Source organism: Drosophila virilis, chromosome 4, assembly GCF_030788295.1.
Source record: "Drosophila virilis strain 15010-1051.87 chromosome 4, Dvir_AGI_RSII-ME, whole genome shotgun sequence".
Taxonomy (NCBI): Eukaryota; Metazoa; Arthropoda; class Insecta; order Diptera; family Drosophilidae; genus Drosophila; species Drosophila virilis.
The window spans coordinates 7,989,628-8,269,646 of record NC_091546.1 but is presented as its reverse complement, the minus strand read 5'-3'; the positions used below and the strand labels follow the sequence as shown (position 1 = coordinate 8,269,646).

Below are 280,019 nucleotides of genomic sequence, written 5' to 3'. Positions count from 1 at the left end.
TTGTCGTTAACGTACTAGTTATTAAATAAACTCAATGCTTAGGTTTATCTTTTGCGTAAAAGGGACAGCTGAGTTCCTATATTCAAAGTTTTCAACCCAAGACTTTGCTGTTTTTTAGATGAATCATTAAATACGATTTGTATTTGATTGAGATTTATATTTGCCTGAACACATTTGTATATAAAACAGAAGAAAAGGCAAGGTAAAGTAAAATATTTTCTTTACCTTGCTGATATTTACAAGAATTACTTTTCTTTCTCACAGAAAGATTGATTACCCGAAGATCGGCAAGGCATGAAAGAGCCGATAAATTTGGCATTTATGAAAGTATGTAATACTCAATATAAAAATATAACAAATTAATATAATCTGCATAAGGATTGTTTAATTTATTGAAATAAAAACTGTTTTAATATATCAAAAGCAAATCGCCACAAAATGTCGTCTTACTCCAATGAACAGCTAGTTGTTAATGAAATTCTGCCCTGAATAATACGTTGACATTTTTTCAATATATTCATTTGATGCCATTGAAGTTCTCATTCTTTGTTAATAGCGCTCTTTTGCGTAACCTAATCGCATCGATTTTATGTTACCGATTCCCATTGTGCGGGGTATAACAAAAAGCCAGATTTAACAAACAAACAAACAAAATTCAAAGGCTACACACATATAAGAGAGAGCGAGGAAAAAAAAGGGGGAAAAATGCGATAGAGTAACAAATTTCATTAAATAATTAATTCAGCCTCGTTATTATGAGACGACGATTGTCTACTGGGCGCTCACGTGAATTTGTTTAGACAAAATGCGTCACAATTAAATGACAAACAAACCGATCAAAGCCTAAAACCGACAGCTGCTCGACGAGCTTGACATAAACCAATCCGCGACCATGCCCAGTTTTTTTTTGGGTTTGGGGCGTCGACTAATTAAAGCTAATTATTGCCAAAAAAAATGTTAAGTTTTTTATGGCTAGCTGATATATTATTTTTGTATAAAATAATAAATGTTTGCATTAAGCATTAAGACTTTTCACACATGCCACACGCACGCACACACACACACACACATGTACAGCTGGTGCCCATCGAACCCGCACCCCACCCAAAAGCTGAGCTCAGAGTCGAGCACAGCGCGCGCTGATGAATTTATTTGAACGCTAAACGCCGAACGCGCTAGTTGTGAGGCCCGCGCAACGGATAAATTACGATAATCGAGCGCGAAGTGTGTAATGTATATCGTAAGCAGGCCATAAGCTTCATTAATCGAGTACTCGAACGTCACATAATCCTGCAGAGTCACAAGACGATGACGACCCATGCGGATCGCGGCGATGAGTCCGGCACAGTCGCCACCACGCCGACAAACAGCACGGCCGGACCCGCATCGCTGGCCATCAATGTGCCGGCGGTGCCCGGCAATGAGGCGCAGACACCATCGCCCAATCATAGGAGCAGCATCGTCATCGAGAGCCAGCCGAAGCGGCGTGTCAGCATTGTCTCCGAGCCACCGGCGCTGGGCTCCAACAACTCCGGCTACGATAATCCCGCCTTTGAACGCAAAATCTCGCAGGTGAGTTACGGTCAAGTGATGTGACGGATCGATTAGAGCTGCGCGTCTGCTCCGGGTGATTACGATCGTAACTTTTCGTTTATGCCAGTCATATACTCGTAACACTCGCATATAATATACACACACGCGTGCACATCCATATAATAGATATTGGATGACGGCATTTTTAATGATGCTCGTAATTGTTCAAGTGATCGCCGTGATCAAGTGCCTAGGGATTTACGCGCACTGTTAACTAATCAAAGCTCACAATCTACCCAAAAAAAAAAGAAATACAAAAACAAATTCAATTTCGGCACAGAGCTCAACACATGCACCCCTCGAGATCGGACCGCCCGGTCGCAGGAGAAGCATCCTCAAGGATACATTGGCCCACGACAACGACAGCGATCGTGTTTCGACAAATAGTTATGGTAAGTTAAGATCAGAGTTTGATTCGAATTAAAAAATTTAAGAAAAAAATACACATATATATAGATATTAAGTTAAGGCCACAATTTGATTCGAAAAGAAGAAATTGAAAAACAAAAATGACGTTCCTAAATCTTGATTCCCAATTCGAGAATTGAAAGAGAAAATCTTAAATAGAATTTTTGGTATTTTTTTAAATAACAAACTATAAATTGTTCAAATTGAACTAAGCTAATTTCAATACAAATTTAAAGCTTAAAGATTTGTTTCCACCATTATTTAAATTAAAAAAAAATATTTAACAAATTCTCTTTTCAACTTCTCTTAGTGTAGCTTTATACAGATTATCGGATGAATATGATTATTGGGCTGCAGCAATCAATTTTTGTTAACTTGCGAAAACTCATATTCGTTAGATAATTCAAATTGTTTAATTAAGCACTTGATTGCTTTTTTGCGAATTTGTATTTGAATATGGATCTCATGTGTTTGTATGCAACGATTAGCTGTCAATTAGTTTAGACAATCTACAGCAAGTGTTAAAACATATTTATAATTCGGGGGGCTTTAAATATTGACACAGAATGTCATTAAAGCTTAAAAATGTGATTCATTCTACTTATTTGAGTAAATAATCTCGTCACATTAGTGTTGCGTGTTTGTACTCAAGAGCAATATTGACTGATGTCTTAATTAGTTCGTTTTCTCCAACCTTACATATAAATGCGAAATCTCATAGGCAAAAAGTTCAAGTAGTTAAGTGTAACCGACTGGCAGCTACCCTGTGCTTAGCTTAACTGCCCATCTTTTCATTAGATCGGACATAGTAACTCTTATAATCTTCGAGACATGCTCAAAAAGCGGGAATAAATATAATTAAATTCGATAATTATCGAAGAGTACAAATGATCTGCCAAAAATGCATGGCAAAATTTTCTGAAAAGCTCAGAGAACTTCACGTGATACCAATTAATATTATTAATAAGTCAAGAAAAAATTCAATTGAACTTAAATGCAGACTTAATAATAGATAATTCTTGTGAAAAAAAGAAAAGGGCCTACTTGACCTCCCAGTCAACTTAAGAACATGTGATCGCAAAATTTAATTATTTCGAATATAAATATATTCATATATTATATTTGCGCAGCTGGAATTCGTAATTTCGGGCATTCCAAAATAAATTAAATATACAAAGAGCAAAATGCTTATGTGCAGAATTATAGACAATAATATTGATAATAATAATAATGATAGCAATGATAATTACAAAGACCTACCCAGAGCTCAGAACTGAGAATGTCAGTTAGCAAAAGCAAATGAAATCTTGAACGAATGTCAATTGAATTCGATATCGTAAGGTTGGCATTAACAATTAACGTGCCGCCGGAAAGTGACGTTTCGATTCCGTCTCTAGACATGCAGATGCCACACTTATCATCCAATTAGCGCCAGATTTTAATTTGTTGCGTCTATATATCTAGTGAATACCCTTGATAATGTCTGTCTATTCATGCCGCAGAGAACTACAGACAGAGCGCGCTAGACGTGCTTAATGCCAAATACAATAGCCTGCAGGCAGGACAGGGATCTCCGGACAGCAATGGCAATTACGTGGCACAGTCATGGATATACAATTTCTGCTTGAAGTGCCGCAAGGAGGAGCCATCCGAGTCATGGGAGCCGCCATTCTGGCAAAAGGTTTTCCCCTATCCGCTGTGTCCCACCTTCAGGACTTTCTCCCGCCTGGTCTCGCTCATCTGCATTGGTAAGCTCCACATTCAAATTGTTCCCATTGAGCATATACATATATATATACTTATATATTTATACCAGGTGCGCTACTTTGGATCGTCTCGTTTGTGATCATTGGGCATTCGGCTGCGCCTGGTGGGCAGCTTTTCGATCTGGTTGTGCTCACAGTGGCTGCAAATTTCGGCGGCTATCTCATGTCCTTGGCCACCCTGCCACGCCTCATTGGCATGCTGCTGGTGGGCCTATTGTTTCAGGTGAGTTTCGCTGTGAGTGTCCGTGTTTTGGCTGCTTCACATTATCTGTGTTTTTTTGTTGTTCATAGAACGTCGGCTGGGTGGATCTCGACGGTGACTTCTCCAAGGTGACCGCCCATTTGCGCAAATTCGCGCTTACCATAATTCTGACTCGAGCTGGCCTCGAAATGGATCCGCAAGCCTTCAAGAAGGTGTACAAAACAATACTCAAGCTGGGCATTGTGCCCTGGTTTGTGGAGTTCGGTGTTCTGGCGGTTATGTCCCACTATCTGCTCGGCCTACCGTGGATCTGGGGCTGTCTCATGGGCGCCATTATGGCAGCCATTGCACCAGCCGTCGTCGTGCCCTGCCTGTTCCGGCTGCGCACCAAGGGCTACGGCGTGGCCAAGGGCATACCCACGCTTGTGGTCGCCGTGTCTGGCGTGGACGATGCCATCTCGGTGGCCATTTTCGGCATCATCAGCACGATCATGTTCTCGGACCGTGGCCAGCTCTATCTGATTGCCCAGGTGCCGGTCTGTCTGATTGCCGGCCTGGGCTTCGGCCTCATCTGGGGCCTGTTGGCCCGCATCTTTCCGGAGAAGGGCGACGCCTACGTGGTGCCGCTGCGCACGCTGCTGCTGTTCATCGGCAACCTGGTGGCCATCTATGGCAGCGATAAGCTGGGCTTTGAGGGCGCCGGTCCCTTGGCTGTCGTCTTCTCGTCTTTCATATCCAATTACTTCTGGTGCAAGGATGGCTGGACCATCGATGACAATCCGGTGGGCACTGGTTTCGAGATCTTCTGGATGATCTTTGAGCCCATTCTGTTCGGCGTGACGGGCGCCACGATCAAGCTGCACGAGCTGGATCCGAGCCTGCTTTACATTGGTGCCCTCTGCATTTTCACAGGCGTCATCATACGCATCCTGGTCACAGCTGCTATTGCTATTGGCGATCGCTTGAACATGCGCGAGAAGTTCTTTGTGGGCCTATCCTGGATGGCTAAGGCAACAGTTCAGGCTGCTCTGGGACCTGTGGCTCTCAGGCATTTGGGCGCTGATGCCACAGACGAGGAGCGCAGCTGGGCCAAAACAGTTCAAACCATTTGCATTTTTAGCATATTGCTGACAGCTCCCTTGGGCGCGATCCTGATATCCGTGACTGGGCCCAGGATGCTGACAAAGACGAAACAGGCTCAGCAGAATCTCACTGGCTGGCGTCGACCCTCCATACGCGACATCAGCATTATCGACGAGGAGGAGGAGCGCGAAGATCCCGAGCTGCCGCAGGACAAGCAGACCCAGGATAATACCCAAAGCAATTCACAATTTCCAAACTTTTCATACACTCCATACAACAAGTAGTTGGGAGACAAATTCAACGCAGGCGCCAATTACTCTTAAGCCCAACGAATTGTTAATTCTTTTTACTTTGTACAATAAAAGCCAAAAGTAAAAAAAATAATTACACACACAATTTCCACATCCATCCACATTAAAGTACATTGGTGAAAGTCGGTTTAAATATTTCCATGAAACGATGCCGGACTCGAATCGGTCGGATTCAAAACAGCTTTTCAGTCTGAAGTTTTATAACGTTTTGCTGCACTCCTTCGATAAATATAAATAATCTTGATCCAGGCTTGTAGATTACAAGAGCTGAAGACACCAAATTTGGTACGTCGATTCTCGATTTGCATGGATAAAACTACAGAATTTTACTTCGAGCCCCAGAAATAGGTAACGCCTTTAGCTAAGGCACTGCGAAATAATTGAGCTATCGCTTTTAAAATTCCAAATATCATTAATAAATTTGACATTGTCTGCCAATTGCCAATCCGATTTCAGGCAGGTAAAATATATGAGAGACAATAATTTCGATAACAATTTTCCTATAAATCATTTTTCCATCTCAGGCTTCAATCTGCTGCAATTGACTATAAATATATTTTATGGCCTATTGTTGAATATATATATTTTTTATTTTTTTAGAGCTTTGCAGTAGCCGTCGCAGTCAGCTGTATTGGCTGTTAAGCTCGTTTACAATGACATCAGGGATCATTAAAGTGAGAGAGATAATTGTGAATGTAAAAACTTTACACTGTCAAAAAACAAAAAAAATGACTGATAGTAAATCATTTATAAATACTAGACTCGTGTTCTACTAAACTGCATTTGGTATTCAATTCTCTAGATAATAAACTTTGCGTTTCAGTTTTAGATTTCCACTCATTTTCCGCTCGTGTGGGTGAAATATTCAAAATCGATTGTGTTTAGTAATTGATTAACGGCTTATACTATATCTTAAAGAGGCTTTAAGCAAACTGGACTTTGCTCATTCAACCTGTCAATCTCATTTTTCAGCTTGAAATAGTACAAAGATGCGTTAAGGCTGATATATCAAATAAATTGGCAAAAATAGTATATATTATTAATTGTCTTTGAATAAAAATAGAAATCGTAATGTTTAGAAGATCTCAATACTCTGCAGTACTTCGGATAAGTCCATTTTAAAAATCTTCTGAAGTTTTCTATAGAACTTGCATAGCACAAATCCATTAATTAGTCCATTAGCATGATGTGCTCGGAAATTGTAAGCGGCTAAATGAATCTTGAGCGGAAGAAGGTTTGACCTGAGCTTATAAATATTTTTGCACGGGTTCGCCGAGAATAGTTTCCAATTCTTGGACAGCGCTGCGCGTGTTCTTCTCGACACGATCGTGCTCATCCTCGAGCAGTTCGGCTATGAACGGCACCGTCTCCGGCAGCAGGGGGGCAAAGCTCTCGCCCAGCTTGCGGGCAATGGCCACGCTGGTGTTGAAGGCCAGGATGCGTACCTCGGGCGTGCTGGTGCGCGTCTTGAGCAGCACCTGGTTGTTGAGCTGCTTCCATAGCACATCGTTGGTGGCAGCAGCCAGCTGGGCAATGCAGTCGCTCAGAGTTTGCTGCAGCTGCTCGCGATCGCTGGCCAGCACCAAGCTGTTCTCCAGCTGATCCACGAGCGGCGGCATCAGAGTGCGGAATCGATGATCGTTGACAAAGTCGCTGCTGCAGTGCAGGAACACATGATGCAATGTGCTGAGTATGGCCGACAGCAGTTCCACAACGTTCTCGACGTCCACATCTTCGGCCAGCTCCTGACGCAATGTGTTGTGTTCCTGCAGTAGCCGTGCAGCATCCTCGATAAAATCGCCCGCGAAGAGCACGAACAGCGACTTGAGCGCCTCAGCAATGCGTTTGGTCAGCAGAAAGTAGGTGAGCTGCGGTTCCAAATCCTTGCGCTCCATGGCCCACTTATGAACCCGGCCAAACATGGGCCGGAAACTCGTCTCGGACAGCTTAAGTATCCAGGCCACAAAAGTCTCAATCACGGATGCCTCAATATCCGCCAGGCGCTGCCGCTGCAGCTGACGTCCGCGCACCTGCAGCCGGAATTCAAGCGCCTGAAGGAAGAGCTCAGAAAGCGGTTCCTGCACGGCCTGTAGATCGGCATTTCCATTGTGCTTAATGCAGGGCAGCAGTAGCTGCCGCATAAGCATGCCCAGCTCGTCGTAGGCCTGCGCCTCCAACAGGCTTTCGTAGGTCTTGGCACAGCTGGGCACCAAAATGCGAGCCTCCACGCCCTGCGCCACCGCCGTCCACACGTCCACAATGCGCAGCTTGAGGGCCTGGGTGCGCTTGTCCAGCGCCAGCTGTGCACTCTCCAGCTGTACCGAGAGTCTTATGAGCGCGCCGATAATATCCACCAGATAGGGTCCCAGGAAGAGCGGCAGTGTCAGGAATAGCTTGTGCATGGCTTTAAGTAGAAGGCAGGATGAATTCCACGTTAATATTGTGCAAGAATAACTGTGACAAATCCGAATCCTACATGGTTTTCTAGCGATGCAGTGATATAATGGATTCCTTTTATTTATGAATGATATTATTAAAGTGCGTAGATTCGATTCTTCCTCCTTTTCTCCAAAGCGCTGGACTCTGTCTTTTAGAGTTAAACATTTCCAAAATTTTTGGGAGTATGTTGGGAGATATTCCAAAAAGTGGAAAATTATTTATCTGTGTATACTGCACAAGAACCTTCATACATTATTTAAGGTATATGGCTCTTGAATTCCTTGAGGCTTGCTTAAAAATCCTTGTCTTAAAATGGATATTTATGAATTTTGTGCGATTAGGAGGATATCCAAAACTAATGCTCGTTTTTGAAAAATGTCCAATTTCTAGATTTGACAGTACTCCGGAAAAACAAAAGAAGAAAGAGGGACATACAGACTTGGCTAGATCGACCTGATCAAAAACCGAATACTTTGTGGGACGGGAAATGCTTGCTTCCGTTTGCGCACAAACAATCCTCAATTTTTACCAAGCTAAAGATTGATATAGACAATAAGACTCACCTGTAACCAGTGCGGAGCAGACATAGTCGGGCGCTTGTCGTTGGGTTAGCAGCAGCTGCACCTGTTCCTTGAGCAATTCGGTTAGCTGTGGCGCAAACTTGGGCAGCTGGGCCAGGGCGTGCGCCTTGATGCTGCCGCAAATCTCGACAAGGGTGAGCACCACATTGCCGACGACAGCCTTGGGCACATTGGCGCGTCGCTTGGTGATGCGCGTCAGCTTGGCCAGCAGTGTGCGACACTCCTCGACATAGTCGCGTCCATGGCGATGGGCCAGCAGCTGCATGGCGTGCAGGGCCGTCTGCTGCAGCTGCGCCTGCTGAGCATTGCTGCCGCCCGTGGTGTCCAGCACGCCGTCAATGATGGCGCCCAGCGGCTCGAAGAGCACACCAAAGTGCGCCGCCTGGGACTGGGCAAAGTAATCGCTGGGTGGCGTCAGTTTGGTGACCAGCAGCTCGAGCACCTTGATGCGCACATAGATCAGCTCGTGCTGCAGCAGCTCTGTGATCACATTGAGGAAATACTCGGGCGAGAGCAGCCCAATCGCATTGTCCAGTACATCGTGCACATGATTCGCCAGCACGCGCCAATATTTCTCCAGCGACGGCGACGCCGAGCCCGTCGCCAATTGCAGTGCATTATTGACCACGCCCACATAGGCAAGTGTCTTGAGTATAAAGTTTTGATAGAGTGGCCGCAGCTGCTCCAGCTGCTGCGTCCTGGGGCTGCCTAGTTTGGCCTGGAACTCTACGGCGCTGCTCAGCCCGGACAGATAGTCCATGATGAGGTATTTATAGTGTCGCAGCTGCTTGAAGCTGCGCGTGCGCACATCGAACAGCTGCTGTTCGGGTGAGATGTTGTTGCCGGCTGCCGGGACTTGGCTCTGCGTCTCCTTGTTGATGGGCAGCTTGGCCAGATAGTCGAGCAGCTGTATGCACGTGTCCAGTATGATCTCGGGCTGCTCGAACATCAGTGTTAGCTCGCGGGCAAACTCCACGCGCGACTTGTCCAAGGATTTGGTCGGCTTGCCCGACTGTGCGGGCGTCTGTTCCAGCAGCATTTGCGACTCGAAAATGATGCACAGAAATTGCCACAGATGCTGGCGGGGATCGAGCACACGAAAGAGCGTGTCGTAGAGCGGCAGGCGACGATGCACCGGCACATCCGTGCATATATCCGCAAACACCTTCAGCACGGCAATGACTAGGCGATCGCGCTGTGCGCCAGACTGCAGCAGGAGCGTGGGCACAATGGTCTCCACCACGTTCTTGATAATGTGCAGACTGAAGGCGTCGTCGTGGCGCGCCACCGTAGAGCCCACGAACGTAAAGATCTCGACTATCTTGTGCAGCACCTGCTGCGGATACAGGGCGGCGCAGCGTGTAAGGAAGAGCAGCGCATGCTGTTGCGTTTGCGGATTTTGTGTGTTGCGCAGACATTGGACCACCTGCTCGATGCGGAAACAGGACTCGGGCAGCACCTTAGACAGTTGGACGCCGGCCGCCTGCGACACGTCGCAGCAGTGCAGCAGGCTCGAGAGAATCAGTTGTTTGGGATATTCGGCAGCGCTGTGCTCCTCCAGCTGCAGGCACAGCTGCAGCAGCTCAAAGAGCGAGGGTATCAGCTGCTCGGCGCCCACCAGCTGTTTCTTGTGTTCCAGCAGCTCGAGCAGCGTCATGCCCTGCTTCCAGGTCACACAGGTCAAATCCAGTTTGGTATTTGGCTGGCCACGGCGTCGCTCCGGCTGCTTGGCCGGAATGATGCGCGTGCTCTTGCTGCACATGCTGGCCAGCATGCCAATCAGGGGCTGACACTCGATGCTGCAGCGCTTGAGCAGACGATGGGCCGCCAGAAAGATGCTATCGTTGTCGGATGCAGTGGCCGCCTCCACAATAAGCTGCAGCAGCTTCACCTTATGCTGGCTCTGCAGCTGCTCGTAGGTCTCCGGCGTCAGCGAATTGAGCAGCACGCAGGGCAGCGGCTGCAACTTCTGCTCCAGCTGCACATAAGTCGTGTGCTGCTTGAAGCTCGCCTCCAGCAGCTGCCAGGCGGCGGGCTGGTGCTTGAGAACGCCCAAGCCGACGGCGCCTTCGAAGCGTTCGATGACAGCGCAGTAGATGTCGCTATATGGCCAGTTCAGCTGCGCCAGCTGCGATGTGTCCTTGCTGGCATCGTGCCTGGATGCCGCCCGCAGCGCTGCCTCGCCCAGCGGCAGCAGCGCCGTCAGCAGCGTCTCGTTGTTCATGTGTTTCAGTGCCCGCAGCAGCGAGGCGGTGCATATGGCCGGTTGTGTCACATCGCAGACCAGCTCCAGCAGCGTGCGACGCAGCTTGGCCAGCAGCAGCTTCTCGCGCGGAGTGCATTTGCTGCTCTGCAATATAGTGTGCAGGATGAGCGCGTATTGTTCGTGATCCATGCATAGTTCGCTCTGGCGTCGCAGCAGACATTCGACCAGATGGGCCACATGTGGCTCCAGCTGCGTGAGCTCGAGCAGCTGAAGCGTGGCCAGCGCCTGTTGGCGCAAAGTTTGCAGCGGCGAATTGCAGGCATTGGCGATGCGCAGCACGTGCAACAGGCTGCAGCTGACCACAGCCGGGCGCGTTCGCAGCAGCGCCTGCAGCAGCTGGAAGCCGCGCACGCGCAACAGCGCATAGTCCTCGGCATTTCCATACAGCTCGGGCAGCGTCTCGTATACATAAAAGTTGCATAGGAAATCCAGTTTTTGGTGCGCCTCGGGCAGCATATGATTCAGACAATCCTTGAGCGCGCGCGTCCATTCTTTGCGTTCGGCGGGCGCACACTGCTCTGCATAAACCCGACTGCTCAGCGTGTCCAGCAGCAGCAGGCACAGGCGCAGCTCCTCGCTTAACTCTGTCCAGGGCAGCGTCGCGAGCTCGCTGAACTTTGTATTCTTGGCCACGGTTTGTAGAAAGTCCGCGTAGAGCTGTAGCGGCACATGATTTTTATTGCCGTTGGCGTGGCTGGCGTTCTCCTTGGTCAGACGAAACTGAAATCCTTGCGTGTAGACGCCCACGCGCTGCAGCATGTGCAAACTTTCAGCGGTGGTCAGCTCACGTTTCGCATAGGCCGTGAGCAACAGCAGCAGGTGCGTCAGCTGGGACGCCTCGCCGCGCAGGTAGGCAACGCCGCCATGCTGCTCCACGCTCTCGAGCAGCGCCAGCTGTTGTTTGCCCGCCTGCGTCACATTGGCGATAACATCGAGAAACTTTTTGCGATGCTGCCACACATTGAACTCGCCATGTTCCGTGCTCACCTCCAGCTGCCCCAGAAATGGCAGCTTGCTGGCGAAATTGCTGCTCAATATGATTAGCAAGGCGGCATGCTCCCTGGCGTTGAGGGCATCGCAGGGAAACAGATAGGGCATCAAGGCCAGCAGCAGCAGATTTGTATCGTAATTGTCGCTCACTGCAGCTGTGGTCAGATGCTGCACCACTTGCGGCACCACCGCATCCCATTGCGTCCCGCGTTGCTGCTGAGCACGCTGCAGCAGCTCGCACAGCGTCTGGGCAAAGATTGCGGCGCCCATCATCTCTACAAAGTCTACGGTGGGCAGCGTGAGCAGCGCCGAGACCACAGCCGGGCTATCGTCCTTGATCCGATCGGGTAGGCACTCCTGCAGCAGGCGATAGCTGCGCTCCCGCCGCTTGGCCACTTTCAGGTTCTGCAGCAGCTGCTGCACTGCGGCCAAGCGCCAATCAGCGCTGTAATGGTAGAGTTTCTCATATGCCCGTTTTGCCTTCTCGTCGTTTGTGTTGAGTCGAAAGCCTGCGGAAAAGCGGAAATTAGAGTTCTGCATGGAAGAGTTTCATTCTCACTTAAGCTAAGATTCTGATTTCTTTAGTACAAATGTTAGCATAACAAAAAAAAAAGAGTTGCTCTAGGAAGTAAAAGCTTTTTATAATTTTAATTTAAATTGAATGCAAGAGGAAGTCTTTAGCATGATCAAGGAATTTTTACAGACTAACAAGAAGTTGGATTAAAGTGTTTATACAGACATCCAGAACGATTTGGTTAGATAGTCAGACAGTTGAGGATAATTAAGATTATATACATCTATAAAATCATATGAAAGACCAAACTTATCTTCAAAATTAGAATTTTTCCTAATCTAACAAGTATATTGAACGATTTTGAAAACATTTCCTGTGAAAGTGAGGCTATTGTTACCTTCTGTCTGTCTGTTACAAACAATATCACGTTTGCTTGAAAGTGCTTTCTAAATAGTTCAATTGGTTTTCTTATGTTATAGTTACTAAATGTAACAGCTCGACCTACCCAATGCCAGTTTTAAGGCCTTCTGCCGATTGCTCGTATTGGATTTGGCACTTAGGGCCGCCTTCACGCTCAAGTCAAAGGCCTCCGGATAGCGACGTTCTAGTTTCTCCAGAAACTCTGTGTACCAAGTGTGGAAATTGGTCTTGGCTGGCATCATTTCGTCATCTGAATCAATGATAATAGTATCCTCTTCATCCTCATTTGAGTTAGTGTCCATGGGCGTGGATTCATGCTCAGCTTCCACGTCCACAAAAGTGTCCAGAAAACAACTGAGAGAGAGAGAGAGAGTAAATTATAAGATTGAGGGATTTAGAGGGTAACGAGTTAAGCGACTCTACTTGATAAGCTGCTGAGCGGTGGGCTTGGAGAAGGGCACATCAGCCAACAGACTGTCGAGGAACTGCTGATGTGAAGCTGTGGCGGCATCTCCCTCGCGTATGGCAGCCACGGCGCCGCGCATTAGGGGCATGCAAATAGCTTGAATGGCAATGTTCTCCTTGGCCAGCGAGGCCAATGCGGTTATTAGCCATTTCTGGCAGACCAGATTTAGCATGGTTTTCGGCGTGAATTGCGGCTTTGCCGCCTGTTGCTTGTCGTGTATCCAGATGAGCAGCAGCAGCGCCGTCGTGTGCAGGCGCTCGAAGGTGCAATTGGCCACACGCTCGAGTAAAGCATCACAGACCTTTGTCTTGAGCTTGGTGCGCGAGACGAGCTGGGCCACAATCACGTACGAGGCGGCCACATAGTCTACGGTGTCTGAGACAAGGCCCTTGAGTAGCGACTCCAGTATGGTGGCAATGTGCCAGTCCTCGAGCGGCTTGGCCGTCTGCAGGGCGCCCACCACAACGGTGGCATAGAAATTCAGCTGCGCTTGAAGCTGATGAGCACGCGGACCCAGCTCCTTGACCGCCTTGCGTGTGCTGCAGCAGATGAAGCTGAGGAAGGCAGGCACGCTCGCTGCACGATTTACTATGGCCGTCTTGGAGAGCGGCACGCCGGGTCGCTGCAGTCGACGCAGCCAGAACCAATCCTCGTCCGATTGGCGCAGTCGCATTGTCTGTAGCACCTGCACAAATGTGTTTGTCTCATGGTAGGGCATTATCAGAGCCATCACCTCCTGCCGGTTGTACTCGTGCACCTGGAAGCGGCGCAACAGCCACTCAAAGCACATGTGCGCCGGGCGCAACAGAAAATAAGGCGACAAGAGACGCAAAAATTTCGCAATTGAAGCATCGAGCAACTTGTTAACATCCGACTGCTCCACGGCGCGCTCCAGCGTGAGTGTGGCCTCATCGAAGAGCGTCAACTGGAACTCCTTGAACGTTGGATTAAAGGCAGTCAACTCCAGCAGGCCGCTCAGCCCGATCTCGTAAATGGCGCGTCTGTCTTTGGTGGCTGCCTCCTTTGGATTGAATAATATTGAGGCACGACTGCGTGCATCCGCTAACGTAACCGACGTTTGCGGCGCAGCCAAGTTTTGTAGCTGTTGAGCCAATGACGTTGTCATTTTTGTACAGCTCCTTTGCGTGTAAAAACACTTTAGACAAATGTAAAATGGGCAGCAACTATTCCACACGTGTTTCGGCGGTAAGTACTAAAATGATTATATCGATAATAGTATCGAAGTGTGCGGCAGGTTAATCGATAGTTTCAACTGTTTCACGACACTTTATGACGTCACAACTTTTATGCTGCGATGACATTTAACATAAATTAATTCAGTTGGATTTCTTCTGGTTTCCGCTAGGACACATTTAAGTTATTTGTTTACAAATTAGTTTATTTTCGTTGTTCGTGTAATGTAAAAAGTATCTTACTTCTATTTAATCTCACAGAGGTACAAGAATGTTGAGCATACGTTACAGCAAAGAAAAATAAAACTTGATGACATCGAAATGTGCACGCGCGGAACTAATGAGATGTGGACGATTATAATACTAGTTAAACATGTAAAAAAACCTTGGTACAGTTGAATATTTGATAACTAAAGCTAAGGATTCAAATTGTGTTTGCTTTTGCCTAAAAGTTTAAACGCTTCAGCGAGTTCTTGCGGCTGAGCTTGTAATCGCAGTTCTGGTTGCGCTTGGGCGGCGTCAATCTCTCGCTGGGCATCATCACTTTGGAGGGCGTGCCCAGCTCGGTGACCAGGCACTTGGCGCCCGGATGCGGCGGGCAGCAGCAGTGCACACAAAAGCGAAATTTGCAAAAAACGCTGGTGCACTCGCCAATGGAATGCGGTGTGGCAGCGGAGCCGGCGACGGCGGCGGCATCATTCTCGTCCGGCGAGCTTTTCACCTCGTCCAGCGAATAGAAGCGCGCCAGGGCGGCCTTTGGCTCGCTGAAGGAGCACACGTGTGGTAATGTTTGCGAAAGGGCAGCTCTCGGCGGTCCGTGACGACTCATCAGTGGCGTCTGCTCGGCCGTGCGGCTGTAGAAGACTTTGCTGCACTTGCCGCAGCGCGGGCATTTGATGCGCTGCAACTGCTCCACCAGCAGGCAATTGTCGTCCTTGGGCACGTTCCTATAGTTATCGTGTTTGTTTGGTTTGTGTATGGCATTGGATGGCTGTAATGGCACTAAGTGTTTGTTCAGGGTCTTGGACAGCATGCGTCCACGCTTCACTGTGTGTGTGTTCTCCTTGGTGAGGTTCATTTTGAAGCGATGGTTTTGCAGTCGCTCCGTTGCACGCTGGCTCTTGTAGACCGCCTGGGCCCAGCGCTCCGACACCTTGGTCATGACGTCCAGCGTATGGGAGCTGACATGGGCCAGTATGCACTCCAGCGCGGGCAGCGTGTTGCTCAGCATGCCAACGATGTCCAGATGCTCGAAGCCGTCGTAGTAGCGTGTGCGGCAGATGGGCGCAAGCGCCGGCTGTGGAAACAGCTTCTTCTTGGACTTCTTGGGGCTGCTGTGATGCGCCATGGGCTGGTAATGCGATTTGCGGCGCTTGGTGGCGCACAGCAGCAGCGGCGATTTGCCCGCCTGCCCACCATGCTCGTCCTCGCTCTCCTCCAGCTGCACGCAGCTGGCCGCCGGCAGACTCAGCGATTTGTGCCACAGCGTTCTGTGCGCTGTCGAATTGGATTCATTGCAGTTGCTGCTGCTGCTGTTCGGCGTTTGGAATTGTATCGAATCGTATCTTGACTTTTGCAAGCGTCCCTGTGTTACCGTCGCCGTTGTCGTATTGGATGCATTGCGGCAGTTCTCCGTTTCACTATCACGTTCAAACAAAAATGGCGCCTCCACGGTTGAGTTGTGCAGCACTTTAAAGGACGCATAGCCCGACTCGTCCATTGCACTGTCCGCATCCAGTGATTTGCTGCCGGAGCACAGTTTCTGTAATACTTTGCGATTGTAGGCGCTCATTTTGAAATGAGAATGCCAATAAATTTGTCGTTTAATTTTTACATTTGTCTTTCCTTTTCTTTTTTTTTTTGGCTGCTTGTTTTTGTCGCAGTTGGCGTCGCTGCAAATCTTAGCGTTGTTTAATTAATATCGCTGCATGCGCATATCGATAGATAGCTCCTATCGATAGCTGGTAGGAATAATATGGGAACTGTACGCAAAGCTAGTTGCTATGTTACTCTTTGCGTGTACTGTCGTAAGCTAATATGCATGAAATTTGTAATCAACAGTTGCATTTGAAAAATCTACAAATTGGGCCCATGCTGAAACAAATTATATTTTGAAATGTTACTTTCTTCTGAAAATGTATTTGTTTGTTTTTCGATGTATACTTTGTGAGTTAAGGCTGTTTTTTTTGTATTGACTAACGGTTATCTCCAGGTACATGCCTACTGCATAATTTATATTAAAAAGGTAGCATCGATTATATTCCCACTGTTGTCGCCGATTAAGAACAGGACACTCGATGATAATCTGGCCAGGGCATCAATGTCATCAAATTAACAAAATCCCTCAATAATTAATCATTTGCTCTGTTTCAGGTTTCCCTCAAACAGAGCGCTGTCTCTGTCTAACACAAATGCCTGCCAGTTCTCTCTCTCTCTCTCTAGCTCTCACACTCACTTATGGGTCCATTTGACAAATTTGCCGGCTCAAGTTTTGTGCAAATCATGCCGAGGCATAGATTTCGAATTCATGTGAAAATCATGCTCTGCCCACCGCAATCAACCCCTCGTCGTGCTGATAGTTTCATCAGCTGTCCTTATTTTGTCCTGGTTTTTCACCAACTTCATCCACTTGCTGCAGGACCAGGACAGTGCAAAAGAGACAGCGTAGCTCAGTCGGGTGGGAGCAGGGGCAGGGGCTTGGGTGGGCCAAGAGAAAATCAATGAATGATATTTCTTTATGAGGCTCAATTATTTGTTGCGGGGATTTGCTTTTCTTCCATTTCAGTCATCCGGGTGCGTGCCTCATTGTCCTTTTAAATGCTTTGGCAAAATATTTTGGGTATTTGTGCAGCGCCTTTTGTCCTGCCCCATGCAGCCGCAAGTAGCAAGGAGTCGGCGCCTGCGTTAATATTTTATGAATATTTGCTCATTTATTGTTTTGCATTATTTATGCGTTTATCATTATCCCCGACACAGTCCCAGAACAGAGCAAGACGGGCAAAGATTTTTGTTTTGATTTTAATTAAATCGACAGACGCACATCGGCTTAATTTAAAGTCATTTGTCCGTCCAAATCCCTCGTTTCAAAAGTTTTCGGTGGGCGTTTTGGTTGATAATTGCTGCCAGGAGCCGAGCATATTTGGATATAAATTTGCGGTTTATTGGTTAAGTTGTCTAGCCCAACACAAAGTCGGATTTGCAGTCTTTTTTATATGCGTTTTTAATTGCTTCATTACGGGCCTTTATTATTTCCATAATAAGAATTTCGAATAATTCTTATATATTTAACCTATATTATTAATGTTAATATACACATGCATATATGTACATGCATACACATGCAAACAAGTGCATACATATGTTACTTACATACATACATGCATATATACACATGCATAAATACACATGCAAACATACATACATGCATCCATACATGCATAAATACACATGCAAACATACATACATGCAACCATACATGCATACATGCATACATGCACACACGTATACATGCATACATACATATACATGCATGCAAACACATACATGCATACACATGCATACATGCATACATTAAAACAGAACACACAAAAACGTGTAAGTCGATTTACACACACACACACACACACACACTTGTTAAATAACACTCATGATCAAAGCGTGAAACCCAGGCGTACTTAAATTCATGAGAATCGCATAGTACGGCATTATATGACATTTCGGTTTCTTAAGTCGCAGCGCTACACTAAATTAACATTTTATCCACTACATGGGTCAAAAAGTTAAAGTTTTTAAAAAGTTTCTTAAGCCTGTTTTCCGTTCATTTTCCACATGTGCGAGTGGAATTGCTCGAAATCCAGTGGCATCATGCAACGTTTTCTAGCTCTTACCGTTTGGTCAGTCAATCACTCAGTCAGTCAGTCAGTCACTCAGTCAGTCAGTCAGTCAGTCAGTCAGTCTGGACAAATTGTTTTATGTACGTGATATACATTTGCTTGTAGACATATGTGTGAAAATGTTTGCGTGTGTGTGGGGGATTGATACCGAACTGATTAATTTGCGTTTACGAGCACACCCACAAAAACTGATGAATGTCCGGATAGGTGGGTGGTGTGCATGGTAGTTGGCCGAAATGAGCGTCAATATTTGCACACAATCCGTACATATGCTCTAATTATGATCCTTTTTAGCTGTGGGCAGTGCCGTTCCGCATTATGTTGACATCGCTGCCGTGACCCGGACGGAGGCACACGCACCCCCCTTTGGGAAAGGCGCTGATCAAACAGCAATGGACACCAGTTTCATTTTCCCCGTTTCTGGTCTATTTCGAATCAACTAATTATGGTAATTTCCCGCGGAATGTCAACAAATATTTTGTACACGGTTAGTTCAGAGCGCAGCCCACGGGGTACGGTAGCCCGACTCGAGCCCAAGTCAAAACTCTTGACAAACGATGTTTACCCGTGACCCGCTGGTCATAACAGTATGTACTTGGTGTATATTGCAGTATGTCGTTGTCCTTGGCAGAAAAACACGTAACGCTCGGATTATTTTTAACCAACCTTTCCGAACGGAGACAAACTGAAAAGCTGAATGGGCCAGGTGGGTGTGTAGCAGCTCGAATGTAACGCGAACTGTACCCAATTCGCTTGATTATGTTTGATTTTGGCCGCGTATTTCATGCCCCGCTGCCCTGTAATTCGCTTTTGGCCAATAAATCGTTGACCCACAGGTAACCTGTTAAACTGGGCGCGGCGCCGAGCTGATTACGGCCACAATATTAATTTCTAGGTAATACCCAGATAATCGCACTCATTTATCATTTTAATGTATTCCCTTTCGTCTCTTCTGGGCGAGCCAAAAGCCAACTTAACTTTTCCACTTAATGCGATTCATATTCTAATCGCTGCAAATTAGTCTCCAGCAGGACTCTTCAACATAGTCGACAGCTATTGCAAACTGAGAGCTAAGGTTCTGAATGCAACTAAGGATTCTATATTCAGCGCATATTTTTTTCATGGGATACACTATAAATAGTTGCTAAGGACAACGAAGATTAAATACCCTATCACACATTTGGCATCCTTTTTTGCTGATATGTGTGAATATTATATGACCTATGTCTATATAGGATATTTGAGGGTACATGAACATGGACCAAAAATAATGTTGCCAGACTTAGATGCCAAATTTATCTAGATGACAAGCCATGAAAAAAGAGCCAAGCCTCGTGGAAATTGGATGAGATTTGACCGAGTTATGGGGGTGGGAAGTTTAGACCTATGTCTATATAGGATATTTGAGGGTACTATTTTTACATGAATTTGGACCAAAAATAATGTTGCCAAACTTAGATGCCAAATTTATCTAGATGACAAACCATGAAAAAAGAGCAAAGCCTCGTGGAAATTGGATGAGATTTGACCGAGTTATGGGGGTGGGAGGTTTTGACCTATGTCTATATAGAATATTTGAGGATACAATCAGTACATGAATTTGGACCAACAATAATGTTGCCAGACTTAGATGCCAAATTTATCTAGATGACAAACCATGAAAAAAGAGCCAAGCCTCGTGAAAATTGGATAAGATTTGACCGGGTTTAGGGGGGTGGGAAGTTTTGACCTATGTCTATATAGAATATTTGAGGGTACAATCAGTACATGAATTTGGACCAAAAATAATGTTGCCAGACTTAGATGCCAAATTTATCTAGATGACAAACCATGAAAAAAGAGCCAAGCCTCGTGAAAATTGGATGAGATTTGACCGAGTTATGGGGGTGGGAAGTTTAGACCTATGTCTATATAGGATATTTGAGGGTACTATTTTCACATGAATTTGGACCTAAAATAATGTTGCCAGACTTAGATGCCAAATTTATCTAGATGACAAACTATGAAAAAAGAGCCAAGCCTCGTAGAAATTGGATGACATTTGACCGAGTTATGTGGGTGGAAAGTTTTGACCTATGTCTATATAGGATATTTGAGGGTACTATTTTTACATGAATTTGGACCAAAAATAATGTTGCCAAACTTAGATGCCAAATTTATCTAGATGACAAACCATGAAAAAAGAGCAAAGCCTCGTGGAAATTGGATGAGATTTGACCGAGTTATGGGGGTGGGAGGTTTTGACCTATGTCTATATAGGATATTTGAGGGTACTATTTTTACATGAATTTGGACCTAAAATAATGTTGCCAGACTTAGATGCCAAATTAATCTAGCTGACAAACCATGAAAAAAGAGCAAAGCCTCGTGGAAATTGGATGAGATTTGACCGAGTTATGGGGGTGGGAGGTTTTGACCTATGTCTATATAGAATATTTGAGGATACAATCAGTACATGAATTTGGACCAACAATAATGTTGCCAGACTTAGATGCCAAATTTATCTAGATGACAAACCATGAAAAAAGAGCCAAGCCTCATTAATATTGGATGAGATTTGACCGAGTTATGGGGGTGGGAAGTTTTGACCTATGTCTATATAGGATATTTGAGGGTACAATCAGTACATGAATTTGGACCAAAAATAATGTTGCCAGACTTAGATGCCAAATTTATCTAGATGACATACCATAAAAAAAGAGCCAAGCCTCGTGAAAATTGGATGTGATTTGACCGAGTTATGGGGGTGGGAAGTTTAGACCTATGTCTATATAGAATATTTGAGGGTACAATCAGTACATGAATTTGGGCCAAAAATAATGTTGCCAGACTTAAATGCCAAATTTATCTAGATGACAAACCATGAAAAAAGAGCCAAGCCTCGTGAAAATTGGATGAGATTTGACCGAGTTATGGGGGTGGGAAGTTTTGACCTATGTCTATATAGAATATTTGAGGGTACAATCAGTACATGAATTTGGACCAAATATAATGCTGCCAGACTTAGATGCCAAATTTATCTAGATGACAAACCATGAAAAAAGAGCCAAGCCTCGTGGAAATTGGATGAGATTTGACCGAGTTATGGGGGTGGGAAGTTTAGACCTATGTCTATATAGGATATTTGAGGGTACTATTTTCACATGAATTTGGACCAAAAATAATGTTGCCAGACTTAGATGCCAAATTTATTTAGATGACAAACCATGAAAAAAGAGCCAAGCCTCGTGAAAATTGGATGAGATTTGACCGAGTTATGGGGGTGGGAAGTTTTGACCTATGTCTATATAGAATATTTGAGGGTACAATCAGTACATGAATTTGGACCAAATATAATGCTGCCAGACTAAGATGCCAAATTTATCTAGATGACAAACCATGAAAAAAGAGCCAAGCCTCGTGGAAATTGGATGAGATTTGACCGAGTTATGGGGGTGGGAAGTTTTGACCTATGTCTATATAGAATATTTGAGGGTACAAGCAGTACATGAATTTGGACCAAAAATAATGTTGCCAGACTTAGATGCCAAATTTATTTAGATGACAAACCATGAAAAAAGAGCCAAGCCTCGTGAAAATTGGATGAGATTTGACCGAGTTATGGGGGTGGGAAGTTTTGACCTATGTCTATATAGAATATTTGAGGGTACAATCAGTACATGAATTTGGACCAAATATAATGCTGCCAGACTTAGATGCCAAATTTATCTAGATGACAAACCATGAAAAAAGAGCCAAGCCTCGTGGAAATTGGATGAGATTTGACCGAGTTATGGGGGTGGGAAGTGTTGACCTATGTCTATATAGAATATTTGAGGGTACAAGCAGTACATGAATTTGGACCAAAAATAATGTTGCCAGACTTAGATGCCAAATTTATCTAGATGACAAACCATGAAAAAAGAGCCAAGCCTCGTGGAAATTGGATGAGATTTGACCGAGTTATGGGGGTGGGAAGTTTAGACCTATGTCTATATGGGATATTTGAAGGTACAATCAGTAGATGAATTTGGACCAAAAATAATGTTGCCAGACTTAGATGCCAAATTTATCTAGATGACATACCATAAAAAAAGAGCCAAGCCTCGTGAAAATTGGATGTGATTTGACCGAGTTATGGGGGTGGGAAGTTTAGACCTATGTCTATATAGAATATTTGAGGGTACAATCAGTACATGAATTTGGGCCAAAAATAATGTTGCCAGACTTAAATGCCAAATTTATCTAGATGACAAACCATGAAAAAAGAGCCAAGCCTGGTGAAAATTGGATGAGATTTGACCGAGTTATGGGGGTGGGAAGTTTTGACCTATGTCTATATAGAATATTTGAGGGTACAAGCAGTACATGAATTTGGACCAAAAATAATGTTGCCAGACTTAGATGCCAAATTTATCTAGATGACAAACCATGAAAAAAGAGCCAAGCCTCGTGAAAATTAGATGAGATTTGACCGAGTTATGGGGGTGGGAAGTTTTGACCTATGTCTATATAGAATATTTGAGGGTACAATCAGTACATGAATTTGGACCAAATATAATGCTGCCAGACTTAGATGCCAAATTTATCTAGATGACAAACCATGAAAAAAGAGCCAAGCCTCGTGGAAATTGGATGAGATTTGACCGAGTTATGGGGGTGGGAAGTTTAGACCTATGTCTATATAGGATATTTGAGGGTACAATCAGTACATGAATTTGGACCAAAAATAATGTTGCCAGACTTAGATGCCAAATTTATTTAGATGACAAACCATGAAAAAAGAGCCAAGCCTCGTGAAAATTTAATGAGATTTGACCGAGTTATGGGGGTGGGAAGTTTTGACCTATGTCTATATAGAATATTTGAGGGTACAATCAGAACATGAATTTGGACCAAATATAATGCTGCCAGACTTAGATGCCAAATTTATCTAGATGACAAACCATGAAAAAAGAGCCAAGCCTCGTGGAAATTGGAGGAGATTTGACCGAGTTATGGGGGTGGGAAGTTTTGACCTATGTCTATATAGAATATTTGAGGGTACAAGCAGTACATGAATTTGGACCAAAAATAATGTTGCCAGACTTAGATGCCAAATTTATCTAGATGACAAACCATGAAAAAAGAGCCAAGCCCCATTAATATTGGATGAGATTTGACCGAGTTATGGGGGTGGGAAGTTTAGACCAATGTCTAAAGAGGATATTTGAGGGTACAATCAGTACATGAATTTGGGCCAAAAATAATGTTGCCAGACTTAAATGCCAAATTTATCTAGATGACAAACCATGAAAAAAGAGCCAAGCCTCGTGGAAATTGGATGAGATTTGACCGAGTTATTTGGGTGGGAAGTTTAGACCTATGTCTATATAGGATATTTGAGGGTACTATTTTTACATGAATTTGGACCAAAAATAATGTTGCCAGACTTAGATGCCAAATTTATCTAGATGACAAACCATGAAAAAAGAGCCAAGCCTCGTGGAAATTGGATGAGATTTGACCGAGTTATGGGGGTGGGAAGTTTTGACCTATGTCTATATAGAATATTTGAGGGTACAATCAGTACATGAATTTGGTCCAAAAATAATGTTGCCAGACTTAGATGCCAAATTTATTTAGATGACAAACCATGAAAAAAGAGCCAAGCCTCGTGGAAATTGGATGAGATTTGACCGAGTTATGGGGGTGGGAATTTTAGACCTATGTCTATATAGGATATTTGAGGGTACAATAAGTACATGAATTTGGGCCAAAAATAATGTTGCCAGACTTAAATGCCAAATTTATCTAGATGACAAACCATGAAAAAAGAGCCAAGCCTCGTGGAAATTGGATGAGATTTGACCGAGTTATGGGGGTGGGAAGTTTAGACCTATGTCTATATAGGATATTTGAGGGTACAATCAGTACATGAATTTGGACCAAAAATAATGTTGCCAGACTCAGATGCCAAATTTATCTAGATGACAAACCATGAAAAAAGAGCCAAGCCCCATTAATATTGGATGAGATTTGACCGAGTTATGGGGGTGGGAAGTTTAGACCAATGTCTAAAGAGGATATTTGAGGGTACAATCAGTACATGAATTTGGGCCAAAAATAATGTTGCCAGACTTAAATGCCAAATTTATCTAGATGACAAACCATGAAAAAAGAGCCAAGCCTCGTGGAAATTGGATGAGATTTGACCGAGTTATTTGGGTGGGAAGTTTAGACCTATGTCTATATAGGATATTTGAGGGTACTATTTTTACATGAATTTGGACCAAAAATAATGTTGCCAGACTTAGATGCCAAATTTATCTAGATGACAAGCCATGAAAAAAGAGCCAAGCCTCGTGGAAATTGGATGAGATTTGACCGAGTTATGGGGGTGGGAAGTTTAGACCTATGTCTATATAGGATATTTGAGGGTACTATTTTTACATGAATTTGGACCAAAAATAATGTTGCCAGACTTAGATGCCAAATTTATCTAGATGACAAACCATGAAAAAAGAGCCAAGCCTCGTGGAAATTGGATGAGATTTGACCGAGTTATGGGGGTGGGAAGTTTAGACCTATGTCTATATGGGATATTTGAAGGTACAATCAGTAGATGAATTTGGACAAAAAATAATGTTGCCAGACTTAGATGCCAAATTTATTTAGATGACAAACCATGAAAAAAGAGCCAAGCCTCGTGGAAATTGGATGAGATTTGACCGAGTTATGGGGGTGGGAAGTTTTGACCTATGTCTATATAGAATATTTGAGGGTACAATCAGTACATGAATTTGGACCAAAAATAATGTTGCCAGACTTAGATGCCAAATTTATCTAGATGACAAACCATGAAAAAAGAGCCAAGCCCCATTAATATTGGATGAGATTTGACCGAGTTATGGGGGTGGGAAGTTTAGACCAATGTCTAAAGAGGATATTTGAGGGTACAATCAGTACATGAATTTGGGCCATAAATAATGTTGCCAGACTTAAATGCCAAATTTATCTAGATGACAAACCATGAAAAAAGAGCCAAGCCTCGTGGAAATTGGATGAGATTTGACCGAGTTATGGGGGTGGGAAGTTTAGACCTATGTCTATATAGGATATTTGATGGTACTATTTTCACATGAATTTGGACCAAAAATAATGTTGCCAGACTTAGATGCCAAATTTATCTAGATGACAAACCATGAAAAAAGAGCCAAGCCCCATTAATATTGGATGAGATTTGACCGAGTTATGGGGGTGGGAAGTTTAGACCAATGTCTAAAGAGGATATTTGAGGGTACAATCAGTACATGAATTTGGGCCAAAAATAATGTTGCCAGACTTAAATGCCAAATTTATCTAGATGACAAACCATGAAAAAAGAGCCAAGCCTCGTGGAAATTGGATGAGATTTGACCGAGTTATTTGGGTGGGATATTTAGACCTATGTCTATATAGGATATTAGAGGGTACTATTTTTACATGAATTTGGACCAAAAATAATGTTGCCAGACTTAGATGCCAAATTTATTTAGATGACAAACCATGAAAAAAGAGCCAAGCCTCGTGAAAATTTAATGAGATTTGACCGAGTTATGGGGGTGGGAAGTTTAGACCTATGTCTATATAGGATATTTGATGGTACTATTTTCACATGAATTTGGACCAAAAATAATGTTGCCAGACTTAGATGCCAAATTTATCTAGATGACAAACCATGAAAAAAGAGCCAAGCCTCGTGGAAATTGGATGAGATTTGACCGAGTTATGGGGGTGGGAAGTTTAGACCTATGTCTATATAGGATATTTGAGGGTACAATCAGTACATGAATTTGGACCAAAAATAATGTTGCCAGACTTAGATGCCAAATTTATCTAGATGACATACCATAAAAAAAGAGCCAAGCCTCGTGAAAATTGGATGTGATTTGACCGAGTTATGGGGGTGGGAAGTTTAGACCTATGTCTATATAGAATATTTGAGGGTACAATCAGTACATGAATTTGGGCCAAAAATAATGTTGCCAGACTTAAATGCCAAATTTATCTAGATGACAAACCATGAAAAAAGAGCCAAGCCTCGTGAAAATTGGATGAGATTTGACCAAGTTATGGGGGTGGGAAGTTTAGACCTATGTCTATATAGGATATTTGAGGGTACTATTTTTACATGAATTTGGACCAAAAATAATGTTGCCAAACTTAGATGCCAAATTTATCTAGATGACAAACCATGAAAAAAGAGCCAAGCTAAGTATGTCTAAAGAGGATATTTGAGGGTACAATCAATACATGGATTTGGTCCAAAAATAATGTTGCCAGACTAAAATGCCAAATTTATCTAGATGACAAACCATGAAAAAAGAGCCAAGCCTCGTGGAAATTGGATGAGATTTGACCGAGTTTTGACCTATGTCTATATAGAATATTTGAGGGTACAATCAGTACATGAATTTGGACCAACAATAATGTTGCCAGACTTAGATGCCAAATTTATCTAGATGACAAACCATGAAAAAAGAGCCAAGCCTCATTAATATTGGATGAGATTTGACCGAGTTATGGGGGTGGGAAGTTTTGACCTATGTCTATATAGGATATTTGAGGGTACAATCAGTACATGAATTTGGACCAAAAATAATGTTGCCAGACTTAGATGCCAAATTTATCTAGATGACATACCATAAAAAAAGAGCCAAGCCTCGTGAAAATTGGATGTGATTTGACCGAGTTATGGGGGTGGGAAGTTTAGACCTATGTCTATATAGAATATTTGAGGGTACAATCAGTACATGAATTTGGGCCAAAAATAATGTTGCCAGACTTAAATGCCAAATTTATCTAGATGACAAACCATGAAAAAAGAGCCAAGCCTCGTGGAAATTGGATGAGATTTGACCGAGTTATGGGGGTGGGAAGTTTAGACCTATGTCTATATAGGATATTTGAGGGTACTATTTTTACATGAATTTGGACCAAAAATAATGTTGCCAGACTTAGATGCCAAATTTATCTACATGACAAACCATGAAAAAAGAGCCAAGCCTCGTGAAAATTGGATGAGATTTGACCGAGTTATGGGGGTGGGAAGTTTTGACCCCTTCATGCTGTCAGATTTAGATGGGTGCCATGTCATATGGCTGCTATAGGAAAGATCGCTGCAATATTAGGATCATATAAGACAAAATGATCTGCTTTCAAAGATATTTCAATATATCTGGGAAAGAGATGATAACGTTTGCTCTAGCCTAGATTAAAGTAATCTAATAATTTTCCCATTCTGCCTTCACATGCCAAAAGGCAGTTTTTATGAAATTGATAAGTTTATTAAGTTTATACATTTTGCTTGAAAGTGATATTTTCATCGTGAGCATTCGCGAAAAGTGATTGATTTGCAATTGAAAAATTCGCAAACATCAATCAATGCAATTTTTGACTGGGACACGTGCACTGCAAAATGATATACGATGGAGCTCAGATGTGCCTAGATGAAAATATATACATATATTTTTAGAAAAATTGCAATTAGGAAATTGAAAGTGCAATTGTTAGAATATCCAATTTCAGTTAATTTCAGCTATTTTTAATTTGACAACGTTTTTCTTTCTTTTTTAATTTGCAGCCTGTGCTAAGCACAATTTGTCACGAGGGTCTCGAGAAAGTTAAGTAGTTGAAAAAAAAATTATTTGAAAGAGTTAGCTGGAGAAGGGTCTGGGTCTGGGTCTGGGTCTGGTCAATTCGTGACGTCCCAATTGTGTGTGAATTAATCATGGCCGCAATTTAAGTTAAAAAATGCGAAAAGTACACTCAAAACCGGCGTCAATTTGTATAATACTTATGGGCCAAGCGGTAAGCCGCCTCCAACAGAGGGCGTGCCAAAGGGTTGCGCGAATAAGGTGTCCCGTCTCGCCTGACGCATGTCGCCTGACGCATGTCGCATGTCGCTGGCGGTGTCCCTGTCATTTGGCTCATTTGGCATTCACAGCATGCGCGCCTCTTGCCAATTTCATTTGGCGGCATCATTTCTACTCGTGCCTTTGTCATTTTTTTGCTACACAGATCAAGGCGAGAGAGTAATGGAAAAACAAGATAAATGATTTAAAACTCGACTTTTCATTTCGCATATTAGCAGAGACGTGAGCCACATTCCACATGCCCGATGTCGTGACCAATAACTATTTAACCCTCGCCTCGGCCAGTTTTGTAATTGCTTTCGATTTAACAAGCCCACGATTTGTTCCGTAGACCTCACCAGTGACTTTTACACATTCGGCTGATCAAAATATCACACTCACATCTCCCTTTCTCCCTTGTACCTACCACTTTGTGGACATATGTTGCTTTCATTCGAATGATATACGAGGCAGTTCGCATTGCCCTGAGCGACTGCTGCCTGATTATGGTGGCCAGAAATGCGACGGACCATAAAGTGGTTGCTCTTACTGGTATTTCCTACTTATCCAACTCACACTCGTTATTCTATTTATTCAGCAGTGAAATGCTCCTACAACACAAATCAGATTAATGCCTTCGCCTAATCAGCGGCATATCTAATTAAACAGTTCAAATTTTCTCAAAATATGGTATTATTCTTACTTGTCTTGAGGTTTATATCAAAATTTACACCAAAATTTGAATAAAATATATATTCATAAATATATTAGTAAATATTTATGATAAATCGAGCCGAATTCAAGAAATTATTCTCGTTGATTTGAAAATATTGCCCAGATTATTTTCTCAAATTCCTAACATAATTAACACTAAGTTTTCTCAAATAACAAACATAAATTGTATTTAGTCATAAAGTTCGATAGGTAACATTATGTGTGAGGGGTGGGGTAGGGGAGGGGGGACACTTATTTGAATTATAAAAATCGCCCCTTGAATTGAATAGTTTGAGCAAATAAAAGCCGAATTCCCGCATTGTTTTTTGTGTGACGTGTGTCGTTAAGTGTTTTCATTAGGCAATTTATGGAATATTTACCGTACCAATAATAAAACAGCGGCATTTCGTCTTAATTAAGCGCTCAGACAGGCGACATTTCCGAAGGCTCTATCAAGAGAAAAAAAACAGAGACCTACAAAGACACGTGCCCTAACACAAGTTCTTCAATCGAAAGGCACCCAAAAACGGAAGAAAGAAGAGGAAGAAGAAGGAGAACAACAGCGCTGGGAATTTGAAAGATAATGTGACAATCGGTCGATTGTCATTGGGAAGTCAATAAGGGGGCCGGAAGATGATGCCCACCAACCACCACCACCTCTACCACCACCATATAAAGGGAACCGACTGAAACAATACAAATATTGTGCTGATGACTTAATTGATTAAATGAATAAAAAAACGTTGCCACCACCAACACCAGCACCACTCCATCTGTTCCCTGGCCCTGGGAATGACCCCTAGCAGGCGTTAAGGTGAGACCCGAATCTGCAAAAAAGGCGCGCCGCGCCGCGCCGCTTAACACTCATCAGACAGAACAAACAATCGAGCAACATTTCCCATCGAAAGGACATTACACTTACTTAACTTAACCTTCTCTCTGATATCTGGTTACATTTATGCTGGTAAAAAAGCATTTCATAATTGTCTGTGGGCTTAAAGATGAGCCCGATGGGAAATGATTGCGATGCGGAACGGTAATAAGATTGTTTTTTGAAACTGCAATCTATTTGATAAACACTTACAAAATATTTATTGATACTAGTTTATTTATATAAAAGAGATAAATCTATTATATTTTCCTAATAAATATAGGGCTCGGAATCCTTAAAAAATAGAAATATGAAGTAAAAACTTTGTAGATTAAAGAATTTCCAATAATATCTGGGTTTTATAATAGATAGAATATACTTATATATATAGCGAATACTTCTTTGCCTTGCCCCATGTTAAATTTAACAGAGGTATTTGAGCATATGTTAAAACTCCATGTTAGTCTCAGTTCAGGCCGATTGGACGCAACTAGAATGAACATTTTTCTTTGCCAAAATCATTTGAGAAAATTGTGCTTAATAAATTAAATGCCGAGCATGGTAGGGTGAAAAACTTGTGTTGGGGGCAGGGCTGATTGAATGGAATGTTGTGTGGGGTCTGGCAGGCGTTTCTGGTTTTTTCAATTAAAAGTTTTGCAGGTGCGTAAATTTAGTGCGTAATTTGACTACGTTGCCGCAGAGGAGCCCACTTTGAAGTGACTTTCGATTTATGTCTCGAAAGGGAACGAAAGATGGGGCTGCATTTCATATTTTACACACAATAAAGTGCAATTGATGGATATTTGTGCTTACAATTGGAAATCTGTGTACGGACAACAACAACAACAACAACAACAATGAACGTGTGTAAAATTGAGCAGCAATTTCCCATAACAATTCCGACTGCGAGTTTTCCATTTTAATTTCAATTGCCATGTACTCTGTAAGTGTCAGGCATATGGCCCCAAATGCTGGCCCCTTGGTCTGCGGGCAAGATGCAATCCATTTGGACATAATTCTTAATGTTTTGCTTTCAATTTGCTAAGACTACTTAGACAAGTCGTATGCAAAATCAATTTGCATATGCTCAGCCCCTCGACTGGTTCGTGGACTCTACCTAGATGCATGTCTGCTTTGGCTCGGATCCGGCCCCAAGATGCGCACACATAAACATGTTGCAAACAAATGCAGTTATTTACAAGAGTTGACAACCTTGTTTCAATTACATCAGGCTGTCTCGTAGGAAATACGTTCCCTAAGGTTAACCACAATTTGCAGCAGTGAATATTGCAAAATCTTAAGTTGTTTTACCCTGTAGCAGAGGGCACAGCGGGTATATTGGTTTAGTCAAGGATTTATGAAAAACCGCCTTAATAATAATAAATAATAATAATAAAAGTTTATTGGGTAAATTATAGAAATTCCAAGAGTTAAGTATATTAGCGAAAGAAATCTGTAAGCCTGCTGAGCTTTTGTCGAGCCTTAATCAAGCTTTAATTGTATTCTGCTCAAAAGCTCAAGTTATGTTTGAAACCTTATGAGTGCTCGCATTCTATTCGCCTTAAAGCTCGCCAGTAAAGTAGTAGTATTAATATTTGTAGTAGAGTTTCTGGGAATTGTGGAAGTAATATTAATAAACTTATAGTAGCAGATCTGATTTTTGTGTAGAACAAGTTAATGTTCTACTAATGATTGTTGCAGTACTAGAATTAATAATGGAATATGTAGGGTATTACACGGTCGAGTCATTCGATTTGTAGCCTTGCAATTTGTTTATTTCGTTATTTGTCTACGATTCACAAGTCAATATTGCTGATTTTATTGGAAAACATTGTGTTTTCTTATTGAATAATTGTATTGTGTTATTCAAAGTAATTTAAAACGATTTTAAATTGCCATCTCTCAGATTCCTTCCCTATATATTGAGAAAATTGTATCCGATTTTTGTGCTCCACAAATATTATTGAGCATTTCGATGGGCTTTTGAAAAGAATCTATTTAACCGTAGGCTGGCTATTTAAAAATGCGTTCGCTTGGATCTGAATCCCTTAATGCCATTAATGGCATTTCCATTGCGGATAATTACGGGGGTTGTCTACAATTAGAGTCTGCCTTAGCTTATTCACGCCTTAAAATTTGCATTTACCCGCCACCGCGAACCAAAAGCCGCACCACATCAAGCCCCCCAAGCTGAGGCACATTTCAACTCTCTCGCAGCTCAACCCAAAATTTTTGCTTCCATGTAAATCATGATGCCAGAGCAGTTGACAGCAAACAGTTGTGTGTGTTGGTGTGTGTGTGTGTGTGTGTGTGTGTGAGGTAAGTCGAAGAGTTGTTCGCTTAGGAAGATTCGTCAGATTCGCATAATTAATTGCAAAGCCCGGGGAACGCTTCCTGGAGCTTACAGACCAAGTACAAGCGCCAACCTGGTCGTAGCCGTGCTCTGGAATTTTGATTGTGTATTGTGAACAGCATATGGGGTTTGGGCATGGAGGGCATGGGGCGGGTCATGGGCCATGGCATTGATATGGCCGCCCTGCATGGGTGTGCCCTTAGCGATTTGTGAACGTAATCAGGTGGGCACATGGAAGGGGGGTTAGGGGTATGTGTTACCCCTTTACGCACACACACACACACACACATACACCGTGCGCTCGTCGTGGCTGGCACAAAATTAATTGCTTTTGTCATTATACGGAATCTTGAGGACGGCTCGTTTCTAATTTAATGTAGTGCAGTGTTATGGGGCACTCTCCAAGGTGCTCCAAGGCAGTCTGCCTGCCTGACTGCGATGTTGTCGACGTTGTTGATTTGTGATTTATGAAGATTAATTTATTGCTAAATAGTTGAGCATAATTTATTTAACATTGATTTCAACTTGGATTAGTTATACACCTGAGCGCCTTTAAACGGCTGTCATGACACGAATGAAAGTTGCAAGAGTTGGCCTTAGCATGTCTCATTGTACCTGACAAGTATTTTCTTTAAAATTATGCGCAATTAAAAAACGATTGGCTCAGATAATAAATATTTACTGCAGTCTAGATATTACGAAAGCAAAGAGAACACGTTTAGGTGCTTTGATTCCTCATCAGATAATGACTCTGATTATTTTAGTAAGTCAAGAAATAGCCTGGAATCTAAGGATTTAGTAAAAATATATCCAAATCATATAAATAAAAATAAATTAAAACTCGTAAACGCTTTAACTAAAGAGCTATTTGACTTTGCCGTCTAAGCGGTTCGATCTCTAGATTTCGCTGGTTGGGCCAAAATAAAATTAGTCTTCAATTTTATAGGGAGTCGAATTCAAAACTTTGTGCTTAGTATATTGATACTTAGCCCAGACTTCAATGTAGAAAGACTTTTCCACAGTTGTTAATAGTTGTGTCCAGGGTGAGGGTATACAAGTGTGTTTAAGGGTTGCTTGGCCAGAATCTGCTGCACAGTTGGCTTTACAATTGGAGTGGACCATAAACATGAGACAATATGACATGAGATTTGGGAGTAAGCCTCCAGCCCAGACGCTAATTTAAGGAGCTCTAGAAAACCGGAAGAGTGTTTTGGAGCCACTTAATGGTTTGTTTTCGGTTGACAACTTCTCGTCTGCTCGGCTGCTCGGGCCGTGGCACAGAGCACTTAACATTTGTTTAGCTTGCGGTTAGCCAGGCACAGGACCCGAAAGGGGACCGTATCCAGCTTGGACAGTAACAACTAATTTAAAGCAATTATGTAAAAAGTTTTTGGCAATTGTCGGCAGGAGTTTGGCATTTAAAGTTTGTCAGCCGCAAATGTTCGTTTCGTTAATAGTTTTAATTAAATTTTACCAAATTATGACAGCAAATTCACTTAGTGCAAAAACACATTCAAGTTTATATTTAATTGTGCGGCAAAGCGGGGGATGACAGCAAAGGACATCGCATATCCTGGCAATGCGAGCAGGCAAATCCCCGTGCGTATGCTCAGAAATCTCATCGGCATTTAGCCAGACTCTGGCGCTGCACTTGCTCTCATATAATAACTAATCATAAACATACTTTGAAAAAAAAAATATATAAAAATCTTTGCAATCATTTCATGTGAATCTTCGCCAACTCCATTCGCCTTTTTGCTGCGCCACGTGCCCGTCGACGCACTCTGATTAGCCCCTGGCTCTGGTCATTCCCATGCCAGTTGCAATCCATTTCCATCGCAATCATCATCCGGTTATCAGCGGACCACCCCGTGCAGCACGCTGGCAACTTGTCGCGCCCTTTTTTTCCGGCACCAGCCACCACCAGAGTGGCAACTGGTTGCACCAATATCCGATTGCATATGCCGGGTTAGACGGGGTTTGAACCAGAACGGCGACTTCCACTTGACGCGTGCGGATTGTGGGAAGCTTTTCGAGTGTCAAATTTTTATGACTTTGTTTGATTTCTGGCTGGCGTAACGCCGTTAATGGAAGGCACTTGTTCGACCCGTCCAAATTAACGAGATTTCCTCATTCAAACGCGGATATACTATGTTAACAGTGCTGCGTCATGTGGGAAACATTTATATGCAGCTAGATTCTATAAAAAAAATAATAAGTCAGGTAATGCAAAACTACTTGACATTGCTTAAGTTAACATTAAATAAATTACATTTATTTTGTGCGCAGTCATTAATTTGCAATTGTTGGATTCTGAATAAAGTAGATCTCTAGATCCTTGCCCAACTAACAATGTCTGCCATGAACCAGCTAACCTGATCCTTTGCATCGCATACATCAAGAGTATTCTGCTCCGAATCTTCTCTTCCTCGAATGAAATCTTCTATTCTAAACTAAACTACGCATGTATGTATGTATTTGCGTATGCATGTACGCATGCGGACATGTATGCAGGCATACAGACATTTATGTATTTGCATATGCATGTACGCATGCATGCATGTTTGCATAAATACAAAGCAAACATTCATATATGTATGTATGTATAAACAGGCAAACTTAAAACTTAGGCCAACAAATTTGTGATTTTTCTGCAAAAAGTGTAAAACACGTCTCAAATGATTTTGCACATAGATCCTTGGAAATTAATTTGAGCGCGAAACATCATCCAGTTAATCTTCGACCCCTATTTCCACCAAGGAGGGATTGGCTTTTCCAACAATATATTCAATTTTCAGTTTTATATCTGCAAGAGTGTCTAATATTCGGTACACCCTCTTGTGCCGTTTTCAGTTTATAGTAAGAATCCCTCAAAGTACCCGACATAATTCCAAAATTCTTCAGCTGACTTCAAAATTGAAAACCAAACGGTTTAAACGCTTTCCTTTCTATTCGTTGCTTGACGCTTGTAATTCTCAACAGGTTAAGGCTTCGAAAATGACAAAAGAACCAGTTCAACATATTAAATATTTTAATAGTTTCTTAACAATTTTAACCTAGTTGCCTGCCTTGTCAATTAGCCAACTGCGCATGCCGCAAATGTTATTTGTAATTCAATGCGGCTTTGGAGGCTTGTGAGGCTTGTGTTTGCAGTTGGCTGCAAATTGTGGCCATTTGTGCTAATATGAGAAGACTTTGGTTCTTAATCTCATTGGATGTTTCATATTTCAACACTTTCAATCAGAAACCGAACTAAATCAAAATGTAAGTGGGTGCCGCTTGCGAATCGGAGTGTGAGGCTTACGAATAGAACCGAAAACTCAGATTGCTTGGCGGCAATGGGCAAATGTGATTTATGCGCGACGCTTTATGTAAAAATGTCAGCAGCAATTCCAGTGTCGAGGCACAAATTAACTTCAATGGCTGGCAGGAGCTGGCCTGGTCCAGGGGCCATTGTGCACTGAAAGTCGAGACGTGCCCCGTAATTCAATATCAGAGCGTAGGCTGTGGCTGTAACTCCGACTGTGGCACAAAGGTCACATTTGGCTGCCAGCCTGGTAAGTATTCCCCCGAGGAGCCGAGTAATTTTCTACCCTTGGCACTAAGCATTATTGTGCATTAGAGGACTAATAAACAGGTTCGCAGTGGCAGCAGCAGTGCTCGTCCTTGTCCTCCTCCCTCCTGTGTACTTTCGTCTTTTATTCATAGTTTTGTCTGCCTTCAGCTTTTGCCTACTACGTGATTTGCGGCAATAACTCATCGGGCTCAAGACGCAAATCAAGAGACAAATAAATCACGAATACTAAATTAATTCGTTTTGTTTTTTTTTAATTAAAGCTGAACTATTAAGCGCCCGACTTAGTCTAATGATACGCATAGGAACTGGCGAATATCCTTGAGAGTCCTGAAAATTAAAAACTTATAATGATGCGTGATTTAAGATGATTAAATTAATTATGTAAATTTAATAGGCACAGATATATTTGCAGTTCAACCAAATTTTGACGATTCAATATATTGAAATGTATTTAGCATATTTAGGAATATGCTCGAATCAATCAGAGATACGTTCAGAAACAGATTCTTTACTTTACTTAAACCTAATTCCACCAAAAAGGACAGCAGCTATAAATATTTATTTATATCTGCTGACAAATTATTAAACAATAAAATAAAAAATATAATATAGTATAGTACAGTCCGAAAGTTATTTTTAAATAATGGAAAATAATCATAGGCCTGCTGTAATAAGGGATAAACATTGCGGGCTTTAAATCAATTTCCACTCGACCTCATCTGATTCAGTGCCAAGGCGTACGCCAAGGACGTGGGGTGAAAAGGATGCGTAAAGCCGACTTATGACACCAAAATATTTAACTGCTCAATTTTTGGGCATTGTGCTTTTCGCTGCCGGTTGCTGGAGGCGTGCAGAATGCTGGGATATAACAAGGGGTTACACTTGAATTAGTCCAGTGGGATTTCCGGGTGCGTAGGGGTGTGTATGCATGGCGTTTGTTTGTTTGGCATTTGGAACTGGAAGCGGGCACAGCCACAGCACAGTGCCACTTTGTTCTTGTGCAATCACGCAGCAGGACTCTGCATCCGCATTGTATTGGCAACAGTATTGCAACAATTGAGACGTTCAATTGGCAATCCGGAGCAGCAACAACCACTGAGCTACACGGGCAACAAAGGCAACAACAACAACAAGAAGAACCACCGCGAGTCGCTGACACTTCGTCTGTGTGCGCCCGCTGGGCGTGCGATTAGTTTGGGAAGCTGCCTGATGTTGCGCATCCGTAAATTACTATTGCGGTTCGATGTGGTTAGGCGGAGGGTGGCTTCGGCCGGATCAGGGGCAGGGCACATTACAAATCTCCCCAGTTGTGCGTGTTGTTCTTTCTTTGGCATGCACTTGAAATTGTCAGCAGGTGCGGCGCATGCACTGTAACAACATTTACAGATACAACATTTACACCCAGATACATAGATACATAGATACACAGATACGGATAGTTGGGAGTGAAATCAATTTAAGCTGCAGCTGATTGCCATGGAGGTCATGATGCCTTTATGCGTGGACCATTAACAAACATTTCGTCGACTGTTTGTGTAATAAAAATGCAATTGTCATTAAGTGCCGGGAATGTGTCACAACTGCGACGCTTCCGCCATGTCCGCAAAACAATAAAAACTACCAAGGATTGTGCGCCGGTCAAGAGCTTGGATAATGTTGCAAATCGATCATAAATAAATAGTAGTTCCATTGACTTCTCTCGCAAGGCAACAGCTTCAACTGATTTCCATGGAAATGTAAAAATTGCACACAGAATTCACTTCACTAAAAATATGCAACATTATTTAGGTCTAAATTCAATAAATTGTTTAGATTTTGGATTGTTGACAATTTTAATATTTTTCTGATATAAACAAAAAAAAAATGTGCACTTTAAATATTTGAAATATTTCTCTTAAAACTAAGTTGCTTTCAAGAAGAAAGAAATATCTTTAATTATTAAAATAGAAACAAAAGTAATTCAAATACTGATAAAAGTAATATTTTTTACAATATCCTACAAATATTAATTATTGTAAAAAAACTCAAAATATTAAAAAATATAATAATTGTACACTTTCTTCGAGCAGGCGTTCTTTGAAATTGTCTGAACAAAGAACGGCTTGAATTAAACTCAGACGGATCGGATGGCTGTTGTTACACTCGCACATACCTTGCACAAGAATTGGGGATTATTAACACTTATTTTCACAATAAAATTTAATTAAGATCCATTGTCTTATCTTCAGCTACGCTCGGATCGGTGTGCCAGCAGAATTCGATACCAAAAAGAAAAAAAAAGGGTGCAAAGTTGTTGAAAAGTCTTGAGTCATCTCTTCGAATGATCTTCATGTCTGGTCGCCATAATGATGGCGGCAATAAATTCGCATTAAGAACGCGCTATATGGCCGTATAATGGTGCAGATGTTGCGCCCATAACACGATCTTTGACAATGACTTTAAAAACATGAGCCGGACCCTAAATCATGCATGTTGCGTGTTGAGGTTCCGCATCCGATCGCTGATCCTGCCCCGGCTAGGCGCAACCCCAACCTCAATCCCAACTCTAAGTACCTTCGCTAATTGCGCTTAATTCTTTCAAAGAGCCCGCATAGCATAGGCATTACTTGAGGCTTTTTGTTTTATAGTTCGTAAAACATAGTTACGATCCAATAATTTAGATCTTTTAGATCTTCTACGAAGTCTGTGTGAGGTTCGCTGAATCCAGCAAGCAAAGGCAAACTGTGAACTTGGACGGAAGTTGCTGATTTCTCCAGAGTCAATTTGTGACTTGGGATCATTTATGATTGATTGATCATATAACGTTTTATGATCACCTACGCCCGGTCAACGACTCTTTGGGCTTTGCTTTTGCCGTTCGGCAAACGTTTGTTGATTAAATCGCAGGATGTTATCGATCATTGCATAAATTAAACGTTCGATTTGCTTGGCTACCCAAATTACAATCAATTTTTACTGCTGCCGCTGTAATTGCGCATAATGAGTTGCGCCAAGTCTCTAATTCTCTATGACATATGCATAAATCTATCAAACCTCCCAAATGCTGCTGGTTCAAATATTTTCATGAGTTCACAGCGCAAGAGTTTCCCGCTATGCAGACGGTTCGCTTCCATTTGGCTCGATTCGATAAAACTGAAATTGTCATTTGCCAAGCATATGAATAAGAAGTACAAATGCTCGAGTGGCGAGTGGACGACTACGATATACCCTGTGACTTGGTCGAGGCTCTGCCTTACTCTTTTCTACTCATGCATGGGCATATAAGAATTATTTGGAGTTTTGAGTGAGTCGCGAGTGACAGACTACGATATACCCTGTGGCTTGCTCTGAGCTCTGACATATTCTTTCCGAATAAATTGTGCTGACGTTGCCAGCTTTCGCGTTTCCAGATTTATTTTGAATATTGATATATATATTTATTTTTCAAGTATTTAATCAAATATATACTCAAATAAAATTGATATGTATTGAATAAGTTTACATTTCAAAGGAAGAAGCCTCTGAAACATGTATGCTACTTATCCCCTATGCTCATTTCATTTTTACAGGGTATAGAAAAATAGCAAAAAATAGCAAACTGTGTCTTTGCTACACGTGTTGCCAGGTAGACAAATATTTTTTATTGATGAAATTGGTTTTGCCTCGACTCCATTTGCAAAGTAGACAAGTTGCTTCACCAAATTGCAGACTTGGGAATTTGTGCAAGTGTATACATATAAGTGTGGCAAAGCGTCTCTTTGCCCAGCATTCAGCATTATTATTTTTTATTGTCAAATTTGTTTAGAACGAGTACGACACGGCAGCAACATTTGCCCTCGTCTCGTACGTGATACTCAATACCAACCGGTCGTTGGACACTTTGGGGAATACGAGAAGTATTCACACGGCTGCCTTCTGGTAAGGACTCTTTAATCATATGCTCGCATGTTGGAAGTTTGCATATTCAACGAGTATTCGACATTGGACATTCTTATTTGTGCTCCCAAACAATTTCAATTGGCAACAGACTGTCACATCCTTGGACAAAGGAATTGGCAGCTGCCAGGCAGGTGTCATGAATGCGAAAAGAAGGACTCGCACTTATAAATATGTAACCCCTTTCACTGCCAGTTTGACTTGCAATTCTTATCAACTAAATATTAATAAATGCTGCTTGGCAGGAGTCTTTTTCTTAACTACAGTTTGTATAATAGAAGAAAAACCTAACATATGAAACCCTAGCATAAAACTTCCCTATAGCTAATACTTAATAGTTTCTTTTGCTGTTCAAATAATATTTATATTCATCTCTATCTACCTAAGGAGATTCTTTGAATATGTTAAATATTCTCATATATATTTTGCAAAAATTTAGTATTAACATTTACACTAAAATTTCAATATTGAACCCAGGATCTCGGCCAGCTTATCAAATATTTGTATAAGAAATTATATTGAAAGTTTAATAGTAATATTTAAACCAATTTAATAAAATAATAATTGAAACCTATTAAATGATGTAAAAAAAGGCTCTTTGCCCTTTTTCATATATATTGCATTTCTTGGAATTTTTAAATTAAGCGTGGATAGAGGTCTATTACAAGCCCAGCTGAGGGGCAAGTCTTTAAGTCTCTTCAAAATTGTTTATTCCAAATATCCAAAATTAATCAAATTTCTATTAAAAAGTATTTAAAATGGAGTTTCCCCTTTCGATTAGCAGCTTCAGTTGCTAAATCAGCATAAAATTAAGAATTCGACAATTATTTAGTTTTAATTGCTTAATAAATTTAATTTATTGGAAAACATAAAAATACTTAAAGTGTATGTTAGATTTATATGATGTTTTTTATTTTTGTTTTTATGTTTTTTTTTTTTTGAACTTTAAAATGAAAATATATTTATTTAGCATTTGTTTTTACATACATACACACATATGCATAAATAAGTTAAAAATTTATTAATTAGACTAAATTCATTGGAATGATATAATATCAAAATAGCGTTTAAAATTTCACAACTATCTAGAAGCGAACATTTGGAACATTTATGCTTAATATTTTTCGTTTTCTTTTCTTTATTTTTGGTATTTGGTTTTTTATTTAATTACATTTTACACTTAATACACGCACGATTCATGGCCTTGTTTTTTTTTTTTTTGATTTGATTTACTTTTTGCTTTTATTTAAATATTTAATGTGTAGCAGCTAAGAAGATGTATGTATATATATATATATATATATTTCTTGATCAGTAAATTCCATGTAAATTAATCCAAATACAATCATACAAACACACACGCACACACAAACATATCGAATATGCATATATATATAATTTTAATTTACAAAAAAACAATTTTTTTGGAATTTTTATTTATTTATTTTTTTTGTTTAATTTTGAGAATGTGTGTTGTTATTTTTGTAATATTTTTTTTTTCGTTTGCTGTGCGCTGAGAATTAGAGAGAGATAGAGAGAGAGAGAGAGCCTAAGATTTGTTTTTTATTTTGGTTTAACTGTTTCTCTTTGGTATAATGTTGTTTATGGTATGCATCTATTTATGTTTGGCAACACTGGAAATTTCTTTTGCATCTCGGCTTAAACTATTCAAATTTTGTTAACGGCAAATGGAAATGGATGCCGGCGGCCAATTGTGTCGGCAGCTATTGCACAATGATTCCGATTGTTTGGGACTGGGCTATGCGGTACTGGACCTGGTAATGCAACTGGCGCTGGCTGCTGCTCCCGCTGCTGCAGTTGTTGCTGTTATGCCAGCAGCGAGACCTTCTGGCAATTCATCGAGCTAACCGGCGTGGAGGTATTCGCTGGCGCTGACGGCGCCGTCTGCGTTGATATGGGCAGGCCGATGCCCGGTCCGGGTCCGGGTCCGGCGCCCAGTTCGGCAGCTGCGGCTGCGGCCGACATGAAGTCCACCTTGCCCAGATGTACGCGCAGATCTGTGTGCTGTGTCTCCTTGTGGCGTCGCAGATCCACCTTGCGCTGGAAGGACTTGTGGCATAGCTTGCAGGAGAAGGGCTTGTAGCCTGTGTGCTTGCGGGAGTGCGTTATCAGGTTGGAGCTCTGGCTGAACGCCTTGCCGCACACCTGACACTTGTGCGGTTTCTCGCCTGCAATAACACAGAGAGAGAGAGAGAGAGGGGGGAAGTGAGACAGAGTTAGATAGTTAACACTAAAATCGATAGGCGTTTGCATTTTGCATGCTGTCCTTGCAACCAGTGCGCGCCATTTTACGGCAGCGACGAGACGAGCTTTGCTTTCATGGCCGTTGCCAGAACCAACCCACACCCCCTTTTATCGACCCCCCTCAAAAAATAAGTGATACACCCACACGTACTCACAAGTGCACGCAACCCCCGAAAAATTGTCTGAGCTGCGCTGAGTCAGACCATCCCCCACACAGCCCCGCAGACAACCTCAGGCTCTAGACCTCGTCATCATCTCCGTATGGCAGCAATGGCGTCGACCGCAGCAACGAGCTCCCCTCTGGCCCCCTTTGCCCTGCTCATGGAGCGGTTGCCGGCTCCTGCTCCACATTGAGTTTTTAAATTTCAACTTTCTGGTTCATCTGTGTGGTGTTTGCGGTTTGGCACTTAAAGGCAGCCACAATAAAAATGTACAAAATGCTAAAAGAATTTCTATGGCCATTTTAAAGCATTTTAACTTCAAGTTTTTTTGTTGATTCTGCTCTTTTTTTTTATTTTTTATTACATTTATAGCGTTTTTTAAGACTGTTTAATTTTTCATTAGAGATTTGTTCTCGTATTTTGTGCGCTTGTTCCCACCCTAATTGAGGTGTTTTATTTTGCTCGGCGGCGCCATTTCAGATTTGATTCGCAGTTATCAAAGTCGGAAATATATTAAAAACTTCTTTATATAATAAAATGCCTGCATCTGTAATTATCTAATCGCTTGTGTAGAGAAGATATTTTTAAATTATGAGCTATCCATATATTCAAGATAATCATTGTAAAAGAAATATATGATACCTATTGTTCGACTCCTCGAACATTTCGTAGACCGATTCCACAAACATAACCTACACTATATAGTATATTAATACCTTCTCACATCTGATATATCAAAGCAACACTGAGAAAAACCAACGAAATTAGAAATTAAGAGTTAGAACCCACGAATAAATTAATACGCTTTTATATAAATATTTATTTATATAAGAGGAAAACCTATACATGCATACTATATGGTATATCTATACTTCTTTGATATCTAAACACTACACTTAGAGAATTAGAATTAGAATAATCAATTAAGTTTTTACATGGTAAAGACTTGATTTTGAACAACGTTGAATACTTAAAAAAAAAAAATAATTTGCCCTTAGATATTGGGAAATACTTTGGAAAATATTAGAGTTTAACGCATGTTTTCTTTTCTCGCAGTGTATCTAAATGTTTTATTTTTTTACTGTAAATCAGGACATATGGCAAATAGCTGACTGCCCACAGTCTACTCATATAATTTGACCAGTTTGTCTATATTATTTTATTTTTATTTTTATGATGGTTGCACACAAAAATGTGCGCTTATCTATGGAACCTATACACTTTGGCCAGCAGAGATAATGCTCCAGACAGCGCTACATATATGCCCAGATACACACACACACACACACACACACACACACACAGAGACACACATACTATGACTACAAAATAACGACAAAATGCTAACTTGAGTTAAATTTGCGAGGGGCTGCGACTTGGGCATGGAAAACCAGAACAATGTATATAAAGTAAACACACGCGCGCACACATACATAAAATGCCAACACACACACACACAGAAACAGATTTCATATACCATGGTGTATATATGTAGATATATATGTATAGATGAGAAGTGGCAGTCGCTGTAAGTATATAATGGAATTGCAGCGACGTGATTCTGAAACATTCGACCGTTGGGATGTGCTCTGATTCAACTTTAGCTCCCGCGGCAGGAGTCGAAAATGTTGCCTGTGCTTAAGGAGCAGCAGCAGGAGCAGCTGTGGCAGCAGCAGCAGTAAAAAATTGAGTAGTCATGCTGTAGTAGCTCTCGGCTGTGACGACTGCTCATCGGCGTGCTCGTCCTCACGGAGCATGCTTTGTGAACAGCTCGAGCTGAAGGGTTTCTGGTTCAGAGGCTGGCTCGGGGCACGTTCGTGCACTATCGGCACAAATAACGTCACGTAGTCGCAGAGATTATAGAGCAGCTTTTATTATTTATCACGGCAAACGAGCAACGAACACTAACGAGACCCAAATCCAAATCCCGTCGGCCGTCGGCCGTCGGCTGTTGCCAATGTGGGAGCTGCTGTTTCTCAGAGCTGCCACATGCTAAGGGCATGGTTAGTCTGGGCGAAGGTGGGAGGGGCGGTGGGAGTAGCTCTGGTTGGAGCTGCCTGGCTGCTCTAACTAACACGCTCAGTGCCCAAGCTAAGGGCATACATAGCCCGGGCCCTGCTGCTAAGAGTTTGGGTGCGGGGGCAGCGGGACAACGGAACAGCGGGGGTGGGTTAGGGGGCGCCAGTTTTTGTATGTACAGATTTCAAGGATTTTTATTGCATCACATTGTGGAAATTCTTTTAAATCTTTGCTTGCTTCTGCGCTGCTTTTTCTTTTACTCTTCTAATATTTTATGTCTGTGCAATTGTCTGTGTGTGCGTGTGTGTGAGTGTGTGTGTGTTTGTGTGTGTTTCTGTCTTAGAAGGATGCTTGGCAAATCCTTTCAATTCAACACGTTTTATATTTCGCTTTGCTTTGCCTTTTAACATTTTCTGTTTCTTTTCGTGAACTCTAACAAAATAACGCATACGCAGCGTGAGCCACGCAGACAAAAATAAAATGAAATAAAATGATTTTTAGTCTTAAACGCAACGCATAGAATCAGATTTTATATTTTTGGAATGCGTTGAGATTTGATTTGCTTTTTATGCTCCCGATACATTTACATTTTTGAATTTGAAGCGAGCTTGAATCAAATGAAATAATGGATTGAAATGTAGCGAATAGATTTAATTTTGTTTCGTCAAAATAATTTTGAAGATATTTAAGAAAAGTATGGATGTTTTTTCATAAAAGAAAGCGATGAAATGTCTAAAATAATAAAGTTTGAATAAACAGCTTTAAGATTCTATCATATTGCGTTTCTTTAAAATATCCCAGCTTTAGGTTATCGATTTGTTTACCAGCCTTGATGGAATCAAAGGTGTTTGAAGTTCGAAATGAATAAGTAAATAAGTTAACAAATACACACACACACACACATGCACACACACACACACACACACACACACACACTCGATTATAGAAAATTTATTTGCTTCGCTTTTATAGCGCATAAATTTACAAACGAAAATCTGAGGCAGGAAAATAAAAAATGGAAATGCGAGCTAAACACAAAACGGATATAAAAACGTAGCCAAGCGTAAATGCGGAAATGGAAAACAACAGACAGAGAAATGTTGAGGCAAATCACATCAATGTGAAAAAAATCTGCTGGCCCCCGCTTATTGCTAGCAATAGAAACACGTCGCCCGAACATGAAACAGTCGGAAAAAAGTAAACAAACTGAGTAATAGGAGAAAAAAAACATGGAGAAAAATTAAGGATGGTCGTAAAGCGCAGCAGAAGCACGCACACAAATCGGACAGGGAAACAAGAAAGTAAACTAAGCCAGCGAAAAGCCAAAGACTGAAGCAAATCCCGAGACATACAGGATCCGTTATCATATACCTTGCCCCATGTGTGTGAAAGCAACACGAATCAGACAACAGAACGGGCGGGGGAAGGGCAACCAAAAGGGGGTGTGTTGTGGGGCACACGTCTTAAATCGAAGACGCCGAACGATAAAAATGTCTGAAATATTTGCGTCTGTGTGTGTCGCCTTCCACTGATTTGGCCAGACGACGCTCGCTGAAAACGGGGGCTGCAAATTGGGCGACGGGGTTGATGGGTGTGGCCAGATGGGGTTCTGAGCGCGGCGCTGCTTATTAGAAGGTTATTATCCTTGCAATTTGCCAACTGATTTGAGGGCAACAAAATATTGTTATCAAGAAAAGATGATAAGTTGATCTTGAAAGTTGAGGAAAATGCTTGTCCTTAAGCAATTCTTGTGCTGATAATTTTAAAAAATGAATAAATGAGATTGGAAAGCAGCTTTATTTCCTTATAAAAGTAGATTGACAAATCAAATATGCATTAAGAGAAATATTCTAAAATATTTAATTATTAATACAAGAAGTTCTCAAAGAAAAATGTACGAAATATCATATTTCCAAAGTTCCAAAGTTCGTTTCTTCGTATGCACTGAATAATTTTTGCTTTAAATAGAGATGGCGGTCATATATAATCAGTAGAAGTCTACTAACTGGAGAGAGATTAGACTTCCATGAGTAAGAGCCAGAAACTAAATATAGAGGCTCTGGGCGTAATGGCGGCGCAAGAGTGCGCGTCGCGGCGGCAGCGCAGCTGCTACGTTTTCGGGCAGAGCTTTGTTGTTATAGTTATATAGGGGTGTATGCGCAGCGCGCGCACACAGACGCAAATACATGCACGCACACAGTCTCACAGGCGCTGTGTCGGCAAGTGCATGCGTCAATGTGTGCGTCGTATTTGTGTATTCGTGTGTGTGTGCGCGCGTATAAAACAGAAAATCAAAATCTCTTGACTAAATTTTTCATTGGTCGGCTGTGATTTCTCTGCCCGCGTCGCTTGTCGCTTGTCGCTGGCACACTAGCTCGCTCTCTTTCGCGCTTCAAGGCGTAGTCTAGGTCTGCCTGTGTGTGTGTGTGTGTGTGTGTGTGTGTGTGTTGTGTATTGTATGTGTCGTTGTCTTTCCAATGCTTCTCCCAAGCTTTGTACATAGCCCGACGTCAATGCTGGTCCTCACTGCTGCCTCTTATCAGTTACATTTTGCCATTGTATATATTTCTCTGTGTCTGGGCGTGAGTGTGTCTGTGTATGTGTGTGCGTGTGTTAGTTGCTCTCTTGCTGTTTTCGGAGAGCAAGCGCTTTTATAGTTGGCGCTCTTTTCAGCTGTTTCTGCGCTTTCCTATCGCCGTCGTCAGCTTCATTTTTGTAGTACCCAATTCCCTTGCACCTCCCCTTCGCTCGGCACCCTATAAACTCGATGTTCTGTCAACTGGCAACTGTAACTGTAACTGTAACTGTAATTGGAACTGCGACTGTGGCTTTAGCTGGCGGTTGGTTCGACGCTTTAATGGCGCCCGTTTCCGGTTCCCATTTTCGCCATTTGGGTTTATCGCTGACATTCTCCAAAAATTGCAAATATCTTGTCTTCATATGTATGTATGTATGTGTGTAAGTACATATATGCATTTGTGTACAATACACAAGTGCATATGTGTATGTATATAGATGTGTGCACATATGTATGTATAATTCTATGCAGTAGCAGTAACGACAAGATATCCCAGTTTCTTGATTACCATAACATTATGGTAACATACTCAATATTATTCATTTCTAAATATCAACTAAAAATTTGTAAGATTTATGAAAACTATTATCTATATATTAGGGACTTTGAAAATATGAAAATTTACTAAGCATTTTATTTATGGGCCTAATATCAAAATCTTTAATATAGGAAGCACAAGATATACAAGGTATTTTTATTGATTTGATGCCTCTTAAACAATATGCATTGCACTTATTATTGACCTACATATATACATATATGGAGGGTTATATATGCATCTATACGCTAGTATTCATAAACTTCTAGTGTTTAGTTTCTATATACCTTAAATAAATTTATTTTTATCAATATCCTCATCATATAGCACTTCCTATTATATCTATCGTGTGGCAAACTCGACCCTATTTTACAATAAGATCCATAAATTGTCATAATAACAGTCGTAGCCTCTATAAACAATTTTCTATTCTCGAGGTTGCAGGCAGTTATGCTTTTCCATTATTTAAGACCCAGCTATGCAGATATTTAAGTTAGGATAAAAAGTAACTTACCCGTGTGGATGTAGGTGTGCTTCTTCATATCACTCTTTTGATGGAATCGCTTGCCGCAGTAGCTGCAGGGATAAGGCCTCGTGTCGCTGTGGATGAGCAGATGGGTGGAGAGGGTGCTGGAGCGCTTGAAGCGTTTGCCGCACTGTTTGCACTCGAAGACCTTTTCCACGTTGTGCACCGCCCTGTGTGGAAAAAGAGGTACCGTTAAACGACATGCAGCATAAAATGCTGGCGGCTATTTGGTGTAATTAAAGCCAAGCTCGAATTCCCTGGAGCGGCTGCTGAATGCTAAATACAACCGCAAAGCAAACATTTGGCCAGGCTAAATCCAACATTTCAGCTAAATTAAGTAACGCAAAACTGTCCCCGGCCGGACCCGGCCGCTCATTAAGCATGCAAAGTGCCCTCCCCACCCCCTCCCCAATGAGGGGCGTGGTCAGCAGAGTATGCGGAGGGACTTTGTAGTGAACCTGGCCAAATGCTTGTGGCCAAGTGCTTTACATACCTGTGCTGGCTAAGGCTGACCTCATGTCCAAAGGTCTTGTTGCACAGCTCGCAGGCGTAGGGCTTCTTGCCGTGGTGGGTGCGGCGCGAGTGCACCTCGAGTCCGTGCGGCGTGGAGAACATTTTCTCGCACTTCATGCACGAGTACAGGTCGCTAAATTGATGCAGGCCCGGCCACTTGGCGGCCATGTGATGGAAGTGCAGATGCGGCTGATGCGGCAGACCCAAATGCCCGCCGCCCGGTGGCACGCCTACGCCAACGCCCACACCGACGGCCGCCGCTGCCGCTGCCGCCGCGGCAGCCGCAGTGGAGCCATTCTGGCCAGCAGACTGGAGTGGCACCATCAGGCTGCGCAGTCGGAAGAGATTTTCCTGCGAGTCCGGATGGTAGCTGCGCAGGAGCAAGCGAGAAAGATAGAGAGAAACAGAGAGAATTAGCTTAAGTACGCACTTAATTAAGGCAACTCAATACGGACAGAGTGTGAAGTCAAGTACACTGAGAGAAATGCAATCGTTCAGTGTGTTAAAAATATAATATGTTATTATTTGATAAGAAGAAATTAAAAAGGCTCTATTTAACAGTTTCTGATAAACATTTTTAACATTTTGTTTTTAATAATGAAAATTATTTAAAAATATTTTGAAATTTGATTTTAACTGTGTGTGAAGTACACCTTGAGAAATTCATTTGACTTTAAAGCAGAAGATTTGATTAGATTGATTTTAAAATGAAACTCACCTTGCGACTAGTCCGGATTGCTGTTGTTGCTGCTGCTGCTGTCCCTGGTGAAAGGCAATCGCGGCAAAGAAGGGCAGCGCCGGGGAGAAGATGGGGCGCTGGAACATGGCCGCATCATAGTTGGGCGGGTAGCTCTGGCGCATGGCCTCCAGCGGATTGGGCAGCGCCAGCGCTGCAGTCGAGGCGCCAACCAGGCCAAGCGGTGGGCTACGTGCGCGGCGCGTTGTCGGCTCGTCGCGACGCAACAGCGCGGAGACGGAGAACAAATCGGATTTCTTGGCGCTGCTATTGCTGTTGGCCGTGATTAGCAGCTCGGAGGCGGAAACGGAGGCGGCACTGGGCGAACTCATGCTGGGACTGCCGGGCGGCGAGTCCACCTCCAGCTCCACGGACGAGCTGCTCGAATGTGATCTGGATCTGGAGCGGGAACGGGAGCGAGAGCGCGAGTGCAGCGAACGACGCGAATGCCGCGAGTAGCGCTCGTGACTGCTGTCCGCATCGTCCATGTCGATCTGCGAGGAGCAGTGCGAGGCGCTGCGCGATCGTGATCTCGATCGGGAGCGCGACTGCCGCAGCTGTTCGCTGGCGCTCAGATAAGGCAGCAGCTTGGGACGCTGCAGTTGCTGCTGCTGCTGCTGATGCTGCTGATGCTGCTGCTGTTGGTTCTTGCTCAGCATCGAGATGGAATTGTTGTTGTCCTCCGCCAAGGCGACGCTGTGCGCCGACAGCGGCGGTGGCTTCAGGCCCGCGGCTGCCACAATTGCCGTCAGGTGTTCAGTCTTGACCAATCTGCTTATGCTAAAGGGGTGCGATGCATCTACAATATGAGAGACGGGGGAGAAGGGAAGTGAGCTATTAGCGAAATCAGAGCACAGAGCAGCACATCATCAATCACACACACACACACACGCACACACATATGCACCTGTATTACACACAAGCACACACACACACACGCACACACACATCGGCTGACAGTTGGCAGCATATCGAATTTCAAATGTAATTATTTTCGTATTCAATCGCCTAATCCACCTTACATGACCATTAATTCACCCTAATCAGGCGCACAGCATAAGGCACGGCAGCAGGAGCAGCATTCGACGATATTACCAATGCCGCCCCGTTCCGCATTTGACATCAACGGGTCGTCATCATCAACAATCGTGTTGGTCGAGAGCGACTGTGTCACCCAGTGTATAACGCCCAGGGTGCGTGCCACCCGACAAATTGAAACAAATCAAATTCCTTTTTGGTGATATCAGAGCAAAGTTGACACAAAATTTAAGAGGTACTTTCTATACAATTGAATATCTGATATAAGCTTTGATAATTTTATTCAACACAGGTTGCTTAAAATAAAAGTTGCCTGTCTATAAAAAAATAATGTCTCAATAAAATACTGTATCTGATATACTTAGGTATCAAACATTTAAAAATAAGACACAAGAGGATAGAACATAAAAATAGACAAAAAAGTGATCTTTCAAGTCCATAAGATCTCACTAAACAAAAAACAAAACAATGTTTCGTTTCCAACGAAGAATAACATAATTTACAAAGCTAAAACTTATTCGAAATTATTCCGACTCTTGATTCTCTTATACGAAAACGTTTGTCGACACTTTTGTGTGGTGCGCACAAGAAAGGCATGGCAGCCTCAGATTCGCCTGTCGAAATGGAATAATAATAATGTGCGTTTAAATAGAACATCTGTTCGGTCCGCACTCGGGTAAATGGAGCATGACAAAACAGAAAACACACAAACAGGCAGACATATTGAGGATTGAGACGACGACTACGCCTGGCGGCTGGCGACTGGCGACACTCGTGGGTTAACGCAGGCGCAAAGGAAAGGGGTAAGGCCCGTGGCAGGGGCAGGGGCAGGGGCAGGGGCAGGGGCAGGGGTAGCTTAGCCACGGGCCTGAGCGAATCCGAATCGAATGAATGAATACGCATCGCAACAAAAGAATAACAATTTGACAACATTCTAATTCGCCACGCAGATAAAAGTGACTGCGTAGGCACAGGGGCTTCTTCGGAGGTGGGGTGGGCAGATGACGGTAGAGAGGGGGCGAATTTGATGATGCGGCTTTGATTGTGGCAGCCAGTGAGGCGGCAAACGCAAAGCCAAATAAATATAAACAAACCCACGCGCAAATTGCAAGCACGCATCCGTCAGATACAGATACATTTGCAGCTACTCAGATACTTTACCGCAGACCCGTTTCCATTATTTTTTGGGGGGGTTGGCCTTATGGCGTCAGAGTGTCAAGTGTTTTTATTGCAGCGCCTTTGTTGTTGCGGTTATTGTTCAGTTCGCTTAGCTTTGCTATGTTCTTAAGTGCTTCTCAGGGCAACACTTAACAAAACATTCGGTACCGAAGGCTCTCGAAATTAAACAGAATCGCACAACACTTGCCGGAGCTGGCCGGAAACTCTAAAGAGTAGCTGGTGCTCTGAGAGGTGAAATATCTGTATAATATTTTAATAAGTCAACTCTCTAAATGAAGAGAAAATACTCTAAAATTTGTATCTTTAAGTTTTTACTAAGATATACGTCAAAAGTTTTGTTTCAAAGCAAGATTCATTTAAGGCAAAGATTTATCAATTTATCCTCGCTTATTTTCTACTATTGCAACAGCTTGGCTGAATGTATATGCTTTTAACAGTTTGACATTAACAGAATAATAACATTTGTTTCTTTAACATATTCTGGTATTTTAAAGTCTTTATAAAAATACAAAAAGATAATTTCCTTATATAATTATAAATAATTCTCTATTTAATTCAAGTCTTTTCATTTGCCAATTCTCAGCAGGTTTTTTTGTATCTAGTTCCTCAATACATTAATATTCTAGCGAAAAAAAAAAAAAGAAATAAATAAAAGAATCATATATATAAGGAAACCTGACCCCAGCTGGGCATAAAACAGGCAAATTTTAATCATCGCCATTACAGTAAATGTCAATTGCAAACCCTTTATTCTAATTATGCACACAATTGTCCCGGGAGCATTAACATTTTCGCGCCCATTCTGACCACCCAGCAGCCCAAGCACCCACAAGACCTGAATACCCGACAGCCAAACGAATTGCATACAACCACCAGCAGGAGCCACACGGCCACCAGCTATGGACCTGGACAGGAAGAGAGAGTAGTACTCAATTTTGCCGAGTTTTGAGTATTGAATGCGAGAATTGGGGAAACGTTTAACGCAGAAAATTGCCGGCAAGTGCCAGTTGGCCAAAAATCAACCCCGGAGACAAGTGGCCCCGGCTCTGGCTCTGGCTGTGGCTCACGTAGGCCGACTTGTTTAAATGATAATAATGAGCTTAAGCATGTGTCCACAGGGTGGCTGTTGCTGTTGCTCCAGCCTGGAGGCTGACAATGTAAACAGACGACACGCAGCAGCAGCAACAACAACAAACCGCCCACGAGCCAACCCCGCCCTCAGTTCCATGTTGCGAACCCTTGGTACACTCGCTAGTAAAGTCATAAATTTGTGCACATTAGACATAGCCGTCGTTCGAGCCCCGTCCGCCCAGCCCACATCGAGTGCAGGACCTCGCATCCTGGGCACAGTCTCGACCCACCCTTCGCACTGCTCATCTGTTTTTATACGCCCGGGAGCAATATTCACGCAATATCCACGCACTTGTGCCCAGCACAAAAAAAAAAAATAGGTAAAATAATTATTCGACACTGCATGGTAATTGAAATCATTGTTATCCTGTTTATACACACCCTACCCCAGCCACGCCCTCGCCATTGTGTATTGCGCCCCCTCCATATCAATTGATGCGCTTATGGCAGGATTATCATTGTTTCGGCCCGACTTTGTTTAGTGGGTGATAATTATTTCAAATGTGCTGTAATCTAATTTATAATTTCGCCGTTTTTCGAAATTTTTGACAATTGTTCGACAGGTGGAATAAAAATGTATGAAATTGAGCACAGCTAATTTCTATTATAATATTTTGCACAATTTTTTAAATATTTTATGCAATCAATTTGTTGCATGTTGAAAATTATAGAAGCTTATAGCTTTTACTCTATTGGACTACCAGAACTATCTGTTAATAGCCCAAACTGAATAAACTTTCGAAGCCCAAAGAAACCTTCTCAGTAGAATACCTCACCCACAACCTCAACCTCAACCTTGCTTCGCTGAGAAACAGACAATGACTAGCTTATGTGATGGCATATTAATTTTAAGTACATTCTTAATAGATTTCTTTTTGCCACTCGATCGATGCATAATTTACAATGCTTGGCACCAAGGTACAATAACGATATCGATTGCCGAGCAAAGCCAATCGATCAAATGCGCGAAAGAACAGTAGTTGGGGGCCGCAAAGTCAATATAAATACTGGTCGTAGTACAATATTATAAAATAGCTGCCTTTCGGCAAATATGAAAGCGAATAATACAAAAAAAAAAAAAAAAGATTCGACGAAACGCGCAGCGAATAAAATAGCGCACAATATAATAAATATAGAGCTTGGGTACCGATATGGCCAAAAGTGGGTGCCATAAAGTTCGGGTAGATAGATTAGGGCCATGATTTGGTCACCGGCTGCCGAACAAAAAACCTGATGCATGATTTACGAATTCGTTGAGATTTCGACTTCGATTTCGATTTCGTAGCAGATTAAGAATGCGGCATATGAGAGCCGCTCGAGTGGGTCTCAATGTCTCAGTTTCTCAATCCCCGGCCTAAGCTCCACTCGTGCTGCTCCACTCCAGGCGGCATTAGATGGGGATTGCGTACTCAAACAAAAGCCATGCGATGGCGAGCAACAGTTGCAGTTGCTGGCGTGCTATCAGCAACAGTTGCTGCTGTCGGTGAATGCGCTTTGAAGCGTCTCGATTCGATTGCAAATAAGCTCAGCGCAATTACAAATTACATATTTATTCTTTTACACACTACAAATCAATCAGGCAACGACGGACAAATGCCAATGCCAATGCAATGACTGTTAGAGCCCTGCTAAACGTCTGCCGGCCCCCGCAACCGCCCCTGCCCCTGCCCCTGCCACAGGCCCTAGCCCGTCGCAACCCTTGCGCTCAGCTGGGCTTATCGCAGGGCTATAAATCAGAAGGCTATCTAAACTTTAGACTCTTTTTTCTTTTCTTTTTTTTTTTTGCTGATAAATGACATTTAATTGGTGGTCGCTGGCAGCCGCTGTCCCAGCACGTTTTCACTTTTCAAATCCCCCCCCAAAAAAAAAATAAGAAAATTATATCTATATATATTCATGTCCGACTCGGTCAGATTTTAAATTGCAAAATCAAGACGAAAATTATTTTTTCATTTCAATATTATCTCTCGAGTTATTGCAGAGTTCCTGTTTGGTTTGTTTTATGATACGCGGTAGAAGCTTCTTTATTTGCTTAAATATTTTTGTGATTTTTTCGCTAGAACTTATCGATAACCAGAGCTATAGAGAAATATAAAACGCAATTGCGCCTATATAATGATATAGAGAGCACAATTTCCCTTTATTGACCAACATAAAAAACCTTATCGAGTGCACTCAAAATATCATTTGATACATTCCACTCTCTAGTCTCCGCCTACCTTAAGCATAGCTGCCCAGTTCAGTTGGTTAGCATATCTGACTCTTTTTTTTTTTTGGGAAGTTGGCGGATTACAAGGTGTGGCAATTGATGCCAGTTAATTTCGTATATTACGTACTGCTCAGGGTCCAATTTTAGCTGGGGCTGTAAACTGTCTGTGAGCTCATATCACAGCCATAAGCTGATATCGACTGGTAGCGTTTATGAGACTCAAATGCGATATCAATATCCTACAAAAATCGCAGTACCTCATACTGAATGCTGAAATAAAACCACAGTTGCTGAGTCAAGTTGGCAGCGGTCTAACGAAATGGCGCAGACCTCAAGAACTCTTGGGTATATTAAGATAGAAGATATAGAGGATAATCGCCTAAAACATGTCATCCTACATATGATATATTTTAATTTTAGTTAGGATATGTACGAAAACTTCTTTGGCTCTTTAAAAAGATTTTACTGATAATATATCCCATAATATTATATGATCTAAAATGCTACAAAATAATATGGGACATAGCTTTTTAAAATAATGTCATCAGTTTATATCGAATAGAATCGATGGACAAGATATTAAGTTAACACGTAACTCTCTGGTCTTATATAAAACATTACAAACGTATCTTTAATATATTAAATATTGATTATAAAATTAAGTACTAAGAAGTATAATATAATAGCTTTCAGAGCGATCCTAATTATTTGAAGTATAGATTGTAAGGTAGAGCAGATTATTTGAAGCAAAGGATTCGTGCAACTTCTTCGACGCATTGGATAATCTTTTGTATACTTGCGATATTTACATATTTATTTGGCAATCTGATTTTTGGTTTTCTCTGATCTAAAATCTGTTACAATTTCGACAGCTTGGAACGTGACGAAAAAGTGTTGGGAATGCTTAAAGGGTTTTTTTTTCACACCCGAAATTGATTTTTCTTTGTCAAACATGGTAAAGACGATAAACCGAGCAAATATAATCGGATCATAAATAAGAGTGGACTCTCTTTTAATGTGGCATCAACTATGCGAGAGTTATTTTTTTTTCCAACCATATTTTGCGGTCGGCTCAACGAACTTCTTGTGGTTGTTGTATACTTATCGGTCGGTCGTTGGTTTTACGATACTTTTACACTTTCAACATTACAACTGGGCGAGGATATTGACATGTTTAGATGTCGTTACCTATTTACCTTTCGGATCGTAAATCATAACGCGTGTGCGGTGTGCGTAGTTATTAGCGACAGCGTACACAGCACGGACAGCAACAGCAACAGCTACAAATGTATCTTGTAGATACATGCTCTATATATATATATATATATATGTGTGTGTATATGTTTAAGGGAGAGTGTTGCTGTTGCATTGTTTGCCAGCTGAGTGGTGGACGGGCTGACTGTTTTGGTATCTTTATAGATTTACAATGCCCAATTTTCGTCTACTTGGGAGAAGTTGAAAGATATATGACAGGCGTTGAGCGCATATTCGATGAGTTGCCAATGATTACGACGTGTGCCATAAATATTTCATAAATATTGCTCTGATTTTCGTTGCGACAATTTGTTATTGATCAATAATGTACGAGTGCCAAAGGTAGCTAGCACTGTTAGCGACAATCGATACACTGAACGAAAATTCTCAAATTAAATTAAACTATATATTAATTAAATTAACTATTCATGTAAAACACAAAAATTGATATGCAAGTTATTTAAATGATTATATTGATATAAAATTAATTGGCCTGATCTAAACAAATTGAAGACCAGCACAATTTAGAGACTTCTCTCAGTGTAGGCGTATTGGTAGTGCCTCATTTTAAGGCTGTTCAGCTCGAGTCGCTATGTGAATGCCCTACAATGAATACACGCGTTGAGCCTTAGGGCTAATCATTTCTTTTTGCTTCGATTGTTGAACCACTTCAGATTATAAACAAGGCAGTCATCGTGATTGCTTTGGGAATTAGTTTAGTAAAGCTTCTCGAGTTCCGAACAATTCTCTGAGATATCTGGTGCAGAAAGGCAGCTGGTCCTTGGAGTCGCCTATGGCCTGGCTTCGATATTGTGTTTATTTTCATGAATTTACAACAATTTTCGATGCGTAAATTTTCCAGATAGTACGGCCCGTTGCCGTTTAGACACCCAAACACCAAACACTTGGCTCTGATTAGAGAGCTCTTGACTCTGTGCCGTCGGTTGGCAATGGATCGATTTATATGTATATATTCGATAGGATATTTCGATTGCTTTTAATTGATTCGAATCGCCGTTCAATTGTTTGGTGTGATTGAAAATGGCTTAAGAATTTATTGTAGAATTTATATCGCCCCAACCATAACGCCACATACTCATCTAATCTGTACATATACACATAAATTATATGTATATATCAATATCAATGCCCAAATACCGATCACATTTCTCACTGATATCATTTGGCAAGCATGCGCAGCTGTCGTTGTTGTTGTTGTTGTTGTCCCTGATCATTAGCCCAAATGAATCAGTGCGTGAGGTTCTATGATTAGACCATTTGATCTCTGACTCGTGCTCGACTCATCGTCTAGCTGGGCCTCCCTCTTAAGTAGTTTGTCGGGGGCGACTGTCCGAGAGCCGTGGGCAATTTTAATTTAACTTAATTCGTGACTCACTTTGCGCTACGGTAAAACGTAACCCATTGACAAAGTTTTGCTATCTTTTTCTATTAATTGAATGAGGCCGGACCGGACCGGGCCGGGCTGGGTTAAAAAACTTCGGGTTGGTGTTGATCCATTTGGCGCATGCGACAATTTAAATTGTTGTCTTGGCACAATGGGAAATCGAGACGGAAATTATTTGTGTATATGACCTTTGTTCTTGCCAGTTTAGGCTATGCTAATTAATGCGACAAGCTTAGGAATATTTATTGTTGCAGCAAACGATCTAAAGATATATTTAATCTTCCTTCGCTTGAAAGTTAATATAAGTTTAAAAAAAAACTAGGTTTCTGTATGGCATATATGATCAGATCTTTTGAGTTGTGAGCTCTTGAACTTTTGAACTTCAACTTATGAATAGGGTTCTTGGTACATTATAAAATCGTATATAATTTTCTCTTAGAACTGTGGAATATATCTAACTAGAACTTGAGAGTTTTTTTTTCAAGCACCTACAAGAAACTAGTCTAATCAAAAATTCATTCAAGTGCTTCAACTTTTGTTTTAACTATGAAAACAATCGTCTGGGTGTATTTCCGGAATTCTCAAGCGTAAACTAAGTGCGCATGATACACAAACAAAATTAAAGCGAATTTAATCACATTTCCTGCGCAAACCGTTGAGATTTTTTGTGATACTTATTTTTACCCACATGGAAGGGGTGGGAAGGGGCGGTGGGGTCGCACACAAGATCCAAAATCCTGGCGATGATTGTGCAACGGCGACAACTCGACAGGAGTGGCCAATCAGTCAACCCGGCGCATGGGGGACACTCAGGAAATTGCGGAAAGCTGCTTCGCCAATATTTTACCAAAAAAAATATTTCAACAAACAAAGCGAAATACATTTTTACGAGAGGGCAACAAAAAAGAACTCGGAGAAAAACCCAACAACACGAAAAGTAAACGCATAGAGAATGTGGAAAATGGCGAACAGAAAAACGGAAAGTGGAGAATGATAAAAAAAAAAAATGTGGCGCGCCAAACGGAATTGAAAATTCTGCACAGCACGGAGTGGTGTGTGTGTGTGTGTGTGTGTGTGTTTGGGCATATCCATGTCTGTGCCGGGCTCAAGCTGCGGAGCTGAAAACATATCCGCTGGATACATGTAATGCCGGTAAATGAAATCCGCTTGTCGCTGGCTATGTGTGCGTGTGTGTGTGTGTGTGTGTGTGTGTGTGAGTGTGTGTGTTTCAGAGCATGGCCGTGCGCTTGCACACTCATTCATTCATTCATTCAATGCTCATATTTGAAATTCAACTGCGATGGCGACGACAACGACCAGATATACACACACACACACACACGCACACACACACACACACACGGTTGTACACACCATATGCCTGCTGTCTGTATCTGTATCTATGAGTTTGTCCGTTTGGCTTGTCCGTGCGCACTCGTTTCCGTATCTGTGGTTCGCTATGGATTTTTCAATCCCCGATATCCATTTGTCCGCCATGTCCACACGGAAGATTTGCACATTAAGCGCCCAACACACACACACACATACACACACACAAACGGAATAATGAATATTTTCAGCACTGCCCAGCACCCCCACACCGTACCCCGCCCCGCCCCGCCCCGCACCGACCCGTTCGGACAGCACACATAACAATTTTTTTCAATTAATCTGACATTGTTCTGGGCCCGCTCGTCGGCGGCTTTTGGCCAACGTCGAGTGCCTGTTGGCGATTGTCAGAATTGCAATATTTTAAAATCACACATTATTCAAATAATTTTTGAAACATTTCGCTAAAATGCGCGTGCGTGTGTGTGAGTTATCTGGCAATATTTTTAATTAACTTGGGAATATGAAATGCGGCATTTGGGAAAACCAGCTGACGGCCCAGCATGGCCTGTGGTCTGGGATAAAGCTCTGCCCACATTGGCATTAAACAGAATTTGGTGCAAAGCTTAAAAAAATTGTATATAAAATTTAAATACGAAGTTGCATTCTTTAATACGTACGTTTGTCTAAGAGCCAAGCCAAATAATTTTTCAGGGAATTATTTTGTCAAGCTAAAAAGTTTTCAAGCTTATCAATTTTCATCAAGTTATTTGAAAAATACAAATTTTAAATTTTGTAAGCATGTATACTCCGAAAATAAGGTTGACATCCTTTTTGATACAGGGTATGTATATTTACTAGCCCCAACTATCTCAACAAAAAGTCAGTCATAGCCCATTTGGAATTTAAAATTTCTTAAGTTAAATAATATATAGATTCAATTTGGAATAAATTTTCAAATAAATCTCAGCTACATCAAATCTATTGACAGGATATGTCTTAGTCGAGCACTTGTTTGTTATTCTTTTTTTTTATATACTCGCCTTTATTTCTTTTTGTCATCTGCATAAATTGTTAGGTAAATATTGTGTCTGCGCCTGATCTTAGGTTCAAGGGTAACACTTGACTTGATTGGATTTTTCTTTACATATTTTGAAATTTTCAATGTTGCGACAGCTCAGACACTATCTATATGAATATTCATGGGCCTGTTCAGAGATTGTTTATCGAGATAGTTACAATATCTAAAATTTAAATTTAAATTTTCAAATTTTGTGAGAGAAGAAAAAATGTGTGTGCCAACTGTCCCAACGAATCTAGTTAGTTATATATATGTTAAAATGAAATTATAGTTAACAGAATTTAATTAAAATGTTTGAGTTGCAAAGTTGCTCACACTAAATCTAATCACTGGCTATCCCTAACTGCTAACTTTAAGCGGAATGCATTTTGTGGCATTTGGGCAAATAAAGCAAAGAATTCAGTAACAAAAAAAAATATATATGTATATATATATGTACATACATATATATAGATACACAAATATATATAGAGATATACAGAAAATGTATTACTTATATTGTATAACATATATGGATATATATATATTTTGTATATTATGGGTATATTAAAAATATATTAGAATTGCCAACTCATAGAAAGTTTTCGATAATCTATCAGATTTATCATAAACGGACATTGTTAACGACTCTGCGCCTTTTCATCTTTAAAGCTTTAACTTGTTGCGAATTACAATTGTGAAGCTTCGAAAAAAAACTTAAAGTGAAGATACTAGAGTAAATTTTTTGTATGTTCTATCACATTCGCACCATTCACATAGAGAAAAAAACCTTAAGTCAATTATTTATATAGACTTCTTTCGGATGATTGTTCCTTTGGTTATAACGATATGTAAGGGCATGTACTATTCGGTTAGTTTGCATGTCTTTTGACACTTCACTGAGGTGCATACGATTCGGAAGGATGCTCTCTTATCTGTATCTTTAGCTTACCGTCGGTGTTTCGCTTCTTGGGCAGCACCGCCTTGAAGGCGGACATGGGCGCGTAATCATGTGGCGATATAGCCGCCGGCGGCAATTGCTGCTGCTGCTGCTGCTGCTGGTGCTGTTGATGATGTGCATCCACCGTGATTTGGGCCGGTTGCATGCGCTGGTGCAGCAGCTGCGTGGGTGAGGGTATTGCTGCCATTGTGGTCAAGGTGCTGAGATCGCGCACCTGCAGCGCGGCGCTTGACGTGGCGGTTGAGGGCGATGCGGAGGATGCGGAGGGGCTGGCGCCAAAGGGGCCGCCGGGAAAATCAGCTGCAATGGCGGGCTTAAAGTTGCCCAAACTATAGTCGATGGGCAGGTGGTGCTGTTGCGCCGGCGGCGGCGGCGGCGGACCAGCGGATGCGGCCGGATGCAGCAGATGCTGATGCTGGCCAGGCGCTTGCATCTTGCCAACGTTCATGAGTTGAGTTTTTTGTTTGTTTTTGGCTTTTCTTTTCCTTATTTTTTTTTTGTTTGTTTTTTTTTTTTTTTTGATAAGTGCTCGTAAACGTTTAAAAGCTTTGGCGTGGCACACGCTACGGCATGGGCAGCGAAAACGGCAGCGGATACGGATGTGGGAGCTCGGTAAACGGAAACGGATTTACACGCGCGTTCAACAGAGGCAACTGTTACGGAACAGATTTCTTTTGGCTTTTATCAGCCATGCAAGCAGCTGCTGGCCTGTTGTATAACTGTTGTGTTCGGCGTCATCGAGCGGACTAAAACCGTAAAAGTTAATCACGGTCGGTCGCTGGGCGCGCAGAGTTGGAAGTCATGGAACGCGTCTGGCTGACGCCGGCGCTAGCTGAGGCTGACGCTGAAGCTGAAGCTGAGAGTGTGAATCTGGCGGCTGATTGAAACAACAGCAGCGGCAGTGGCAGCGGCAGCAGCGAGTGCCTGCACTTGACACGCCACGCCGCGCTGTGGTGGGTTGGGGTGGGATGGTAGCTGGAAGGGTGCTGAGGGGGCTGCTGGTTGTGCTAGCTTATCGCAGCACGCAAATTCAACGACTATTCCAATTGTTGCGATTCCGATTTCCCAGCCAAGATTGGAAGAAATCAAGTTGGGCGTCGACGCCAACGCCAACGCCAACGGCGACAGCGACGTCAACGACGACAGCGGCAGCGGCAGCGACAGCGACAGCGAAGTTAGCGCCAGCGAGAGGCTGCGAGAGCAAAAAGAACAACTAAAACAAATGCTCGCACTCGTTGGCTTTAGTTGCGGTTACAGTTATTCAGCATGTGTGAACTGAGCGAGCGACCGCACCGAAACGAACCGTCTGTGCGCCACAAAGCACAGCGACTGACGAACGAAAGCAGAAACAACGACAGCGACAACGATAACGACAGCGACAGCGGGAACGACGCGCTCTGGCGTTCTCTGCTTTGATAAGCGTGTGACACCCACCACCACCAATGACTTGTGCGAGCGAGACGGCTAGCTGAAGTATGCATTCCAGTTGGAATCACAGCTGGAATTCTGTGTTGGCCACCACCATTGCTGCATAGGCGCGCTCACTCGCACACACGCATCGCGTTCGTCGACAGCTGCTGCCCGTCCTGGTCGCACACGTTGGACAGCCTGTTGATTTTTTGGGCTACGCCCAGTTTCCAGAACGTCACGCTTAATCTGGATTTGGTATTGCCCTGGTGCTTGTTGTTGGTATTTTTAGTGCGCATACCGCTTTGATTCGTTCAAATCAATGCGCCACTCACGGGCCAAGGGTGTGGGAATAGGCGCGTGCAGCGTGCGGGAACGGGGCCGGGGCCGGGGCCGGGGCGGTATTGCGATGGGGTTTGTTTGGGTCGCCTTTGGTTTTCCGTTGGGCTGGTCCTCCATGGCCATCATGATTGCCACACAATGTGCTGTAATCGCCGTTGTCTTTCGCCTCAGCGTTCCATTTTCTAATTTCAAGTGCTTTCCGGCACCTCACTCAAGTGCCCTCATTCACAATTCATTCACCCCCCTCTACCGCTCCACCACCCAATAACTTTGCGACTTTGACTTGCCACTTGGCAATCCCTTACGGCTCAACAGTCCAATTCAAGCGTAGTTGCCAGCAAATCGATCGCCAGTGCTTTGAATTGTTAAAAGCCAAAGAGCCAATGGCAGCTGCCTGTCAGAGTAAAAAGAGTGAGGCAAGGAAATGTCAACTGAAGAAGAAAATCATTTGTATTTGGCCAACATCACAGCAAGCTGTTTTCTTTTTATAATTCCCGAAGCCATGTAATATTCCTATGTATTTATGAATGAAAATCAATTATTATCATAATTAAATTCAAAGGGCGCTCAATTATCAATGAGTGAGGGGCTGGGAAATCGAAAAAAAAACGTTTTTCCAGTTAAAATGATCGTATTAGTAGTATATTTTCTTAAAAATTAAGAAACGAAGAGCAAAATATTTAGAGAGAGAGAGAGAGAGAGATAAAGAAAGATAAGGCGAGAGAGATGCTGACTCGAATCTTATGTACTAAGGCTGCAAGCCGGCTTTAAACCAAACCGGTTCGAACCTTGACCAAAAATAAAATCTAAAAATATTTGCGTCCTGCAATATTTTCAGTAGAACGGGCAGCAATAAATTTAAAAACAAAATATGACTATTTCATACGAATTATCTAAGTATACGAAAACAAGCTTTACGAACCGAACCCCAAGGCGGGGAGTGGGTTTGAACCGTGAAACAAACTGCCCACAATTTTTCTTTGGACTTGCAGCACTGATATCAAATGTTTCAGGATCGAAAAAGTATATTTAAGCCGTAATTCAAGTTGTGAGCTTGCGCCTTGATCCTATTTTTTTGGTAATCTGCGTCGGAGGTAATGAAGCCTATAAAGAGTTGATAGAGTTGCCAGACTATTAAAAGCTGTTGCAGTCTGTTCACAAATTGAAAGCGAGTACTTTGTCCAAATGAACGAAACTATTCTCGACGCTATTGTGGCTAAAGTTACAAGGAAGGTGCACTAGCTTTTACTGAGTATTAATTTTCTTTGCTTCTTAAATGCACGCATGTCTATTTATTAAAGAATCCTTAAATTTTGATCAAATTTTGTTGAAAAATGTCGCAAAATTAATTTGAGCCAACGCATTTAAATGGAATCGCGTCAGTCTTTTGCATGTCAGCCAGATTTGAGATTGTCTAATTGAGTCTTCAGCGACTGGGGAGTCGATGCAATCGGCTGCTGTGGCTCGGATGACGGAACCCATCTCGAAGAGCCACTTGCTGGGACACAGAGCAAACGCAGGCTAAATTTAGTGTGTAATTCTTGAAATCGTTGCCATGTGTTGCAGATGGCGCCCGATCCCAGCTGACACAAATATGTAATTCAGTATGTTTGTTGTGGCTTCAAGCGGAAGATCGGGCTCTGGGATCAGCGAAAAATCTGTGACGCAAAGTTGGCGGGAACGGGTGCTCATAACACTTATTTATGTGCATGTTGAAATGGGAGCATTAGTTCGCTGTGTTTGTAAATATTTGTCATAATTTGGGAGGGGAACCAAGCCAAACACATGCTATAGGGGCCGCTCGCGATGCCCAACTCTGCCCAACTTTGGCCCCCAAACTCGCAGACGTCTCGAGGTCTTCTATATTTTTGGGGTGCGTTTTTTTATTTTATTAAGTGTTGTTTCGTCGGGCTTTTAATGTCGCAATTAAATGCATGAGTTTTTAAAAATTAGATGCTTGTCAAAATTTATTATTTATGATGCTCGGAAAAGCTACTCGTCTGTGCATAAAGCTGTTCAGTCTCTAGAGCAAGACGTGCATCTATTTTCCCTACCATTTCCCTACAAATCTGTGACTTTCTTGCGGTCTGCCCTTCGCATTTGTTCCCACTTTAATGGTGGGATCACAAGTGAACTAATTTGTGGAATGTTAAGAAACTTAAGCATCTGAAACTTTTCGTCGATTTCGCTTCTCTTTTTATATACTATTCCATATGCTATACTTTAAAGTCGGTAAAGTTGTCGGGCAAACAAAAACCTAACCGAAATCCGAAATTTTTCTTCAAATTCAAAATAAAACAAAAGCAGGGGAGCTGGTTCTATTATGTCTAAACTGACAATAGGCAGATCTAAATATTCTATTGTCGATCTCAGAGATTAAATTGTGCATGCAGTTTCTAATAAAAGTATAATGTCAATACGGATGTCACATGCGGATCAAGCTTACATGAAGTATCTAAATGGTATATAGTTAAAATAAAATGAAATCTCACAGATAGTTTTAAAAATAATAAATGTTAATATTCTTAAGCAGAGCGTCACACTTAAGTATTTAGAAATTGTAAGATAATACCAAGAGTGCAGCTTATAATATCTGCTTATAACCTTTAGGCTATGCGATTGTCAATGATAAAGGGGATCCATTGCTCAGCAATTATTCGCAAAATTATGCAACGCGGCTATAAAGTAGCTGTAAAGTATATATATTACGCATACGCCACGTTATCAGCATGAAATCTGTATCCGTCACGGTGCAGATATTTTACTTAAGGCATAAAATAATGTGAAGTCTCATATGAAGCCATCTCAAGAAATGTCTTCCATTGGCTGGGCTCTGTGCATTTATGTAGGTGAACAGAAACTGTTCGATTGTGAGTTGTAAAGACTCAAATGAAGTTTTACAACTGCAGTAAAATATATTTTTGACATGAATTTTCAATCAGAATTTTAATAGCCCTTAATAATAACATGGCTATCAGTTATCAGGGCACAAAATCGGTTATCAAAGCAATTTTCGGTGCCAGAGAAACCTCAACCACAGCGGCATGCCCGACTAGGCACCATACCCTATTTCCATTCTCTCTCTCTCTCTCTACTTAGACTTAGACTAAAGGTTTTGTTCTCTTGCATAACTTCGGTGTGTATGGCCCGATCCTTACGAAATTTCCAGGGAATTAATATGGCATCCAAATATGTGTAAATTCAAAAGTCCAAAACTATGCCTCCATAAAGGAGGCGGGGGGATTCTGAATCTTTAAGTACTCTACAAGTAGCTACGCCCTAAGTCCGCTTCGAGATATGTTGATCAAACCTCATATATAAATTAACACTTATCGATTTTAATGAAGCGGCATGAGATATCGATCATTTGAAACATAGGAGGTCCTAGACATACAGACACGGTCAGATCGATTCTGCTATTAGTGCTATATACTTTTTAGAGCCGGTTAAGCTCCTCCTGCCTGTTACCTACACTTGTACAAAATCATAATACCCATTTTGTGGCTTTTGTTTTTAGGGTATAAGAAACACGGGCCACTAAAGCAGAACGACTCAGCGGATCGTCGGATCGTCGGATCGGCAATCAGCAAAACTGTGTACTGATTGCCCCGTGTCCGTATCCGTCTCTAGGCGTGCATTGTGGTATCGGGTATCGGGCATGATGAGGTGTTGTTGCTGGTGCTGGTTGCCTCTATTACCTCTGTGTGGTGGCAATATTCCACCACCGAAGCTATAAATAAATTATTTATAGCTCTGACTCCAGTTGGACGCGGCATTGCTGTTGTTGTTGATTTAGTGCCTCTTTATAGATCGATAGATGTGTGTGCGACTTTTCGTGTGTGTGTGTGTGTGTGTGTGTGTGTGTGGATCTGGATGCATAAACGGGACGCTTACTTGATGATAGAGAGCTATTACGCCTCCAACTTCCACCTTCCTTAACTGCAGTTAGCTGCGGCTCGGCTGAGTTCGGCGGGTCGAGCCTCCTGTTGTTGTCCATACTGGTGGTGCGTGGTGTTTGTGCTCTTATCTAATCGACAGCAATGGTGGGCCACAGATCGATTGCGGGCTGACTGGGCTGACTCTGTGCGGCTGATAGGCCCATATAGAGCGCCCAGAGGCGGCAGATTGAAATAAAACTCCGGTTTTATAGCCACCACAAAAACCCCGGCCGTATGGGGGTGCCCTCTAGCTCCACACTCGCTGCAATGGCCATGCCACGTAATTATTTATGGCCCGATTTACACAAACAGCAATTTGTATTGTAATTATTGACTATTTTCGATTAACCGGCTTCACACTGGAAGCTACGAGCATGAAAGACGCTGCTCAACAGCTCTACGAAGAGTCGTGACTCCTTTCACTCGAAATCCGCAAAATATTGTGATACATAGTTGAAATACTTCAACCTTAAGCTTTGGTCTCAGTCTCTGCGAAATCATATTATTTCAGAAATGTGCTCTAATCCGAAATCCGCAAAATTGTGTAAAATATTCGTGAATTATCTCAATATAAACCGTGAATCCTTTCACATGAAATTCACAAATTATTGTTAAACATACATGAATCATTTTGATCAACTCCAAGCTTTGCTGAGACTATATCCCAGAAGGTTCAGGTATATCTATTTACATCTAATAAAATACATACGACAATCATTTTTATCATAATATAGACGGCAGTCAGAAAGGGCAATTGCCCTGAAGCATTGTTGATTGATATTTGTATAATTTACGACATGTAACTGCGACAAATGTCTGTAAACAAGTCTGGATGCGTATATATCTGGCGTTGCGATGGCGACATAAAGTCTACGAGTTTCGGGCCGGGTTACCTTCTCTCCACGTTTGATTGATAAGTTATAATTATTTTTATGGTCGGGCTTGTTTGCTGCCACCACCTTTACCAGGAGATAAAAGACCAGATATACGAGTAATCGTTCAATATTTGACCAGCGGATTAATCAGAGAACTTGACGAGAGCGACCCTACTACTTACTGCATGGTAAATATTTGTATAATATAGAAAATATACACGAATATTTAGTTGTTTCGCTGAGGCTGCGAAATAGATATATCTATTTTATATAGGTAGCCCAGTTTCGCATTTCCCGAAACCCAAAAATTGAAAGAGAAGCCTTTATTTCAAATTAAATCTTTCATAGAGGCAGTTGCCGCTTAGTAGCGCACATCCTGAAAGAACCACTTATTCTTGCCCTTCTTGTATAGCGACTCGAACTTAACGCGGGACTCCAAGCGACACATCCTGCGCAGAGCGGGATCCATCAGATCCCTGGCCACCAGCTGCTCGAAGCTAACATCCTTCGCCGTGTAGCGTGTGGGCATCAGATGTGTGTATCTCAATCTCTTCAGAAACGTCTTGACCTTGGATCTCTTCTTCAAATAGTTCTTGCCCATCTTCCTGGTCAACTTGCGCGTGCATCCGTCGATGCCCGCGACGAGCGCATGACCCAATGGCTTATTCTCCGGCTTGCCATCATCGGAGGTCTTCACAATGATGGCCTTGCAGCCAGCGTAACGTCCAGTGAGAACTATGACGATCTTGCCCTGTTTGTAAATCTTCTTTATTTTCATCGCAAAGGTTTGCTGAGCATAAAATATTTAATATACTATTTGAATCTCTTAAGTTACATAAAGAAATGGCAGTAAGCACAAAAGTTACTCTTATTAATAACAAATGTGGCCTACTATATCTTATTCCACCCGCAAGCGTGAGCAAGGTTGTAAGAAACTGTTTTGTTTCAATCCGATTCACGTTTAAAAATTATAAAAGTAAGTAAAATCCACTGGTGGAGCCACAAGGTGGAAAATGGATGGCAAAAGTTGTACGGACCAGATCTAGCTTGTTGAAAAATAGCGGAAAATTAAACCTCTTTCAAAGATCATTGTAAAAATTGTAATTGTCTTCCACTTTGCTCAAAATTCACCTGTTCCAAGGTGAAAATGATTTAGGTATAAGGGGAAGTTTAATTTTCGACCTTAAACGGATAGTTGGAGAGAAGTATAGGAAAATACGTGAAAATACGTGTGTATTTTCCAACTGTTTTTCTCTATTTTCAAACCGATCGCCTTTAAATAAGCTTTAAAAAAATATATGAGAATTATAACTAAAATTAAAATCTTCAGCTGTGGATATATTTATTTATATCAATATATTGAAATTAAATAAAAATGCAGGCTAAAAGTCTACCATATTGATTTTCGCCAGCGCGTATTTCTTTTTATCAATTCGTAGCTTATTTTTTAACCATTTTGTCAAATAAACATGATTTTGATTGAAATGCAAACGTGTTAGTTGCAGAATGTATTTATAAGGTGCACATTGTTTTTCTAACCGCACAATTTGCCGACGCAGTGAGAGATTTAACAAAAATAAAAACGCCAAGCGACAAGAACAACAAAAAACACACAACTATAGAAGCAAAAAAAAAAAAAATAAAACAAATGTTGCCCAAAAGCTAATTACCGAACAAACGAATTCGATTGAATCGATTGATTTTCCACTGGGCAACCAGATAAGAGCAACCATTGCGCCGATTAAGATTTGTTATCTGTGAAAACAGAGGCGCAATCGCAGACCCTACCATGCGCAGTGCCCGCAGAGCTGTGATTGGGTCGCCCCAGCGCCAAGTGGGAGGAGCTCTGCGCTTCGTCTCACCTCGCATTGGTGGGGCATCGAACTTGTCGACCCGCTGCCCCCCCACCTGTGCGGAACACACCAGGCCCTGATTCACGTGTGTGTGTGTGTGTGTGTGTGTGCCTGAGCTAAAGTAGAGCAGCCATATCCGAAAAATTCCAGTGCCAGTGCCATGTTCGGGGCGGAGCCAGCGCATTGTTTAAATCAAGGTAAGACAAATACAAAACGAACAAAAATATTTGCACACTAAACAGCCACATATATACACACTCATACATATATATATAAACAATGTGTATGTGTGTGTGTGTTATTTAGTTAACGAACAAGGGCAACTTTCGTAATACATTTTGGCCGCCGTCTCGTTTTAAATAATTGAGTACCTGATTTAAATGTCAACATTGAGCTGCACATTTTCTGCAAATAAATAAATGGAATACAAACAAAAGAAATTGTATATATATATATATATACAAATTGGAAACACATTTGTCATTGTACTTTAGCGATTATTTCAACTATTGTTTACCGACACAAATCCCCCAATACGATGATAATGTTTATTGCAGCTCATGCGAATCATTTCTAGATAAGCCAACTGGAATTTAAAAAATAAATTGAATAGTTTTTTTAATTGTGCACTTTTTAGCTAGCTTGAAAAGTCGCTTCGGAAGTTTGTTAACTCTTATTTAATGTGCTTTATGTTCATATCATAGCAAAGAATATCATAGCATATCATATCATATCTCCAAACTTAACAAAATGTGATGCCCGCACACTAATTCTAAAGGTTGTTAATATGAATAGAAGAAAATAAAATAACAGACATTATCTCGTCATTCGGTTTTTGCATTCTTGAATTGCAGATGAATTTGTTCAGAGCAGAGTGCTCAGTTGAAACTAATTAGTTAGAGGCAGCACCCCATTTGTTAATTTGCAGCTATATTTAGAAACAGTTGGGCATAGCGCATAATTGTCCAATGCAGATACAACAACAACAACAACAACAACAACGACTGCGATGATGGTAATCTATGTAATTAAGCAGTTCCATTGTCAAAAGTGTCAGTCGGTTAGTTGAAAAGTCGCCAGTTGCAGTGGAAGCTCTAGATCCCACGCCCACAGCAGCCGCCCCCGTTGGGGCCAATCATTAGGGACACGGACAGAGAGAAATTCACACCCATACATGGGAGCAGAGATCTCAAGCTGTGAGCGGCGGCTCATCATGCAATTAAACGAGCCACAGCCAGTACCCAAAGACCCGCACAAATGCGGCTGATGATGTCATATGGTAGGTCCGTAATACATATAAGTATATAAGAGTTCATGTGTACTCAAATGTATTTGCAAGCACTGTTAGATGATCAAATGATTCCGAGGCAATGTCGCCCAAAGTAGAATCCATTCCATGTACTCTCATTAATTTATCCCAGCCAGTCAGCCAGCCAGCCAACCAGTCAGCAGGCGAGCCGAGGCGAACGGCCATTTCCAGCTTTAGCTAGCGGTAGACAGCATCGAGTCGAGTCGAGTCGAGCTGTGTTGCTGTAATGTATCTCATGGATCTGTGTCTGTGACTGTATCTGTTGCAGCGCCTCGCTTGGAATCTAGACAGTGTGGCCAATTTAGTCTGCTTTGGCAAATCAATTAAATTCAATTAATCCCCCAACACTGTTAATGGAGCCTAATGAAAAGGGTGACATGGCCATATCGCGCCCACAGCGCATCCAACGGATACATTGCGTTCCGGACCGGGCCGGACCGGACCGAGCCGTTGCTGTGCCTCTTTGGAGTCTTCGCAATTGATAGAGTGCAAAAAAAATCGCATGTCTGAAACGATTTGTGGTTTTTACACTGCCAAACCAAAAGCAGCCAAGTCGAGTTGTGAACTTATTTGTATTTGTTCTGGCTTGATTTTGTATCTGCAACCAGAAGATATTGTATCTTTAGCTCTATTCAAGAATATTGCGTACTTCTTAAGGAACGAAGAATATTTTCGTTTTTTTTTATATCCTGCAATATTATGTATCTGATAGATACTTTGCTTCCTAACAAAGATACTTTAGGTCAAGAAGTAAGAATCGTGTGCTTTTCCAGGTTTCATTTTGTATTGTACGTTATCCGAAAATGTGGTTAATATTTGAGTTTCTATATATTTCAGTTTTCGTTAGATATTCCTCAAAAATAGCTAAAGGATACTCTGAACATATTACAAACCTACTTCAATGATAAATAATTATAAATAGATTTTTTTTCTTATTAATTCCTTTGAGTCTATTTTTTCAGTGTATTTTCCGCTTGCTGCTTCCCACAATTCCAACTTTAACCGCATTTTTAATTGTAAAAATATCTTCTCCTTCTCTGGTTTTGATTCACTGCAAAAATATTTCTCACGCTTCGAAGTTTGACATTTTCGAACTTTTGCATGATTTCAAATTCTTAATTGTTCTTAACTGTTTTATTTTTTCAAGCATTTTATCGTATTTCCGAGCAAACAGTAATATCGCGATGCCAATTGAGAGCACAATGCACAAATTGTGGAGTCATTCGGAGCGGCAGAGGGTATCATAATTTGAGACGAATAATGTGACGCATTGACAGATGCATTTCAGACTGAATGAAGTATATCTATCTGATCAGAATAAAGTATATTTGTTTTTACAATTGTTATTTAAAACGGTTCGAATTAAGCCTAGCTATAGTGGGGCTTGTGCAAGCGGAAAATACTTTTGAGGAGGATTGAAAAATGTCTATTAGACCTAATTCAAAAGTATTCTTGCCTTGGAAACATTTATATATATTTATAGTATATATAGCATACATTCGATTTCCCGCAACAGGTACATCACATTTAAACTTCATTTATATATATATATATATATATATATATTCAGATATTATTTCATATTTTTATTGTTTTGTTTTCAGAGTGTGTACAATAATATTTCTGATCATCTGATGGCTGTTAAGATCTTAAAAAGAATACGTTTATTTATTGGATTTTTATTACATTGTCGTTAAGCATTTCGCTCTCCAATTTCTACAGCAAAAATCCACTTGGTCGGCATTGAAACCGTTTAATGTAAATATAAATCGGTTAATCTGAAAATTGGCCACAACATAAACGACATATGACGCTATGCCGGTGAACGGAAAAGGGTTCTCGGCTTGAAAACAATTTTGAAAATCATGAATAAATTTTGCGGTTAAATTGTTGCATAAATATTGTGTGCGGGGGGCGGCGAGGCAGGCGCACGTGCGCCCAAAAGCCAAATGCCCGCAACATACGGAAGCCCTATAATTATGGGATAATGTTCGATCAGCCAACACACAATTGGGTCGATGGCTGGGTAGGCGTATATTAGCGATGGGATCAAAGGGTAAGTCTCGATTTCAGCGGCGGCTCAACAAAAGGAACAATCAGCGCCGCAAGCAGCATTTCAGCTACATATGTATGCAAACAGAGCCGATTGATGCCGCATCCTGGAAAGCAAGCCATGCCGCGAATCCTGGCTACTGCCCCGCCCGCTGCCTCTGCTGCTGCTGCTGCTGGGCACCCTTTTGTAATCGCTTCGCTTACGCCTCAGTTCACATGTGACAAAATAATAACAATGCCTGGGCCAGGGTAGGCAAGGGTAGAGGGTTGGCTGCGGGGGCAATGAGGCACGCAACCGCGCCACACTCTCGTTCTGTGTGCCACAACTGTGACTGAAGACAATGCGGGCTAATGGACGACCAAATGCAACAAATTGAGCAGCGCCCGGGGGAGGCGGGCGGGTTGCCATGCGAAACTGGGTTAAGCGGAAGGGGTAATTATTTTAATTACAGCGAATGCAAAAAAGAGCTGGCACCTAATACGCAACCCGCTGACATATTCAGCTGTCAGAGGCGGCGATTAGAAGGAAGCTCCGCACCTTTCAGAACGGTGCCAGTTACATGTTAAAGTAATTAACTAAATTACCAAGTCCGAGTTCCAAAAGATAAACGAGCTGCACAGGTAAATACACACACACACACAGACACACACACACACACGAACACTTCTCTAAGTGTTATAGTCGTTCATTTTGTCAGCTGGCATGCAGAGAAATTCCCTGAAGAAATCAAGCTAAAAACTATATAGTGCAGCACCACATGTGTGTGTGTGTGTGCGTGTGTGTGTGTGTGTGTTTTTACCTGTGTATGTGTTTGCATTATTTGCATATTATGTCATCAGTCGTCCATCAGTTGTGTTGCCTTTGGGGACTGGGTCGTCAGCTGGCCACGAGCTCAGTTTCTACTGTGTTGTTTCATTGTAAAGTTCACAGATTATTTAGTTCAACTGCCCCCACTTTCTCACCCTCCCACCAAGAGGCTTACCCTAACTAGTTATTAACGTCATTTTGCTGACCATCATTTGAATTCACGCCCAATTGGCTTGTCCTTTGGCTGGTTGTATGCTTCAAAGTCGTAAACTTTATAATAAGCTGTTGCGGTTAAGTAACGAGGTTAGTAATGTTTACCCTACTCGGAAATACCTTTGGGATATACCGTTTCCGTATTACGGTACGGCATATCATCTGGAATTTATTCAAGCTACGCGTATGTGTCATAATAGGTCAATTAAATACCTTGTTAAAGCTAGGAAACGGAGAACTTTGTTCAGCAGCTATTTATTAATTTGACAGAAAAATGTTGCAGAAAAAATAGCTGGAAAAGGAAAATAAAAATGTTCTGGCCTCTTCAAGTAATTGACTAAAAATGATATAAATTATGACATTAAATGATATTTACATACCTAAAAGAAAATGCGCTCTCTACATTCTCTTATGAAGGAAGAAAGAAAATAATTTAAAAGGGAACATTTTAGCCAGGCTTGACTCTTTCTACACCTACTTATATCAACTACATTCCAGAATTTCCTGCAGCTACAGACTGTGCTGAAAGATACGCCAGAAGCAATCGTTAATTCTACACATTGATAGATCGAGTGATTTTTATATATTGTATCATTGAATCGGCTCGATGAGACGAAACATAATCGAAGGCGTTGCGTGGGTGTATCTCGTCACTTTTCAGTTTGATTTGTTTCAATTGAAATGAAACGTTTTGAAATGAGCCTCCCGGCATGCCCACAATAACCTCATGCAACCAGCCGCTCGCCCAATATGTGAGCCGAGTCGCGCCGAGCGTGTGGTGCGCTTTATGGCGGTTGCGTGACTGGTGGCCATCTGGCAGTCGGAACGATCCTCGATCAGCCGGAATGACGCTGCAATCTCCAGAGTGTAAATTGTGAAAATGGAAAGTTAGGAGAGACCGCCTGGTCCCCTGGCGATCGAGAGCCGATGATGTTGACCAATTAATTGTCATTAAGCGTATTTGAAGATTTTTAATTAAAACAAAATCTTCGGCTTAATTTAAATTGATCGCCAGCCAGTCTCAATAACATTGCGCGCTTATGAAGCTCGGAACAGTCCCCACAGAACGAGGCTGGTTGGGTGTGGGTGCCATTGAACGTCAATACGGATGATGAGGTCGGCATTGAAACCAAAGCCAAGCCGCATCCGAAATTCCATAAAACGAGGCGTGCTTCAGAATTGAAGCCTTTCTTGATAGATGAGCGATCCCTTTCCTATACCTATATAGACATGCACATACATATATTCTTAATAAAACACATACACTGATAACTGCGGCGTTTAGGCAAAGGTAATGCGTCTTCCGCTTCTTCAAAGAAAATTAAATATTACTCGACTGTGCGTATCAATTATGATATCTATCGATATTATCGGAACAAAATTATATATAAGAATATGTATTCCAAATGTTCAGTGTAAAGATCATACTTAAATATTAGATTTAAGCAATGCATGTATCGAAAAATGTATAATGCTTGACTCTCTATATCTACCGGAACTCCCTAGTTTATTAGATTATTATATTACTTTCAATACATTTCTTAGAGTCGAAATAAAAAGTAAATATCTGCATGGCATAATTCTTTTTACAGCCCGCTTCAACAAGGAGCTCAGCTGATCAATTTATTTGAGATATTTAGCGTATTTTGGTCATAATTCTTATTGAGTGGGATTTCAATTGTTTTGCTTCGTCTGCACAAAATTGAAATCAGCAGCCGCAGTTTTGACACAAGAGGCGGGCCCAAAGACAGCAGTAGCAGTAAGAGCAGCAGTAGCAGTAGGAGCAGCAGTTAAAGTGACTCGTAAACGCAGTCAACCAGTTGAGCAGAGCCCATTTATTTATTCATTTGTTCAATTCATTTCTTTTTCGGCAATTTTGTGGTTAATTTTAATGTGCGCCTTTTTGATTGGCGGCACATTTCATGTTTCGCTTCATTCATTGGGCTGGTTTCATATTATAATTTTTATTTTTTGTTTCTTTGTTTTTCTTCTTTTTCTTTTTTCTTGCAGCTAATTTAGTGCGCAATTAGGAAGGCCTTTTGTGGGCTCCGTGCCGCGCACTGAACTTTTGCCCCCCACAAAAAATAAAAAACAAAACGAAACGAAACGAAAGTAAACGCTTCACGTTCAGATATGATGATAAAACCCGGGCTAGCTTACGATAACTGCTAAGCTATGCAGATAACAGGCTAACCTAACCGAATTGCCTCCAATCGGAACAGTTCAGAGTCCATGACTAAAATTGTCACCTGACGTGCCGATTCCAATTGATTTTGGGGCTCATTTTATCGGGCCTGTTTTGGTTCTTTGCCTTTTATCTGCGATTGTTGGTAGTTGTTAAGTGGCATGTGAGCATAAAACCATAAATGAAATCTTTTAACAAATCGTTTGTTAGGCAACCCATTCAACTACTCGCACAATGAACGATATCACAGGGCAGGAAATGGTAATATACTATTCAAGTTAATAACTGAAACACATATCTCTAGTTTATTGCATCCAAATGCCTTTGGGCACAACAAATGGAGACTTTTAAGCATATTATCTTTGGTTTGCCTTGAATTTCAATTGCCATATACTACAGATGCGTTAAAGTTATTTAAAAGTTAAAGTTAAGTACTGGCTTCTTTCCAAATTGTTCAATACTTTAAGCAAGGCAACATCTTCTGTATCTTCTTGTCAATTATGTAGCCTCATGATAAAGCTGCTTAGTTAAAAAGAAAGACCTGAATTTGTTGCGTGCAAATTCCAACAACTTAAAGAATAGAAAATGTGTTTGAAATCAAAGATACGCGATGACAAGGCCGGGAGAATATTTAAGTATGCTTTCGTTGTGTAACAATTTCAATTATTATAGCATGTTATATAGGTAATATACCAATAGTACTGTCTACTGTGTCCTTCCGGGGACTTCGATCCCGCATATTCGTTGTTCTGGCTGGGGCACTTATACAGTTCAGATTGAATATACTTTAAGCAGAAGTATTGAGTATTGTTTGACCAGGATCTATGGAAGTATCGTTTAACAGAAGTGCTTAAGGAACACTTACATAAAGTACTAGTTTTATGCCTTGAACTATTTTATTGGATGTGAGCATGTGTTGACCGACGACATGCATTATGCATGTGCAACAGAGTTACGATTTTTCCAGTAATTATTCATGCCAATAACAACAACAACAAAAACAGTGCTAACTCAATTCGAAAACCAACACGAGAAGCAAACAAACAAACAAACAAACAAACAAACAAACCAACAGACAGACAGGCGGAAGGACCTTAGGAAGGACTTTGCAAGCCGTAGGCAGGCCCAGTTCCATGTCCATGAATGTGAATCCCGTTCGCATGAAGAGTGACGCTCGAGTGGGCAGCACTTAAGGACAAGCGGCCGGCACAGCGAGCTGGTGTAGGAAGTGGACATGTGGCTGTGAGTGTGTACGGAGCCATTACTTAATTATCATAACAGCCTGGCCAGGTCGCTTTTTGGCCAAAATAGACAGCCGGAAAGGGTTAAGCGAGAGCGAGAGAGTGGCCGTAAAAATTGCGCCACACCCAGCGTAGATAATTCGGGGAATGGGTGAACACACGCCGCTAATAAAATAATAAATATCCTGACTGCCAGGCCTGGCCGGGCCGGGCCGGGACGGGCCGGGCTGAAGCAACAACCGGATACGGGAGACGCGCAATCGGGGACCACCCGTCGACACGCGTTGGGCCAACCACGAAAATTGAGTCGAAATGAAAACAATTTCATCAGCGTAATATTCATGATGGGTAGATTGAGGCGCACACATAAAGCTGAAAAGAGTTTTCGCCATAAATTGCCATATTTTATGTTTTCTGTTTCGCTTCAAACTCATGGCTCGCGCCTTTTTTGTCAATTGAAACGCAATTTTCATAAAACACACGTGCGCACCGTAGAGCGCGCGCTCTACACGTATCCGTCAGATACGCAAAAAGAAAAATTCGTATTCGCCCCCTCCCAAACCCCAAACCCAACAGTTTGCTGCAGCATTTGCGCTCACGTATGGCTTGTCACAGCGCTGCGACCACATTCAAAACCTATTGGCTCCGACTCGGACTCCGTTTGGCTTTTGGCTGCGGCTGCTGTTTTAGCCATTGCCCCCAGCGGAGCACTTGCAAATGCGACCAAAGCACGTTTTGCCAAACTCTAATGACAGGCAAATAAATTTCATAGAAAATATATTTCGAAAAATTGATCTGACGTGTCACGCGAGTAGCAGGCGGCAGCAGCAGCAACAGCAGCAGCAGGAGCTCTGTCGAGTATCCATGGACATGTCCGTGTCTCTGGTCACCGCATTGGCCACCGCTGCCAGGCACAAACACACAGTCAAGCATGTTATAGATACAGATACAAGATACTCCGTAAGTAGATATTTGTCTGTGTACTCGTTGCTATTTGCAATTGATATCAGGAGCATCGTAGTTCTAAAAGGATTGCTATTCATTTAGCATTTCAAATTTGAGTAAAAGAGTTTGAAAGAAGTTGGGGATTATTTGGGCAAAAGTTTTTAATTTTTGAAAAGAAATCGAAAATCAGACGTTTTTTACCCGAAAGTTGTTTTCTAACGACATAATCTCGCGCAGATCAACTGCGAAGCTATGTCGACTCTTTCGAATTACTCACCTTAACTGCCCAAAAAATTCCTCACAAAAAAAAAACATCAGAATTGATTTATTTTTCAATGTATTTATTTTGTTTCATAACATCGTATTTTCATTGCTTAATTATTATTTATATAGTTATTTAAACAAATATATGTTTTACAGCATTTGAATATTTAGTTCTTATTTCATGTATCTACACTTCGCGGGTATTATTCGGCGTTGCCCAAGATAAAGCTTGTCTGGTCTTTTCCAGTTTTTTTCCTTCTGTCCTCCCTTTTGTCAAGTTGTAACTGTATTTACCTGAAATAAATAATATTTAATATATTAAAAAAAGTCGTTCAAAAAGTAGACAAAACGTGATGTAATTAGACATTATTTGGCCGAGATACTCAAAAAAATCATCAAAACAGCTGAACTTTACAAACGAATCGGTTTTTGGTCAATAACTTTTTTGAACCGACCGATTTATAATTTGTTTGAATGCCATTTGATAGTAGGGATCCGTACGATCCTTTTGCCTGTTACATACATTTGCCCCTTTCGCCCATTTCTAATGGGTTGATGGTATAAAAACAATAATAATAACAATAATCATATTAAATTCCCAATTGAGATTGAAATAGACTTTTCAAAGAGTGAAACTTACAAGCGGGCTTCTATTGTCCCATCTACTGTAAAATGGAATATCCCTTAAATTCCACGAAATCGTCGCGTTTTTGTCAGCAGAGCCAACGATAAGCAATAAGCTTTTTATTGCCCATCAGAGGAATATTTTATTGTTCATCGATGGAGCAGCCGTCAGCCGAAAAGTTGAGTGTGGAATGTCAAATGCGCAGCAGCTGAAAAGATACAGATACATATACAGATACATATACATAAACAAGTACGGATACAGGATGCAGAGCAAAAGCTGTTAGCTGAGGTACTGCGGCTTTTGGCTTAACGGCCAGACAATTCGCTTTAGCCACGGAGCCGTTCCCCGGAGGCATTCGAGAGCGACATAATGAATTACCTTTATTGACAAGTTAATGTTTATAGGTGTGCGCTACCTGTGGCAGCTGCCGCAGCTAAGCGCCGTTAATGCCAAGTGGATAGGCTGTTGATGATGCTCCACTTGCCGGTCCCCGAGCAATTTTCGCAGCGGGTCTCGAATTATTCAGTGAGCGGCTAACACGAATAAAATGAGATGCGCCACATTCGACTCCAATTCAAATCAACCGCTCAGCGATCCTTCTGAATTATTAATGTCCTGTGGCAATCAATTGGCGTTGACATTGCTCGACTAAGGAGGCGACAGGGGCGTGCCCCTGCCCTAGATGGGCTGCAACAATTTTGGAGGACAGCACACGCGATGTCGTTAACTGTTGTAAGGCATGTTATTGGCGCTTCTTTTGGCGTTTTGATTAATTGAAAATGAGCTTCTAATTAACAGCCAAGTGCCTGGAATTGACGTCATGTCAGCGTCTACTTTTAGCTTCTTTATTTATCTGCCATTCAAATTGACTCCAGCTGGTTGGGTTAGTCGCATAGATATCCTGCAAGCAGGACTGACAGTTTCCGTTCTGTCTAGAAGTTATCTATACAGAGTTCTTAAATTTCAATTTTATCAAGTTTCTTCTAAATTTGTAATTAGCTTTTATTTGTATATGCCAATTGATTCCAGTGCTTCAGAGATCAAATCGGAGCAGTATATCAGAAACGAGCTCTCCATCATAAACTGAGAAAAACTTTACACAAATCTATCGTAATTCGGATAAATATCTAAAGAAATATATAAAGAAGTGGACCTTAAATAAGGACCTTAAATAAGTGGATTGCAAACTTTTACCTGTTAAAGATGCGCCTTCACAACTTTCGATAGTCCTCTTCAACCATTTTCTAAGTACAGGGTATAGGCAAAAACGTATTGGGCGACGACACAGACACACCCAGGGCGCTGTTTCGAGTATTCCCTTATAAATAGATACAAGTGCGGCTACGTGCAGGACGGAGTTGCCGAGTATTCGAGTTAAAGGCAATTGAAGCGTTAAACTGAACGCTTTTCAACTTATTTTTGTGTGGGGCAAAAGTCGGAAAATTGTGGCTGGAAATTACAAAACGACAGCTCGAGGCATTTTCTTGAGACTTTACGAAGCTTACATCAAAGACGCTGACAACCACCGGGTTTGGGGCACGAGGCGAATGCAATGTGGGTGTGGCCACAAGCTGGGCGGAGTCAGTCGCCGTGTGCAGCAGCAGATTGTGGCCGTATCTAGATACATATATAGAGTTGTATATAGATTTACCTGTGTCTGCTTGTTGGCAGCGCATTTACCTGTATATTTTTGTTTTTTATATATCAACACAGCACAAAGCGCATTTAATTAATTAACCCTTTGCGTGCTCAGCGGTTACGCTTCGTGTCCTCCATGTTCAGTTGAGCACAGCTCAAGCGCCTGTTTGTGCAGCGTGAACAAAACATTTTGCATACTTTTAGGCAAAGCAGCACACGCTGGCTAATCAAGTGCGTGTGTGTGTGTGTAGGGAAAGGATTCACCGTCCTGTCCTGGGCGCGGCGCTGTCTTAGCGCTTGCTGGGCGCGGTCCTTGCCATGGCAAATGCGCCAAATCACGTTCCATCCACAAATATTGAGGTATTCTGCTTTGGCGCGTGCCTGTCCCTTTGGCCCGGCTGTCCTTGCCGGGCCACGCACAAATTAGCATGTCCACTCATAATTGTCCTTTCGTGAACAGATGACCCGCTGAGATAACTGTCCATAGTTGTAACTGATTTGCGCTTCTTTGGCTCAGCGCCCTTTTTTCGCTTTGAGTATTTGATTTGCCATTTCCGTTTTATTCGAGTATCGCGTGTCACAAATGAGCGCAACTCTTTTCACTCATTTCTATTATCCAACCAGGCATCTAGACAACTATTGATTCTACGCGAAGTCAAAATGTCAAAGGCTGAAATGTTCTTTTAAATATTCTGATATTAAGCACGTTATTGCTGGTTGTGAAGATTTTTACTTCATTTTCATACGCCTCTTCATTTTCATATGCCTTTCTCAGGTAGATGTAAATTATTATTACACTTCATGATCAAAGAATTAGATCTTGGAAATATGCATTAGAATATAATAGAGTATAGACTATATGATTTAGATTTTAGAAAATGAAAAGGAAAAAATGGATAACATAAAAATATAATATAATATGGTATATAAAATATCCCTGACTTAAGAATCTAGGTCATTATCATTAAACGAACATTAAACAGGATAAATTTGGATAGGGAAGAGCAGAACCAAGCCCCTAACCAAAACTTGAACTTACCTTAAACCGAGTCACATTAAATAAGAAAAATTAACTAATGATTTGATTTAAACTCGAAATCATTTGCATTAGTTAATGGAAAATTGTAAGAAAAGAGACGCATCAAAACGAACCGCAAACCAGGTTTATGAACCGAACTTAAAGGCAAGGTGTGGGTTTGAACCTACCGGAATCAATTGTTTGATTTGCAGCCTAGATGAGAATAAGATTTGATGTCTGTCAATATATCAGACCGCTCTTGTTTTACTTTTATCCTTGAATTATACATTCAATAGCTTCTTACTTTTATATTTAACTGACTTTTCCTTGGAAGCGTACGACTGTCACGTGCTTGGCCCTGAAATGGCGCACAGTAGCTGAGAAGACCTCAACAGTATGTGAGTGGGGCAAAGTTGATGCTTATCTTTGAGGGTTTCATATTCCCCTATTAGACTGGCATGTATCATTTTCCTATAATTGCCTGGGCTTGCCGCAATAACGGCAAACGCGAATGTGCATTAAAAAATGCAAATGACACATAGACGAGCATCCTTGGGCGGAATGGCATAATTAAGTGGGTATACAAGCGATAACAATCAAATGAAATAGGTGTAAATTTAATTTGTCTAATGTCTCAATTTGAATAAATACCCAAAAACAAATACGCTGCAAAGGTATGTTAATAATAATGGATATATTGCAATCATATCCATGGCGGCGATCCACCCTCGCCCGGCTACGCATCAAAATTCGAAAATTGAAACACGTCTTAAACACCTTACACATAGACCTTGCCCCCGCCGTGGCATAGCCGGATTTTAAAATTCAAAGCACTTCGGGTGTCATTTACAGGGCAACACACACACCCACACACACACACACAACCAATTGGCAACTGGAACTTGGGATAACCGAATTTGGGGCAATGTCAAAGCAAACGCCATTCGACGCATTCTTAAATGTTTCCAACAGCTGCCTCCTGACTAGCTCAGGCTCGCGCCTGATGCCCAGACCAAGCCGTATCAGACCGTCAATTGGATATTTAAATACAAGCGACACTTTTAATGGCAAAGTGTCAGCCCGGGAGAGGGTCTGCGCTGGGCTGGGGGCCGTGCTGTGCGGGCATGTCTATTCCGAACACGTATCGGTCTTGTCTCGTGCCTGCTGATAAATTCAATATTGTAAAGAAATAATTTAATTTTGACATTTGCCTTTGGTCACGTGAGAGTTTTCAAGGAATTCAATCAATTTCAACTTTTTGCTGTACAATTTCTTGTAGCTATATCATGCCTTTCGACTGTAACTTGACCAAAAACTTGAAAAATATCCAAATTTTCTAGCCAAATATTAGCACAAAACATAGCTAGAAATATGAGCTCTATGTGCATAGCTTTTAGATTTGGCCTTTTGAATTTTGCTTATGCTTGAAAACATCTTTATTCTCGATTTTAGGTTAGGCTTTTTAGGATTTGCTAGTATATAAATTCTGAAAAATATATGAAATCAATTACTATAAAAAATTAATTTCGAAAATATCAAATATAAATTTGAACTAAATTTTTCAACATTTGCCACATATGCATATTAGTTTTCTTACTTTCTTTTGTTTATTTTTCCACAATTTTCTTTCCATTGTACAAGTATCTATAATTAAACAGTTATGTTTCAGAAAAATCAGGTAATTTCTGCCGAGCTGAAATTTTCAAAATTCGTAAGCAAATTTAATGGAATTTCGCGAATTATATCATGTAACGGATTAGAAACTCGTGCGTCACAGTTTATGATGTGGCATAAAAACGTCTCATTTGGGCAACATTTAATCCGCCAAATTGTTTACACGCGCAACATTTCACCTGCCCCCGTCATGTGCCCAAAAGGGCCACAAGGCAACGTCACAAATCCGGGGCTAACCCAACCCGAGCCCAAACAGCCCACACTTGTGCTTAAAACAATCGCGAATTTTTGAATTCATTCGAAAATCGTTTAACGGTCGTTGGCTGTTTTTCAGTGACACCTGCGCATTCCCAATGCCAGCCAAAAGCTGCCATAACTACCCCCAAACCACGCCCCTTCCCCACTCGTCCCCTGTTTGCCGCCCATGACTTGCAGCCGCGTCGCTTGTCGTGGTTTTATTTAAAATCGAAAACGCGCAATGAAATGCAAAGCGGAAACGTTTCTTGATTGTAAATGGCTGTGCCACATGCAGCCTGTCTGGCTGGACCCGAATTGGGATGCGTCTGTGGACGTGGAAATGGCTGCACTTGCCGCCAGCCGCAAGGTGTATGCAGCTGTCTGTCTCTCTCTCCCTCTCTCTCTCTCTCTCTCCCTCTCTCTTTCTGTGTGTGTCGCGTACCAAACAAATAAACAAAGGGTTCAACAATAGCAGCCGCACAAAGTAATTCAAAACAAGCGCGTTATTGAAATGTTTGAGCGAAACGCCAAAGGATCTCGATTTACCAATTCTCCATCTCCATACATCGAGCTCTTCCGCCATTTGTTGCCCTTGTTATCCTTTGCAGCACAAGGAACCGCATTGTTTGTTTATTTACTTCTAAATGCCGAATAATCCGCGAATTAAAGTGCTTTTCAGCTACTTGAATACAAAAAGGTTGGTCTACGCATTTGTATATAATGCAGGGTTTATCTAGGAGAAAATACAGCTTTTATGCCAGGGCAGTGTGGAAATCGAAACAAATTATGCTCCAACTTGAAGTTTTTTAATAAACAGACGGTAAGCATGGTGTATTGGTATTTGGTCTTATTCGGCGAGCGTCTTTAATTTGAGACCCCAAATTTGGAATTCTGGTTGAAACTCTATCGAAATTCGCGGAAATATTCCGTAATTTAAAAGTCGCTTTGGTTGTTAGCATTTTTAATGCTAGTCTAACATTTATGGGTCCCATTGCAGTGCCCCAAATACACAAGTCATGTGTTAATCGCGCCTGTAAAAACAAATTAAACTTCAATTTTGTGCGGCGACTCGTTGGGAGTGCGTCGTGTGGTTTTCGAGTGGCTTGGAGCCACTTGGAGCAGACAGGATGGGCGGCCAGGCTGTGGCAGACAGCTCCTTGACTTGGTCCTAGATCTTCAGTTTCGCTGGGGTTGCAGCTGGGTCGGGGTAGGCGGGTAGGGGGTAGGGGAGCGAATGTTAAGCAACTTCCGCTTCGGTTAAATGAAGTTAGCTTGTTGCGACTTATGCAAAAGTTTTCAATTGCCTTTTATTATTGTTGTTTTCTTTTATTTTTATTGCTGCCGCTGCTCGCGCTTGCTGGCAGCCAACTCACCAGCTCAAGTGAAATGCAAATTTATTCAAAATGTTGAACGGCAAAAGTTGCTTACCGCTGTCAGAAAGTTGTCTGGATTAAGGTCTACAGCGATAATTAAATACCATTTTTCGCATTTATATTTGCATCCCGTTGAATAATTGCCTTCATTGCGCTACTAATTCGTTTTATATTTAAGTCAAATTCATAGAAAAGTTTTAAGCTAAAATTAAAGGCGGTCTCTGAATATTTTAAATATATATGCTACATTTGGCATGGGCTAATAAAGCTTACCCGCCTTATGTATAATTAGGGTTTCCTTAAATTGGGAGACTTTTCTCACATATCTTATCAACATCACCTGCACTGTATCCATGTCCGACTCTTTATGTTGATCCTCAGCCGATCTCAGTGGTAGTAAAATCTAAAGAGAAAACGGAATTAAGTTTATTCCAATTGCAAAATTGGATATGCAATCGATCGATTGAGCGAGCTCCAGTACCAAAGCATCAAGCTCAATTCTCTTTATATAAAGTAACTATAAATAAAGTATAAATTCATAATCCAAACATTTTTCTTTGAAATTGAAAATATATGATAAGCTTCAGCTTAAGCAGACTTCGTGGACATGGAAAAGCAAGTTTACAAGTCGAATGCCAAGCCGAAATCTTTGTTTAAACTATAAACTTAAGCCCCGACTCATTTTTTTATTGCAGAAAATTATATTTTGCTGATTTGTGATGGGCGTGTCAGTTAAATGGTGATCTAGCTACTGCGGATAATGAATAAATATGTTTATCGATTGAATTACAGGGTATACATATTTCCATCAATAATTGAACTGCTCAAACATTATTTTACGTTAGAAACTAAATATTTTTGCTTATTCCTGTCAATTATTGTACACCCATATGTGTAAATTGTTTTGTATTAAAACGAAATTTTGTGTTTACGCTAAATTAAAAGTGATTTAGAGTTGAGAAGCATGGATGATGAACGCCCATTGCAATACGATATCAAATGGGATGTATGGGAGGGCAAGCCCATAACAGACATTAACTTCAAGCAAGTAGACTTCAGTGCGTATACACTATCCAAGACAGAGTCCTAACCGAATTGTATACAGGCATTACGGCATCGTTATTGAGTTTATGTGGGAGAATTCATTTCTACAGAGCATCGTATATGAGGGACTGGGTCTGCATGAGTTGGCGGAAATGAAGGGTATATATACGGATTATTGTAGGCATATCTTACGCAACGAGTGCTCCGTGATGATGATGAACGAGAGTGAAACCCGGATTGAAGCCGTGGCCCTACTTGAGTGGATGACTGAAGCTTGGCATTCCTGGTAAAAAAAAAAAATGAGAAAGAAAGAAATGTTAGCCCATTTACTAGACAAACTAATCGAATTCCTTTGTAGGGTTTTTCTGCCCTCATTTGTTGCGAAGGGCCTCTTCCAGAAGTTGATTGACTTGAAGGAACAGCTCATGGCCGACACCAAGAAGAACCTAAATTTGGATAACTTAGATTGCCTGATGGTGCACGAAATTGGCTTTCCAAGCGATTTGTATGAAGACCAGGATTTCGCAATGTGCATGTTCGACGTCTTCGGCATGGTAGCCCAGCACATGCACATGCCACGCGTCTGCTTCATTGCACTGACCTCCAAGGACCAGTATGAAGCTGAATTGGCCGAGTATACAGAATTGGGCAGATCGATCTACTCCATTTATAAGGCTGAAGGCAATCATCGGCCATTCGATTGTCTGCGCGACCTGGATGAAATGTACGCCCTGCTCTATGTGCTGCCTCTGGATCCGATATTACATTATATGGAATGGCCCGGATTTGAGGCCTTCCATGCAGCTCTAAAGGCAAAAGAGCAAAAGGAGAAAGAGGAGGAGCAGATGCGACTAAATGAATTCTGATACAAATAGATATACCATTTGTAAATAGATGAAATCATAAAACAATCTTCCTTGGAGTATTCAATTTGTTAAAGGATATCAAATGAAAGAATGCTATCCCGAATTGCCTCTCGCACGATTTTTTTAGAGCTTTACGAAATCCATAATTTTGGAAATTCTTCAAATTCATATACATTCAGCCTGACAAACATGATCTATTCTATTATAGAGGAAACTTAATTCGGAAGTTTTTCAAAAGCTTTCTTGTTTAGATCTCTTGAAGGAAACTCTCCCATAAATCTGCAAACTGTGAGGTAATTATTTTTAGATAATTTAAGCCTGATATTTTATCCTGAGCAATGTGCAGAACGTGCTTGAAATATAATTATTGTAATTATCAATTTTAAATTCAAATTTAAGGGCTTCATTTTTTTCGCGCTTAGTTCGTCTAGGAACCAGTTCGATTGGCATGAAAGCAGCTTCAAACGCAGCAGCGATAAGGCAAACATGATAAGCATTGTTTATTGTTTATATATGGAAAGATTTGTGTGTTTGTGTAATGCATGCTCAGGCAATTAGTATTAGCAACAGGCACTTGATTTCTGCTGATAATACACTAACCTATCTGCAGCTGGGATCGCTACAACTTTGAGTTCAGTTTGGCAGCCAGCAACAGGCTGAGGACATCGTCGGCACAGCCCTCGCACAAGGTGACGCCGCTGCCACCATGTCCGTAGTTGTGTATGAGCAGCTTCCGGCCACGCCTCTCCGATTCGAGGCGCACCTGGACTCGACCCGGACGCAGGCCAACCCAGTCGAAAAGGTGCTGGGTGTGGACTAGGCCTGGCATCAGGCGGCGACAACCATCGATAATGAAACGCTTATCCACATCGGAGACCTTGGTGTTGTAGTCCTTTTCCTGGTGGGTACCGCCCAGCACCACAGACTCAGTGCTGTTGGGTAAAGCATTGTAGAGTCGGATAGCTGGGCTATATGTGGACTACGGACTCACTTGGGTATGATATAGTTGCCATCGTCGCTTTCGTCCAGGATGGCGGCGAACACCCAGTTGGCCTTGATGCGGCTCACTTGACCACGCACGGCATACATGTTGTCATCGTTCAGCAGCTGCCTGGAGCCGAGACCTGTACAGTTGACAATCACGTCGTATGGCGAGTCTCTGACAAAGCTTTCCAGATCTGTGACCTTCTGCTGCTCAACTCGTCCACCCTTGCGCACAAAGCGTTTCGTCAGGTAGGGCAGCAACTTGAGCGGCTCCGAGGTGTACGTAACAAAGGAGAGGCCCGACCTGTAAGAGTATTTAGTGTTAAGTAGGGGAAAGCCTCTGGTTAAAGCGCTTGCTTACGTAAATTTGACGTCTCTGTTCTTATTATAAACAGCTAGTTGTTCGGGCGTCAGATCCACTGCGCCGTAGACAATGTCGCGCCAGAAATCCTCGACGCTGACATTGGGATCCGTGCTCAGACGGACGCAGGGCAGCAGGCAAACACCCGCCTCGCCCGCATCCTCACTTAGCCATATCTTCTCGAGAAAGTTGTGCATGCTCTTGGACCATTGGCTGTTGGAACAACTAGATCTTAAATGGCTTCAAAGGTGAACTTGTGTTATGACACCTACTAGATCTTGGACTTCTCTGTGCCACTCAGCAGGAAGGGACCCCAAAGTCCTGCCGAGCCATCGCCCGTCGTATTGGGCGTAAATTCTTCCGATATTATGCTGACCTGCACATTCAGTCTTTTTTCAGCCTGATAATGCTCCAAGATTTTGAGTGCACTCGCCACACCGTTCACACCCGCCCCGATAACAGCTACTTTCATCATGATTCCGTCCGCAATGAACCGCCAAACTATACTGAGTAGGGTTGTGCATCGGACGGACTCTAATCAGCTTCATATTCGCACTCATATTAATCAATTGATAAGCGAAACGAACTTTAGAAACAAGCTCATACTTCTTCGACCCTGGCTTATTTTACATTATATTGTTAATTTTAAGATAATTATTTAGCTATTTATTTGGGCCTTAAAAATTTTTTAGTATGCCAAGAATTCTAACTCATGTCGTCGTTCAAGTTTTTGGAACGCAGCTGTGAGGCTTCCGAGAAATAATCATTAGTTCTCTGTTTTTCGATCCTTTCGCTTCGACTGGCTTCTAAATTTGTATTTAAATTTATATTTTCCTTAAACTCTATCTAAGCCAAGCTTTTCAAAGATGTGCGGAGGCTGTTGTGGTCCATGCGGAGGCTGTGGTCCCTGCGGAGGTTGTGGTCCTTGTAATCATTGGCCTTGCTGTGGCCCGCACAGTCCGCTTTGCGGAGCTCCCTCGGCCATTCCTTGTTCACCCACGGGTCTGGAATTGTTGTAATACATCATCAATCTATCCATGAAAGCTCGCGCTCGTCCGAATGTAAATAGTTACCTCGATTGTCCGTTCCCTTCTTCGTCTACCAGCCCGAGACTGCGCGTGCCACAGCATGGGTCATACAAAAATCTTGTAGCTAGACTCTAATTGTTGATTCCCTTGAAGGCTGCTACTGTTGTCCCACTCGCTACTTGAGAAGGAAAGACAATGCACCCTGTGTTTGGTGCGCACCATGCAAGGCTCACTGCTACAACACGCCGCCAAAATGTTGTTGCTAGCGAGTCTCGCATTTTGCGCCGACAGGTACTCATTCTATAGGAAAATTAACCCTCATGGTATACGCCGAATAACCAGCTGCCCAATCCTAATCCTAATGTCAAAACCAAGCACAAATTCGGTAAGTAGCTGTTGTATATATAATACATGGTATGCTTATTTGTTGGCTTTTCCAGGTGGATTTTGATGGACCAGCTCGTGAAGAAAGCGATGGATGTTTAAGAAAACGGGATGGGGTCGGGTCTAGTCAGTGAATGGTTGTTACTGTGAACACTTTGGATGAAACAAATTTGGAAGCTAAGTTGAATCAAGAAAGATAATATAATGGCACGAAGATCAACTGCTTGAACAGGAGTAAACTATTCACAGAAGGTTCTGAATTTGTACAGGCAATTGTGGCGCTTCGAATCATTGCAATGCCATTTCAAATGGCATATACTTAGGCCAGGCTTCTATGCTTCGAGACTCGAAGCGCTTTAAAAGGAGCTGGCACAAATTCTGCGAATGCGACCTGAACAGGAAACGAATCGGAACACTTCATTGAATTTTAAAAATTATTAAATTCTAAATTTTTAGTTATAACCTTTTGGCCTTTGTTTAAAATATATTTTGGAATCAATATATTGCATTTCATTTTAAAAGGGCTAATAAGGTACTGTAAGAAGGGTCTTGTGCTCGCCTTAGAATTATCCTAGGCTGTGCTTAATATTGTAAATGGATAAATGATTTTGTCTGCGTTAAGGCTGGAACTTTAAAAATTTTAAATCATGAAAATATGCTGTTTATGAAATATCTGCTTTTACCGCTCCTTCCAGAAAGTAAAATTGTCGAAGGCTTTAATCTACTGCAATGTCAAGCAATTATGCTTTAAACAAGAATTTGTTTTCTCCGTTTATAATATATTTTGAGAAGCAGTAGCTTGAAAAGGTAAAGGTAAAAATAAAGAAAAAGGTAAAAAATAATTTGAAGATTGCTTTAAATATGTTCCTTTTATTTTAATTTCAAATCATTTATCATTTGAACTTTACATGCTGGAAGGACCTAACAACATATTGGCTTTAAGACGTTCAACTAGAACCACGGACTCTGTCGAAGCATACAATTAGAATTTGGGCAACAAAACGATCGTATTGGTAAGTTAACTGAAAATTTAATAAAAATTATATATTTAAACTTTCTCTTTTGTTAACAGGACAGCTCTCAAAAGATCATGGACGCCACGATTCTCTTTGAGATTGGAGAAATCGATATGCGGGGCTTTTTGTCTCGATTTTCAAGGCAGGACCTGTTTGACTGGGATGATGAATCAAATATTTCCGGAATTTTGCCTGAAATGAAATCTTCCACAACGTCACTTTCCTCGAATGCTTCAAATTTAAGACATACCATAAATGGAACAATGATTCTTTAAATTAAAAACTAAACCTAAGTGCCCGAGCTGTAAACAAGAAGTCAAAGAGGCAATAAGTTAAGTTTTTATTTACACCTAAAAACTGTAAAACCAACAATAGGTTATGGCAAAAAGCTAATAAAAAAAAGGATTAAATAAAAAAAAATTTTTAAATGTCTTTGTTTTTACTCTGGTTAAATTAAACAGTTGCGAGAATTAAGAAGAAGCGATAACGACGATGTTGAGAGGGCTCAACTACGCGATTTGGAATCACCAGATTTATCAGTTTAAAATGAGCGGCGGAGATATGTCGTTTCAAAACGTCATATCTCCGCGGAATTTTGTCGTTTTCAAACGTCATATCTCTGCGCGGAATTATGTCGTTTCAAAACGTCATATCTCCGCGGAATTTTGTCGTTTTCAAACGTCATATTTCTGAGGGGAATTATGTCGTTTTCAAACGTCATATCTCTACGCGGAGTTTTGTCGTTTTCAAACGTCATATCTCTGCGCGGAATTATGTCGTTTCAAAACGTCATATCTCCGCGGAATTTTGTCGTTTTCAAACGTCATATTTCTGAGGGGAATTATGTCGTTTCAAAACGTCATATCTCCGCGGAATTTTGTCGTTTTCAAACGTCATATTTCTGAGGGGAATTATGTCGTTTTCAAACGTCATATCTCTACGCGGAGTTTTGTCGTTTTCAAACGTCATATCTCTGAGGGGAATTATGTCGTTTTCAAACGTCATATCTCCACGCGGAATTTTGTCGTTTTCAAACGTCATATCTCCGCCTATAAAAATGAAAATCTCTAAAAACGAAAATCAGACTTTTTTTCCCGAGAGTTTTTTCTAACGACATAATCTCGCGCAGATCAACTGCAAAACTATGTCGACTCTTTCGAATTACTCACCTAAACTGCCCAAATTTCCTCACAAAAAAACATCAGAATTTATTTAATTTTAAATATATTTATTTTCTTTCATAACATCGTATTTGCATTGCTTAATTATTTTTCATATAGGCATTTAAAAAATTATATGTTTTACAGCATTTGAATATTTAGTTATTATTTTATATATCAACACTTAACAGGTATTATCCGGAGTTGCCCAAGCTTTGTCTGGTCTTTTCCAGTTTTTTTCCTTTTGTCCTCCCTTTTGTCAAGTTGTGACTGTATTAACCTGAAATAAAAAATATTTAATATATTAAAAAGTCGTCGTTCAAAATGTAGACAAAACGTGAGGTAATTGGACATTATTTGGCCGAGATACTCAAAAAATCATCAAAAATGTGTACTTTACAAACGAATCGGTTTTTGGTCAACAACTTTTTTGAACCGACCGATTTGTAATTGAATACCATTTGTTTGAATACCATTTGATAGTAGGGATCCGTACGAATTGAAAAATGTATAACATTTGAAAATCAGACAACATTTACCGGAGATATTCAAACAAAATCATCAAACAAGTAAGAGGTTCTAGTCGGGAGCTCCCAATTAGGCGATACCCTGAACCCTCTCCTTCCAACATCAAATGCATATATATTATATTTTAGAAGCTATATGTCAAGTTTGGTGACTCTACATTTAGAATTTGGGCAACAAAACGATCGTATTGGTAAGTTGGCTGGAAATTTAATAAAAATTATATATTTCAACTTTCTCTTTTGTTATCAGGTCCGCTCTCAAAAGATCATGGACGCCATGATTCTTTTTGACATGGGAGAAATCGATATGCAGAGCTTTTTGACTCGATTTTCAAGGCAGGACCTGTTTGACTGGGATGATGAATCAAATATTTCCGGAATTTTGCCTGAAATGAAATCTTCCACAACGTCACTTTCCTCGAATGCTTCAAATTTAAGACATACCATAAATGGAACAATGATTCTTTAAATTAAAAACTAAACCTAAGTGCCCGAGCTGTAAACAAGAAGTCAAAGAGGCAATAAGTTAAGTTTTTATTTACACCTAAAAACTGTAAAACCAACAATAGGTTATGGCAAAAAGCTAATAAAAAAAAGGATTAAATAAAAAAAAATTTTTAAATGTCTTTGTTTTTACTCTGGTTAAATTAAACAGTTGCGAGAATTAAGAAGAAGCGATAACGACGATGTTGAGAGGGCTCAACTACGCGATTTGGAATCACCAGATTTATCAGTTTAAAATGAGCGGCGGAGATATGTCGTTTCAAAACGTCATATCTCCGCGGAATTTTGTCGTTTTCAAACGTCATATCTCTGCGCGGAATTATGTCGTTTCAAAACGTCATATCTCCGCGGAATTTTGTCGTTTTCAAACGTCATATTTCTGCGGGAAATTATGTCGTTTTCAAACGTCATATCTCCGCGGAATTTTGTCGTTTTCAAACGTCATATTTCTGCGGGAAATTATGTCGTTTTCAAACGTCATATCTCCGCGGAATTTTGTCGTTTTCAAACGTCATATCTCTGCGCGGAATTATGTCGTTTCAAAACGTCATATCTCCGCGGAATTTTGTCGTTTTCAAACGTCATATTTCTGAGGGGAATTATGTCGTTTTCAAACGTCATATCTCTACGCGGAGTTTTGTCGTTTTCAAACGTCATATCTCTGCGCGGAATTATGTCGTTTCAAAACGTCATATCTCCATGCGGAATTTTGTCGTTTTCAAACGTCATATTTCTGAGGGGAATTATGTCGTTTTCAAACGTCACATTTTTTTAAATGTCTTTGTTTTTACTCTGGTTAAATTAAACAGTTGCGAGAATTAAGAAGAAGCGATAACGACGTAGTTGAGAGGGCTCAACTAAGCGATTTGGAATCACCAGATTTATCAGTTTAAAATGAGCGGCGGAGATATGTCGTTTCAAAACGTCATATCTCCGCGGAATTTTGTCGTTTTCAAACGTCATATTTCTGCGGGAAATTATGTCGTTTTCAAACGTCATATCTCCGCGGAATTTTGTCGTTTTCAAACGTCATATTTCTGCGGGAAATTATGTCGTTTTCAAACGTCATATCTCCGCGGAATTTTGTCGTTTTCAAACGTCATATCTCTGCGCGGAATTATGTCGTTTCAAAACGTCATATCTCCGCGGAATTTTGTCGTTTTCAAACGTCATATTTCTGAGGGGAATTATGTCGTTTTCAAACGTCATATCTCCGCCGCTAAAAAAACGAAAATCAGACTTTTTCCAAGAGAGTCGATTTCTAACGGCATAATCTCGCGCAGATCAACGTCGTATATCTATGCGCGGAATTATGTCGTTTTCAAACGTCATATCTCCGCCGCTAAACAAACGAAAATCAGACTTTTTCCCCGAGAGTCCTTTTCAAACGTCATATTTCTGAGGGGAATTATGTCGTTTCAAAACGTCATATCTCCGCGGAATTTTGTCGTTTTCAAACGTCATATTTCTGAGGGGAATTATGTCGTTTTCAAACGTCATATCTCCGCCGCTAAACAAACGAAAATCAGACTTTTTCCCCGAGAGTCCTTTTCAAACGTCATATTTCTGCGGGAAATTATGTCGTTTTCAAACGTCATATCTCCGCGGAATTTTGTCGTTTTCAAACGTCATATCTCTGCGCGGAATTATGTCGTTTCAAAACGTCATATCTCCGCGGAATTTTGTCGTTTTCAAACGTCATATTTCTGAGGGGAATTATGTCGTTTTCAAACGTCATACCTCCGCCGCTAAAAAAACGAAAATCAGACTTTTTCCCCGAAAGTTGTTTTCTAACGGCATAATCTCGCGCAGATCAACTGCGAAGCAATGTCGACTCTTTCGAATTACTCACCTTAACTGCCCAAAAAATTCCTCATAAATAAAAACATCAGAATTGATTTATTTTTCAATGTATTTATTTTCTTTCAAAACATCGTATTTTCATTGCTTAATTATTATTTATATAGTTATTTAAACAAATATATGTTTTACAGCATTTGAATATTTAGTTCTTATTTCATGTATCTACACTTAGCGGGTATTATCCGGCGTTGCCCAAGATAAGGCTTGTCTGGTCTTTTCCAGTTTTTTTCCTTCTGTCCTCCCTTTTGTCCAGTTGTGACTGTATTTACCTGAAATAAATAATATTAAATATATTAAAAAAAAGTCGTCTTTAAAAAAATAAAGAAAAAGTGATATAATCGGACATTATTTGGCAGAGATACTCAAAAAAAAAAAGGTGTACTTTACAAACGAATCGGTTTTTGTTCAATAACTTTTTTGACCCGACCGATTTGTAATGCCAATTGTTTGAATGCCAATTGATAGTAGAGATTCGTACGAATTAAAAAGGTATAAAATTTAAAAAGCAGACAATACTTACCCGAGATATTCAAAAAAAAAAATCATTAAAAAAGATTCGATTTTCGAACCGACCCCGATTTTGAAAAAAATAACGTGATGTAACCCCTTGCAATTTTGACGATTTGGGTCAAAATTTAGATGTTCACCTCTTTAACCTAAACGACTTAATTTTCGACCGATCGTTTCTATGGCAGCTATATGATAAAGTGTTCCAAACCAGCTGGTTTTGACATATCTACTGCTTGCAACAGAAAGAGATACTTCTGCAAAGGTTAATAAAGATAGCTTTAAAACTGAGGGACTAGTTCGTATAGAAACAGACAGTCGGACAGATGGAGAGACGGACAGACGGAGAGACGGACATAGCTGTTGATGCTGATCAAGAATATATATACTTTATGGGTTCGGAGATGTCTCCTTCTATGCGTTACACATTTCCCGACAAATATATAATACCCTCTGCAAGGGTATTTAAAGGGCAATCGAAGACAAGCTCACGAGGCAAGAGTTTGAGGTCAAGGTCAATTAATTTGGCAGAACGTGGACGAACTATGTCTATAAAATCTAAAGGTGGTTGACAGTCTATTTGGAAATAAACGAAAAACTTATTAAGTAGGCTATGAATTCTGACTCAAATTGATTTTCAAGTTTTTCCGAACAAGACTGTGGAGTTTCCAGAAAATAATCATTAGTTCTCTGTCTTTCAAACCTTTCGCTTCGACTGGCTTCTAAATTTTTACGACAAAATTTATATATTTTTTCAAGTTAATCTTCATCTAAACCAAGTTACATCAAAATGTGCGGAGGTGGTTGTGGTCCATGCGGAGGCTGTGGTCCCTGCGGAGGCTGTGGTCCATGTAATCATTGGCCATGTTGTGGCCCGCACAGTCCGCCATGCGGTGCGCCTTCACCCATCCCTTGCTCGCCTGCGCCAGGCGTCTGTTGTCCACCACTGCCCGAGGGTGGCATTCCCGACCCACGTGTCTGGAATTGTTGGAATACACCACCAACCTATCCATGTAAGTTGGCGCGCTCCTCTGTCTTCATTTCAAATTAAGAAACGAGGCACCCTGTGTCTGCGCTGCATAATGCAGGGCTGCTTGCTACAACACGCCACCGAGATTATTAATTGTTCTCTTAACCCACAGGTGGCTTTTGATTAGCCAACGTGAAGAGGCCGTGCAATAGATAGTTCGGTGTTGTGTATATAACAGAAAGGGGTCAAGTCCACAAACCCATTGGATGGATGGTTGTAGTTGTGAAACTTTTTGATTGGCACAAATTTGGAAGCAAGTTGAACGTAGAAAGATAAAATGACTCTATGAAGATTCAATTCGATCCAACAAGAAGACTGAGCTATTCGCAGAAGACTTTGGATTTGTTCTGCAACTATGGCGCTTCGAATCGCTGCTATATCGTTTACTGATGCAGAATTCTATACTTCGGGACTCGAAGCGCTAAAGAGTTGGTAGAAATTCTACGAATGCGACCTGAGCATGAAACAAATCTAAACTATTCTTTGAATTTTAAAGATTGTAAATTCAAAATTTTTCAGTTACTCAAAAATATGGACTCCTTTTGAACTTTTGGCAAATTATATTTTGGAATCAAAACACGGATTTAATCTAGGGGGTAAACGGGGGGAAAAAATAAAATAAAATGGAAAATCTGAAGAGCGTGGCAAAATTAATTCGAATGCCAGTCTGGCGATTTAGCAAGCGCCTGTTTTCTGGTATTTACTTGATTTTTTCGTAAACACTCTCTGGTCACACTTATTTGGCATGATAAAAGTAATTTCGTAATCGATTGATAAATTGCCATTGAACTGCAATTTGAACATGCAATTTTAGCAAAATATCAATGACAGGACAAACATATTTGAAGAATGTCTTTTTGCTTAAACTTAAGATTATATGTTTAATATTTACACTGGGGGGTAACAGACGACTATTTGTTGGCCATATCCCTTGACATTTGCTCCGTCTCTAAATCCAAAACAACATTTGTCAATAGTTTCTTTGCCTTTATCTGGAGATCCCGATCCAGGCGTGTTATGCTCTGTACGATGAAGTTGCCATAATGAAACAGCTCGCTGGGCTCCGACGTGCTCCTCTCCACGGCTGGTGCTATGCTATTAACTGCGGTAATATTCAAGGCGCCATCATTGGAGGCACGCGCTCTTTTTGCCGATTGCGGCGATTCAGCATTTGCTGCAGAGGTCGTATCGGGGAAACTGGTTGAAGCGGGTTTTGTTGCGGCGGGTACTTCCTCCTGTTCCTTCTCCCACTCGGTTACGACGGGCGGGCTCTCAATATCGTTTGCATAGAATGAGTCTTCGGTGTGAAAGCTACTCTCGTCCGATATCTCCAATTTCTGTTGAATAGAATAGGAAGACATTAAGGCAACAGTTGTATTGGCAACGCACTCACACATACGCTAACGCTGCTTCTGGTTGAGGTATTTGGACCAGGCCTGGAAGTAATCAACTGTAGCAGAAAATCCATCTTGGATTTATTCTTCCAATCATCAAGTGCACTTTTTTGATACATATACTTGTAATAGGATTTCAGATTGTTCCATTTTCTGCACACATCCGCTGTAAATGAAGTGCATTATTGCCGCAACTCCCCATAGATGATATTGCCAACAGATACATACCTTGTGTTACTGGGGTATTTGGCTTGTATTTGGTGTTAATGTCCTCGGTCAATTTCACCCAGAAATCGTTCTTCATGGGCCTCACCTTGTATAGAGGGTTCGCTGGGTTCCACAGATATTCTTCGGCATGCACTCTCTCGATAATAAACTCAGTTACCTCGTCGGTAAATGTGTATTGTAACATTTTTGCACGATTTTGTTCGTTTATTTATCGACGATTTAATTATTGCACATCAAATATGCAAGTGCTAAGCGTCTTCATTAGTTGGTTTGTTGAAAAAAGTGCGACAGAATGTGTGTGCGACAGGGTCAGCATGACATATTTGCGGATTTCTAGCTTTAGCTAGCATGGTCACACTCAATGTACAAATTTGAATGGAAATGTTTGTAAATTACAACAAATAAACTTTTAATAACAAAAACAATTGGTTTATGTCCATATATTGTTGTTATTAGCTATTAATGGATTGGTGAATAGAGTACTTTATATATGTATATATCTTTCTTCATATTTATTTGAATAATAAACAATGCCTGATACTGATTTTAGATTTTTTAATTGACGTCTTCATTTAAATTAACAAGGTAATTAATTTGAAGATCCGTAGTTTTTTGTTTGTATATAGAAATGAGATCGAATATATGGAAAATGCATAAAGTTGGCCATGACTTGATATTCAACTTTTTGACCATGGGGCTGTGAGCCTTCCAGGTAAAGTCATTAGTTTTCTGGATTTCGGACCATTCGTTTCGGCTCGCTTCTAAATTTTTTATCAAAATTCAAAATTTCCCTTAAAATTTAACAAAGTAAGTTTGTGTAATTTTAAGTGAAAAATAATACATTTCAATAATTTGGGACTTATAACTAATGAGATTTGTTATTGTTATTTTTTATCATGTAGAAATAAAAATTTAGGATGTGTGACCCATGTTGCGGACCTTTTGAGGTAAGTATTTCCCTGTGTGTGTGTGTGTGTTAGCCGCTATTCTGGCAGTGCGTGTATTCGTGCACTCGACAAGGATATGCATAGCGAGACTTAAACCCTATCGCCAACAATACTGCCGCAGGCTGAACCACGCATTCCGCCGCCCTGTCCAAAGAGCGTCACAGTGCAGCAGCCGCCGCGGCTGATATGCAAAAAGGATGTTGTCTTTTGCGAGAAAACGATTCCAGAGCCGATGGTCGTGAATCGCTGCAGGAACATTACCGTACCCAAGGTTGTTGAAACGACGCGTGTGATACAGGTGCCCAAACTCATATGGGTTTCGCAGATGGTTCGCGAGCCAAGGGTCATCTACTATCCATCGACAGTACCAGATCCGTATGTGATGTGTCATCCAAAGAAAGTGTGCGAGCCGCGAGAGGTTTGCCAGACGCTGCTCTGCCAGCCAAAGCCGCAGATCATTGACGTACCAGCGCCCACTGAGTACTGCTGCTATGAGAACGGGCCGGTTGGCTACACGGCCAGCCATTCGTGTTCACCATTAGGCGGAAATGGATGCTGTTCGATGTCAGCCTTTGGCACCCAGCAGTATCCTATGAGTGAACTGCCTTGCGGACCCTGTGGGCCCTAAATTGGCGTCTCTATGGTCCAGCACTGGGTGCTGAATTTCCAACGAACTGTCAAAGTGAGCAACATTGATTGCACATGCTTTGATACGTGAGCGATCGGAGCGTTGCAACCAATTGTTGCTCGCCTTGATGGAGGAGTTGATTGTTGGCGCATATGTTTGATCCTTGTCAGTTATAACGAATACACGCATCAAGCAATCTTAAATCCTAATGCATTCTCTCTCCCCTTCAATCTTATCTGCAGCCCAGGGGCTGTCGGAGTCGGGAACTACGCTGTGGCATCCTCTATACGTCCTGTGACTGCGTCAAGCGTAATGGCCTGCAGGACAAGTGCCCGAGGGCGGCATGTCAAGGACGGCCAGCATGTATGTGCTTCCCGTTCCCCACCTGTGGACCTGCCTCGTTCCCGCTGCGCTTCGCCAACATGACCATGGGCGTCAACAACAAGCGTATGCGATGCGCCGCCACTGCGGCGACTTGCGCAGGTGGCGGTGGTCTAGCCCGTGCCTGTGGTGGCTGTTGCGGAGGTAATTAATCCTAGGCCTGGGAATACTTTATAGTTATAGTAAAAATCTCAATTTGAAATTCATTTAAAGGCTGCTGATCTTGGCCCTGGAGTTACATACCATGCACCCTGTGTCTGGTGTGCATAAGCAAGGCTCACTGCTACAACACGCCATTGGGTCCGCACGTCTAGTTGCCGTCACAATCTCCATCTAATCACAAGATGTTAACTTTTAAGGAAATTGATGCGTAAATTTACTATCCAACCCTGTACCCCGTACATCCTGTCGAAGCTCAAGTGAGTACAGCTACAATCCTTGGGGCTGTGTTCACTTCATTTTCGTTCTACTCTCCAGGTTGTTTCTGCGAAGCAAAAGTCTTGTCCAGATATTGTTTGGTGTTCTTGTGTAACAAAAGCAGATCCATGTCCAGAACTATACAGGACGCAGCTGGTGGATGTATTTGCGTACTGAGGGGTTGGTACACATTTAGAAGCAGTTGAATATGAAAAATTAATGGCACTACTGGGAAAATTTGGCAAAAAGAGAGAATGAACTAATCACAGAAAACTGAGATATTGCGGGCAACTACGTGATGCTTGTGGAATGTAAATCTTTAGGACGAATTCGCGATGCAGCGATGCGGCCTGAACATAAAACAAATCTCGAGTTCTTCGAACTAGAAGTAATTGTCAAATTATAAATTTAAAGTTATTACGATAAAAGCAATGACTTTTCGGACCCAAGCTCGGACTTTGGGCTAAATAAAGTAAGAAATATTGCAAAATGTTGTACATTTTCTCGGATATGAATGAGAGCAAGGCTTTATAAATATATTGCTTACTTGCAGTGGTTCCTTTTTCCAGTGCAGCGAGCATTTTAATTAGTTTAAAGAATTCAATGTTAAATGCGTGAAAGTTGCTTACTAATTTCCAGTGTGACCGTTTGCAACCGATGAAAAAATACACAAAATGGCTTGCCAAACAGAATATACCAAAAAATTGTCTGCACTTTTAACGATAGTATTACAATGGTCACACTCCGCTTCGTTCAATGGGTGCTACCAATTGCACGTTTCGTTAAGATTGCGCGGGAATTTAAATTTGAATTTGAATGCACAAATTAAATTAAATTACGTTAAAATATATAGGACATATAAGCATGTCTGTAAATTGGCAATTATTAAACATTTTAGCAATTTAATTTGATGCAATATTGGCATTAACTTATATTTATTAGAATAATCAATTATATACAACAATTTAATACTAATTCGTGTTTTATGCGTTCGTCTTTTATATGTTTATGTTAAATTTAATAGCTAATGGATGGAATGCTTTAAGTTTTCTGCATAAAACAACGTGGGGCGTTCGTCTCTCGTTCGTCGGCTAACATAATCTCGTCTTTAAAAGTAATGTATGCAAACTAAATACTAACGTTGCGAAACTGAGTTGGAAATGGAGAATAAGGGAAGCGGCTGTGAGGCCGGTGCATTACATGGCCGTCTCCAAGGGCTGGCTATGGCTGCGTCCATTGGCGTGGAGCGGCACCAGGCCACCCTCGCCGGCCTCGCTATCAAAATCCGTCTCGAGCAGCGCCTCCGACTTGGAGCGGTGATAGGGATTGGCAGTGGCCAGCGCTGTTGGCGACCTGGGCGACCTGGGCGACCTGGGCGACGTGGACGTTGTGGGCGACGCTTCCTGCGCTGCCGTTTGGTAAACAGTCTTTGGACGCGATGCGTGTACTGTGGGCGCCGCCGGTGGCTGGGCCAGCGGCCTGGGCGTGCGATAATGTGATGTGGGCGCCTTGCTGCTGCGCACTGCCGTATAGTAGGAGTCCGGACGCCGCATATCCGCAGGTGATGCTTGCTGCGGCACGGCGGGCGCCGGACGATATAGCGATGACTCTGTGGAGAAGTTGAACTGGTCCAGCTTCTGGTCGAAGGGCAGCGAATCGCCGCTGCTGCGCTGCGGCAAAAAGCTGCTGTGCGAGCTGCGCTGATATTCCGGCAAATTCTGCTTCAGCTCGCTGAGAAAGGCCAGACCCGGCTGGCCACGGCGTCCGCCCACGCTGCTGCTGCCCGTATCCGTGCGCAGCGGCAGTGTGCTGGCATTGCCATAATAATCCGAGCCCAGCTCATCGGCCTCCGCGTCCGTCTGGTGTATGATGGGCGTGTCCTCCGCCACGCTGGTGCTGATAGAGTTGGCGCGCGTGCCGCCGCCATAGGTCGAGTTGTCGCGGAAGCCCTCGTTGCGGTAGCTCAGCTCAAAGGCATCCGGCTCCAAGGCGGCGGCTGCTGCCCGGGCGCGATGTGCACTGCCCTTGGATATGGTGGCCACCTTGTGTGGCTGCTGCTGCTGCTGCTGCTGCTGATGATCCTGGGCGGCAGGCCGGAGTGCATTCTGGTTGACGTACTCATTGTAGTGGGGCTTCTGGTCGTAGCCCTCGAAGCTGCCCGCCTCCGAGCTGAGCACGCTCTTGTCCATGGAGTCGATGGAGCCATTGGCCACCATCATCTGCTTGTAGTCCTGGCTCTTGGACAGGGTGCCATTGCTGGACATGTTCTGAGGCAACAAAAGAAGAAACAGAAAAGCAAAAGGAAAAATAAAAGCAAATGAAAAACTCAACTAAAGCGAACTCAAGATGCATTAAAAGATGCGGAAATCATACATAATTGGGACGACGACGCAGGGATCCTTGCGGATCGATGCTGTTGAGGCTGCGAAGGCTCTGGCGAATGCTGTTGCGTCGCTGCAGGCGCTGCACATGCCGATGCTTGGACTTGGCGAACCAGCAGAAGGCCACCAGAATGAGCAGAATGATGGCCAGGACAAAGGCCGAGATAATACTTATGGCAAAAATGTCCGCGCGCCACGACAACGGATCGATGATGACCTGTAAGCAGGACAGCAACATAAATATATATAACTACATTTAACACTAAGCAATTCCAACTTACTCTCGGATCCATTTCACAGATAAAGCCGCGCTCCTTGTTGCAGTCGCCCACCTCGACCTCATTGAAGACAAAGCTCGTGCAGCGCTCGATGTGATTGTAGTCCTGTATCCAGACCTTCTCCGGGTACTTGAGATGCCGCATCTGGCTCTGCAGATACTTCCACAGTGTGGTGCTGTCGGTGCGTATGAAGGGCATGGTCGAGTTCTCTGATCGACAGAAATCGCGCGCCTCATGGAAGGTCATCGGCGCGCCAACATAGATGAAGCAGGTGTCGTGCACCAGGGCCCAGCCGGGCGGACACTTGCCGTCCAAAATGGTCTCGTTGTTCATTTGGAACGGCACGGCCAGCACCTCCAGCAGCATAGGGTCATCTGCAAACGAAAAGGAATTGTAGGAGCCATAAATAGGAACCTAGTTGCTAGATCCTACCGTGCTTATCCCTAATGCGCGACTGCACCGAGATGGTGTTGTTGTAGCTCCAGTAATTGTGACGTGCGTCTATCTTGGAGCTCCAGGTTTCGAAGGTCCTTAGATGAGATTCAATAGGCAACGATAAGTATTTGTATTTTTTCTTATGTGTATTATGTGCTTACCTGTTTTCATAATCAAAGCTCATGCTAGGTGTTGAGGAAGAGCGAGGGGAAAAAGAAAAGGGTGTAGAGTAGAAAGTTAGATAAAAGTGGGTTGAATTTTACATTGAGAATGTGAAACGTAAATCCACTGCCAAGTGAAAAACCTTCTAACCAAAGTTGATAAATCTCATTTCCATTTAGCTTAAGGAATACTTATAGGAATATTATTTATTTTATTTTATGATTTATTATTATTTACGCCCTTACTTTGATCTTGCGGAGCTTTGCAGTTGGGCTTGGGTACAGACTAATCGACTAATAGGACACACTGACTTACATGGAATTGTTGACTGTCAGCAGCTCGTAGTCATTCTCATAGTTCTCGAATATGTTGTCCACGTACTGCTGACCCGCGGTGCCTGCCACAATGGTTGCTCGAGACATCCAGTTGGTGGCCACATTCCTGGAACAAAAAGCATATTGAAATCATTTCTAATTACGTTTTTTTTTTTTTGCCATTTACCTGTAGAAACCATTGTGCGCCGTTGTCTGGTAGATCTGCAGACGCACCTTCTCGAAGCCGGAAACCTCCATGATGCGACCGCCCACATTGCTGTGCACGTAGTTGTAGCTAAAGTTGGACACGACCTGGCAGAGTCGAATGACCTCCTCGTAGCCGGCCATGTTCTGGGCGAAATAGTTGCGATACAGCTCAACCTCCTGGTAGGGCGACGACTGACGACCCTCCACAAACAAGGCGGGACGATTGCGATTCCGCATGAACAGATTGTGATGCACAAAGCCACGTAACGAGGTCGCGGTGCCGCGGGAATCAGCACGTATGCGCAGCCCACCCTGATTCTCCAGCAGCAGATTGTTCTAATAAAACAAGAGATATTTGATTTAGTGCCTGCATATCTAAGCTGATAGGTTGAGGTTAACCGACCATAAAATATAAGGAGTTCATGTTCTGCACATCCAAGTTGAGCGCCGAGGCGCAGGTGGAGAAATTGCCATAGAGCTGCTTGCAGTTCCTCTCGATGCGATTGCCAATGAGCGTCAGCGTTGGCGTGACCTCGCCCGCCGAGGCATAGCTGACGGCACCCTTCATGGCACCCGAGATGTGCGTGTCCGTGATGTTGTGCAGGGCATCGCGATCTGTGGAGTAGAGCAGGGTTAGCCAAATGCTGCTGTCCGATTCTAACAAGCTTACATTGTCCCAAAGTGGAGATGGGCACAGTGACGATCTCGGCTATGAAGCCGTGTGTCTCTGGGGCGCCACTGGCTACCAGTTGCAGGCTTAGCGTGGGACCCTTCGTCTTGAAGAAGGACCGCTGATTGTTCGTGTCCGATTCAATTTTACCCAGATACGTGGCCGTGACATTGTAGATGTCGCCGTCGTAGAGCTTTATGAAATCTGTGCGTCCGTAGAGCTTTGAGTGATTGAAAAGATTCGATTGCAGCAGACGGAAGCCGATGGGCTTGGCGCGAAAGGCAGACGTGAAGATCTTGACACAGTTGACCGGATTATTATCGTACTTGTAGTAGACCAGCATGCGCTCCTCGATGGTCAGCACCTTCTGGGGATCACAAATGTCCACCAGCGAGAAGAGCTTGTACGGCAGGTCCAACTTCTTGAGCGGCGTGAAGCTGGACTCGTCGCTGTCTCGACCCTCGCCGCTGAGCGAAACAATGCTGATGCCCGTGCCGAGAGTCCGGTTGATGTTTAGATGGTTAAGGTTCAGCTTGCCACTGGGCGCTATCAGGTTGATGCCATGGTTGGCCGAGTTCTCGATGCTGACCGAACTGATGATGGGATTCTTGTGTATCGCCTGAATGGCGGCCGCCTTGTGGTTGTGCAGAATGCCGGCCTGCTCGATGCGCACGAACTCCAGCTGGCTCTCGCGCTGCTGCGTCTGGGAGCCGTGGGAGCGTGTGTTGTGCAGCCGATGCTCGTACTGAATCTCCTCGAACTTGGAGTTCGCAAAGCGTATGCCGCCCCAGTAGGCCTCGTCGTCGGCGACGCCATTGCAGCTCACAAAGACGAACACATCGTCCCAGCGACACTCGTGCCGATGACCGTAGAGCTGTCCGTTGAGCCGCTCGGCACAGTCCTCCATGCGCTCCTCATCGCCACGACACTCCAGCGGCTGCACCCAGGACCAGATGCGTGTCAGCGAGTTCGTGTGGAACTCAATGCGCCTGTCGTGGCCGTAGTACACATTGAGCGGATCGAAGCCCAGCTCTCGGCACACGACCTGGGCATTGCGCTCCGTGAAGCGACCATCGCATATGGGCACCCACTGCAGTGTCGTGTGATTGAAGTACTCCAGAAAGCCCTCGTTCAGGCCGTACAGCCCGTCCGCCTCGCCCGTGCAATTGCTGGCGCTGGTGCACAGTCGTATGGAGTCGAAATCTGTGAGGGCGGCGCTCATATCCTCCAGCGCACGCTTGCGCGGCGGAGCCGCTAACATGGACTCCTTGGTGGCATTCTTGAACGGACGCATTACAATTGGCGACTCCTTGTAGCCGATAGCCATGAGCGTGCCCAGCACGAGAATGCCCACATTTGGCTCAAACTCAAGCGTGACCCCGTGCTGTATGGTCAGGGTGGTGTCCGGCATAACCGTTATGTCCGAGGCTATGTAGTAGGGCGTCGACTGCTTGGGCAGCGTGAGATCCCGATAGACGCGTCCGCCACGATAGGTGGCCAGGTTGGACTCCTCGTTGGGTGGCACCACCACCGAGACGCTGGCATCGTAGCTGTCCTCAATGAGGAAGGGCTGATAGATGACGTCCGCATGATCGTTCCAGTTGTCAAAGTCAAAGATCTTCGACTCAATGTAGGCCACGTCCAGGGCGCCCCACCAGTTCTCCGCCGCATAGAAGTAGTTGTTCAGACGCGCCGATCTCACGCCCGCCACCAGATTGTAGTCCATCTCATTGTTGGCTATCAGATTCCGATAGAGTCTCACGTTCTGCACGCCATCCAGCCGGATCACTGAGCTGGGCAGCTGGTGCTGCTTGCGCATGCGTCGGGCAACTTTCATATAATGCCGATAGCCCGCCAGCATGGTCACAATCTGGTTGCCCTTGAAGGTGTTGTACTCGATGCTGGCCGGCACCTGGCCAATGATCTCGCTGAGACTGTCCGCCTTGAAGAGCAGCACGAACTTGGCGTTGTTCGCCTCAAAGCGATTGTTATCGAAGCGCAAACGCTTCTCCATGCCGTCCAGTGAAATGAGTGCGCCGGGGCAGCTGTTCTCCCGGAACACGTTCGAGGTTATGTTGAAGACGGCATAGTGCCCGTAGATGCCAACGTGGAAGTTGCGATTGCGCTGCCAGGTGCTATTCCCAAAGTAAATCGAATGGGTAAAGTTCTCATTATACTGCCAGACATAGGGCAGGGCCACCTGAAAGCCGCCATGGGCATTCTGCTCCACCGTGCTATCCTGGAGCACATAGTGAAACAGATTGTTCGATGAGCGCAAATCCTTGGACAGCTGACGAATGCCGTAGCCGTTTTGACTGATAAGCGAGCCGTTGATGTGCAGCGTTACCTCCGAGAGATTGCTGGAGATGACATCCCAGAAGGGCGACTTGATCAATATGGCCTCACGCTCATTGAAGCTGAGCTCCGAGTTGATCAGCTTGATGGACTCGTTGGCCTTGCGCAAATATAACTCCCCATTGTCGCCGACATACCGATTGTAGTAGTAGCCCGTAATGCCGCGCAGATTCTTCTGAATCTTGGTGGAGCGTATGGTCAGGGTGGGCACCGGTCCGCTGACAATCCGATTGCGTATGTTCTGGACGGGCGCCGTCACGGTGGTCAGCATGAGTACAGCTCCGCCCAGGGCGTGCAGGCCGCTCTCGTAGTAGATGATGATGCCGTAGCTGCTGCTGGTGGCGGGGAATACGTTGAGATCGCGCTTCACCTGCCACAGATCGCTGCGTATATTCTCTGTGCGGGCATTCAGTATGCTGATGCTCTCCGTGGACTGATTGTGTATGGGATTGAGCAGCTGGATGCCAATCACATAGCCGGCGGGGCACTGGACGACAATCTTGCGGCTAATCGACTGGCCGAGCAGCTCCTCGGTGCGTATGTACTTGTGCTCAAAGGTGCCCAGATCAATGTTGGCTATCTCATGGGGCAGCAGATAGGGATCATAGTCTGTGTCGTAGGCATTAAAGTCGCGGGCCATGTTGAACCAGCCGCCGATCTCCTTCTGGTCCAGCGAGGCAATTACCGCATCGTGGGAGATGCCGCTGCCCCGATTGTCCTTGATGATGGAGCCAGAGATGCGAAAGTCGAGCTGCTTCAGGCTGATGCCGCTGCCGCGATTGCCGGAGAATTCCGAGTTCTTGATGTTGTTCACCGACTTGCCCGCATAGATGTCCGCATAGATAATGCCCAGGCCATCTTGCAGATTGTTGACCACACGCACATTCTCCAGATTGTGACGCGCATGGTCCATTTGCACCGCCGGCCGGAACGAGTTGGTCGTGTAGTCAAAGAGGCCCGCCTTCTCCACGGTCACGTACTGCAGATCGGCCCGCTCCGCCAACATGCTGAACCGCACGCCCGCCCAGGCGCCTTCGTAGCAGCGCAGACCCACATCGTTCTCGTGGCTGCAGCTGTTCTCGAACTCGTATTCCGCCCGGCACTTGGTCACATCGCGATCGTGCGGCGTGCAGCGCACATTGGCCACCAGCACATCCTCGGAGGTGCCGGCATTGGGCAGCTGCGAGCGCAGCAGCCGCCAGTCCTGCGGATTCAGGGAGTAGCCCAGCTGATGGCAGACCAGCGCCGCGTTCAGCACATTCCAGCCGTAGTCGCAGACAGTGCCCCAGCGACCCTTCAAGTACAGCTGCAGGCGACCCTCGTGTGCGCCCGTACCGCCCACTAGACGTACCGGCACCCGGGGCACAGCGTCCGCGGGCAGCACCTCCGTCTCCATGTCGATGGCCTCCGTTTCGCTGTCCAGGTCAATGGTTTCCGTGTCGTTGTGCTCGCCAATGATTGTCTCCCGCTTGAGGGTGAAGAGTATGTCGTCGGGTCGTCGGCCACGCGCCTCAAGCTTGCCCGCGACCATCATGCCCACGCTGGGCTCAAAGCGCAGCGTTGTGCCCGGCTGCAGGATGAGCTTGCCGCCAGGCCGAATGTTAATGTCCTTGGTGACGGTATAGGTGCCGGCTGGCACCATGTCCTGACCGTCCACCTCGCCGCCAATCACATCACTGCCCTCGTGGAAGAACCTGGGCACAACCGTGGACACGGTGATCATGGCAGTGGAGCCCGGATTGGAGCTGTGCAGCAGGTAGGGTATATAGTTGATCTTAGCCAGATTGTAGCGATCGTTGCGATGGAAGAGCCTCGCATAGATGCGATTCTCGTCCGTATGGCCCAGCCAATTGCAGGTGGCATTGATGATCTGGCTCTGGTCCGTCAGCTGGGAGCCAATCTCGTAGGCAGAGTCCAGATTGTGCAGTATATTGCGATAGATGTCCACATTGCTGGAGCCAACCACAACCGGTGCAGCGACGCGAGAGCGTGGATTCAGCCGGCCGGCGCCATCGTTGCCCTCGCTGCCTGCAATGAGCGGTCCAAAGGCCTCCGTAATGTTGTTGCTCTTCACAAAGTTGCGGGTGAACAGGATGTACTGCACCTCGGCCCGACTGTAGGGCGAGAGCGCCAGGGAGACCACATGTAGGCCACTGTTGCGCATGAAATAGTTGCTCTGGATGATCAGCTTGACGGGTAAATAGTTGAACTCCTGGAAGATGTAGTCGTTGTTCACATAGATGCAGCCATAGGCGCCATATCGGAACATGTTGTACTCGATGCGGCCCTGCAGATTCAGGGCGGGACTCAAATAGATGGCATTCGCCTGGCTGTACTTGAACATGTTGTGACCCAGCTGCAGCTGCATGTTGGGCTGCCCATTAGCCGTGGCCTGGTAGCAGGACTCGATGTAGATATCGTTCTGCTGGCTGCCATTGAAGCTGTTGCCCGTGATGTTCACCCAAATGGGACGACAGTAGTTGCCATGGAAGACGCCCATCTCCAGATTGCCGCCAATCTGTGAGTACTCCACCACGCTGGTCTGATTAATGGGTATGTACTCCACGGTGTCCACATCTGTGGTCTGGTTCAGCCAGGTGGCCAGGCCATAGCCGCGATTCGAGCTGATCGCCGAGCGCGAGATATTCCGATTGCCGCCATAGTATGTTATGTTAACCCCGGCGCCATTGTTGAAGCTAATGTTGCTGCTGGTTATGTTGACATCGCCCGCGCCGCTCGTCACGTGAACGCCCGCCACGTGCCCGTTGCCGGAGACGGAGCTGGCATGCACGTGCAGCTTGGAGCGTATGTTGTCAATGGCCACGCCGCGTCCACCATTGTCCTCGACGGTGGACTGTGAGACGCGCAGATCATAGGCCACCGAATCGCCCGAGGTGATCCGGAAGTAGCCGCTCAACTCCCGCCGTGCATCGGCGCGTATGCGCACAAACATCTTCTCCCGGGTGCTGGTCACGCTCTGCGGCCGGGTAAAGTTTCGCGCGTGCCAGACGAACAGCAGACGATCGTTGGTGGAGGCGCCATCGAAGATCTCCACGCTGGCCGTCTCGTTCTGCTGCAGCACAAAGTGCTCAAAGTGCAGGGTGAGATAGTAGCCGGGTCGGGTGAAGAAGTACTTGCCGCACTCCTTGGCCGAGCCGGCGTAGTATTTCTGTGTAAAGGACAGGGAGATGGGGTACGTCTGTCCGGAGGTCGTGGGCAGCGTGCAGAAGTCGTAGATGCTGGCGCGATCTGTGCGCTCCGTGCCGCGTAGATCGTGACCCACATACTTGATGCCATCGGCGGCATTGTCCACCACCGAGCAGCCATCCAGCTGGACCAGACCCTGGCTGGAGTTAACAAAGATGCCAATGCCATTGCTCCTGCGCACCGTTACATTCTGCAGCTGGAATCCCGCCCAGGGCCGTGTGCTGTTGAAGCCCGTGTACGCCGAGTGGCTGATCACCACGTGCTCCATCTGCGGCGGCAGGCCCTGCACCTCCAGCGCCGACTTGGCACTAAAGCCAGCTCCGTTGCCCGCTCGTATGATGTCCACATACCTCAGCCGCGACTCTGACTGCGCTGCATAGACCGTGTTATCCCTGCCCAGCGTCTTGGTCGACGGCGCATTGTCAAAGTACAGGCCGCGCCAGTGACCCAGCGGCTCCGAGTGCACCGGCAGACATTGGATGCCCAAATCGTTGTGATAGTCACACGATCCGGCGCCCATCTGCCGTGAGCTCCAGGCGCAGTCCAGCAAACTGTTCTCACCGCCTCGGCACTTGGGCTGCTCGTAGAGCAGACGTGGATAATAGCCGGGCGTGCGTTCCACCCAGTTCCAGAAACGGCCTCCTCTGTAGCCCAGCTGCTTGCAGGCCACCGCATAGTCGGCCAGGGTCCAACTGAAAATCCATAAATATTATTAATATGGGGATAAGGACGTCTTTATAGGCAAGCAGAACTAATCTTTTAAATTGCATAAAATGTTTACTTTAGATGCTTATACAAAAATGACTTATCTCAGAAGATATTGTTGTTTGAAATTGAAATATTCTATAATGCGTGGAAATTGGTTCAAGATAAGAAAATAATAATACATGTTTAAAGGAGAAACAAGCTATCATTCCAACTCTTCACAAACGAAGCTTAAGCTTTTTAGCTGTAGCTGATGAAATTCCTTTTACCTCCTTTCTAATGTTTTCGTTCTGCAAGCCCATAAACACAGCGCACAAACTATTAAACAGAGTTGACTTACTTTCTTGAATTGGAGCAAACAGAGCGCCAGGCGCCCTTGTGGTATAGCTGCAGTCGTCCCTCCACAGGCGTTGGTCCGTCCACCAAGCGAATGCCCTTCGCCTGATCATCTGGCAGTTCCATTTTATAATTTGCAATATTACCCTGGGATTTCAGTGTAATGCGTGCTGTGGCTGTGCCCTGCAGAGATAAGTTAAGTTAAATTTAAATGAATGCTTAATTTATTAACAAGAACGAGAATAAGACAAAGTATTTGAAATATATATAAGTATAGCTATAAAATTAAAGATACTTCATCTGTATCTACTATTCTAGATACCAAGAATAAATATATTTACATTTTATGGGGTCGGAGATGCTTTCTTCTTCCTACAACGTACATTTGGTAAATACTATTATCATTTTTTTTTTTTACCGATGTTCAATGGGTTCTCTGCATAAAACTCATTCAAATCCTCATGGGGGGGCGCATGTTTATTTATTATAAAAATTATGTATAACAAAATTTCCATACAGATGAATATGAAAAATCTTAAAGCTCCACATCGACACCGCGTATTTAATTATCGTAAATGTCTTTAAGTAGAGAATCAGGTGTGGCCTAGAGTATATAGAAGTTCTTAAATAAACTTTCGCACCCGAGGCTAATTGAATAAACGCAGAAATTCAGAATGTGTCTGAATTCGAATGAGATGTGAAAGGCTCGTGATGCTAATGGAAATGCCAGGTGATGTGCGTGTGTATGTGTGTGTGTGTTGGGTAAAACACTTTTCCACATTTCTTGCATATTTTGCTTTGTGTGCAATTTTCGTATAATTGTCAGGTGTGAACTTTTTTCTGATTATCTTTCAGTTTTCACCTCAGCTTTTGGCCTTTCACACGCGCAACGCGCCGTGTCCAATTTTTTGTCTAGTTTTTGTTTTGGTTTTTCTCTATTTTTCAATTATGATTATTTTCTCGCCCGTTGACCTTCGTGTTACACAGAAAATCATCTGTCAAGATCTTCGCTATATTCGTATATATATATCGCTCTTTTCTACAGTTAATTAACACCTATGCGTTGCGCATGATATTGGCGATGGGCGATGCTTTGAGCAACGCCCACTTGGACAATTGAGAAAACAGCAAACAGTTTTATTTAATTAAAGCCAGACAAGACCAAACTCTGACAGGTCAAGAGTTGAGCAAAGATGATTCACAGCTATTTTGCATACAAAATTCGTAGAAAAAAAAAAAAAAACAAATATAATTTTGTACTTGTATTTCTTGACTTTTTTTTTTTGGCAGCTTAGCTTAGAGTTGGATCGATGCGAGCTAATTTGCCCATTTCCAGTGCAATACAAACATCAATTATGCGACGTCGTTCACTTAAATCTAATTAACCCGTAATGACCTCCTGACCGCTGATTAAATGACCGCGCGGAACGGAAGGGAGTGGAGACGGAGCTGGCTATGCCAGAGCGGACATGCAAAGTAAATGCAGCAGCAAAGAGTTGGCTCTTTGAAGTCGTCGGTAATTGTTATTGTAATTGGAATCGTGCAACGATTCATTGAGGAAGTGAACTTGGTCTGACCCAATTATGGACCCAACTGGAGCGACGCATGCGCTGACGCCCTAACCTACCACCACAGTCAATACCGAGTACTCGGCACGAGGTGCTCCGTACTGCTCAGTGAGCATAGCCCTTATCATGCAACAATCGCAATCTTATCAGTTCAAAAGTCAACAAAAAAAAAAAGTGAATGCTACGAGAGCTACGAAACTTTTTATGCGCTTATCTATCATTGCCGTTACTCACCTGTTGCCTGATAGCAACAGGTGCCCCGCCAGACGCTTAATCATTCGCAATAGTCAATGAGGCGAAATGCAAATGTTTCGCTTGATCGACTCTCCAAATACCCTATATCCTATATAGATTATGCGCAGAGAGAAAATATAAAGCATTTCGTACTCGAAACAGATAAATCTCATCTAGAAATTAAGGTAAAAAAGGATTTGTTTGATTTTGTTAGATTCGATGAAAGAACCTGAGTTTTTTGTTTTTATACAAAATTTTGAAATATCCGAATTTGATTCAAAGCTTATACCAATATACTTGAAGCAATTCCTTAAGTAAGAAAAGAATTTGCTAGAGAGAAGCTGACTCTAGCTCTTTTTGTATAAATAAAAACTTCAACTGTCTGCCGTTCAAAACTAATATACCCACTACACCTATTCGAAAAGAGCATTTCGGTGTTACAAAAGAGCTCACATATGTCATATAACCCTCTAATTGTAGGGTATCTGTTATATTCAAACTTTTCTTTGTTACCACTTACCACTGCTTGAAGCACGCCGCGCACCTTGAGTCCTTTGGTGGGCGCAAATTCAACGGTCACGCCCGGCTCGATGGTGAGCCGTGCCCCACGCACCACCTCCAGGTCATCGCGTGCCAGGTACGGGCTCTCGCTGAGCCGCAAAGTGCGCTCGCTGAGTATCTCGCCGCCCTGCAGCTCCGTGTAGGAGCTCGCCGATGATGTCAGCAGCAGCGCCGGCGTCGACGGCGGCGCCGCTGTGGCGTCTCCGCTATGACGCGTTGCGGGCAGCAGCTGTGTGGCGCCATCGAGACTGGCGAATTCGATATCGTTGTCATTGTCGTTGTTGTTGTTGTTGTCGTTGTCCTGCAGCAGTTCAACTGCTTCCAGCTCCGAGTGGGGTGGCAGCGCCTGCTGTTGTTGGCCCTGTCGAAGCTTTTGTTGTTGTGCGCGACCCAGTTGGCAGGACGACACCAGCAGCAGGCAGAGGAGTATTGTGCATATGTTGCCCCATTTGGCGGCAAGGGGCGGGCAGCTTTTGTGTGTGTTGTTGTTGTTAGAACATTGTTTATTTTGTTGCAGCAACTGCGTTTTATGTCGTTGCAGCGTCATTTGTGCATTGTTTTTTCTATCGACTTTTGGTGCGTGGTATTAACACAATTTTATTTTTTTGATTTTTTTGTGAATTTCGTTTTTACTTATAATTACTTTGCATATTTTTACATTGCCCTGGCAGTTAATTGTTGTTGAGTAGCTAAACATAAGAGAAAATTGATTATTGGCAAGGGAAGTCTCAAGTGTATTTCATTCGAGATATTTTTTGAGGGACTGATTAATTGGAATTTCATTTGAAAACGAATTTAAAGATAATTTTAATTTTTAATTTTAATTTTTTAATTTTATCATGCGCTTATTTATATTTTTATATGATTATATAAAACTTTTACTTTAATTTTTTTTTTCATTTTTTATTATTACATTTTTCTTTATTTATTAATTTTGATTTTAGTTATGTATTTTTCTATACTAAATATTATATTAAGTTCTTAAAGATTTTTTTGCTAAATATATGTATATCCTTTTTCACATTTGAAATCTTTTAATTTGTGTTTTAGTTTTATTTATATTTTATAAGTTGATTTGATTCAAGGCATATTATTTTGTCTAGTTTTTGAGGCACTCTTCAATTTTCACACGTAATCCAAGAAAATAACAGCTTCATTTTTTCACACAGCTTTTCACCATAATTTCCCTTTTGTTTAGATTTGTTGTTAACATTTCGTAATAAAATCACAAAATACACAGTTTCATATTGTTGCTGAGCCACAAACTTTGTTAACAATCTCTGATAAGCCGCCACAAACTGGCCCTAAAAGCCAACACACTCACACACGCACACACACACATACACGGGCAGCTTGACAACGTTTCAAAACCAAAACACACAAATACCAATACATTGACACGCCACAACAAAACACACTCGATGGGTCGTGTTGTGTACCTCCCCTCCCCCAACGTACAACCCACGATTAACAACAACAAAACAAAAAAATAGATGTATTAAAAAACATACACGAAAACACGTCCATACGCAAAGAACCGTTAGCAGCGACTGAGCGGGTTGCTTGCATTTAGTATAATGACGAGTGTTGAGAAGCGACAACGGAAACAACAACAACAACAAAAACAACAACAACAGTTGGGGAACAGCGTTTGTTGTTGTGGCTCCACGTCGCGGTGTGCTGTAAAATAACTGTAAATGTGTAGGCATTTTCATTCATGCAATGAGCGCGAGAGAGCTAGCCTCAGAGCGAGCCCTTCACTGCCGAAGATAGAATGTAGAAGGGAGTGAGAGAGAGGGAGAGAGTGAGCGTAAAAGAGCGTCGCACGCACCGCAAAAGGTATTTTTTCTTGTTTTTTTTTGTTCATTTTCTGTGGGCTACGTGTGCGTAGAAAAATGGAAAGAAAGAAAGAAAGCATTTCCAAGACTATCTTCAAGAGTTTTCTTCGCTTTTTGTGTGCCCCACCCCCTTCCCCTCAACGTATTATTTATGTTGCATATGCAAAGCAGCTTTGTGCTGCGCGGTACTGTTCTTGAGCTGCGGGCGCGGCTCATACACTGAGACAAACTAGTTTGAGAAACTTTTTAAATTTTTGGAAAAGTTTGAATAAAGAAAAACCAAATTTATAATATATATTTAGCTGAATACAGGTTCGGCTAAATAAATATTTAAAAATGGAAAAGTCACCAAAACTGGCATCAAAATTAATAATATTATTAGATAAATAATAACTAATGACCTCAATTTAAGATAGGTAAAATAATTCAGAAATAAATTTCTTCAAGAAGAAATTTACCAAAATATTATCTCTATAAATTCATTATAAGTACATAAATTTAGATATGTTTTTTTTTCGAAGCAAATATTAAGGAATGAATTTCGAGTGGTTCGTCTATCATTTACACATTCCAAGTTAAATATTTTACCATTAGGAATTTTTAGCTAGTTCGTAGATTTTTTTAGCTATACTCAATTACTTTAAATTCTCGAGCTTAAGAAATTTACACTTTCCTTTCTCTCAGTGTATGCCCAAGCGTCTTGGTGCCTTGCGCATTATTATCGATGTATCTGTGACTCAGCTGGCAGCTATGCAAGATACTGTGGTTGTTGCTGCAGTTGTTGTTGTTGCAGTTGTTGTTGTTGTTGTTGTTAATGTTGCTGTTGTTGTTATTGCTGTGCATTTAAAAGTTTATTGTCTGTCTTTTTATGGGTTTATTAACTTCATTTGGCATTTTGCGTATGTCAAGGAGTGCATTCTGCCTAGAAAAGTGGCCAAAAGCGTTGTCAAAACTTCTTGTAAATGCCTTTCCTCCTTTGCTTGCAGTTAATTTGTGATATTCCTAATAGGCCCCGTAGCTAACTTAAAGCTTTGTGATATCAGCATTCCAATATTGCAATATCTCTTGATAGCCACTTATCGAATTTGTTAGATAGTGCTAAACGTTGATTGTATTTCCTTAAATTGATTAGATACAGTCAAGAAATAATAGAAAAAACTAAAGAAAAAAACCTGAAGGGTCGCTTAAATGAAAATTTGTAAAATATATAATATATCTGCGAAAGATTTGAGCGACAACTCTTTATTGAAAAATAAGAAAACATAAACCTGCATTCAATTAAATATTAATATATTCTATTAACCTAAAAAATCGACATTGTTAAATAAAATGATTTGACTTTTCATTCTAATTGTATTTGCTCTCATTTTTTTTGCGAAATTTGTATTTGACACAGAAAAAAGGAAATTTAAAACACGTTTGTAACTGGCACAATAAACCCGAAAGTAAGCTAATTTTGCAGGTAATTGAGCAGGTATATAACATACATACATACAAAACGTACTTGATTGTAAGAGGTTTAACTTATTAAGACATAATAAAAATTCGACTTTTATATACTTTGGGGAAGCCATATTCAGGTAGTTCTCCAAAGATCAAAGCACTTACAATACTTCACACATACTCACACAAACCCTATCAATAAATAAAGTCTTTGAACTCTCATTTGAAGACAGACTCTGCTTGTCAAAATTTACTTTTAGCAACAAATCTCTAACCTTTTACCTTTTGCATAACAAACCCCAAATCCCCTTCAATATGACCTGGACAATTTTGACTTTTTTTAACACGCTCTAAAAGTTCTTAGGTCTAACAATCAATGATCTAATAAATAATTACAAAAAAAAACATATACTTTACTTAATAACAGCTTTTTTTCACAGGCACCAGAGTAATATATGCCTCTTTCTCCTGGCTCTGAGCATAATTACAGAATTTGATGAGCTCTGTGGGCACAGACAGCTACAGGCAGTTCAAATAGATCATTCATTAGTTTTAAACGATCTTAGTCATATGTAGTCATTTGTTGTGCCGGCATTTCAGGTTTTCTTTTTTGATTTAAATACCTTGGATGAGCACACGCGATATGCATTGTATTTGAATGACTAATACCAGTCCACATATTAGATTATAATACAGCTCCACTCTCTTTATCCCTCTCCCTCTCTACCTTTCTCTCTCTCACTTAAACACGTTGTGGCTCACAGTTGATAAGCTCCTCTCTCTCCCACTCTCAATTAAAATTGGCCACAAGCAGGCAACACTTGCCAAACGCTTATCGCTTTTTATCTATGTAAGCCCACAAATGCCGCCAGTCTAGGCCTAAGAGGCCTATCATTAAGACTTCTACATATACTCATATATATACAGATTGATAATGTCCACTTCCTTTTACGTACGGCGCATTAATTAGCCAACAACAAAGTTGGCTGGCAACGCGTCATCGGCTCGGGCCCAAAGGGAAGTGAGTAACATGTAATGCCTGGCAAAACGGAAGTAGACGAGAATGTGGAACCAACCGGAGCAGCAGCAGAGGCAGCGCTGCAAGTGCAACTGCAGCTGGCAGCGCTGCCAGCGTCGCAGTCGCTGTTGCGGCTGGCTGAGCGCATGCAGTTGGCAAACTTTGTTGAGTTTATTGGCCACAAAAAATAGCGATAGTACGAGTTGTTGTTGTTGTTGTTTTTGTTGTTGTTGTTGCTGGCAATTAGGCATTCATGAAAGCGTGCAACAGTTGCAACACCTGAATTCGGATTTGGATTCGGATTCAGCTTCGTAGTTGAATCTTTACGCGCCGTTGCATTATATTCGCACTAATGAGCTTTGTTTTACGGTTTCTCCACGCCATTCCATAATGTTCTAATTACAAGAAAATATCTTCAAGCTCTTCTAAAAGCCAGCTTCAAGACGTCTGCGGTGTGTGTGTGTGTGTGTGTGTGTGTTGGCCTTTGTGTGGCTTTTGGTTAAAGTTCGCTGTGTTGGTGTATTTGGTAATAGTCGCTTGCTGGCCAAGTGAGCGACACACCAACACAACCTCACTTTTTCTTTCTTCTGCAGCGAGCGACATTTTCAGTGCTTTTCAACTCTATATATTGCAATTGCAATTTCCAACACTTAACGCACTTGTTGCACTTGCCGTTGGTATTTATGTGTGTGTCTTATTTCGACTATTTATTGGCATTATTTTTGGGCTAATGAAACGACGCTTTTTGTTGGCTTTAAGGCGCGGTCATTGGCGATCACACTTACACATGCACGCGCGCGCACACACTTGAGTGTGTATGTGACAACAGAGAGTAGAAAAAAAAAGCACCGTTGAGATCAAAATTTGTTTCGTTTTGCGCGCACACGTCTGCTCGGCCGCGTCGTCGTTCACCTTCTGAGCGCACTGAGTCGCCCAGAGAAGCTCCACGGTCAAAACTCTGTCTGCCTCTCTCTCTCTCCCTCTCTCTGTTTCACCTCTGCAGTCAAAACACCCGCTGAGAAGCTTTGCGCGAGCAAAACGGAATATTCAAAGTTCGCTCGCAGTGGACAAAGCCAAACGTCGCATAGTGGTTGTTGTTGTTGTCGGGCAGGTTTTTGCTGTTGTTGTTGTTGTTGTTGCTTATGCTTATGCTGAGCGCGCCAGTCGTAGTTACCTTGGCCGAAATGACGGCAGCCACAGCTTTTACAGCTTTTGCCTCAATACCTGTTGCTTTCTGCGCTGTTCGAATGCTGTTAACATTAACGGTCGCTGTAACTGAGCTGTGTTCAGTGTTCACTGTTAACTTAACAGTTTGTTGTCTGTTGTTTATTATTGTGCTTTGAGCATTGAGCTGGAAGTTTTTTAAATTGATTTTAAATTATTTTATTTATTAAACTGCTTAAGAGGCCAGCTATTTCCTTATGCGCCATTTGTGTGCCGTTTCATGAAGTCGTTAGGTTCCTGGAAATACATCAACTTGATTAGGGTTAAAAGTAGTTTGATTTATTTTGCACTCTTAACAACACTTAAAATGCCCTCTTGATTATAACTCAAGTGATAATATTGTCTCTTGGCTAAACAGGACATTCCGCAGTTGAGTGCAACCCACGATCTAAATAAACAACTAAAAAAGTAATTAAATATAAATAAAAATGTTGTTAAAAAATTATGTACACATAGTTTAGGCAAATATGAACATATTTTTAGGCTTTTATCCACAGTACATATGTGTACAGCATACTCTTAGGCTGTAATATTGAATATAGTTCAAAGTATTTTAAGTACAAATATATTTTGTTATTTTTATTAACAATTTAAAATATATTTCAAATAAGCATATCCATATATATAAATACATATATATATTTTAATTTGCATTAATATTTCGGATGAGTTTGAGATATATATGATTTTATATAATACTATGAAATAGTAAATAATTTTAAATATCATATTTTCATAGATTTTTATTAAAAATTATGGAATTTAATATTTTAATTGCACACATTTAGGCATACTTTTAATGAGATGTATGCTCCTTTGGAAAATATCTGACTCGAAAGGTCCTTCTTTGTGATTTCATATCGTTTTTCTCTACTTATTTCTTTGCGCCACAACAAAAATAAAATGCTATTTATTAATTCGTTTCATACGACTTTGGCGACTTCCTTTTAAAAACTTTGGCAATTTGGCGGACATTCTCACGCATTCGAGCTGCGATTTTCAGCAGGCAAATCACGTGCGGCGGCAACTGGTGATATCATCAATGTCTCATCTCGGCTAATATAATTGTTTTGGCTTTATTATTTTTTTTATAGTTCAGCGATTGATGTCGTCAGCGAATGGCGGTGGATGAGGTGGTTGAGCGGCTGTGGCGGCACCTATGAGGTTTCCTGAAAATGCCCAACACTCGCCCGATGACAGCGATTTACGTGCCACATTAATTGAACTTTCTACGTGTTCGAGTGCGGCACTTGGAACCTGCCTTGAATCGAGCGCCGAATTGTGCGTGTTGGCCATGCTTGGGGCGTTGTCTATGAGAGAGAGACCAATGCGAAACGTGCCTGAAGTACAACTTGATAATGGCTCCAATGTCGCTTTGATTGATGGACGAGTGATTCATGCAAGTGGATGCGTTTCTCTTAATCGAAATCAAAATGTAATTAATTTCAATGCAAACTTTATTTAAATATATATTTTATATTAATTGTGGTTTTTCAAAGTCATTTAAAATTGAAGGAAGACCATGGAATGCTAGAAGGCTGTACTAAAAACTCTAAAAATACATACTTAAAATATGCTATAAATTAAGCCTATAAACATTTAACTGGAATTCTACGGCTGCATTTGCCGAGCGTGTTTGATTTTATTTTTGTTTAGCTTTTTTTTTTTTTTGTGTTGTATCTCATGTCTCTAAGCTACTTTTACTTTCAACCTTTATTTCCCTCAGCGTAAATCTTGACACGATTTTGCCATCAAGATTATCTTACAAATTAAACATAAATTAAAGTTGTGTATACAAGTATTTTAGTATGGATTTTAATTAGATACTAGTTAGCTAAAGAAAACAACAACACTTAGTGTTGGACTAAACTAGACGACAACTAACTGATAGACTCTCGAATTATACAACTAGGATGCTTTAAAATAGGTTTACGCCATGTACTAAACGATGACAAGCGACTATACTAAATGTGCTAAAAGCACAATGCTGATAATATTGAAGCACACCTACAACTAATCTGATCTAAACGGAATGTTCTAAGGGTACTAAAAACATACTTATCAACATGCAATCAGGCTGGTCTAAATGGGAATGCACTAAATGTACGAATAGCACACACAACTAGGCAAATCTGAATTGTATGTACTAAAGTGTACTCAGTGTACTAAAGGCATAATGCCATTCTACAAATGCAACAACAGTTTTCTTAGCTTGCGATCCATAAGCTATATACCTAAATATATATCTAGAGTTAAAAGTATTTCTTATTGCCTTGCCTAGAGACATTGTACTAAAATGTACTAAAAGTGCGCTTATGGCTAAGTAGCGTGTTTTGCCTGACACAGATCAGCTGACCGGGATCTTCTCATGCCACATGATCTATGCCAAAGCCTTGAAACAATCCTTAGTGTACTAAAAACTCGAATCCTCCATTTTCAGCGACGCATTATATCCTCAATGCTGAAGCCCGTTCGTCTGGGCGGAGCTGGTGCCGGCGCCGGCGCAGCGCTTGGCGGAGTTGCCGCTGCTACTACTGCTGCTGGTGGCGGTGGCTGTGCGGCAGCTGGTACTACTATTGCTGCCGGTGGTCCTGGTGGGCGTGCTGCTCCCTTATCGGGCGGTGCACACGTTTCCGTTGCCGGCGGCTTGCACATCAGCTGTCTGGGCGGATGACGCGACATGTTCAAGGCATAGATACCGGGATTCTCCAGATATGTGCGCTGATGATCCACCAGCTCCACCAGTGGCGGCGGTGGCGGCAATATGCGCTTGCGCACCGGTATGGAGCCCAGGAAACTGGGCAGCGCCTCATGCGGCGAGTGCAGCGGCTGCGATGGCGGTCTGGCTGGCTCCGTGGAGCCGGAGCCGGTGCTGGAGCTGCTGGTCACAATGCTGGGCGGTGTCGAGGGCGACGTCTTGCTGAGGTTCAGCGTCTTGTGGTGCAGATCGCGACGCACGTGCAGCATGGGCAAATAGGGATCTCCATTAACAGGTGGCAACAAATGCCCATGGCCGTGATGTGGTGCTGGTGGTGCGGCCGTCGGTGGTGGTCCTGCTCCTGGTGGTCCAGTTGGGCCACTCGGTGGCGCATAGCGCAGCCCGGACATAAACGAAGCAGGTAAAGCGCCTGCCCCTGCCCCTGCCGCTACATGTGGCGGCTCCTCTTGCTGACGCTCGCCGTGTGGCCGCATGGTGTAGGTCTCGCCGCCCTCGTGATGGCAATGGGTGACGCCCTGGCGCTCCGGCTTGGCCGTTCCGGCAGCAGCGGCTGCTTGGCCAGCCTTGAAACGCGCCACCAGCGCCACCTCGGCCTTTTCCTCCTCGGTCTCTGCCTCCAGGTCTTCATCCTCGGCCAGGTCTAATGCGCCAGCTTCATGCAGCTCCTCCTCCTCATCGTAGTCATCGAACTCCTCCTCGCTGTCCTCGTGCTCATAGCTGGCACTGCTGCTGTTGTTGGTGGCCTTGCGCTTCAGACGCATGCGCTCCGCCTCATCCTTTTCGGCCTGCCCGCTCAGATTGTGGACGGGCGACTGGCGCGGGGAGTCGACCTCAAGCAGCGAGTCCTCCTCATCACCGCTCAGCTGCCTCGCCTCGTCCTCCTCCCCCACATCCACATAGTCGGCGCTGTTCACTTCGCCCACGGCATGCGTCAGCGCATGTCGCCTCAGATCGCAGTTGCGACGAAACACCTTGCCGCAGGAGGAGCATTCGTAGGGCTTGTGATCGGTGTGGGTGAGCAGATGGGTCTTCAGGTTCGAGCGCTGATTAAAGCTGCGACTGCACACGGGACACTTGTGCGGCGACTCCTCCATGTGCAGGATCTTGTGCACGGCGAGGGTGCGTGACTGACAGAAGCCCTTGCCGCATTCCGTGCACTTGAATGGCTTCTCCTTCGAGTGTATATACCTGACAGAAGGAAAGAGGGGGAGGGGAGACATTAATTGACTTGGCTCATTGCGTGGGCGTTTTTGGTAGCTGCTTGGCCAGCAGCCCATTAGCTGGTAGCTGGCAACTTGAGTTGACAGTTATCTCTGCTCTGCATATTATCTCTGTCCGCTCAGATAAAGTGCGCTGATATATTTTATGTTTATGGCAGCCATCTTTGAAATGGCGTCCACTTGTTGTTGGACCAGCAACCAGCAACCAGCAGCAGAAGCAACAGCAGCAGCAGCTGCTGCGTCTTTTCAGAAAAAAAAAAAAAAAAATTTAAAACTGGTTCTCCTCAGCTCGGTTCTGCTTGGGTCTGGGCCCGTCTCTGCCATTGCTCGGGCGGCTGCGAGGCGCACCGAGATTTTTCTTGGTGCCTTCTCTTGGCCCGTTGCCGCTGCTGAGAAATTAGCCCCGCGGCAAAGCAAACAAACGACAAATGGACCGAAACCGAACGATCAAAAGACACAGTCCGGGCATATTGGACAGGCCCAACACACACACACACATATACAACCTACTCAGTACGTAGGTATCGAGTACTCCGCAACCGCACCCCTCATTGCCGCCCCCCCTCCAACTGAAAACCAACAAAGTTAATTAACTTTGTCTTCTGCGGCATGTTCTTCGCATAACTTGGCTAAATGTCTGAGCCAACTGATTTTGTCGTTCCATTGGGTCGTTATTCTGGTAGAAGATCATTAAGATGAATAACAAAAATGAAACTATTTATCCAAACAAAAGTCGTGGGTTTAAAATTCTACTAATCCAAATTTTACAAGGAAAGGAAATTCTTAACCCTTTTTCTTCATTCTAAATACTGAGTTGCTTTAAAGATTTCATTTTGAGCAATAAATTCAAATACCTCAAGGAGTTTTCTATTCTAACTCGAAATAAAAAAGCTTTATCAATTAGTTATTTAGGAGAAGAAATCAGGTTCTCCGATTCCCCTTTTCCTTAGACACATCCCACTCAAGTCTCAATAGAGAGTATTGCAGCTGCGACTCGCTTCATCTGTTTTTACTTTTCATGTTTTTGCTTCTTCTTGCTGCGCTGCTGCTGCTGCTGCCTTGAGGTATGGCAGCAATTACGAGCGCAGACACGCCTTCTGCCTGGTCGTTGCCCAGGTGACTGGCCAGACCCACCACCCGTTGCCCGCTGCCCACTTGCACTCACCTGTGGTCTCGCAAGTGATCCTGTCGCCGGAAAGCCTTGCCGCATATATCACAGGAGTAGGGCCGCTCGTCCGTGTGCGTGCGCTCGTGTATGAGGAGATTGTAGGACTTGGTGAACTGGCGATTACAGAACTTGCAGATGAACTGCTTTTTGGGCCTGGAGGCGCGACCGGGTGCGCGCAGCAGGCGCCTGTCCAGGCCGGCGTGCATGCCCGGCGCCAGGCCGGGCGGAAAGAGCGCTGCAGCCGTTGCCGCGCCCGGCGGAAATGGAAAACTGCCGGCACCCGTGGGCGAGGGGCCCGGCCCGGTCAGATATGGCGGTGGTGGTGGCGGCCCATAGAGCACGCCGGGTGGCGGCACGCCTGGTGGCGGCACACCCGGCGGACCCCCGCGGCCTAGCATGGCAGCAGCGGCCGCGGCCTCGCGCAGCGCCAGCTCCTTGCGCTTGTCGGCCATCATGGCAATGATCTCGTAGTTGGAGTTGCTGCCGGCACGCGCCTTCGCCTCCAGCGCCTGGCGTGTCGGCAGCACCGGCACAAAGGCCGATATCTCGCGATGATGCGGCGGCCCCGCCGGTCCGTGCGGCCCGCCGTGCAGCCCCGACGCGGCCAGATGCTGCTGATAGGCCAATTGTGTTTCGTAGGCAGCTGCCGCTGCCGAGATCCTGCTAGCCGACGAGTTCCTCGAATCGCCGGCGCTGCCCGACCCATCCGAGTTGCCGGTGGATCCAGTGCCACCGGAGCCACCGCTTGCCGCAGCAGCCACTGCGGCCACCGTGGACATGAACTGATCCATGCGGGAGGCGCGCAGCATGGGTATGGCGCCTCCGCCCTCGCTGGCTGTGCTATCCGTGGGCATATTGTGGGCTGGCGCCTACTCACATCGCCGTCAGACCTTCAGCTGCAGATAACGAGACGAAGAGAGAGAGAGAGAGATACAAAGAGGGAGAGAAAATATAACAATTAGTCAAATGTTGTGTTAATTGTTGCGGCTTATTGGGGCTCTATAAGGCTTATCTTAATTGCTCGTCGAGCCCAATAAAAAGTATATTTGCTGTTTGCCCCGTTAGCATACCCTGCTCGCAAATAGGGCGAATCGGAGTCCAGCTACAGTGGGCCAAAGTTGGTAACAGATGGCAAATATGTTAAATCGAGCAAAGTTTATAAATTAAATAACTTTAAGAAATAAATTATACATTTTCTATCTATCCCAACAAGCTTTCTATATTTTTTTAACATTTTTTAATGCCTTGTCGAAGTTTATGTCTGATCAAAAATGTAGGCAAATATTGTCAAAGTTAAATTATATTTCTTAATATTTTTACCATTATTTAAATTAATATAAATATGTCTTGTCAACTGTAAGTTCAATAAATATTTAGATGGCAATTTGAATACTTTGAAATGCTTGCTCAAATTTAATACAAATTAATGTTTTAGAACAGGATACAATATGTTCGCAAGGCGAACAACAAAACAGCTCCAAGAATTAAATTTAATTAGCATTTTTTCAATTAATGACAGAACAGTTGATATTAAATTGCATTTAACTTGATTCTTGTTTTTTTCCAAAACACTTTGAAATATAAGGTGTGTTTTTTATTTTTTAATTTTTATTTGTTGTTAACTTATTGAGTTGTTTACCAATTATTGAAATTGTAATATAAGTAGAAAAGTTGGAAGCAGCAGAAGAGAGCTGAGTTGCGGCTATAGGGTATATCCATTTACCAATTCACTTTTTTAGATTATTTTTTACTGGGTAAGTTTTTCAAACGAATTTTTGTTATATTTATTTTTTTTTTTTTATTTATTTGTTGTATTTTTGTTTATCAGCAGCGGCGGCGGCAAGTGAAACTAAACTGAACTGAAACGAGTCGCCGTCGCAGTTGGAGTTGTCGACGCTGCCAGGTTAGATAAGATTGTGCGTCTGAAAACCTGCCTGACTCAGGCAGCGAGGCAGCACACACAGTAGTGCACACACATACACACGTACACAGGTACACATAGATACTGGCATTTGGCAGCCATACAAATGCAACTGGTAGCCTAAGCGAACTAAACGGCAGTCAGTCAGTCAGTTAGGCACTCGGTAGCTGAGACCGGGTACGAGAAATGAGAAGCGAGAAGCGAGCAGCGAGAAGCGACCCGATGCGAACTGTTCGAGCGACTGCTTACTGGATTTACGCAACAGGAGCTTCGGCTTCTGACTCGACTCGAGGGGGGGGGAACACGATCATCGCGTTAATAGCGAGAAGAAGCAGAAGCTAACGAGTGTGGAGTGCGGTACAAAGTAATGCTGATAATGATAATGACGCTCATATTGTCGCCGGATCGATCATAAAGAACCAGTTGCGTAAAAACCACAACAGGCAGTTCCCTACTCAGTCAACCCCTCCGACCGATCGAGCGAACCCCTCCGACTACCCGCCCATGCACTGACAGTTTTGCTTATCATTTGCTGGAAATGTTCTCGCGACTTGTGACTGTTGGTTGCGCCTTGAAATGAGTTTTTCACGTCGTGATTTTTTAGTTATTCTGCATTTGGTTGTTTTTTTTTCCGCCTGTCTGACATGATAAGTAGATAGTTGTAAGTGCTGCATCATCGCCGTAGTCGCTGGATCCGCTGTGGCAACTGCACGTGCCCCGGAGATGTGGCTCGGCTGTTTGTGTGCCTGTCAGATTAGATCTGTGCAACTAAGATAGATAGTTTATGGCACTGTCTGATTAGAAATGACATAGGACTTTTTTCGAGAGAGACAGAGAGAGAGAGAAAACCAAGTGGTTGGTCAGGCTGCAAAAGTTGTATCTATTCTATTGACAACTTGATTTGATTAAAGTGAAACTCACAACTTGACTAAACAATTTAGTTAAACGTTGAGTTCAATTTGCAAATCTGCAAATACTTGATTGGAGTTTACGGGATGGCTGACATGTAAAATGCTTTCAGTTGCAATGAATAATTATTGCCGATTATATTATGATTTATGATTGTAAAGCGGCAATACCTTAAATTTAACAATTATCATTAGCCCAAGTTCGAATAATTTATTCCTTCAGAATATATATTAATAATAAAACTAAAAATATATATATTTCAAAAATTTAAATGCAGTCGCTGAAAGACAAATATTTAATAATGCCAAATTTAAGAAAAGCTGATAAATAATATCAAATTGTTGCAAACAATTCTAGATTTAGAACCTTTTAATTGTCAAGCGTCTACTGCATTGGAATACTTTAATATGTACAAAAAGTAATTTTACAGTAAAATATATATTACAATTTTTTAAATTTACTAGTTAATTTCTCCTGTTAGGCCCATTTAATACAACTCTTTACTCTTCTTAACTATATTAAGATTCTACGTATATTCTAGATTAATATTTGTGTGCAGAACTACAAAGGGTTTTTCTTAGATTATATTGCTTTTATTCAGCTGTTAGATATTGCGTCCTATAAATAAAATGGACGTATATGTAAACAAAATAAAGTTAAAGGACTAACAACATTTTAAGATGTTCAAGAAAAACTGAATAAATGTTTGTATAATGTTCATTTTCCTTTAACATTACTTTAATTTTTTGATAATGAAAAAACTGAACCCTTACTTGCATAATCATATTTCCAGCAATAAAGAAATCTCTCTCTCTGAATATAGTTTACCTAACTGCCTTTTAGTACTTGACCAACTGATCTTCATTCGAACGCTCCATAAGTCGCATCCAAGTAGTTGCAAGTAACTGAACAGTCGGATATATCACAACTCACGCCGCAGCGTCACGTAGTATCTGTAGTTAGCCTCGAAAAAAAGAGGTAACCCGTTTTGGGGTTTTTCGTTGTCGTATTTAATTTTATTTTCATTTTTTTTTTCTAGGTTTATACTCTTTCTTCTGCTTCTTGCCATACACTTATGCATTTATGACTGGGGCTCGGTGTCTGTTTAACTGTCTAAACTGTCCGAACTGTCCGAACTGTCGACCCTCTCAGTCTGTCCCTGTCTGTGCACACAATTGCGATCCGGCGTTCATTATCTTTTGAAACATCGGCACTTTTGAAACGTCAAGCCAAATAAGAAAAACAAATAAAATTAATGTAAATAATGGACATCATCAGCAAAATGCGAAGTCGTCGACAACGTTGCACGTACTTGCCGTAGTTGTGGCTAAAGAGCAGGCCAGATAGACACGAGAAGGAGATGTGAACAGAGCGGAGAGAGAGCTGTGTACTTTCAGATACAATATCGAGATACAAATATACACGCACACACACAGGCGAAACGTTTGCGCAAACGGTTGCCCAGCAAATGAAGCCAAAGGCTTAAATGTGTGTATACATATAATAAAAAAAAAAAAGAGTATGAGAAACAACAACAACAACTACTGGCAAAGAAAATAAAAGATATCGAGGAGCAATTTGGCTGCCACTTTTCGCTGCCTGCTCTGGGCCCGAGACTGGGTCTGGCTTTGTGTAAACAATCAGCCAAAGAGACGCAGCAGACGCGTAGACCCAGTGGAAAAGGTTCAAAGCAGTTGATAAAAAAAATACACACACACACACACACACAGCTGTGGGCAACACACAGATACAAGAAAAACACATGCGCAAAGGGATTTAATATTTGTATAGAAACGAGACGAAGTTTTGTCCAATGTGTGGCTCGTATCTTGGGCTTGGACCAAGACGCTTAGCGTACTACTTTAGTTTGCTTACAAAACAACAAGCAACAACAACAACAACAACAGCAACAACAACAAACAACACACGACAAGAAAGGGTCAGCATGTGCGAGTGTGTGTGCTCAGTTTTAATCCCTTCGGGCCAGGCTCGCCGCCACGGCGAAGGTAGCTAATCATCAACCAAAAAAAAAAAAAAAAGGAGAAAATAAAAAATAAAATAAAAAATCAGAGTGCTCCAGTCGAAAGTGCTCGAGAGGCAGATACCCTGTAACTAAAATAAATGAGTTCCGAATTTGCAAGGAATGAAAAAAACTATCCAGAGAATTTTGGATTTGGATAGAGACTAGTTCTTATGAGCTGCGAGATATCTTCTAGATTTTTGTGGCTTACTTATGATTAAAGTTCGTATGAAGAAAAAGCTGCTCTCCAAATTTCAAGTCTTTAGCTCTTACAGTCTCCGAGATCGGAGAGATCGCCTGGGCCATTGCTGCTGATCGAGAATATTATGAAGTTATAGTAGTTCTTTTTGGCTGTGGAAACAGCATACCCTTGTCTAATCAGAGCAACAGGGTATTACGAAATAAAAGTTTAAGAAACAACTTGTAATTATAGCCGTTGCCTGCATTCTCCTGCGTTTGCGTTTGCGTTTGCGTTAATCTGACAACCCTTTGGCCGCGGCCGGAGCTCCGAGATAATAGTCGTAGCTATTAAAATCTCTAGCCATAATCATCAGCGCTTGTAGTTTTCCAGCCAGTGCCTGGATACCTGCTCCACCGGCGTGTCTATAATTTTCTTGATTAATATCTATGGGATTTACACATACCCCACATCAGTTGGTATGTGCGAGTGTGTGTGTGTTGTGTGTAAGTGCGCGGTCATTAATTTAAGAGCTTTGCTAATTCAGCAGCCATGTTGCATGCGTTTTTACTTTTTTTCGAGCAGCTCATGAATCTGCTAATGAAGTTTTATGGGTTCGAAATGCAGCTGGCTGCAAACTGTTCTATAAATTACTAAGGTTGTTCACATTAATTGAGAAACATAATTTATAATTATTATGATCAAGCGGGGCTAAGCGAGGCTGCACAAAAACTGGTCCAGAACTAGCCAAATTGATGGGTTCGTTTCGTTGAAGAAGCAAAAGTTAACCAAACTGGTCAGAGATTGGCAAGAACATTTCGTAACCAAGCAAGCGTACCGTAAGATATTAATTTTATGGCTTATATTAAATATATAAATATATATAAACCAATAAATGTGTTTAATTTGAGACCTTATCAAATATTAAATTCAAACATAAAAAGGTGGTCTCGGCGTTTTTTTGGTTCGTCTTGAATAGTTATTTAGTAGACATTTGATTGTATTTGATTTAAAAAGCAAGCTAAGTTCTACAAGTCTATCGATTAAATTAATGAAAGTCGATGAATTTTTGTAAAAGTTGGAAAAATTTTCAAAATAAATATTAATTTGATAGGCCAAAAAAAAAACATTGAACTCTTACCAACTCTCTATTTACTCTGAATTATAAATTTATTTGAGCTATTTTAAATATCTGTCTCTCTCCTATGTTCGCCACTTGCTACAAATTTTTATAATTTATTTTAATCTTTGAATTTACGAGTTTACCTGAAATGTGTAAAAAGCGGTTCTTTCCCTTTAAGGCGTCAGAGTCTGCTGCTCTGCCCATTTCCTTATACCATTTCTTCTGCGCTGCTCAGGCAGCTAATCCTCTTAACTCGATCGTATTTTACGCTTCTTCTGACTCTTGAATCTGGACAATACTCTTCAAGAAATAGAGTTCTTCAGTTCTTTTGTGCATGGACTGTCAATAACTCATAATCACCGGCTACTATAGACTGAGCGGATCTCTTGTGTGTTTGGATATATGTATAGCCCTCTTGCTTTTGAGGATGGACTTAATCCAGATCTGTTCAAACGTTGTTCTCCCCACACAGGGCAATTCATATTGTAATGGATAAACTTTAATTTCATCATCAAAACCGATGGAAAACATTAAAAAGCTGTCTATAATATCAAGCGCCAGTTAAAAAAAGAGACACACGTGCCAAATGGGCGTGGCGGGGCTTCGCCTTTTACGGCCAATTGTATGTCCCATTGTTTTTTTTTTTTAGCTTTATGGGCTAGCGTTAAGTGCTTGTCTTTTGTTTGACTAAAGTTTTAGATGCTTTTAATTTGTTTTTCGAATTTAATTAATTTCGTTTTTATTGAGCGTTATTTTCAGACCAAAACACCATGCCCTACCGTTGCACTGATATTAAATTTGATACCACAAAGAAGAAAAAAAAACCCACCCAGAAATATACCGAATGCAATAAATTTTAATGTGCCTATTCTTATGCTAAAAAGTAGGAACCCAGAGCACAAACCAAATTGCCTATAAACAAACAATGATGAAAATTCAAAGAGTTTCCAGCTCTCCAGCTCCAGCTCCAGCTCGAGCTCCAGTCGAGCGCAACAAAAGCCAATGGCTCTATAGAACCGCAGCGAATGGAACCCGAGCACCAAAATCTCCAATACCCCATGCCAGATCTAAAGCACAAAAAAAAAATGAAAAACGAGACTGTGGGAGCGCGGGAGGCGTTTTCAAGCAGCAGCAAAAAAAAACTAAAGCATTTAAATAAAATCAAAGGAAAATAAGCACAAAGATGCTGGAGCGATGTTGATGGCAGAGCCAGATGATGGTATATGGTAACCGAAAGCCCAAACCCCAAACCCCAAGCCCCAACAGAAGCTTGCGGCAATTGCGTTTCCTCTTTGGACACACGTTCTGAACAATTAAAGCGCGCGGCAAGCCAAGCTGGCAACGACGACGACGGCTACGACCAAGTCCAAAAAAACCGGATTCAAATTGAGCACGACGAGAGCTGCTAAAACTGAGGCTGAGGCTGAGAGCCACTGGCCACTGGCACTGGCTACAAGTGAACTGGTTTACGGCCAGCAACAACAAAAAAAAGGTAAGAAAAAAATTCCAAGCTCGAACCTTCGAGCTGGAGTCGAACCCCAAGTCAGAGTCAGCCGCAGAGCCCAGCCGAGCGCCAGGCCGCCTGCCTGTCAATGGAACGCAGCCCAGGCAGCCAGCTAGGCAGCCAGGCAGCCAGGCAGCCGGGCAGGCAGGCACCACACTGAGTTCGGTGGCAATGACAGTGGCACATGCAGTTGTAGTGGAAGCCGCTGCGGCAGCCGCCGCCAGTCGCCCAAAAAACCGCCAACTGTGGCGGAGCCTCCAACGTTGAGCTACAGCACAATGTGTGTGTGTGTGTGTGTGTGTGTGTGTATGCGAGTGTGTGTGTATGCGCTTGGAGCAGGTTTTAGCAGTCAGCGTATTTTTTATTTACTTTGCTACTCGCCATAGTCACGTCTCTCTCTCGTGCTCTCTCTCTCTCTCGCTCTCTTTGGGCCCACTCGCTGTGGCTGCGACTCGCTGTGATTCGCTTTTGGCCATAGCGAAAATCAAAAGAAAATAATTAGCTAGACCCTAAAAAAAAATTTGAGCTGCGGAATTTTTTTGTGGAATCTTATGTTGATTTTTTTTTTTTTTTTCTTGAGTGTTTTTTTGGTTGGGGGTGTTGCCAGCTTGGGGCGTGAGTAGCTTACCTGTAAACAATTTTGATGTCTGTGCGCAGAGCGCCTGAGGCTCTTTCAAGCTTGGCTTGGCCAGTATTCCAAGTATTTTGAACAAGTTTTAGTTTATTTAGTTTTTTTCTCTCTCTTTTCCTTTTCTATATCTTTCTCTGTGCTTTTTTGTGGCACTTTTGTGTTAAACTTTTTGTGATTTCTAGAAGGCAAACAATATTTTAGATTAGGAATTTGACAAAAGAATTTTCCATATATGCTACAATGGGTTTTTAAGTTTAGATAACATAAAGTATCCAATCGGCTGGCTTGCAAAATGTATACAATAAGTTTAGATACACGCACACGTAGTACAACGCACACACACACACAGACACATACACACAGATAGATACAAATGTATCTTACAGATGTATGCGCGACACAATCACGGCACGATCAGTCGCGCGCGGTCGCGGGTGTTACGGGAGCAACAGCAGCGGCGGCTACCACAAACCACGTAAAAGACGAAAAACAAAAAAACACAAAACCAAACCACGTACGAAAGCAACCGCCAGCAAAACGAGCGATCGATCCAACCGAGCCGAGGGAACCAAACCAAGGCAAACCGAACCGAACTGAACCGAACTGAAGCGAACGAACGAACAAGCCAAGCCACAAACGAGATACGGCAGCTGAAATGTGTTTTTCTACATTTTGTTTGAAATAGGAGCTGAAGCCAGTGCAGCTACCAATTCGCTCCTCAAGTAGTCCCAAACTCTACCCACACACACGCTCACACACACACACACTCACTGGCACACACACACACACACTACGACACGCCACTGAAAAGCGCTTTTCAGCGAGCAGCGATCGGCAATCGGTGAGCGGGTTCGGTTGCGACGTTGCAACAAGTTCACTGTGCCTGCATTTTTTCCCCAATATACAGATGTATCGCACAGATACACAACACACTCACACACACATACGTATGCAATTCCACTGTGTGACTGTAGCCACGATCCGCGCGCAGGTGCGTCAGCTACGATCAACTCTCGAAGACTAATCCAATATTGCCGAGCCGCTGTCGTCGTCGTCATCATCGTCGTTCGAAGAGAGCGACTCGCAGAGTGCTGCAGTGAGAGAGTAAGCCGCAACGAGTAGCGAGAGAGAGAGAGAGAGAGAGTGAGAGAGATCGCGCTCGAAACCAGCCAAGTGAGAAAGGCCCAACAACAACAAGAGCAACTGGCAAACAAACTAACCAACCGACCGCCAGTCGCACGCTGCGGACAGCCGGACTCAGCGGACAGACACACGGAACGTGCATACGTACGACGAGTTATTGTCAGTTAGAGAGCTACCTGTTTACCGACTGCTTACCGTTTTCGAGGGTAGACGAACAAACTCACGGGTTGCCAGACTGCATTCAGCTCGGTAAGTTTCCAATGGGCGAGGGAGTAACTGCGGTGGCCGCTTGCGGCTTGGGGGAGTCGAACCTAATATGATATGGTGGTAGGGTGTGATTTGTGAGTCGAATGCGATGGGGGACATTATTGAAAATTACATTTCTGAGTACTCTGATTGAATTCTTAACTTTATGATCTTAATATTCAAGGGTACTCCCAGTATAGGAGCAAATACAATATGATTTAATATATCAAAGGATTATTCGTAGAGTTTGCTTAATTCTCAATTCAAATAAGCTGTGTGAAATAAAACAAGATTTCAGGTAATACTCCTAATAGCTTCTTTTTTTAGTTAAATATATTGAGACCGTTTTTACCATTTACCATAATAAAACTTTGCGAAACTTTATACGCCTATTGGAAAATGTACTTAAAAAAAAATGTTAATACAAACCATATAACCATATAAATACATACACACATACATGCAGACATACATACATACATACATACATACATACATACATACTTACATATATACATATATGCATATATACATGCATGCATAATACCTGAATGCATATGAACATTCGTACCTATAGGTATACATAAATGCATACATATAAATGTATATACTTATGAATGTACACACACATACAAAAAAAAAAAAAAACAAAAAAAAAACCAAGCAAAAACACAAAAAAAAAAAAAACATTACTAGCTAAACATGAAAACTGCAGGGCCTACTTGAATTCTTGAGAATCGAGGAGGAGAGCACGTGGTATAAATTCGAAAAATAAGCGTTGTCTGCATTTGGTATTGGAAAACAAACATGCATGCATGCATATACATATATACACTATCACACACACACACCCACAAACATACACACATACATGCACACACGCACACATATATAATACTTATATGCTATCGCAAAAATAACCTGTATTATTAAATACTTCGTTTCATAAGCTAAATATTGTAAGATTGGATAGAATCTTACTGTATTTATTGCTAGTACTTATATATTTATATGTATAACAGAAACAATTAGAAATAAAACGTGTTCTATAAATGATAAAATATACAGATAAAGTTGAAAAATCCTCTAAAGTTAAAAGGCTGTGCAACCAACTTGAGTATAATTATATACATTAATTTAAATATTTTTGCCCAAAGAGTGCCTGAATTTAGATGCCTGATTATATATGCATGTGTGTGTAGGTTTCTACAGTTCCAACAGGTTGATGGTTTAACAGTCTGGCAACCTTTTCTCCCGCACATGTTAAACAACAAAGGTATGCGACTAAGTATTAAGAGGAAAAAAACGAAACACAGTCAGGGTCTTGGCGAGCTGCCACTGCAGAGTCTGTGGTCCCACAGAGAGGGAGTTGCGTTTGACGAAAACGCCTAGATGATGTTGATGATGCTGGTCAAGATGACGACGGTGATGATGACGATGAAGAACCACCAACTGTTTCAAAAGTGGCAAAGAAAATCCAAGAAATAAAATCAAAGAAACAATATAAGAAGCAGCAGAAGAAACACAAAGAAAAGGCTCAGACTGCGAGACTGAGAAAAGAAGAGATAATTAAGGCAGTGGCATGGGCCGCACAGTGGAACTAAATTGTTATTGTTGCCGATGTTGTTGTTGTTGTTGTTGTTGTTGTTGTTGTCAACGCCGTGACTTGAATCCGAGAGCAGTGGCAAGTTGCATGCAGCACATGGTAGAGGCCCGAATAGACACTGGGACAGCGACAGGGGCAGCTCTGGAGGCAGACAAGAAACAAAAACGGTAGCAGTCCCATAGGGCGAGCGAATTGTTATGCTAGTCGTTGACTTCTCGGTGCCGGCTGCCGTGTGTGCATATTTTGCAGCTCTTTACGATCTGAAATAAATTACTCAAAATTTGTGTTAAACAACCGTGCAGCTAGAGCCGCAGTCAAGAGTCGCGAGTGGCGAGTGGCGAGTCGGGCTGACAGGTTCATTGATCGCATTCGAAATGCTTCGTTTTGGTTTGAGCCTGACGGATTGGGCCAGGGGCAAAGTGGCAGCCAGATAGTTGCAGTTGCAGGTAGGACCCGAGTTCGTTGCATCATTGAGCCTAATTAATGATGTTTAGGCCCATTTCAATGCCCTCAAGCTGTCAGCAGTACCACAACTTACACATTTGTCATTGGCGTACTCTTAGACATGGGAACGGCTATCCTTAGAAGGAGCTCAACTCTACTGTACCTGTGGTAAAATTTAAAAATTGCATAGATTGAAGTATGTGTTAACTAAAATACAGTTGACAGCAAGAGATCGAATCGAACCGGTTTGAGCTCATATTTCCAGCTTATTACTTAACATGCATCTATTCTTGAATCGGTTAAGTTAGATAAAGAGAAGCTGTATCTAATCAAGAGTATAACACAACCACATATTTCACAAAATGTGCTTCAATAATATTGACAATAATTTTGTAATACGCCAAAAAACTTTTGCAGCATTTTGTAATTTTCTCTTGAATTAAAATATGGCACAATTTAACAATTGTTCTTGGTATATTCTTTATTTAATAGTTAAAGCTCTTATTTAGTGTTTTTTTTTTTTTTTTTTTGGTAATTGTTTTTTCTTTTTTTAATGGTTTGCTCACATTTTCCACATAACATAAAAATGGCTGTCACGCTGTCATGTATATATAATAAAGTATTCTCTAAATGAATCAGCACACACTCAATAATTGGATATCTCTATTTAAAATATATAAAATATATATACGCATGTGCGTGTGTGTGTGTTTGTGTGTAGCACTAACAAAATAAATTGCACACACTGATCCACAAAAGAAGGGAAATCAGCATATTTAAAGATCATATATCGCATATATGACAAAGTAACTACTGGATTGTGAAGTATTCAATGTACTCATAAAGTATTTGCCATATTATTATTGTGTCTCTCTTGTCACTCAGATAGATCGATCGATCGATCGATCGACTCACGCGAAAACAAAATGGCAATCCCAAAAAACTCAACCTATCAAAAAACTAAGCTTAGCTACAATGTGATTCACTTTCTTTCCCGATTTTAATGTTTATAAAAAAGCTATACATATCAATAATAATTGTGTCTAACTAATAAACCATCTTGTTTTCTTTTTTCTCTTCTTTTTCCGCATATTGTTGTAGGGACGAAAACCGTGTTTCTCATATAACATGCACATTAATTTTGTATTCAAATATTAAACCTTTCCAATACAGCCGCTTTTCGTGATAACTTTACTATTATCTGCTTGATGCCTGTGAAATTGGTCATGAGTAGTTTTTTGATTCCTCCCCAAAAGTTTAATCTTGTAAATATTATATCTCACTTTTTAGATACCCGTCTAACATGGATATCAATTGCCATGTGGTTGAGCCTTTGAATACCTAATTATCTCTCAATCGATAAAGCCTAATGAATTTTGTTTTCAACTCAAACACACTTTAGACAATATGTTGGTCTGCTATACGACTATATATATAAGTACTATACGCTATGTTATGCATATATATATGGTGTGTATGTGCATGTGTGTGTGTGTGTGTGTGTGTGAATGTGTGTATAACAAGACAACCTCACTAAACATAAGCTATAATAATTATATAACAAGAATACACACCAAAAATTCTCTATGGTATATTGCAAAATAGTTTTAAGCCTCCGATTCGACGATTGACTGCCTAAATTCCTTGTCTTAGTAGCTATAAAAAACTCTGGACTATTTTCTATATAATTTGTGTTTGTTGCTGTTGTTGTTGTTGTCGTTTTTGCTTAAGAGCTAGTTGGTAGTACCTAGTACCCGTACTAATGTCCCAAATATATGAATTCCAGACGTTAACTAATCCATAAAGTAGCTAAAGCTACGACGCTTGCGTCGGCTACTGAGCGCCGATCTGGAGCGTGTTTTTAACCTTAGTTACCCGGACTTGATCCACCGATCTATGGAATACTCCAGTGCGGATATCCAACTGCAAATACAAAATATATTACAAATGTAATCAAAATAAATGCTTAGAGATCTTACCGCTTTTTATCCATTTCGCTTTCGGTGCAGAAATAATAATGACGCAATTTCGCCTCTGGTGGTATTATCTCGAATGAGTTCTTCTTGCCGGACGCATTGGTGGACATCGAGGCCACTTTGTAGCCGTGCAAGCAGGCCATGCCTAGACGAAAACCAAATTGATTCACCAAATTTTAATTAATTAGCTGCATGCGTCTGCAGTCTGTTTATTTGCTAGACTACCCTGTAACACCAAAATTTAACACGAGTCTGATAGGGAATTTAGTAGACCTTTTTAGCGGACTATTAATATATATGTTCCTTATTATTTGACTTCATTCTCACTCCTTTGTTCCTTTCTAATTTGAATTTTAGCTGCACTTTTATATTATTGTCTTAAATTATAGTCCGCCGTATTTTTTATGGAGCTATTTAGCTTTAGTTTCCGTGTACAGGGTATCTCTTAGCCTATTGCACTTAACTAGACCATTCTAGAGCAGACTTCTTTATGGTCTGTCTGTGACTCACCGAATGCACTTTTGCTATTTGAATCTTGATAAAAATAGAGGCAGGCATCCTTAAGTACACAATAGCGGATCGACCAGCCGCACCACCTTGAGCCCAATTTGAGCAAATGCCCAAAGCAATCGGGTCGCACAATGTTGCCTGGGCTCTGGTACAGACAGCGGGCACTGTGAGGGAGAGAAGAGAGAGAGAGTGAGTAAATGAGCTGGCTGTGAGTTTCTTGAAGATCAATGTGCCCCAACCTTTTGTCCAGCCACTGATTATCCTGTGTGGCCGCCTGGCGCAGCAAATTCAACCATCTGTTGGCCAATTCCTCGGAGTCAGCGGCCACATACATGGGTATGCCCTCACCGGAGTCCACTTTGAAGGCATACGGCTTGCCTATATCAAGGGGGCACAAGTCCACAGTATGCTTGGCCATTATCATGGCACCCACGGGCTGAGAATCCTATTAAAAGAAATTTTAAATAACTTTTTTAAACAAGTTAAACAAGTCTAAACACATTTGCTAACAACAGACTTTTCCATTACGTTAATTACTTTAACTAAAAACATTTTAAATTTTACCTAAATTAGTTGACATAAACTAATTGAGTCAGTCTTATTTTTGATATCTTTATAAACTTAACTGACTCACTTGCTATTAGTAATAAGTCCACTGCTTAGTTTCCTTATGATCGATTATTAGGAAATCTTTCTACATCGTTCTTCAAATATCAAACTTATTTTGTTAAAAGATGAAATAAAAAAGTAAACAGCCCTTGAGCTAAAGAGCTGAATACTATGTTTTTAAAAGATCAATTCTATTATGATAATTTTCTTAAAAATTCATGAACAATACTTGTTCATTATTAGCTAAAAATAATTCCAATTCTTTTTGTATTTTAATACAAGAATTTATACTTATTATAAGCTGTAGCGGAACTTAAAGCTTTAACAAACTACCCCTAATATTAAATAAGTATTCATTGTTTAAGAAGCTCAAAAGTATCAAAACATATTCAATATTTTTAAAAATATATGGTCATATATCACAGAATGTTGTTATTTTCGTTGTTGTTGTGCCACTAGCTCATATTTAACTCAACATATTCTTCCCATAATGTGTGATATATGACATAAATAAACTTGCCGAAAGTGTTCTCGTAACTATTAATTCGAGAACTAGTTGGGAATCATATTCATATGTGTTTTTGTAAGACTTACATCTTCCGTTTTGTAGTAGTACAGACAGTTGTCTGGCCGCAGGGAGAACCAGCGTCGCACCCACTTCTTGGTATTTGGAGCACCTTTAGCCTGGCCGCTCTGACGCCACAGGTAGCCGCTGAAGATGGGCTGACTGGGCGGCTCCAGTTGCTCGTGCATGAGCACGCCAATTGTGCGGGCTACCTGCAGCTCCAGCTTTTCGCAGCCATCGTGGGCTATCTTGACCACCTCCGTGTGATGCTTGTCCAGCACTTGGACGCCATTCACCGATATGATAATGTCGCCAACTTCCAGGCCGGAGCTCTCCGCCGGCGTGTCGGGCTCAATGGCGGCCACCACCACCGGCTTGGAGCCGTGTATGCGAAAGCCAAACTCACCCGAATCGCTCTTCACCACCACCGTCTTGTCCACGCCTGCGCGAGGGAAACAATTAGAAAGATACATAAAGTATATATCATAGACTCATCTATAGATTTGTGCGAGATGTGATTTGTGTGCTTTTATTTCCGGACACATTACCGTGCGCGCCATTGCTGAGCGTTGATATGACGAAACTCTCACGTGCCCAGACTAAGAGCATTAGCTTTAACACCTCCTCAAGCTTGCGTCGCACCGAATCCGGCGGCGAATTCGACGATATTAATTCTGTGGCATTATTTGGAAAATTATTGGATTTAAGGCCCAGCGCTTGGCATGTGAAATGCGATTTTTTGTTTACCCACCAATCATTTGGATTTATTATTGTGTAAATATGTGTGTGTGTTTTTTTTAGCGCTGACGATCAACAACTGCCTTGAACACTCTGAACTGAAATTTGGGACGCGGCAGAATTTGCACTTTTTACATTTGATAATAACGAGATCCGATCGAAAGGTGTTCGCTCCGTCGCATCGGCACACAACAAAGCACGCACCGCAACTATTTTCGATAACAGAATCAAACATAAAAAACTATTTTTTATTTTGTATTTTTTTTTTTCGCTTTTTTCGTATGCCAAGTGCCGGTCATGAAAAGTCAGAGCGCCACCGACCCACTATCATAAGGAAAACGGCGTGAACAACCGGGTGAATGCCGAAGCCCAAATACCCTTGTTTCGAAATATACGTATGGCAAACCTTTCATGCAAGTACTATGATTATATGATGATTCTTTTGGAAATATATGCTATTAAACATTTTTTTGCAAATGCTTAAATTAAAGGGAGTCTCTATGGTACAATTTTTTGGCCGTATAGTTTGCCATTTGGTTTCGAATTTTGAAGCTTAAATATGCTTCAATAATATTTTCAAAATTCCGAACATTTTAATTAAAAGTCTCCCTCATACAAATTTTCGAATATAAGAGGAGTAGCTTTTTGATTATAATATATACGTATTTTAAGACAATTGATTTATACCGAAACTTGAAGATTCATAGAAAAATATTTATCACAACACGAGGTCTAATATAATTAGAATAACCTTTGTAAGGGCATACAACGCGCTCTCTCGTGGCTCTTTTTGTACAATTCAACGCGCACGTTGTGCCAAATATAGAAAACAATACAGGGTGTTCCCTGCAGTACACACACTTACGGAAGTTGTTGTGCTTCTGGCGATGATACATTTCGAGTGTGCAGCGACGCTGAACCAGACGATGCAAGATCACCTGATACTTGGCATGAAAGCCCTTCTCCGACTCAGTGGAGGCGCGACGCTCGCGGGAGCGATCTGCAAAGGCATTTAATGAATTCTCAAATTAACGGGCTTGAAAACCAACGAAAGCGTAGAGAACCCACCGAAGCACTGGTGATCCAGTTGCGTCCACAGATCATCGTCGGTTAGGCGCGTGTAGCGACCCGCATCGTAGTGACCTTTATAGATGATATGCTGACTTTGCTCCGTGTTGATATCGGGCAGTACGCAGGGACTGGAGCCGGCGGGTCGCAGTATGGGTGTATTGGGTAGACTAGGCGCGCGGCCACGTTCCTCGCTCTGCACAGGTTAATATACATTTTGTTAGTCTTGCAGAGACCATGAAATATGTAAGGCACATATACAAAAATAAATAATAAATAAAAAAAATATAAATAATAAATCATAAATAATAGATCAATTAATAAGAATAAATACATACACTTTCTTGATCAGTCTTAACAGCCCTGAAACCTAATTTCAAAATGAATTAGTTCCTCAGTCTTGAAACGACATGAAATTTGCATAGGTTGTTCTTTCTGCTGTCGGAATCGGAAGACTCGGAGCATTATATCATATAGCTCGCATACGAACAATGAGCTAAAATAGAATGAATGTAGCCTAATCAACGTAGGCAATTACGAGTTCTACCATTCTATTTACATATGAATAACATTTGATCAACATCTGAATAGTATTTGATATAACTCTATTGGAAGAATCGGTTGAAAGCTGAGATCTGTCAGGAAGTAAGTATAACATTACGTATATTGGAAATCATCTCAGATCGTGAGGCTCACAGGAACAATTGATCAGAAATAAAGATATGAAATAAAACACATGTCTACTAGGGAATCTAATCATCGACGTGCCGATAATAGCCGTTCTCTTTTTCTATGGAATTTGCCTCTCTCTTTTCTCCCGCATAGCTCACCTTGGCGCGTATGTTCTCTTGCCTGGTCTTGTAGTGTCTGCCTCGTTCGCCATGGTATCGCTCCTCGGATCGAAAGCGTTTATCCATTTTCTTGTACAACCGCTGGGTGGTCTTCGTGGTCACCGGCGAGTCAGCGAAATCTGAGGGCGGCTTCACAATGTCCGCTTCCTGTTCGATGTAGGGTATGGACTCAACGGAGTCGCCGGCAAGTTCGCTGACTGTATTGTTGTGTTGCTTGCCCTCCATATCCTTGCCGCAGTGCAGGCAGTGTCCCTGCTCCGTGCTGGCCGCATTGCCATCGGCCTCGCTGTAGAAGACCGAGTCCGAGCCGGGCGACACGGAGCGCAGTGATTCAATGGACTTCGCCTTGAGCTGGCCCGCCTCGGAGGCGGATTTGGTAACGGGCACCGACACGGTAGCGGGCAGCTTGGGCGATAGTAGCGCTGTGGGCGTGGCGCAGCTATGTGGCTTTCTAACAGTGGGCGGTGGTGCCGCCTGATCCTGCAGCGTGGCAGTGCCCGTGGAGGAGGCCGATGTGGTTGTCGTAGTGGCCGCCGCACTACTTGTTGTTGTTGCGGAGCTGGGCCTCGGTCCCATTGTACTGGTCATGCTGGCATCCAGAAGCAGCTCTGTATCGCCGCTGACGCTGCTCAGGCCATAAATGGTGGGTGTGGCACGCGTGCGTCTAGCGGCAGCCGCAGCAAGCACATCCTCCCTGGAGCTCTTGCGCAGCTGTCGCCGTATCTTGGGGCGGAAACGTTTCATCTTGCTGGGACTGCCGCCCTCGAGAATGCCAGCGCTGTGCTGCTCCGGTGACTGCTGCTTGGCGGCGCCGCTAGGCTTCTTGATGGGACTGGTGAGGGCGCGCATGTTCTCTTTCTCGATGTCCAGCTTCATGCAGGTTTTGCGTCGCTTGCGCTCGTCATCCTGCCGCTGGCGACGCGACTTGCAGCTGGGCGGCCCCTGCTCCTCGTCGTCCTCATCATGCGGACTCTCATAGTAGCCGGAGGAGGAGTAACGTACCTCGCTGCGCTCGTCCTCCGAAATGGATTCCGGCTTGGGCTTCGGCGCTGCCGTCTCCGCAGCGCTGACCTTCATCTGCCCACTGGCGGCGCTGCCAACTGTCTGGGGCTCACACTCCTTGGCGGGTGATTTGATGGCTTGGCCCGAAACCGGACAGCTGCCCGATGAAGTGGTGCTGCTTATGGAATGCGAGGGCGATTTCTTGGTCAGCTCAGCCGCCGAGCCCATTGGGGATTTCAGCTGTGCACCTTTCGCGGGCGGCTTCTCGTCATGCTGCAGCAGCTCCTCACGCATGGAGTAAAGTGAACTGGCGCTCTCGAAAGAACTGCCCGCATGGGTCTTCTCCAGCTGTGAGCTCTGAGTGGATACTACAAATGTGTGATGGAAATATTTCGGCATTAGAACAGATCTTTATAATGGACAGCTAAAGACAGCTAAAGCATTGCGGGCAAGGCGTTCGTCAAGCAACAACAACAAACTAGAGAATTGTGAATGTGGATGAGCTAAGAGGCATTAGGCTATATTAGAGGCAAGATTAGTACTAAGGCGGCAAGCGTGATTGGTGTGGGGATGAGCACTGACTGAGTCCGGGAATACGGCACAACATTCAAGGATGTAACACACACTTAGTGTTATGTGGACTACACACACATACACACACACAGATACACACAATACTTGGGAGCCCCAAACCTGGCACTTGTGTAGTCGACGATGAGCTAGTCGTGGTCGGCGGTGTCTTAATACCTGGTGTACGCTTCGAGGTATCCGTGCAGGTCGCATACTCATCTGTGTTTGTGCTGCACTCGGAAATGTCAGCGCTGCGCGCATAATCCGTGCCGGAGGGCAGAAACGAGGCGTCCGAGTGGCTAAGCGGAAGGAAACAATATTAAATGGATTATCGCATTGCGTTGGGCTGAGACTTCAACCTACCGCTGTTTGGGCACGCCAGACACATACATAAGCTGGCGGGCATCTGGCATAGAGCTTCTGGAGGCCATGCTGCGCTTGGGCAGAGGAGAGCTAACCGAGTCCGGCAGCTGATTGCTTGAGGGCGTGACGGCTATAGCGGGCGTTTGAATCGGTTGGGTGGGCGCCGTCGCCGGCTTTGATGTTGTGGGCGTAGGTGTCCTTATGATCTTCGGCAGTGTTTGGAGGCCATAGGTGGGACTCTAAAAGTTGAATGAGTGTTAAGAGCACAAGAGAGAAAGAGATTTGTGTTTCCCCAAGACTCACCAATTCCTCAAGGTCCAGAGCATCTGTGTCCACAGAGCTGCGCTGCTGATGCTGCAGCAGCAGATTCTTGCGCTTGGAGGAGGGCGTGAGCAACATATTGGAACTGTAGGAGCCATCGGAGATGTCCCTGTGCTCAGCCGTCAGCACGGTCACCTGGGACTCATTCCAGATGCCGTCGGAGTGATCGCGGGTGGTGTCGTTTGCCAGCGAGTCTGAGGATGGATAAGTTGAGACATTGGCCAGCAGCAGCTCATCGCGACATGGACTGGCCGGCGTGGAGGGCAAACGCAAGCTGGGCGCCGGACAGGCGGTGGCCGTCACGGCGGCATAGTCATCATCCAGGCTAACCGAGCGCTTCCGGAACTGCGTCCGTTTGTCCACCAGTTCGGTGGCCGCTGGCTCTAGCTTGCATGTGCAGGGCATGATATTCTCATAGATTGGTTCATCGTCGTCTGCTTGCGGCTGCTCCGAGTCGGGCTCGTGCTCCTGCTGTTCCCGCTCATTGGCATCATCATCCTCCTCCTCCTCTTCATCATCCTCCTCGTCGCTGGGCTCAAGCTCAACTTTTCTAGCCTCAACCCCGACTGGCTGCTTCAACTTGGGCAGCGTAAAGGCGGCCGCCTGTGCCAGCCGCTGTTGCTGCATCTTACGCATGGCTATCTCCGCCTTGTGCTGCTTGCGATGCTTCACTTGCTGCTTGGGACTGGGCTTGGGCGAGACGTGTGGCTTGAAGTCTATGAAGATCTCCTGTTCGTCCCGCGGCGACGGCTCCTTCGCAAAACAGCTGACTTTGTCGCGATGCCGAAACGAGCTGCGTGGCCCAAAGCCATCGATCAGTTTTTCTGTTTGCCCATAGATCGGCATGGATTGGCGGCGGATATCGTCCCGCCTGAAGGGTGAGTCGTCCATGGGTAACATTGACATGCGACGATTCTGCGCCGCCGCCACGACCTGCTCCATGCACACCTCTGAGCTGTAGCTCTCCGTTTCGTGTGCTCGCATATCCTCTTCCTCCTCCTGTTCGTCCTCGTAGTAATCCTCGACAGGATCATCATCGTTCTTGCAGTACTCGCTGGGCGGCGGCAGCAAATGAGGTCGCGTGAAATCCAGGGGAACGCTGTCCGTCATTAGCTCGGCGCACTCCGTGATGTGCTTGCACACATCGTGGCTGTGCAGTGCATCCGGTCGCCGGGGCAAGCTGTTCGAGAAGTAATCCGTCTCGGTGCGGGCGTGCGAGGTGCATGCCCGTCGTGGCAAGCTGTTGCTCTCGTAGTCGAAGCTCTCGTTCAGCGCCAGCGCAGCCGCATTCACATTTACGTACTCCACATTCTGCTCGCCCCGGCCCCGACTCAGATGCTCCATGCCGAGACCGTAGCTGTGCGCGTCCAGCAGCGGCGGCGGCGGCGTATAGTACATGATGTTGTTCTGTGCATCGGACAGTGTTTGCAGTGGAACCACATCTTGTGATTGGGTGCGATAAATCAAGTCGTGGGGGTAGGCCGAACTGAAAGTAAACAGAGAGGATGGAAGGTTAGTTGGGGTACCGGTATAAAGGATCTATGGAATCATTTAAGTCTGTAATTTTATCTAGACACAAGGCTGACTAGATACCAGGAAGAGATAAGTGGACATATTCGTAGGATTTATTAGGTGCTGTATGTAATGTAATGTAATGTAATATCTTTCTACTTAATTCTTTAGCAGCTTATATTCAACTCTTGATAGAAAGCTTACTGACCCCCATTTAACTGTTACCCACACTTACCCCTGGTAATGCTGATGCATCAGATCCTTGCCATTGGGTATCTCCGACAGACTCTTCGTTAGCTTTTTGCCATTCTGCAGACCGTTCGTCTGGGCGCCCTGTGACATGACTTTGATGCGATGAGGAGCACGTGGACTCATGGCCAGCAGCTGCGAATTGGAGAGACCCTCGCGACGAGCCGCCATCTCCGTTTGGGTTGCCTGCGTCTTCATTGCACTGCGGAACTTCTTCTCAATAATGAGCACCTCGGGACTAGGCGGCGGCAAAGCCACAGGCAGCGGCTGCGGTATAATCAAGCCCACCATATTGTCTGCGGATATAAATTGGGATTTCAGTAAGATGCCACAAAGTGGGTTGGAGCATTCGGCCAGGCTTACCTGGTAGCTGCTGATGCAGGTGAATGGGAGCATGGTGATGCTGACATGGCTGCAGCTGAACTGGAGCTGGCAGCCAGGTCTTCGGCAGCGTAGAGCTTTGCAGTTGTTGTTGTTGTTGCTGTTGTTGCTGTGCTTGCTGCTGATGGGGTAGTATGGGCTGCAGAGTCTCGTACATGGAGCCCGTTGCAATGATGGGCTTCTTGCCACCAATCAGACGCTCCTGACTGCGTGCGCCTTTCAAGCGGTCCGATGAGCGAAAGCCGGCATTGACGGTGTCAAAGCTGGTCAGAGTATGAGATCGGGCGAAGCTTACGTGCTTCGTTCTGTGGATCAAAAAATGTTCAATGATTAGTTGCGGGAAAGCTTTTTTAAGTTCTAGCTAAAGGTGACAGGCACTTTTACATGTTGTCTAGTGACATTTGATCTTCTTAAGCATCAGTTGCTGGTCTTTTCCTAGCTTTAAATGACAATAGCAAACCGAAAAAGTCAATGCTCGCTCTTATGTCCTGGATAAGGTACATATGATCCTTGGATATATTTTCTTTTTCCTATGAGAACTTAATGTTCGGAGAATCTCTATGGTAATATGTAGGAGTGCGAAATTGAACTAGCTGTCAGCTGACATACATTTTGACATGAACATGTGCTAAGATCGTGAACGAATGCGTTTCTTTATGGAAATAGTTTATTTTGTGCTACTCACCTGGGGTTGCCAGACTGTTGCTGCAGCTGCTGCTGTGGCATGGGCATTGTGGCATACGTGGGGCAGTGATACGAGCTGTGAAACAGAATATGGACCAAGAACTATTAGCAACTATTTGAGGCAAACGTATATATTGGGCATATAACTAACAAACATTGCTCTCTTTTCTCGAACTTTAGTCACGTGCAGACACATAGCATTTAAATAAATACAAACAAAATATATCATTTTTAATTAGCGCACTTTTAAAACGTTTTTCTTAATTGTTAGTTTAAGTTTTAAGTTAAAATGTAATTGTAATTAATTTAAGTTTAGATTTTAAGATTATTCTTTGGTTGATCACTTTACATACCAAACATTTACATTAGCGATTTGATTGGTGGTGTGTGATGTTGGTGGTGTAGGATGTGGTGGAGCGCATAGCTCGACATAATAATTCCGTAGCAAAACATCCTGGTAAAAGGATTCAAGTGGTGCTGTACAACAAGTTGCCCTTTTTACACATTTTGTTCATTTAGTTATTTGGATTTGGTTTCAATTTGGTTTAATTGGTTTTTAGTCGTTTTAGAGAGAAGTGGGGGAGGGTGAATGAATAACGAAAAGTATATAGGAAATATATTTTACAGCTTCTAGTTTGATTTTCGATTGTTTTTCTTTAGGTTTTTTGGGTTTGTGGCAATCGCAAAGATATTGTAGTGTAGTTTACAGAAAGCGATAGACCTTGAAAGCAAAAAGCGTTTGGCATTATGCAAAGATGATATGCAGGCTGGTTGTTGTTGTTAGAGTTTTTGTTGTTGTTGTTGTTGTTGTTGCATGGGAATAGCTAAGAGCAAGCATTGCAAGCGTTTTACATAGGAATGTCTTATGTATATATATGGGTAGAAAGATAGAGAAAATCAACAGATAGTGCGACAGTTTAAGCATGATCTCTACCGACAGTTTGGCATAGCATTTTACAGTTTGATTGGGCGGGGGCTTGCGGCTGCAGTACTTTGTAAGACTCATACCTTGTTTCCGTCTGATAGTCGCTGTTGTTGTTCATCTGTGCCGATTGACCTATCCAGCTGTACCGACCACCCAAATCCGGTTCACTGGACTTGCCGGTGCTCAAAATGGATGCCGGTTGCCGGCGAAAATAGGAACTATCCAATTCGTGTGTGTCCGTATAGTTGTTTTGATAGCTAAACAAAAATCAAATTAGCAAATACTGCAAAAACATTTGATTGCTTGGACGCACCGCGGATACTTCTCGAAGGGCGCATAGGCGGCCAAATTCTCGTCGGAGGGCACACGTCGACCCACACAGCCGCCCAGAAAACTGCTCGTCTGTGTCTGGCCGCGGCGCGACAGACAGCCAAAGAAACGCTCCCGACGCGGACGCTGCTCAATGCTATTCAGCTGACGATCTGTAAGGCAGTACTATATAGAGAAAAAAGAAAGAGGTTAGTTGTGCATAACTAACCGTAAGTGGCAGTCACTCACCTGTTCTCTTATGTCCCCGCGCGAATAGACGGAGGTGCGAGGCTGCAATTCGGTGGATTGTGTTTGACGCAAACGTCGACGACCCGTGTGTTCATCCTCAGAGTCGTAGCTGCGATCCATGTGGCTGGAATAGGTGGCCTGATAGGGATTAGAGATTGGAGCTAGAAACTAAACCTCAAGACTTTTTAATTGGCAAATGAAATATCTTTAAAAAATTACGCATACGCCACATGTAACGCGAACATTATATAATAATAATTATTATTTATTTAACTCAACAGAATTAGAGTTCACGCAATATGCGTCCTTTTTAATTGTTATTAAATTTGTTAAAGTAATTTTAAGATATTTCCTGTACACCATAGTGCGTATACGTAATAAATCTATTTCGCACTTTAAACTGCTTAAACATTGTTTTTTCTTATTTTTGCAAAGACACTTTACGCATTAAAAAATGATGGAAAACATGAGTTAAATTTATCTGGTTACAATTAAAGAATATAATTCAGAATATATATTCAGTTATAAACGAGTATTTAGGTTTGAAAACAAGTCAGGTCTATGAATGTGGTAGTAACATTGTCATAATTGTTTAAATATTCCTTATAAAACCAAATAAGTTGTTGCTAACACTTATTTTCCCAAGTTACGCCTTTTAATCTACTGACAACTGAAACTCATTCAATATTCTGACAGTGTGTTATATTTTTAGTGTGCAACCGACCTTCGTGGAGACCCCAATGTTGCCCAATGAGACGGCATGATGTAGACCTGCGAAATGAATTGTTGTTGAGTATCTGGGTTTGTTTCCATTAGAAAGGCAGACAAATGAATCACAATAGCAGCAAAACACACACACACACACACACACACATCATACACAATGCTATGTGATTATTTTTGTGTCTAAGTTGTGTGTGTTTTGCTGTAACTGTGACTGTAGCTGTAACTGTAACTGTAACTGCTTGTAGCTGTCTTCGAACTGACATGTTTTGCGTTCAGCGTCAGTTCAGTGACTCTCCCAAGGACTTACCAGTGCCTGTGGCCGAGCCAGTGCCAGTCGTTGATGCTGTGCCACGCAGGGCGATATCCATTTTGGCCCAAAAATAAATGTTAGCAGACACACACACAAACACGCACACACACACACACACACGCACACACACTGCGAGGTACCTTTGCTCGAAATCTGCTGAGGCTATATATAAAAGTTTCGTTGTTGCTGATGTTGTTGTTGTTGCTGCTCTTGTTGTTGTTGCTGCTGTTGTTGTTGCTGTTGCTGTTGTTTCCTGTTGCTGATGTTGTTGTTGCTGCTGTTGTTGTTGTTACTCTTGTTGCTATGGTTGCTGCTGCTGTTGCTGTTGCTGCTGTCAATTGATTAAAATTTACTTTGCTTGCAATTGGAGCTGCCTCAGTTGTTGTTGTTGTTGCAGCTGTTGTTGCTGCTGCTGCTGCTGTTGTTGTTGTTGTTGTTCTTGCTGTTATTGTTGTTGCTGCTGTCAATTGTTTAAAAATAACTTTGTCCGCATTTGGCGCTGCCTCAGTTGCTGTTGTTGCTGCAACATCAACATCATCATCATGCACGATTCAATATGTATAATTAAAACTTAATTTCGACAAGTTGCCTTCGTTGTTCTTGTGCATTCGTGTGCTATTGTGTTCTGGGCGTTGCACCATCTCGTGTTCCAAGCTTTTGTTGCTTTTATTTGGTTTTTTTTTTCTTTATTATTTGTATTTTTTTGTACACCTTTCAGACGCGCTGCGTTTGTATACCCAACTCTGGACTTATGCAAGGCAACAGCAATCGATATTCGAGGGGAGAGAAAACAGCCAACGCACTGTGGAAAATCACGTTTAGATTTTTGTGTGTGCGTGTGTTTGTTTTTTTGTTTTTTTTTGGCTAAAATGTGGCAGTTAATAGTCTCAGCTAGACGGTGGCAACTCCATTTGGCTAATGCGTTTTTAATTGTCTCGTGGAAAATTAGAAAATCGTTTGGCTGTGAAAATCACTTTGGGCCTCTGCGCCAGGCGTCTGCCTCTGCCTTTGCCTTTGCGTACGCTGTGTGTGTGTGCGTTGCTGCTGCGTGTCCTGCGAGTCGAGCTGGCTCCGTGCGCCGTGGCGTTGATGCTGGAACTGATGCGGAGCACTGCCACGGAGACGCACAGCAGTCACAGGCCATCATATGGAAACGCTGCCAGGATGCTGCGAGCACGAGAACTAGAAAGAGAATGCGAGAGAGCGCGCCGAGTGCGCAACGTGAGAGCGGGCGCGCCTGGAAGGCAAAAGGCAAACACAAAACAGATGTTTACGACATTCTTTAGGCAGAGGGTCCGGGCACAAGGGCGGGCACTGTGTGGCAGCAAAAGCGCAACAATGAACGGCGACAGCTTCAAAGACGCCTGGAAGTAGGCAACAGAGCGTGTGTGTGCCTGTGCGCATGCCAACGCAGCAGCGACGCCTCTGCCGGCTACTGCTGCTGCTGCTGCTGCTGCTGCTGCTGCTGCTGCTGCTGTGTCAACAAAGCCAGCACAGACAGTTGGCCAGGACACGGGCAGGACTCATCACGGAGCAGGCTTCGGGCTACCTCCACCCACCAGGCCCCTAGCAAAATTTCGACGACAATGCGGCGTGAAGTTGACTTTGGCATGCGATTGTTTTCGCACGGCCTCTGTTCGACGCGCTGACTTCAGAACCAACCCCCGAAATCCAAAAACGGAAGTTGAACCAAACTTGAATCCCCAGCAACGAGACTGCGATGCTCTTCCATGGTGTATCTTATGTAGCTTTCGAATTTTTATTTACACCTAATGAAAAACTTTTTTGGTTTTTCAACAACTTTCGCCTTTGTCTTATAGCATTTATTTAATGTTTTTTTTTTTTACTTTTCCGAATTTCACTTAGCATGTCCTTCGTATTATCTCGCATTCCTTCAGCTATCTTTGAATTCCATGAGGTGCTTCATCCTTAAAAACTCTTCGCTGTTATTGACTTCGTGTCTTGTCATTTTCAAATTAATTTGCCAAACCTTCTAATTAAACATTAAAAAGCTTCTTTGCCGCCTAATTTGCTATGCCTACCAAGAAGCCCTTCACATAATTTGTTCTAATTAAAATAAGTACCAATCCCTGTTCTACAGGGCTTTATAGAAGTTTCTTTTCTAATTTATATTGATTATGTATGGGTATTTTCTAAAGGGAGGTTTGAAATATAGCAGAAAAAATTGTGAATTCATTTGACAGATTAAGAATCAAAGTCTTATCTCTCTATTTATAAATAGCAGATATATATCTTCTTATCCTCCCTCTGAAGCTCTGAGAATAAATTTATATATTAGGTAAATTTTCAATGATTGCGCATTTACAAATAGATTAATCCATTGATGATTTTGATTTTGATTCAATATAACATTCTTGGTATATTCGCCGAATCCCCTTACAGACTTAATAGCTTTTTATCACTTTCATCCTCCCCCTATTCTCTTCCTTTACAGGCAGTTGAATCTGCCATAACTTTGATGTCTATTATTAGACCTAAAGGCCAGTTAGCATTTTCCAATATCTTAATTGATTTTATATTAGCCTGAATTCCAATCTAACTGTCATTTCGACGCTTATCTAAAAAATCTTAATGGATCTGACAATTTACAGCTACAATCTGAACAATTAAAGGGAAATGCTCCGCATTTTGTTCGGACGTAAAATATACACAACAGTTACCGTTGGATCTGTTTGTATAGTTGGCATACACATACATGAACATGTACACACACACACACACACATGTACGTATTGTATAAATAGTTGTATAGTCGTAAGACATTTATATAGACTTTGGCTGGCGGCACAAATTGTCTTATGCATTTTAGGCTGGCTTTACGGCTTCTATGAGGAATCTGTACAGTCTCCTCCTCTCCTTTTCAGCCAGCTAACGGCGCAGATATTGCCAGGCTTAACTGTGCTTTGTGCCCAAGTCAATATCAGGCAAATATTAAGCATACGCACAGTACGCCAGCATAATGCATGAAAAATTGAGCATATCATTGACGCCGTTCTTCTTGTCTGCATTGTTGTTGTTGTTTTTGTTGTTTTTGTTGTTGTTGTTTTTGTCTGGATGCTTACTTGCTCAACTGTTTGCAGTCTAGGCACGTTCCATAATGACGCCCTGGGTTATATGTAGGTATTATAAAGCGGAAATGGAGCCTGACTCTGACTTCCCTTTGGGGTCAAAGTTTTTAATCGTCTGGCATTAGAGTTTGGTATATTTTGTGTGTGTGTGTGTGTGTGTGTGTGTGTGTGTGTGCACAAATTGACGCTTTATGTTAATGCTATTAATTAATAAATAAAATATGACATTTTCGTGGCTAAGTTTGAACCTTTCCCTGGGTTTATTAATTTTTAGCACGTAATAAATAAAAGTTTATTGCGAGCACAGCCGAAAATCCTGCGCCGAGCTTCCCAACAGTCGAACATCCTGCATCCTGTGGCTAAGCCCATGCTGTGAATTTAATTTCGACCACTCTTCGCATTTGAATGCGGATATTTTAATTTGCGTTGACATTTGGATTTGGATTCACGAGTTTCTATTTGCATTTGCAATTGCTTTATTTAACATTTATCACTAAACTACTAATGATAAAGAGTTACAAATTTAATTATTAAAGTACAAGTATTTATGCGTTGCGCAGCGCCCAAACGAGCCAAACGCCATGTTTAGTTCAAAATTTTCATAGCTAATTTATTCTTTTTTTTTGCCGTCTGGAAATTTGTTTAGCTACAATTGTACCTTAAGTTAAATAGTTGACAAATTGAAATAGTATTTTTTTTAGATTGGGGCATTGAGATATGCATGATTGGTGTGTGTATGTGTGTGCGTGTGTGTGACTAAAATAATTTATGCTTAATTTATGCAAGCTTTTCGCTGAACACAAACGGCGCAAATTTTTGTGGCACCAACAGAACACAGAAGAGAGGACACAAGAAAAGGTAAAGTCATTTCAAATTGTTTATAGTTTTGAGCGCAATTTATGGTTAATTAGGTTTTATGATTTCGCAATTTTCAGCTTTCGCCTGACATTTATTTAATAGTTAATTTGTTTTTTTTATTGCATATTTTGGCAGTTAGTCGTTGCCCAAGGCAATTTCATAATTTGTAATTCCTTATTAATGATACCCTTGCAGAGTGCGCTTAATGCTCAGCAATAAATTATCTAGCTGCATTAAATGCTGTCATTAGTATCGATTAATAAATATATAAATCTGTGATTAAAGCAACTAATATTTTATCTAACAGAGGTTCTACAATGAGAGAGCTGCATAGTGAACAAAGCGGCAACAATTTGAATAAATATTAAATACTTTGTATATTGGCGTTTCGAAAAACCTCTGCTTTTTTCCTGCAAAAATCAATAAGTTAGATTAATTGAAAGAACATTTTTCCAAGCTCTTTCATCTACATATATCTCACATAGCAGCTTTTTCATCTTTCGTAATCTAAAACCAATTAAAAATAAATCAAAATTAACGGCTTACTATCCTCTAAGAGATTTAAGGGCATGTACATTTGAGCATTATACTCTTGTGAATGGTAGTTAATATGTCTTGCTTTTCTCATATTTCAGTTAAATAAAGATTTATCTGTCTATATGCCTGATCTGGAAACATAAGCCCATATATATTACGCATTTTATCGTTCGTTACCTAGAAAATAACATTAAAGAACTCAAACTTCTGGAATTTAATCAGAAACCTGTTGACAAAGCTTTGCCAAAGATCTAATCTCTTTACTCCCAAGAGGCTTATCCAGCTAATTTGTCTGCAAGGGTATTTGATCTTCGGTAAACCGTAGATATATGAGTTCATCATGTTAAAATTGTATTTAGGCATTCATTAATTTAATGAATTTAATACTTATGTTAAATATAATTGAATTTATGCCTCGTTCATTTGTTGAATTTATAATTCAAATTTTTCTTCCTTTTTTTTCAAATATTAATTTTCGCTCCATATCGTTAATTATTTGTTTCAATATTTGCACATATGTCCCTATTAAGATTATAGAGTAATTATTATAAGTTGGCTTTTAATTTATTCCGTTCAGTATATGTATTATTGTGAAATATTTTTTGTTTGTTTGCGCATTGTACAATTGCGGTTGACTTATGCCAGAAATTGTGCTTGCAATTGCAGTTAAAAACATATGACATCATATGATCTCATTATAATAATGAATATTACATATTTTCTCAATGCGCGCTCCATTTAAAAATAAGGCTCAATCCCCACAACGAATGGTAAAATGGCAAAAAGTGTGGAATATATTTTGTAAAATTCTGTGCAATTCTGTTCACTTTCGAGTTTCTCATGCATCTTAAACGTATATGGAATATTTAATTTAAAAATAAAGTACAAGTGGAAAAATGAAAAAAAATATATATAGAAACTGTGCCGTCGGCCGTATAATTGCCGCGACTCGAGTATATATATTTCGTATTGGTATCGGTGGATAATTTGTATGTGTACGTTTTTAAAAATGGACCATTTAATATGTTTTCTCTCCACCTGCTTGGCGGTCTCTTTGTTCATTCATTTGTTAATCTTTATTATTCTTTTATTGTTGTTGTGTTTTCTTTTGTTATGAAAATATTGCCTGGTAGCAAAGTTCATTTAAATACTTTTGTTTGAGACAATGATAAAGCTTTTCGTCTGCTAACTGTGTGTGTGTGTAGGTGTGTGGGAGTGTGTGTATTATTTATAAATCTATGTTTACGTTTAGAAATCGGCGAAACCGCATAGAATAGTATTGTTTTTAATAATAGGTTTATAGATTTAGAAAATTCATCGAGTTGCGTTCATTTTGTTTTTTTGTTTCTTGCTTTTTGCTTGTGGGATTTCGGTTAATGCTTCGACTTCTTCGACTTGGACTATACGTGCTACTAACTACGACAAAAGACTAGAAAGATGTGACAATTCGGAATTCGATTCACGTAACTGGAGTACAACTACAAAATATGCTATGCGATTCTACTGCCCAAGTGGCTGCGGACACGCCCCCGCCCCCTTACACGGAGGTGGTGATTTGTTCCACAAAGTGAACGGGTCGGCACAGCGACTGCGAACGCTTAAGCCGGCACTGCGGATTGCCTCTGGCTGCCTGACAGCTGCTGCCAGCTCCGGTGCCAGCTGCGGCGCCAGCTCCTCCTCCGCCTCCGTCTCCTCCTGTTCCAGGCATGTGACGACTCTGTCGATGTGGCGTCCGCTGCAGCGAGGCGTAGGCGTGCGGCACGTAGATAAACTCACGGGAGGGCGCTGCCACGGCTGCCACGCCTGCCCCATGACGGCAGTTACACTGCTGCGACATGGTCGATAGGCCCTCCGGCACGCTGCGACTGCGTGCCGAACTGCCGCCACCATATGTGGTGGAATTGGGGCTGCAAGTGCATATGAGTGGCTGCCTGTCCTGAGATCTGGAAATAAATGCGAGCGTGAGGGGGATTGGCTCTTGAGAGGTGCTTTGGCTGGTAAATAGCGCAAGTGCAAGTGCAATGATGTTGTTGACATTTTGTTGGCGCTGACACGAAGCCGAACAACTCCCAATTGCATTTCTATGGCTTGATGGCATTAAACAAAGAGACACAGATTCGATAATTGAACGTCAGTTTCGTATGAGCTGCCGAAAACTTAATCATGTAGAAGGCATGCACTTAATTCCAATTGCATTCAAGTGCATCCATTTAACATGCTCTCCGGCTCAATCCATTCAAATGCATCTCAGGCATAATATTCAGTTGAATTAATTAACCATTTAATTGCGTGGATTGCATTTCTCAGTTAAGTGTGAACGATAGCTTCTAGAAATAACTCGCACTGCTTAACAATTTATAATTCAATTTTCTCCTCAATAAAATTTAACTTCTAAAAGGATTCACATAAGTTAACTTATTAATTGAAAGTCGTCTTAAATCGGGTTTAACTGGTTGAGGGTAGATGCTAACATGAAATGTATATTAAATCATTTCTTGAATGGTCAGTTTTAATTTATAAATAGCATATTGAAAATAAATCTTTGTGCACATTAAACGCATTGAATTGGTAACTATTTTTTAAAAGGTTGTAAAGCTCACACTAAATTTAATAAGTATGACTGTTCACGTTTGAAACCAACGCCTATCCTTAAGATACGATTTGCGAAACTGATTTTAGAAACCATTTTTTGTTGTTTTTTTTTTTTATAAGCATAATAGTATCAACATCAAACAGCTATCATAGGAAAAAATCTTTTTCTAAAAAAAAAACCAATGGACTATTATCTTTAACTAAGTAGCAAAAGATAACTGATGGAAAATATTGTTGATGTTGTAGAAGCTCAAACATTTTGTTGAAAAATAAATGAGTCTATGCTCTGCACAAAACTCACTTAGAACCAAATGGACATTTTCTTTATATACACATTCGTATAACATTCAGGTGCATGGATCTGACTTACTTGGGAGACTTGCGGCAGCCGAGCTCGTAGGTGCTGTGCCAGCTGCAGTACATCTGGCCATCGCAGCAGTTGTGCTGCTGGATGAAGGAGAGACTCCGCTGCAGGCGCTTGCCCATCTTGGCGCCAATGCTGCCCTGGCCCAGCTGGTAGGGCGTGCGGTTGGCCTGCTGCATGTCCAGATTGTGGCAGGCCAACTGCTGGGGATGTGTATGGGTATGCGTATGAGGATGGGAATGCGAATGCGTATGCTGGACAGGCGGCTGATGATGCTGCGACAGATGCGAATGCGACTGCTGATGCATGTGACGTTGACAGTAGTGGGAATTTGTGGCCTGTAAATATGGCTCCATTTGATTGAGGCTGATGCAGCTGCGGCTGAGCAGATCGGGTGCCGGATAGTCGCCATAGCCATAGTCCAAAGGCAGATTCGGGCGATGGTGTCGCGCCGACGAGTGGCGCATCAGCATGGGCGTGGGCAGATGCCCATTGAGATGTCCACGCGGCGGCTGCTGCTGCTGCTGCTGTTGCTCTTGTGGCTCGCTGATGAAGAAGATGATGATGCCCGAAATGGCGGCCGCCGCCGAGCAAATATAATAGCCGGCACGCCCATACTTCAGCGAATAATCATTAAGAAAGGAAGTGAGGGGCACGCTAATGAGCACGGGCACCGACTGGACGCCGCGTATAAAACCTGCAAAAGAGAAGTTGTACGAAAACATTAACTCCAATTAGAGTTGATTGCATGGCACATACCCCAGGCCTTGGAGAAATGCTTCAGCTTGATGCGTTCAAGCGCCAAAATCTTCAGCGAGTACTGAAAGCCGCCCAGGCCAATGCCATAGAGCCAGCTGAGTATGCACAGTCCTTTGTAGCCCATCACAAAGGATAGAAATAATATGGCCAGTGCAACAATGGATATAAACAGCTGCAAATTGAAAGAGGAATTGGTAACAGTGAGACCTAAAAGTTATGCTCGAGCTTTTGTTATCCGTCTTTGACGGAGCTGAATGATATTAAACTAAAATTTTAAAGTTTTCGCCCATTTTTCAATGCACGAAAGATGGATTTTCCGTTTGTTCCGTTTTCCGTCTCACCTGAGAAACAATCTTGGTATTGATCACAAATTGTCTGATCACAAAGCAGCGACGCAGAAGAGCGCCGGCCAGCACAACGCCCAGAGCCATGGAGATGCCCAAAAAAGTTTGCAGCAGGACCAGCTCCTGCACATCGGAGCCCTCCTTGGCAGCATTGAGGGCCTAAAATAAAGCCGTGTAATCTCCGCTATAAGCCTGAGTTAAGATCAAATAAGATTCTAATTACCATAAGGAACATGGGCGTATAGATGCCGAATGCAGCCACACTGGAGGTCATCAATAGTATCTTAACTGTCACGGATTTTAGCGATGATATGTCCAAAAATAAATATCTCGTGGGTGACTCCACCTCCTGCGTGAGTTTGGGCTTCTTCTCGCGTAGCTTATAGTCAAAACAGTTAACAATAGTTGTAGAGTTGCGAGTTCCGTGTTTGTACTCACCTTTTTGCGCTGGTTCTTCAGATGTTGGATGGCGCGACGTTGCGGATGGTAGAGGGATGCGGGTCGGTACATGAGACCCATGAAAAAGCTGAGCGCCGTTAGAGCGGCAACGATTTGCAGGCCCAGGCGCCAGCCAGCCTTGCCCACGCCCTCTTTCAGTATGACGGAGAACAAAGCGATGCCAACGCCCTCGCCGGACATGGCCACCATTTCGACGAATTGCCGCCGACGCTTAAAGTAATTGCCCAGCATCACGGTAGAAGCTTCACGCACCATGGAAACTCCGATGCCGAATACGATGCCTGCGCAGCGTGCGGAGTATAAAGCAAATCAAAATGGGAACCAACACATCCGGCACACAACTTAAGTATATTCCCCCACACAAACACACACATACACAAAAGCATATAAACTCTATACTAGATACGTACCATAACTGAAAACAACCTGACCGAATTCCGTGGCAAATGAAGTGAACAGAATGCCCAGCGGCATCACCAGGCCACCCACAATCGAGAGGAGGCGTATGGAACGCTTCCGGCACAACGACACCACAAACGGTATGGCCAGCATCGAGACGGACCAGCTCAGGGCGCCCAATAGTTCTACAAAAGAATTCATAATATTGTTTCACTTGTGTACGCAATGCAGAAATATTCATTGGAAATGTTATTTAAGCTAATTACGTACATTAAATAATTCCTAAGAAAATGCAGATATATATATATTATAAAATTCATGAATTTCATATATTACATGGATCCAATATGGACAAATATTATATGTAAATATATAAAGTCATTCAAAGATATATATATATTAATTAAGAAAAATATACTAACATTTTAATAAATTTAAAAGAAAAATATATTGTTTAGGCAAATATTTTTAAAGTATTGCAAAAAAAAAAAGTAAAAAAGAAAAACTTCTCAGTCTCTTAAGAATTTCCAGGAAAATTTAGTTACGCATGAAATATCTAGGATAAAATAATGATAAATAAGCTCAAAGTGCCTTTGGTATGCTCAACATTCCGTCTATTAATTCTATTAGTATCCAAATTCGAATTTCTTTCTTTAGCGTGGATTAATTTAATATCATCGTATGCAAGTTTTCTTTGTGTAAATCCTTAAACGTTACGTAAAAGAGAATATTTACCTTTAAATGAGGTTTAAGTTTAAACGAATGAAATGAAAATTCTACATATACATGCAATTTCTAATAAAATTGAATATACCCCCTGTTTTGATTTTTTTTTTTTTTCTGCCCATCAATAAAAATGCTTGTTACATACACAACAAGTATTTGAACAATGCCGAATATTTGCCAGACAGTCTGAACGTAATTTAGCTTTCGGAGTTAATAAACTCAACTTACCGATGCCGCTTGTGTTATGCAAATGCTGAACGGCATAGAACAACAGCAGGCCATAGCTGAGCTGGAGGCCAGTGGTTAGGATGTGGACCAGGAAGGAGACGCCACAGATGATCCAGCCCCAGCCGCCATCCGGATAAAAGTACTAAATATATACAAATGGCAGACAACAGTAAATTATGCAATTAAAGTTGTAAATGCACTGGACCTACCTGTCGTATGCGTGTTGTGTCCACACCGGTGCGACGCAGTGCCGGAATATTGCGATGCAACAGATGAAACTCACGATCGGCGAGTGCTGGAAAGGCCGAGTCCTCTTCATCGGTTATATGGCTAGGGTGGTGTGCAGCAGCATCAAAGCCTGCGAGACGAACAATTGAAAGTTGATTAAATGGAAAACAGGACACAAGGCCGCAGGACCAAAGCTCATTACTCACCCAAATAGCAGCCGCCATTGGGCAAAAGTGGCTTGGGCGGCGGCGGGATGCTCCTGTGCTGCTGCTGCTGCTGCTGCTGCTGCTGGTGTTGCTGCTGGTGTTGCTGCTGGTGATACCAATTATCGCAAACGCAGAGCTGCGGGCCGTAGTGGGGCATGGGATTGTACATGTAACAACAGGCATTCAAATTGGGATTGGCATTGCTCGGCGCATACCAACGAGCAGGCTCATGATGCGGCGGTGGCATTGAAGCCGCGCAATGTCGACTGTAGCCTGTGGCTGCATTTGCATAGAGCTGCTGCTGCTGCTGCTGCTGCTCGATGGTGGGCAATGTGGCATAGCTGCCAAAATTGTCACAATGCCGCTTGGCATTGGCTTGTAGTGGAAAGCGCGCCGGATTTGTGCCATGGCAGTGATGTGGCTGCAGCAACGGCGGCGGTGGTGGCGGCTGCATTGCTGGCGTTGGCATTTGAGGCTGTTCAGTGGGCAGATTGGAGAGACGCGGACATGAGACCCACCAGGCCAGCGGCTGGTTGTTAAAGCGGCACTCGGTGCACAAATAACGCGGCGTACTCAGTGTGGCAGCTGCCTCCTGCCTCGGCTTGGGGCTAGCTGCTGTTGCAGCTGTTGTTGCTGCTGCTGCTGCTGCTGTTGTCTTGTTGTGGGCTTGTTGCGGATACGAATGTAGTTGCGGTTGTTGTTGTTGTGGTTCTGGATGCTCACAGCTTAGGTTGTATCTTCGTCACAGTGCACATTTGTTGCACAGCACGGAGCTTCTGTGCTTGCTGCGCACCAGACTCGAATATGGCCTCAGCTCCTGCTGCTCCTGCTGCTGCTCCAGGCTGCGACTCTGACTCTGACTCTGACTCGGACCGTGGCAAGGCTGGCCAACGGGCAGCAACTGTGGGCAGCTGCCGTATAGCGCTGATGAGGTATTCGATAGACGCCGATAGTATGGAAACCGATGCTCCATATCATTGCCAGCATCAAGGGGCGTGGCACTTTGTTGTCGTTGCTGTCGCAGCGTTAAGCGTGGCAAACAGAAGCTGCGGTTGTCTCTGTCACTGCAATCGCAATCGCATGTGCACTGGATGACCATTGTACAGAACGCACAGCCGCTGTATACTATATGTACAGTGTAGTGTTGTGTTAGGCAGTGTTGTGTAATGCTGTGTGCGTCTGTCTGTCCACTTCAATATTGGCAGCGCATAATGCTCGTCGCTGAGGTTTCTAGGCCAGCGCCATCCAACTATATCCAGTTCGGGTGGCCATCTCCGATATATTGGTCCACATCAGTGGGTCAAAAATGTTGCGTGTGTGTGTGTGTGTGAGAGAGATTTTTTCAGCTTCTGTTTCTGTTTTTGGCACTGCAAAAATTGGGAACGTGCACACACTGCACCAATAAATAAATAAATCAAAATCAATTTGTTTACTTCACGCACACACACCCATTCAGGTGACTAAACAAGCACACACAGCACACACAACATACACACAGAACACATATTTCATATGCATAATTTAATTTGCTGTTTAATTGCGTGAATATGCCATTTGCCTGCGAGCAATGCGCAACTTCAAAAAAGATAAATTACAATGGCGGTCACAGTTTGAGAGCCATTGGCTTAGATGGCTTAAAAGCATTCGGTTGGTGGTTTGCGATTTAAGCACTCTCATATGCATTTGGTCAAATCAAATTGTTCGAATCCCGCTCTGAAGCATGCAATTTAATTTCGAGTATTTGTTGAACAAAATTCCACTCTTTGACAACAATTTATTCATACATATTGCAAATAGAAAATTTTAAGCAAAACAATTAGCTCGAGATTTCGATTTGGGCACAGCCCCAAAAGTGCTGCATACCTTAAGGCGTTTTTCCCTGTAGAATATATTCAATATATAATATTTTATTTAATTGTGCTTTTGTTTTGTTTCATTATTATTATTATCTGTTGCAAAATTTTGAATTGTCAAATTACGAGAATATTGTTTATGGCGTCGACTGAAACCCTTTTGTTTTTTAGTGCTCGCATTACATGAAAATCAAACATAAATTACAATTTACAACCATTGAAGGCATAAAAAGTCGCATCTGAGAACTCAAGTGCTTTACCTAGCGATTACAGTTGACTAATATCCGACTGTAAGTAGCTAAATTAATAAGCTGGTGTTAAATTAAACAAACAATATGAGGTTCACTCGCCTGGTAAAACGATACTCATTCATCTGGGCTGAGCTGAGGAATCAATCATCACTTATCGGTAATCACGAGCGCACACAAGAAGGAGTCCAACTAACTGGTTGAAGTATTTATAGCCCGAGTGCGTCACATAGCTAACTGGGCTAAAATAAGATAACTGGCAGGCGAGGCACATCATTCAATTTGCACAATAACCGCTTGGGAATTAGAAATGAAAACTGAATTATCGCCTGTGGCTGCCAGAGAGTGGCTGATGAACTGAGTAACGAAGGACATGCCAAAAATGAATTCAATTAGGCTATCTGCAAATAGTTAACCGAATTAAAACTGCGGCGCAAACAAACAAGTTGCAAAACGAATTTGCTGGCACTCGCAGGAGTGAGGATTAAACCATTATTCGAGCGAGCTCTGACTTTGAGAAATTGACCAACTGATTGTTGTGGACAGTTTGGCACTTTTGTTACTAAAGTTTTTGTTCGCATTTATAGAAATTTGCCAACAACAAAAAAATGCCCGACTTTAAATATGAATGTAGGTCACAAATCAATTTTACACAATTGTGCACTTAAAAAAAATGAATATTATGTATATTTAATGAAGGAAATGCAGGTTTTGTGATCCAAATAAAAAAAGATAATTCATTCAATAACAAAATAGTACAACTAATAGATATATATTATCTATATGGGGGAAAAAGTTTTACTAAGGAAAATATTTAATTCAAAGAGACAGCAGAAAAATTATAAGTAATTATATTTTGTTTTCTACATTATATTTCTACTTGTTTAAGTTCTTGGAATATCCACTTTGATTGCATTTTTCCGCAACCATATGCAAAATTTATTCCTTATCATCCAGATGAATTTGTTGGTTCAAGGTCTGGAAGATATCAATTTTTTCAAGTGTAAGTTTTTTATATTAAACACATAAAAAAGTAGATTTAAATTGAAATTTTCAGCAATCTCCGATAATGCTTCTCTTAAGTCGTTCCCAGTTTTATTTTTTCAGGTTGTCTTGTCACATGATTGATTTGTGTTGTTGTCGTCGTTGTTATTTATGAAATGAGAAGGTCTTGCACAGTAGCTGTCTTGATAGCATTGGGGACGATTTGAAGGCATCGATTAGTCCAGTGTCCATGGAACAGGCTATAAAGATGATAAATGATTTGGTTTGTTCAGCTGTAAGGAAAAACTTGCAACATTTTGCATCGGACCCGGTTGGCATGTGCAACACCTACCAAAGCAAACAGCATCAATTGCAAGGGCTTCATCCTGGCTGCCCTACTATTCCATTTTTATGGTTTCACATAACGATTTTGGCCGACAACAGCAAGAGAGGAACTTTTTACAATGCACAACGGCGCATTTAAATTGATTGTAAGCAAGCGGGAAGCAAAACAGGAAGCATCCAACGAACAGCCAACATCAATCAAAACGCATTGTGCCCCGGCGCCCACGTTAAGCATCCATCGGGGAGCTGCACAACACGCAGCCAGCTTAAAAATGAGGCAACATCCAAATCCACCAAGCCCCAGTACCCACCCACTCACTACCTGTAGCAACATAAAATTTAAGCATAGCAGAAGAAACAGCAGCCGCAGCAGGAGCAGGAGTAGCAGCAGGAGCAGTAGCAGATGTTGGAGCAGCAGTAACACCTACTACCAATACGTGAGGACATCCTCGTCTAGTCGAAGCGCTTCCTTTCCAGTAAATGTATGAGCAAACACAAAAGAATGTCAAAGTCGCATGACTACGAAATACCTGTACAAACATCTTAAGCACAAGCTAAGGATGTGCTCGTGACACGAAAAGTACAAGTTTCAATTTTCTATTATTGCCAATCATTGCGAAATCAAAGTTCTTTACAATAATACAAACGCCAGGCTGATCAAGAAAAGTCACGATTAAAGTGGAAAAAAACGATGATATCCAGCAATAGCATTAGCAATTCTAGAGATTTTAGGCTCAATTTTCTTTGTTAAATCTTTGAAATATGTTCATTTTAATCTCAGAACATTTCTGTGAAATTTCTTCAAAACTCTTATTCATTAAATGGGATGTCAGACATACATGTAAAGTCTTAGGAATTTATATCAAATATATTACGTATGCCATTTAGGCTGGCTTTCAGTTATAACATAATAATTTACAAATATTTAAATCCTGCATGGATCTCAGCACAGAGATTCACTCCTGGCAGTGCTAAGTCCTTAAGAGAGCATCTCACTTCAAATAATGCAGTTTCTGCTAAGCTCAAAATACACAGACTAAACATATCATATCTAAGATTATACCCCATAGCAAACGCTTGGTGCAGGTATAAAAATATTTTACGAAAATATATATATATATATATATTTTTATTTGTTACCAGTCGAGTGTAAAATGTTGCACGAGCTCGAGGATGCCTTTGGGTTTGCTCTGCGTAGATGCCACAACTGGCCGCAGGCAGCGCTTAATGTCAGCCGCACATTTCAATAATATCCTAGATATCCTTGTGCCCTACCATAGTACATATATGCATATATATTTATATATGTGTATTATTATTATTATTTCCTTCGTTTTTAGCTTTTATTTAGTCGTGCAGGTCAGGGCTTTATGTCCTTTTAAAATGTTATATTAAAATGTAAGCGTTGTGCAAATTCAAATAACTCACAATGTTGATAATCTGAACATTCAAAGTTTATGGGCGCGCCCACGCATACGCCCCGTCGGCCAGACCAGGTTCATGTGCTGACTTAACTGGTCATTGACTTTTCCAACTTTATGATGCACTAAAATTAAATATACAACGTTCCATATAAATATCGTGCATCGTGTCTCTGTGCATGTGTATGTAAAAAAAAAAGGACAACTTTTATATGCCGCAGCGCAAAAGGAGCAGACGGCAGCCTGTTTGCAGTTCCAGGCGGCAGCTACCAAGCGGCAGCAAGGCGCAAAATGTTGGTCCTTTTCGGTGGGAGGTGTCGCTGAGCCTGGTCAGTTCACTGGTTTACTCTGCTGATTAAACATATTGCGGCAGCGACGATGTCCCCACCACCCAAAAAAAAAAGCTAAGTTATTTGGCCAAGCTTACTCGACTTGAAGATACCCACAATATGTTTGGACTAATCTAGACCATATACGTTTGTATATGTTGCCAACTATTTTCTATTATAAGCAATTCTTAAAAAACAAAGATAATTTTTATCAAAACTCAATGCTTTTTCATAAGAAAATATTTGTAAGATCTCTCTAACGACTTTGTATACAATATTATTAAGATTTGGATGTTTTTAAGGGATATATCCAATCCTCTTATGTATCACAGTACAAATGTGTAGCTTGTTTACGACACGCCATTTTTAAAGCTTACAGGGTATTCCATAAAGGGAAAAAATTCAAACAACTTTAAGCCACAAAATTCACACCGAGAAGTTTTTGAGTTGTTTTTGCTATGGGGCTGACGTCGCTTTTTTCACGCCTGTTGGGTGAACGTCGCAGCAGACTTTGGTCCCTAGTCCCTAGCCGAAAGATAATGGATATCATGTTGCCGCTGGGTTTACATTTTAGTTTTGCACTTTTCGTTGTAATAAACACATGACAATATGAGAGGCTCCTGGCGCTGCATGCACCCTTCAAGGAAATAGCGAAACAAAAAAGGAAATAGTGTTGCAATCGTTCCAAAAATCAAATTCTCTTCAAAAATTATTTAGGTTTAATTTCATTTTTTGAAAATTTTTTCTATATCTATACTGTAACATGATTTAATTAATATAAACTATATTCAATAAATTGAAATATTGATATATGTCTTTTAGCTGGTTTTCGCATTTTATTCTCCATACACCCTGAGGAACTTGATACTTGCAATAATTTAAAGTCTTTTTTTTTCAATATGAATTTGGCTGAAGAAACTTCAATTTAATTTCGGTCAGCACTTTCCAAATTGTGGTGAATGCGTTTTGAAGAACGCAAAGACTCTTCTATAAGCAAACTTTTTATTTCGCTGACTGCTGAAAGGGTTCCAAATTTTGATGTCCTTTTGTGTTTATGCGAGTGGGTTTGTGTCCGTGTTTGTGTTTGTGTTTGTGCATGCATGTGTATGTAAAATTTTCGCACTCCCTTGGGAAAAATAATTCGAATACTGCTGCCTGCTGGCAACTGGAAAATATTAATACTTTTTCATTTACTTGGGGCAACGGACGACTTCAAGGCGTTCCAAGGCTTTGCTGAAAACTTTACAATTTGACCAAATATTTTGCTTGTCCCCGAACTTTGTGCATATTTTATGTGCAGCACTTGAGAAAGAGTTTTGCGACTTCTGTTAAGCGCTGAATAATGGCCATTCGTGTGCCCCAATAACAGCTTGTGAGTCCTATATGAACTGGAAACATGTTACTAATAACCCAAACGGAACGGTCTAATCCACAGTGGCACCCTCTAAATAATCAAATTAAATGACGAGATCATCTGCTTAAATGCCGGCCCATTGCTCCTTAAAGTATGCTTCGTTTTTATTTGCAGAGATTGTGTTAAATACCCCATGGATTTTTGTGCTTTTTATCAGAACCTGTGTGGCAGCAATACCGCAAGTGCCATTAACCTTACTCAAAAATCCTATCCTGGGCGTAATTAGGTTGCCCGCTGAGCAGCCAGGATCAGGACCTCGAACAGGGCCACGACCAGGACCAGTCAACCTTAATATTAATATTATTATAAATAAATTTAAAACCTAAACTTGCTTAGGCCTCAAATTTAACAGAAACATCCACACACCCACACACACAGAAGGGCAGACAGATAAATTGTGCGGGTGGTGCGGCGGATGGGAGGTGCGTGGTGATTTGCGGCGGGCGTGAGCCACATCATAAAGCGAAAGCTAAACCCTTCTTTGGCTGAAAAATGACACTTCCGCCAAAAGGCGACGAACGGAAGGTCTAAAACAACGAAAATTACAATCACAGCCACTGGACGCAGCTGCGGCTGAATCTGTGGGTGGTTTTCGGGCGGTTTGGGGTTTGGTTTTTGGTCTGGTTTTGATTTTCTGACTTGGCTGCAGGCCTCGGCGACTGCTTTATCAACATCGAAGGCAAGCCTGGGAAATCGACACAAGCAATTTTATTATTGGGCTGGCGCCCCATAAACCGTTTCACCCTACCCAGCCAGTGTTACCCTTGCCCCGTAGCATGTCTTATCCACTTTGTTTGTGCTGCTTTCGGAGAATCGAATTAGCATGCAAAATCTTTTGTTTGACTAACAATGTGTCAAAGTGTATGACGAGAGCGCGTTAGTCTTTGTCAAGGCACCCGCCACACACCCCGCTCCGGCTGCCAGAGCCCCTGGAGCCTGCGGGCTATTAGGCCGATAGAGTCACAGCTTCGGCTTGAATGTTCCCCAAAGGCAAGGAGGAGGCATGCCTTGGCCTGGTTGACATGCCACAATGCTGGTCACCTAAATGGAAACCGCAAAAGATTCTGTCGTAATTTCGTTTACAGCTCACAAAGTGAATTATTACTGAAATGTTGCCCTAAGAGTTGGGTCATTAAGCGCGCACCAGAAGCTGTAGGATAAAAGTAATTCTTTTAATTAGTAGCTTAGCCACAACGCCCATTTAAAACAATAAAAAAGTTGACCAACCTTTCGAACCTGTTCCTATGGGGCGTCCCTTTTGAGTCTACTTTTTAATTTAATCTTTCGGCATATGAATGAATGTTATGAATAAGAAAAGGTGGACACGAGGGTTTTTCTTATGAAAAATATTAAAAATTATCTGAGCTACTGTATTTTACTGAATTTTGAATGAATCTGAAATGGAATTATCATGGATATTATCATGTATACGAATCGAAATTACATATTCTAATAAAAAATAACGAATTAACAAATCCCTATAATACAGAAATCAATCCAAAGCCTAAAAGAAGGCTTAATTTGAAGGATATCTACAGTTCGAAACGACTCTTTAAAATTTTGGGCTTTTTTGACTTAAATTCAGGAAGATTTTTACCCAAATTTAAGGGCATGGCTGCCTTTAAGCCCGTTAATAAGTATTATAAGCGCTACAAAAATGCATTTGTATTTTATACATTTATTTACCTTTAGACATTTTTTTACCTTTAGTATGTTTAGCATTTAAGTTTCGAAACTAGTTCAGCTTTTTAGTTTAAAGGAAGTATCCTTTTTCCATGTTCCTTGGGAAAAGTTTTGTTGCATGTTGCCTTTGACATGTCGTTAAATTTAACATTAAGTTGATTTTTTGCCCATACTCATATTCTTGTTAGCAAATTGTTCAAATTGTGCGCCGGGTGGCAAAGATGCAATTTAATCTTGTTGTTAAATATTTAATAGAGGATAAACTATCTGCTAACAAGCACACTTGAACCACTTTTAGAAGCGGTTGCAATTTTACAATGTGTGTATGTTGCATTATCATCAAGCTGCTAATGGACACAAAACCAATAAGAATACCAAGCGTATCCAATAAGTATTTTAAGCCTCATCAATAATGCTCGTGTACATTTAGATACTGTGACATAAAAATTCCAATATGACGTTTCAATACGGAGCAGCATAATTGGCCAAATGAATTAAAGATTTGTTTAAGTGAGCTCTGGCCTTAAAAAAGCTTTTTTAAAAATTAAATAAATTATATGTTAAAATGAGAGCAAAGACAGATTATCTTGATATGTTGACATCTAATTCCATACATTTTATTTCAAGAAATTCGAAAGACAAATGTATTTAGAAGCTAAGCAAGATGTTTTAATAGAAAAATGATAAATGGTATCAATAAATTCATAAGTGTTTTTCATATAATAAAACAGTACATTTATCATAATGATTTAGGAATATTATGCCCTCCCCAAAAAGAATACTCATTACATTCCAAACACATATATTTTATATAGAACTCTTACGAATGTCCCAGACCCAGTTATATGAGTCAGGCCTACTCAAGCGCTGGGCATAGTAGGCATTAAGGAATAAACAAGTTAGTCGGAATATTGTGGGTCATCAATTTCCACCAAACTGTGGCTGCTTAATTAATGTTCGTTTGCTTTGATGATGTTGATGCGACGGCTGCGGCTTCCACATTGTGTTGACCTTTCTGGCAAATGCAACTTGAACCACTGTGAGGGAATCAAGTAGAAGTAGCCCAACAGCTTGTGCTAAATTAGCAAATGACATAGTCAACATGGCCAACATAGCGACTGGCGGCAGCTCATGCCCATGCCCATGCCCGGCAAGGCCTGCTAACCCACAAAACAACGTGCAATGCCGACACCATTTACAGATACCCCCTTTCCCACACCTCAGCATACGCTATATGACTCCGCATTCTGGGTCTCCCTCTCCACAGTCAACCTGCCACGGACGCCTTTGCGCTGACACAGAACATAATGCCGACGGGCAATGCTCTTTTAAGCACGCAGTTCTGAATGGCGCAGGCCCCAGGAAGGGGGTTGTGGGGGGGGGTGGTGCGCGGTGGGTTTCCTTTGGTTTGGCCGCTCTTAGTGCTGCTTGTCTAGCGAAAGTGCCTCAAATGCGCGTAACAATGATGATTATATATACATATATATATATACTACATAAAACTAAGTGAGGTTCGTGTACGCCCGACTAGCAGGTACCCAGTAAACACGGACGAGATGGTTTAAGAAGCATTCCAACAAATGGGAGCGCCTCCTCTTGCAACCCTTTTTGCCTTTGGTGTTTATAGACAGAACTTAGGGTGCAAGTATGGCATCTTAAAGAAACCCTCACAAATTTGATTTATATTTATAATTTTGAAATATTCGGAATCTGTTTATACTCAAGGAAAAGCTGCTTAAAAAATGTATTCTCTATTTTCCAGAATCGACCTAAAAAATAAACATGATCTATACGTTCCAAATGTCTACTCTCTGTTCTTGTCCTAAATCGGTAACTGGTGCTGATCAAAAACATAAATACTTTAGACTCTTCTGCCTCTTACCCACATTTTAAGTCCGTTTTCAAGAGATACAGGGTATAAATAGGTAAAATGTGACAAAAAACAAACAAACAAAGAGATAAACAAAGAGACACTGAACAGAGACGTTGGCTTTCACGCGGCTTTCATTAGTCGCAGTTTACCTAGGATCGAGCTACCCCCACATACCGCGTAAGCACCTAGCGGGACCCATAAAGGTCTCGCTGATAACTTCTTTACGTCTTGGGTTCAACTAGAGACGACGCCGCGCCAGCTGACACTGACACACAGATACGGCCCAGTCCACCAAAAAAAACTAGAAATATGCTAAGGCAGCACGAAAATATTTTAAATTGAAATTCTGTTTATCGCGCTGACGAAATCGTCCAAACAGACCAAAGCCTGCAGTCCCCAAGCCCCAAATCCCAAATCCCAAACCTTCAGCACCGGCGACCCTCAGCACACATTGTGGCCTGGCCTGCTTGGCCTGGTTGGCCCGGCTTTGCTTAGCTTTTTGGGGGTAATTCAATAAAGTGGAAAATGATGCTCATCGTCAACGTAATTTGCTTTCGTGGTTTGCACAAATCTGCCAAGGAGACCAAACCGACTACTGATATGCGGACTGTGCACGGAAAACGAGCCACTTCAATGCCGCTAATCGGTTCTTCATATCATATCAAAAGGAGTACGAATCGGTGAAACTTGGCATAATCATCAGCGACAACATAATCTCAAATAGAGAACAGCCGGAGCTAGAGATGGGTCGTATTTTTTATCTTGATATTGAACTTCATGCGTGCGAGACGGACTTGGCGCTATTTAAAGAATTATTCATCATCTGATTACGAAAAATTATTATTAATTGTGGATGCCTACTAGCTTAAATATATTGTTGACTGAGAAAATTCCTAGGGGTCATCGCTTATACAAAATTTTTATTTTAACAAACGACAAAAGTTTGAAAAGTTTAATTACCAATTAGTGGAATAGTTTGTTTTCTGTAAATGGGAAAAAGTTTAAGGGTGGAAACCTAATCAGAGCTAAATAAATAATGTTTTTAGTGGGCTGCTAAGCTTAAAGAGTTTGAGAAAAACAATTAGTCAAAATCCATTAGGTGCCAGATTAAAGAAAATTAAAAATATAAATTGAAATAGAAAATATAGCTAGCTTTTCGGTTGTTTTTACTTTAAAATATGAAACATTATTTGAAGCTCTCTTTTCTTAAAGCCAACCAACGAGAACTAAGTTTGTTCATGCAACAATTAATATTCGTTTGTTTCTATTTCTCAAAAAAGACCGCAGAATGTAATTTAGGATTGTAAAATTAATCTTGGATATGCATGCATTAAAAAGATTAATTGTGTTAGCTAGAACAGTTTCTTTGTGTGTGTGAGTGAGTGTATGGGTGTATGGGTGTATGGGTGTGCGCGGTTAAACTTGGCAGCCCAAGCCTATCTCTAATAGGAGTCGCATTAGCAGCTAGTGAGCGCGTCATCATCAAGTGGCAAGCGATGGGCGAACGGCGACAGACTCTGGTGCTGGGGATGCCAAGGAAACCAGGCAACCAAGCCAAACGAAACCAAACCAAACCGAAGCAGCATATACAAAAGGCAACTGCTGCCTGAGTGGCCGGAATGGTGGGGCGTCTGTCTTTATGTGTGCCTCTGTGTGTGTGTGTGTGTGTGTGTGTGTGTGTGCATGGGCCGACCCCATTACGTGCCAAAGCACTAAAAACAAGACCAGGCGGCATCCCAAGCGCCACCACAGGGTGTTTCATATGCCTGTGTGTTTGTGTGTGTATGTGTGTGTGTGTGGGCCTCCAAATATGTGTGAACAGCGCTCGTAAATTTTGTCATATTTTCTCGTCTTTCACGTTCAACTTTTTCCATGATTTTGTTGCTGTTGATGCCTTTTTTTAGGCGCACAGTTTCTTGTTAATGCGCCTGACTTTTTGTTTTGTTTTGTTTTGTTGTGATTTTATTTTTCATTTTGTATTTTAGCAGCCCATTAAAAAATGCGGCCGCACGCACAGTTTGACATGCACTTTTAATCGATTACAAAGGAGAACGAAAAGCAACAACAACAACAACCACAACAACAAGCTGTTAAAATTTTCTTGGCACACGATTTTCCATATTTATAAAAATTTTTATTTCTTCACGATTTTTCTTCATTTTGTTTTTTTTTTTTGGCACACATGCGAAATGTGTTTTTGTGTGTGTGCTCATGTGTGTGTTGTCTTTTGTACACTTTTAGTTATTGTTGTTGCTTTAATGCTGCTGGTGCTGCTGGGACGGCTGCTGATATCTGCGGTGCGATTAAAGTTAATTTTGGTGCTTTAATTGAATAATAAATTAAGCGAATGGCCCCGACACAAAGGCTCAAGCAGCAAAATATCCAGCTGACATAAGTGCACGACAACAAGAACTAGTTATATGCAGAGATTTATGCTTGTGTGTGTGTGTGTGTGTGCGTGTGGTCCCCAGAATTTCAGGTCGTTTTAGCCAAAAACGACGGTCCTGGCATCTTATTAAAATCTAATTCATGTACGGTTCAAATGGACTTTTAAACGCAAGTACTTCATGCTGTCTATCTTTGTAATGGCCCAATTGGGGAAAACATAAGTTTTTCATTATTCTGTTAAGAGCTAAGCATTAATACATGGTTTTATTAGTAGTATTATTAGTATATGGTTCAGTTAACGACTTGTCTTGGGACTCGATTCGATTAAAACGCATTTCCACGTGCATCAACCTAGGATTCGCTTAAAGTTATGAAAGTTTTAGTTTTATTTATTGAAAAAAGAATAATATGATTTCCGTAAAAGCCAAATGCGTCTTCCATTCAATAATCAAAGTAGTTAACATAATACAGTAAAACAAAGTTTTACTTGCAGCTAGAAAAGTAGTTTATCAATTTTCTTATGCATAAATCCAAATAATATGCAACTAGTTTGGAATTGGTATAAATTCACTTGATATTCAGACTCGACTTACGAGGACCCTGTAGGCAGCTCCAAAGCTTAGAATATCTAGCAAAGTTTCACAGGAATTGTAGTTATATATCCGGCAAGAAATACACTCTACATTTATTTGATTTATATTTGGCTTTAGATAACCGTTAGACACAGTTTGTTAAGCTTAATTTCGTTTGAGTACAGGGTATAAAAATAAAAATAAATACAGACTGTGTGAGGAAGGATTCTGTGTTCCACATGCTTCGTTTGCATATTGTAACACGCTTTGTTAACCCGCTGAAGAACAGCGAGGGTAGAACACACACAACCACACACAGGGAGGAGGGAGGGAACAGGTAAACTCCAGAGGGCAATGAATACAATAAACAAAATGCGTAAACAAGGCGTGAGGAAGCGCTCAAAGCGAGCATGATTAAAAAGTAAGCAAGAATAATTGCGAAACATTTAAGGACAAGGACCAAGAGACAAAAAAGGAAGCTGCAGAGCAAATGAAGTGCATTAGAAAATAAGAAATTAAATTTTTGCCATGCCAAAACCAATTTCAGACACTAATGGAAACGTTTTAAGGAACGCATGAGCGATGTGGTGTGTGGGTGTGTGGGTGTGTTGGTGTGTGCGTGCGTGCGTGTGTGGGATGTGGGCGTGTGTGCGTGGGTGCGTGTAAGGATGAGGAGTGCTTAGTGCTGCACATTTAGCAGATAACAGATACCCGGTTGGATATGTATACAGCTATAGCTATCTGTATATACACAAAATGCATAAGCTGCTCGAAGTTTAATCGGTTTATGTGACAGTTGAGATACGAGGTTTCTGGGTGGCATGAATAGGGGGGTTGGGCTTGGGTTTGGGCTTGGGATTGTGGGCTTTGGCAGCTTGACTGGCGCAATAAAACGCACTATATCATAAAGGATCCGAAGCTATAAACTGCATGACGCACGAAAACGATTCCTACTGCCCCAAAACGAGACAAGCAGCAGCAGAAGCTGGCGCAGTCGAACTCCAAGACGAAGAAGCAGTCGCAGCTGAGGCTGGAGTTAAGGGGCTGAAACCATAGCAGCCGGAGCAGCAAGTGGCTGTCAATGCATTTGGGCAGTGCTTAAGATAAGATGTAGGTCTTTGGGGCTTTACTGTGGCTGCGGATACGACACCCACACACACACACTCGCACACACAGCCAGTTGGCTGTCAAACTTTCTTGGGATTACGCAGAAAACAAAAAGCGAGCGGAAGATGAAGGCGAAATGCAATCCAGAACAGTTTAGACCAACTATGGACGCTCGTATAGCAAAGCTCCAGCAATAAATGAATGAGTTATTGTTTCGAAAAAGTAGTAAAGCCCCACGCCCCACTCTGATAACCCTATAAATACGCCTGAGACATTGGGTTCAAAATGAAAAGTGTAATGATTGGCAGGTAATTTACCAGAGCACTTTTTGAAAACAGAAAGAAAAGCCCGTACTAAAACTGTACTATTTTCATTCATAAAGCACACAATAAACTTTGATTAAAAATTAATATGTGCTAACCGCAAAATCCATTCAAGCGAAGCAACCGCTTCGAGCCTTTGACAGCACAACCAGCTGAAACCAAGCCAATTTGTACTCATTTACATTTATATGATTTGTTTTTCCATTTGATAAAACCACACACACACACACAATTTTCAAATCAATTCCAATCCGAACTGTAGCCGATCAATAATTTTCACTTTTCATTTATTGAAATTGGAATAGGCATAGGAATTTTACATAAGGCATTGGTAAACAAACGAAAGGGGTTTTCCCCGGGATAAGCTCTGTTAAATTAAAGTCCAAAACATGTTGACAACAAAAGCCCGCAGCCAAGCTATTTGCCATTTCGAACAAGACAAAATTGTTCGTTTCGATGAAATGCTTGAATTTGAAATAGGACCTTAGAAACAAAGAATTTCGTTATTTTGTTTTGCGCCCCCTAAAAATGAACTTGTCACTGAAATTGCTTCGAAATTTGAGTTATAAAATTGACAACAGAAAACACGTAAGATAAAAAGTCCGTGACAGGGTGATACCCTGTACGACAATCTAAAAAGAAGAACGTCTAGTCACGAACATGGCTAGATTGACTCGGCTATTAATGCTGAACTAGAATAATTATACTTTTCCGAGTCGGAGATGCTTCCTTCTGCCTGTTGCAGACATCTGCATAAATATATAATGTAAATATATCGCTAATATAAAATAATAATAAATAGAGTGCGCTTGGAGCAAAATTTACTTTGAGAATGCTAAAAAAGAAAATCGAAAAATTCAGTCTAATCTCAAGTTTTCATTTCTTAAGTGACCAACATTTGATTCCTTTAAGTTTAAAGCATATTAATTGATGCCCGTTTATCTCCAACATATTAGGGGAAGTATTCTGTGTCAATGCCAAAAAATTAAACTAGTGGGAATTAAAATTATGAAGATAATCAATCAGTAATATAATCAGTAATTTATAACATTAAAATATTTAGTTGGACACAACTTATTCAATGCGTATTTTCAAATTTTGCCATGTCAAATGATTCCCTAACTTTCCACAAGGAATCTGAACAACCTTGCTTGCTCGACTGCTTCAAGGATCATTCTGGTCTATTTACAATCGTCGTAAGTTGAATTTAAACAAATCCTTACCTTGAATACATATACAGCCTTTAATGGAATACCCTTAATATGTACCCCATATTGTTTGGCTGGCGTTTAAATGTTGCCATATTGTGTTTTGTTATTCTCGTGTGCATGTAAACAGGTGACTTCACAGCTGAGGGCTGGTCGAAGCGTAAAACATATGGATTACTGTTTCAGAAAATGGAAAAACAAATGCAATATGACAGTTGGAAATTGTGAATAAAAACAAGTGACACAGTCGATGGCACTTAAAGCTTCGATTGATTTTTGACAAATTCTCAAATTCTCTTTCAGTTTGAGTTTGTGCATTGCTTGCACAGCTGTCGAATGTCAACAGCGTCATATCCAAACAAAATCAAGCAGAACTATGCAAATTCGCACCTGTATTCACCCCAAACGGCCGCCCAAAGCCCCACCCTAAGACAAAACAAATGAAAAATCAACAAACAAAACATTAATCAAAAGTGAGTGAATGAATATTTTTAATTTGCTGGTCTGTCAATGGGTCGCAATAAATGTAAATTTCATAAATGAAGTACTGGAATGATATGATAGCTGACAGGTCGCACACACTCAAACACCACTGCCATCAATAATAAAATGCAATTACAATTGCGAATGGAATGAAAAAAAATGGTGCACAGAATACCCGCATATATAAAAAGCTAACAAAGGTTATAAAAATTACACAGCTCAGCAGAGCGCATTGAATTGCATTTTCACTGCAATTGCTGTGCAGCTAACAGTTGTAATTGTAGCCAAAGATACAGATACATTCCAGAGATACACTTGTAGTTACGAGTTACAGATACATTTAGAGATATACCGATTGCCAGCGGATGGTACACATCAGCTTCTGGATAACCTTTCATTAATCGCTGAATGACTTTACCCCCTTTCTCGCTCTCTCTCTCGATCTCTCTCCCTCTATCCATTTCGCCCTTTCTCTCTTTTTCTATCTAAATAAAATGTCGTTGTTACTACTGTGCGCATTGTTAATGGAGAACCAAGAGGAGGACCCTGATTTCTGTTGCCTTTTCAACTTTGCACTTAGCTGCGCTTTGCTTAACCATTTCCAGCATAAACATAGATTAAGTGAGTGGGTTAGTTGAATTAAATAGATGCTGTCGGTAGTAAGATTATTCAAACTAAATTAAGCACAATTGCACCAAGATTTAATGGAAAATCAGACGGAAAATTAGATTACCCAGGTTTGTCTGAATTTATCGGACTCACGATTAAAATTCTTGGATGACCTCTTTCCACAAAGAGTCAGCTACAACCAGAGTTTGGTGGAGAATAGATCTTCTGGGCTTTTATTAAGGACGCCAGCTGAGTCTCGAGATGCCACAGACTTTCCATGACATTCTGAGAAAAAGAGTCCAACATCTGAGCAAAGGCAAAAGGCAAATCGGATAGCTGCGACTTAAGTTATGCAATTTTGAGCCATTTGCTTTCAGTTGAAGTATAAAAGCGCGGAAATGTGATTCGGATTGTCGCCTTGCCAAAGTGTCCGGCACACTCGAAGGCGTGCTAACTGTCTTATTAGGCCATCCATTGAATTATAAACTAAATAGGTTTAATCAAAAGAATGTTGAAATAAAATAATAATAATAGCTAACTTACTCATAGTTATACTAACTAAAATAGCACAGAGGATAATATGAAGATTCGTAAGCACTCTCGTCTAGCTTTGAGAGGCTGAAGTTCTCATTAATTTCTGGCTTCGTGCTCTCCGATGTCTTTAGCTAAACGGAAACCCAACTCAATTACATCTGACTGCAATAAAAGACAGCATTAAGCACGGCTAAATAATTAATACATTACAGACAACACAAGGGAATCCCGAATTCCTGGAACTGGCGGACAATTTCACATGCATATATGCATAAGTACACATATGTGTATAAGTTTGAATTGAATAAAAGTTATATTTGCGATTTATATTCGAGTCGTGCATAAGAAGGTTTTGCTTGCGAAATCAAAATAATTGTTGGCCACAGGAGCTTTTAATTCCTAATGGCATATGCATTTCTATAATTTGACAATTGGGAATATGTCATAAAATTAGGAAAATAGAATTGCTTTTCACAATTTTTTAGGTCCAAACTTTTTTTAATATGCTACTTTCGTTTAAAGCTTTATTTTGTTTTGTTTGATTTTCTCTTCATTATATAAATTTTGTGTTCACCTATATTATTGCCAGAAAAAAAAATGGTGTGTCGTTTGACATGGGTAAAACTTCTTTAACAGGTCAAATTGGTAGGTATTGAGCAAATTATGCCAAATTTAAAATGTCAAAAAGTTTTAAAATGATGCCTTAAGCACAATGTGCTTAACGTAATTAGGTAAACATGCTTGTACCTGATTTACAAAATAAAATTGAAGAATTAAGGGTAATACTTGAAGCTTAATGGCACACAAAAGTATAATCAAAATATACCATTATGTGAAATATGAATTAATAGGTTGAGTTAGGCCACATTTGGGCCCGTGGATCGGATACTTTTAAAACCCTTCTACCAAGCTTTAAAAAATAATCCAGTAGGATGAACTTAGCTATGTTTATCTCAGCTTATGCTTGGATTAACATCTGCTAGTTCGCTTAGATTGCTCAGAAAAAGACATCCAAGAAATCTATAATATATAATGTGGGAACATAAACATTACTGGTGGGTAAAATATTTAAACTGCAAACGTAATTTGTTTATTTATTAATTTTATTTTATTACTGTGATAGCTGCAATTACAGCTGCAGCTGCAACTGCTGCATGCAACATGCCGCAATATTTGTCATGAAATGTTATTAATTTATGAGCGGACTTCAAGCGCGCTCCAGAGGCGCAAAATGTGCTAATAATAAAAATTCAAAAAAGTGAAGAAAAAGAAAAAAACGAGTAAAAATAAACAAGCAAACACTGTGAAATAAAAGCTTCAGCGCACACTTAATCTAGTTGAGTTTTCCCCCACACCCCGCACCGCACCGCACACTCTGGCGCCCGGCGCCCGGCGCCCGGCGCCCGGCCCCACAGTCCTGCAGTGGCGCTTATGTTTAATGCATGCCACAGTCAGTGTGGCAGTTGTAAACGTAACCAGGCTACAACTGCGGACAGCAACTATGACTGGTCTTAATCGCAATCGCAGAGCCAGTCAAGCAAACGCCTGAGACCTGAGACCTGAGACCCGAGACCTGGAGACCCAGGCGACTACAGCGATTGCTACAAGTGTAACTGCAGGAGGGAAAACCCGTGAAAACTCTGGGTTCGGGGGGCATGGGGCGCAATTCGCGCTGACTGCCAGGGCGGGCATTCGGTGCGTAGGGCATTCAGAGTGGAGCTGGGGGACAACACTCACACACTCACACACTCACACACAAAACTGTCGTCCTCGCACTTGGCTTTAATATTCAAATGGCAACCAACCTCAAGCAATTGTAGAAAACGCAACGCGACGCAGCAAATACTAAAAAAAAAAAAAACAAAAAAATCCCAAAAAAAAATAAAGGAAAAACTTGTAGATGCGACCGCGAAGAGCAACAGACGACGGCAACGACGACGGCGACGGCGACGGTGCTACGGTGCGACGGACTGACAACGACTCCGCTGACAGCTGGAGCACGACGTAGCACACAGATACGATGCCACACGACACACACACACACTCATGCACGCCAGCAAGCACGCACGCACACACACATTCACGTACACACGCGCGCTCAAGACACTTGGATATGGCAATTTGTTGTCCCGGGTCCCCAGAGCGACGTGGAGACTAACACGCCGCGCAGCCGAAATTACACTAAAACCGTTTGTGAATGTGAACTCCAGCAGCAGCAGCAGCAGCAGCAGCAGCAGCAGCAGCAGCAGCCGCCAGCGACCGCCGCTGCTGCCGAGCCGGGACCGGCAGACAAACCGACCAAATACAACGGGATCAGAGCGCTCCATGGTGTATCTATGGTAACCGAAGGCAGCGCACGAGAGCCTCACACAGCCAGACTGACTGCTGGGCCATCGCTGGGCTCGCCTGGGCTGGGGGCTGCGGGCTGGGAAGGGGACGGGCGCTAGGGCAGTCGTCCATGCAAAATAGCCAAATAGCCAGAGAAATGTATTTTTGACTGTGTACGAGAGAAAGAGAGACGAGAGCTTCATTGGCAAATGCCAAAGAGATGTACAGAGAGTCGCAGCGAACGAGAGAGCGAGAAAGAGAGAAGGGGGGAGAGAGCTTTTTCCAGGCAACTCTCACCGCGCATAGACCAAAATCCGAAAACTGAAAACTGGAAAACTGTTAATGTAAATGCCTTTCAACTCTCACGCAATGTCGGCAAGTCTTTAGCTTGTTTTCATGCTCTTACGCAGGGCATTCTAAATTTGTCAATCAATTTGTCAAACGATAATTCAACTAAGTTCCCTTATTCTATATAAGTATATAAACCAATATCTTATCTGCGCTAAATCAAAATCATCATAAATAAAAATATAAGCAATAAAGAAATTATAATAAAAATAATAAAAGGTAAAATAAAAATAACAATTTTAATAATATTATTATTAATAATATAATATTGACCATAAATTCCCATATCGTAAAGGCAAATACGAAAGTTTGTAACGAAAATCTAAAACTAGTAAATAAAGTGTATTTAAAATTCGATACTCACTTGATTTCTGATTTCTTTTCATTTTCTTTACCTGCTCCCACAACATTCCAGCAACTGAGAGCCAATAGCAACTACACCACCAGCAAAAACAACAACAACATCTTTGATGTTTATGACGCTCAAAGATTTGCCAAGCAATGCGTAGCAGTACGTAGATACATTAATAGATGCGTACATACTCATAGATACTTATAGCATTTGGCTGGCCTATGATTTTTGACTCGTAATTGAAATTTCATGGATTATTAGATTTTGGAGTGGGGGCTTCAAAGTACGAAGCACGAAGATTGATGCCAGTACCGATGCGGCCGAAGAGCAGCTGACTGTCTGGGCGCCAACTGTTGATTGGTATGTCAACTGCCCTTTGGGGCTGTGCCCCCTGCTGTAGATGTGCTTAGGTGTATTTTGGTTTTCAGCTGGGCTTGTGGCTGTGGGTTTTGTTATGTCCTGACGCTTTCATGGGCCATGTGGCAGCCTAATGAAGCGCTCTGCTGGTCAATAGCCTCGGGCCTTTGCACCTGGTCAAAGCTGTTAGCTTAACTCCAAAGTTCAAGCCGTTGGGGCTTGGGTTGGCCTTCAGGTATTCATGATGCGCTGCCCAACGGTACGAGTAATGTAATTGCTTTCACAATTGAGCAATGAAATCAAGACATTTAAATGCCCAAGTTGTTGTTGTGGTACATGTTCCAAGGCAACCCAAAAATAAAAGAAAAAAATAAAAAAGTAAGTATAAAACTAAACAACTTAAGGTCTTGGTTATCCGCGCATGATTTGCTATTTTGCATAGGTTTGATGACTCGACGAAAAAAGTGAAAGAAATAAGCAAATAGCAAAGACTATGCCAAAAAAAAAGTCTGCCTGTTTACTTTCCAAGCTTTGGTAAATAAATAAACGGCAAAACGAAATCCGACTAAGGCCATAAGTCCTGTTTGGGTTTCCAAAGTAGGGTATGGACTTTGCTAAAAGCATTTGTTGACAATTCTATGTAGCCATGGTGAATACATCTAAATTAAAACGGATATGATTATAATCTTTAAATTGAAGATGTCGTTTGAAAGTGAAATTAGTAAAATATTCTTAGATTCATTAATACACTTTTAACAATTAATTTAGCCAAGTGTTTCAGTTACAATGCCCGAATCTCTTGTATGTTCAAATCTTAGAGTTTTGTATCTGCGCAACTCGATAAAAAAGCTTCTGGAATGCATTATGCAGAGAATGTAAGAAAATAAATAAATAAACAAACTGGCCATTTTCCACGTCCTCTGATGGAAGGGAAACTGTATGCTACGTATTTATATTCCTTTATATAAAAAACTAAAGATTCTTTTTACAGCTGCCGTCTTTGAGCATTGAAAAATGCGTTGAGCCCAGAAATGGCTCCAAAGCAAACTACGTTAAAATTTAAAGTAGTTTTTATTTTGCATGTTTGCAGTTTTTGGTGTTCAATAGATTTGTTTATTGCATTTCAGTTTTGAGTTTCGTATATTTATTATATATAATTAAATTTATACTTGTTCATGTGTTATTGAAAGAACTGCTTTGCCTTTAGTTCAAATAGTATACAATTCGCTTACCTATACAATTGCAAATCAGTTTTTAAATTCTTTGAAAAAGAAAACAATATTCATTATAATAAGAAATAAAAACAAAACAATGTTTAAACGCATTCGCATATTTCATATATATATGTATATATATATATATATATTTATATATGTACCCGTGGGTACTATATATTTATTATAAGTTTCTCATTAATGTTTTTCCATTGTAAAAACTTAACAAATGTTTTGCAAACTTTATTAAATTTTTCGTTTCTCTTGTTTAACGAAATATTTTGGTATTTATTGCAAAGCGTTAGAATCTTCTTCTTTTTTGTATGTTTTTTTTTTCTTTAGCTTAGAAATTATCGTTAGTAGTATAGATACAATAACTATGCTTGTATGTAAGTATGTATAATGCTTGCTGAGAGATATTTAAAATGTACAAGAGGGTTTACCTAATGATATCCAAGAGAAACACATTAATATGTTCCAAGTATATGCACTCTGCTCTGAACTCTGACCCCCTACAACTGTCCTTATTACCTAAGAAAAAGAAAGTATTTAAAAGGAAAACAAGTTGTGAGCTACGTTTGCCTACAACAACTGTGAAGATGAAAAACATTTGAATTTATGCAATTTAAATCGTTTTACGCTCGTTAAAGCAAAGTCCTGCCAGAGAGATTTTCCATGCCAATTTACACTTCTTCTCCAACTTCTACACGAGACCCGTGCCGTGCCGTCTGTTTCAGGTTTAAAACAGAAAAAAAAAAATGTAATTAAAGTTGAAGCGTTTCTTTCATGGGCCCCTCTGCTAATTTGTCTGGTGCTGATGATGAGAGCACGGGCAGCCAGAAAATTTCATTTGTTTTTCTAAAGTTTTCTAAAGTTTGCACAATGTTTTTCGGTTGGTAGCATCAACGCCAAAGTCAAGGAAAGCCCGTTGGATGTAAGCACTTATTAGCTGAAAAAGTTAACACGTGCCTTAAACAAGCGATTGGCAGCGTTGAATGCTTCAATGAATTTTAAGCAGTTGCCATAATATTGTGAAAAACTTTTATATATTATAGATCTTCTGTCTGAGCCATGCGTATATTTTCTAATTAGGCAATAACAAAGCTTCTAAGCAAAGAAACGCTAGCACAGCACGAACCAAAGTCCAGCTACTTGAGTTGGTTTTTTCAATTGAGGCATACAAAAAAGACAATACTTGGGGCACATGAATAGCTTTGGGAACTGTTGCGCTTTAAAGAAAATTGCATAACTGATTTGATGTTGTGTCTAGATTCTAGATGAAATTAAAGCTTTCGAAACACAACTGTCCTTGGACAATATTTAAGGAACTGGCAAACCGAATAAAAAACATTGTTTATTTTCTTTGTTATTGTTCTTGAGTCCTACGGCTGTTAAAATCGTTAGCTATGTATTATATACACTTCTGGCTATTTCTGGCTAATAATGTATTTATATAAAATGGATCGATAACCACGCTAAATAAAATACTAAAAAACGTCATCATTAAAAACTTGTTCAATATCTGTTTAAAACGCCAAGCAGTGCCGATGCATTATTAATTGTAATAATACTTATATAGCTACAGTAATATGTATGTCATGATATGGCCGAATATGGGAGTCAATGTTAGCTTGCGTGATAATAGATTTTTAGAGATATTTACTCGTAAGTAGTCATACGTATGCGAAGGTTAAGAATGGTTATAGGCTAAATATTGCTTGATGGGATTTTTGAGAATATCATCATGTTCCATTGTTCCAATTTCAAATCCTTTAAAGAAATGCCTTCTTGGTGGCCTCCAGAGTAGTGCTGGTCGTCGTTGTGGTGCCAGTGCCAGTGCTATCCTTGCCCAGACTCGCGGTGGTGGACACCGCTATGCTGGGCACCACGGGCATTGTACCAGATGCGGCTGCAGCCGCTGCACCCGCTGCTGTGGCTGTTGCTGTTGCCTTCGCTGCCAATGTCACTGGTATTGTTGGGGGGGCTGTCGCTGGGGGCGTGGCCGCTAGCTGTGTCGGAAAACGCGGCTGAAATGTGGGCTTACCCATGGCCAGCGCCGGATTCAGATCTAACATGGTGCGTGGACTCATCGCAACGATGCTGGCGCCCAAGGGACCTGTGAAGAGTTGAGCAACTGTTTGGTTTTAGCGCAGTTAAACGAGAGCAGAAGAATGTAGATTGTAGAGCAGAAAGACAGCGAGAAAGAAACAGAGAGAGAGAGAGAGAGATAAAGAGTAGAGAGAAAGAGAGAGAGAGAGAGAGACAAAATATAAGCATTTATATTAAATTTAGTTAATAAAGCTAGAAAATCAATCCAATTTCAATTAAATTAATTCGAATTCAAGGGTAGACGCAACGCTATTAGTGTTGTTTAATACAGGGTGCATTTGATACTACTAATTACAGGGTGTGTGGTTGGGATAAACAATATACTATACACACATACAAAATACAACACACACACACACACACACACACATACGGGCAGAGAGTGTTGCACATGTTTATTTAATACACACAACTTAAAGTAATTAACAACTAACTAGGTTTAATGACACTCCAGAGTGGTGCGTGCCACACAGACGGGCAACATGCAGCATGCAGCATTGAAAACAATCAACTACTTTGGATACTCAAGGTTGGTTGCTTAAAGTTTTCGCAAACTTTTCGAATCAACGCTGGATGATGGTTAAGGTGTGAAGGTTACGATTTTGGTTTTGTTTTCGATTCCGGTTTAGGTTTTGGTATTTGTTTGCGGTTTCTTGAAGGTTTTGCTACAAACTATTTAGTTTTAGAAATTAAAGTTTCTGGTAGGACCTGTTGCCAGCGCCTACGCTACATAGATAGGATTCATTTTGGGATTAGAGTAGAGAGTACTAGTACATAGAGCTATACTATTTAGAATATGGTAAAACCAACACACCCGCCCAGCTTAGTCCGTTACATTTTGGCATTGCCTGAGAGCATGAGAGATGAGCGTTTTACGATAACGATAACGATTACGATTGCGATTTCTTTTGTTTAGTCTTCCGATCTTAAATAGTTTTGATTATTGTTTGTTTTTGATTTCGATTTTGAGCTTTTGTTTAGTTTTTGTCATTTTTTGGTGCTTGCACTTGAACTGTGTTTTCTTTTTCGGTACTTTGGAAGAATATAAATTACAAAATATAAACTGGTTTTATCTTTTAGTCGAAACTGAAGGCCATATCTGAAATACAAAAGTTCAAGATAATACAAATATGTTTGTCTATAAAAATGTAATACGTATATAACTATATATATTATGTTGAACGCCATCTGAGCGTTTCGAATAACAATAAAGTATATATATGAAATACACACACGCAGACACACATTTAGATATTCAACAAGTGATATATAGAGAGATATAGATAGATAGATAGTTACATAGAGATATAGAAAGAGAGAGAGAGAGAGAGACATATAGAAGATATTTAGGGATACTTGTAGAGTAGATATTTATATATGTATGCATAGAGGGTAGATACTTTTGAACGAACAAACGAACGAGCCAGAACTGATGAACAACACGTATACGATGCGCAATATCAATATATCAATATTCATATATAGTAGGTTTATATATATATATATATACGGAAGAATACACGTGGAAAATTACATATTGTATTTATATACGATCATATATATGGGATATATACGATTATATAGCAAGTTGTAGTAGTTATAGTAGTAGTAGTAGTAGTAGTAGGTGTTGGTAGTAGTAGTAGCAGACGCCGCCGAGCTTGGCACGTGTTTTGAATCATATAGAATCCTTGGAGGCCAACGTACCACGATAAGCATCTCAATCCTGCGGCTCCTTTAAAGTTGTATTCAGATAGTGTGCATTTTATTTGATAATGGCTTTCTAATGTGTGGATACTTCTAGTTGGGATGAATTCTTTCTAAATAATAATGATGCCAGTTCAATAGTTGCTTCATAGATATGCTCCATTCTTTATGTTCCTTATTTATGCCTTGCCTTGCATTGCTCTTTGCATTTAAATATTTCGCTAGAGTTCAGGGTTCAGAGTTCAGTGTTCTTGATTCATGGTTATGGCTTAGAGCAGCCTGCTCTTTTTGCCATCACGTGGTTTGCCAATCATTGTTGTATATTCATCTAAGTATTTACATAAGATTTTTGGTTTTTGATTGGGTTTTATCAAAAAAAAATTATCAAAAATAGATTTTAACCAAAATTATTGAAAAATCTAGGTTGAAATGGGTTAAATGTCAATTTGTTTGATATGAATAAAAAGAAATAAGCCCGATAGGGCGAAAAACTGAGTGGGTAGGAATTCAACATATTGTACAAAAATATTTTGGAATTTCCTTAGCGTTTTAAAAGGCATGGAATGGAAGCTCGAATATGGGAATGATGAATGTCGATTAGAGATCTGCAAGACAGAGCTGCCAAAACATCAATGGCACTAACAAAAATATCAATTAAGTAAATGAGGAGTTCTCTCCCACATTTATTTTTTTATTCTATTTTAGTTGATATTAAAGATATCGTGGTTATTTGTCGATATTTTTACAGTTCCAAAGATTACTCTTAAGATCAATGGGCTTGACCATCTAAACTGTCTTTACCGATCTCCGATCAACGGCTCTCTGAGCACATGAGCAGCGTTAAACGAAAGCCAAGCCTTGGGATGATTCAGAAAATGAGCTTTCGATGAAGTGATTCGAATATGCATTCATATTTTAATTACATAGAGTACATATATACACGCACAATTTTAAAGGAATATTGTATTGCAACGCTCATGGAGCGCACCCCAAAAATAAAAATGTAAATATCATATAGGGTCAAAGGATCATTAGTCAACTCTTAAAACTGTAGCCTTGTGCGCAAGCTTTTGCAGAATTTTGGAATATTGTTTCCAATAGATAATGCCTAGTATGCTTTTTTTATATATAATATAGAGAGAGAGAGAGAGAGAGAGAGAGAGATAGTGAGAGAGGGGGCCAGGGTACAGCGCAGCAACTGCTAAGTGAAACTCAAGGACTTGAGTACTGAGTGCAGCTGTGCAAGCTTTGAGCTTTCGTGTGGGTTAGGAACTGATTGCCGCACGGCTTGATAAATGGTTATTCAACACTGTCTTTTTTTTTTGGGTTGTTTGCTTGGTACTACATAGAGAGGCATACGTTAGGTGTACCGGGTGTTCCGGGTGTTGAAGCGCAGCTCAGTTGTAAGGTGGTAAGGTACATTGGTGCTGCGAATGGTAATCTTTTTGGCGACGGCGCAACCAAACACTCACCTGACTTGGGACTGACCAGATCCTTGGTTTTGTTGTTCATGCGGCGCGGTCCGGTGCCGCCGGAGCCCATGGGACCCGAGTGTGGACCAGATCCTGGTGTGCCGCAGCCACTGACTGGAGCGCCTGGATTAAGCAGAGAGTTAGCGTGAGAGTGGGGCATATTGGCTTTTGTGTTCTCGCGATTCGATACTTACGCTCACCTGGCCGGTGTGGCTGTCGCGGCTGTTCCACGGGAAGCACTCGTCTTCGCTTCTTTGGCAGTTTGGCTCGCGCCTGCGTATGCGAATAATACATGGCAAAGTTGCTGACTATGACGGGCACTGGCAGTGCAATGGTTAGCACACCGGCAAGGGCGCATAGGGCGCCGACAAACATGCCAATGTAGGTCTTGGGCGCCATGTCACCATAGCCGACAGTGGTCATGGTGACCAATGCCCACCACAGGCCCAGCGGTATGCTATTGAAGTCGTTGTGCGGATTGGGCTGTATGCGCTCGGCATAGTAGACGAGGCTGGCAAAGATCACAATGCCCAGCACCAGGAAGAATACGAGCAGTGTTAACTCCTTGGCCGATGCCCGGAACGTTTGTATAAGGATTTTCAGGCCGGACGAGTGGCGTGTCAGCTTGAACAGCCGCATTATGCGTATGATCGAGAAGAACTCGAGTATGTCAGCGTTCTCCAGATGCGATGCGAATCGCTGAAGCACTAGATCGATATAAAAACTAAGCGTCGCTATATAATCTATGATGTTAACAGATGACTTTAAGAATTCACACTTGTTGGGCGATGAGATAAAGCGCACCTGCAATGAACAAAATTTAAATGAATTTCATTTGCGTTTATGTTTACATTTTAATTTAGTTTGAAGATGCTTCAGTCAATTGCTGACAATTGTAGTATATGGTAATATGCTTCATAATTTCTTAATAGAAGGCCATAGTTTTTAGGCATATTCAAGACTAAGATTGTCAATTTCAAAGTATATAAAATCTAAGCCTATACATTACTTATACTTTTTATTAAAATATTTGTTGTATGTTGTATTTAAAAAGCTTTATAAGTTTTGTATTCTTGTTCAATAATACTTCGTTGAGGTGAAAAATTAATTCATACATATTAATATTTTATGCCGCCTTATAAAGTATAGAACTTCTCAGCGATTGGGTTTATCTATTGTTTTCAATTCACTATCTGCTGCTTACTTGATCTACATGATCTTTTGATCTATATGCACACATACTCCTGTTATCCTACAAAATACCTAAAAGCTTATCATCTGTCATCGATAGTCGCTACTCACCAGTATCTCAAACGTAAACCAGGCATTGCAAACGCATTCTATATAGAAGAAGGCAATATGCGCATTGGTCATTGACTTGTCCAGAAACCAAGCGGCGCTCCCGTTTGCCGTTTTCACGGTCACATTGTGCACGATGGGCACACGCATGTCCGGATGGGTTTTCAGGCAGAAGGACAATATCGAAATGCATATGAAGAATACCGAGACGACGCCAATGGTCTGCAACGGAGTTGAGATATTAACTTAGGCTGCGGAAGAGCAGAGATTCATGAACATGTACCTTGGCGGCATTGGAACTGTAAGGCTCATCGAATAGCGACCAGATGCGAGGCTTCATTTCCTGCCACCAGGATATGGTGCCTTTATAATAGTCCTCCTCAAAGCCAAATTTGCGCGCCAATTCCTCTTCGGACGGTTTTTCCGTATCCAGATCTAAGCGATCCAGTACGGCTAGGGTTTCTTGTGTGTCACGATGCTGTGGGATTAAAAAGCCTTAGTATCGCTTAATCTTTTGTAAAATGCATGAACTTACCTGTGTATAGGTCATCCAGCAGCAGGGCTCCACCTGATTCGAGTCAAGACCCCAAAATTCCAATTCTTCCTCAAACAGCGGACCGCACACATCTGTGGGATAGTGCAGCTTACCAGTTCTGTAAAGGATTCATCAAATTACTTTATGCAGTATGCATATTATAAATGTTACCTGTAATAGTTGAGCACTTGTGCGAATACGCCCGGATGCCGATCGAAGAAGTATTCGTTCAGTATGGGATCATAGTTGGCCAGCGCCTCGGTCAGACGGGACAAACGCGTCGCTGGTATCTTCTTCAATGTGGCCTTGTATGTCTCATGCCTAATGCCGCCCACATTGAGCACGACACGATTCTCCGAGTCCATGTTGATCAGATTCATGGCTGCATGCGCATAGTGATGCATATTTTTGGGTATATAAGTCATGATCACAGTGTAAATACGGTCGCTTAGCAAATACGATCAGTTGTAATTGTTTTTGTATCTGTGTACTGTTTGTGGCTAAATTCTACGGATTTGGATTCGTGTCTGGATGGATTTGTGTTGGCCGCAAACCTGAATGTTTTTCGTATTCCTTGCCCGCGATTATGTTTGTAGATGTCGCGTGTCCAGCTCAAAGGCACACACACACTCACACACTCGCACTCGCTCTCCAGCCGGAGCCAGCTGGTCAGTCACGCCCACTGATGTCACCCCACTTTTCCACTCACTCTGTCACTTGAACGTGCCTGGCGCGTATGCACTTGAAATTGAACTAGATGTTAGCACGCCGAATGCATTTTGGTAGCTTTCCTTTGGCATAGGGCTACTCACTAGGTTGGGGTTTGGTCAGGCAACATTGCGCTGAAAGAACAAGAAAGAAAATCAATGGCATTACAATAACGAGTTCAAGCCTAATTGCAGCCTTGTTTGAAACAATCATTGGAGCCCCTATTCATATGGTCGAGCATCAGATCAGCGCAAATAGATCTCCTAACGAATGCAGCCATAACCTTGGTCTGTGTCCATGATATATACAAAAGTGTGTCTTTAATCAAGAATTGTGTATACAATTCATTAGCATATTCATATTTTATATCACTACAAATGAATCTCACACTTTCACACATCCGCAATTAATTATGCAAAAACAAATGGTTTATTGAACGATTTGTTATGAATACACATATCTCATCTCAGGGTACACATGAGAGCTATGCAGGTTAAATAATGATTCAACTCTCGCTCTCTATGCAAATTCAAAGAAACCCATAACTGATTGATGCTTCCTATTTCCCGAACGATTCGATTTCGAGTATTACGAATCCAGGTAATTTTTCCATTGTATATATGGTATACATAGAAGAACGCAATAGCAGAAGCCAAATCAAGCACTTATACCAAGTACCGCTGGCAATAATATTTGGTTCAATTGAAATGACCCATTAGCAGCTCGTGAAAGGCATCCCACAAAAAATTGTTTTGCTTTTCTAATGACTAAATATAATCGCAGGTAGCTAGTTGGCAGAACTCAGATATATAAATATAGGAAAGAATATCATCGATAGCGTCATTAATTTGCCTTGGGGTTGGCGGAGCAGCCGCGAAAAAATCGGTGATTCGTGATTTGCACAAAAGGCAAATATTTGTTCTTAAACAATATTTAGTTTTAACGCTGCATTTGTTTACACGCACATACACACACACAGCCGCACGCACCCATTGTATTCACAAATACACTCGCAACAAGAAACACCCACATGCGGTCGTTCCGTCGAACTGTCTCTCGAGATAGCCTCTGTTCTCTTCTGTCTGTCTGTCTGTCTGTCTGCCTGTCTGTCTGTCGATTGTCGATTCTCAACTGTCGATTTTCAATGTTCAATGTTTATTCACAGGCCGGCAGCTCGACGGACTGCTCGGATAGACAGACCAACAGACCGACAGACCGACAGACAAGCGGGCAGTGGTGCATAATGAAAAACATGAGCTGTATAAACAAAACAAACAATCGAAATACACACGGCGAGGGCAGCCCCCGACAAAATGGACGAGCAACCCATACCGACCAATATATTTTTATATATATAGTTAGGGGTATTCCATTTGCGGTTGTGCCGCAGTACTTGGCCATTAATGCTAATGATTATGTTGGCACACTCAGACTCAGACGACACTCAAATGTGTACCCGGCTAGCCCAATGCTTGTCAAACTGCTGGCGGCTGAAAATACTTATTATTATATTATTTATGAATATCTGCATAAGAAGTGCCGGCCATTAAATATCCAATTAATGTAGGTAACCCTCGTGCTAGCTGCTATATTAGGGGCACTCGTTTGCCCCGCAGGCCACATCATTTATTCACTTTTAATGAGCATGGGAGAACTTCAAAAAGCTCGGCGCGTACACATATTTAAAATGAGTTTTCTGTTTTTGTGGGCCGCTTGTTTGCCGTTTTATACCCAAATTTCCTAGCTTAAGCACACAATCACACACACGCACACATTTAAAACACACCCACTACATGCACATGGCCACATCCTGTTGGCAGCACACGCACAGGGCTCGGGGCAAGAAGCAGGGCGCCTGGGTGGCAGTAGGTCAGGAGTGTTGCAAGTAGCGTGTAGCAAGTGCGGCTCTGCCTCTAAATGCTGCTGTTTTTCTTCATTCTTTTTTTTTTTCTACTCTCTTTTTTGTTGTGGTATGAAGTCGTTGCTGCCTTCTGTTAACTTGTAGTGTACATTTCACACACACACACACACACACGACTTAGCTCTCTGTGTATGTGTGTATGTGTATGGGAACAGGCGCACGCATCGATTTTTCCGTTTGGTGTAGCACGAAAAACTTCCTGATTGTTTTGTTGCCCGTTGACTTTAAAATGAAGCGACTTTTTATGCCCATCTTGTCATAGATCAAGCTTAACACATTTTCCAATAGTGTGTACACACATAAGCGACACGCACGTACACACACTCTCAAACACACACACACATACACAAACTAACCATTTTCAATGACCGCTTCTCACCTATTTGCGGGCCTTTTGGTTGTTGTGCGCGCTGCCAATAAACATAATCGCCGAGTAGTTTTCGCGTGTTTCTGTGCTTGTGTAAATTGTGTCAAGTAAAAGGATTGCAATAAAATAAAAAAAAAAAACAAAACCAAAATAAGGGGAAAAAACAACTTAAAGCCTAGAACTACACTACACTTTTGTGCCGTTTAACGTGCCCCGTCTCGACGTTGCTTCACGTTTTGCTCGGCTCTCGTCTGTTATTTTTTGTTTTTATTTTGGGCTCAGCGCGTTCCGAACGATTCGATGCGATACAACAAACTGAAACCCGAAATACAAATCTGATGGAATTTTCTGATTCCCTTTATCTGTTCTCCGTGCTCTTCGAGTTTGCTGTGGTGCATGCGCCCTGCCCTTCTCGCTCAATTCTCTTTTGTGATGACGTTCCACGTGGCGGCAAATGCAACGCTGCGTATACGTGATTTTTGTGATTAGAAACTTTTAAAAGCATGCTATAATATTTGTAGAATATGTGAGTTTTCTTTTTTTTTATAAAAGAAACAAACAATAAATTTCACGCCGAAGATAAAATACTTGTAAACATAAGGCATAAAACTGATTCTATCGAGATAGACAGACAGATACGTGTGCTATAGGAGCCATATAATAATAATGATAGGTTTTGCAAAAATGTGAGGATAATCTTATATAGTCTGGTCAAGACATATGAAACAAAAAACTTTCTTAAAAAAATTGATTTTTTTGCACGTTTCTTCCTATAGAACATCTTATCCGATTGTAATAAGACTTTTGGCATAATGATTAAGTATATATATACTTAATAGGTTGGAGATCTCCCTATTCATTACACATTTCATGACAAAATATGCTACGACAAGGGTATACTAAGGAGCATAACATTTTTACAACCGCTGTTCCACTCTTTGTATACGTGATTTCGAACTTTTCAATTAACAATATGATTAAAGTTTAATATATTTACCATATACATATTTATTCTTAAAAATTAAAAAAAATTGTGCTTGTTTTCTCCCGTATAGTTAAGAAACTTTTAAGTTTACAAATCATTTTGATTATTTGGACTGCGCGTGGGTAACTTGTGGTAACATTTTGGGAAATTCAGCTTTTTGGATCCTTTAATTTCCTTATATATATGTAAGCTCTCATAGTTAGTATATGTAAATTTAGGTTTGGATCTATGAGTTGTATTTAAGCATTTTAGAGTCAGAAAAGTTTCATGAAATATTTAAAATAACTATATTTTAACAAATATATTTCGAGCTTTTTATAGTTTAGTATTTTCTTCAAAGGTGTTATTAAATTGCAAGCTCTATGAAATTCTTGCTGCATGTCTGAAGAAACATATTAATAGGTTTTTTTCTGAATTTTGGTTTCATCTCTTAACAACAATTAAGAGAAACCAATAAAATGTGTTCTAAAATCAGGCGAGGCAAAGCACTTATCTTTAAAAATATAATTCACAGGAACTAGTTAAATATTATCAAGCAATTCTTAATAGGCCGGGATTTTTTGTTGTTTAATTCTTAGAACTATCTATCCGATATTTACCTGAATATTTATTTGCTTTCAGAGCTCATGGTACTTGTATCCAACATTTTGATCTGATTTTTCAGCTTAGAGATATTTTACATATTGAATTGTTCGATATTTTAAGGCGCTTTAGTTTAAACAAATTTAAACTTTTTTGAGCCTTACTATTTAAATTAATTGCATTTAATAATTCCGCAATTTAAAGTATACTTTGCCAAATATAAATCGAAATACAAATTATTTTAATAATTATTTTATTGTAAATCAATTTTTCGCAGTTGCATTCAATAAAAGATAAAAGTCGTAAAAATTGGAATATAGAGTGGACTGTAATAACAAGCGTTAATCAGTGCATAGAAGAACAAAAACAATTGGATACCGTAGGAAAAAGTTTTGAGTAGGCAACTTAGAAAAACAATTAAAATTTACTAGAAAATGCAAATGCAAATTGGCTAGACGAGAAAATGAGTACGTGTGTGTGTGTGTGTGTATGTTTGCATGTACGTGTGTTTGTAATATTTATGTAATTGGAGAGCTTCCATTGAGAACAGACTGATCCACAGAAAATATATAAATAAACATCGTTCAATCAGCTGTCTCGGATTGCAGTTAATGATTTAAGTTAAAGCTATGCAAAGTTCAGGCCTGCTGCTCCTCGCTTCCCGAGGCAGAGGTATGCCAGACGTGGCCCATTTCGAGTGCCTGTAATTTGAGCATCTCCTTTTGGCTGTCCTTGGCCTGCAGCAAGAAAACGCTTTTCTGCAAGTGAAGAGAAATAATCATTAAAGTATGGAATTTTATAAATATAATTTAGGTACTCACCTTGACCTCCTTGGTGGTTAGGACATCCATTTTGTCATAAATAATGGCATGCAGACCCAATTCCTTAAGCAGCTTTATGGTGTCTTTGGAATTGTTGTCATCGCCCCAGCAGAAAAGCACGAGGCCACGCTCCTTAGCCAGATTTACCTAAAACGCCCGTTTAGGTAAAAGTCCAACAAAGGCCAAAGCTTCAGTTTACCTGGCTGGGATCTCGCAACAAGTCCTCCGTGTGCGCTACAATGCCCAACAGCTGCATGGCAACCGCATGCCATACCGCTGTCTCCATGGAATTACCACGCGGGTCCATATACTTCTCGTACTTGGAGGTGTGTCCAAGTGTTAGGAACATGACCGGATAACGATTCTGCTTGTAGCGCAACATGGTACATATGTCTGGATCAAAACAGCTGAATACAATCCGCCGGCTGGCCGCTTTGCGCAGCACCACATCCAGAATGCAATCGATGTAGAGATTGCGATCGACTACATGCTCAAACTCCTCCTCCATGCGACCGTCCTGCAGACGCTGCGACCACTTGATTTCTATATTAAATCCTATATGCTCATCTAACGCATCTAGCACATCCGCCAACTGCGGGAACGGCTGATGTTCCAGCTGATCCTCGTTTTGAAAGGATCGCGTCTCACGTGACAGCCCTTCGGCCGTGTGATAGACTTTCAGTTTCCTTAGCTGCTCCAGCGTCAATTCGCGCATGGGCAGCGACAGAAAATCATGCTCCTGCATGCTGCACTTACTTTTCAGCGATACATATATCATGAAATCATGATATACAACTGGCACAAGATCCTTGCTAAGTTGCACATCGAACTCCACCATGTCGGCGCCATGTTCGGCGGCATTCTTTAGCGATGTGATTGTGTTCTCCCGGATAACAGCATCTTTGGCCTAGAATTATAATCATTTAATAAATATTTTGGGCACCTAATAAGTTTTAATAAAAATTGTAAATCCATTTTATGCTCACTTCCAAAAATAAACAATATATATATACCAAATGATGACATTTAAATGCAATTAAGTCCATTTATAATCCAACTACCATAATAAGTATATAGGTGCAATCAAATGCAATAGCATTTTGGAACTCTTTCATTCTCAAGTAAATGAGAAATACTTTCTCTTTGATTTTTGCCAAGGCAAAATGTATGACAAGGGCATGCGATTGTGGATTTTATCACATTAAATCATATTTGCTACAATTATTTAAAAAATAAACTAATTAAAACAACTTTTATCTGTTATCCATATGTTGGATGTCTAGCGCTTATAAGGAAATATGGAATGACTTTTCTGACCAATTTAGAAAATAAAAGAACTGATTTGTTTATCTGATGGTATACCGGAGACTATATCTCCTAGTGTGTTTAAGAGTATACATATGCTTATCGATTGCTAATGACTTGAATCGATTATAAACATGGTCTGATTTGTTTAATTGAACGCTGCAGCCCGCATCGTCCGAATCGTCTGAATGAACTGGAAACTGCTAAGTAGAATAATCTGTGCAAAATACCTTCATTTCATCATATTGTACATATATCTGTGTATGCATGTATGTATGTATGTACGTTTATCATCAGAACGACACAAAACGGACTATAAAAGGATTCTTCATATAAAAATCTATAATATTGATATTTTTGGAAGAGTCGACAGAAATAAGAATAAATCGATATTAATAAATTTAACAAAATCATAAAGGTATACTCATTTATTATGAACTTACCTTAAAACTGGTGCCGGAGCCACGATGCCCCACGTCCAGGCCGGTCCACTTATTGTTCCAATATCGAGCATAGCTCACGCGCATGTCCATGTGGGCGCTGTGGGACGAGGGTCGGACTATCAGATAGCCCAGCCGCATCATGCCCAGCGGACGATGGCCCTTGGCGCAGGTAATGGGTAGCTCAAGATTGCCCTCGGAGCGCTTAAACAAATTGGGCAACACATAATGATAGCCCAGGTGCAACGGCGGGCCATCTTCTCTTGCCACTTTCGAGCTATAACTGTACAAATCAACCAGATAAGCCGTGTTCTCCAGGTCAGCAACGGTCAGATGAAAGATAACCAAATCGCTGGCTGTGCACGCTACACCGAACTGCTCCTGAGGGCGCAGTTCGCACTCATTTGCGCTCAGGGTGACCACCTCGCTGAAGGCAAAAGCTGTGCTATCGTTGCCATTTTCACGGGTGTCGTGCGTGTCATTCGATAGCGAATCCTCGAGCGATGATCCGGGCGCCACCTCAGCACAACCGTTGACGGGTATGCGCAAATTCATGGGCGTCACCTTAACGTGCACCAGACGTCGTTTCATGCGCTGTTTCCAGGTGAAGGGCGCATAAAAGAACTTTAGCTGCACCAGCGATTCTTTGGTCAGCCAGCCGCGATCAACTTTGTGCTTGCCATTGACATAGCCAAACGTGTCCTGGCACTCTGTCGGCTGCTCATCTTGCTCCTCAATGCACCTCGGTTGCAGCTGCACCTCCCAGCGTCGCACCAGTAGCTGCTCCGATGCGGCATCCACGCCGCACACCATATACCGATAATTTGTGGCACAATGCTGTGGTATATACACCTGGGCCATCCACACGTGGCCCTCGTCTTCCTCCTCCTGCGACTCCTGTCGGCTCATTAAAGCCGCCCCGCTATGCTGCCAATTGCCCAGCGCCTCACAACTGCCCACAATTGCCAGCTGCTCGCAAGCTGAGATCTCCTCGTTCATCAGCACACGAAACGTCCAGAGTCGATTTGCACTGATATCGCCGTGGATGCGTTGGGCGGAGGGCAAGGCGGCCGCAACGGCAGCTGCCGCTGGGCAGACAGAGGGTGCGGCCATTGCATCCTCCTCACAGTCATGAGCAGACAGCCAGCGTTCCATTTTCAATAACAATCACTTAATAATCTTATGATTAAAAAAACTTTCACCTCAACAGCAAATTTCCGATTGTCGTTTGTGTTGTTGTTGTCGTTGGTCGAGGCGAGGACAGGGCAAAGTTCTCTGCTGCCTGCTGTTCTTGTTGCTTTTGTTGTTGTTGATGACGTCAAAGTTCCAAGCGCATTTTGACTTGAAATTTGATGCGGAAAAGTGCACACACAAAGAACTCAAAAACACAGACGAAGACTCCAGCAGATTATCCGCTATCGAGCTGGATTTGTTGTTGTTACTGTGGCTGCTGCTGCTATCAACGAGCAACTGTTTTTCTTTTATATTATGAACGCATGTCGGCCTTTGAGATATTGTCAGCTACAATACACTTAATTATATTTAATTTACTTGTGGATATATCAACTTTATCGCGAATTAGCGTTCTTAACGCTGAAACTGTGACTGAAAGTTTGCATTGTAAAAAAACTTGGAGCTGGGCGCACATGGGGAGATGTAATAAGGTTACGCTGTTGACATGCGCCGTGCTGTGTTGTCAACCAAATCAAATGACGTCACAGGTAGATGCACATATCTTAATTATTACAATTAAACAACTAGTATTATAATATATAAGTGGAAAATCCTTTTAAAACCGTTTATAACATCAACTACAATTTCTTCGTTCTTCATATATGTGTTTATCATGCAATCGCAATTTTCTGATGTCACAACTGTACAGCCAACCACTCATGCACCACCTTTCATATTTCTTGTCCCACACGCTGCCATTTTGAGTAGCGTTGCCAGACTACCGTTGATGTTTCATATCAAACAGCTTTGAACAGCTCCTATTATTATTTTGGCGGGAACCTTGCGCACTTGTTTATTGTTTATTATTAGCGGTTTGCTGTTTTTTGTCAATCTCAAAATGGATCAATATCCTGATGAGCATGAAGAGTTTGAACTACAGTACCAGGATGAAATGGAATTGCTCGAGGACATGCCGCACGAGTACGACGCTGTCGATGATGGACCCAGCACATCGCATCAGGCTGCAGCTGCACTCGAGCAACAGCAACAACAACAAAAGCCAGGAGCAAATGCATCCACTGCTGCTGCTGCAATCAAGGATGTCTCCCGCTTCAGCAATCCCACTCTGAGCTCCCCGCAGCTGTCGCAGATTTCATTCGGTGCCACTCAAACTGATGCCGGTGGCGGCGGACATGTGAATCGACGTCTCTTTGGCACGCCCAGAGGCCCGACAGTGGGGCGCGGCTGCTCTACGCCCCTGCAGCGCATGCCGGCCATAGAGGAGGTAGCAAATATCACTGTAGACAACGAAACACCGTTGCCGAACGCCGCCAGTGAACAACTACAGGAGTTGGGGCTGCGCGGCACCAACAAGCGGCGACTTGAACGCGATCTCTTTGGCGACATTGACGATCTGTATCACGAAAGCTATGAGGATCCCATGGTAAAGAAGGCGCGCACCGAGGAGCAACGCGATAACGAAGCCATTGAACGCATACTGGAGCTAAGGCGCAAGCTGCGGGAAACCAGCAAAACTGTGCGCCATGATGATGTATCACGTCTGAGAGCGCTGCACGACTTCAAAATGAAGAACCTGTCATATGACATACCCTCCTGGCCATTTCTGGCACTGCAACGCAGCGATTTGGAACGACTCTATGTACGTTTTCACTCGGAGGACTATGAGCGACGACAGCTAGAGCTACTCAGCGCACGAGGCGATCTAATAGGCAGTCTACTGGGCGAGGCCAAGCAGCAGGTGTGGCAGGAAGCCAACGAGCTGGTGAGTTAAGTGTATAATGCTGACAAATATTATTCTAAAAGTCTGCAATTTCAGGTGCTACGACGCTTGGCACCTGCCACGCAGCCCGTCAACGCCGCGGCAGATCCATCTAGTCCTGATATGGGACGCCTTTGGGTGGACAAGTACAAGCCGCGTAAATACATTGATTTGCTCTCGGATGAAATGACCAATCGCAGTCTGCTTTACTGGCTTAAAATGTGGGACAAGGTAGTCTTTGGCAAGGTCTTTCACAGCAAGCAGGAACAGCAGGCAGCCAACACTGGAGCATCGGGCGCACAGCAGTTAAATAGCTTCAACAAACGCACTGGCAAATTTGAATCGAATGGCGGCTGGCGACAGCGCAAGGCGCGTCAAGCTTTGAACACTAATGTGGATGAACTGGGCAGGCCCATGCAAAAGGTGGCGCTGCTCTGCGGTCCACCTGGTCTGGGCAAGACGACGCTGGCGCATACAATTGCCCGTCATGCAGGGTATAATGTACGCGAGATCAATGCCTCGGATGATCGCAGTCCTGAGGCCTTTAAGCTGGCACTGGAGAATGGCACACAAATGTCATCGGTGCTCAATCAGGATAAAAGACCCAACTGCATTGTGCTGGGTAAGCGGTTACAAGAATTATAAAAATAATCTTTGTAACATTTTCCTGATCCTTTGCAGATGAAATTGATGGCGCACCGCGCCAGTCCATCGAGTATCTGGTCAAATTTGTTAGCGATGGCATATTTAGTAAGGTCAAGGCTAAGGGCGCCAAGGCGGAGCACAATGTGCTGCGTCGTCCTATCATCTGTATCTGCAATGACATTTACGATCCCGCGCTGCGACCCTTGCGCCAAATAGCGTTTGTGGTCAACTTTCCGCCCATCGATTCAGCGCGTCTGGCCGAGCGGTAAGCTGCAAAAGTGGTTGCACTTGGTTGCAGTTGATTAATGTGATTTGAATATCTTAGGCTGGTGCAAATTGCCAAAAAAGAGCACTTGAAAACGGACTTTGGCTCGCTTATTGCATTGGCTGAGAAATCGGGCAACGATGTGCGCAGCTGCATCTCATCTATGCAGTTCTTCAAGTAAGTTAAGATGCAAAACTTATCAGTAGATTAATAAGATAAAAGAATTTCGCATATCTATCAACTATTTATCAATATAATGGGATCCTCTTAGTCTTAAACAGCAAACGATTCTCTGCTAATCATAATCTCATGGATATTTAAGATAAAACAAAATTCTGGTTTGCTTTTTAACTTTTTATCGTTTTTAAGCTTTAAATATAAAAACTTTTCATTATTCATTAACTATTTTTTTTTTGTTTTACAGCGTACAAAAGCACAGTCTTACGCTGCAGGATGTGCTTAACAATAATCTGGGTCAAAAGGATCGCCATCAGGGTCTGTTTGATGTGTGGGGTGCTGTATTTAGGGTGAGTTTCTAATTGACTTCACAAAGTCAAGTTATTCTCATATTCATGCGAATAATCTATGACCCTGTTTCAAATAACCTAAACAAATTTTAAATTTCCTTCTTCACAGATACAACGTCCAAAGAAACAGCTACAGCAAAGTAGCTCGAACAATCCCGAGGAGCCCGTCCAGGTGACCATGACGAATATGTCTGTGGCGACGCGAGTGCGCAATGTGCTCGACGTGGTGCATTCCAGCGGAGACTACGAGCGGTAGGCGGGCTTATATTCCATTAGAAAATCTGAAAACTAAAACTTCAACTATTTTTGCAGGCTCACTCAAGGAGTCTATGAGAACTATTTGCAGCAAAAGATGCCGGATCCAAATTTTACGGGCATCTGTGAGGCTCTTCAATGGTTCTGCTTCTCGGATACGCTGCAGCATCAAATTTCACGGCAGCAGAGCTATAGCATCTATCCATATTTGCAGTACGGCTTTGTGGTCTGGCATTTGCTCTTTGCCACACTGGCCTGGCCGAAAATTGCATTTCCCACGCGTGGCTTTGAGGTAAGCAAACGACGTCGTCGTCGACGACAGAGTTAGCTGCGGGTCGCATCATTTCTTTTCATTTAGCATGTAAGCAGTGTGGGCTCTTTTGAGCCAGCCTCATGTATTATGCAATCCTCATTAGCTGGGGCAAACAGACCTGGCGAGGGCCACAGAAAAGTGCATAATCAACACAATCAAGCCTTGTAATTTCTTGTGCATTATGTGCCTCAAATGCAATCACAAGATTAATGAGAGTTCTGCATAGATTTGCCACTGTTTACACTAACTCAACCCCCATTCTTTGTCTCTCGTTTTCTCATTCTCTGCCACGCTTCCATTTTTTATTCACAGTTCAATCAGAAGTACACGAACCAGCGCAACATCTTTCTGTCGCTGCGCAAAGGTGTCACTACATCGGCGCAGGGCGTGGGTCAGGGCAACACTCTGCTACTGGACACAGTCCCGCTGCTGAAGCGGATTCTGTCGCCACAGTTGCGTTCGGTGGCTGTGCAATTGCTATCGCAAAAGTGAGTGTTTCATAAAAAAGTTTGGGAGTGGGTGGGAAATAGCAAGTCAGTTCAAACGGGTACGATTATTGACATCAAAATATTAATTATACTGACATTAATTATAAATTATCGGTAGTCTATTCGAGGTGTTAAAAGAGACTATTTCTTAAAGTTTCTAAACATTGTCGAGAATATAATTTGTATGTATGTATATATATATATATCGAAACCTACTTGAAGAGCTAGTTGCAGCTAGTTCATATGTATTTTGGAGTCATTCGAATCTGAGTTTTGTAATTTTTGTAAGTTGATTCGGTTAGTTTTAAACGAGTTCAAATTAAAACTTCAGGTAACCTCCTCAACTATATAAATCATTTTATTCTTACAGGGAGCAATACGATTTGCGGCACACAATTCAAGTAATGGTTGATCTTGGTTTGACCTTTGTGCAAGTCAAATCGGCGGAGGGTCATTATGTCTTTCAAACTGAACCGGACTTGGATACGCTCTGCGCATTTCCAGGCAAGTGGAAACCTCAGCCGAGCTAGCAACATTATCAATTAATCATAAATGATCTATATGTTATAGGATATACCGGTCTCACGTTGCCCTATTTCAGTCGCCAGCTGATTGCACGCGAGGTCGATCTGGAGCGCATACGTCGCGCCGCGCCCAAAGGTGACCAGGCGGCTGCAACAAAGAGCTCAGCAGCTGCTCCAGTGGCTGTTACAAAGCAGAAGCCAGTTGCTGCGCGTCTGCCGAATCATTTGCAAACATTGAAGCCAAAACAAATAACCGACTTCAATGCGCCCAAACAGCAGGTGAATTGCGGCTCTTTTCATATTTCTATCAATTTGCATGCCTTGCATTTACTTAGCAGCAATTTTGTTGCAAATTTTTGTGGCGCAGCTTATTGAAATTTGGCTTTGTCAGAAACTACCCCTCCCATTTAACAGCCGTCTCCGAGCAGGCTTTAGTTTCTGCGTTTTTCTTGCTTCTGTGGCAAATCCTGTAAAAGCTAATAACCCATAAGGGGATTCGCTGCCCATTGTCTTTAGGGTCGTAATGTGGGATCAACGCAAACGAACATTTATTGCCAATCCTAAGCAAAAGCGACTGCCACAAAAACAACAACAACAAGCGTCCCTTTCATTGGGGGTTGTGCATCGGTTTAGGGGTTGCTTTTGCTGGTCTCTTCATTCCTCTCATTTCATGCAAGGCTTTTTTTATATTATTATGTGCTAAATTGTAGCAAATTTCATTGTATGTTACTTTTTTGCCACTTAATAAATAAATAATTTAATACTAATTTTAAAATTTGTCTTCAGCTTACCAAAGACTTTTTTGGACGAGTTACCCATAAAACATCAGCAGCGTCTGCGGCGGAAGAGGGTAAGACAATGGCTTTGAAAACCAAAACATATTTTTAAATAATTCTTAAATATTTATTTAACAGTTAAAACAGATGCGATTGTTAAGAGCCCAATATGGTATCGCTATAAGGAGGGCTTCAACAATGCTGTGCGCAAGGATGTACATCTAAACGAGCTGCTTTAAAAAAAAAATCATTATACATATGTTGTTATTAGAATAAAAATATTTATTACTAGCTGATATTCACCGACAAAAACGTGTTTTTCGTACTATATATAGGATTCTAACTAACATTTAAAGTTTTCGGGGTAGTTATGTCGTTTTGAAGCGACAAAGCTCCGCCGAACTAAAAAAATCATGGAGATATGACGTTTCAAAGCGACATAACTTCGCCGTCGATCTTGGCGGATTCTACGGACCTCCCCGAGTAGCCACTCCCTTTTTGGCCCCTATCGGGCTTTATTTGGCCGAGATATAGCCATTTAAAGTTTTCGGGGTAGTTATGTCGTTTTGAAGCGACATAGCTCCGCCGATCTAAAAAAATCATGGAGATATGACGTTTCAAAGCGACATAACTTCGCCGTCGATCTTGGCGGATTCTACGGACCTCCCCGAGTAGCCCCTCCCTTTTTGGCCCCTATCAGGCTTTATTTGGCCGAGATATAGCCATTTAAAGTTTTCGGGGTAGTTATGTCGTATTAAAGCGACATAACTCCGCCGATCTAAAAAAATCATGGAGATATGACGTTTCAAAGCGACATAATTTCGCCGTCGATCTTGGCGGATTCTACGGACCTCCCGGAGTAGCCCCTCCCTTTTTGACCGAAATCCGGCTTTATTTGGCGGAGATATAGCCATTTAAAGTTTTCGGGGTAGTTATGTCGTTTTGAAGCGACATAGCTCCGCCGATCTAAAAAAATCATGGAGATATGACGTTTCAAAGCGACATAACTTCGCCGTCGACCTTGGCGGTTTCTATGGACCTCCCCGAGTAGCCCATTCCTTTTTGGCCCCTATCTGCATTTTTTTTATGTGAACAGCTCGAAAGTAAGCAATGCTTTGTCTACGGACCTTCCCGAGTAGCCCCTCCCTTTTTGGCCCCTATCCGGCTTTATTTGGCCGAGATATAGCCATTTAAAGTTTTCGGTGTAGCTATGTCGTTTTAAAGCGACATAACTCCGCCGATCTAAAAAAATCATGGAGATATGACGTTTCAAAGCGACATAACTTCGCCGTCGATCTTGGCGGATTCTACGGACCTCCCCGAGTAGCCACTCCCTTTTTGGCCCCAATCGGGCTTAATTTGGCCGAGATATAGCCATTTAAAGTTTTCGGGGTAGTTATGTCGTTTTAGAGCGACATAACTCCGCCAATCTAAAAAAAATCATGGAGATATGACGTTTCAAAGCGACATAACTTCGCCGTCGATCTTGGCGGATTCTACGGACCAACCGGAGTAGCCCCTCCCTTTTTGACCGTAATCGGGCTTTATTTGGCAGAGATATAGCCATTTAAAGTTTTCGGGTTAGTTATGTCGTTTTGAAGCGATATAGCTCCGCCGATCTAAAAAAATCATGGAGATATAGCGTTTCAAAGCGACATAACGTCGCCGTTGATCTTGGCGGTTTCTATGGACCTCCCCGAGTACCCCATCCCTTTTTGACCGTAATCGGGCTTTATTTGGCCGAGATATGACCATTTAAAGTTTTTCCAAAAAATTCGTGTGGTTGTGTGACATAATAGTAACCATTGCTTACTTTCGAGCTGTACACCTAAAAAAAAAATGCAGAACGACATAATCTCGCCATGATCAGCGGCGGAGTTATGTCGTTTTGAAGCGACATAGCTCCGCCGATCTAAAAAAATCATGGAGATATGACGTTTCAAAGCGACATAACTTCGCTGTCGATCTTGGCGGATTCTACGGACCTCCCCGAGTAGCCCATCCCTTTTTGGCCCCTATCTGCATTTTTTTTTTTATGTGAACAGCTCGAAAGTAAGCAATGCTTTGTCTACGGACCTCCCCGAGTAGCCCCTCCCTTTTTGGCCATTATCAGGCTTTATTTGGCCGAGATATAGCCATTTAAAGTTTTCGGGGTAGTTATGTCGTTTTAAAGCGACAACACTCCGCCGATCTAAAAAAATCATGGAGATATGACGTTTCAAAGCGACATAACTTCGCCGTCGATCTTGGCGGATTCTACGGACCTCCCCGAGTAGCCCCTCCCTTTTTGGCCCCTATCGGACTTTATTTGGCCGAGATATAGCCATTTAAAGTTTTCGGGGTAGTTATGTCGTTTTGAAGCGACATAGCTCCGCCGATCTAAAGAAATCATGGAGATATGACGTTTCAAAGCGACATAACTTCGCCGTCGATCTTGGCGGATTCTACGGACCAACCGGAGTAGCCCCTCCCTTTTTGACCGTAATCGGGCTTTATTTGGCCGAGATATAGCCATTTAAAGTTTTCGGGGTAGTTAGATTCTGTCCGTCTGTGCAAATGCACCATAATCTACAAGTATACTCCCTAAAGGGAAATTGCAAATAGATCAAATGAATCACAAGTTAACCTTGCACAATTAAATTTGGATCTCCAATAATGCTGATATCACAAATCTTTTTGACAAGAAATAGTTGAACTAATCGGAACGTATTTTCTTTATTCCAATTGCAATACAAAAATGATCTTTTTTCTCGCACTAATGCTCCAATTGTTCGCATTCCATTCGCTATCGCTGCTAATGCTATATAGCTCTGGAGATCTATGTGGCCTACAATCCGAACTCATGTGCTCCCCTTTGGCATATAACTGAGGAATGGCCGCATGCTTCTTATCGCAACCCGTGGGGCTATCGGCAGCTGTGTGTGTTGTGTGTGTGTGTGTGTGTGAGGTGTTGCCGCTGCCAACTTTGATGTCGGTCTGGCCTCACTCAGTCACTCAGTTGTCCAGCGGGTGGTGCTGTGCTATATACTATCAGCCAGATGTCACCGCTGAAGCCTTTGTTGCTGCTGCTGCTGCTCGGGTGGCTCGGATGCGGCCACATTGAGGCACGCTATGTGCACGGCATACCAAGTAAGTGGCTGAGGTGAATCCACCTTGACCAGGCGCTAATTGTTACGTTTGATTTCGATAGATATTTGCATGAAGCCACCGCCGTTCTCCGAGGGTATGTGTACCATTGAGATCGAAGGCTTCTTCTATGATCCGGCGACGCTCGACTGCCGGATGTACTCGATTGGCGCATGCCGTCTGACGCCCGGCCAAAGCTTTGGCAGCCACCAAGACTGCATCGCGACCTGTGTGCGGGGCCAGCGTCGCAGTCGCGATTACTATAAGAATGAATGAGGCGTCTCAATAAACAGATCTGTATGCCTACTATAACAACAAACTGCGTCTGATTTAAATTCAGTGCTCCAGTGTTAATCACCGCCCTGACCCGTGACGTAATTGTTTATTTCCAATGAGAATCTGAAACGTATCTGAAACGTGTTTGACTTTGTCTTCTTGTGGCATGTTCCAGCTCGCAGCCTAATTAATTACTTTACTTAGTTGAGCATCGAGTAGTGCGACGCAAGCACTATTAATATGCTTAATCGAAGGGTATTATAAAAAAACGTTTAGGTTTGTACCTTATCAAAATATTGGAAAAGACGCTAAAGATGGAGTTTATTTGTCCCAAAAAATTCATATTTTCGAACAAAATAAGTATTATAATGGTTTTTTAAGGGAGGCGTTCTAGCAAGGATAAATGAATTTATTGAGCTGCGATTAATAAGCTTTATAAAGTAAAAGATTTAAAAATAATTCCAACAGATGACGATTATTATGATATGGTAAAACAAAATATTAACGATTAAATTTATTTATTTATTTATTAAATTTGCACAATTTGTTGTTTTATCAGATTAACAGAAGTGTATTCAAATCCACCCAAGAGTGTGATAAATGGGTGGGAGAAACTTTTATTCGCACAATCCGATTGAAAGAAAATAATTTTTGTGAAAAATTATAAATCATGCCAAGATGTTGTTGTAGAGCTAAATGTAGTGAGGGTATACAAATGTCGTTGTTTGACAGCTGGTTTGATTGGAGCCCTGGCTGGTGGGCCGGCCTTCTGCAACAGGCGCTCGCCGGTTTCAGCCGGAACCACAGCCCCCCAACCAGCGTTCCTCAGGCGGCTCAGCTAGTCAGAACCATGCATATTATCAACATGGCACATGCAGGCTATGAGACGTCTTAGTTGTTATTCTTGTTGTTGTTGTTGCTCTTATCAGTCAACGGCAGCGTCAGCAGCGGCTATTGGCAGAGCGCAACCTGATTACAAATCCGTTTGCCTTTTGTTCGAGGTTTCGAGTCGAGTCTGCGACAGCTCAAACAGCAGAGTAACAGCTTGGGCGGGCAGTGATCAAAAGTGTCGCAACACTCATTTTCACATTCATTTACAATAATTGTGAATACACAAAGTATTCATTTGTGATCTGTCGCATAGGTGACCGGAACAAGTCGTATAGAGAAGAATATTAATCTGTCAAGTGTGCCAAAAGAATTTTGTGGAATTTTTGGCTTGGCTACTGTACTGTGCTGAACTTGTGTGTCGAGTATTAAAAAACTCATAAATTGAAAAAGAAGACGCGAAAGACATATCAACAGATCGGTATACTATATAGACCAACGGCTACAGTTAGCATCGACAACATTCCATATTTCAATTATAATTACCCCATATATATGGCGCGAAGCAGCTGCCACTGCTGCGCATTTGACTTCAACTTCGTCGCAGCGACAGTCGACTGCGATTCTATGGAAATACAGATGATATCTTTGCCAGCCACAATACAGAGCTGAATTTGCCAGGAGCCAATTACAATCAAATAGGATTCAAGTTCCTGTGCCAAACAACTTAACATAGTATTTGCAAAATGAGTGCCCAGATTCGGAGTAGACAAATCTCGCTATGTCTGCTGCTGTTGTTGGCCCTGTGCCTGGACTGGCAAATGGTTTTGGCACGCACACGTAAGTCTCAAGTGTTTGCATATATATTTTTTGTGTGTTCAACTAAAGTGGCTCCTCGCAGGTGATCTGTGCCAGGTGAAGCCCAGCACGAGCAGCCTCTGTGTGCCGACCACACTGGGCATCTACTATGATGAGGAGACCCAGCACTGCCACTACATGGGTTGCAGCAACAAGCGACTCTTTGGCTCGCTCGAAGATTGCGAAAAGATATGCAACAATGCGCGACACATCAAGCGGCGCAATAACGTGGCCAGCAGCAAAACCAATCAAACAACTAATTGAATATAAGCACTTACAATAGCAGTAGTCGTAGTTGTTATTCATGTCTTTCATCATACATTGCTCGCGAACATCATGCATCATTCACTTGTATATCAGCTTAAATATCACGACAGCTTAACTCACACTCGGCACGGCTGTCAAAACGATTCTCATTGCCACCACAGCCGCCATAGATGAAGGCCTCGCAGCGGCGCTCGAGCGGATTATAGGCATAGCTCTCCACATGGCCGAAGCAGCGACCGCTGACCATGGGCTGCAGGCACATCTTAACTGCAACAGGAGGCACATTTGAATTGACTGATGCCACATTGACAGACAGAGACTTACCACGTTTGGAGGCGCCATTGACCGGACCCAGCAGCAGCAGCAGTTGGAGCAGCATTAGCTGGATTAGCAGCCATTGCCAAGGCATTTCGCTGAGTTCCGTACAACCGACTCGTTCTTTGGCCAACAGCTCACTAAACGCTACGTCAATTGTTTGTTGTTTTTCAAATGTTTCTTTTTTTTTTTTGCTTAGCCAAGATTCAACATTGACCAATTTAAATGAAAAAGTGCTGAAAATATCGACCTTAACGACAGTTAGCTCACCTACTTCAATCAGCCTGTGCTTTTTTTAAACATTGCAAAACTTGTTTGCTGTAGCTTTGGCTTAGATCATCTATTTATTTTAAATACTAACCTTAAGATTAGATTTTAATAATGCTAAGATTGCATAAATTAGTCTATTAAATAAGAAAGAAAGTTTTCTTTTGTGACAATGCGCATATTCATACAAATACAATATATTAAATAAAAATATATAATGTATATAGCTGGCAATCGATTATAACAGCGTTTTGCATGAGGCTGTGGGGGAGGGAGGCTTGGGGTACATTAACTTTCGTTTTTGTCGAATGATCTTCTGCGCATTAATCAAATCGTTGTAAACAAAAACTATGATGAATATAAATAGGAGAGTTACAAGCTTTTAATTGCTTTATTTTACAGATTTTTTGTTTTTATTATTTTATTATTCCTGTTCTCAGAGTTCTCGGTATACAACAAAATATTTTTCGTTTTGCATTAATTAAAAATTGAGTTCAAAGGCGTATAGAAATAAACATTTGTAAATATTCACTTTAATAATATACATACATATACATCATATGAATAAGTGTAAGTGTTAACAATAATGTACTTTGTAAAATTCCAAAATGAGATAACATTGTTGACACATTCAAAACGTTGATTAAAAGATCATTGAATAAGATAAGTTAGGGCTTAGCATTTTTTAAATATTTTACTGAAACAACTTTAAACGCTGCTTGTTAAATTTCGGATTTTTATTTTCAGTTAGTAGAAAAATGTTGAGAGTTAATGACGTCTGCTTACACCCTGGGCTCTGATACCCTACGCTTAGTTCGTGCACAACTCAAAATGATGTAAGCATAATTATTTGGCTTCTTAAGCTAAGGTAAGAATGTTGGTACAGAAATTTGATTTAGCCTATGTTGCCTATCTATAGATATTTTTTATGTCGGTATTTACTGTTTCACAAATAGGATACTCGTAAAAATTCAACAAGAACGAATTAATATTCTGTATTTTTATTGGCTTTCTTTTAACTTCATTTTGTTATTAAATATATGAAATGTAAAGTTATCTATGTAGGCCTAACTTTCCCACCGATACCCTACATTCATAACACATATAACAAACGGCACCGGCGCTCACATGAAATGACGTAAAACTTTGCAGTGGCAACAAAAACATGTTCCGCATATCAATGACAACAGCAGCAGCGACAACAGCTTCAGATACAGATACAACAAATTGAAGTTGATTTTCAATACATGTGCAAAAATAGAGCCAGTGGAGCTGGACAGCAGCAAGTGGGCATTCAGCTTCGAGCTGTAGTTGTTTACGCACTGCTTCATGTATATGCTAATTGAGGTACAGATATAGATACATATACACGAATACAGAAACAGATACAGATACACTTGGGACTTAGCTATTCAGTTAAGGCGCACAGGCATCTGTGAGTAAGTTAATTGAATGAAGTAATGAATGCTGAGTCTATACACTTGCATGTCAGTTGCAACTTCTCAATTTGGGTCTGTGCCTAATTTAGTAATTAAACGCTGTTTTGGATGACGAGCGGCAACAATTAATGTGTCTCGCCTGGGCAGCATTTCAATTATTTCAAGCAAATTAAACAGTTAACTGAATTGTCACCACAGTACACACACACACACACACACTGAGAGAGAGAGAGACACATAGACATCATTTCGGCCATTCAATCAGCCAAATTTTCGTGCCACCCACGGCCCATGTGTGTGCCGAGTTCAGCTAATGAATAAATAGCACGACTGTTGACTGCACTTCTCATCATCATCATCATCATCATGATTACCAGCATAGTCAAGTGATAATTCAATTTGCCCTATACATTAGCACCTAACTAACGTTTTTGCCCAACCTTAGTCCGTTAGCCATGCCCACATCTTTAGCCTACATCAATCAGGCTAATTATTGCTTGGGCTAGACCCAACTGGTCTGCAACCTGTCCCAACTGCAAATGCAATTTTAATGAGCCTCAAGTCTTCGCACTTGCACTTACTCAAATTTAGTTGCTGTTTTCACCCACATGAGTTATTTAAAGGCAGATAATTCTTATGCAAATTTGTTGCCACACCAGAAAATTATCTTTGCTTGTAAAATATGACTCCTGGTATGTGGATATAGAAATTAATAGATACCTTTTCTACTAATGTTTATTGCATCATAAAATGTGTAACTTTGTTGACCAACAAATCAAGGCAAAATAATTTAATAGATCGGCAAACGATCGGAGCAAAGTAGTCTAATTTTGTAGGTTGTCGGTTGTAGTTATACCCTTCTATGTATTATTTGTATAGATTTTAAATTATATCTTTAATACAAAATTAAACTGGATAAAAGGTAACACAAGGTTTGTTTTCAATTATTTCTTGTTCAACATTGACCTGATAAAGTTCTTATCGCACCAGAAAGTCCAGTAAGTCAAAAAACAAAAAAAAAATTATTTTATATTATTTGACAAAAATTATTTTGAAATCGAATGTATTAACGTATATGATGGACATATCTAGCTAGCCTAAATATTGTTACAAGCTCTTGCTGAAGGGTATTCAAATGGTTACCTTCATCAGACTGATAGCTAGTAGATAGTCTAGCTGTGCCTTTATATTTCTATATATATGTTTTTATATTATATGGTCTATGTACAGATGCGTATGCCTGTGTATATAATTGTATGTATTAATACATAAAGTATAAATCTGACAATTAAGCTCGCTTGTGTTCAACACTTCGTATGCGCAATTTGAGTTAAACGCCTCGCTTAACAGCATTGACACACAGACACACACAATCGCACACGCACACCCAGCTCACTTATACTATATTATAATTTTCAAAAAAGCTCGTTAGACAGCTTTGAAAAAAATAGAAGATTCAGTTGTTGTTTGCAGCTATTAACGCGCAGTTATCGGTGATCACATTGAGAATGAAACGAACGACGAGAATGACCCAATTTCTGTGGCTTGCCGCTATTGTTTTACTCTGCCTTACACAAATGACCCAGGCGGTGACCACGCCCAAGCCCAAGGGGCTGGCACAGGCACCACAGGTGACCGCCGCCACCACGACCAGCACCACCTCAAAGCCCAAGCCAAACCAGCAACCACCACAACAACCACAGCGCACACAAGGTAAGGTCACGAAAATATATTTGAGCTGCATTTGATAGTTGCCAGTATCGATCCTCTCGACAGATGCGAAATGCCTGCAGCCACTGGAAACGGGACCCTGTCGAATGAGCCTGGAGCGCTATTACTACAATAAGGAGGCGAATGCCTGTCAGACATTCAAATATGGCGGCTGTAAAGGCAACGACAATCGTTGGGGCTTCCGACAGACCTGCGAGGAGGCCTGTCTGGTCAAGAAGTGACTTAAGTTCAACGAATCCACAATACTTTCATGGCCATTCTCCAAACATAGTAAATAAATTATCTATAAAAGAGTATACATTTTCTGAAAATTCTCAATATATGAAAATTCTCAATATATATAAACAATTTGACTCATATCACATTTCCAGCTGCTCCAATTTATGGTTATTTCAGAAAAATATTTTTTGACCAAATAGTAAATATAAATAGTAAAATATATAACCGAATACATTATATGGCAGTTGGGCCCCTTATAAATTTATAACATGTTTTTTAGATGGATATATCATGTTGCCAAAAAAGCACACAATAATATTATTTGTTGGGTCGAAAATAATTAAGCTGATTGTTATCAAGCATAAGAAATAATGTTACAATTTCTACTCACCTCGCATCCCTTGTGACTGTGCCAGTTGAAAAAGCATCAAAACATGTTTAGCTTTATTTTCGGAGAATTGCTTAGCGGGGCAGACGTCCAGTTTAAATAGTTAGCTGAACATTTTGTATTCACATGATTCTTTCAGTTTGTAGCCACTAATCACATCTTAAAACAAAGCATCACTGAAATTACATAGATTGCCAGGCCACACATGCATTTTTGAGAATCGCGGAGGAGGGCGGCTGTTGAGCTTAAATAGTTGCCTCTTCATAGCACTTTTAGTGTGCATCCACTGTTAATCACATAACAAAAATAAAAACTATAAATTACATTAAAATGCGCAGGCCCTACTTGAATTTTTGAGAATCGCAGAGGAGAGAAGTCGTTATATTCAAATTCTTTCTCTCTCTCTCTCTTTTTCTTTCTCTCTCTCTCTATTATATATAATTCTATATATTTCTATATTTCTATCCTATCAATTTCCTAAACACAGTCCCCTTTCTTTCTTTCTTATATACTTTCCTGTAGATATCCATCTCGCTCTCCCTCAATCTCTCTGTTTACTAATCTCCGTCCTACCGCTCCTCTTATAACTCTTGCCTCACTACTACGATTGTATTCAATAAATGGCTCAATAGCTCATGATTTCATATACATAATGGACTTTTTTAATAAATAATATTTGTTTGGGGATACTGATAGGCTGATCGGCACGCCTTGTTCCGTGACAGTATTTTAAAGTATCCAAAAAGTTAATCAAAACCAATTGTGGAACTTCCCACAGCTGTGCGGAAATAAACCAGCATATGATTTAGCCGTGCTGAACTATCATTACGCTTAGCAATATTAATAGGTGCGTTGAACTGCAACTGAGGCATTGGACGTCTAAAAACTGTCAACGAGACGAGACAAGAGGCGACGAGACGAGGTGTCGCGGCTTGTCGCCGTGATTTACATGCCTCGGCGAATGATTCGAGCAAATACAAAATGATAAAAAAAAACTACGGATACGTGCGGTCTTGGGCCAGAGTTGACTCACTTCGGGGGGCAGTTTGTTTGACTATTTAAGGCTGGTTAAGTATGAAAGCTGAAGTCATTCGCAGCAAAGAAACCGAAACGAAATGTGCTACAGGTTGTCCCTAATTGCGTTCAGTGTGCTGATCAGCATCGTGTGCGTGCAAAGCGCCGCGGTGGATCAGACGCAGCTGGTGGTGGAGAAACAGCAGCCTGAGGGCCAGACAACAGCTGATGACGTCGATGCGACCAGTGTGCCGGAGCAATGCTATCAGCCCAAGGAGACGGGTCGCTGTTTTGCACTCTTCTATCGCTTTGCCTACAATCTGGACACGCATGCCTGCGAAGAGTTCGTCTACGGCGGCTGCGCCGGCAACAGCAACAACTTTGAGACCAAAGAGCAGTGCGAGCAGCTCTGCCTGGGCAAATCAGCGCCATCAACCGCAGCTTCCGCGACAGAGCAGAGCACGGAACTGACTCCAGAGCAACAGCAAGCGGCAGAGACGACCACGAGCAGCGCCAATCAGCCCGCTTCGGATTAGTGGGAAGAACCCGGACACTGTCTATATATAGTACATAAGTAAAAAGCTAACACTCACAAATAAATTAATCACGCTCCCACTATACATACCCATATGTGTACAGATTTAATGTATTGACACATATACACTTAAGTACACAGCTCCAGGGGCGGACTCTAAAGTAAAGGGTCCCAGTATAAAAAAAAAAAATTTGATCTATACTTCTTAAATATAGTCTGAATAATACGAAAAATTAAGTACTCTTGCAGACAATACTATATTTTCAGCCGACTGTTGCTATATAAAGTAATCCGAATTGATAAGCATTGACAGATATATTGGGAGAAGCTCGAAATTGCTGAGCTTGGAGACAATATCTTAAACAAATAAAAAGTCTTCCATTTAGGAACTTTATTTTAGATTGATTTCGGATAGCAGTATATGACACAGTAGTTTCTGGTAAGATTTTGCTCAATTGTTAGCGGCATAGTAATGTTATAAACGGCCGATTGTAGGAAAATCAAACAAGAATGTTATTTCCTTCCGAACGTTCCTATTGTAACTTTATGATATGGTGGTAGAATCCGGTATATTCGAAATATTGTAATATTCTTAAAAAAGGCGCCTTAGATTGTTGAGCGCCGCCTTCCCTCCGTTCCTGCTTAGCTCCACCTATTTATTGAATTATTTGCAACCATTTGTTAATGAACTTTAACTTGACATATAAACAAACATACACACACACACACACACTGATAAGTTTCATTGAGCACGTAAGGCCATAGATAAGTATAAAACATCTGGCTCTGTAGCCAAATCTAGTTAGTCGCTCTACGAAAGCCCTAAATAAATCACAATTCTTCAAAATGAAATTCGCTGCTGTAATTTGCCTGCTCTTTGCACTGTTCGGCGTGTCCTTGGCTCTTAAGGATTGTAAGCATTAGGATGGTTTCTTAATGGATGATCCTCTTTTAACTTTTGCTTTGTCCTCAGCCATTTGTGGTCTGCCACCTGCAGCCGATGGCAACGGTTTGATCAAGTGCGCCGCTTTCATGCCTAGCTGGAGCTACTATCCTGAAGAAAATGCATGCAAGAAATTCATTTATGGCGGATGCGGAGGCAATGATAATCGGTTCGGCACTGAGGAGCTCTGCGCATCCAAGTGCGTGGAGTAAGATTGCAAAATGGAAACTTGTGCTGTGTCTTAATAAATAAATTCGTTGAATGAAATTTAAAAAGCCCACGCTGTTTGAGCTTGTAAGGTGTTCAATGAGATCATGATTGGTCTATACTGTTCTTTACTTATGCTGTGAAATATAGAGGTATTTGGGTGCACACGCTTTCGACTCATTATGGCACGGCACGGTATCCTTTCACCATCCCTCAAAAGCTAAGCTCCTGTGTGTAATCAAAATCCGCTCTCAACTATAACTATAAAAGAATAGATAGAAAGACTTTTGTATTTATTACCACAAGAAAAATGCATGCTTTAAATTTGATTATTAAAATTAGACACGAGTGAATCGAAGCTTGTTTCCGCTTGAAAAATAAAATGCAGATTTAAAATGAAAATATAGGTTCTTATCGCTTTAGTCAAAGTTTCCTAATTGCGGTTATAAGTTCTCAAATCTTAAAATAAAGCTGCATACGTGGTCAGTTCTTCACTTTTTAAACATGGTCAATACTAGAACCGGGAACACTCCTCAAATAAATTTAGTTTTTATCTCGATAATGCCCACAAAGACGGCTGCGGATTGAAATATGCTCAAGATGGACCACCTTATTGCCACAGGAACGTAATAAAATATTTTTATAATGCAGAGAAAAACAGATGCACACCTTTTATTTATGGTGGTTGCGGTGGAAATGCTAATCAATTAAGCAACCTAGAAGAGTGTGAGAATAATTGCCTTGTGAATATATTCTAACTAAATTTGTTAAACAAAATTGCGTGTAGAATTTTTTAGAATATACAAGATATAAAAAAAATATTCATAAGCTCCAATATTCTGCCGAGCATTATGTATTTAGTACAAATTAATTTAGTTCCGCCTTTTCATTTAATAATTCACAGTAATTAGTTTTTAAGTTTGTTTCTGATGTTATATTTTTTATTTCTATAAAAGTACTTTCTGCTCCTTTCATTCTTTGAATTTTCTTAGGGCGCTAAAGCATTTAAACATTCTCTAAGCTTTAACCGGTGATCCATTCTTATATTTTGCATTACCCTAAGATCTTTGTTATCAACTGCCTCCAGGTGACAATGGATGCCTTGCGTGCCTGTAAAGGTGCAGCTTCGATTTCATTCGCTTATCAAAGCTTTTTACAAACGTTTTGAATTACAAAATGAAATATCACTTTTACTTATTTTGAATCATTAAGCGTACTAATAATGTATTTAATTCTGGGAAATGAGTTTGTTTACTAACAGCTCGGGACTTTCCGAAAAAGATACTATAGCTAGACTCTGTGAAACCAAATTGGGTATTGTGCTTATTGAAAAGTAAACAATAAACAAGCAAATTGAGGCAACAATTCACATATTTACACTCTGTTCACAAGACGAACCGGGGTATATGGGCTTTGAGCGGTAACTGTCGCAATTTTTTTCGACACTCAAATTATTCAAGACTTCAAATGTTCAATATGCATATAACTATCGTTGCCTCCCATACAGTTTGTAAGTGACTATTCTACATTAAGAGAGTTACTGTTTAGCTGTTTTTGAACTGTGAACAGAGAAATATGCAGTCGGTTGCATTTAAGTGCATTATTTTCACTTATTGTTATGTATTTTCCACGCCAGATTTAAGATCTAGAGAAGTGACAAGAATTGCACCCAGGTGATTGAGTGTATTGTGACCGCGACACAATAAAGCTAGAATAATCCATTAAATTTGTACCTATTGTTGTTTTTCACTATAAGAGAGTATTTTAACTTTGTCATGAAACAAGTAATGCAACGAAACTGAAACCATTTCGTAGCAATTCAATAGAATTCGCGCTTTGTATGATTCTAAAAACTCGCTTAACTGGCAAAACTGGAAAGCATATTAAATTTTGAATAGATTTAAATGGGGTTATCGATGAAGATCTTAAACTTATTATATATTTTAGCTATAATTTGGGTCTTGTTTCTATTTACTTCCCCTTGAAATTTATTGTTTTAGTATTTTTCTTTACTCGAGCATGAGGTAAGAGTGTGCGATAAGACTGTCAAACAACGCTAAAAAAACGGAATATTTGTATAATAAATGCGAGTTCGACTTGTACACAGCTTAGTTGAAATTTGTCACTGATTTCATAGAGTTAACGTGCGAAGCGAAAAAAATAAATAAATAAAAATATTCAACATGAAGTTTTTTCTATTGCTTGTGATTGTTGCTGCCTTTTTGGCCAACTGCCTGGCCCTAAAAAATGGTGTGTAAACCAATGTGAAATACTCTTACAAAATAATGAACCAACTTTGAATTGTCCTTGCAGATATCTGCGGTCAGCCCCACTCACGTAATGGGGACGGAGTCGCCGTCTGCCTGGCCTATATGCCCAGATGGACCTACGATGCGGCGGCCAATGAGTGCATTAAATTCATCTATGGAGGCTGTGGAGGCAATAAGAACCAGTTTCCCGACCAGGAAAAATGCGAGGCAGCCTGCCTTGAATGAGTTTTGATATTGTAATATTTTATGTGCATTCTAATAAAGCATCAATGAGTTCCAAAATGCCGAAACTATCAACAAAAAAAACTAACCATGGATTATTTTATTCTGAATGGGGTTGAGGTTGATGAAACTTCTCCAAATATTTTGATAAAAAATACAGAAGAACTGAATTGCTTCGTTGGGTCAGGGCTTGAGTTATTTGTTTCTATTTAATTTATAGCCTGATTTTTCCCACATATAAACCCATAGAAAATGATATTTAATAAAAATGCAAATTCTGCAATCGTCTTTTATATTGATGTAGGCTTGCTTCCATTAAATTCTGTCCAATGTCATTTTAAGAAAATAAAACCTATATTTTAATAAATAGTTCGGGTTTCGGGCTCTGAGCAACTGCTTTGGCTCAAGGTTCGTTGCAAGGTTCGCCTAACACTTAATATTAAAATTTCTGGTCCAAACTGGTTGGGTCATATGGCCTACGTCATGAATCTCAGAAAGAGAAATGTTTACACTCGAGTGAGAAGAATAGCATGTGTGTATTAAGCAATCGCAACTGAACTGAAAAGTTCCCCTTTTTAATACGTTGACTTAATCATATTGCTAAACATTGAAAACAAATATTTACCAATACTATAACAACAAACTTCGGAATAATTTTATTCTGTAGTCAAAGGTTTCGACAGTCGAGGCATTGCGATAAGACGGCTCAGCAGAGCTCTAGAAATGTATTTAATATTGTGAGCTTGAGTTTTGTGGTCTTTAGTTGAAATTTCTCACTGGTCGCATTCAGTTCTCATCTCAGTTACTAAAATAAAAAAGTTATCATGAAGCTTTTGGTATTGTGTGTAATGCTCATTGGGTTGATTGTCAGCTGCTTTGCATTAAAAAATGGTGTGTTTTCAATTTCAAATATTTTCCCAAAGATCACTTTCTTATTTGATATGTGTTCATAGATGTGTGCAGTCAGCCCCATTCCCGAAATGGCGATGGACGAATTTCATGTGAAGCTTATATACCCAGGTGGAGCTTCGATGCGAATGCTAACGAATGCGTTAAATTCATCTATGGAGGCTGTGGAGGCAATGACAATAGCTTTGACACCAAGGAGATCTGTGAGGAGAAGTGCTTGGAATAAACGGCTATGACTCACTGAATGATAGTTCAACATAGAATGACAAGAATCCAACTTAATATAATACAGTTTTTAAACGCCTTTCTGCTCTTATTTCATTAAGAGATCTTTGATTTAAAAGCTTAAAAAACCTTTACCCTATACCTATGTACCCTTAGATATCTTGTAAAGACATATATCAAACTTCCCCACCCTATATACAACTTGGTCAAATCTCATATACATAAATATATATATTATACTTATATTTGTAAAAACGTACTTACCTGCACCATGGTAATATCCTCATCTATCAGTAGGCGAAGGACGACATATCTTTTTAACACACTGAAAGAACAGAAAAGCAGAGATTATATTGATGTGTATTAGTTGTAAATATAATAAGACGTAGTTGTTATTACTTACTACTTACTTACTTTTTTGAAACGCCAAATTTAAAATTCATATTGCCTCCTCAGCCACAGCCATCACTTCGTCCATAGTTGAATCCGCCTTCTCCAATTTTAACGCAGTCAATTGTTTAGACCGCCGTTTCCTGCTTTACTTTAGCTGCCAGCTTATCCAATATTAAAGCCGCCGCCTCCTCTATTGCTGAAGCCTCCGTATCCTCTAGAGATAAAGCTGCCGCTTCCTCCATTAATGCTGCCGCGTCCATTGAAGCCGACTCCTCCATTAAAGCCGCGATTCTATATTTGGAGGCACCGTCTCCTGGAATACTTAATACCGCGCCTCCTCTATTGCTGGAGCTGCTGTCTCCTCCATCGCTGAGGCTGCCGCCTCCTGTACAGTTGAAGCCGCATCCTGCATAGTTGAAGAAGCCGCCTCCTGCATAGTCGAAGTAGCCGCCTCCTGCACAGCTGATCTCCTGCATAGTCGAAGCCTCCTCCTGCATAGTTGAAGCCGCCTCCTCCTCCATAGTTGAAGTCGCCGCCTCCTGCATAGTCGAAGCCGCCTCCTCCTCCATAGTTGAAGTCGCCGTCTCCTGCATAGTTGAAGCCGCCTCCTCTACTCGAAGTCAGGCTTACTTAAATTTATGAGAATCGAGTAGAAGGGACTTAGTTAGAATATGTTTTTTTTAATTTGCAGCGCAGCTAGGGTAAACTTGATCTAGCATTCAATGCATTATATATGCATATATATGCATATATATATATATATAGACACGTATACACACACTTGCATATATACATGAAAGCATACATACATTCTTCTAGACATACAGACATTTATAAAAACATAGTTACATGCACACTTATATATTTACATATATGTATATGCATAAGCACATACATACATACTACTTAATACAAATATATATCAATAAAAACGCACATTTATACACACATACATACACACAAAAATCTATACTTACATAAATACACTCAAACATATATACATACTAATACTTACAAACATACATGTACACCTACGTATATGCATGCATTCATACAAATGTACACACTTGCATACACACACTTATATGTATGTCCATACATACATGAATACATACATATATACATACATACATATATACATACATACATACATACATACATACATACATACATACATACATACATACATACATACATACATACATACAAACATACTAACATACATATATACATATTAGAAAACAAACATGTATGCATATATATATAAATATACATAAACAAGCCTACGCAGACAATCACACATAAAAACATACACACACATGCGCATTTAAAGTACTGCACATATACAATACCTAAACGGTGTATTCTCGCCAGGCACAGAACGAGTTAATCATTTTCGCTTTTCGATATCGCCTTCCATTTTCAGAGTATCGATAAATATCGATTTTATGACTTGGTTCATAAAGCATAGAGGTTTACTTATTTTAAGAAATACATATACCAATCAGTGGGTATATTGTATATTCTGATTTAGAATATTTCAACCACATCATGTCTAATTATTTAATTGGACGCGGGTGTGTGAAGTGTTGTTAAACAGATTAACACAGCATTGTATGTTGTAGACACTGTAAGTTCTGATTCTTAATTCTTAGAATGAAGTTGTGTTTCCTGTTTATAGTACTTGCTGCATTGGTTGCCAGCTCTGTAGCTAAGCAAAATGGTAGATAGCAAACAAAATAAATTGATCTGCAAGTAACACTTAGTTGTTAACCTTTTGTACCACGCAGTGACATGCGGATTGCCAATTGCCTTTAACGAAAAAAAGCCCTGCAAGGGAAAAGAACTAGCTTGGTCTTATGATTGGATAACCAAGAAATGCGTTCCGTTCGTCCATAAAGGTTGCCGCGGAAATCGAAATCAATTTAAAAAGAGAAAGGAATGTGCGAAAAAGTGCGAGGTTGTACAGAATAAACTTACAACCACCGTGAAACCAAAAAAAGGCTAATCGACATCACATGCACATATATATTGCTCATAGATATCAATAAATAACATATATATGACAGAAGCCGAAATACACAAGATGTGCATGTCTATTAACTGCAAGCTTATCATAACGTTAACCATGTTAAATGAATCTGCCTGATAAAAGTTGCGAGGCACTTTATGAGCAATAAATTCAATTTTGTCATTTTTAAAGGTACATTTTAATAAAATCGAATTAGAAATATATTGAAATGAGCATGAGCAAACCCAAAAATCTTGGGATATTTATTGTCGTAGCAATTGCCATTTACTTTACAATGAAGCCGATAAGACGCAACACAAATTATCCTCTTGTTATTTCAAAGTCTATGACAGCCAACACGAATTTTGCAATAAGCATTAAAAAGTGGTCTTCACTATTCATCATTTTTCAACATATTTATTGTTTTATAAGTTGCTATATAGTACTCCGATTATCTCAATTTAATATAAATATATATATATATACTCGGAAGCATCATTACGGTTATCGGTGTGGACTTTCTATATTGACCCATTGCGTTCTGCTCTGATGCCGCCTAAGCACTGCACAGATAAGACACACTTCTTTTGAACTTCTTCAGAACCTATATGTATTCTGGTTTAAATAGCGCCGATGTGGTCAGCAGCAGTTGCAGTCTCATTGCAATTATGAAGTACGAGTATTTGTTGCCTACAGCAATTGGATTGCTGTTGTGCCTCTCCAGTGTGCACGCCAAGCCAGGTGAGTGAAGTGCTGGAACTTTAAGGAATTGGTACCGACTGGACTTAATATTCCCCTTGCTAGAGATGTGCAATGAGCAGCACTCGATGTCGGGCATGGCACAGGATGGTGCAGCCTGCATGGCCTACATGCCCAGCTGGACCTACGATGCCGCCAAGAATGCCTGCGTCGAATTTGTATTTGGTGGCTGCGGTGGCAATAAAAATCAATTTGGCAGCCAAGGTGAATGCGAGACGGCCTGCAAGGACTAAGTTGGAAGCACACCGTCAAAACCAGTCTCAAGTGCTGGTAAAACCCAGCGCAAAGCCGAATAAACAATAACAAAGAAAAGAAGAAAATATATAATTATAAAAAAAACGACGAAGCTTGTTTTGTAAAATAAATACAAATCTTTCTATAGTTTTCAAGGTTTGTTGTTGTTTTTGTTGCTGTTTTTGCAAGAGAGAGAGCTCATCTTGACCCAGAGATAAACCTACAGCCGGTTTCTGCCTATATAACGAGCCCCACATGCCGGCAACCAGATCAGTTGCAACCGACGCAGTGCCCAAACATCAGTTTTATATTTATTGCGATTTTTTTTTGTATCAGCTCGAATTCAAGATGAAATATTTCGCTGTGCTGCTGTTGCTCTGCACGCTGCTTGGTGCTGCGCTGGCCACACTTAAGAATCGTAAGTTTTCAAACCGCCCTCGCTGCACTCCTTGATCCTCACTCTGTGATCCTCTGTATTTAGCTGCCTGCGGTGAGGAGTTCGGCAAAATAGGCAATTGTCGCGCCCAGAAGTCGAAGTGGACCTATCGCCGGGACACCAATGAATGCATCAATTTCACCTACGGCGGCTGCCAAGGCAACAACAATCTCTTCGACACGAAGAACTTGTGCGAGCAGACCTGCAAAGTTTAAATGATGCTTGTTTTGCTTTATAATTAATAAATAAATATATATAAAATAACTTAATTGAGAATTATGTGTTTTCTAATTTCGTAATAGGTATATTCATTTATTGTTTTTTTAATTAACTTGTTAAACTTTAATTAACTGGATTTTATTCATTGCTCTTTTTTGTATTATTTAGATATTTGCTGACTTAAATAATGTTTTGTTGTTGGTTCAATCTGTTCTTCTATACTCTTTCTGGCTGCTGTAGGTTTTCAGTGAAATAATCTACTTATTTGTTTTCGCTATTTGTTAGCTATCTGCTCTTTTATACATGAGTATATATTTTTATATTATTATTATGCATATGTTCTTTTATTGATATTTTATAACCATTCGAAGGGGCACTCTGTCAGCGAAAATGTGAGCACTATTTCAAAGAAATGCTATTGCATCGCAGATTATGAGGGTACAGCTCAGTTGACTCTTCCTGCTAGCTCTATTTTTAAAATTGCACAATATAATGAATATATGTTACTTAAAGAGAAATATAAGAAAGCCTTCAAATTCTATACAATTTTATAAAATATAAAAAATTAAAAAGAAATTAAAAACATTTAGTCAGACATAGAAATCCGTTTAACTGACCGCTCCCTCTCTCTCTCTTCCTCTCTTCCTCTCTTGCTCTCTCTACATCCTTTTCTTATTCTCCCTCTCTTTCTCTCGCGCTCTACCTCTCTCTGTTCTCTAGGTGCACGCTAATTAAACTTAATCCTTATGGTGTTTTTTCCTTTTCTCGCTCTTACTTGCCCTCTCTCTCTCATTCTCCCTCTCTTTCGATTCTCCCGCTAATCTCAAACTGAACTCTCTGCTTAGATTTTTAGCTGAATGCCCCCAACAAGTCGCTAAATGTCTAGCTAACTAATCTAAAAGTATTTTAGATGTGTGTATTGCCCTCTAGCTGCGTAAATCTAATGCTTAAATGGTAAATCCGCCACATATATTATGTTTATATATATATATATATATATAGTTTTTATAATCTAGAATGATTAATTTCATTTAATTATTCCACACACTGCATGCTCCCTTTATTCGGTTTTGGTGAGCAGCGCGTTGCCATTAACAGCGGCCGTTGCCGGCGGCGAATCCGGACGCACTGCAGCCGATGATGGCAACTGCTGCTGCGACTGCAGCTGAGTGGGCGTGGTCGGAGGCGACAGAGTGGCATGGTGTTGCTGCTGCTGCTGTTGCTGCTGATGCAGTTGCTGTTGCTGCTGCTGATGGTGATGATATGCCGCTGCCGACTCGGCCAGATCGAGCAGAGCTGCCGATGTGGAGCTTGTGGCTGTGCCGGCCGCCGGGCCCAGGCCATTCATTGTGCTGGCCGTCATGTCCTGTGCCTCATGCTTGAGGCGCAGCGGATTATTATTGTTGTTATTGTTGTTGTGATTAACGGCATGCCCCAGCGCCGGATGATGGGCAAATGAAAGTGGCGGCAAGTGCAGGCCCGGAAACGCCAAGCCGGCCGCAGCTGCGGCATGCAGGGACTGGAGCAGCGCTGCCGAATGCTCCTGTGCCTTGCGCCGCAGCTCGGCCACCGAATTGGAGCGTGGATCATGCGAACCACCGCCACTCGACTTGGGCGACTCCGGCGAGCTGGCCGCCGAGCTGCTGCTTACCGGCACGCTCAGAGGCGCCATAACCGAGGTCGAGGCAGACGACGACGGTGGCAGCGGCGGCGGCTTCAGAGAGCAGCACGAACAGAGACTTTGAAAGGGCGACACACCTGAGAAAAAGTTGAAAGATGAATTGTATTATCAATTTTCAAATTTGTTTTGATGTCGATACATCATCTTTGGGCTGGCAACAGCTGCTAATTTGATTAGCAATTGCTTTTGATTTTGATTTTTTCTAACTTGTGCGCATTGATTGACAGCCCATCGATGGAGATTATGCCATTAGTCCACCCACCTTTGAGGCCCGGAAAAAGCGGCTGGTGCGTAAACTGAGCCGCCAGATGCGGCGGCAGGAAAAGCGGTGGATGATTGGCGCTGCGCTGAGCCGCTGCGGCGGCGGCTGCTGCTGCTGCTGCCACAGAGTTCTGGTCGCTGAGTACCGGACGAAAGCCGCAATTACTGCAAACGAAGAAAAAATAGCTGTTAATATAGATTTAGATATGATAATACTTAAGACTATACTTTTTACAAGGCACAAAGTTGTTATAAGAAAACACAGAGTATTCGACGATAATTTGGAATTAAGATCCTCATATTTAAAACACAGGAGGGTATCATACTCTGTTGGAAAAAAATAACGAACCATTTTCTATGTATTTGTAGATTATGTGGGCAGATTAATTATTAGGTAAAATTGTAATGGCATTGTAATTTAATAAAATCGACTGTAAACGAGCATGTTCTCTGTTATCAAACTCCTTACTGCGCAAATGCCTTACTATGTGATTCTCATGAATTCAAAAAGGGCTTATCCTGAAGCCAGGAGTCTCCTTGCCGACAAAAGACGTCTAAGGAGGCTGTACATCCGCAACGGAGACCTCTCTACCAAGGCAGAAATGGTAAGCGCGTCCAACCGGCTCAGACGACTGCTGGCTAGGACTCGAACGGAAAATCTAGACAGCTTCCTCGAAACAACTGGGCATGACGGCAACAGCACCTTTTCAGTGTGGAAGCTCACCAGAAGCATTAAGAGGCAACCAGTTTTTACCTCCCCGATCACGGACCACTCTGGCCTCTGGCTCCGATCGGACGAGGAAAAGGCCAACGCGTTTGCTGACTACTTGGAGACAACCTTCAAGCCATTCGACTTCGCAGATGTTGCACAGCGCCGTAAAGTAGCCGAGTCACTGGACGCTCCACTGCAGATGGCTCTCCCGATAAGAAGCATCTCCCCCGCGGAAATCGGGACACAGCTGAAAATGCTTGAGCTAAAGAAGACCCCAGGATGCGACGAAATCGACAACAGAGCAGCTAAGGCTCTCCCACGCAAAGGAGTCATGGCGCTCGCCACAATTTTCAACTCCATGCTCCGCCTTGGCCACTTTCCGAAGCAATGGAAACATGCGAAAATTGTGATGATCGCCAAACCCGGTAAGCCGCTAACTCAACTTGAGTCCTACCGCCCTATAAGCCTTCTGCCGACGCTCTCAAAAGTCTTTGAGCGACTTCTGCTAAGCCGTCTCTTAGAACTCGACGAGGTCACGCGCCTGGTCCCGGATCATCAGTTTGGCTTCAGAAAGTCTCACGGCTGCCCCGAGCAGGTCCACCGGGCAGTAAAACACGTACTAGAAGCTTTTGAGCAGAAGCAATACTGCGTCGGCGTTTTCCTCGATGTCAAACAAGCGTTTGACAAGGTCTGGCACGATGGTCTTCTGTTCAAGATCAAACTGATACTCCCAGCGCCATACTTCAGCATCCTTAGCTCCTTTCTGGCAGGACGCACCTTTAATGTGGCCGTTAAAGACCAAAGGTCGGCAATTAAGGGCATCAGAGCAGGTGTCCCACAAGGCAGCGTCCTCGGTCCGATGCTGTACACGCTGTATACGGCGGACCTGCCCACACAAGGGCAAAGCAATGAAGACCTCAGCCCTGCGAGACTGCTGGTGGCAACATATGCGGACGACACTGCCTTCCTAGCCTCCCACAAAAATCTGCAAGCTGCTACAAGTGCAGTGCAGGACTGGCTGCTGCAGATCGAAACCTGGACAGCTATGTGGAACATCGCTATAAACTGTGCCAAGTCCGCCTGCGTCACTTTTACGCTGCGCCCATACAGCTGCCAGGGGCTACGGTTCGATGGAGGAACCATTGAGCAGACCAACTCTTTCCGCTACTTGGGTGTCCACCTGGATCGAAGGCTCATATGGGGGCCTCACATCGCAGCAACGAGAGCAAAATGCCTGAGAAGACTTCAAAAGCTCGATTGGCTACTAAAGCCTCAAAGCAAGCTGCACATATCCACGAAGACACTGCTTATCAAAACGATGGTAACGCCTATCTGGACATATGCGATCCAAGTTTGGGGCACGGCATCAGCACACCAGCTCCGTCGCATAAGAGTGGTCCAAGCCAAGGCAGCACGCAAGGTTGCTGGCCTGCCATGGTACGTAACAACAGACGCCATCGAACGCGATCTCCGCCTAACAAAGGTCGGAGATCAGCTCAACTTCTTCAGCAGCCGATACTCCGACAAATTGGTGCAGCATCCGAACGCGGCCGCAAGGGCCCTGGCTGAGCCCATCAGTGAGAGGCGCCTCCGAAGGCTACACCCCGACGACCTACCAACGGCACATCACTTAAACATCCCTTTCCCATTATTGTTATATATTTTTAAGTCTGTAATTATCATTTAAGTTATTAAATAATAACTATACACTATACCCTTAACTCCGCTTGGTAGAGATCAGAAGGCACTGATCGATTCCAGCGCAAAAAAAAAAAAAAAAAAAAAAAAAAAAAAAAAAAAAAAAAGGGCTTACCGGTTTTCATGCACTTATAAGTGTTATATGAACAAGCTGTGTCAAGTTTTATGGATAAATATCATCACATAATGTGCTAATTAGCAATGGTTAAAAAGTAGTTTGACAGAGCGCAACAAATCTATTTAAAATGCAAAATCAAATTTGCAGCAGTTTAATTTAGCTTCAACACTGGTGGGTTCAACTTGTCGCGAATCTTGCAATGAAGCTGATTCTTATATTTTCGCTAATCGCTACAGTCTTTGTTTTATTTCTTATTTTATTTTTATTTCTCTTAACGGGCAACAGTGTTGGCCCTAAGAATGGTGGGTTCGTAAAATTAATGTATATTCTTTATAATAATTTTCATTGTTAATTTCTCAGCAGCGTGCCACTTGCCACATTCGGTAGATGGATACAAAGATGGAACAGTCTGTGGGAGAATGCGAGAAAACTGGTCCTACGATTCGGTGACCAAAACATGTATTATGTTCATTTACGGAGGCTGCGGTGGCAATGATAATAATTTCAACACGTTTAAGGAATGTAAAGACACGTGCCTAAGCTGAACGGCTGATACTTTTCTAATATATTAAAATCTAGCAATAAAGTAAAATAAGCATTGAGAACACAGCTATATTCGAGTTTTGTCTTATGTCATACTTCTTAACAGCCGTTTCATATTCAATTAATACATAGTCAAATCGTAATTGAAATATGAAGTAAAATAGTTTACTGCAAGGGTGGCTCTTGCTTAATGGTTCTTGACAGTAGACTTAGGTATACCCTTTACGTTTTCCATTTGTTATTCCTTTTTGAATACAAACTCATTTACATAAAATGTTCACTAACTTTGCAAATATGATTATTTTTAAGAATCCTAAGTGTATCATAAATTAAGGTCAATTAAGTACAGTTACTTAAGTAGTCAAAATCTTGAGATCATAAAGGATTGCTTGATATTTTTCATTAACATGAACACAAAGAAAATATTGAGGCTTCTTCTTTTCTAGACATGCTTTAATAGAGTTTCTTAGTGCGAAGCATATTGTATCTCATGTCAATCGCTGTTGACTATCCCAGCAATGGGAAAGTTGTGACCGCTCTGGCCTTTCAACTTTCCCCATGCATTTCACAATTCCACTGTGACAATCTAGATGGATATGTATACAAGCTTCGCTTTAATAACACCCAACACATAAACAGACAAACAACAACAAACGCAGCTTTTAATTAACGCTTAATTGAAATAAATTAAAACATTTTTATGCGTAATTGCATTATTATTAATAAACCTAAATATTTTGTATATGTAAAAAGCGGCAGCTGTTGTCACTTGTTGTTTTTGTTGTTGTTGTTGTTGTTGTTGTTGTCTAGGCCCCTACTCGGTTTAATTGAATGAAATATAACGCTTAGGTCGCATACCATACCATACTTCCATTCGTAAAGTCCCCGAGCAAACAGTTAATGCAATTTAAACAATTTTAATTGATAAGCGAGCCAACAATTTTTAGGAACAAAAAAAAAACGCTTATGTAAGCATGGTATAGATAAATTATATGCCTGGCATAATCCATTAATAAAATTATCATATTTTGTATTATTCATAATTGTTGGATATTATTGGTGTTTTTTGTTCATGTACTCATAACCAAATAAATTCAATGACATAAACGAGTTTCTATGCGCAAAAAAAGACGAGGAAATGTTAATAGAAAAAAAAATTCAATTTCCATTTATTTCAATTTGCGTTAAGCTTTTTAGCGTTTAGTCCATTTGAATATAGTCCTGTGGGACTTTTGGAGCTGAAGCTGGATGCAAATGTGTCCAAAATTTAATAACTCTTAGTGCGCGGCCTAACTCGACGCGAGGGGAGTAGTGAGGTGTATGCGTATGTAGCTGCCACAAGCAGGGGAACAAATCTCTGAATGCTAATCGAGTTGCGGGTGGGATGCTGGCCAGGACGAGCCGACCGAATGTCGCGACCACAGCCACTGGGCCACAGTCGTCGCGGCTGTTGCTTTTAATTCTTTTCACTTTTTTCCACTCTAAACTTGACGGTTTTTTGGCTTTTGCCTTTGCGTTTGCCACTGCCTACCCCCCGTTCACGCGCCATGCTTTTGTCCTAATTCAGAGCTGCGTTGCGCCTGTCCTGATTTCAGGAGATTTCAGGAGTTGAACACACTATTTGGCCGCTTGAAACAGAATTTTGTATACGGCGAATGTGTAATTTTTTGTTGTTTTATTTTTCCTCCGTTTTGCCCATTTATTTTCATGTAAACTTTATGAATTTTTCAAAGAATTGTAAGCTATTTTTAAAATGATTTAAAAAACATTAGATTAGGGCGAACCTTTTGGAGCGAGAGCTGAGGCTAAAGGAAAGCTTAGCTAACAGATAAAAGAGTGTGGAAATTGTCAGTCAATATTAAGAAAACTTAAGGTGTCTTTAAAAATGTAAATAATTTAAAATTACTTTTAAATTATATTATCATATTATTTTCTATATATTATATTAAATTTGGAGTTCTTTGTTCTATTTCTTTCCGAGCTAAGCTCCTTTTTATATTTATCTGTTAAGCATATATATAACACGTATATGTTCCATAATTTCATTAACAACTTGATACTTTTCACACAAAAATGACAGCCCAATTAGGCCCAAAGGCAAAAGGGAAAATCAAAAGTCCGAGCTCAACGAGAAGAGTTGGCAAACAGAGACTCTTGGAAGTGCTCTCTTACTAGCAGTATTTATAGTTCCAGTTCCATTTTGAGTCCCAGTCTGTGTCTGAGTCTCAGTTGTAGCGAAAAAAGCAGTAAACTTAAATGTTTGCGTATAATTAAGCACTCATCCTTTGGTCGTAATTAAATTTTGCATGTGCACATCCAACAGCTGCCGTTGTGGCGCCAGCTACAGTCGGTGCCGGTGACGGGCGGACGCGCGTTAGGGTTAGGGGCTGGGCAATGGGTGGGCTGTGTGCTCTGTCTGAGACTGGCAAAAATGTTGCAGCATCAACGACGTTTGCCGCAGGCGACACATCAAGCGGGCGCGCGGTGCTGTTTGACAGGGCCCCGCCCACACGGCTACCGCCGCCCTAATTGCAACACTCAAGAGCAGGCCCAGCTCTCCGACTGACGGCACTCGCACTCCAAATTAAGACATTCAGCAGCTCGAGTGTTGTCGTTGAGCTCGTTAGTTAGTACATAACTTTTGCTGTGGGCCAACTGGCGCAAGGCTGGGCCGTAGGGGTTAGCGGCGGCTGGGGGGTGGGCAGACTTGTGCGTTTGTCAATGTCAGACAGAGCGCGTAGCATGCTCACCTAGCGCACAAAAGTTTTCTTTAAATTTTCGCACTTTTCACAGATTGCCGTTGCCAAGGAGAAACTTTTACCGACTTGGCTTAATGAATTTTTACACATGTTGCCCGCGCTCCGACAATGCTCGCAACACCCCCCAAACTCCCCGCTTCTGTGCACATAATTTTTCTGGCAAACATTTTAATGCTTTACGCAATTCTAACAAATTAAACTCGAGCAATCAACACCTCAACGGCTTAGCGGGCAACGCACCGCGCTAACCCCCATTTTAGCGAGCGCCAAACCCAATTTCCGCAAAATGTTTGCACTAGCGAAAGTCTGTGTTCTTTTTAATACCCTGCACCCATTAAACATGAACAAAAGGGGTATAATAATACATATTACATATACCCTATTATATATACATATACATATGTATGTCCTCCAAACATTGATGTCGCTTTTTAGCTTTAAAAGCTAGGACTTGGCTCTGGAGCAGAAAGCAATTGGCTAGAATTTTGCAACTTCGCCTTATCCAGACTGCAATTTAGTTCAGAGCCAAACTGGTTTGAACCTTCAATATCTCTTTTTATATACCATGAATCGACCCTTGAGCCTGATAAGCTCGAAGATTAAGTCTTTTCTTTTTTAACGGGTTGGTCTTAAAAATCAGTTTCGAAAACCTTATTAGGTTTCATGGTGTGCCAAGTGGCAGATGGAAGAAAACAAAGCGATAAATTGCGTGTTTATATGGCTACTTAACTTAGAGTACAGGGTATTTCATGGGCAAGCACTCTTTACTGGCGCAATGTGACTGCTTTTTATTGGCGCTATCCTTGGCTGAAATTGTTTTCTACTTCCTACCCGAGCTGGCAGCTAAAGCGAGAGCTCTGAACATTATATGCTTATTATATTAGGCAACCCAAGGTCTTCGTTGGAGCTGTTTGGGTAGGAGGAGGGATTCTGTTGGTTGGTTGTTTGGCTGTTTGCTGTGCGCGAGTCAGCGGCTTATTTTAATTGCATGATGAATATTAAAATATTTGCTTAATTTATTATTCAAGCATTCGTGCGCGCAAACATCACAAATGCGCTTACATACATGTCGGTAAATATGTATACACATTATATGCTTAAGTATATAGCTGGCATATAGCTTGGGTACATCATTTGATTTTTGGCCTCCACCTGGGCATGCGGCTGTTTACATGTTTAAGTAGCTCAGATTTTACATGCCTCGGCGTCTAATTACGTATTTAGTTAGTTGTGCATACAATATTTGGCAATTCTGTTTCAAATTTTTTGGCAAATATTTTCACATTTTGGTTAGCTATTTAATTACCCCAGTTTTCTGTAACCAGCCAAAAGGGATTAGAAATTGGGCACAGGTGCAAAATGCTACGGTCTGGAAATTGTTTTTCAACAACAAATTGAAAGAAGCGAAATGTTTTTTTTAGTAGACAAAATAAGTTTCCAATTACATAAATATGATCGGAATGCTTTTAAAAAGAGCCACAGAATTATTAAGCCACAAGTTACTTATTTAATTATCCCAATTAGTTCCATAGTCCATAAAAGGGAGCGAAATCATAGATAAAGCAATATCAGCCGATATTTAAATGTCAAGTTGGCAACTAAAGCGGCAAATTACAATTTGTTTAGCTATATGTTTACCTAACAAATGACAAATTGCCAAGAGTAAAGCGAAATCTAAAAAAGAATCATCCCCGACATTTTTCAAATGCGTAAATTCCTCAGCGCCCAGAGAGCATCCAAAGAATGGAAAAAGCAGGCACCTTAGGCAACAAATCTAGCGAGGACCATAAAGGACTTCCGAAGAAACATTAAATAGAATAAAATAACACACTGCTTTAAGCGATTTCTAAGTCACATTAAAACATTAAAACTAATTAGTGTGAACTATTAAATAAAAAGGCGAAACTAAACTGGCTTATACAATGTTTATAACGCTGAAAAAGACTGGAGGGATTAGTAATATTTCATTTAATATCTTAGCCCGATGGAATATTCTTAAAAATTCTATAAGCAATTTTGGCTAACAGTCAGAAGATGTTAACCTATCATGCTTTCTACATTAGGTATTTATTCCAGGCACTTGTCCTCACAGTCCTTTTGGCTTAAAAAGCGATTAGCATTTCCACCGCAGCCTCCATACATAAACCCTGAGCATTTTTTGACCGCTGTATCATAGGACCATAACTTTTTCAAAAACAAGCAGTATCTTCCGTCATCAAAGCCATTTTTAGCATGTGGCAATCCGCAGTCCTCTTTGTTGGAAATAACGAGAAAAAAGCTGAGCTTACTTGAAGTCTGTTCCAGTTTATAATACTGACCATGTTTAAGAGCTGAAGAACTGGACACGTATACAGCGAGAAACAAAAAATATAAAATCAGCTTCATTCTAAGATTTGAGAACTTGTAGCTACAATAGACAAGCGTTGACTGAAGCAAGGAAAAACAATATTTAGAGTTTCAATATGTGTTGGGTTTTTCATCCGGAAAAAAAGCGCCGATTTATTTGTGTCTAATTTAATAATCAAATTTATTAATGAAATTATTGTGTGAGTATTAGGTAGAGTGTAATCTTTCTATCAAGACTCACCTTGGCAGGGAGGCAAGGCATTTATTGCCAACTGTTGGCGGTAGAGTAATGTACTATAAGGCGAAATTTAAGAAAGAATCATCAAATTTAAATTTTTCAAATGATTAAATTCCTCAACGCCAAAAAAGGACTTCTGTAGAACGGAACACAATGATTTATGCGATGTATAAGCCTCATAAGAAATTTATAACTAAAGTGTGAAATATTAAATTAAACGGCGCAACTGAATTGATTTACACAAAGAATATAACGCTGGGGAAGTCTTGAGAGATTATCAATATATTGTGTAATATCCTGGCCCGATTGCATATTCTGCACAATTGTTTAAGCAATTTTCGCTAACATAATAAGTTAGATCATATTGACCTATCATGATCAATTTTTGGGTATTCACTCCAGGCACTTGTCCTCACAATCTTTTCGGCTCAAAAAACTATTAGCGTTTCCCCCGCAGCCTCCATAAATAAACATTGCGCATTGTTTGGTCACAGTATTATAGGACCATCTTTCGTAGTAAGCCATGCACATGAATCCACCAGAAGTTCCTTGTTTAGTATGTGGCAATCCGCACACCTCTATGTTGATAATAACGTGATAACTTGAAGTTTGTTCCAGTTTCTAATACTGACCATGTTTAAGAGCTGAAGAACTGGACACGTATGCAGCGAGAACCAAAAAATATAAAATCAGCTTCATTCTAAGATTTGAGAACTTGTAGCTACAATAGACAAACATTGACTAAAGCGGGGATAAACTTTATTTAATGTTTAAATCTGTGTTGGATTTTTCATCCGGAAAACAAGCCCCGATTCACTCGTGTCTAATTTTAATAATCAAATTTATTGATTTCTCGTGTGATTCTTAAGTAGAGTGTATATAAATGATTTTCTACCAAGAATCAGCAAATTGACATTTTTCAAATGCTTAACTTCCTCATCGCCTTTCGAAAATCTGAAATATGGAAGGCGCATCCAATTTAAAGAGGACCAAGAAGGCCTTCTGTAGAACGTAACAAAATGATTTATGCGATGTCTAAGTCTCATAAGAACTTTATAACTAAAGTGTGAAACATTAAATTAAATTAAATTAATAAGTTTAACTGAATTGATATGTACAGTAAACATAACGCTAGGGAAGTCTTTAGGGATTATCAATATATTGTTTAATATTCTGGCCCGATTGCATATTTTACAAAATTGTTTAAGCAACTTTGGCTAACATAATTAGTTAGATCATGTCAACCTATCATGATTAATTTTCGGGTATTCACTCCAGGCACTTGTCCTCACAATCTTTTCGGCTCGAAAATCTATTAGCGTTTCCACCGCAGCCTCCATAAATAAACATTGCGCATTCTTTGGTCACAGTATTATAGGACCATTTTTCGAAGTGAGCCAGGCACCCGCCGTTACTTTCTGAATTATGTGGCAATCCGCACACCTCTATGTTGATAATATTATGATAAAAGCTGAGTTAACTTGAAGTTTGTTCCAGTGTCTATTACTAACCATTTTTAAGGGCTAAGGAACTGCCCACGTATGCAGCGAGAACCAAAAAATATAAAATCAGCTTCATTCTAAGATTTGAGAACTTGTAGCTACAATAGACAAACATTGACTAAAGCGGGGATAAACTTTATTTAAAGTTTAAATCTGTGTTGGATTTTTCATCCGGAAAACAAGCCCCGATTCACTCGTGTCTAATTTTAATAATCAAATTTATTGATTTCTCGTGTGATTCTTAAGTAGAGTGTATATAAATGATTTTCTACCAAGAAGCAGCAAATTGACATTTTTCAAATGTTTAACTTCCTCATCGCCTTTCGAAAATCTGAAATATGGAAGGCGCATCCAATTTAAAGAGGACCAAGAAGGCCTTCTGTAGAACGTAACAAAATGATTTATGCGATGTCTAAGTCTCATAAGAACTTTATAACTAAAGTGTGAAACATTAAATTAAATTAAATTAATAAGTTTAACTGAATTGATATGTACAGTAAACATAACGCTGGGGAAGTCTTTAGGGATTATCAATATATTGTTTAATATTCTGGCCCGATTGCATATTTTACAAAAATGCTTAAGCAACTTTGGCTAACATAATTAGTTAGATCATGTCAACCTATCATGATTAATTTTCGGGTATTCACTCCAGGCACTTGTCCTCACAATCTTTTCGGCTCGAAAATCTATTAGCGTTTCCACCGCAGCCTCCATAAATAAACAATGCGCATTCTTTGGTCACAGTATTATAGGACCATTTTTCGAAGTGAGCCAGGCACCCGCCGTTACTTTCTGAATTATGTGGCAATCCGCACACCTCTATGTTGATAATATTATGATAAAAGCTGAGTTAACTTGAAGTTTGTTCCAGTGTCTATTACTAACCATTTTTAAGGGCTAAGGAACTGCCCACGTATGCAGCGAGAACCAAAAAATAAAATATTAGTTTCATTCTTAGATATGAGAACTTGTAGCTGCAGTTGACAAACGTTGACTAAAGCGAGAATAAACTATTTATACAGTTTAAATCTGTATTGTGTGTTTCATCCGGAAAACAAGCCCCGATTCACTCGTGTCTAATTTCATTAATCAAATTTAGTGTGTATAATAAGCGATTCTATCAACCTCACCTTGGCAGGTAGGCAAGCCATTCATTGTTACCTTGGCAGGTCGGCTTGGCAGTACTATAAGGCCAAATCATAGAAAGTATCATCCATTGACATTTTTCAAAAGCTTTTATTCCTCAGCAGCCAGAGAAAATCTGAAGTATGTAAGCACCCAGCAAAGAAAAGAAACATGGTATATGGAACAACGGAACACAATGCTTTATGCGATCTCATTAAACGATGTCGAAAAGCTGTCAACAATATTTAATAAAAGAGGTGGAACTTAAATGGAACGTACATGTTATACCCATTGTTTATTACCTAAGCCCAATTGCATATTCTAAAAATTGTTTAATCAATCTTGGCTAACATAATTAGTTAGAAGAAGTTAACCTATCATGCTGTCTACATTGGCTATTCATTCCAGGCACTTATTCTCACAATCTTGTTGAGTAAAAAAGTTATTAGCATTTCCACCGCAGCTTCCATAAACAAACACTGTGCATTTATTGGACACTGCATCATAGGACCATCTGTTGCCGCGAGCCAAGCAGACTATTCCATCATCAAATCCGTCTTTAGCATGTGGTAAACCGCAGTCCGCTTTATTGAAATTAACGATAAAAAAGCTGAGTTTTTTTGAAGAATGTTTCAGTTTCTAGTACTGACCATGTTTAAGAGCTAAAGAACTGCCCATGCATGCGACAAGAATCGAAAAATATAAAATGAGCTTCATTCTAAGATTTGAGAACTTGTAACCGCAGTTGACAAACGTTGACTGAAACGAGGATAAACTTTGTTTAGAGTTTAAGTCTGTGTTGGATTTTTCATCCGGAAAACAAGCCTCGATTCAGTCGTGTCTAATTTTAATAATCAAATTTAAATCAAATATAACATGTATAAAAAAGTATTTCTATCTACAGTCACCTTGGCAATCGACAAGGCATTAATTTTCACCTACTGCCGGTAGAGTAAAGTACTGTAAGTCGAAATTTAAGAAAGAATCATCAATTGACATATTTAAATACTTAAATTCCTCAGCGTCCAGAGAAAATAAGAAGAACGGAAGGAGCAGACAACAATTTAAAGGATTTCCGACGTACGTCTAAATAGAACAACAGAACGCATATAAACTTGTGTGTTATATATTAACTTTTATTTAATATCCCGGCGTGGTTGCACGTTTTAATAAGTGTGATAACATATTTCGTTAGATCATGTTAAGCTATCAGACTGTCTTCATTGGTTCTCAGCTCGAGGCACTTGTCCTCACAATCTGCTTGGGTTAAAAAGTTATTAGCATTTCCACAGCAGCCTCTATATGAAAAAAGTGTGCATTTGTTGGTCACTGAATCATAGGACCATCTGTTGTTAAGAATCAAGTAGAATCTTCTATCAAGTCCATTATCAGCATGTGGCAAATCGCAGTCCTCTGTGTGGGTATTAACGAAATAAAAGCTGAGTTTGCTTGAAGTCTGTTCTAGTCTCTAATACTGACCATGCTTAAGAGCTAAAGAACTGGACACGTATGCAGCAAGAACCAAAAAATATAAAATCAAATTCATTCTAAAATTTGAGAAATTTTAGCCGCAGTTGACAAAAGTTGACTGAAGCAAGGAGAAATAATATTTACAGTGTAAATCTGTGTTGGGTTTTTCATCCAGCCTCGATTTACTCGTATCTAATTTTAATAATCAAATATAAAGTTTGAAATTATCGTGTGTGTAAGGTCTTTATACCTAGAGCTCCCATTGTAGTCTGGTAATTATTTAATCATTTAAGGCTAGTATTTGCATCTTGTAGCGTGGGCGTGGCATAAGATAAATGCATTGCCATACGCAAGCCACAATCGGCTAAGGCTTACGTGAAAGCTCAGTAAGGATCATCCATTGAAAGCTGCCGATCGCTAGCACCCAGAGAAATGTCAAACAATTTATACGATTCCTAGTCACATGTAAATACGGAACTAATTAATGTAAAATATTCAATTAAGAGCTAGAGCTATACCGATTTAAACTTGATGCACGACGTTCGCGACGAGATTAGGTCGAATACCAGAGTTTAACAGAAATTAAGCTCACCAAAAATAGACTCGGAATGGATTTTGCACAAAGTTAAGATACTCTCAATAAATTCACAAACAAATGATTACAGTAAAACGAATTTCGGAAGAGGGATATATGTCAGTATGGGTATTAAATTTTAGTACAAGCTGAACTGATACATGGCAGGAAACATAAATTCCCTTAAACTATAATATATACTAAGTAATGTATAATTAAATCAAAATTAAATATACTAATAATAGCATGCAAATTGTTCAGTCTGCGCCATTAAAAAACTCAAATTGTGTTTGGCCTTCTGAAGATCAACGCACGTATTCACTTTTAGTGTTTTCTCGTATTTTAATTGTTTATGCAAATTCTCAAGATAAATGTAATTAAAGTGCTTCACACACTTTGCAGCAAGAAAACAACAAAAAAAAACTTAAATATTTGCGAGCGCAGCTGGCAGGTGTTTACTTGAATTGTGATTGTTTTTTTTTCAGTCGGTCATGATTTTACGATTTGTTGTATTACTTGAAATTTCAATAAAAGCAATTGAAAACCTGTCTTTTATGCATTTCATGCATCTTCCTTAGTATTTCAATTATAAGCTAAATTTTATTTTAATAATTTGTTTGCGCACGTTGCATATTCAACTCGGGGTTATGTAAGAAATCTGTCCTCGTTATATTTACAGATCTGCTTTAATTTATTATTATTTCATTTTGCTGCCTTTTGTTATCATTAAGCCGAGAGTCATTTTTTTATTTCTTACATCATTTTGCTGGCTAAAAAATAGTCGTTTCAAGATAAAAGTAAATTTTGGGAGAATGCTTGGAATGTTTTTAATAAGAGATAAGATTTGCTATTATCATGTCTGTCTTTCTGTCTGGTAAACTAACTTGAGAGCAAGCAATTCTTTAAAAAACGTAATATATATGCATCTTTCTGGTCCAGGTAGAACATTCTATATCATATAACTGATTTTTTGAATATAAAGTTTATGAATATTAAGTTTATTTATGAAAAGAGTTGTTCAATTTCAAGATATCCTAATCAAACCCACTGTGCTCCTTATATAGGAGAAAAATCGTAACAACATTGAACCACAATATCATTTTTCTCTTCACATAAGACCAACATTTGGCAGCGTATTCAATCTCTGGCATGCCAGAGATTAAAGTTCATTATTGTGTAAGGTAATTTTTGATACATTTGAATTTGTGAATGTCATCTAATTATGCCAACTTAGCTTGGCGCCCTTAAATTCTTTTTTTTATTTATGTAACTTTATTTACATTTTTCTGATTGACTTTCGGAATTATTGAGTTGACATCAGCATAAAAGTTCCAGACGAATGATTGGCTTGTGAGTGTTTGCTTATTTACTACAGTTTCGCAATTTGCATGAAATATACAAGAATAGCGAGATAAAGAAATGCTTGTAGTCAGCTGAGTGCATATCTAATGCGATGATAAATGCTTGCGATGAAACGCTCGACTTGAGATTAGCTGCAAAAAGATGGCAAATGGCAAATGGAAGATGGAAGCACACACAGGACATCCGGTTGAAGGCATTTGAATAACAATAACGATATCAAACGATATCAAAGTGCTGAGTGCATGTATTGAGAGCCAAAGGCAATTGCCATTAGCATATATGGCACAAAGTCGGAATTGATTTGGTCAACCGTTACAACAACAAACAGCGGGCAATGATTCAGCTAAAACAGCAGCAGCAGCAATAGTCGACCTTCTGCCCAGTGGGTTGTCCCCTCGCCCACTTGGCTTGTCAGCTACTGCCGCTGCGCTATTATATCCTGATCCATATCCTGATCCCATGTTAGTTTGTGCGTGTCTTCTTCTTTCTTCTTTTTTTTTTTTTATTGTGGTGTGTCGCCTTATTGTTGTTCTTGCTTTGGTTGTTGTTGTCTGGGCGCGTTGACATGTGAGCTAAAGCAGAGCCGGGCCGCCCGTGGCCTTTTTGCCGGCTGATGAGACCGCCCACCGCTAACCGTCGCACACTTCCTCCCCGCCACACTTATCGCAAAAAAAAAAAAAACCAGCAGCCGCCTTTTGCCTGGGTGTGGCATATGGTTACATTGGCAGCACAACAAAACACAAAACACCCTCATTTACGCCCAATTAAATTTTCAAGTTGGTTTTTTACGAGCGAAACCATTTGATTTTGAAGAAATGAATTCCACTGTACTTACAAAAATATAATTCTAATAGAATATAGAAGTGCGATAGCAACATGATGTCGTCTGATATAGATAGGATTTTCATTTTAAATAAGGATCAGTCTATTCAAAATAACTTAAAGCACAACAAGTTACCATACAAGATCCTCCTTTCTTATAGATGCTATGTCTTCTCGGAAATAACTCCTTCTATGTGTTACACATATCATGACAAGAATTATAAAACCCAACGGTGGTATAAAAAAATGACATAAAGCGTGACATCAATCAATTTAAAAAAAAACATACGTTTGTAATTCCCAACGGGTTTAGGAGCTGACTGGTCAAATGCGTTGCTTGACTTGAAAACTGCTTATAGAAGGATGCTGAAGGGTTATAAGTTTGATATTGGTTTACTTTTGTATCTATGGAATACAGAGTCTACGGGCTATTCTAGGCGGGCACTCAAAACCAATGAACTTCAAATCGATTACCCATCTAATATATATCTGTCTCACTAAGAATCTCGATGCTAAAGACAATGCTGGAGTCATTCAGTCGCTGTTCCGTTGGTGATTAGAGGCTGGCATTGATAGCACGTGTCGGTTATATCAATGCAGCATCATTAGATCGCTAGTTTGACTTTCTTTTTGAGAGCTCAGCGTGTGGGGCTGGGCCAGAAGGGGGCACTCTTAATGTTTCCGCTGGCGCACACGACATCCGCTGACCGGATGTGCGCCAATGGAATTTAAACGTTTTCATCCAAAACATTAACTGAATCGTCTTCCGCTGCGCACGCCTGCTCAATAGCCCGTGCCCGGGTTCGGCACCGCAGGAGTCGCCAGGCGAGAGTCAAAAGTCTCGCCATCAGCCAGAGCCAACCCGGCAGCCAGCCACCCACCCAACCAGCTAATATCATTACTGCTCTCATTGTGGTCGTTGTCTGGCTATAATAATACACAGCTCCCAAATTTTCTGATTTTTTTTTCCACTTCCTCTTTTCTTTCTCCTGGTCGTAATCAATTGCTAATTTAGTCATCGCCGCCTTTAGGGGTGACATTTGTCCTGCTCGGATTTGTAAATATTTGCTTGGAAAATTGCTCTCGGGGGTGGCGTGCGCTCTGTTCTGTTTGCCCTTGTACTCTTTATTCTATTTTCCTTCTCCTTTTTTTTCTTTTTTTGCTAGCAGTTGTTTTTGTGCTCAGTCGCATTGTTATTGTCAAATTGAGGACAAAATGCGACACTTGCCATAAATTTATTGTTTGCTGTTGCCTAATGCCATTGTAAGTGGAGGCTTAATGACACGCAGGCAATTAGCAGATCGTTGAGTTTTAATCGCGCTGGCTTACAGGGGTGTGCACCAGGGGTTTCATATAAATATTATAGTTAAGGACGAGTGTGTGTGTGTGCTGCCATGGATAGCCCTTGGCATCAACTGTAGCTAACAACAGGAGCTTCACGTAATTGGATTGCGTGGAACTTTTCCACAAGAAATCAGAACATATGAAATAGTAAAATTATGTTCTAATTTTGATTTTGTTGTTTTCTTATATTGAGAATAGCTATTTACCCAGCACTATTTGGAATTTTATAGGGTTCAAAGGACTCGAGTTAAATACTTAATATTAACATTAGAATGCATATTTGCATATTTGAAATACTCGATTGAGGTTAACTACAAATGCTTAAAAGTAAAGTCAATAAATCGATATTTCTAAAGCAAACATAGACAGCTTCAAATAGACACGCGTATAATCAAATAAGGTAAGGATTATTGCTATAAAGAGAAATAATACTACTTACTTATCGTTGGTAACGCTGCCAGCTCCAAAGCTGCCAAAGATGTGACTGTTAAAGGCTGCGGCGGCTGCCGAATGTGGCAGCTGTGCTGCATGCGGCGTTGTTGGTGTTGGTGTGGACGAGGCCGAGTTGTTGGACGATGCCGCCATACGCGACCCGGTGGTCAGCGACATGGGGCCACCCACCTCGATGGGTGAGTCTGTGTTGCGCGAATTGGAGGGGCTGCTGGGGCCCAGGCCGCCGGCCAACGGCGTGTGTTCGCGCATGCCCGGCGATGGGGAACCGGCGCTAATGGAGCCCAGTGACTGCGAGGCGGAGTGTGGTGTGGCTGTCAGCTGGGCAGAGGACAGCGGTCGCTCATTGTCGCTGGAGTCCAGTTGATGACCGCCAGTCGGACTGCGTGAATGCTGCTGTTCCATGGGTCCATTTGTCAAAGGACTATGCGAACGTTGACGTGGCGGCAGCTCATCCATATCATCATCGATCTCGCCGGTGATATCTGGCGAGGATTCGCGTGAGTCATGAAGCTGCAGAAGAGAAGAAATGCATGAATATTGATGCATGTTAAGCTAGCTCAATTAAGCCTTATCTATGGCTTTCCTTTATATCATATATATCTATATATATATATATAGTGACATATCCATAGTCGCACCCACCCTTTAACATATCTTAGCACATAAGCATAAGCACAATTATAAACATTTCTAATATTGTAAACAAAGAGCCTGGTGATAACATCGACATTGGTCAAGATCAAACTGTCCCCCTTTGGTAGACATAAACAATTCACCCTAAATATCACGCCACTGTCAATGTTCCCATCAGAGTACTATCCCACGCATAATTGCTGACGCAGCTCAAACTTCACTCAATTTTGACTCAAACTCTCTCAAAGCGAAGTTTGCTAAGCGACCGCAACAGTTAGATAAATCAGTTCTTATTCGGGAAGCAAATCTGAATGTACTCAACAAAAGTAGCCGTTAAGTGAAAATAATAAATTGAAATATATTTTTTATAGTAACCTAACGTGTAAAACTTAATTGGCGCAGCCGGTAGGATACGTCGGGAAAAATTAAAGATCGCTAAAGGATAATTAATTCCCAGATCTAACGCACAATCGCGACCGAAAGTGTTGTCGGAGTGTAATAAAAATTTTCTCGAATACGTATCCGCACAAGAACCTTCGGGTCATTAGTAGCTTAATAATATTGACCCTTTGGGCAATAAAGCTACTACAGTTAATAACGACTGGATTTGCATATCGTTTGATCCCTGCAATACGTTATTACTGAGTCTTTTTAAGACACACACACAAAAAAAAAAAACATTTAACCAATAATCCATCACAAACTTTAACCTAAAATAAAAGTGCAAAATCAAAGAACAATAAAGTTCAAACCTACAAACTCAAAACTATTCAAAAAAAGTGTATTACATCAAGATGACCATGGAATTATCAGAACAACACCTCAACCAGGCCCTTTCACAACTTAGACAGGTGCCAAGCTTTGACGGATCAACGGATCAACTAAACGCCTTCATTAAAAGGATAGATTACATCCTACACCTGTATCCAACCCGAGATGTTAGACAACATAGCATCTTATACGGAGCCATCGAATTGCAAGTCACAGGAGATGCTCAGAGAATATCACAAAGGACAGCAGCCAACACTTGGCAGGAGCTGAGAAACGCATTGATTGAAGAATACAAAGTGCAGACACCATTTGAAGAACTCCTTCGACGCTTATACAACACGAATTACCAAGGAAACGTCCGTAAGTTCATCGAGGAGCTCGAAAATAAATCTTTTGTTATATTAAATAAGTTAGCACTAGAAAATATACCTAGCAATACAACCCTTTATACAAATGCTATGAATAACACAATCAAAGATGTTATTACAAAAAAATTACCAGATAGGCTTTTCATGATGTTAGCCAGACACGACATTACGTCGACACAAAAACTAAAGCAAGTAGCTCAAAGAGAGGGATTATATGAAAATAGCGTTACTGAAAAACCTAAAAATAATAATGTTCAGGGAAATCCAAATAACAATCGTAGGAACATGGGAAATTATCAGCAAAATGCTAACCCAACCACCATTTCAAGTGGTTATTCCAACACGAATCAGAGTTATCACGCACAAAATAAACAGCATAATAAGTCCGAAGACAATCAGAAAGCTCACCACGAGTTCCAACAGAAATTAAGTCAAGGTAGATACCAAAATCCCTTAAACTACCAAAATCAGTCCCATTCACGCTTGAATGCACCAAACCCTCCGACTAAACGTCAAAGAGATAGTAACAGTGGGCAGATGAAAATGGATACATCCGAAAATTTTCATCAGCAAGCCTCGGAACAAACAGAACAAATCCATTCATAAAATTGATTATGAATGACGAAGTTCTAAAATGTGTCATCGACACAGGTTCAACCATAAATCTAATGAAAACAAACCGCTTAAATTTTCCAGTTTACAACGAAACATTAAAGGTTCACACCATAAATGGTGTTATTGAATTAAAACAAAGTATACGCTTAGGAGCAAGCAAAATTTGTCCGAGCAAACAAAAATTCTATATTCACGACTTCTCAGAGCATTATGATGTTCTGATTGGGAGAGAATACCTTGAGGCATGTCAAGCAAAAATAGACTATGCACAAGGATCCGTAACCTTAGGAGAATTTAACTTTTGTTTTAGATATAACGACGAAGAGGTCGAAGAGGACATGACCGCACAAGAGTGCCTTGATCCACCCTCAACAGAGGACAGACCATTTAACTTCGCTATTAATAATGAATTAATAGAAAACAATGAGTTTAGGCTAGAGCACCTAAACTCAGAAGAAAAAGAAAAAATAAAAAAAGTTTTACATGAATTTCGTGATATCCAGTACCATGAAGGTGACAATTTGACTTTCACTAGTACAATTAAACACAAAATTCTAACAAAACATGAGGACCCAATTTACAAGCGTCCATACAAATATCCTCAAATATACGATGAGGAAGTAAATAAACAAATAAGCGATATGATAAAACAAAATATCATACGTAAATCCAAATCCCCTTACTGCTCACCAGTAATAATCGTTCCAAAGAAAAACGATGCATCTGGAAAGCAAAAGTTCCGGTTAGTCATAGATTACCGCAATCTCAATGAACTAACTATTAATGATAAATACCCTATCCCGATCATGGATGAAATATTAGACAAACTTGGAAAATGTCAATATTTCACAACCATTGATCTAGCCAAAGGCTTCCACCAAATCCAAATGGATCCTGGTTCAATACCCAAGACCGCATTTTCGACTAAACATGGCCATTACGAGTACACTCGCATGCCATTTGGTCTTAAGAATGCACCTGCAACGTTCCAACGTTGTATGAACAATCTCTTAGAAGATTTAATTTTTAAAGATTGTCTGGTCTACTTAGACGACATTATTATTTTTTCCACTTCATTGGAGGAACACATTTTGTCGCTACAAAAGGTATTTAAGAAGCTTAGAGAAGCTAACTTAAAACTACAGTTGGATAAATGCGAGTTTATGAGAAAAGAAACTGAATTTCTCGGTCACATCATCACAACTGAGGGTATAAAACCAAATCCCAACAAGATACAAGCAATTGTCAAATTCCCAATTCCAAAAACCCCAAAAGAAATAAAATCATTTCTAGGATTATGTGGTTTCTATAGGAAATTTATACCAAATTTCGCTAATATAGTAAAACCATTAACACTTAAATTAAAAAAAGGAGCAAAAATCAATATAAAAGACAGAGACTACGAACTAGCGTTTGAAAAGCTAAAAGTACTCATAACATCCGACCCAATTTTAATATACCCTAACTTCGAAAAACCATTTTCATTAACTACAGACGCGAGTAATATGGCAATAGGGGCCGTCCTTTCGCAAGAGCATAAGCCTATATGCTATGCAAGTAGAACTCTCAACGAGCATGAGTTAAATTATTCAACGATTGAAAAAGAATTATTAGCAATCGTTTGGGCCACTAAATACTTTAGGTCCTATCTCTTTGGTCGACAATTTCAAATCCTTAGTGATCACAGACCACTCGTCTGGTTAAATAATATGAAAGAACCTAACATGAAATTACAAAGGTGGAAGATCAAGCTAAATGAGTTTGATTTCCAAATTAAATACGTCCCAGGAAAAGAAAATTATGTGGCAGATGCTCTGTCCAGAATTCAATTAAACGAAAACTTCTTAGGCGAAGATACAATTAGCACAAGAGCAACAATACATAGTGCTCAAGAAGACAACAGTAACCATTTACAAATCACAGAAAGACCACTTAATTATTATAATCGACAAATAGAATTTGAAAAAGGAACCGAGAACGAAACAAAAGTTACGAATTACTTTCACAAAACCAACATAAAAATTACGTACAAAGACATGACTAATACGCATGCCAAAGAATTAATAAAAGAATACTTATGCACAAAGAAAAGTGTGCTATACTTCCACAACGAAGCAGATTTTCCAATTTTTCAAGAAGCCTACTTAGAAATAATAAGTCCGAATAATTCAACAAAGGCAATGAAAACTAGTACAAAATTAATAGACCTTCAAACATACGCAGAATTCAAAGAATTAATATTAAAAAAGCACAAAGAATTATTACATCCAGGAATTGAAAAAACTATCAATTGGTTCAAAGAAACCCACTATTTCCCAGATTATCAAAATTTAATTCAAAATCTAATAAATGAATGTGAGATTTGCAACATCGCAAAAACAGAACACAGAGATACAAAATTAACTTTCGAAATAACTCCGGAAATCGCTAATATCCGAGAAAAATATGTAATGGATTTTTACATAGTAGGAGATAAACAATTTTTATCTTGCATTGATATCTATTCAAAATTTGCATCATTAATAGAAATAAAAAGTAGAGACTGGCTAGAAACCAAACGAGCTATATTACAAGTGTTCAACCAAATGGGTAAACCCATCGAAATAAAGGCAGACAAAGACTCAGCTTTTATGTGCACAGCTTTACAATTATGGCTAAAATCAGAAGCAGTAAATATTAATATAACCACTAGTAAAAATGGTATATCCGACGTAGAACGATTTCATAAGACAGTTAACGAAAAACTAAGAATCATTAACAGCGACTCAGACGTCGAAAATAAACTTACAAAATTTGAAACTATACTCTACACGTACAATCATAAAACAAAGCACAAAACGACTAACAGAACACCAGCGGACATATTCATATATGCAGGTACACCAGAGTATGACACTCAAGCTAATAAAGAAAAACTAATAAATAATCTCAACAAAAAACGAACAAATTATGAAATTGACACTAGATACAAACACTCACCGTTAGTTAAATCAAAGACGACAACCCCGTTCAAGAAAACAGGAGAACTAAGACAAATCGACGACAAACATTTTGAGGAAACTAACAGAGGCAGGAAAATAACACATTACAAAACCAAATTCAAAAAGAAAAAGAAGACTAATCAAAGCAAATATAACAATTACAGGTCAACAACAGACAGCGATCAAAACATACAAGCACCAGCTTAAATTAATTATTATAATATTACTATCAATAACTGTAAACTATATAAATGCACAGAGTATTGAAATTAATCCTATCAAAGCCCATAACGGATATCTCATATTTAAAACAGGAACCATAGACATTCCGACAGATTACGAATTCCACTGTTTAACGGTTAATATAACAAAAACCGAAGAAACTTTTAACAATTTAATTGAACAAAGTAAAGAATTCAATAACCTTATACAAATCGAATACCTAGTAGAAAAATTAAACAGAGAAATAAACGGCTTAAAAATAGCCAAACGCAGCAAAAGAGGTTTAGTTAACATAGTAGGAACAGCATATAAATACTTATTTGGAACATTAGATCAAGAAGACAAAGCAGAAATTGAACAAAAAATAAGCAACTTAGCAGAAAACAGCGTTCAGGTTAACGAATTAAATTACATAATAGAAGCTATAAACAAAGGAATAGAAATCATGAACGAACTAGATCAAGAGAAACAAAAAGGAAAGAAATTAGATATCCTTATATTTAACTTACAACACTTTACAGAATATATAGAAGACATTGAGATGGGAATGCAGCTCACAAGATTAGGAATTTTTAACCCAAAATTACTAAAACATGACTATTTGTTGCATGTTAATTCTGAGAAATTGTTGAATACAAAAACTTCCACTTGGTTTAAATCAGATACAAACGAAATACTTATAATATCCCATATTCCTCGAGAAATAATAAAAAGCCCGGTATTCGAAATAATTCCATACCCGGATGAAAATAATAATATTTTGACAGAAATAGCTCATGAAAAATATTTTACCCAAGATAAAAAAGTTTATAGCAGAGAAACAAAAAAATTAATTAATAATGAATGTTTAACAGGAATTTTAAACCAAATAACATCAGAATGTAGTTATACTAAAATTTTGCAAAATTTTCAAATCAACTACATAGAACCAAATATAATTTTAACTTGGAATTTACCAAAAACTATATTAAACCATAATTGTATAAATAACGAAATAACAATAGAAGGAAACAATATAATAAAAATCTTTAATTGTTCATTGCAAATTAATGAAATTTCAATTTCAAACAATATGTTAGATTATACTCAAAGCATTTACGTAAGCAATGATGTTATAAAATTAGAACCACTTTCGTTTGTACAAACGAAACAAATTATAAATGCACATACAAAATTTAACAATGTATTCCAGATAATTACAATAACCATATTTGTAATCATATTAATAAGTTTAACACTGTATTTGACATATAAGTTCAAAAGCATACCTAAGAAATTAATTATAAAATATAAAAAACCCAAAGTAGAAGAAACACCTACAATAATAGGAGATATACCAATTGTAAAAGAAGAAAATGTTACACTATATCCAAACTTAAACACCTGAGGACAGGCACTTTTCTAATGGTTGGGGGAGTGACATATCCATAGTCGCACCCACCCTTTAACATATCTTAGCACATAAGCATAAGCACAATTATAAACATTTCTAATATTGTAAACAAAGAGCCTGGTGATAACATCGACATTGGTCAAGATCAAACTGTCCCCCTTTGGTAGACATAAACAATTCACCCTAAATATCACGCCACTGTCAATGTTCCCATCAGAGTACTATCCCACGCATAATTGCTGACGCAGCTCAAACTTCACTCAATTTTGACTCAAACTCTCTCAAAGCGAAGTTTGCTAAGCGACCGCAACAGTTAGATAAATCAGTTCTTATTCGGGAAGCAAATCTGAATGTACTCAACAAAAGTAGCCGTTAAGTGAAAATAATAAATTGAAATATATTTTTTATAGTAACCTAACGTGTAAAACTTAATTATATATATATATATATATATATACATATATCTTACCTTATCCAGCGAACTGCTGCTTTCGCCATTTTCCCGCTTGCGCTGCTCATCCTTGAGTCGCTCCGCTTTGCGCCATTTGGCGCGTCGATTCTGGAACCAGACCTGCGGACGAGAAGGAGCAGGAGATTTGGTGGGGGGAGAGCGGGAGAATAAAGTTAGAAAATTGCTTTTGTATGGCTGAGTGCTGTTATTTATGCTGTGGGCCAAAGTTGTGACTTGAGTTGGCTGCCAGCCAATTGAAAATTGGAAAACTTTCTCACACACGCACGCACAAACACACACACACATGCACGGGCGAAAAACAATAAACGAAATTTTCCACCTCAGAAACTTTAACAATTTGTTGTTTGCACCAAGCAACCAAACCACACGCCCACATTTGCCGCCTGCGCCCTGCGTTCGCATTGTGTCTTCGAAGACATAAACAAACAAAATCTGATTTTCAATTTTGCGCAGGCACACAAAACAAATTTGGCCTGTAATCAGCGCCTAAATTGGTAAGAGGCTGGCAAGGGGCAGGGGGTGTTTGCCACCCACCACACACACACACACACACACAAGCACACACACATGCCATCAGAGCATCTTCACTAATGAGCTTCAATCAAGACAATGCCCAGGCATCCTTCGAAGTTGCCCCCCATGCTCTGCTCTGTTTCCTCGCTTCCTTGGCATCCTTTTGCCTGCTTGCTTATGCGCGCGTGTTTCCTTTTTGTGCTATTGTTGTTCGTGCTCTTGCTGTTGTTGTTGTTGCTGTTGTTGCTGCTGTGTTTGCTTTTAGTTCCGGTTACGCTGATTCCATGCTTAAAGCGGCCCCTAATGGGATTTCTAACTTGAGGGGGCGCGCCATCTAACTGCCTCTCCACCTTCCTCCCACTCTTTGTGCCTGTTTGTGTGTGTGTGTGTGTAAGTAAATTTCCTAATCAAAATTCAAATTAGACATTGTGCAAAAGTTCGCATTGTTGTAATCATAACGCAACATAAAACAATTTCAACATTTTGCGCCTCGAGGCAACTTTCTCCGCTCTCTCTCTCTCTCTCTCTCTCTCTGTCTCTCTCGCCTTACTCTTCTGCTCCACTGCCATGGCCGCCATGTTGGCTTTATACCAGACACAATACTCACACACACACACCCACTTAACCAAACACTAGCCCAACCCAGGCCCATGCGCCCTGCCAGGCTCCAGCTAACAATAAATTGCGCACAATCCAACCCCCAAAAGGCAGTTACAGCTACCACCCACAACCACACACCCCCCAAGCATACTTGCAGCAAAGTTATTGCGGGGGTTTTCACGTTTTGATATATATATACATGTATTTTTTTTTCGTTCTTTTTTGGTGGTGACGCCCACCAGTTACTTAATACAATATTTATGCCATAAGCACATTACCAATAAAATATGGCTGGGTAAACTTTTTTCCAAGTGCAGCGACCACCTCGGGGTTCGCTCCGCTGAGCGAGACACATATAGCTGACAGGAGGGAGACAGACAGTGTGTGGCTGTTGCCTCGGCTGAGCTTGGGTTATTATTATGACAAAAATTGAATAATGAAAAACAATTGTGTGCGTCTGCCTTGACTTTATCCAGCCAACCCACCCAGATAACCCATATATATACATGATTGTGTGTGTGTGTGTGTGTGTGTGCTTCCTTCTGCCAATAATAATTTCATGCACATTTTTGCTTTGTTTTATTGCAATACCTAACCAAAAAAAAAAAAAAGAAAAGCAAACCCAATCCTCAATCTACAGTAAGACATTACCATATTTCTTATTTATTCAATTCGCTTGGTTTAGTTTCTTGATTGCTTCTCAATGCTTCACTGTGACGGGTACCTAGAGAGCTGAAGTAACTTTTCAGTTTTTGTTGCTTTTTGCCTTTTGGCATATTAATTTACAACAAGGCTAATTGATTTCGTTTGGCTACAACATTTTTGCATATTTAATTCAAGTTTTAATTTTTATTTTATTTTCTGATGATGCAGCTGCTTGGATTTGGCCGCATACTTTTAGGTGCTTCGCTTAAAGTGTTTGCTAATCTGGACTTAAGTTTATTTAAGCCGAAAGCTTCCTAATGCTTTAGATGTATTTTTTAGACATTAGAGAATTTTTTCTAAATTATTTCATATTTATATATAAAATTCTATCAATAACCAAATTACACATAAAACATTTTGTATGCATTGAAGATCGTAAGCCAAAAATTATCTCATAAATATTATTATTATTATTCAATATTATTAACAATTAATTCTGTTTAAGAATATTCACTTGTAAAATTGGAGTTTCATATTATTCTTTGAAGCGCAAAAAATGTGACCAAGCGTATTGGGCAAATCCAAGAACAGGTCGTAGCAGAGTTATAAAAAGCTAATTTTGTATGTCACCCTCTGATGATGATTAGGAATAAAGGCTTAATCGGCTGCGAGATACATATTGCTATATTCAAAGGTTAAAAAATATCCCAACCAAGTCAAAAGCTGTAATAGTATAAACACGAATTGTTTATGCTAAGTTTATCTTTAGTATAATGGAACATGAAGACATATTTCCCGATTCCAACTAATTTCTAGACTAGGCATGGATATTTTTAGCATTTTATGTAGGTCCCCCTCACAATATTTTATAGCATTTGTATACCTATAAAAATATTTGCAATAAGCAAGCATACTTGGGACACTTTTCAACACGGTTTAATTCTTTTTGTTTTTTTTTTTGTTTTTTTCCTGCAACCCACATTCGCTTCACAACACACGTCGCTACTTATAAATAGAAGCATTTCAGAGTAGCTCTCCCTATGGCGTTGATTGCAGCCCTACTCTATATAATTTATTTACCTCTACAAAAAGTAAAAATAAAAGAAACGCCCGAAGGCGGCAAAAGTGCTCATAATTTCGGTAACAATGCGACATAAGGTAAACATTGGCACTGCGATTGCAAGACAGAGTATCAGGACTCAAAAAAAAATTGTGGTTACAAGTTACAAAAAGCGATTTGTGATGAAAAAGCAAAAACAAATAAGCAAACAGCGGTAAATAAAGCAAAGTTGTTTAACAAAATGGAAACAATGCAAAGGTAAACACCACCCAAAGGCGGACGCGCAGCAGGCCGAGAATGTGAGAAGGAAAATGAGAATGTGGCCGAGATCGGCCCGGGGTAATTATGGCAAGTGCGCACCATTAGCTTCCGCAAACAGTTTGGCGGGCAGCCACTCTCCACAGGACGATGATGTCGCTCAGCTCAAGTGGAATGAATGAACAGATGTGTTAATATCAAACGCATTTCGTGAACCCTTTGCCAACAACAGTTGCCGCTGCCGCTGCCGCAGCAACAATAATTGGGCTACCGCAACAGCAACACCCCTCGGTAACCGCCCCGTTCGCCGGCGGCGAGCATATGCGGCAGCAGCACTCCTGATACCAAGTGCTCGGCCCATCAACTTGGATCAGCATTAAAGGATTATTGAAGCAAATGCAATTATTTGACAGCACACACACACACACACCCCGCCAACCCCTTTTGGGCAGAGCGAACGCGAACGATGTCTTGAGATGTGGCTTTGGTTGGGTTGAGTGGTTGACTGGTTCCCACTAGTTTCTACACAATTCCCATAGTCTGTGATTATAATAAATTATCAATTATTGGCATTATATGCGGTCGCATTTCTTTTCGACTCTTTCCTTGGGGCATTGTGGGCGTTGTGGGTGTGCCTTTTGTGGATTGTCATGCTGCAGACATAATTCTAAACGAATTAACTATGAAATGGGAACTTTTTGTAATACGAAACGTTATAATGCATGTGCTGAGCTATTCATATATCCGCAATGAATATTAATGTTTCATTTCGTTTGGTCATTGTGATTGAATGTATTTGCTAAGGGCATCTGAGCTATCATAAATCCTGCTTTAGAATGGGTTTGTTTGTTTTCTTGCCAATTCATTTGTTTTTTACATATGAACAGGGACTTTTGTCCGATAGTTTCTATGTTAATATTAATATTATTTTTATTTTAATTATTATTTATTTAATTTATTTTGCTAACCAACTAGAAGTAATTTTAAAATTTAAATTGTAACAAAAAAAGGCATTTCCCTGTCTAAGTAACAGAATAGTGGGAAAATATGCAACATTAGCATGGACTCATGTTGGTGCTGATCTATAATTCTACATATCCTATATAGACATGGATCAAAATTTGCCACCCTCATAACTCGGTCAAATCTCATCCGACTTTAAAAAGGTTTGGCTTTTTGTTCATGGTTTGGCCTCTAGATCAATTCTGCATCAAAATCTGGCAACATAATTTTTTGTCGAAATTCATGTCAAAATGGTATCCCCAAATATCCTATATAGACATGGATCAATATTTCCAACCCTCATAACTCGGTCAAATCTCATCCGATTTTAAAAAGGTTTGGCTTTTTGTTAATGGTTTAGCATCTAGATCAATTCTGCATCAAAATCTGGCAACATCATTTTTTGTCGAAATTCATGTCAAAATGGTACCCTTAAATATTCTATATTGACGTAGTCAAAACTTCCCACACCCATAACTTGGTCAAATCTCATCCGATTTTAAAAAGGTTTGACTTTTTATTCATGGTTTGGCATCTAGATCAATTCTGCATCAAAATCTGGCAACATCATTTTTTGTCGAAATTCATGTCAAAATGGTACCCTCAGATATCCTATATGGACATGGATCAATATTTCCCACCCTCATAACTTGGTCAAATCTTAACCGATTTTAAAAAGGTTTGGCTTTTTATTCATGGTTTGGCCTCTAGATCAATTCTGCATCAAAATCTGGCAACATCATTTTTTGTCGAAATTCATGTCAAAATGGTACCCTTAAATATTCTATATTGACGTAGTCAAAACTTCCCACACCCATAACTTGGTCAAATCTCATCCGATTTTAAAAAGGTTTGGCTTTTTATTCATGGTTTGGGATCTAGATCAATTCTGCATCAAAATCTGGCAACATAATTTTTTGTCGAAATTCATGTCAAAATGGTACCCTCAGATATCCTATATAGACGTAGTCAAAACTTCCCACACCCATAACTTGGTCAAATCTCATCCGATTTTAAAAAGGTTTGCCTTTTTATTCATGGTTTAGCCTCTAGATCAATTCTGCATCAAAATCTGGCAACATAATTTTTTGTCGAAATTCATGTCAAAATGGTTTCCCCAAATATCCTATATAGACATGGATCAATATTTCCCACACCCATAACTTGGTCAAATCTCATCCGATTTTAAAAAGGTTTGCCTTTTTATTCATGGTTTGGCCTCTAGATCAATTCTGCATCAAAATCTGGCAACATAATTTTTTGTCGAAATTCATGTCAAAATGGTACCCTCAGATATCCTATATAGACATGGATCAATATTTCCCACCCTCATAACTTGGTCAAATCTTAACCGATTTTAAAAAGGTTTGGCTTTTTATTCATGGTTTGGCCTCTAGATCAATTCTGCATCAAAATCTGGCAACATCATTTTTTGTCGAAATTCATGTCAAAATGGTACCCTTAAATATTCTATATTGACGTAGTCAAAACTTCCCACACCCATAACTTGGTCAAATCTCATCCGATTTTAAAAAGGTTTGGCTTTTTATTCATGGTTTGGGATCTAGATCAATTCTGCATCAAAATCTGGCAACATAATTTTTTGTCGAAATTCATGTCAAAATGGTACCCTCAGATATCCTATATAGACGTAGTCAAAACTTCCCACACCCATAACTTGGTCAAATCTCATCCGATTTTAAAAAGGTTTGCCTTTTTATTCATGGTTTAGCCTCTAGATCAATTCTGCATCAAAATCTGGCAACATAATTTTTTGTCGAAATTCATGTCAAAATGGTTTCCCCAAATATCCTATATAGACATGGATCAATATTTCCCACACCCATAACTTGGTCAAATCTCATCCGATTTTAAAAAGGTTTGCCTTTTTATTCATGGTTTGGCCTCTAGATCAATTCTGCATCAAAATCTGGCAACATAATTTTTTGTCGAAATTCATGTCAAAATGGTACCCTCAGATATCCTATATAGACGTAGTCAAAACTTCCGTTCTCCATAACTTGGTCAAATATCATCCGATTTTAAAAAGGTTTGGCTTTTTATTCATGGTTTGGCATCTAGATCAATTCTGCATCAAAATCTGGCAACATAATTTTTTGTCGAAATTCATGTCAAAATGGTACCCTCAGATATCCTATATAGACGTAGTCAAAACTTCCCACACCCATAACTTGGTCAAATCTCATCCTATTTTCAAAAGGTTTGGCTTTTCGTTCATGGTTTGGCCTCTAGATCAATTCTGCATCAAAATCTGGCAACATAATTTTTTGTCGAAATTCATGTCAAAATGGTACCCTCAGATATCCTATATAGACGTAGTCAAAATTTCCCACACTCATAACTTGGTCAAATCTCATCCTATTTTCAAAAGGTTTGGCTTTTTATTCATGGTTTGGCCTCTAGATCAATTCTGCATCAAAATCTGGCAACATAATTTTTTGTCGAAATCATGTCAAAATGGTACCCTCAGATATCCTATATAGACGTAGTCAAAATTTCCCACACTCATAACTTGGTCAAATCTCATCCTATTTTCAAAAGGTTTGGCTTTTTATTTATGTTTTGGCCTCTAGATCAATTCTCATCAAAATCTGGCAACATAATTTTTTGTCGAAATTCATGTCAAAATGGTACCCTCAGATATCCTATATAGACGTAGTCAAAATTTCCCACACTCATAACTTGGTCAAATCTCATGCTATTTTCAAAAGGTTTGGCTTTTTATTTATGTTTTGGCCTCTAGATCAATTCTGTATCAAAATCTGGCAACATAATTTTTTGTCGAAATTCATGTGGAAATGGTTTTCCCAAATATCCTATATAGACATGGATCAATATTTCCCACCCTCATAACTTGGTCAAATCTTAACCGATTTTAAAAAGGTTTTGCTTTTTATTCATGGTTTGGCCTCTAGATCAATTTTGCATCAAAATCTGGCAACATAATTTTTTGTCGAAATCATGTCAAAATGGTACCCTCAGATATCCTATATAGACGTAGTCAAAACTTCCGATCCCCATAACTTGGTCAAATCTCATCCTATTTTCAAAAGGTTTGGCTTTTTATTTATGGTTTGGCCTCTAGATCAATTCTGCATCAAAATCTGGCAACATAATTTTTTGGCGAAATTCATGTCAAAATGGTACCCTCAGATATCCTATATAGACGTAGTCAAAATTTCCCACCCTCATAACTTGGTCAAATCTCATCCTATTTTCAAAAGGTTTGGCTTTTTATTTATGGTTTGGCCTCTAGATCAATTCTGCATCAAAATCTGGCAACATAATTTTTTGTCGAAATTCATGTGGAAATGGTTTCCCCAAATATCCTATATAGACATGGATCAATATTTCCCACACCCATAACTTGGTCAAATCTCATCCTATTTTCAAAAGGTTTGGCTTTTTGTTCATGGTTTTGCCTCTAGATCAATTCTGCATCAAAATCTGGCAACATAATTTTTTGTCGAAATTCATGTGGAAATGGTTTCCCCAAATATCCTATATAGACATGGATCAATATTTCCCACCCTCATAACTCGGTCAAACCTCATCCGGTTTTAAAAAGGATTGGCCTTTTGTTCATGGTTTGGCTTCATTATCAATTCTGCATTAAAATCTGGCAATATATATTTTTGTCGAAATTCATGTGGAAATGGTGCCCTGAAATATCCTGTATAGACATGGTTCAATATTTCCCACGCTCATAGCTCAGGTAAATCTCATCCGATTATCTTCTATAATAAAACAATCAACCTTTTTCCAGCCTCTCGTGACTATAGTTTTAAAATTATGTGAAATTTACCCGTCAAAAGTTGGTCGTGGACACGAAAATGCGCTTCTTGTTCAAAAATAATTTCTGAAATGGCATCTAAGAGAAATTTTGAAAATCTTTAAAATATCTTTTCATCGTCGTTTTAAAACATCAAAAATAAGAAATCTGTGCGCAGTTGCTTGCTGCTCATACTTTTAGTCAGCTTAAGTTGAATTTCATTCGCAGCCGATTTATCAATCGTTTATAAGCAAGCACTGGCACATTAGCTTAACTTCAAAGCACTTCGTCTTTGTCAAAGCCTGGTATACATTGTATATTACCAACCAGTTGACGTCTAGACGGCGCAGAAAAGAGAGAGTGAGACGGACAGGAAGAAAGGGAGAGTGCGACCCGTCTTATCAAAACTCAGCCTGGCTTACACAGCCTCACGGATATGCATTAAGTAAATGATTTTGCTTCGGATCGAAATGCGTCGCGACAGACGCCGAACATCAAAAATTGACAGTGGCAAAAACATATCAGGTTACCAAGTACCCGGCTTTACGAGTCCAAGTGAGCGGCAAACGAGCTGGCGAGGGGTTGGGCGACGGAATCAAACGTAGTACATAATAAATTTTATTATAAAATTTATTTTCGCATTTTGGGAAAATGTGTCAAAATGCGGTCGCTGAAAATGCGCTGCGCAAAGCCACCCTCATCAAAATATTTGGCATTCATTCCATTATCGGAATCCCAGACTAAGCCCGGCCCCAAAAACGACTCTCACCAATTCTTTTTGTTCCTTCCATTTTTTTCCGTTAGCTTTTTGCTGTATTTTTCATGATTTTATTTTATTTTTTTTTTTATGCGTCTGACATTTAAAGGCCAGTTTGAGTTGGAAACTTGGACAGAAGTCAGCGAGCTGACAGGCGGGCGACCTGGGTGGTTGTGTGGCTGGGCATCTACATAACTTTGTTAGGCTGACAAGTACACGTGTTTGCCACAAGTGTCCCATTGTTGGACGTTTGACATATAAATTTGTACCAAATTTAATTCAAAATATCAGGTTGCGCCTGGGAACCTTGCCAGCTCTGGCCAGGTCGAGGGGTTGCTGGGCAGGCAGGGTGAAGCCGGGCACACTGTGCCGCTAATTGTGCCGGAAATAGTCGAGAGTGCGTCATTGTCATCGCCTAACGCCACCAAAGTGTTTCTAATAGCCACCTGTGTGTGGGTGGCGCACTTATCGCAATCTTACAAGCTACGTGTCTAGTTAGCGTTGCATCCTCATTAAGTTTTCTGCCACATAATTTGCTCAGTCTTCATCTTTCGCTGGCCGCCCCCGCATGGGCAACGTGCCTGAGTGCCTGCCACCCACGACTTCAGCGAATGCCTCCAAGTGTGGAAGTAGATCCGCTAATTGTCAGCTGCCCCTGCACTAATCCGACAATATCTCGCGCACAGTGTCGCAAATTGTCATTGCTAATGATAGCAGCTCGCAATTCACACTCACGACAAGTCCAATTTGCAATTTCGCTGATTCTCTGACTTAATTTGCATGCAACCACAATTATTCGCATAAGTTCATAAATTTCAATGTGCCGCCACAATTTGGCAATGCCAAGTGCTGACTAATTTGGGACAGGCAAAAGAAAATTATGAATGAATTTAAATATGAGTAAGCAGTCAATGTACCCGGACAATAGGCAGCAGGTGTATGCATAAGATCTAGTCAGAATTATAAATAAATATAAGTTAAATTAAGTCTCCACGCGAAGCTCAAAATATTTCCCTTGATATATATTTACTCTCGAAATGTCCTTTTTATATATTTTATATAATCTTTCTGTTTTTCTTAATTGTATTGCTTCCAGGCAAGCCAGGAATTTCTTTAGATTAGCTGATTTATTCGAGTTCCATAAAATAACTTCACTCAAAACCAAATTAATAAGAATGGGTAAAAAAAAACTTGCGAAATTCCACGAAAGAGTAACTGTTTTCAGCCTAAACAAATATGAGCTTTTCTCTGCGCTCCTCACAAAATAGAGCTGCAGGCTTTTGCTTATTGTAGAGTTTTTGCAAATATTTCTTTCTTCTTGTTGCCTTGTCAAAATGCCGCTACAAAGCTTTCAAAGCTGTCTATCATAAAACTCGCATCTAACTGTATATTGAAAAATAAATTTGATTTATTACGAGAATTGCCCTGCCCTGCAACATTTCGCCCAGAAGCTGGCCAAGTTAGTAGAAACAAGAGAGCAGCTTCTGGCTTTTATAAGAACTTTGCATATTTGCTTCATTCAAAATGTATATAGAATATTTTTAAAGGCAGTTATTGCATTAGGTTGTACATGACCCCAACAATCTACCTCTTCTGCTCTCTGTCGCTCCTTATATACGACATGCATATGCATTATTAATAGGGAGAGTGGGCGGTGCTTTGATCAGGCTGCGTGACCGGGCTAGGGTTGCCCAGTTCGCTATTCTTGTGAAATTTGATACAATTTATGAACGAAATTTTATTTCATTTTCTACCATTTCACGTTCATATTTTTGTTTTTAACTTAACCTTTTTTCGGCTCTTGAATATATTTTTGCATAATTTCGAAGGGTTGACCGGTCGCATACAGAAAATCACAGTCACAGTCACAGTAACAGTCTCTGCTGACAGTTAACTCACCTGCACCCGCGCCTCCGTTAAGTTAATTTTCATCGCCAGATCCTCGCGCGTAAACACATCCGGATAATGGGTCTGGGCAAATGCCGTTTCCAGCTCCTCCAGCTGTTGTCGAAAATATAAAAAATTTAAGGTTTTCTCTTAGCTTTTCGTTTTATTTTCATCTTGTTTTTCTTTATTCTGTTCGGATAGTTTGCTTACCTGTTGCAGTGTGAAGGTTGTGCGATTTCGTCGCTGCTTGCGCCGCACAAAAGTCTCATCATGTATGGCAGGATGATACGAATAGCTGGTGTCTGCAAGCAGGGAAGAGAATACGGAAGTTACAGTCAAGGAATTAGGCATTAGCTATCCCAAGGTGTTTGCATTAGCAGGCATAATTGAGATAGTTGCAGTTCCCGGTCTGCTGTTGGTGTTGGTGCATAAGCTCAGCAGCATAAGCGCCACTAAGCCGGTTACAGTGTTGGATAAGAGACTATGACGAAAACATTTATCGAACCAAAAGTTAGATTTGCCTTTTCATGTAGTAATGAAAAGATTATATAAAACTATTTTTAAAACTAATAAAAATTGTTTCGTAATAAGTTTCTCAAAATATTCACATTAATCTATATGGGAAATACAAATTAATTCCGATAATATATTTCATGATATGTCAGCTCTTAAGTAAAAATAAAATATGTATAAATATAAACACATCATAATTATTATTTAAATATTTGAATCATCAAGTTTATTAATGCCGTCTGGGCTTTATTGACTGAGACCGATCAGCATTGTTTTAACATAGTTAGATTCAATTATGGTCCCAAATATCTAAGAGCTCGAGTTAAGTTTCATAATCGTTTCGAGTGCGGCTCCTTTAAACACAAAAATGCACATCAAGAGTAACTCAACTTCGGTGCTTGAAATAAGTATATAACTTTGCCAACTCCTTACTTCGACCCATCTATGTGCCAGTTATAAAAAGTGTGAGACTAAAAATATGCTGGCCGGCGGCAGGATGAGGCATTTGCTGAAAGGCAGCTGTTGCCAAAATTGCAGGCTAATTGAATTTTCTAGCAGCAGCGCCATTTTGTATGCTACAAAATATTTTATAACTGCCTTTTGAGCAGACCAAACGCAAGAGAAACACAGAGGGATAGAGCGAAAGAGAGAGTGAGACGGCATAGAGCGTTAAGGCTGAGAATGTTGACAGCCGCACTTGACCCCGGCAGGAAGCAGCACAGAAAAGGCCAAAAACTGAGGCTGAAAATGTTCGGACTTTTCATTGTCGTTGTTGTTGTTGTTGTTGAGCCTTTTGCCATGTTGTAAAATTAATTTTCAATTTGATTTTAAATAAATAATTAGCTAGCAAATTGCAAAATTTAATTTTAATTTCTTGCTGCTGACGCTCCTAAGCTCCAAGCCGCCGCTCTCCCAGTCTTTTGTCTTTTTTTTAATTTTTTTTTTTTTTTGTTGGAGAGGTTGCATAATCCGATTAGCTGGAAAATGTTGTTAGCAGCCCTTGGACGCTCATTTGCGCCATTTGTCTGAAGGTCGTGTACCAGACTGCCACGCCCTCCCTGGGGAGTACATCTAATGCGCTCTAATGTTGTTTGGCTCACAACTGGGAAACAACTTTTGCAGGCTGCTTATCAAAGTGTCGCTATGCGAGCTGCTACCCATTTGTGTCCGCTATTAATATTTAATTATGAAAATAATTGGCAGCTAAGTTGCACAAGTTGCAACTGCCACCTGCCACTTGACATTTGCTAATGAAGCACGCATTTGGCCAACAGTTTGCCAGATCTAACATATTTGGGCTAAGTATCGGGTCCGATAAGTGCCTTGGCTAATGAAATAGTCAATGAGCCGTGCTAGGTGCACTCTTTGGTTCGTTTCGTTTCGTTTCGTTTTCGGGCTAATCAAATTTTTTGTTGCCAATAATTGCTTGAAATGCAAATGGACGCCTTGAACATGTGGCATGTGGCATGGCCTACGGTTAGAGGCCAAAAAGCAAACGGCATCGGCAACGGCAATTAGCACAATTAGGTTGCCAGTGCAAATCCCCAAAGCGCTCACCAGGCTCAATTCTCTATAAACGCCCCAACTTCAACCCCTCTCCAGCCGCTCGTACTCACCCGCTCGCTGCTGCTGCTTTCAATAAGAATTTCATGCTGAAAGCATCGACCTGCCTACTAGACCAAACATCAAATGTCAGCCAGGCAGCAGCAGCAGCACCACCAGCACCAGCAGCAGCAACAACAACTCAACTAACCGCACTTGTCAGGAAGACAGGATTAATAAATCCTTGTTGGCAAATTGATTCAAAAAGTACGCAGAGCAGGCCACACAGAGCACACGCCGACACACTCACAGACATGGCACGTACTACATATATAAGAAGGCTCTAGCTAGATAATGAACGACTCTTAAATACCCTGTGTGGAGAAATTACTTAATGTAGCTGATAAAGAAATATACATGATATTTTAGTCTCTAAATAATCTATTTTTAATGCGGATACTTAGATATCAACCTAACAACTTTTCAAACATATCAATATCGAATAAATAAAGCATCCATACAGCTCATACAACCTCTTTGCCTATACTTTACAGGGCAAAGCAAGACCTCTCTATTTCTACTCAACACTCGCTCTTTCCTTCTTTCTCTCTCCCTCTCTCTCTCTCTCTCTCACTTTCTCGCACTGTGTCTGTCTGCCGCCCCGCTCGTTAGCTGCGCCTGTAATGGGAGATAATTCAATTTTTAAACATTTGGCATAACAAGCGAAACCGTCATTAAGGGATTTTTGGTCCTGACTCTGTCGAGAGTCCTTGCAATCAGCTACCCCTGGCGCTGGTTGCCTCGGCTGCTGTGTAGCTGTAGCTGTATCTGTGCCTGTGTCTGTATTTGTATCTATGTATCTGTAAGATACTTGTCTGCAACTTTTTGTGTCTGTGTCTGCTGCTTGATTGGCATGCAGCTTGACTTTGACTTCATCTGTGAGATATACACACTGAGCCAGAAAATCAATTTTCATTCGATTTTTGCCCTTTCTCTCTCTCTCTCTCTCTCTCTCTCTGTCTCTCTGTGTGCGTCTTGCGTAATCTCAGACAAATTAACATTTATTATAGTTTTGCAGTAAATTAGTTTTGGCCCAGTTTCTCATGCAACATGCCAGCTCGCAAATTTCTTGCGACACTTTTTTGACATTTCCTTCTTTTGCTTGATTTCCCCAATTCCCAATGCATAGGGTAGCCCTTTGGCCCGTACCTCCGCCCCGCCCGTGTCACGGTTTCAATTTCAGAGTCCCGCATCGAGCACTCAGCTCTCAGTTCTCAGCTCTCGACGCTGTCGCACGCGCTTGAAATTTTAAATTAGTTTAGCAATTGAGAAGCGTTCTTGGTGTCGAGTGGCGGAATCACAAAACACGAATCACGAAACGAGACTAAATTGAATTAGCCATGCAAATGTTGAGCCTTTCTGATTTGTGTAAAGTGTCGCAGTTGATACCTTACCTATTTTATATACACGCAATAAAATATGTATAACTAAGGTGGGTCTGCGATTGCCAAGCTAAATAGTCTATCGACTATGACAAAGATAAAGGGATTAGTTACAAACTATTTACCTTACCCTTACCTTGCGTAAAATTCGAACTATGAAGTTTATTTTTAAATGAGAATAAGAATAGGAATCGGAGTAGGGATAAGAATAGGTGTAAGACTAGGAATGTAAATGGAAAGTCATATGAATGAGAATAGGAGTAGGAATAGGAAATGGAATAGGTATAGGAATACGAATAGGCATAGAAATAGGAATAGGTATAGGAATTTAAATCGAAGTAGGAATGGGAATGGAAATATGAATAGGAAAAGGAATAGGAAGAGAAATAGCAACAGAAATTGGAATGAAATATTAAGATATTATCAATGATAAAAGGTAACTAATATGTTTTTCAGCAAAAAGTTTCCCCAAGTCAAACTTGGAGTGTCATATTTTGTATGAATTTCAGATGTTGTTCTTAAATTGAAACACAAGCTATCGCAGAATGATTGCCTTCTTCTGGGCAAGATTATTGCCTTATGACATTAATATATGTCGCTCGTAATTCAACTCATATTTGAACTCTTAAGTCATTAGCAGTCACAGAGTAGATAGTCAAGTATCTGCTAAGCAGCCACAATTTATAAATTGCATTAGTAACACCTGCTTCACACACGTGTGTAGTTCAGGCAGAACTCGTCTCGACTCAAATCATAAGCGACAGTTGAATTTGTTAGGTAATAAGCCGCAAATATGCGTAGCTTGCCACATTATGTGGCATAAGTTGCAAGTTCTAAGTACAAGCTGCCTCCAGTCTGTCTGTCCGTCTGTCCCTCTGTCTGCCTGTCATATTGAATAAATCAGTCGGGGCCAAAATGGAATTTGCACCTTCTGGGCAGCAAAAGCAGCAGCTGATTAGAGAGCAGGACGTGGGCCAGCTAGCTCTACGTGCAGAAGCCTCATGCATTATATATAAGAGTAATGGGGCCCTTCGCCCGCCCGGCACTATCTATATATGAAGTTTATGTAATGCGTTCGTAAGTCTTCGGCTAATCCCATTAAGTACTCGTACATTCGCTCAGGCATCCCAAAAACTAAATGCGCTGCAATTTGCCCAGCAAATTGTCAGACGTATCGACAAATTCGTCTTTGTCGGCGCCTTTTAAGTGTGACATGTAGCCAAAAATCAATAAAAAAAAAAAAACGTTTTTGGCGGCAGGTGGCACTTTGATTTTGATTTGGATTTTGATTTGGATTTCGGTAAATGCAGCTGACGAAATCGCGCTGAAGTTTTGCCATATCTGAGCGACACTTTCGCACATTCCAGCGGCTGAAGGAAATTTGCATGCCAAAGCATTAACGCTTTGCCGCATAATTGCATGATACGAGATCCGCGCCAAATTCGAAACCGAACCCAAAAACTAACCTCTCTTCTTGGGCGCCCTTTGCGGAGGCAGCCACTCCTTTGAATCTCGCGCCGAATATCGATTGAGTTGCCGCCTCGCTTCGCTTCGTTTTGGTTTGGTTTTGGTTTCGTTGTTTTTTTTTTTTTCTTTAGTTTTTATTTTTTATTATTCAATTATAGTTATCTGGCAACGATGGGGAGCTCCTATTGGACCTTGTGCACAGGCAAAGTTTATTATTGTTGTGTGGCGGAGGGGGTGCTGGCGGGGCATAGAAAATCGAATTGCTCTGTGGTTTTCTTTCGACATTCGTCGAACAGCGTTTAATGGAATTTTTATGCCCTGCCATTCCGCGAATTGTCAGTCACAGAGTTTCTGACTGACTCACTCTGCATGCTAAGTTTCGTTATGCTGGCAAAGGAATTATGATAAAAACAAATAAAAATCATATTTCCAGCACTTTCATAAAGTGCAATCAGCGTCGAGGAGGCAACTCGAGTGCATAACTAAATTCTACAGTGTTGGGTAATACCAAACTAATTTTTCCAATCTGAGACAGTAGCTAATCCAAAAAAATATGTATTCTTTTTTTTAATGGTTACAAACTTAAATCTTGAAAGAGCATAAGTGCTTGGCACATATCAAAAGTTTCTAACATTGCATTCTGCCCTTCAATGCGATTCTCATAAATTAAAGTGAGTGTAATATAGGTTGTAACACTTTAATTATTTTTCTTGTATTAACAAAGTTGCATTGGGTACAATTTTATTGCAATTTATCTCCCTTTCTCTCCTCCTCTTTATTTATTCTCTATTTATTCTCTATTCTTTCTCCTGCTTCCACTTTCGCTTTAGCGCTTTAAATTAATTAATAAAAAACAAAATTGGTATACTGATTACACAATTATATAAAATCAAATAAATTTTTATCAAATGATTTTGATTAATTGAATTCTACTTTCTCTTTACCTGGTGGCTCTCATATTTCTGCCTCCTTTGGGAATATGTACATATTAAAATTTGCAATTGTTGCCATATTATTTTTGTATGCTTGATGGCAAGTTTCTTTGCTCAGCAAATTTGTCAGTTTATGGAATCTACGAATAATTAATTAGATGCGAAATCGACACTCAATAACACTCCCTTCGTTTAGTGCATTCGCCATCTCGCTCCCTATATAATTCTCACTCTCTCTCTCTCTCTCTCTCTATCCTTTTCATTGGCACTTGTGCACACACTTACCCTCTGACCAATTCGGCACAAAGTTCTGCGCATAATTCATGCAACAACAACAGGAACGGACGAAGCCCAATGCAAACCCTTGACATGTGCGTCCATGTAATCCGATATGCGACAAAGTCCCAGTCGTGATGCCCGCCCAACCCCCTCTCAGCCCAACGTTCAGTCCGTTGCACGTTTTTCATTCAGCGTGCCACTAATAGAATAATTCGTTAATGTAACTACAAGATACAAAGTAGAATATAATCCGTTGTCGGGCGATTATCATTGGCTCTTTATCTAAACTCAATTGGGAGCTGCTGCGCATTTGGCAGGCACTAAGCGAGCAGCTGTTCGGCTGAGCTGCTATCTAACAGAAAGTATCTAACGGATACAACATTTGTATTTCATACTCACATGGATGGGTGGCAGCAAATGGATAGTCGAGTGTGGGCAGACGCGGCGGATGCGGACCGCACGGATGCAGGGCGGGCGGGCACTGATAGCAAAACATTCCTCTGCCCGCAGCTGCAGGACCGAGCTGTAAATACGAGCAACATAAGAAATATTGATGAATAAAAAGATACAGATAAACAAATTGGTTAAAGATTGTCAGTAATTTTGATTAATTTACTTGCCAATCACGTACTCGAACTGTTACGAGCATTTCAGTATTGAGTCTGAGCGAACTTGTAATTTAAATGCAATTCAATTGACGACGTTGTCGACAGCGACTGCAACGCCGACAGCGACGTCGACTGCAGCGCATGCGGGCCGACTTTGCGTCGCCTTTAATGTTGTCATATGCACCTCAAACTCAATTCGATTCAATTAAAGACAATTACAGCCTTATGACAAATAATCTACAATCGATTTGAGTTTTTATTTCTTCGCTTTTGCATTTCTCTGCCACACAGAATGCAGCGCTGTCGACGTCGCTCTCTGCATACAATTAAATTGTCCTCAAACGAATCAATTGATTTAAATTAATTGCATTTGCCGCAAAGTCCGCTCGAGTCCGCTCGTCACTCAACCAAACTTGTCGTCGGCCTCTACTTTGCCCAGTTGATGAAAAGACATCAGCTCTGGATGCAACTGCCGCCCAGTTGGCGCCTTTTGCATCTCTGCATAACTCTTAATTAGACCAAAGAATTTCCCATGAAACGGCTCACAGATATAGCAAAAGTCTAAATTCCCCTATGAAACGTCAAAAGAAAGCAGTCAACCATTAATAACCATCTGATAAGATATGATTCAAAAGATTTCCCATTTCGCATATGTAAGCGATACATGTGAGAAATAGATATCTGCCGATAGGTGACAATACAAATTATGATAAACCAAATATTAATATATGTGGTATCTTCTGCAAATCTGCCAAGGTAGATGCATGAGACTAGCAAAGCTCCACTGATCGTTCCTATGGCAGATATAAGATATAGTGATCGGACATAAGTACTACCTTCAAAATAAAGCGAATTTTTCAAGATGATAGTTTTTAAGCTGGGAGACTAGTTCGCATAGAAACAGATAGACGGAGAGACAGCAGTGAACATATATGGGTTCAGAGATATTATAGCTTAACCCAAAAAACGTTCGATATGCAAGAACTATTTCTGTCGTCCAATACAAAGGATTTGCTATTCCTTTTCATATAACTAAGGGCCTGCACTTGAGTTTATATATCGTAGATATATCACTCGAAAATCATTGGAAATGTCTATTTAATTTACAGACCACCTTGTACAATACGCAATTCTATTACAAAATCTAAACCTCAGCAACAGCCGAAGCTCTATGCTGCATTGCACCTGCTGATTACCTGAAACACACGCTACGCTGTCGGCCCATTAAAATTGTAAAAATCAATTTCAGAAATAGCATTTTGATTTGATTTACATAAAACACCGCACTCGAGGGAGGCGGGCGGGGTTAGGTCAGTCAACATTCAGATATGCTATTTATTAGCTATGTAGTCGAGCAGCTACCCATTAAGCCCGGCCGGAGGATGTGCTGAAAGCCAGCCTAAAATAGTGGCCGCAAAATGTGCACGGCACGATGTACGGCTATTTAATACGGCCAAATAATTCAGCATAAATTATTCACTGGAAATTAATTCACTAACAACACCAACAGCAGCAGAGCAACAGCTACGACGGTCGACGGCACCTAGTCGGTCCCTGCTCGGGCGTTAGTCAGCCACTAAAACTTTAGACTGGGCGGCCTGGAGTGGGTGGTGGGTGGTGGGTGGTAGTCGATGGGTGGGTGGCTCAGCAATGAGCCGCATGTGCAACATTAGACACGAAATGGCAATTTTCCATTTGGCAAATGAGTTTTGCGGCCGACGGACTCCAAATATAACAATTATGCAAAATTACAAATTCTCACAATTCTAATGGAATGCCATGGTCAGGACGGGCTGCGACTGAGCCTGGGCCTCGGCCTGGTCGAGGACTGCAGCTGCTGGCGGCTGATGCTGACTAAATGGAAATTTATTGGCGCCGCGCGCAGGTCGCTGCCTGGGGACGCAGCTGACGCCAGGACATTCGCGTTCGCGTCCACCTCTGATGCCGTTAAATTATTTTGCGTGTGTAAATTTGGCGGAAATAGTCTGTAACATGATATGCTAACACTTGTGGTGCCCGGCGGGGAGGGCGTGCGAGCGGTCGTGTGCATGCCATAAATAAAATTCATAAAGTTTTTTAACAAATTTACTCAAATAAATTAAAATGGCGGGTTGGTTGGTTGGGTTGGTTGGAGCCACATACACACACATATATAGATATATATATATATATATATATATATATATATATATATATATATATATATATATATATATATATATATATAAATATATATATATATATATAAAGATAGATACGTGTGTGTGGCCATCAGCTGTAATGTGTCACATAGTTGTATGCACACAATTAATTTTAATTGCAATTGAAATTGAAATGTAACTAGAAATGCGAGCACAGGAAATTGCCGGGCAGCAGCGCGAGGCCTGGTCTAAATATGAAAGCAAACAATCTGTAATTCTATTCCCAAATGTTTGCACAACTATCATAAATTGATGAGAAATATATTGCACACATTTATAGTCATCAAAGATTGCACCTAAAAAAAAAACAAATTTGACAGTGCAGTAAATTGCATTTGAAATAATAGTTTTCAGTTTTTCTTTTAGTTATATTTTTTAAAAATGCATGAACTTTATCTGGAAAGAGCTTTATGTAGACAAAATAAGGTTTGTATAATTTTTGTATTTAATAACAATAAATAAACAAAGTGCCAAACCTTGTGCAAATCTGAAGAGTTTTGACCCAGTTATGGGGGTGGGAAATTTCGACCTATAACAATAACGGCCCATGTGGGCCCACTCCAACCGAGTCTAGAGGCTTTAGCACAACAGATTCATCGTTGAAAAACAGTTCAAGCCAAGCTGGCCGAGGATACGCCACAAACGACGCCAAAGAATTAGATCTATGTCTAACAAAGTTCGGCGATCAGATAAGCCTTGCTAAGCAGACAGGCAACCCACAAGTTGCTGCTCCACTCAATTAAGTTTTTGATGTGGATCCTTGTTAATGCTGTCCCCAGCAATTATTAAAATTATATTATTAAAGTTTGTTAGTGGCTCACAAAGATCTCGGCAAGAATCTCTCTGAAGGATTTTGCAAATTCAATAATAAAAAAGCGTTGCCTACTTTCGGGCTGCGCCAACTAATTAAGGCACATTGTCGGCAATTGCTGCTAATGCTGCAACACACGCGACACACAGCCGGCAACTTGCTGCGGCTGTTGCAGCTGCAGGCCAAATGCAATTATCCAATTGCAGTGAAATGCGCTTTCAAAGTGCTTGTCGGGCCTGCTGCACCCGGACAATGCAACGCGGCCGAGGTGCTGACGTGAAGCGCAGCACACGCGAAATTCAATTAGGTGTGCACTAAACAGCGCAACGTTTCGATTTGACTGCCCCAAGGGGGTGGCAGGGTGACAGGGTGGCAGGGTGGGGCTATTAGGAAACAAAGCTAACTGCAACGGCAGCTAGTTCAAGAGACGCTGCCAAAACTGGGCAAATCTGTGTGCTAAGCTCGGACTGGAAATGCCTTTGTTGTCGTGTGCTCTATGCGTGTGTGTGTGTGTCTGTGTGTGTGTAGGCCTGTGTTGCAGTTGTCGCTAGTTGCTGCCACGAGCCGACGCCAAAACGGGAAATTCAATCAGAGCTGTAGGATTAGGCAATGGCAGCCACTGTCTACCCCAATTGCATTTGGGAGCTGCATTCGAGTTGTTCCGCTTGCTCATTGTCCGGCATGTCTATGTGTGTGTGCGTGTGTGTGTGTGTGTTTTAGGGTTGTCAACATCCGCGTGTACTGACTGCGTTAATGGAATTAAAAATTAAACAATTTTTTATATATGTTTTTTATCTCTTCCATTTTTTATGCTTGTTTGCTGTGCGCTTTTTATGCCAACTCGCTTTGGAGCTTCCCGTTTTGAATGCGCTCTCTCTCTCTCTCCCTGTTTCGCTCCCGCCAGCTGTTGCTGTCTCTGTCTGTCGCCCCGTTGCGTGCTGGGTGTTGCTGCCGCTGATTGACTTGTGTTTCATTTTAATTTGGTTAATTCAAATTAATCAAGTCGACAATTTGTTTTTCTTTTTTTAATTTTTATCGCCCAGTGCGTGTCTGGTAGTGCATTTTTTATGCATACCCCTTTCAGAACTCAAATAGGGTATGATGGGCTAGTATGTTGATGCAGCCTAGCCAAACTTGATAATTTTACCCAATTCGAAACGAATGGGCTTGAACGAATCCATTAGCCAAATATGCTCTGTTACGAAGGTACGCATATACTCTGTTTGGCTTATGGAATGGGTATGCTAGAAACTAGTCTGAATCGATTGTAGTTACATTATTCATGTTACTTGATATGGTCTATAAGAAGATCCTAGAATGGAGAACGTAGAAGAAGAATGAAGAGAGAGAAGAATATTGTGGATAGACTCGAAGCCTACCTTTGCAGGTGTTTCAATTCATCATTATTGATCATCATTGATTATTTTCGGAAATCTTATATCCCCACTTGCTTATAGAATTTGTATATGAAAAGCCTATTATTTCCAGCTTAAGCTCTTTGCATGCTTATATCAAGTACAGGGTATGCGAGCGTCATTTTCTGCCATTCTGCTTGGCAAAGTGCATTGGCATATTGGTTGACAGATGTATGGCATGAATATGCATATGCTCCGGCAGTTCCATATTTCCGACGTGCACAGACCCGGACAACCTGGACATCAGCTGTCGCAGACGCATTTCCACTTTGTTGTTTGCTCAATTAATGCAATTGCCCCGCTTGTTGTTGTTTTTTGGGTATGCTTTTTTCTCTTCTTTTTTGTAACATTATTAATTTATATTTTTATTACTTTTTCGCTGTTGCTCCAGCTGCTGCTGCTGCTGCTGTTGCATAATGCGCATCAGACGTAGCTGCTGCAAATTGCATTACATTTTGATGCGTTTTAATTAATTTTGTGTTAATTTTTGTTGAGTGTGTGTGTGTGTGTTTTTGTCTCTTTTATTGCTGCCCCATTTCATTTGAGAAGCACTCAATCAGACAATCAGCTGTTTTCCATATCAATCTGATGAAAAAGGGTTTGCATTTGTGACATATGTAAGATGTGATCTAGACTTAATGCATTTCTTATGCAGCTTAAAAATTATATAAAATCGATTTTCATATTCAAATTTCCATTTATTTTTACACTAATTATTTAGTAAATTTCCTACAATTTTATGAATCAATGATCAATGATCTACATATTTTAATAAAAACTCATTTTCTATGCATCAAAATCCTTTTACAACTATTTTTCTATCCACCAAAAATCATTTTCAAACTTTGCATTAAAAATGTATTTCAAACTCTGTCATATAAAAGAAATATTATTATTATATTGATTTCGATGAGAATGACAAAACCCATCAGAAAATATCATTTCCAAATGAAGACGGCAAAGATTTGTTCCCTTGCTCTTGGCTGGACTTGAACCAATTCAATTTAACATATGTATAATCTAATATATCTCGATTTATCTATATTTATTCTCGATTATAAGAACTTGCTTTATGTAACATGTTAGATCAGAATTTGAACACATTCTAGATTCTATATCAATATTAAAATCTGAATTCGATAAGCTAGTCAAGAATTTCATGAATTAAAATGTTCTCTAGAACTATAAATATTTATATATATATATATGATCATGAGGATCAGCTGTCTTTCAAAAGTGTCCTTAGATAGTATTTGCTCTTAAATCGTATATATTTTAAAATGTTGCATAATAAGCATTTTCTGCACTTCTCGCTCAAAATACATACGAATATTACAACACACACAGCCCACAACTAACCCAGATTTGCAGCCGAGTGCCCCGTTGCTGCTGCTCTCCCCCCTCCCCCCCTTGTTCTCCAGTTAAGCTGCCAAGGTCATAGTCACAGCCATAACGTCACTTCAAAACCTCTCCATTCCCTAATGGACTTATCGGCTGGCAAAATCTCAGCGTTCGCTCACAAATCGCGACTAAACGAGCAAAAAAAAAAAAACCAACAACAACAGCAGAGAGAAGCACACGGCACATGGAGAAGCACAATTGGCAGCTGGCATAATTCGCATGGCAGACAGCGTCATCATCATCATCATCAGCTGGAGCATCATCATCATGGGCCATAGCCGTATCCACGTGCGAGGCAGCCCCAATCCCGGCCAGATGCCTCATCCCGCCTGCATTAGGTCCACTTAAACGCATTTGCAAAATTGTCTGCCACCCACACAACAACAACAACAACAGCAACTCGGACTATTGTTGTTGTGCCTAAAAGCGCGATAATTTTGAGCCGCGCGTTAGACGAGGGGCTGGCTGCGGGGGCGGCTGCGGGGGCTGGCTCTCGGCTCACAGTTGTTGATGATGAGGTTATCACTTTTGCGAAAAGTAAAGTGCATCCGTTTTTCGAATTGTCCGTCCGCGTAATCAAACTAAACTGGCGCAGAGACCACCTACACCCCCCTTCCTCTCCCCGCCTCCACTCTCCCTATCACTCGCACCAATACCCCTTCACGCCCCTCTAGCCTGTTGATGCTGCATTTCTGGCGTTGATTGCATATTTTGGCCGTTGTTGTTTTTGTTTTTGCTGCATTTAGCGCATTTGATTGTGTCAATTGGCTCGCGCCTAGGCTCAAAATAAAACAACAACAAAAACGTATATATATATATATATATAGTTATGATCTAAGCACGTGTGCTCGACTTGAAGGTATCCTATGCCATAAGAATATCCCAAATTCATTCACTCCCTTTTCGCAGAACATAAGATTAAGATCTAGAGGATGCCTGTACTGAAAACCTAAGTGAAGGTTTTCAGTATTCTAATATATAACGAGGATCCTCAGAATTCTGATACGAGATTACGAGGCTCGAACATTCAGGTAACGAGATATTGTTACTTAATAGTTATGTAATCTATTTCGAGGTGTTCTACGTGAAGATCTTAAGTAATATATAAAATAATCTTTATCTTATGTGCGTACAAGATATTCTATAAGAAGATCTTAAGTATCCCATTCGAAGCTGTTAATTATTCTAAAATATAATCTTAAATGGATACAGTCTAGAGTTTCTTTAAAATATCTTCAGTGGATTATTCGAGTGAACAGAATCCTATCATATTATCTATATCAGATATACTAAAATATAATTTATCTACATTAGTTTCATTTTCATTCAATTAACAATTCATTAAAACTATATTATGATTATTTCATAGACAACATAATATGGCATGATTCGAATATCGAAAAAAACGGATTGTCAGATTAAATCGAGATATTACTTGATATGTCATAGATCTGTTAAAAGTTTTCGGTTGATCGTTTTATGTAAATACAAGCAATAAGTGGAATTTCAAACAGTTCGAATGGAAACTGGAATATGTAAGAGATTCAATAGCTAATCCCTTGGAAAGACTTATGAAAAGGAATTGATTTATCCGCCACTTTGGCCAACTTTCAGATACCCTTTTCTTCACATATGTTTAGGGTATATTTAAAATCAGTTGTAGCTTTGGAATATGCTTTTAAATTGAATTATGTGCCCGGCACAACTGCGTCGAACGCCCGCCGCCCGCCACCCGCCGCCCGCTGGCGTTGGCTGCAGTTGCTCCGACTGCGATCCGTGTCCAAGTGTCGCCAATTGTGCAATGCGCAGGGGTAGCTGTTGTGGCTGTTGGCTGAGCCGAGTCAACCCTTCAATTTGAATTCGTCTTCGGGGCGCCCGCATGTAGGAGGTCTGCATATAGCGCAATCTACATATATATAAATATATATATATATTCATATATAAGCTCTGGCATTGTCGCATATTGCACTCTTGACAATTGCGCGGCTGGTGTTTTGTTTTATTATAAATATTTTGATTGAATTTTCTGTTTAATTAAAGCAAATTGCTTTTTATGTGCATTTGCCAAAGGGGCAACTGCTTGTGGCACACACTTCTTTTTTTTTTTTACCCCGATGTCATTTGTTGTTGTTGTTATTGGGGGGGCGGGAGGGTGGTAGAGGGTTGCTTGATTAAACGAAACTGCGAGAGATTCTTGGCAAAACTGGCTCAAAGAGAGCGCCAGCCAAGTGTGCAATTGCGAGAACTTTGAGAAATACCAACACACATTCTCCACTTTTGGCTTTGAATGCGAAAAGCTTAGATAATCTTGACTTAATTGTAGATATTTCATAAATTAATCTTTATAGTTGCATTGCAAATAAGCCAAGATATTTGAGAAATCTTCATTCATAGATTTATATATAAGTATATACTCAGTTTAAGAATTTCTTACTTTTATTTTAAGCTCACGAACTTAATTCAAGTTTAAAAAAAAAGTGTTTGATTTTAAAATTTCAAACTACTTAAGTTTTACTTAAACTAATCTAAAGTAGACTTTCCAATTAGAATTGCTTGACTTAAGTCCAAGTAATGATCAATCTGTCTTTCTCGCGCTCTCTCTCCCTCTCTCTCCCTCTCTCTCACTCTCTTTCACTCTGGATATGCTGAGCAAATTAAATCGCATTTCAATATTGTACAAAAGCTGATCAATCTATTTGCTGATACCACTTAAACCAGACAAACAATAATTCCAATTATTTAAGTTAACTCCATTTGGAGCGCATTTGCCGATTGGCCTACAATTTTTATTTGCTGCTGGCCACTCGCGTTGCGGCATATGACAAAACGCAGAGCCCAATTGGGCCAAAAATATTTCCCAATTTTCGCTGGCCAATTCGATGAAGCAATCAATAAACATGCCAACTTGCCTAGCCTAGCCGATAATTCTATTTGCTAATTTAAAATATGCCAAATTGTATTTTATTTCTGTGCCTTCCCCTCCAGACAGACAGACAGACCCCCCCCCGCGCCTGGCTAATTGAGTTGCACGAAATGAAAACGAATCGAAACTTGGCGTTGACAACCGACCGCATACCCCGCATACTCCCTCCCCCACACACTACTCCATGGGGCCACCCCTCGAAGGGGCACCCACTCAATTGAGGCAACTCCCGAGGAGTGTAGTGGAGCGCCTGGCTGCCAATTAATTTGCGGTTGATCAATTCAATTTGCAGCAGAGTGCCCCTCTGCTGCTGCTGCTGCTCCTCCTGCTGCTTCTTCTCCTACCTTTTTTTTTTTTGTATACTTCTTTACATGGGGCACAGAGGAACCGGCACTGGCAGCGGGCACGTTTAATTTGTTGGCGCGTTTCGGATTCGTTTGGCGAATTATTGGCCATTGATTTTGTGCTCCGCTCCTCTCCCTTTGCACGCCAGCACGTGTCTGCGTGCTCGGAGGGGGGTAGCGAGGAGGGCAGCGGGAACCGCAGCAGCCGGCACTCTTTTTAATTATCATCAATTATTCAAACTGCATTTGGAGCGATCAACTTTGGCTACGTTTCGTCAATTGAAGCGAATGTTGAACTGCATCCTCAAATCGTTTCCTTCTCTTTCTCTACTTTTGCCAAGAGCAGAGACCACATTTTATTTCCACTTGTGCTGAAGTCCTTTTGACGAAGTGTTCACAAATTTTGTGCGATTTCTCACAGGAAAGGCATCAACACAAACACTTTTGGTGTGCCTTCGAGTGGGGGCACTTAAGCAATTCACACAAACACACTCGCACACACACACACACACACTCACACACACACTGTTGTGTTGAGAACACTTGAAGAAGATTTTTATCGCATCTGAACTCATTAAGAAATTTTTAATGCAAATTAAAAGCGTCTAAATAAATTATGCGCAAAATGCTTGTGCCTTGAATTGAATTGAAAAAAAAAAAAACATTTTTGAGGCTGGCAACTTGTCTTCAGCTTAGAATAAAACACAACGCAAATATGTCAATATATATATGCACAGATATGATCTCTCATATATATATATATATACATATATGATCGCCTGAGCAAGCAGCTGCCTGTGCTTGCTTTTCCTTACTCTTTTGAATAAAGTATTTGGCTTTTGAAGAAATGAATAAGAAATTTTGGAATGCCCTCAAGTAAGATACAAAAAGGATCTAAGCCCCCGGAATCCTGTCCTCGTTTCATCTTATAATCGTCGTCTGATTAGATGTGCTTCATGGGCCAGAGATGTGCCCTCTCTTTGGGTAAGTAATATGCTTATAAACAATAATAAATTATGATAACAACAATTTTCAATGCTAATTTAAAAGATTTGCATTCATAACACTCGACCTGGGAATCATCCCAAACGACATCCTTTAAAGAGACGTAGAATTGGAGCAGATCAAGATCCCTAACTTGATTATGTGCGAACTAACTTTAGAATAAGCTGTATTTGCATTTATTCATGTAAATTTAGCTTAAGTTGTTCCTTCTATTATATAAAAGTCAAACAAAAGTTGCAGCTACTTTTTATGCATTCTTACTTTGTCGAAAGACATATATAAGTATATACATAGATATCTTATATAAAAATTGACTAGTTCTACAAATAGGCTATATTAATACTAACAAAAAGTCTTTTTATTTCCCTATCAAAAGATTCTCAGCTCCATTTTATGCTTTCATATTTTACTATATCGAGAAATACAGCCATTTATAGTATAAAAGATCACCTTATGTAATCTTAATATATTTTGATCTATATCTATTTAATATTACCCATTTCTATGCATTGAATGTATTTAATACTAAAAAAAAAGCTGATTAAAAGCTTTTTATATTTTTTATATATTTTTCATTATCGGGAAAACACATGCTTCCTGCATTTAAATGTGTTTTTATATGTTTTGGACTAGTCTTATAAATGGGATTCAAAGTAAACTCTCTCCGAAAAATAATGGTTATTTCATCATATAATATTTTGGATAAATGGGATTCAAAGAAACTCGTTCCGAAAAATAATGATAATTTAATCATATAATATTTCGTCTTACGAAAAAATGCAATTATAATTCGTCGGATATATCTTAATAATCGTGCTTTACTTTAATCTCACATATTATCGTTATAAGATCGTGCCACATATGGAATACCTGTAATGCTCCTAAACTCATCCGAATTTCTTTATGAATAGCTCGCTAACTGAAGGAATACATTGTATGGGATCACATCAGATAACCCTAAATACTCGATAGTTTCTTTTGCAGTCTCAGACTCATCGACTTACCTTATTGCCGTCCGTGAAAATTTTGGCAGTAATTCTTCAAGCGTGGCACAGAAAGAAAATCCTTTGATTTGGCCCGGCCCGTGGAAAGGTGGAAAAGTCGTCAAGCGAAGCGGCAACAAAGAGTGAAACTTTCGACAGCGTCTAAAAGGCGTCTCAAAGCACTTGTCAGGAAAGTTTTAGGGAGTGCGTGCAGGTGGAGAGTTCGCGTGTTGGGCAGGTGTGAACTTTAACGGTGCAGCTAGGCAAACTTTTTCCGAGTCACACTCAATCAGAGCTCAAATTTAGCACAAAATGTTTTTGAGTCGAACACACACACACACATACACACACACATGGACACGCACGCAACACACACGTGACTTGATTGCGTTACGTTTTGGTTATTGTTTGTCCTGCTCACACTTTACTTTTAGTTGGGGTCAACCGACGCGACTGCACAAATTGCAATTGTTTTTTGTCTGTAATCCACACGTAGATTTGCATAGACTGTTCGCTTGGCTGGCTGCTGTTATACTGTTATACTGTTATACTGTTGGAATTGTTGTGTACCGAACGCGTGCAACGGTTGATTGCGAATGATCTAACAGAGGCCGCAGTGGCTGCGACGTTGTTTCTGTTTCTGCCGCTGCTGCGGCTGACGTCGCTGCCGTCGTCTAAAGATGGCCGCAACGGGGGTTGGGTTGGCTGCGCTCGGGTTCGGGTTCGGGTTCGGCCGCGGGCTCGTTGTCGGGCTCAGCTCGTATCTGCGACCCCCTAAGCGCCGCCTTTGCTGCCTATTGTGTATTTCCCTTTATTTTTCGCGCAGGCGCTGCGCTGCCAGCCAGCCAAAGCAGCGGCCCTGCTGCCAGCCTGCTCACACAGACGCGCGCTCTATCACACGCATGTAAGACAATTTTCTCATTTTTCGCAGGCCAGCAAGTTTTCTTCTTGTACGCGCATTTTCATTGTGAAATTGAATTTTCGGCATGGGAACGTCCAGGACGTCAGGACGACGTTGACGACGACGTCGACGTAGATGTTGCCTGCCTTCTAATTTCTCCACACGGCGAGGCTACTTTATTTTATTACACTTTATGCGCCTGTGTATGTATAAATGTGTGTGTGTGTGTGTGTGTGTGTGTGTGTGTGTGTGAGGGAAAGAGAGAGAGAGCAAGAACAAAGCGTCTCACTCACTGAGGCAGCCTTAAATTGGATTTTCATCGTTATGCTTGCCGTTAAGTGAGCGCGGGAAGAGGTTGTTGCGGTAAAGAAACTGTGAGAGAGTGAGAGAGCTACACAGGCAGAGCATGATAGCGGCAATGTGCATGTGTGTGTGAGTGTTTATTTGCTTGGGGGGGAGTGCAAAGCTTTCATCCATTGTGCTTTGGGTGGTCCGTTATTGTTGTTGCTGCTGCTGCTGCTGCTGCTGTGCCCTGACTAAAAGCGATTACTCACCGTTGGAATTTATTTGGCATATCATTTTTGACAACTCAATTTATTTTTATTAATTTGCAGCTGAGCAGCAACGCCGACGCCGCAGTCGCCCTCGCTCTCTCTTTCTCTCTCTTTCTCTCTCTCGCTCTCTCTCGCTATCAATACAAATCCCTTGCAGAACATATAAGTGAATTTCAGTTAATTTATTATCTTGCATTATTGCCTTTATTGTTATTTGCTGACTTGCTGCTCCCTCGCACTCTCTCGCTCTCCCGCTCTCTCGCATTGCCTGGCCGCCATGTTGGCACGGCCTGATCCATTTATTATTGTTTGCGATTGGGTCGTTGGCCACAATTACGAAATGAATTCGCTGCCTGTGCCATTTCCCTGGGCTCCCCCCCCCCCCCCCCCTGCTCAGCTTGCGCTGCCTGCGCGCCTCTGCTTTGACTTTTGGGCGTTCTGCTTATCAGAAACTATTTTCTCTCCGCCTCCGTCACGTGAGCTTCGACTCCCTCGGCTGCTTCTTCTTCTACTTCTTCTTCTGCTGTGTCTTCTTCGTCTTTGGGGGCCGCCTGTCAGCCTCGCAAATTGGCGCGCTGATTTATGAGTTTGTCTATTGTAAGTT

At 41.2% G+C, this 280,019-nt stretch overlaps 31 protein-coding genes, 6 long non-coding RNA genes and 2 other non-coding genes across 70 annotated transcripts in view; 21 read left to right on the top strand and 18 right to left on the bottom strand.

Annotated features, from left to right (window-relative positions):
• The window catches only part of l(2)k09022 (HEAT repeat containing 1 homolog l(2)k09022), a 41,472-nt gene extending 27,207 nt beyond the window's left edge, over nucleotides 1-14,265 (bottom strand). For 2 of the 3 annotated variants that reach the window (XR_011416621.1, XM_070209022.1), the window contains exons 1-3: nucleotides 12,997-14,265; nucleotides 12,659-12,927; nucleotides 8,366-12,148 (exon numbers count right to left, since the gene is read on the bottom strand). Coding sequence is in view for 2 of the 3 variants with exons in the window: in XM_070209022.1 (XP_070065123.1) it covers nucleotides 8,366-12,148; nucleotides 12,659-12,927; nucleotides 12,997-14,165 (5,221 nt within the window). In the remaining variant the exon portion in view is untranslated. Of the gene's footprint in view, nucleotides 1-6,376; nucleotides 7,768-8,365; nucleotides 12,149-12,658; nucleotides 12,928-12,996 lie in introns of those variants that run through there. The other variant, XM_002052461.4, reaches the window with a different exon arrangement.
• Nucleotides 1,144-5,438, top strand: LOC6627645 (sodium/hydrogen exchanger 9B2). Of its 2 annotated transcripts, none has more exons than XM_002052460.4 (6): nucleotides 1,144-1,224; nucleotides 1,297-1,572; nucleotides 1,874-1,985; nucleotides 3,504-3,749; nucleotides 3,818-3,990; nucleotides 4,059-5,437. In XM_002052460.4, exons 2-6 carry the CDS (start codon nucleotides 1,309-1,311, stop codon nucleotides 5,334-5,336), a joined length of 2,073 nt encoding a protein of 690 aa, XP_002052496.1. In that variant the 5' UTR covers nucleotides 1,144-1,224; nucleotides 1,297-1,308; the 3' UTR covers nucleotides 5,337-5,437. The 2 variants fall into 2 exon arrangements, with proteins under 2 accessions (XP_002052496.1, XP_015028460.1); XM_015172974.3 differs by having other exon boundaries at nucleotides 1,158-1,240; nucleotides 4,059-5,438.
• A 152-nt stretch (nucleotides 14,266-14,417) lies between the features above and the next one.
• Nucleotides 14,418-16,165, bottom strand: Rca1 (Regulator of cyclin A1). The gene has a single exon (XM_002052462.4). The coding sequence runs from the start codon at nucleotides 16,022-16,024 to the stop codon at nucleotides 14,678-14,680; it is 1,347 nt and encodes a 448-aa protein (XP_002052498.1). The 5' UTR covers nucleotides 16,025-16,165; the 3' UTR covers nucleotides 14,418-14,677.
• Nucleotides 16,166-40,403: 24,238 nt separating this feature from the next.
• Nucleotides 40,404-61,619, bottom strand: sens-2 (senseless-2). Of its 2 annotated transcripts, none has more exons than XM_002052464.4 (5): nucleotides 60,303-61,619; nucleotides 48,728-49,544; nucleotides 47,990-48,379; nucleotides 47,485-47,666; nucleotides 40,404-41,598 (listed from the first exon to the last, which is right to left on the bottom strand). In XM_002052464.4, exons 1-5 carry the CDS (start codon nucleotides 60,757-60,759, stop codon nucleotides 41,237-41,239), a joined length of 2,208 nt encoding a protein of 735 aa, XP_002052500.1. In that variant the 5' UTR covers nucleotides 60,760-61,619; the 3' UTR covers nucleotides 40,404-41,236. The 2 variants fall into 2 exon arrangements, with proteins under 2 accessions (XP_002052500.1, XP_070065219.1); XM_070209118.1 differs by lacking the exon at nucleotides 60,303-61,619 and adding an exon at nucleotides 49,768-50,025 and having other exon boundaries at nucleotides 40,405-41,598.
• Nucleotides 61,620-67,181: 5,562 nt separating this feature from the next.
• Nucleotides 67,182-67,715, bottom strand: LOC6627650 (large ribosomal subunit protein eL27). The gene has a single exon (XM_002052465.4). The coding sequence runs from the start codon at nucleotides 67,649-67,651 to the stop codon at nucleotides 67,235-67,237; it is 417 nt and encodes a 138-aa protein (XP_002052501.1). The 5' UTR covers nucleotides 67,652-67,715; the 3' UTR covers nucleotides 67,182-67,234.
• A 10,123-nt stretch (nucleotides 67,716-77,838) lies between these two features.
• On the bottom strand, nucleotides 77,839-79,497 carry LOC116651693 (uncharacterized). Its single transcript, XR_004304728.2, has 3 exons — nucleotides 78,750-79,497; nucleotides 78,384-78,576; nucleotides 77,839-78,037 (listed from the first exon to the last, which is right to left on the bottom strand). It is a non-coding gene; the product is annotated as an uncharacterized lncRNA (long non-coding RNA).
• Nucleotides 79,498-85,173: 5,676 nt separating this feature from the next.
• On the top strand, nucleotides 85,174-86,266 carry LOC6627651 (uncharacterized). 2 transcript variants are annotated; one of them, XM_002052466.4, is made up of 3 exons: nucleotides 85,174-85,355; nucleotides 85,417-85,641; nucleotides 85,714-86,266. In XM_002052466.4, the coding sequence occupies exons 1-3, from the start codon at nucleotides 85,276-85,278 to the stop codon at nucleotides 86,219-86,221; spliced, it is 813 nt and encodes a 270-aa protein (XP_002052502.1). In that variant the 5' UTR covers nucleotides 85,174-85,275; the 3' UTR covers nucleotides 86,222-86,266. The 2 variants fall into 2 exon arrangements, with proteins under 2 accessions (XP_002052502.1, XP_070065124.1); XM_070209023.1 differs by having other exon boundaries at nucleotides 85,181-85,359.
• A 431-nt stretch (nucleotides 86,267-86,697) lies between these two features.
• Daao2 (D-amino acid oxidase 2) lies at nucleotides 86,698-88,068 on the bottom strand. Its single transcript, XM_002052467.4, has 4 exons — nucleotides 87,839-88,068; nucleotides 87,567-87,779; nucleotides 87,213-87,509; nucleotides 86,698-87,153 (listed from the first exon to the last, which is right to left on the bottom strand). The coding sequence occupies exons 1-4, from the start codon at nucleotides 88,039-88,041 to the stop codon at nucleotides 86,841-86,843; spliced, it is 1,026 nt and encodes a 341-aa protein (XP_002052503.1). The 5' UTR covers nucleotides 88,042-88,068; the 3' UTR covers nucleotides 86,698-86,840.
• A 210-nt stretch (nucleotides 88,069-88,278) lies between these two features.
• Nucleotides 88,279-89,477, top strand: LOC6627653 (uncharacterized). The gene is made up of 3 exons (XM_070208920.1): nucleotides 88,279-88,309; nucleotides 88,748-88,979; nucleotides 89,035-89,477. Exons 1-2 carry the CDS (start codon nucleotides 88,279-88,281, stop codon nucleotides 88,858-88,860), a joined length of 144 nt encoding a protein of 47 aa, XP_070065021.1. The 3' UTR covers nucleotides 88,861-88,979; nucleotides 89,035-89,477.
• Nucleotides 89,478-94,192: 4,715 nt separating this feature from the next.
• On the bottom strand, nucleotides 94,193-97,506 carry LOC6627687 (uncharacterized). 3 transcript variants are annotated; one of them, XM_032438585.2, is made up of 4 exons: nucleotides 97,208-97,506; nucleotides 96,979-97,145; nucleotides 96,478-96,922; nucleotides 94,193-94,317 (listed from the first exon to the last, which is right to left on the bottom strand). In XM_032438585.2, the coding sequence occupies exons 1-3, from the start codon at nucleotides 97,389-97,391 to the stop codon at nucleotides 96,497-96,499; spliced, it is 777 nt and encodes a 258-aa protein (XP_032294476.1). In that variant the 5' UTR covers nucleotides 97,392-97,506; the 3' UTR covers nucleotides 94,193-94,317; nucleotides 96,478-96,496. The 3 variants fall into 3 exon arrangements, with proteins under 3 accessions (XP_032294476.1, XP_002052506.1, XP_015028657.1); XM_002052470.4 differs by lacking the exon at nucleotides 94,193-94,317 and having other exon boundaries at nucleotides 95,830-96,922; XM_015173171.3 differs by lacking the exon at nucleotides 94,193-94,317 and having other exon boundaries at nucleotides 95,830-96,922; nucleotides 96,985-97,145; nucleotides 97,208-97,504.
• On the top strand, nucleotides 95,250-96,162 carry LOC6627686 (male-specific sperm protein Mst84Da). The gene is made up of 2 exons (XM_002052469.4): nucleotides 95,250-95,568; nucleotides 95,698-96,162. The coding sequence occupies exons 1-2, from the start codon at nucleotides 95,346-95,348 to the stop codon at nucleotides 95,706-95,708; spliced, it is 234 nt and encodes a 77-aa protein (XP_002052505.2). The 5' UTR covers nucleotides 95,250-95,345; the 3' UTR covers nucleotides 95,709-96,162.
• A 419-nt stretch (nucleotides 97,507-97,925) lies between the features above and the next one.
• On the top strand, nucleotides 97,926-100,070 carry LOC6627688 (uncharacterized). Its single transcript, XM_002052471.4, has 5 exons — nucleotides 97,926-98,014; nucleotides 98,110-98,154; nucleotides 99,025-99,307; nucleotides 99,377-99,582; nucleotides 99,641-100,070. The coding sequence occupies exons 2-4, from the start codon at nucleotides 98,125-98,127 to the stop codon at nucleotides 99,382-99,384; spliced, it is 321 nt and encodes a 106-aa protein (XP_002052507.2). The 5' UTR covers nucleotides 97,926-98,014; nucleotides 98,110-98,124; the 3' UTR covers nucleotides 99,385-99,582; nucleotides 99,641-100,070.
• LOC26530680 (uncharacterized) lies at nucleotides 97,937-98,985 on the top strand. The gene is made up of 3 exons (XM_070209025.1): nucleotides 97,937-98,014; nucleotides 98,110-98,154; nucleotides 98,276-98,985. Exons 2-3 carry the CDS (start codon nucleotides 98,125-98,127, stop codon nucleotides 98,780-98,782), a joined length of 537 nt encoding a protein of 178 aa, XP_070065126.1. The 5' UTR covers nucleotides 97,937-98,014; nucleotides 98,110-98,124; the 3' UTR covers nucleotides 98,783-98,985.
• Nucleotides 100,071-100,498: 428 nt separating the features above from the next.
• Nucleotides 100,499-118,194, bottom strand: bark (protein bark beetle). 5 transcript variants are annotated; one of them, XM_032438582.2, is made up of 12 exons: nucleotides 117,952-118,194; nucleotides 112,953-113,682; nucleotides 110,635-110,813; nucleotides 104,028-110,281; nucleotides 103,761-103,972; nucleotides 103,338-103,693; nucleotides 103,152-103,277; nucleotides 102,836-102,859; nucleotides 102,672-102,769; nucleotides 102,243-102,613; nucleotides 101,954-102,178; nucleotides 100,499-101,847 (listed from the first exon to the last, which is right to left on the bottom strand). In XM_032438582.2, the coding sequence occupies exons 2-12, from the start codon at nucleotides 113,538-113,540 to the stop codon at nucleotides 100,777-100,779; spliced, it is 9,504 nt and encodes a 3,167-aa protein (XP_032294473.1). In that variant the 5' UTR covers nucleotides 113,541-113,682; nucleotides 117,952-118,194; the 3' UTR covers nucleotides 100,499-100,776. The 5 variants fall into 5 exon arrangements, with proteins under 5 accessions (XP_032294473.1, XP_070065120.1, XP_015028655.1 ...); XM_070209019.1 differs by having other exon boundaries at nucleotides 117,965-118,194; XM_015173169.3 differs by having other exon boundaries at nucleotides 118,078-118,194.
• Nucleotides 118,195-120,125: 1,931 nt separating this feature from the next.
• bowl (brother of odd with entrails limited) lies at nucleotides 120,126-132,961 on the bottom strand. 3 transcript variants are annotated; one of them, XM_002052473.4, is made up of 4 exons: nucleotides 132,857-132,961; nucleotides 131,907-132,087; nucleotides 123,621-124,519; nucleotides 120,126-122,423 (listed from the first exon to the last, which is right to left on the bottom strand). In XM_002052473.4, exons 3-4 carry the CDS (start codon nucleotides 124,475-124,477, stop codon nucleotides 120,953-120,955), a joined length of 2,328 nt encoding a protein of 775 aa, XP_002052509.1. In that variant the 5' UTR covers nucleotides 124,478-124,519; nucleotides 131,907-132,087; nucleotides 132,857-132,961; the 3' UTR covers nucleotides 120,126-120,952. The 3 variants fall into 3 exon arrangements, with proteins under 3 accessions (XP_002052509.1, XP_032294474.1, XP_032294475.1); XM_032438583.2 differs by having other exon boundaries at nucleotides 132,847-132,939; XM_032438584.2 differs by lacking the exons at nucleotides 131,907-132,087; nucleotides 132,857-132,961 and adding an exon at nucleotides 125,263-125,416.
• Nucleotides 132,962-135,849: 2,888 nt separating this feature from the next.
• On the bottom strand, nucleotides 135,850-150,384 carry LOC6627691 (uncharacterized). 6 transcript variants are annotated; one of them, XM_032438236.2, is made up of 20 exons: nucleotides 149,264-150,384; nucleotides 148,955-149,001; nucleotides 148,231-148,368; nucleotides 147,986-148,167; nucleotides 147,756-147,929; nucleotides 147,101-147,241; nucleotides 146,749-146,823; nucleotides 146,046-146,368; nucleotides 145,669-145,978; nucleotides 143,904-145,407; nucleotides 143,601-143,839; nucleotides 143,415-143,536; nucleotides 141,645-143,035; nucleotides 140,815-141,010; nucleotides 140,612-140,746; nucleotides 139,038-139,450; nucleotides 138,074-138,279; nucleotides 137,835-137,998; nucleotides 137,328-137,469; nucleotides 135,850-137,271 (listed from the first exon to the last, which is right to left on the bottom strand). In XM_032438236.2, the coding sequence occupies exons 1-20, from the start codon at nucleotides 149,322-149,324 to the stop codon at nucleotides 137,220-137,222; spliced, it is 6,015 nt and encodes a 2,004-aa protein (XP_032294127.1). In that variant the 5' UTR covers nucleotides 149,325-150,384; the 3' UTR covers nucleotides 135,850-137,219. The 6 variants fall into 6 exon arrangements, with proteins under 6 accessions (XP_032294127.1, XP_032294128.1, XP_002052510.3 ...); XM_032438237.2 differs by having other exon boundaries at nucleotides 143,361-143,536; nucleotides 148,231-148,354; XM_002052474.4 differs by having other exon boundaries at nucleotides 143,361-143,536; nucleotides 149,264-150,383.
• Nucleotides 150,385-152,785: 2,401 nt separating this feature from the next.
• LOC6627719 (uncharacterized) lies at nucleotides 152,786-179,660 on the bottom strand. Its single transcript, XM_032438357.2, is given in 11 exon segments — nucleotides 152,786-155,693; nucleotides 156,713-157,403; nucleotides 157,466-157,637; nucleotides 157,807-157,968; nucleotides 158,033-158,188; nucleotides 158,248-158,549; nucleotides 158,679-158,852; nucleotides 159,622-159,763; nucleotides 159,831-159,979; nucleotides 160,056-161,448; nucleotides 179,235-179,660. Coding segments are annotated over 10 exon segments (3,453 nt in total). The 5' UTR covers nucleotides 161,155-161,448; nucleotides 179,235-179,660; the 3' UTR covers nucleotides 152,786-155,287.
• On the top strand, nucleotides 177,903-178,481 carry LOC138911198 (uncharacterized). Its single transcript, XR_011416593.1, has 3 exons — nucleotides 177,903-178,074; nucleotides 178,138-178,208; nucleotides 178,281-178,481. It is a non-coding gene; the product is annotated as an uncharacterized lncRNA (long non-coding RNA).
• Nucleotides 179,330-179,876, top strand: LOC138911196 (protein hunchback-like). Its single transcript, XM_070208919.1, has 2 exons — nucleotides 179,330-179,389; nucleotides 179,571-179,876. Exons 1-2 carry the CDS (start codon nucleotides 179,330-179,332, stop codon nucleotides 179,874-179,876), a joined length of 366 nt encoding a protein of 121 aa, XP_070065020.1.
• Nucleotides 179,877-181,870: 1,994 nt separating this feature from the next.
• On the bottom strand, nucleotides 181,871-192,457 carry Shaw (Shaker cognate w). Of its 12 annotated transcripts, none has more exons than XR_011416591.1 (10): nucleotides 192,156-192,457; nucleotides 189,319-189,989; nucleotides 189,148-189,265; nucleotides 188,896-189,090; nucleotides 188,616-188,834; nucleotides 187,508-188,117; nucleotides 187,314-187,436; nucleotides 185,842-186,169; nucleotides 184,952-185,236; nucleotides 184,009-184,144 (listed from the first exon to the last, which is right to left on the bottom strand). XR_011416591.1 is itself a non-coding variant. In XM_015173168.3 (9 exons), exons 3-9 carry the CDS (start codon nucleotides 189,570-189,572, stop codon nucleotides 183,801-183,803), a joined length of 1,881 nt encoding a protein of 626 aa, XP_015028654.1. In that variant the 5' UTR covers nucleotides 189,573-189,888; nucleotides 189,960-189,989; nucleotides 192,133-192,457; the 3' UTR covers nucleotides 181,871-183,800. The 12 variants fall into 12 exon arrangements, 6 of the variants coding, with proteins under 6 accessions (XP_015028654.1, XP_015028652.1, XP_015028651.1 ...); XR_011416589.1 differs by having other exon boundaries at nucleotides 184,022-184,162; XR_001450184.3 differs by lacking the exon at nucleotides 184,952-185,236 and having other exon boundaries at nucleotides 181,871-184,144.
• Nucleotides 192,458-193,946: 1,489 nt separating this feature from the next.
• LOC6627721 (glycerophosphocholine phosphodiesterase GPCPD1) lies at nucleotides 193,947-197,986 on the bottom strand. The gene is made up of 4 exons (XM_002052478.4): nucleotides 196,280-197,986; nucleotides 194,731-195,438; nucleotides 194,532-194,678; nucleotides 193,947-194,468 (listed from the first exon to the last, which is right to left on the bottom strand). Exons 1-4 carry the CDS (start codon nucleotides 197,429-197,431, stop codon nucleotides 194,349-194,351), a joined length of 2,127 nt encoding a protein of 708 aa, XP_002052514.1. The 5' UTR covers nucleotides 197,432-197,986; the 3' UTR covers nucleotides 193,947-194,348.
• Nucleotides 197,987-198,263: 277 nt separating this feature from the next.
• Nucleotides 198,264-203,323, top strand: cutlet (chromosome transmission fidelity protein 18 homolog). The gene is made up of 12 exons (XM_002052479.4): nucleotides 198,264-199,232; nucleotides 199,287-199,851; nucleotides 199,911-200,139; nucleotides 200,200-200,316; nucleotides 200,564-200,666; nucleotides 200,776-200,918; nucleotides 200,979-201,213; nucleotides 201,547-201,722; nucleotides 202,093-202,226; nucleotides 202,293-202,525; nucleotides 203,033-203,096; nucleotides 203,161-203,323. The coding sequence occupies exons 1-12, from the start codon at nucleotides 198,348-198,350 to the stop codon at nucleotides 203,259-203,261; spliced, it is 2,985 nt and encodes a 994-aa protein (XP_002052515.1). The 5' UTR covers nucleotides 198,264-198,347; the 3' UTR covers nucleotides 203,262-203,323.
• A 2,669-nt stretch (nucleotides 203,324-205,992) lies between these two features.
• On the top strand, nucleotides 205,993-206,467 carry LOC6627723 (uncharacterized). The gene is made up of 2 exons (XM_002052480.4): nucleotides 205,993-206,151; nucleotides 206,213-206,467. The coding sequence occupies exons 1-2, from the start codon at nucleotides 206,061-206,063 to the stop codon at nucleotides 206,422-206,424; spliced, it is 303 nt and encodes a 100-aa protein (XP_002052516.1). The 5' UTR covers nucleotides 205,993-206,060; the 3' UTR covers nucleotides 206,425-206,467.
• A 458-nt stretch (nucleotides 206,468-206,925) lies between these two features.
• On the bottom strand, nucleotides 206,926-209,152 carry LOC6627725 (chymotrypsin inhibitor SCI-II). Its single transcript, XM_002052482.4, has 2 exons — nucleotides 208,702-209,152; nucleotides 206,926-208,644 (listed from the first exon to the last, which is right to left on the bottom strand). Exons 1-2 carry the CDS (start codon nucleotides 208,784-208,786, stop codon nucleotides 208,472-208,474), a joined length of 258 nt encoding a protein of 85 aa, XP_002052518.1. The 5' UTR covers nucleotides 208,787-209,152; the 3' UTR covers nucleotides 206,926-208,471.
• LOC6627724 (uncharacterized) lies at nucleotides 207,952-208,395 on the top strand. Its single transcript, XM_002052481.4, has 2 exons — nucleotides 207,952-208,092; nucleotides 208,154-208,395. Exons 1-2 carry the CDS (start codon nucleotides 207,999-208,001, stop codon nucleotides 208,372-208,374), a joined length of 315 nt encoding a protein of 104 aa, XP_002052517.1. The 5' UTR covers nucleotides 207,952-207,998; the 3' UTR covers nucleotides 208,375-208,395.
• A 550-nt stretch (nucleotides 209,153-209,702) lies between the features above and the next one.
• Nucleotides 209,703-212,573, top strand: LOC6628019 (spleen trypsin inhibitor I). Its single transcript, XM_015172976.3, has 3 exons — nucleotides 209,703-209,827; nucleotides 211,859-212,111; nucleotides 212,175-212,573. The coding sequence occupies exons 2-3, from the start codon at nucleotides 211,907-211,909 to the stop codon at nucleotides 212,348-212,350; spliced, it is 381 nt and encodes a 126-aa protein (XP_015028462.1). The 5' UTR covers nucleotides 209,703-209,827; nucleotides 211,859-211,906; the 3' UTR covers nucleotides 212,351-212,573.
• A 1,242-nt stretch (nucleotides 212,574-213,815) lies between these two features.
• Nucleotides 213,816-214,370, top strand: LOC6628020 (putative Kunitz-type serine protease inhibitor). The gene has a single exon (XM_002052484.4). It carries the CDS (start codon nucleotides 213,852-213,854, stop codon nucleotides 214,284-214,286), a length of 435 nt encoding a protein of 144 aa, XP_002052520.1. The 5' UTR covers nucleotides 213,816-213,851; the 3' UTR covers nucleotides 214,287-214,370.
• Nucleotides 214,371-215,038: 668 nt separating this feature from the next.
• LOC6628021 (male accessory gland serine protease inhibitor) lies at nucleotides 215,039-215,503 on the top strand. Its single transcript, XM_002052485.4, has 2 exons — nucleotides 215,039-215,198; nucleotides 215,259-215,503. The coding sequence occupies exons 1-2, from the start codon at nucleotides 215,132-215,134 to the stop codon at nucleotides 215,438-215,440; spliced, it is 249 nt and encodes an 82-aa protein (XP_002052521.1). The 5' UTR covers nucleotides 215,039-215,131; the 3' UTR covers nucleotides 215,441-215,503.
• Nucleotides 215,504-217,527: 2,024 nt separating this feature from the next.
• LOC26531450 (male accessory gland serine protease inhibitor) lies at nucleotides 217,528-218,015 on the top strand. Its single transcript, XM_015173450.3, has 2 exons — nucleotides 217,528-217,685; nucleotides 217,749-218,015. The coding sequence occupies exons 1-2, from the start codon at nucleotides 217,619-217,621 to the stop codon at nucleotides 217,928-217,930; spliced, it is 249 nt and encodes an 82-aa protein (XP_015028936.1). The 5' UTR covers nucleotides 217,528-217,618; the 3' UTR covers nucleotides 217,931-218,015.
• Nucleotides 218,016-218,659: 644 nt separating this feature from the next.
• LOC6628022 (male accessory gland serine protease inhibitor) lies at nucleotides 218,660-219,320 on the top strand. Its single transcript, XM_002052486.4, has 2 exons — nucleotides 218,660-218,818; nucleotides 218,881-219,320. The coding sequence occupies exons 1-2, from the start codon at nucleotides 218,752-218,754 to the stop codon at nucleotides 219,060-219,062; spliced, it is 249 nt and encodes an 82-aa protein (XP_002052522.2). The 5' UTR covers nucleotides 218,660-218,751; the 3' UTR covers nucleotides 219,063-219,320.
• A 1,712-nt stretch (nucleotides 219,321-221,032) lies between these two features.
• On the top strand, nucleotides 221,033-221,660 carry LOC138911221 (uncharacterized). The gene is made up of 2 exons (XR_011416628.1): nucleotides 221,033-221,177; nucleotides 221,245-221,660. It is a non-coding gene; the product is annotated as an uncharacterized lncRNA (long non-coding RNA).
• Nucleotides 221,661-222,046: 386 nt separating this feature from the next.
• LOC6629180 (male accessory gland serine protease inhibitor) lies at nucleotides 222,047-223,163 on the top strand. Its single transcript, XM_002051549.4, has 3 exons — nucleotides 222,047-222,206; nucleotides 222,270-222,876; nucleotides 222,940-223,163. Exons 1-2 carry the CDS (start codon nucleotides 222,074-222,076, stop codon nucleotides 222,455-222,457), a joined length of 321 nt encoding a protein of 106 aa, XP_002051585.2. The 5' UTR covers nucleotides 222,047-222,073; the 3' UTR covers nucleotides 222,458-222,876; nucleotides 222,940-223,163.
• Nucleotides 222,741-223,163, top strand: LOC6629181 (male accessory gland serine protease inhibitor). Its single transcript, XM_002051550.4, has 2 exons — nucleotides 222,741-222,876; nucleotides 222,940-223,163. Exons 1-2 carry the CDS (start codon nucleotides 222,807-222,809, stop codon nucleotides 223,107-223,109), a joined length of 240 nt encoding a protein of 79 aa, XP_002051586.1. The 5' UTR covers nucleotides 222,741-222,806; the 3' UTR covers nucleotides 223,110-223,163.
• Nucleotides 222,743-278,538, bottom strand: Drgx (Dorsal root ganglia homeobox). The gene is made up of 8 exons (XM_015173162.3): nucleotides 277,982-278,538; nucleotides 266,669-266,792; nucleotides 260,305-260,396; nucleotides 260,107-260,208; nucleotides 249,577-249,678; nucleotides 242,111-242,634; nucleotides 225,057-225,220; nucleotides 222,743-224,871 (listed from the first exon to the last, which is right to left on the bottom strand). Exons 2-8 carry the CDS (start codon nucleotides 266,763-266,765, stop codon nucleotides 224,174-224,176), a joined length of 1,779 nt encoding a protein of 592 aa, XP_015028648.1. The 5' UTR covers nucleotides 266,766-266,792; nucleotides 277,982-278,538; the 3' UTR covers nucleotides 222,743-224,173.
• On the top strand, nucleotides 227,622-228,192 carry LOC26531664 (uncharacterized). 2 transcript variants are annotated; one of them, XR_011416627.1, is made up of 2 exons: nucleotides 227,622-227,885; nucleotides 227,947-228,192. It is a non-coding gene; the product is annotated as an uncharacterized protein (transcript). The 2 variants fall into 2 exon arrangements; XR_011416626.1 differs by having other exon boundaries at nucleotides 227,944-228,192.
• LOC116651562 (uncharacterized) lies at nucleotides 232,792-233,867 on the bottom strand. Of its 2 annotated transcripts, none has more exons than XR_011416624.1 (3): nucleotides 233,473-233,867; nucleotides 233,204-233,394; nucleotides 232,792-233,137 (listed from the first exon to the last, which is right to left on the bottom strand). It is a non-coding gene; the product is annotated as an uncharacterized lncRNA (long non-coding RNA). The 2 variants fall into 2 exon arrangements; XR_011416625.1 differs by having other exon boundaries at nucleotides 233,204-233,312.
• Nucleotides 234,885-235,622, bottom strand: LOC6628024 (uncharacterized). Its single transcript, XR_011416622.1, has 2 exons — nucleotides 234,981-235,622; nucleotides 234,885-234,914 (listed from the first exon to the last, which is right to left on the bottom strand). It is a non-coding gene; the product is annotated as an uncharacterized protein (transcript).
• Nucleotides 236,209-237,127, bottom strand: LOC138911220 (uncharacterized). Its single transcript, XR_011416623.1, has 2 exons — nucleotides 236,750-237,127; nucleotides 236,209-236,683 (listed from the first exon to the last, which is right to left on the bottom strand). It is a non-coding gene; the product is annotated as an uncharacterized lncRNA (long non-coding RNA).
• LOC26530679 (uncharacterized) lies at nucleotides 236,994-237,553 on the top strand. The gene is made up of 2 exons (XR_001450187.3): nucleotides 236,994-237,061; nucleotides 237,122-237,553. It is a non-coding gene; the product is annotated as an uncharacterized lncRNA (long non-coding RNA).
• Nucleotides 278,539-280,019: the final 1,481 nt, after the last annotated feature.

Bases quoted from the DNA above. Each gene is read 5' to 3' on its own strand.
- LOC6627650 (XM_002052465.4), bottom strand. From the start codon at position 67,651: ATGAAAATAAAGAAGATTTACAAACAGGGCAAGATCGTCATAGTTCTC.
- LOC6627687 (XM_032438585.2), bottom strand. From the start codon at position 97,391: ATGTTACAATACACATTTACCGACGAGGTAACTGAGTTTATTATCGAG. The intron at 97,146-97,207 runs GTATGTATCTGT...CTTCATTTACAG, and splicing joins AAATACCCCAGTAACACAAG to CGGATGTGTGCAGAAAATGG. The intron at 96,923-96,978 runs GTGAGTGCGTTG...TCTATTCAACAG, and splicing joins GAAGCAGCGTTAGCGTATGT to AAATTGGAGATATCGGACGA.
- LOC6627724 (XM_002052481.4), top strand. From the start codon at position 207,999: ATGAGTGCCCAGATTCGGAGTAGACAAATCTCGCTATGTCTGCTGCTG. The intron at 208,093-208,153 runs GTAAGTCTCAAG...GGCTCCTCGCAG, and splicing joins AATGGTTTTGGCACGCACAC to GTGATCTGTGCCAGGTGAAG.
- bowl (XM_002052473.4), bottom strand. From the start codon at position 124,477: ATGCCCACGGATAGCACAGCCAGCGAGGGCGGAGGCGCCATACCCATG. The intron at 122,424-123,620 runs GTGAGTGCAAGT...TCCTTCTGTCAG, and splicing joins GATCACTTGCGAGACCACAG to GTATATACACTCGAAGGAGA.
- LOC6628021 (XM_002052485.4), top strand. From the start codon at position 215,132: ATGAAATTCGCTGCTGTAATTTGCCTGCTCTTTGCACTGTTCGGCGTG. The intron at 215,199-215,258 runs GTAAGCATTAGG...CTTTGTCCTCAG, and splicing joins GTCCTTGGCTCTTAAGGATT to CCATTTGTGGTCTGCCACCT.
- LOC6628019 (XM_015172976.3), top strand. From the start codon at position 211,907: ATGAAACGAACGACGAGAATGACCCAATTTCTGTGGCTTGCCGCTATT. The intron at 212,112-212,174 runs GTAAGGTCACGA...TCCTCTCGACAG, and splicing joins ACAACCACAGCGCACACAAG to ATGCGAAATGCCTGCAGCCA.
- LOC6627651 (XM_002052466.4), top strand. From the start codon at position 85,276: ATGGATGATGAACGCCCATTGCAATACGATATCAAATGGGATGTATGG. The intron at 85,356-85,416 runs GCAAGTAGACTT...AATTGTATACAG, and splicing joins ATAACAGACATTAACTTCAA to GCATTACGGCATCGTTATTG. The intron at 85,642-85,713 runs GTAAAAAAAAAA...ATTCCTTTGTAG, and splicing joins ACTGAAGCTTGGCATTCCTG to GGTTTTTCTGCCCTCATTTG.
- LOC138911196 (XM_070208919.1), top strand. From the start codon at position 179,330: ATGCGACCGCGAAGAGCAACAGACGACGGCAACGACGACGGCGACGGC. The intron at 179,390-179,570 runs GTGCGACGGACT...CCGGGTCCCCAG, and splicing joins GCGACGGCGACGGTGCTACG to AGCGACGTGGAGACTAACAC.
- sens-2 (XM_002052464.4), bottom strand. From the start codon at position 60,759: ATGAACGTTGGCAAGATGCAAGCGCCTGGCCAGCATCAGCATCTGCTG. The intron at 47,667-47,989 runs GTATGTAAAGCA...TTTTCCACACAG, and splicing joins GTCAGCCTTAGCCAGCACAG to GGCGGTGCACAACGTGGAAA. The intron at 41,599-47,484 runs GTAAGTTACTTT...GTGTTATTGCAG, and splicing joins GCACACCTACATCCACACGG to GCGAGAAACCGCACAAGTGT.
- LOC6628020 (XM_002052484.4), top strand. From the start codon at position 213,852: ATGTGCTACAGGTTGTCCCTAATTGCGTTCAGTGTGCTGATCAGCATC.
- Daao2 (XM_002052467.4), bottom strand. From the start codon at position 88,041: ATGATGAAAGTAGCTGTTATCGGGGCGGGTGTGAACGGTGTGGCGAGT. The intron at 87,780-87,838 runs GTAGGTGTCATA...TTGTTCCAACAG, and splicing joins ACAGAGAAGTCCAAGATCTA to CCAATGGTCCAAGAGCATGC. The intron at 87,154-87,212 runs GTGAGTCCGTAG...TTTACCCAACAG, and splicing joins GGCAACTATATCATACCCAA to CACTGAGTCTGTGGTGCTGG.
- LOC6627691 (XM_002052474.4), bottom strand. From the start codon at position 149,324: ATGGATATCGCCCTGCGTGGCACAGCATCAACGACTGGCACTGGCTCG. The intron at 149,002-149,263 runs GTAAGTCCTTGG...TTCATTTCGCAG, and splicing joins TGGCTCGGCCACAGGCACTG to GTCTACATCATGCCGTCTCA. The intron at 143,036-143,360 runs GTTTGGGGCTCC...ACACATTTGTAG, and splicing joins GTCGACTACACAAGTGCCAG to TATCCACTCAGAGCTCACAG.
- LOC6629181 (XM_002051550.4), top strand. From the start codon at position 222,807: ATGAAATATTTCGCTGTGCTGCTGTTGCTCTGCACGCTGCTTGGTGCT. The intron at 222,877-222,939 runs GTAAGTTTTCAA...CTCTGTATTTAG, and splicing joins GCTGGCCACACTTAAGAATC to CTGCCTGCGGTGAGGAGTTC.
- LOC6627688 (XM_002052471.4), top strand. From the start codon at position 98,125: ATGTGTGACCCATGTTGCGGACCTTTTGAG. The intron at 98,155-99,024 runs GTAAGTATTTCC...TCTTATCTGCAG, and splicing joins CATGTTGCGGACCTTTTGAG to CCCAGGGGCTGTCGGAGTCG.
- LOC6627653 (XM_070208920.1), top strand. From the start codon at position 88,279: ATGTCGTCGTTCAAGTTTTTGGAACGCAGCT. The intron at 88,310-88,747 runs GTGAGGCTTCCG...ATTCCCTTGAAG, and splicing joins CAAGTTTTTGGAACGCAGCT to GCTGCTACTGTTGTCCCACT.
- Drgx (XM_015173162.3), bottom strand. From the start codon at position 266,765: ATGTTTTGCTATCAGTGCCCGCCCGCCCTGCATCCGTGCGGTCCGCAT. The intron at 260,397-266,668 runs GTGAGTATGAAA...CCCTGCTTGCAG, and splicing joins ATTTGCTGCCACCCATCCAT to ACACCAGCTATTCGTATCAT. The intron at 225,221-242,110 runs GTAAGTAGTATT...CTTCGTTTGCAG, and splicing joins GGCAGCGTTACCAACGATAA to TAATTGCGGCTTTCGTCCGG.
- LOC26531450 (XM_015173450.3), top strand. From the start codon at position 217,619: ATGAAGTTTTTTCTATTGCTTGTGATTGTTGCTGCCTTTTTGGCCAAC. The intron at 217,686-217,748 runs GTGTGTAAACCA...TTGTCCTTGCAG, and splicing joins CTGCCTGGCCCTAAAAAATG to ATATCTGCGGTCAGCCCCAC.
- Shaw (XM_015173168.3), bottom strand. From the start codon at position 189,572: ATGACTTATATACCCAAAAATATGCATCACTATGCGCATGCAGCCATG. The intron at 189,091-189,147 runs GTAAGTTCATGC...TTAATCCCACAG, and splicing joins GCTGGATGACCTATACACAG to CATCGTGACACACAAGAAAC. The intron at 188,835-188,895 runs GTACATGTTCAT...ACTCCGTTGCAG, and splicing joins ACAGTTCCAATGCCGCCAAG to ACCATTGGCGTCGTCTCGGT.
- bark (XM_032438582.2), bottom strand. From the start codon at position 113,540: ATGACGCTGCAACGACATAAAACGCAGTTGCTGCAACAAAATAAACAA. The intron at 110,814-112,952 runs GTAAGTGGTAAC...TTATCTCTGCAG, and splicing joins GCGGCGTGCTTCAAGCAGTG to GGCACAGCCACAGCACGCAT. The intron at 103,973-104,027 runs GTAAGCTTGTTA...TCTACTCCACAG, and splicing joins CATCTCCACTTTGGGACAAT to ATCGCGATGCCCTGCACAAC.
- LOC6627723 (XM_002052480.4), top strand. From the start codon at position 206,061: ATGTCACCGCTGAAGCCTTTGTTGCTGCTGCTGCTGCTCGGGTGGCTC. The intron at 206,152-206,212 runs GTAAGTGGCTGA...TGATTTCGATAG, and splicing joins CTATGTGCACGGCATACCAA to ATATTTGCATGAAGCCACCG.
- LOC6629180 (XM_002051549.4), top strand. From the start codon at position 222,074: ATGTATTCTGGTTTAAATAGCGCCGATGTGGTCAGCAGCAGTTGCAGT. The intron at 222,207-222,269 runs GTGAGTGAAGTG...TCCCCTTGCTAG, and splicing joins CAGTGTGCACGCCAAGCCAG to AGATGTGCAATGAGCAGCAC.
- LOC6628022 (XM_002052486.4), top strand. From the start codon at position 218,752: ATGAAGCTTTTGGTATTGTGTGTAATGCTCATTGGGTTGATTGTCAGC. The intron at 218,819-218,880 runs GTGTGTTTTCAA...ATGTGTTCATAG, and splicing joins CTGCTTTGCATTAAAAAATG to ATGTGTGCAGTCAGCCCCAT.
- Rca1 (XM_002052462.4), bottom strand. From the start codon at position 16,024: ATGAGCGCCTACAATCGCAAAGTATTACAGAAACTGTGCTCCGGCAGC.
- LOC6627686 (XM_002052469.4), top strand. From the start codon at position 95,346: ATGTGCGGAGGTGGTTGTGGTCCATGCGGAGGCTGTGGTCCCTGCGGA.
- LOC26530680 (XM_070209025.1), top strand. From the start codon at position 98,125: ATGTGTGACCCATGTTGCGGACCTTTTGAG. The intron at 98,155-98,275 runs GTAAGTATTTCC...ATACTGCCGCAG, and splicing joins CATGTTGCGGACCTTTTGAG to GCTGAACCACGCATTCCGCC.
- LOC6627721 (XM_002052478.4), bottom strand. From the start codon at position 197,431: ATGGAACGCTGGCTGTCTGCTCATGACTGTGAGGAGGATGCAATGGCC. The intron at 195,439-196,279 runs GTAAGTTCATAA...TTATAATTCTAG, and splicing joins GCTCCGGCACCAGTTTTAAG to GCCAAAGATGCTGTTATCCG. The intron at 194,679-194,730 runs GTAAACTGAAGC...CGGGCGTTTTAG, and splicing joins TGTTGCGAGATCCCAGCCAG to GTAAATCTGGCTAAGGAGCG.
- LOC6627645 (XM_015172974.3), top strand. The intron at 1,986-3,503 runs GTAAGTTAAGAT...TTCATGCCGCAG, and splicing joins TGTTTCGACAAATAGTTATG to AGAACTACAGACAGAGCGCG. The intron at 3,991-4,058 runs GTGAGTTTCGCT...TGTTGTTCATAG, and splicing joins TGGTGGGCCTATTGTTTCAG to AACGTCGGCTGGGTGGATCT.
- LOC6627725 (XM_002052482.4), bottom strand. From the start codon at position 208,786: ATGCCTTGGCAATGGCTGCTAATCCAGCTAATGCTGCTCCAACTGCTG. The intron at 208,645-208,701 runs GTAAGTCTCTGT...CTCCTGTTGCAG, and splicing joins CAATGGCGCCTCCAAACGTG to TTAAGATGTGCCTGCAGCCC.
- cutlet (XM_002052479.4), top strand. From the start codon at position 198,348: ATGGATCAATATCCTGATGAGCATGAAGAGTTTGAACTACAGTACCAG. The intron at 199,852-199,910 runs GTAAGCGGTTAC...GATCCTTTGCAG, and splicing joins ACCCAACTGCATTGTGCTGG to ATGAAATTGATGGCGCACCG. The intron at 201,214-201,546 runs GTAAGCAAACGA...TTTTATTCACAG, and splicing joins TTCCCACGCGTGGCTTTGAG to TTCAATCAGAAGTACACGAA.